Source organism: Cibotium barometz, chromosome 1 (genome assembly GCF_041138505.1).
Source record: "Cibotium barometz isolate CiBa-2024 chromosome 1, ASM4113850v1, whole genome shotgun sequence".
Classification (NCBI taxonomy): Eukaryota; Viridiplantae; Streptophyta; class Polypodiopsida; order Cyatheales; family Cibotiaceae; genus Cibotium; species Cibotium barometz.
Window position 1 is genome coordinate 20787803 of NC_141046.1, and position 222429 is coordinate 21010231.

At 44.0% G+C, this 222429-nt stretch overlaps 3 protein-coding genes across 6 annotated transcripts; 1 reads left to right on the plus strand and 2 right to left on the minus strand.

The window, feature by feature from the left end:
* Positions 1-47226: 47226 nt before the first annotated feature.
* Positions 47227-51984, minus strand: LOC147641717 (uncharacterized). 2 transcript variants are annotated; one of them, XM_086798882.1, is made up of 4 exons: positions 51511-51984; positions 50321-50472; positions 49658-49866; positions 47227-49555 (listed from the first exon to the last, which is right to left on the minus strand). In XM_086798882.1, the coding sequence occupies exons 1-4, from the start codon at positions 51875-51877 to the stop codon at positions 47809-47811; spliced, it is 2475 nt and encodes an 824-aa protein (XP_086655008.1). In that variant the 5' UTR covers positions 51878-51984; the 3' UTR covers positions 47227-47808. The 2 variants fall into 2 exon arrangements, with proteins under 2 accessions (XP_086655008.1, XP_086654999.1); XM_086798873.1 differs by having other exon boundaries at positions 47227-49866.
* A 41640-nt stretch (positions 51985-93624) lies between these two features.
* LOC147641718 (uncharacterized) lies at positions 93625-215477 on the plus strand. 3 transcript variants are annotated; one of them, XM_086798890.1, is made up of 10 exons: positions 93635-94287; positions 94829-94907; positions 95225-95319; positions 176468-176617; positions 176738-176817; positions 211835-211928; positions 212092-212199; positions 214647-214733; positions 214881-214946; positions 215036-215477. In XM_086798890.1, exons 1-10 carry the CDS (start codon positions 93973-93975, stop codon positions 215195-215197), a joined length of 1236 nt encoding a protein of 411 aa, XP_086655016.1. In that variant the 5' UTR covers positions 93635-93972; the 3' UTR covers positions 215198-215477. The 3 variants fall into 3 exon arrangements, with proteins under 3 accessions (XP_086655029.1, XP_086655016.1, XP_086655023.1); XM_086798897.1 differs by having other exon boundaries at positions 176513-176617; XM_086798903.1 differs by lacking the exon at positions 212092-212199 and having other exon boundaries at positions 93625-94287.
* A 5199-nt stretch (positions 215478-220676) lies between these two features.
* ANT1 (aromatic and neutral transporter 1) lies at positions 220677-222154 on the minus strand. The gene is made up of 2 exons (XM_086798911.1): positions 221836-222154; positions 220677-221741 (listed from the first exon to the last, which is right to left on the minus strand). Exons 1-2 carry the CDS (start codon positions 222049-222051, stop codon positions 220713-220715), a joined length of 1245 nt encoding a protein of 414 aa, XP_086655037.1. The 5' UTR covers positions 222052-222154; the 3' UTR covers positions 220677-220712.
* Positions 222155-222429: the final 275 nt, after the last annotated feature.

Sequence of the window (222429 nt, forward strand, 5' to 3'; positions counted from 1 at the left end):
ATATGATGATGTAGTATTGGTAGCCATACAACTATGGAATGTTATGGTTGGTACTGAGAAACATCTCAATTCTTCTTATGAACATGATACAATAGGCACATGTATAGACACGGACTTAGTTTCACGTGGTACATTACCACATGATAACATACCGTAGAAATAAACAAAGTGGAATGGAAGAGATGCGCATTGGTTGCTTTATCAATCAAGAGGAGTATCATTCTTCACATTCAGTCATGCAGGACTACTAAACATGTTTAGGATGCACTTGCGTCATCGTACCATGAGTATCAAGAGGAGTATCATTCTTCACATTCAGTCATGCAGGACTACTAAACATGCTTAGGATGCACTTGCGTCATCGTACCATGTGTGTAATGAAGCACGTGTTACTATCTATGCAAGCATATGAATGAGGGAGACTCCATGAACAGTTTTCGTACAAAAATCAAGGATTTTAAGTAGCAGTTGGCTAATGTTGTGATGAAATATATCCTGATAGTTCATTAGTGTCTACTGTCTTGAATGCATTGCCAGACTCGTATCAAAGTTTTGCTTTTACCGTCAAACTCATGATAAAAGGCAATCCAAATGTCTTTAAGTTTGAGGAGTTGGTTTCAGTGCTCTTGCGAGAAGAGTATCCAGGCAAAACTATCCAGGCAAAACATAGTCATACGTACAGGAGATCAGGCTTTCGCTACGAGTTACTAAAGGGGAAAAGTTAAATTCTTTCCTCAAGGTAACTATAAGCCGAAATTAGAGTCATCACACGGGTTGCAGCCAAGGAAGGTGACAAGCCAAAGAAAATTAGAAAATGCAATTGTTGTAGGAAACCTAGTAACTACATTAATAAGTGCAGGAAAAGCAGTTGGAGAAGGAGAAAAAGAAAGACTCGGGTATGGCTAAAGCTGATATGTCAGTATCTAATGCAGAAAACAATGAATCTGCAAACTATGCATATGATGATTGGGATTTCATTATGCAATGAAATTTTGACCCTTTATATAAGGATGTATGCATGGTTGTTACAAGATGTACATGTCTCATATTTTGACAATGGTGCTAGTAAGCATATTATTTCTCATCGCACTTTGTTCTCATCACTTGAATCTACTCCATAGGGAAATATTGTTACCTCTGAAACAACTCCTCATATCATGTAAAAAGAGTTGGTAAAATTATTCTCACAACTACAAATAGTGGAACAATCATGCTCTCAAATGTATTATATATACAAGGGATCAAGAAGAACTTATTATATGTCTCTGCTCTATTACTAAGGCTAGCATAGTGGTTCAATTTGTGGATGATAGATGTATTGTCTATGATTGCAATGATGGTAATACATTTGTTGCTTCTAGTACTTTATCTCATGGCCTTTATGAGCTAGATGCATATGGAAGACAAAAACATGATGTATGTACAGTTTCTGTCTCACAAAGGTACTGGTTGATGCTAAGTTGTGGCATGCACGCATTGGTCACTTCAACTTTGGTTAATTGCTACAATTGCATAAGCATAACATGGTGTTTAAGCTACCACATCTTAAACCCCCTATCAAACATGTTTGTGAGGGTTGAACTCTTGGAAAAATGCAATGGACATCATTTCCCAGAGATGGTTCAATTAGAGCTGTCCAAAAATTGTAATACATAGTGATGTATGCGATTCCATGAGGACACGATCTATTAGGAGTTACCTCTATTTTGTCACATTCATTGATGATTATTTTAGACATACCTGGGTATATCCATTGAAACAAAAATCATAGGTTTTTATAGGCTTTAAGCACTTTGTTGCTATGGTTAAAAATGTTTCTACATGTAAAATTAATACCATGCTTACTAATCGAGGGGGGAGTATATGTCTAAGGAGTTTCATGCATACATGGTTGATCATGGAATAAAACACCAATGTATTGTGTCCTATACACGTTAGCAAAACGATGTAGCTAAATGTAAACATAGGTCTCTCATGGGTCAAAAGTTAGGAGTTACCTCATGGTTTCTGGCTAGAAGTAGTCATGTGTGCAACATATGTTTTGAATAAGTGTCATACAAAGGCTTTGCATACAAGCTTGGAATGGTAGAAAGTCCTCTATAGCTCACTTATGCAATTTTGGTTGTCTTGTTTGTGTACTTGTGCCTGAGCAAATTTGTAGGCAAGCTTGATGATAAGGCTATTAAATGTATTTTTGTGGGATTTAGCTCGGAAAGTAAAGGTTACTGTCTATATTATCCTACTACCAAGCGAGTTCTTGTGAGAAGAGATGTATTATTTGTGGAAGATGCAATTGAGCCCTTGCTTTCATCTAAAAAAACAACAAAATGTATGTTCACATAACATATTTGATGGCCACATTGATGTAGGGCATTTGGGTGCTCAAAGGAATGTTGAAACCAGCCCACACAAGTTAAAAATCAGCAGCCCATTGATAAAGCAAATGTGGATGATGTAGTTAATGAGGAAAGAAGAGAAATTGAGGAGTTAAAAAGTGTGCCAAAATGGCTAGTGCAAACACTACGTGACATCAAATTGGCTACTCCTTTGTCTAGCAGAACACTCATCACACATCTCATGTTGATGTATGCCATGCCTCTTATTGTTGCCAGTTTATGTAATGAAGAGGAACCTGTTTCCTTTTATAAAGCAAAGGAATCAGAACAATGGATGAGTGCTATGCAATCTTAATATGATGCTTTACTAAAAAATGATACCTGGGAGTTGTTTGATTTGCCTCATGGGGTGGTAAGAAGGTCATTGACACGAAATGGATTTACAAGCTTAAATGTAAAGATGACAGTAGTGTCGAGCGATACAAATCAAGGCTTTTTGTAAAGGGTTGTGCACAGGAAAAAGGCATTGAGTATGGTGAGACATTTGCACCCACATGTCTACCATGCAGAGTATCATTGCATTAGCAGCACATAAAGGTTGGAATGTACGTCAATTGGACATCAAAACTACTTTTCTAAATGGAGATTTGCATGAGGAGGTCAATGTATGTCAGCCTCAAGTTTTGTTTAGAAAGGTCATGAATCAAAGGGATGCAGATTAAAAAAAGCTTTATATGGTCTTAAGCAAGCTCCCAGAGCATGGTATGAGAAGATACATGCATACTTTGTTGCACAAGGTTTTTGCAACATCCTACTGATAGTACCCTCTACATTAAGAGAATTAAAGATGAATTTTTGATCATCGTTCTATATGTTGATGACATGCTGCTGTCACACAGGCCCTAATGATGATCATATTTCAGTTTTTATAGCTGATTTACAGAGGTCTTTTGAAATGTCATATCTTGGCCCGTTGCGCTATTATTTGGGCATTAAGTTTCGACATCGTAATGATGGCATTGTTATGCTACAAATACAATACATAGAAGCATTTTTTAAGAGGTTCAATGTTGGAGACTGTAAACCAGTTTGCTACACCTATGGAACCTAGTTTGTGACTTAGTCTTGAAGATGCAGATGACCCTTTTGATGCTCGCTTGTATCAAGAAGTTGTTGGATGCCTTATCTTCTTATGCATGGATTGGATGTTAGTCACATGAGTGTCTAGGAGTGGTTTTTGCTTTCGCCTTGGTGATTCATGTATATCATAGCTCAGCCAAGAAGCAACCCACTATGCCACTTCCACTTGTAAAGTTGAGTACAGGGCAACATTTACAACTACAATTGAGTGTGTTTAGCTTATACACTTTATTGCTATTGAGAAGGATTGAAGCCTTGCTGTCGAGTCTCATCACCTTCAGTGAGTCACTTGAGCCCCAAGACATTTTCAAAGCCATAAAGCTGTACCACAACTAAACATCTTATAAGTTTTTAACATATTGGATGAATCGATCGGTTGCCCCTTTCACACCGCTGGCAAAGAAAGAAAAAGAAATAGCTTTTACTCCTTGATACCCTCAAGAAAGACGAGGAAGGGCATAATACCAATGAAGAGTCATTGAAAGAGAGGGAAGAGGCCTTGAGCCCTATCTCCCAAAAGCTGGCTATACTGGCGGTTGTTGTGGAGAAGGAAGTGATCGAGCGATGACAACCAGGACCAGTTCTTTTAGCCCCTTCCTCATGCGTTGGTGTTGGCTTTCCATGATCAATACTATTGCGTTTATTGATACTTTCCATCATGCACTAAATGGTACCAACGCAATTACTTCTCGAAGAACCCACAGAGGGAAGGGGCCCCGAGGGGCGGACCCCCGTTTTCCCCGTCCCCTTCTATTATTTCTCAATACACGGGAGGAGGGTGGCTTGGGGCCGCCTATATTGGATCGATGTGGATCGTGATCTAGATGTTATCTTTCAGAACTTGGAGAATCTGCAGAACAAGGGAACGAACTGAGAGGTCACCACCATTAGTAGCTAAAAATGAAACCCTCTTGGAAACGTTTAATCTTCTTCTGGCAATAATGACTGCATCTTTTTAAAAAAATAGCTTTGTGGCCACTCTGATTTTTAAACCTTCCACGGGGGATTGAATCTAGTAAGGAAAGTATTCCCGCCTTTATCATTAGCTCGGGTAGTTTTTGTATTTGGCACCTCGATAAGCAATTGGTTACGATCTTGTTTCGTTGTCGGAAAAGCAGATCTACAAACTCATCAAATTCAAAAGACAAATCAAACAAGCATTGTAACCCAAAACTTCCTCCTCCTAAAGATTTGGTGTTCAACTTAATTATTACCTTCTCAGCCCTAGATTCCTCTCGGTAGACCTCTTGTTACTATTGGTCAACATAGGGAATAACGGCGAAGTCCATCCGAAAGGAATCTATGTTCCAGGCATGGAAAGTGATGTTCGTTATAGAAAATTACGCTGAAATTTTCTGCACTGGCGGGCGGCGCAACCTTATAGCCGTTGGGCAGTCCGGCTTATGGAGAAGATACCAAGGCCTTCTCCAACCAAGGGTCACATCACAACTTTTCCTATTCCAAGAAATAAGAACGATTTATCCTTCTGCATAATCTGGGGGGTCAGATCCTGACGCCGCGACTTAGTATTCATCGTATTCAAAAAATTTGGATGTATCCACGGAAACTTAAGCGTTGCTTCTTCGAGAATCCCCACTTCACTCTACAACTCTAGATAAGTATGCGAGAAGCGAGGTAGTAGGCGAAGTCCTTTTGATTCGAGACTTCGACCAAGGGATGGAGGAGGCTAAGTTAGCCGAAAGATGGTTATCGATTTCCCGCTTTGTTCGCCAAAAAAAAAAAAGGGGAAAAAAAAAAGAGATTCTGTAGGCGTAAATCTTGTAACTTGAAATTGGGGACAGTTAGAGTGTTATGGCAGTTGCGAGGAATTCAACTTTTCATGCTCACCCATAGCATATTGAGTTGTATCATCACTATATCAGGAAGAGATGCTCCACAGGGGAAATCAGTTTGGCTTATGTGCCAACACAAGATAACATGGCAGATTTATTCACTCTCATGAGAGAATTTTGAAGCTTTCGCAAAGCTTTGAACTTACTTTGTTAACCCATGGGCGGACATTGCGACATACTATATTTTACGTCATTAATTTAAATATTCTGAGTCATGGGCCGGGCTTGTCGGCACCATATGTTAAGGATGAAGGGATTGGGTGATCGCCGATGAGAGGCGCACCTTGGATATCAGTAGGATAAGGGTTAGGGTCGGCCGGCCATGTATGGGCGCCCAAGTGTGAACGGCCAAGTCACCTATATGAGTCAAATGTAACCCTAAAATCCTCATTCTCATGTGTTGTGAATAGAAGAGTGCTCTTGCCTTATCTCCTTGTTTTCCTTGTCCTGCGTGTGTGAGAGAGAGAGAGAGAGAGAGTGAGAGAGAGCGATCGAGCGCACTGTGTAGCGGCACGGCGAGACGGCGGAGAGGCGGTAGAGCGGCGACGGCGGCTCCTCCTTCACGGCTGCGACGCGGGAATCCTTCAAGGCAGCAGTTAAGCGGTGAGTGACACACCCTTTGGCATTCTGTTTGAGCTTCCTTCCCTGGTTGTATGCTTGTAGCCATTCGTGGCTCGCATACGGTGTCTGGCAAGTCCCCAGCTACGACCTGTGCGACAAAAGCGCACATTTTTGGCGCCGCTGCCCGGGAGTTGCCCTGCACCAAGCTCCAGTTTGCAGCTCGGCTGCTGCGTGAAGTTTAATCTACACTATAGGAAAGGCGTCTGTGTTGCTGTTGAGGTGTTTCTGTGGTTTTCAATCTCTGTTTCTGCAATTTGTCTTCTGTATTCCTGTTTCTTTTGTTATATTTTCGCTCCGCCTGTGGGCGTACGTTCTGTTATCTGGTTTCTGCGTGTGAGAGGGATTTCTGAATCCCCAGATCTGTGCTGTGTGTGCGAACTGCACCGCGGCCAAGGCTGAACCCTAAGGAAACCCTAGGAAACTTATCTCACAAAAAAAAACAGAAAATAAAAAAAAATTATAAAAAATAAAAAAGAAAAAAATTAAATTTTATTTTCAAAGAAAGAACCAAACATGTGGAGAGGAAAGATTTTCTAATTGGAGAAAAAAATTTTGAAAAGAAAGAACCCCAATTGACCCACGACCCCGGCCTCGGTCTCGGTCTTTTGATATATATATATAGGAGAGTGAGCCTCCATAGCTTTCTCTCAAGTGAGAGCTTATGGGAAGTTGTGCCCTATATGTAGCCCACTCCCCAAGGAGTAAAGTGAGCATGTGGGATAAAGCCCTCACCCTTTCCTCCACAAGCAAATAGGCTTTTGCCCTTTTCCCCCAAAGGAAACGGACTGTTTTGAGGACTACAGGAGCTCTAGATAGGCGAACACGGTGCTGTAAAGCACACTAGGACCCTTTAAACGATACGCTCGTTTCGAGCTATCACACGCCCTAGTCCAAGTTCGACCGTAGGTAAGGGGGTCAAAAACGGGTTAAAAACAACACAAAAACAAGTAAAAACGGGGTGCGAAACACCTAAGAAACCACTTGTGTGAGTTTCAAGGGTAGTTACCAACGCACGTAGGGTACCCACGCCACATGCATCTACGCTCTGGTCGGGTGCTGGAGTCTGAGCCACTAGAAAGCGTTTCAGTCTACGCAGGCTCACACCATCCCTCCACGTTGGCATCTTGGCCTTCGGCTGGAACCCAAGGGAGTGCAACCCAAGATCCACGAATAGTGGATAGTGACTCATCCTCCGACTCAGAAGCCATGGAAGGGCACCCTACCAAGAACCCTGAGGAGACAAGCCAAAACATGCCAGTGTGGGCCCCACAGCCCGGATCTAGCATGTTTAGTCGTCTAATAGAGACCTTTAGTAGAGCTACACGCTCTGAACATGCGACAAGCGAAGTAAATGAGGAAGGAGGGGTAGTAGATTCGCCATTCACATCTTATGTAGACCCTACCCTCCCAAAGAGTGTCCATGTGGATATTCTACCCACTTCGTTCAATGAGGGCCCTACTGAGCTACCACATTCCGATGCTCCTCCTAAAGTAGAGGTCCCTAGGAGCCAATCCATAAGAAGTGACATTGCGTCCACTTCAAGAGAACCGTTTGGCACACCAAGTCTGGATGGGATATTTCTCAATGAAAATTGGGAATATGATCTACACACAGAGACTCTAACGGACCTATACACGGGTTACACATATCATGTAGGTTGGTTAGAAGTCCTACGATCTACATCTAGCGCCACTAATCTAGAGGAGCAACAACACATGATATGTGAGGTGATTCATAGAATTATCCAAATTGAGAGGCAAAATAGGGGAGTGGACCTAGTTTCCACTGGCCCTATGAGGTTTTTGGATACGGGCAAGGCCAAACAACCAACCCTATCACAATTGGAGACTCCCTCGGTGAGTCCCATAGACCCTTCATATGTTGTTTCGCCTGGAGTCTCAATGCAGGTTGAGCCCACGAGTAGTAACTTTAGTTTTCCAACCTTGGCTCAACTTTCCATTAAGGAATCCGCAATGCCTACCCCAATGATGAGCATGACAGAAAGCGCACCTGTTACCACTGTAGTTAGTACGACACCACTACCTAGTGGAACAGTACCTACAACAGTGCGTGGCAGTGCCTATCGGCCTTATGTACCTATTGCTACTCATGCTCATGTAGCTCCTACGCCTCCTAGTATGCCAATGGCGTATGCTCCAAGACCGCCTTATCATAACCATTATCCAAGGGGAGCTAGGCCTAGTCACATATCATATCCTACGTCATTTGCCAACCTACTCAGACCAACGCCAACTCCTATCAGCCAGGCTATCCCAGAAGTGCCTCCACCAACTATGCCTGCTCACCTAGGTGATCTCGCAGCGTTTGCTCAGACGATCGGACGATCTATTGCGGAAAACATGCGGGGTATGCCTGAGAGAGAACCTAGAAGCAAGGCAGTACAAGTGGCTAAGCTCACTCAAAACTTCAGTGGTAACGAGGATGTTAGGAAGCACATTGAAGTCTTTGAGCACGTGTGTGATTCCTTGGAAGAACACAATGAGCTGCATAAGTGTAAAGCCTTAGGCTTAACCTTGAGTGGGAAGGCCGGAGATTGGTATCGAACCTTAAGGGTTGAAGAGCGCACTCACTACCCCACTCTCAAGAGATTGTTCTTGAAAGAATACATACGTGAGGGTGTGCTTTGGGGGGGTAGCATCTCAACTCCAAAAAGCTGAACACGAGGAAGGGGAGTCAGTGAGAGACTTTATAAGTCGATTGAAGCATCTAAATTCTCGCTGCATTCCCGATGAACGCTTCAATAACAACCAACTCCTCGATAGATTCATCCGAGGATTGCGCCACGAGGACATTTACAATGGCCTAGTCATTAGAGGTCTTACAACGTGGGAAGCAGTCACACTGCCAATGCAATCCAGTTAGAAGACAACTTGATGATTGCAGGTAAAAAGGTGTCTTCAGAAACAAAATCCGTTAGTTCGCAAGTATCTGGGCACGAGCCAATGACGGTAAAACCCATTGCCAAGGAGCCCAAGATATATGAAATGTCTGTGATCGACCTTACTAAGGCTCTCCAAGAATACTTTAGGGGTAATCGAGCTCCTCAGAATAGCCATATGTACCCAAGGAGAGAGCAACAATGGTGTTCGGTGTGCTTAGGACCACATAGCACGAGTGAATGTCCCACATTTAGAGTCAAATTCAATGGAAATTGCAATGCATGTGGTAAGTATGGCCATCAATCTAAAGATTGCCTAACACTTAAGCGAATGTTGGCAAACCAGGCACCACTAGCTTGGTCAAACACACCTCAAGTACCCGCGCTAATGCCTGCACAACCTATCGAGCAACCGTCACAGCACATAGTTCCAAGGAATCCGAATGTAGTCCAGTCTGTGCCGTTACCACCGCCAGTGCTAGGACCACAACCTCCACATCCAAGGATTACCCCAATAAACCAGATGGGTTGTGAGTCACATAGTGCATGTGGGGATTATGAAGAGGAGATAGACCCTACTGCTCCATATGGGATTGATACGTTTGAAATGATTCCTCAGTACTACATGGAGGATCATTTCGGGCAAGTCAAGCCTGTATATCAAGCGGCTGCTCTTGCCACAAGAGGGCAAAACCTTAATACCTTGGCAAGGAGACCACCTCTTCAATGTTACGAGTGTGGTGGACCGCATCGTGTAGCAGAGTGCCCTAATAGGCTACAGAAGATCTCTACTCAGATGCAACCAAATCAAGCGAGCACATCGGGAATGCCGGTACTTACATGCAATCGTTGTGGCATAGATCATTTGATCGCACAATGTCCACATAATCCTAATGCACCCAAGATTACGCCATTGAATTTGGTTGAGGTCACCAACCAAGCACGAAGAACCACACCCGTTGTACCCGCGAATGTAGTTACACGGTCAATGCTTCAAAATCAAAACTACATTCTTGAAGAGAGGGATACTGCATCAATCGCTCAAGCAAAGAAAAAGAAAACACGGCGAAAGAGATCGCTTAATGCCACAAGCTCCAAGCCCAGTTCAAAGACTAACATAGGGACAGGAGACGACCCCGTGTATATGAATGATCCTGAAGACGATTCTGATTCAATAGAAACCATGGGGACCAAAGCCACTACCTTAAGGGAGGAACCCACACGGGAGCTCAATGAAGGGGAATCAAGCGAGTACATAAATAAGGGAAAACAGAAGGAAACTTCCTCGGCCCCACAACCAAGTCAGTTAATGCCCTCTCGACCACCCAAACTGACTGAGACTCCCCAAGACAAGCCACGTGGGCCAAAAACCCTCAAGAAAAAGATTGGAACTTACCCAAACCCAGTTGAGGAGATTGAACAAGTACAACACTTAAGGGGTTTGGTGGAAGAAACACAAAGAGAACTAGAGCCAAACCCGAGAAAAGTCAAAATTTCAGACACAGTGTTTCCTACGCAAGTTCAGCCTCACCGGAACCATAAACCGTTAGCTATACCGAGTATCATTCGGGAAGAAAGTGAGGATAGGACATCCGGAAGTGGGCAAACACCCTTCTTGCTGGAAAGAATGTTTAGTGAGGGAATGCCTGACCCCATCGAAGAGGAAGTGATTCCATCTTCACCAGTCCCTAGTCAAGGGGCGATGTCTCGAAAAGTACCGTTGAATGTGTCCAAGCTAATGGATTTCATGTCCTCTGAGATCAGAACCACGATCATATCCAAATTATACGGAGATCCTGAGCTATTCTTAGCTCTTCGGGCATTTCTCAATGGAGAACTAAAGGCGGGGCTACCACAATTTGCAAATATGGATAGACCCGACACGCTTCAAGATGAAGGAGAACATTGGGATCTACAACCCAACTTTGATGAAGATTCGGTCGTGGAAATACCTGTGAACAAGTTGGGACAGTACTTTGAAGGTGACGAATCTAATGCCACCCTCCCCATTACTACCAAGGGATTAACTCTAAAGGGAATCCTTGATGGTGGTGCTGGAGTGAGCATTGTGACTAAAAACTGTTGGGAATCTATGGGAAGGCCTCACCTCGAAGTCACAAACATAGTGGTTAAGATGGCAAACGGAACCATAGCTAAACCTATTGGAATGTTAAGGGACCTTAAGATCAAGGTCCTGGGATACAAGGTAAAACATACCTTCATTGTAATGGATTTCTCCAAGCATCCTATGTCATATCAAATGATCTTAGGACGTCCTTTCATGAGGGAAGCACAAATGGTGCATGACTGGTCGAAAAACCATGTCTACCTACAATTCCAGGACTCTGTCATTCGAGTTGATCTTGAGAATGGTCGTGCACATCCTTTAGGAAGCAAGGTTATCATTGATAATCGATCGGATACCACTATTCACTCCGCCCCATTAAGGTATTGCTATACATGCAAAAAAGAGACTGATGATGGGAAAGATTCTCCTTATATGGATGTCCTACCGGGTATGACTGAGTCGGATAACGTGGATTGGGTACACCTAGCGGCAACCATAGACACATGGGGAAATAGAGGCACAAGTTGGGTAACACCTGAGGGGCAAGATATGCCACCGTTAGTGCCAATAAACATGATAGGTGTTATACACTTGACTCCTGATGGCGAGAACGTGGCAAACTCCACCGACACTGAAAGTAGCGAAGACTCTGACCAATGCAACTCTGAGTATGAATCTCAAGAAGAAACTGACCCTGAGCCTGATGGGGAAAATGAATCAAATATTCACCCAAAGGTGGAAGCAAGGTGCTCAAGGCCTAGGACAGTGACCTCTTGCAGTTCATCCGAAAGTGAAGATCGACCAAGTGAGTTCGAATCTGATAGAAACAAAAATCAAAAACTTGGTAAGAAGAAAACGAGACATAAGCGCCAACGCTATCGAGCTAAGGTACGAACTGCAATAAACAAGGAGCGATCCACTGCAGAATGGCTTAGTTATGTAGGAGCCATTGATGCTCATCGGAAGATAGCGGATAATTGGGGACAATACCTCCAAAGTGTCATGTGGTGTATTCCGCAACCTCATGACGTCGCCCAATTAGAAATCGAAGAGAAGCCAAAACTAAGTCGTACTGCAAGAAGGCGACAAAACCAAGAGTTGGCTCAGCAGCAAAAGGAAGCGGAATTGAAAGAAAGAAGTCTGGCACAACAGGAACCAGTAGACTTACACCCCGCACCCGAGCATTTCAAATCATTCACCACAGGGGAACGTAAAGTAGTCTACACAAAAGCCCAACGAACGCCTACCAATGGGAGTAGCGGTGTCTACGATGGCCCTGCGGTAGTTAAGGAGATAGACTTAGCAGATCCGGGTGAGGAGTCTAAACCAGTTTTTATTGCTCAAGACCTCACCAAGGCGGAAGAAGCTGCACTTACGAAGCTTCTTAAAGAATTCAAGGACATATTTGCTTGGACATATCATGATATGAAGGGTGTTCCACCCTCGGTGGTGCAACACACGATTCCAATGATTAGCACTGCTAAACCAGTCCAGCAACGTCCCTACCCAATGAATCCTAAGTACGCAAAGATTGTACAAGAGGAAATTGAAAAGCTGGTAAAATGTGGATTCATATATCCTATTGAACACTCAGAATGGGTTTCTCCGATAGTCATCGTACCAAAGAAGAATGGGAAACTCAGAGTGTGCGTTGATCTCAAAAAGGTTAATGCAGCCACCAGAAGGGATCATTACCCCTTGCCGTATTCTGAACATGTGCTTGAAAGAGTGGCCGGCAAGGAGGCATATAGCTTTTTAGATGGGTACTCGGGTTACAATCAGATCACAATTGCAGTCGAGGACCAAGCTAAAACAGCATTTATCACGGAGTTTGGAGTGTTTGCCTTTCGCGTCATGGCTTTTGGCTTGACCAATGCACCTGCAACATTCCAACGATTGATAAACACGGCCTTTAAGGAATATCTAAGGGACTTCTGTGAAGCTTTCTTAGATGATCTTTGTGTTCATTCCTCTTGGGACGAGCACTTGATGTGTTTACGAAAAATATTTGAAAGGTGTAGATTATATCGCATCTCCTTGAATCCTTTCAAATGCCAATTCTGGGTTAAACACGGAGTTATCTTAGGGCATATAGTGTCCAAAAATGGGATTTCCACTGACGAGAGTAAAATCAAGGTCATTCTGGAATTACCCCCACCCACCAACTACAAGGGAGTCCAACGCTTTATGGGCCACGTTGGTTATTATCGAAGGTTTATTCTCTTCTTCGCCGAGATAGCTCGACCATTGTATAAGCTTCTCATCGAGTTTATTTGGACCGAAGAATGTGACCGTGCCTATGAGCTATTAAAGAAGGCCTTGGCGAGTGCTCCAATCTTGAGAATGCCTAACTGGGATTTACTCTTCCATGTGCATATTGATGCATCAAACTTTGCTATTGGGTGTGTGTTAACTCAACCTGGAGAACACAAGCTAGACTACCCCATTAGCTTTGCCAGTCGCCAGTTGAACGATGCTGAGATGAACTACACCACTACGGAGCGAGAAGGGTTGGCAATGATATATGCAGTAAGGAAATTTCGTTATTACCTCCTTGCCACCAAGTTTGTTTTCTATGTGGATCATCAAGCATTGTTGTATCTGGTAAACAAACCATGCTCCACAGGAAGAATCACACGATGGCTATTGATTCTTCTTGAGTTTGATTTCACGGTTGTTGTGAGACCTGGCAAGAAACATGTTATGGCTGATCATTTGTCTCGCATACCTAATGGTGAAGCTCCTACGGGGGTTGATGATGACTTACCGGACACTTCCTTGTTTATGGTGGAGACAATGCCTGAATGGAGTGAGAAGATTGTTAACTTTTTGGTTAATGGCTTTCCACCCAAGGAGCTTCGTAAAGATCTAGCTCGAAAGCTAATCAAAGAATGCGAACCCTATTGCCTGATAGCAGGGACTCTTTATAAAAGAGGAAAGGATGACGTTCTTAGGCGTTGTGCCCGAGAGGATGAATATCTATACATTTTGCAAGAGGCACATATGGGCGTAGCCGGTGGTCACTTCTCAGGAGACTTAACTGCGCGAAAGATCTTACAATCAGGGTATTGGTGGCCCACTATGTTCCAAGATGCATCACTCTTTGTGAAGGGTTGCGATGAATGCCAACGATATAAGAAACCCCAGAGGAAAGATCAGATGCCCCTACATCCGATCAAAGTAAACCAACCATTTGAAAAGTGGGGTTTAGACTTTGTAGGTCCAATTAGTCCAGCGGCCCGAAACACACAATCTCGCTATATTATTGTGGCCACTGACTATATGACCAAATGGGCTGAAGCGAAAGCAACAGGTAAGGCAGATGCGAGGACAACAGCCAAGTTCCTCTTTGAAAATATAATCACACGATTCGGTTGTCCTTTTGAACTTGTGAGCGACAATGGTACGCATTTTATAAATGAAGTGATTAAGGAGCTCACAACAAATTTCATGATATCCCATCATAAATCTACTCCTTATTATCCGCAAGCGAATGGCCAAGCCGAGAGTACCAACAAGACTTTAATCTCTATTTTGACAAAGACAGTTGAAGCTCATCGCACGGATTGGGATCTAAAGCTTACGACAGCTTTATGGGCCTATCGTACTGCGTACAAAGGGGCTATTAATTGCACACCATTCAAAATGGTATATGGCCAAGAAGCAGTCATGCCGTGGGAATTTGTCATTCCTAGTCTTCGTGTTGCTACTCAAGAGGGATGGGATGGTAATCCTTTAGCAGAGCGTCTGTATATCCTTGAGCGGCTAAACGAAGAAAGACAATTGGCTGTATACAATGCCCTTGTGGAGAAGGATAGAAGGAAAAAATGGTTTGATCGCCATTTAAAGGACAAGGACATCAAGGTTGGGGATAAAGTCCTGATGTATGGAGTGCGAAACGAAAAGAAGAAGCTCAAATATGCTGGTAAGGGACCGTAGAGAGTATGTGAAATTACACCGCAAGGTACCATCAGAGTGGAGACTCTCGACGGAGTTGAAACCATTGGATTCCTTAATGGGAGTAAATTCAAAAGATACTATGACCCCCTGAGCCAGGAGGAGTTACACGCAATCCATCAAAAGAAGGCAGCTAAAGAACATGCTGAGCTTAAAAAGATACAAGCAAGAGTCGAAGCCAAAGAACGTCAACAGCGTGCTAGGAGACAACGAGAAGCCAACTTGGGAATTACGCAAGTATTTTTCGAGGAAGCAGAGGAGGATGCACTGGAATCTGACCCACCTCTAAGATACCCAATTGAGTTACAGAGTCCTTACGGGGAGGTGCTGTATAATGCATTATTGGATACAGGAGCTCAACACAATTTGCTATCATATGGCGTGTGGTGTCAACTGGGAAAACCACCTTTAACCAAGAGTTCTATCCAAGTCCAAGGAATCAACAAGAAGAAAACCCCTGTCTCAGGAATTCTGCACACTCCGGTTGCTTATGACAAGGGAACCATAATTCAAAGCTTTTTGGTTATGCCTGCTGGCACCATGGAAGGGACTGTAATCTTAGGGCGCAAATGGATGATGGTCACCAAGTGCAATATCGATTGGGCAACCAGACAAGTCACAACGCAAGAACCAACACTAGGTCTGACCGCTCAAAATCCCGCACCTAAGTCATCCACTCAAATATTAGATAATGAAAAATCACAAAGTTCAGTGGCAAAACCATCTTCGATTGTAGGCCACCCCTCTAACGCTTCAACGCCAAGAGTGGAAACAGGCAAGGCGGTCCATAAAGCTTCGCTTACTATGCCAAAGAGTACATACAAATGGGTCCCCAAAGCTTCGTTAACAGCTACTTCCCCTGCTCAATCTCGTTCAGCCACCAAGAAGCCTCGTAAAAGGAAAGCAGCTACCCACCCGAGAAAGGGCAATGTAACATCGCGATGGATCCCTAAAAAATTATTAGTAGCCCAAGGGTACTATGAGGGAAATGACCAGATTTGGGTCCCTAAACATAAGCTGAATCCCTCTACATCACCTATAAAACCTTGCAAACCAATTGTTGCCACCCCAACGATAATTCAAGATCGTGGTAAGGGAAAGGTAACAGAGTGCTCCACACCACTTCTTCCAGAGTTAGTTTGGATTCCCAAACGATATCGATCATTACCACCTAGCTCAGGAAGGGGGGAGCCACATGAAGCTTCTAGCTCCTCATGCCAGGCACACGCTGATATAGAAGTTTCTACATGCTCTACACCTACTCTTGTCAACACCCAACAAAAAACTGATGAGTCTACGTCTCCCCTTGTAATAGTATCGTCGGAAACCATTTCCTCCATTCGTCAATGGGAGCGTACACTACCATCTCTACAATTGGATGTGGCCACAAGGGTCATAAAAAGTTATCTGCCCACATCACAACCTATGACCCGCTGGACAAATTGGTTCCAAGAGGCTGCAACATCATTGCAAATAATATGATCTACCCAAGGAAAGGGGGAGCATGTACTCATGCTCGACATTCTAATGCTTCCTCCTTAACCTTCTCCCCTGACCATGTAATTGCCAAATTCAAGGGGATGTATATATATAGCTTCATACATTATAAAAAATAAAAAAAAAACAAAACAAAGAAAAGAAAAACAAAAAATAGTAAAAAGAGCAAGAGCACAAAAAGAGGATAAATATCCGTATACAATCAAGAACTAGATTGACCTGTCTCACAAACCTACTGATGCTATATCTGTGTTTGCAGATATGGCAGATGCACGATCATCATACACTTCATCCACTCTCGCCTTTGATGAGAGGTATCATCTGTACCTTTCTCAGATATTTCACATGTGCTATCCTGTAATTGAAACTGAATGGGATCATATAGATGTATTAGCCAGAAAGGAAAATGTTGAGGAATTAGAATGGCTAATTCGCCTATTAACCATGACTGACCCCTACTCCGTAGAGGACATATCCCCGATAGCCCAATGCTTTCCTTTTCCACAAGATGACTATCCTCGCATCGTTACATTCTTGATGAGTCTATGTGGATGGAAAAATGAAAAGGAAATATCTGACAATGATGAATGGACGGATGAAACTCATGGCACTACTGAGGTTGATTTTATTTATTTGGATGATGCGGATAGAGGCTTAGCCTTAGGGCTAGAGCCAGGACTCTACAACATCCTCTTACCGTATCCTCAGTAGTAGTGTGGTGACTGGTAGGTAGGTTAGTGTTTTCAAGTTTTTTCTAGTTTAGATTCTTTAAACGAGTCTTGAATTTTCACACTCATGTGCCTCTCGAGGTATAGTGCTTGTTAGTTGATTGTACAGGTTAAAAAGTTTGAGGTGGGTTCGCTTCCAAGTCCAGAGACTGCCGCAACGTTCATCAAAATATATCTACATCAAATTGCAAGCTGTCTCGTCAAATCAAGGAGATCTCCAATTACAGGTGTAATTCTTCCATACCCACTCTCTTTCGTTTTTACTGTTCAATCAATTGCATAAACTATAATGCATGACCACATGGAAATTATCAATGTACTACTTAGTTTTTGAAGTTGCTTGCATGCTAGTGTAAATCATTAATGAGCTTAACTTTATTGGAAATATTCCTAGGCAGCATGACGTCTTTAGTTAACCTTGGAATACGATTGTCTTAGGTCTAGGGTCAAACCATCTTAATGTTTGAACACCTGGCTGTGTGTGTGTTGACCTCTAGGACATAGATTTTACCCCTTGTCGAAAAGATGTAAGAACACATTTTAGTTCAGGAGCGAAGATCAAAATAAACTTTATAAAAAAAAAAAGCCTACAATAAATGGCAATACAAGTCTATGATGTGCTTTAATGTTGGCCTATCGCCTTATTGATACTTGGTAGGCGAGGAGTATTCTACTCCAGACCGATGCCTTGGTTGGTAGGGGGTAGCCTTGCCTAAAGTGAGCTAATAGATTCCTGGATAATGCCTTGTGTTAAACATGGTACCAGGACCGATGTTAGTTTTGCCTTAGGAAGGTCGCCATTGTGTATAAAAATTGTCATGTGCAAAAAAAAAAAAAAAAGGCAAAAGGCTCCTGTAACTCTGATGTTTCTTGTGTCCCTAGGCTCGTGGTAACTACTTGTTCTTAGAGTAGACACAGTATGGTCATCTGTTTATTTATTAAGCTTGGTTATTTTCCTTGACTTAGGCCAGTTATAAACCTTGATTAACCTTTGACACCTTGCTAACTCTTGAATTCCTTTCAATAATTTTAAACTCCTATTAATTTGCTACACTAGCTCACTCATGTGACTTTTAAACTAAGTTCTCATAGCAACATCCATTGTGGTCTCACATGCTTGAATTTATACACTTTATATCTTTTGAATTCTAGCATACCTTCACTCTACTTCCCTGTTTTGCAGACGGTCTACCACAACAACCCTCTTGAGCTTACCATACCATAGCTTCCGAGGACGGAATCTACATCAGGAAGGGGGGCATGTTAACCCATGGCGGACATTGCGACATACTATATTTTACGTCATTAATTTAAATATTCTGAGTCATGGGCCGGGCTTGTCGGCACCATATGTTAAGGATGAAGGGATTGGGTGATCGCCGATGAGAGGCGCACCTTGGATATCAGTAGGATAAGGGTTAGGGTCGGCCGGCCATGTATGGGCGCCCAAGTGTGAACGGCCAAGTCACCTATATGAGTCAAATGTAACCCTAAAATCCTCATTCTCATGTGTTGTGAATAGAAGAGTGCTCTTGCCTTATCTCCTTGTTTTCCTTCTCCTGCGTGTGTGAGAGAGAGAGAGAGAGAGAGAGTGAGAGAGCGATCGAGCGCACTGTGTAGCGGCACGGCGAGACGGCGGAGAGGCGGTAGAGCGGCGACGGTGGCTCCTCCTTCACGGCTGCGACGCGGGAATCCTTCAAGGCAGCAGTTAAGCGGTGAGTGACACACCCTTTGGCATTCTGTTTGAGCTTCCTTCCCTGGTTGTATGCTTGTAGCCATTCATGGCTCGCATACGGTGTCTGGCAAGTCCCCAGCTACGACCTGTGCGGCAAAAGCGCACATACTTCCCTTTGAGGATTAGTTTGGGCTCCCTCTCATAGTCCAAAGAGCCTAGCACATCTTTGTACTTTTAGTGCCAGATCACCCCTTATTCACATCATCACCCCCAGGAGGGATTAGTAGCCATATTTAGTAGTGATCTGTGTGAACACATCACTACTAAATATTTGTAAACAAACTAGTGTGTGAATACACTAGGACCAACCTTGGGGGAGTTTTTCCCCCATGCTAGTATACACCCATCATGGGGTATACTTATCATCTTTGTATAGCACACATTCATCATCTATCTATCATCTCAATTTGTGCTCCCTTTGAGATTCTCCACTATGTGTGTGTGTGCGTGCACACACGTACGCATTCTTACAACCCTATTTCCAACAAGGCCTCTATTGATTATGAAAGTGGCATGAGCTCTTCAATATTAGGTAGTTAAAAGTGATCCACACCCTGTGTGATTAGGGGAATGAGCACCATGACTACCATGGAATGATTTGCATATGGCGGTCCGGATCTTTATGACATGACATGAGAGTATGTCATGATCTCACAACGGATGTTGAGAGATGAGGCTTCTTCATGGCAAAAACATCAACTAGGGCGATGTGGTGGTGTGAAAGTGGAGTCGAAGTAGAGGTTGTAGACAATGAAGCTCTATGGAGGAACCTACAAGTTTGAGGGTTCTCTAAGTGATGGGTCGTACCATCATGGGTCGAGCTTACACCCACCATGGTCCCCCCCATCCAAAGATATACCTAGAGGGTTAGCATGATGAAGATAGGTGCAAGCGTATGTGTTTATGTGTGTCGTGAGATGCGAGAAGTGAAAAAAATTATGATGCCTGTCGTAAAATATACAAGTGATGTGCATGGGTAATGGAAGGAAGGTGTGCTCGTATGTGTACACTTCTCCAACACGGTGACTTCTCCAACTCAACTCCTTTCTTGGACTCTTTTGGCTACGTTATTCAACATATCCCTTTTCTTAGGGAGTCAAGTTAATTACATTGTTTGAGGACGCAACGGGACTTTGCGCATGGTTGTGCCTCTAGTTGTAAAGGGATGGCTTGAGGGATTCGGCACTATTGAGCACTTGTGATAGAGATAATGTGGAGCAATGGGTGGTGTGGTCAAAGACAAGGCCACGGTAGATCCTTCTAATTTGAGGAAGGTCCATGCAATTAGATTGTACCATGGGCCAGGCTTGTGCCTGCCATTATCTCCCCATCCAGAGATGTGTTGGAATTACGGTTAGGGTTTCATTAATGCACACACACAATATAGAGAAGCTTGAGAGCACACAAACTCACTAGAATAGAATGAATAAATGTGTGCCAAATACAAAAGATAAGTACACACCCCAAAATGAGTAGATAAGAGGGTGTACATACGCACAGGGGAAAAAACCTCCTTGTGAGGCAAAAAGTGCCCCGACAGTCCTAAGTGTTTTCACACACATCACTACCATATAATGCTACAAATCCCCCTTGGAGTGATAATGTGAACATGTACAAGGTATGGCCGATCAATCCTGAAAATCTAGACGAAAAGCTTCGAACTTTTCACTAGGAAGAGCCTTCATGGACAATAAGCCCACCAAAGCTTTACGAAAAGCTTCGAACTTTTCACGAGGAAGAGCCTTCGTGAATTAATATGCCATGTTGTCATGTGTAGGCACATAGACCAAGTTGATCTCTGCTATACAGATAGTCTTTCCCTGACAAAGTGGTAATGCACCTCAATGTGCTTAGTGCGATCATGAAACACTAGGTTCCTCGCAACTGCTAATATATTCTGGATGTTAGTGAAAATCGTAGTGCTAGACGACTGTCCAACAACCAAATCAGCTACTATAAGGCATATAAGCCACATACACTCAACTGTAGCTGTAAAAGGTGCCTTGTACTCAGTTTCACAGCCGGAAGTGGCCACTATAGGCTGCTTCTTACTAAGCCATGATATACATGAATCACCAAGGCGAAAGCAAAATCCACTACTGGACACTCGTGTGTCATAACATCTTGCCCAATCTGAATCACTAAAATCATGTAGTTATGACTCACCCCCTTTTGGATAAAACAATCCAAAATATTGAGTTCCCTATAAATAGTGAAAAACCCACTTAATAGCTTGCCAATGCTTCGTACCTGGGCTATGCATAAATCTACTCAACTGCTGTGAGACCGCATATTGTATATCTGGCCTCGTGTTGCATATATAAAGAAGGGATCCAACAGCCTGGTGATACGAACTAGCATCAAAAGAGTCTCCTGCATCTTGAAGACTAAGTCGAGTACCTATCTCCATAGGTGTAGCCATAGGTTTACAGTCTTCAAGATTAAACCTCTTCAATAGCTTCTATATATATTTAGACTACAGCATAACAATGCCATCACTGCGCTGCATAAACTGAATCCCCAAATAGTAATGCAACGGCCCCAAATCTGACATCTCAAACGATGACTGCAAATCAGCCTTAAAGGCTGAAATCTTATCTATATCGGGTCCCATGAGTAGCATGTCATTAACGTATAGAACGATGACCACAAATGTGTCCTTACTCCTCTTCACATATAGGGTACTCTCTGTTGGACTTTTGCAAAAAACATTTGCAACCAAATTTGTATGAATCTTCTCATACCATGCTCTAGGAGCCTACTTAAGGCCATAAAGAATCTTTTTCAACCTGCATACTTTAGACTCTTCTCCTTTCACGTCAAAACCAAGAGGTTGCGATACATACACCTCCTCATGTAAATCACCATTCAAGAATGTAGTCTCAATGGCCAACTGATGTACATTCCACCCATGATGTGCTGCCAAAGCAATGAGACACTTAATGGTAGTCATACGAGATGTGGGTGCAAAGGTCTCATCACAATCAATGCCCTTTTGCTAGGCATACCCCTTTGCAACAAGTGTGGCCTTGTAGCGATCAATGCTACCATCTGCTTTGCGTTTTAACTTGTAAACCCACTTAGTAACAATGGCCTTCTTGCCATGAGGTAGATCTATCAAATACCAGGTGTCTTGAGTATAGAGTTATACTCATCTTGCATAGCATGCATCCAATGATCATCATCCTGTGCTTCCTCAAAGGAAATAGGTTCCTCCTCATTACATAAAGTAGAAATGAGAACATGATCCACATGAGAATAATCTGCATGAGTTCTGCTAGGTCAAGGAGCTGCCAACTTTCTATCTCTCAATGTCTGCACAAGCCATTTTGGCATACGCCTAGATTCTTCTATGGCTGCTCTCTCCTCATCCACTACATCCTCAATAATTGCCTCATCAAAAGGCTGATTTGCAGGTTGATTTTGCACCTGCAAAAAGTCTAAATTTCAGCACTTGGTTGAGCATTCAATTGCTCTACATATGGCTGCCCATCATTAAACAAAGGTAGGAGTGAATCAAACATGTCCTGTGAGCATACATTCTGTTGTTTTTTGCATGAAAGCATGGGCTGAACTGAGTTTTCGACAAAACAACATCTCTACTTACCAAAATTCGCTTTGAGGCCGGATGGTAGAGTCTATATCCTTTGCTTTCTGAACTGTATCCCACAAATATGCATTTAAATGCCTTATCATCAAGCTTACCGCGTTGTTGCTCAGGCACAAGAGCATAAGCAAGACAACCAAAAACACACAAATAGCCACAGAAGGCTTCCTGCCATGCCAAGCTTCATAAGGAGTTTTAGATTGCAAGGCCTTGGTAAGGGATTTGTTCAACACATAGTTTGTGCACATAGTTGCCTCTAACCAAGAACCATGAGGTAAATCTTGGGCTTTCATCATACATCGTGCCATCTCCATGAGAGACATGTTCTTCCTCTCAGCCACACCATTTTTCTGAGGTGTGTATGGCACTGTACATTGATGCCTTATGCCTTTTTTAGCCATATATGCGTGAAATTCCTTGGACATATTCTCTCCCCATCGATCTGAACGAAGGGTGCCAACTTTATATTCACATGCAATTTCAGCCATGGATATGAAGTGCACACAAAAACCTTTGACTTCTGCTTTAATGGATACACCCAGATATATCTGGAGTAATCATCAATAAAAGTGACAAAGTAGAGATATCCCCCAATAGAAGGTGTCGTCATAGGACCACATACATCACTATGTATAAGCTGTAATTTCTTAACAGCTCTCACAGATCTATCCTTTGGAAATGATGCCCGATGCATTTTACCAAGAATACACCCCTCACATACATGTCTAGTAGGGGTCTCAAGAGTTGGCAACTCAAACACCATATCATGCCTTTGAAGGCATAACAAACTGCCATAACTCAGATGGCCAAATCATGCATGCCATAATTCTGCATCACTCATAACACTAGTCGTAGTAGAGACTCAGCAAGCATCATGCTGCAACTTCTCAAATACATCCATCTTATATAGGCCATGAAACAAGGTACTTGAGGCAATGATAGAATAACCATCATTTCTATCCTGAACTGTACATTTTTCATCCTCAAATTTCACCGTCAAGCTTGACAAGGCTAAGGCTAAAACTGAAAATAAGTTCTTCTTAATGCCTGGCACATATAAAACTTTTGAAAGAGTAAATGCACCCCTATTTGCAGCACAGTGAGCACAATTCTACCAACTCCTTTGACAGGATATGAGGAACCATTCGCACATGTGACGGTTCCTGCACTTGGGACAGATTCAAGAAATGAGAACAAACCTTTTTGTGAAGTAAGGGGCTTACTAGCACCACTATCAAAGTACCAAGCATCTAATTCTGCCATTGACATGCATGAACAGAAGGGTCATAACTGCAATGTACAATCCATGCCCAATCATCTTGAGCAAAACTTGCAGATTCCTTCTTCTTTGTACTTGGTGCAGATACATCAGCCACAGCCACAGCCATGCCCAATTCTTTCTTTTTCTCCTTTTGTAGCCTTTTCTTGCACTCATATATGTAGTGCCCTAGTTTCCTGCAATAGTGACACTTACCCTTCTTTTTAGGCTTATCACCTTCTTTCTCTGCATCCTTACCTGAGGATGCTGTTTTTGGCTTATAGCCACCATGCGAAGAAGGTTTACCTTTGCATGGTTACTATACATCTATCATCCATAAATTTCACTGTCAAGCCTGACAAGGCTAAGGCTGAAATTTCACTATACATCTATCATCCATAAATTTCACTGTCAAGCCTGACAAGGCTAAGGCTGAAACTGACAGCAAGTTCTAATGCCTGGCACATATAAAACTTTTGAAAGAGTAAATGCGCCTCAATTTGCAGCACAGTGAGCACAACTCTACCAACTCCTTTAACAGGATATAAGGAACCATTTGCACATGTGACGGTTCCTGCAGTTGGGAGGACAGATTCGAGAGATGAGAACAAACCTTTTTGTGAAGTAATGTGCTTACTAGTACCACTGTCAAAGTACCGAGCATCTGATTCTGCCACTGACATGCATACATCATGAAGAGAAGGGTCATAACTACAATGTACAGTCCATGCTTGCCCAATCATCTTGAGAGCAAAACTTACAAGATTCCTTCTTCTTTGCACTTGGTGTAGATGCATCAGCCAAAACCATGCCTGATTCTTTCTTTTTCTCGTTCTCTAGCCTTTTCTTGCACTCATGTAAGTAGTGCCCTGGTTTCCTGCAATAGTGACACTTACCCTTCTTTTTAGGTTTATCACCTTCTTTCTCTGCATCCTTACCTGAGGATTCTGATTTTGGTTTATAGCCACCATGCGAAGAAGCTTTACCTTTGCATGGCGGCTATGCATGTGTCATCCACAAATTTCACCGTCAAGCCTAATAAGGCTAAGGCTGAAAATGATAGCAAGTTCTTCTTAATGCCTGGCACATATAAAACTTCTGAAAGAGTAAATCCGCCTCCATTTGCAGCACAGAGAGCACAACTCTACCAACTCCTTTGAATGGATATGAGGAACCATTTGCACATGTGACAGTTCTTGCACATGTGACATATTTGAGAGATGAGAACAAACCTTGTTGTGAAGTAATGTGCTTATTAGCACCACTGTCAAAGTACCAAGCATCTGATTCTGCCCCATTGACATGCATACATCATGAACAGAAGGGTCATAACTGCAATGTACAGTCCATGCCCAATCATCTTGAGAAAAACTTACAGATTCCTTCTTCTTTGCACTTGGTGCAGATGCATCAGCCACACAGCCATGCTCGATTCTTTCTTTTTCTCCTTCTCTAGACTTTTCTTGCACTCATATATGTAGTGCCCTGGTGTCCTGCAATAGTGACACTTACTCTTCTTTTTAGGATTATCACCTTCTTTCTCTGCATCCTTACCTAAGGATTCTGATTTTGGCTTATAGCCACCATGTGAAGAAGCCTGCCTTTCTGATTGCCAATAAAAGCTTGGTCACCAACTTGCATATTAGATCTGTTTTGCATAGATTGCTCTTCTTGCAAGAGTACTGAAACCAGCTTATCAAATGTAAAGGCATTTGGATTTCCCTTCATTATGAGTCTAAGGGTAGAGACAAAACTCTGACCATGCATTGAGAACTGTGGGCGCACCAATCTACTATCAGGATATATCTCATCCACACTAGCAAGTTGCTCCTTAAAATCTTTGATCTTGGTCAAGAAGCTGTCCATTGAGTCTCCCTTATTCATGTGTTCAGACTCCAACTGTTTGTGTACAGCAAGTGCATTCGGTGCCTGTTTTGAAGTCTTACATGACTAAATATGAGGAATAATGCTTCGCTTCACAGAAAGTGCAAGCAATGCATGTGCATGTGGAGGAGCCACATCTCCTATCAGATTCTACTTCAGATGTACCTGTAGCACCTGGTTGCACTGGTAGTTGTGAAACATGACGAGTTTCACTACCACACTGACCACATTCCAAAGGCCTTTAGCAACCAGTACATGCCCCATCATATAGGGTAGTTAGTCCCATCAAGTTTATCCTCAGCAGATAACATGTTGAATACATCACTACTGCCAGCCATGACTTTCTACCAAATGCATAATCTTTCAACACACTGCAAGTACTCAGTATTCACTGAATGCAACCCTGGATGGCTGCCAACTGACTGAATCACCTGAAAAGTGTATGAAAAATAACATAGAGTAGAGAATAGAGTGTTACTGTGGCAAAAGTATGATGGCCGATATTGTCGAAGACACTGTAGATGCTGCTGCACACCAAATCTTTACTACTACACAGCCCAAACACCCAAAATCGAGCAGAACCAATCCAAAATGACGCCTCTCCAGAACGTCTGCAAAAACCTTAAGGTGCCCAAAATGCGCCTGAATCACGCCGCAGACCTAGAAAAATTAGTATACTTCGTATATAACACACTACCGTATTATACACCTTCTTCTCCTAAGAGGGTATCTCAATCGGAGAGAAAATTAGGGTCGTGGTGAGGAGGAGGGAGGCAGACAAACTACTAGATCATATCAAGGAAGCTAGCTCTGATACCAATTGTTAGAATTAGGGTTAGGGTTTCAATAATGCACACACACAAGATAGAGAAGCTTGAGAGCACACAAACTCACTAGAATAGAATGAACAAATGTGTGCCAAACTCACTAGAATAGAATGAACAAATGTGTGCCAAATACAAAAGATAAGTACACACCGAAAAATGAGTAGATAAGAGGGTGTACATATGCACGAGGGAAAAAACCTCCTAGTGAGGGAAAAAGGGCCCCGACGGTCTTAAGTGTGTTCACACACATCACTACCATATAATGCTACAAGATGTACTTGGATTAATAGTGTCTATGTGTCTATAACATGCAAAGTTAGTGTATATATGTGGCATAACTGCGGAAGCTATAACCCAAGCGAGTCATCAATGTCCGTAGATATATCAACAATCTACAACCTTGTGTAGTCCATGATGAAGCACGGCACTGTTTGTCTAACTTCTTAGCAGCTTCTATCTCTGGTTTTTTTTTGTTTGAGTCAAGTTTACTGGGTATGTGCATAGGGATCCTTGGATTTGAGGTGATGGTTATGCACTTGTTGTATACGAATATATACATTGTGAGATATCATGACTGAACACCATGTAATGATTACAATATAGAAAGAATGGCTTAGAGTACATGCAATGTGGATTAGGATGGTGGTTCTCGCAATGTGCACAAAACATTAGGTTTATAAGAGAAAGGGATTGCAAAGGTTACTGGAAATTTACCTCATCTTTCTTGTAGTGACTTTCTAAGTTTTCAAGTAAGGCGTTATAGAATTCTACAGTTAACATCTTAGTAGATAGATCAATGTCTCCTTGCTTTCATTGGTTTAAATGATAAAGAGTTCATATCAATGGTATCTTCTATCATTTTATGGGCATTAGAGACAAAAGGTGTGCTTGCCCATGTAGTTGTATCTCTATACCAACCTCATAGAAAAGTCCATAATCAATTGTGGACTTTATGTACCTAAGAATCCAATTAGCCGCATCCAAGTGTGGTCTCCTAGGGGCCTGCATAAATTAACTCACAAGTCTAATAGTATAGCTTAAGTTTGGTCTAATACTAATGGTCATGTAGATCAAGCTAGCCACTATGTGCATGTATATAGTGGGGTCCTCTAAAATCTCACCTATATCCACAAAAAGATATATATAAGAAATCAAAAAGGTTTCTAAAAAAGAAATATGGGATTTTTATTTTTTTAAGAAATAAAAAGGAATTTTTAAATAAGGGATAAATGCAAAATGAGAGGGGGGATGGAGAAAAAGGAAGGGGGAAATTTAAAGGGAGAGGGGGTAGAAAAAAATAGAGGGAGAAGGGGGGATTTTAGGGGGGGGGTAGAAAAAACTACGAGGAGCGATGGGGGGTTACAGAAAATAAAATGAAATAAAAGGTGGGGCTCGAGGGAAGGAGGATTTCAAAAACTTTAGAGAGTGTGAGGGGGAGTCTTTTTCAATTTTAACATAGAGGGGGGGTTTATCTATAAAGTAAGGATGGCGGAAGGGGGTGTATACGTGCATGTTTGTATGTTATCGTGTGTGTGCACATGCAAGGAATTGTTTATGTAGAGAGTGTGTGCACATGTGGGTGTCTATGTAGAGTGTGTGTGCACGTGCAGGTGTCTATGTTTGTAGATTATGCACGTGTCCATAAGTAAAAGTGTGTACATGCATGCACATGCGGGTGTTTGTGTTTATGTGCATGTGTGTGTGTGTGTGTGTGTGTGTGTGTGTGTGTGTGTGTGTGCACATGCATGTAGAGGATGCACATGCATGCATGTGTGTGTGTGTGTGTGTGTGTGTGCACATGCATGTAGAGGATGCACGTGTGAATTTTTAGGATTTTTTTGTTTTTAGTTTTTTCTTTTGGTTTTTAGATTTTCAATCATTCCCAATAGATAAGACTATACACTTGGATGTGGTATTCCATTACATATATACAACATAGGTCTAAGGTTTACAATTTACTCTATGGGCTTAATGAGGGAAGGTAGAGAACAATTTGCCCATCCATGATGCCATTGCCATTGGCGTCATTGGTGTGCTTGTCTAAACTTTGGCCTACCTTCCAGTTGGCATGATTTGATGTTGGGAAATGCATAGCAGTGTTGTGAACTTTGGCTTCTAGCTGGCGTGGGTTGATGTTGGGACATGACGCACAAGGGCAAGACCATGGTGATGTCTTTGAGCCTAGGGGTGCTTGGTAGTGCCAAGGAAGTGTGTACGAGGATCTCTTAGTGGCTTGGCACCAAGGGTGGTTTCTCTTTTATTTGCATTGACGTGGGTGGAATCACGACACATAAACTTAGTGAAACATCCATAGGTTCTTTTGATTGCTTCATTGGTGGTGTTGGCACGTGAGTCAAGGTTGCAATCAGTACTCCTTTCTCCTTTGATCTTTGTGGCATTGGACGCAAGGCTTTGGGTCTCCACACCCACTTGGATTTGATGTTTGATGGTGTGTTTATAGAGACTCGTGGCATAGTTTAGTTTGATCTTGGGACCCAAATGTAGGCGTTCCCTTTGTACAAGCCTTGAGCTTCAAGCAACTTTATTGGGATCCATCAAAGTTTTTCTTAGTGGGGTAGCATTGGGTACTGGGGCCATTGAAGGGGGTTGTTGTGTAGAGGCAGTGAGGTTTTTGGGACCCAAACCGAGGAGTTTCCAATAGAGCTTAAGTTAAGAGCACAACACCTTTTCTTGAGGGTCCCACTTGGCAAACTTGTGCTCATAGGTAGGCTTTAAACTAAATGTTGGCTAACTAGGTGTTTGCTTTAACGTTAAAACAACCTTGGCTACTAGCCAGGGTACACACTCCTTCTTAGTGACCTCCTTGCCAAGGGTCCATTGAGGTTATGTTTAGGGGGTGGTCTTCATCTCTATCAATGAGGTTTGTATCTCCATTATAGATTAAGGGGGTGGCCGACACATCAAGGTGAGAGGAGCATTAAGTGTTAAAGTTTACTTGAGATGATAGTGTATAGTTAGACGATGACGAAGATTGAGTGTTGATGGGTTTAGGATAGTTCGTCATTCAGCAAGGGTATGGTTAACCATTCTATGAGGTAGCTCGAGCGTCGTAGTCCTTGTTTGTCATTTGACTATGCAATCAGTGTCGTAATCCATCCCCTTCCAGGGATGATGCATTCTCTCATTATATCTTATGGGGGGTAACGTAAAACTTGCCACACGTAGGTTTAGATGCAATCAAAAACCCTACTTCAAAATAACCTATGATCAATGATGATTGTTTGTGAATTGTGTGAGGGGTGGGTGACCTAATGAGGTCCACACCTCCTAATTCAATACATGGTGACTAGCCCCGATGTCACCAAGGCTAGCCAAGCAGCTAGGTCATCTTTTTGGGAAATGCTAGATCATGGCAAACAAGCTCCACCATTTCTTCTACATCAATCACATCATGAATGTTGGATACATGTATAGAGATCTTTATGCTTATTCGTGGCATGTGGTCTCTTTGGTTCTTTCATTGTCGAGCATTCACATTGAGGCATACCCTGCATTTTTTTTCCACTGTGTGTCTCGTTTCTCCTCCTTTTTCTTGTAAATTTGATAGAGCATGTGCTGGGTGAGAGGTCCATATTAGTATTTCAAGCTTGCTACCATTGAAATATCCTCCATCTCGGCCCCATCCAGGGTCTCTATCTTTACTGCACCTTGAGGAGAAATTTTTGTGACTTGATAGGAAGCTTGGCCTCAATACTTGAGTTTCTATTTGGGGCTCTTAACACTGTGCATAAGTACCATGCCTCCTACCTAATGTACTTTTCCTTGAGTTAGTCATTAAAACACTACTCCTTGCACTGTAGTTTTTCAATCATCAATGCACATAGATTGCAGCCTTTGTTGGTTTAGTTTCTTTAAAGCAACTAACCTCCATGTGAGAGGGTTTCCCTCGAGGTTATGCCTTGCTGCATTCGTGAATGTGTTACCATATTATAGTAGTGATGTGTGTGAACACACTTAGGACCGCCGGGGCACTTTTTCCCTCACTAGGAGGTTTTTTCCCCCGTGCATTGTATATACGCCCATTATCTTCTAGGGCTTGTTATCTTTCATTTTTGGCACTCATAATACACTACTGTGTTGTGCTCAAGCTTCCTCATCTTCTTGAAGTTGTGTGTGCATTCCTGCAACCCTAATTCCAACAATTGGTATCAGAGCAGGCTTCCTTCTCCCGGGCAGCATCACCGGCACCTGCCGCTTCATCTCCTCCGATTGCAACGAGGTTTCACGAGCGTCTGCAGGTTAGTATATGCCGTGGGGAAGCCCGTAGGGCTCCGTCGTTTCAGAATTTTGATCTGAAGTCATTTCGCCCTCCGTTTTTGCATTCCAAGTACTGCGCAGGCAAAATCGTCCTACTGTGCAGATTTTCTGTCAAGATTAAAATCTGCAGGACAGGTGCCCATTCGTCTGATTTGGGCTGTGCTATATAGCACAGGTCGATTTTATACAGGTTTACCTCTTGCAGACAGCATTTACATCTAGTAGTACAGTCATTGGCCATGGCTGACAACAATGATGTATTCCGCATGTTGGCTGCTGAGGATAAGTTGGATGGCACCAACTATCCATTGTGGGCATATATGATGCGACATGTATTGGTAGCAAAGGGGTTATGGAATATTGTGCAGGGTATTGATGCACGTCCTATTGTGGCTGGAAATGCTGCAAACACATCAGAAACAGGTACTGTTGATGATGGTGCAGGCACAAGTGCTGTAGCAGCTGTTCGAGAACCACCACTTTCAGCAGAGCAGATTCGTTGGGATGGTAGAGATGCGCAGGCTCATGCCTTGATTGCGCTGTCTGTCAAACGTACCATTATCCCACATATTCGCTCTTGCAGGACTTCTAAGGATGCTTGGGATGTACTTGCCACATTGTATCAGGCAAGAAATGAGGCTCGTGTTGCTTACCTCCGAAAACAGTTGGAGAATGAGCATATGAACGAAGGTGATTCTATGGATAGCTTTTTGACAAAGATCAAGGATTTCAAAGAGCAGCTCATTTCTGCAGATGAAATCCTGTCAGACAGTTCACTTGTGCAGACTGTTTTGAATGGTCTACCAGATTCTTATCAGGGTTTTGCTTCCACTCTTCGCTTGATGATGAAAGGCAATCCCAATGCCTTATCATTTGAGGAGTTAGTTTCTGTTTTGCTGCAAGAAGACCAGTCAAGGCAAAACAGGAATAATATGCGTGTCGCAGATCAAGCTTTCGGTGCAAGTCAGAGAAGCGGGAAAGGTAAAGCTGGCTTTTCTTCTAGTAAGCAGAAATCTGCAAATGCTGCGCAACCAAAGAAGGAAGACAAAGATGAGAAGAAGGGTGACAAACAGAAGACATTTTGCAAGTACTGTAAGGGAAATGATCATGTCATCAAAGCGTGTCCTAAGCTGGCTGCGAAAGAGGCTAAGAAGAAAGAGGCTGGCATGGCTGTTGCAGATGCCTCTCCTTCTAACAATGAATCTGCTAATGTTGTGCTAGATACAGAATGGGCATTCAATGCGCAGTGCAGTTATGACCCATCTTTGCATGACACATGTATGTCTGCAGTAGATTCAGATGTATGGTACTTTGACAGTGGTGCCACTAAGCATATCACCTCGCAGCGCAGTTTATTCACTTTCCTTGAGTCTGCTCCCACAGGGAATACTGTCACTTGTGCCAATAACTCCTCTTATCCCGTTAAAGGAGTTGGACAGATTGTGCTGAATGTTGCAAATGGCAACACCTTTACACTTTTTGATGCATTGTATGTGCCAGGGATCAAAAAGAATCTGCTGTCAGTCTCCGCATTTGCCAAAACAGGTTTGGTTGTAAAATTTGTGGATGACAGATGTACTGTTCATGATCTCTCTTGTGGTGACATCATTGTAGCATCTGGTTCACTATGTCGAGGGCTGTATAAGCTCAATATGGATGGCAAATGTGTAGAGGATTCAGCATGTGCTATTATGGATACGCAGGCTATTTCAAATGCAAAACTGTGGCATGCACGTTTTGGTCATCTGAATTTTGCAAGTTTGCTGCGCCTGCAGAAATCTGAAATGGTGTCTTCTTTGCCTAAGCTTGAGGCACCTGTGAAGCATGTTTGTGAGGGCTGCATATTGGGTAAAATGCAGCGTGCTTCCTTTCCCAAAGATGGATCAGTGAGAGCTGAACGCAGATTGCAGCTTGTTCACAGTGATGTTTGTGGACCCATGCAAACTCCATCATTTGGAAACTACCTTTACTTCGTGACTTTCATTGATGATTTTACCAGGCATGCATGGGTATATCCTTTGAAGGCAAAGTCTGAAGTGTTTTTGTGCTTCAAACAGTTTTTGGTTATGGCTGAAAATGTGTCAGAAAGTAAGATGGGCACCCTCCGTTCAGATCGAGGGGGGGAGTATATGTCTTCAGAATTTAATGCATTTCTGGCTGAGCGTGGGATAAAACACCAATGTACAGTGCCGTATACACCACAGCAAAATGGTGTGGCTGAGAGAAAAAACAGGTCTCTCATGGAAATGGCAAGATGTATGGTTAAGAGTCAAAGTCTACCACATGGTTTTTGGCTTGAGGCTGTCATGTGTGCCACTTATGTACTAAACAGGTGTCCCACCAAAGCATTACAGGTTGTCACTCCATATGAGGCTTGGCATGGCCGCAAGCCATCTGTTGGCCATTTACGTGTTTTTGGTTGCCTGGCATATGCATTAGTGCCTGTGCAACATCGCAGAAAATTGGATGACAAAGCTGTCAAATGTATTTTTGTTGGATATAGTGCTGAGAGCAAAGGCTATCGTTTGTATCATCCACAGACAAAGCGCATTTTGGTTAGCCGTGATGTTGTATTTGTGGAAGATGCAGTTCAGCCCTTGGTTTCATGTACTAAGGAGACAGATATCAGCTCACGTGATGTCTATGATACATTGTTGCCTCTTTTCAGTGGTGCACAGTCAAGTGCAATACCTCATGAGGCAGTTTTTCAGCCTATGCAGGTTTTAAATGATGGCACAGATCAGCCTATATCTGATGCAGATGTGCATGATGCACTTGAGGATGAGAGACAAGAGATTGAGGGCTCTAGGAATATGCCTAGATGGCTGGTGCAGACTTTGCGTGACAGCAAGTTGGATGCCCCTTTGTCTAGTCGCACTCGTTCTGGCTCTCATGGTGCCTCTTATGCGTCAGATTGTTATGCATTGGCTGTTTCTAGTATGTGCGATGAAAGTGAGCCTGTTTCATTTGATGAGGCACAAAGTTCAGAAAATTGGATGGCTGCTATGCAAGCAGAATACGATGCTATTATGAAGAATAGTACATGGTCTTTATGTGACTTGCCCCCTGGCAAGAAGGCCATTGGCACTAAGTGGGTATACAAATTGAAGCGTAAGCCTGATGGCACAGTGGATCGCCATAAGGCTAGGCTTGTTGCAAAAGGTTATGCTCAAGAGAAGGGCATTGATTTTGATGAGACTTTTGCTCCCACATGTCGTATGACCACTGTTCGTAGCATCTGTGCATTAGCAGCTCATAATGGTTGGAATGTACATCAGCTGGACATAAAGACTGCGTTCTTAAATGGAGATTTGCATGAGGAGGTGTATGTATCGCAGCCTCGTGGTTTTGTTCAAAGAGGGCAGGAAAACAAAGTGTGCAGGTTAAAAAAGGCTTTATATGGTTTAAAGCAAGCTCCACGAGCTTGGTATGAAAAAATACATGCATATTTGACTGCACATGGGTTTCAGAATAGTCCAACAGAAAGCACTTTGTATGTTAAACGTGTGGATGGTGTACATCTAATCATTGCTCTCTATGTCGATGACATGCTGCTCACAGGACCAAATGAGAGTCATATTGCTGATTTTAAGGCTGATTTGAATGCCTCTTTTGAGATGTCAGATTTGGGACATTTGCATCATTATTTGGGGATACAATTTAAGCAGTGTGATGGAGGAATTGCTTTGTGTCAGACAAAGTATATTGAAACATTGTTGCGGAGATTTGGCCTTGAAGACTGCAAGCCTATTGCTACTCCAATGGAGACAGGTTTGAAGTTGAGTCTTCATGATGCTGGAGATCACTTTGATGTCACACTCTATCAGACAGCTGTTGGTTGCCTCATTTATGTATGCATTACGAGGCCAGACATTCAGTTTGCAGTCTCACAGGTGAGCAGATTTATGCATAGCCCAGGCATTAAGCATTGGCAGGCAGTGAAGCGTATCTTTCGCTATTTGAGTGGTACTCGGCATCTTGGGTTGTTTTATCCCAAGGGGGGATCATTGCCGCCAGATTTACATGTTTTTTCAGATTCTGACTGGGCTGGTTGTTATGACACACGCGTGTCCACGAGTGGTTTTTGCTTCATGCTTGGAAGCTCATGCATATCATGGTTGAGCAAGAAGCAGCCTACTGTGGCCACTTCTAGTTGTGAAGCTGAGTACAGGGCAGCTTTCACAGCTACGGTTGAGTGTGTGTGGCTCAGACGCCTTATGGCTGATTTGGGTGTTGGGCAGCCATCTGCCACCACCATCTTCACTGACAGTCAGAGCGCATTGGCAGTTGCGCGGAACCCAGTGTTCCATGCTCGTACGAAGCACATTGAGGTGCACTACCATTATGTCAGGGAGAGACTCTCTGCAGGAGAGATCAGTTTGGCTTATGTGCCAACGCAGGATAACCTTGCAGACCTTTTCACAAAGGCTCTGCCTCGTGAGAAGTTCGAAGCTTTTCGCAAAGCTTTGGGCTTACTCCCTTTTGTGGATTCGTCCACATAGCTAGACACTTCCCTATACATGAGTGCTAGCTCTTGTTCACCGCATCACTCCAGGGGGGATTTGTTACCATATTATAGTAGTGATGTGTGTGAACACACTTAGGACCGCCGGGGCACTTTTTCCCTCACTAGGAGGTTTTTTCCCCCGTGCATTGTATATACGCCCATTATCTTCTAGGGCTTGTTATCTTTCATTTTTGGCACTCATAATACACTACTGTGTTGTGCTCAAGCTTCCTCATCTTCTTGAAGTTGTGTGTGCATTCCTGCAACCCTAATTCCAACAGAATGTTCTTAGATCCACAGAATTTTGTGACATATCTGCATAGGGCATATGCTAGCAGTGTGTCCTCCCTCCTATCTGCCATTGTGGCTACAATTCAAAGGCTTGAAACCAAGTGTACAATTGGTATGGCTACCGGAATGTAAGCTAGAAATGTGTGTTGTTGATAGCTATCTAATATGCAGTGTGGTAGGCCCATAGAGCAGAGTGTGACTCATCCTCCCAATCACTTCTCAATGTGTCTCTACCATCTTAATGAAAATGGTGCACAACCTCTTGTTTGGGCTTTCAACTTGGCCGTTCACTTGTGGGTAGTAAGGTGTCCACTTTCTGTGCACCACATAAGGAACTCTTTTAACAAAAACTCCACCACAAGAACACCACAAATGTGTACCATATTTCTCATGGGCAACCAAAATGAGTAATCACATTCTCATAGAAGAACTAGAGAAACTTAGCAGTCTTGCTTGAATGTTTTGTGTAGCTCTAGCCTCATTCCACTTCATGAAGGTGGCAACTATGATGAAGCATGCATGGGTTCCCTTAACACCTAGGACCCACAAAGTCTAAGCCTAATTCTTAAATGGTTGTTCAAAAATTACACGATTAGGGATATTCGATCCTTCTCTTAGACCATGATGAACCTTTAAAATTCATCACAGAGGCGACTGACAAACTCAACTACATCTCCCATCTCCAAAGGGTGCAGGCCACCATTGTCCAGCCTAGAGAACAATGTGGGCTATCGTGTCCCCAACAAAGTGTCCTCCACCTATGCCAGAATGGATTGGCTCTTCTCAAGAACGGTTATCTTCATCCCACATTTCCTTATGATGCCATCTTGACCCTTCTTGTAAATCTGCGATCATTTGATAGGGAGTCGCCTTCCTGATGACGCATCTAGCTCTATAGTCAATTGATTGGAAACCCATTGGCCGGGAAGTGGCAATGTCTTCACTCCATTATGGTACATGTTCAATGTGGAGCAATGGAGCATTAGGAAGATCATCTTTGACTCTTAGAGTGGGTTCTCTGTTTGGAATTTTTGAAAGGGATCACAACATGGACATGCACGGATTCCTTTTGTATAGTGATAGTGAAATCAAAGTCCAAAAGAATGAGCAACTATCTTTCATGGGGTTTAAGGCTTGTTCACACCATGAAAAGCAGTGCTTGATGGTGGTCGACAAAGAAAACAAACTTGGTTAGCTAGGAGATAATGCATGTACTTCTTTACAACGTATATTATGGCTAACCCCTAACCCCTCTCTCTTAGTGGTCGTGTAATTGCATTCATTGTCATTGAGTAAATGGCTAGCAAAGCTCACATGGAATTCCATGTTATACTCCCCTAAATGTGCTAGCACACATCTAACAACGTGAATGGTGATGCGGCGATTTGCACACAAAAATTAGATCCTAATAGGGGGATCTCAAGAGATGGGGTGTGCTTACTAATGCTCTCTTCAATTCTTTGTATGCCCATTGGCATTTGGCTACATTAGAAGACAATCAACAACTTATACAAGGGTCTATCATATATGGCATATAAGAAGATAAGTCTTCTATTATACCCTATGTGCCCCCCCCACCATGAATCTACAATCCCTTCGTAGTTGACTTCGTAGTTGTTTGATGGTGGGTGGTCCTAATTCCAAGATCACACTTATCTTATTCTTGTCTATGGAGATGCTATTCTTAGAGATAATGTGTCATAGGATGACACCATGTTTAACCCAAAATTGACATTTGAGCAGGTTAAACAGGATGTGGTAGAGTCTGTCTCTTTCAAAGACTAGCCTGAGTTTAGAAGATCCTACTTCCACTTTGAGTGCATACATAGGGCATTAATGAATATCTCCGAGATCTTTCGGAGAAGACTTTAAGTGCATACATAGGTCATTAATGAATATTTATGGGATCTTTCAAAGGAGATCCTTAAAGGTTGTACACATCAAAAGTTAGAAGGTGGTAGGGGCATTCTCAAATGGCATGACGTGACCGTATGTTCCTCATTCCATAGCATATGTTATCTTATATTGATAGGCCAAATTGATTATCAAACTATAACATGAGAAGCCATCCAAGAAGTTATAAGCTTTAGCTTCGGTGACTCTTTCCAACATGTGGTGGTTAATGTAAGGTAAGGGATAGTGATGGTCAATTATGGCAGCATTAACATTTTTTAGGTTAAAGTACAACACTCTAAGCTTTCTGTTGTTCTTCGGAACAATGCACTATCGACAATAACCACTGACTGTGCTTAATTATATATACAAATCTCGCATTGATGAGTTTGTCTAGCTCTTCTTTGACCATTTGTCAATACTTGGGATTCATGTAATAGGATCTCTGTTTGGATGGTTTTATGCCTTTATGGAGAGGGATTCATGTAATAGGATCTCTGTTTGGATAGTTTTATGCCTTTATGGAGAGGGATAGTGTGTTTCACCACTGCCAGAGGAATTCCCTTTATATTAATATATTTCTAGGCGAAAACATCTTGAACAAGGGTATCAATCCTCCTCCTTGCACGGGAGTGAGGTCTTTAGCAATAAATATTGGCTTAGGTTCTTCACTTGAGCGAGTGAGATTTACTTCTTTGACCTCAATGAAGCATGAGGCTCTCCGCACGAGCTTCTTTGTGCCTTCTCACCTGTGTACAACTATGTCCCCAATGTTGCAGGACTTGAAGACTTGAGCACTTGCCTTAAATCTTCCTCGTTCTTGAGGCTCAATGAGCCTGCCTTAAATCTTCCTCTTGAGGCCCAGTGAGCTCTTTGAGTTTGGCATCTGGCGACTTGATAATGTTTGGCTTGCTCGGGGCTCATGGGATCCTTATCACCTTTATTGGCCATGATCTTAACCTAAAGGATGATCTTGTTTAGGTCATCTTCCCAATGCCTAGTTTAGGTCTTATGTGAATCTAGAACCTCAACATAGCGAAGCCAGTGAAGATCTATCTCCATGGACAGAAGATACTTCTACTAGAATTTTTATATGGTTTTCTTCTTTTTGGCCAGGTGAGTCAACAATGTAGAAGTTTATCCTTCCTCAGAGGAGTCCTCCGCTAGATGAATCACTAACTTCTAATTCAAAGTTAATGTTTGCTCCTAAAAGGGATGCTACACACACTAAGCATGAACAAAGAGGTTATTTCTGTCTCATCCGATCTCACAAACCTTGTTCCAAGCTTTTGTGGAATAGTGTCCATAGTTACCAAGAAACCTTGTTCCAAGCTTTTGTGGAACAGTGTCCATAGTTACCAATCCTAAGGGTCATGAGGCTCTAGAAGAGGCTCATAGTCTTGGTTCTCATCTTCACTATCCCCAACAACTTGCTACAACATTTACACATGTTGACCAAAGTAGTTCGAACAGTTATGTCAAACTCATTTGGTGAGAATGGCTCGATCCATGGGATGAGTCTTCCATGTTTTCAAGGATTGACCCTCTTCTTTGAAAATCCATCACCATAAACATGTGGTGGAAACTTAGCCCGAAACTCTTAATCTTTGCATCTTGCACGATGCCTAATGGTTTGGCTATGTTTTTATATGCAAGCTTGACCACAAGGCAAATGGTAGCCAAACCATTAGTCTTGCATATAATGGTTTGGCTATGTTTCCATCAACAAGCTTAACCAGGAGGCTTGTGCCGACAAGTGGTGGGCTTCCTAGGCCTACCAACTTTGGTGATTATGCTGACACTAGCACCACCATCCAAGATTATGGAGATCGTCATTTCTTTGTACAGGACAAGTAACAAAGCGTTCATTTCATTGCTTTCAAAGTAGTGCCCCAACTTGTTGATGGGCACTTCTGGTGGCTATCCTTTGGTTTTCATTATGGAGGGTGCTGAATGTGGCACGGCTCATCCACCTCCATTTCAGGGTTAAGTTTAATTGTGTGGGCTATTTGATTCCTATCTGTTACATTCCCGTAACGCCGCTACGGGCGTTACCACAAGAGGGGATGGCCTCTGGCTCACCACCCAGCCATATAGGAAGAATGAGGATTGCCCCTCATCCCCCAGGCTATATAGTGTGTGGCCTGCCGTCCACACTAGCCTGGCCGCCCATGACTCCGCATGGGCGTCCTCTCCCACTGAACCCCGGACATGGCCATCCGGTCTGCCATCGGTCACAGGCATTACAGCCTACGTGACATTACCCCCCCCCCTTAAGAAGAGTTTTCGTCCTCGAAAACAAACTGGGGAAACCTTTTGGAGATTGCACTACGGCGTTCCCAGGTTGCTACTCCTCATCCCTATCTGTCCATTTAACAAGTACCTCCTGGTACACTTTATGTCGGGTTTGTCTGTCACGATACTATAGAATCTTTTCAGATTCATGTGATATCTTTGGTGGCTCACAAGTCCACCAAAATCTCTGGAGAAACTGCGTTCTCTAACCCGTGAACTGATTTCTTCAGTTTACTGACATGGAAGACAGGATGAACTTGAGAACTATCCGGTAACTCAAGTTTGTACGCTACGTCCCCAATCTTCTTAAGGACCTTGAAAGGACTGCAATATCTAGGAGAAAGTTTATCACACTTTCCCGTTTGCATGGTTGCTGACTGCGCAGGAACCTTTAAAAATACAAAGTCACCTTCTGCAAAGGTCACTTGTCTGCGTCCTTTATCGGCAAATGTGTTAGCGCGATCCTGTGCGCTACGGATGCTCTCGCGTGCAGCTTTGAGCATATCATTCATTTATTCAAGGAAATCCTTGACAGATTGAATCTTCTTCTTATCTAGGCCTACAGCCATCGGAGATCTTGGCTGGAATCCATACATTAACATGAATGGTGTAAATCCAGTCGCTGAGTGTTTGGAGCTGTTATAGGCAAACTCCAATAAGGGCAAGTACTCTTCCCAATTAGATTGCTTCTTACTGACATAAGAACGCAACATATCCTCGAGTATTTGGTTAACCCTTTCTGTTTGACCATCAGACTTCGGATGATCTACCGTACTCATACTCAGAGTAGTATCCAACTTTTTGAAGATTTCCCTCCAAAAATGACTGTTGAACTTTATATCTCTATCTGACACTATATCTGCGGGAAGGCCATATAGCTTGTAGAGATGTTCAATAAAGAGTTTTGACAACTCTGGCGTTTTTACAGTTTTCTTCGTGGTAATAAACTTTGCCAGTTTAGTTGTCCACTACTACCCACACCGAGTCATTCCCTCGACTCGTCTTGGGTAAACCGGTAATGAAATCCATGGAAATGCTTTCCCATTTCCCTTGAGGAATCTCCAGCGAATGGAGTAGTCCTCCAACTTTAAGACGTTCTGTTTATTGACTTGGCACTTACTGCATTTCAGCACATAAGTCTGGACGTTCTTAAACAAACTAGGCCAATAAAACTGTCTTTTTACTAGTGCATAGGTCTTCTGAATTCCAGGATGACCCGCACTTGGACTATCAAAACTATACCCCGAAGACTCGGCTAGCCTCTTCGGACTAACACTCGCTTCACTACCCGCCGCACCTACAGCCAGTCTCTCCGGACTAGCATTACGTGCTGGCGAGGAAGGTGGGCACGGCTGTGACAGTGCGTACGCGTACAGTACGCCAGACCTCTGTAAAGACAGGATCATGCTCACACAAGCCATGATTTGGTATTTGAACCAAAACCTTAAGGCAAATTTCATACCTTGATTTTGCATCATGTCATTAGCACAGAAGCTAATGTACTGGAGAGCACTCTAGTAGCGCAAGTTCTTAGACTATGCTACTAGATATCTGAGACTACGCTACCATGTTGCATCACCAACTTGTTAAAACTTCTCGTTGGAAAGCTCTACGGCCATAGGAGAAATAAACTAGAGCCAATCTAATCATGCATCACAAGGATTAGTTCCAAAGCTGAGAGATACTTTCTCTCTTAGAGTAACATTGTTGCACAAGCATATGCTCTGGAATCTTGTTGAGTTTCTAATTACCATCAATCTACGGATGGTTAAACTTCACTCTAACTCAGAGTAAATGTAAGTTTTGAAAATTTCCCTTCAAATATAACAATCAAACTTCCTATCTCTTATGCCATACTATGTTTGCGGGGGCCATATAGTATGCGGAGATGTTTGATAAAGATTCTGGCACCACTACGGGTGTCTGGAGTTACATCCAATCACTTACAACTCTTTGTTGCTATTACCAGACACATCTCTTCAAGTATTGTCTGGACTCACACAACTATTCCAGTTTATGTGATATTTGAGGATATCCCTCAAGAAAGGTTTTTGTCCTCAAAAACTCTACTCTCAAGCGGACTACGCGCTAGTGTCATGGGTCTAAGAACAAATCTAGACCGTGTTTAATATATTTTTATTCTTGAGTCCTTCCAAGAAACTTTTAAACATCTTGCAACGAAGATGTGGTATAGTGTCTACGCACATATGGTGGTACTATTGATAAATTGCTTTGCAACAGATCAGTGGTTTCACACTTGTACAAAGTGCTTCATTGTTGCATATTTTACCCTTCATAAGCGGTTACACACTTATGAATTATTTGGGTGGGTTGTACCATCTATCAAGAAAAATTTCAAATTACTAATAACCACATTATCAATCCACAGATAATGACTGAGCTTGCTGCGAAGCCATAGGTTGCTAGATAATTGATGGTAATTACACAAGCCCAATGTCTCATTACATCATACATTCAATATAAATGCAAACATCACAGTACTTCGTGATGATGAACTTAGGAATTTCATCCTATCCCTGTTTGGTGTTGGTATGAAGTATAACTATGAGAACATTATTTGCTGCCTCCTCATTATAGCGGCAAAGCTACCTACCCATCACAGGTGGCAATCTCTACCAAGCTATAACCAATGACAAGCAAATAAACGAGTACTCTTGTAAGAACTTCATAACCATATCACACACCAAACTCATAATCACTACAGATTAAATGCCAGGGCTTGCAAAATTGAATGTTATCTGATAGGTAGAGGGGATCATCAAACTACGGATGGCCTCGACAACTCACTAGGACTAGTGATGTGTAACTTTTAAGTTACTCCACCCTCCTTGGTTATTCCATACCATCGAACAAATCGGTCCCTCGATTTGAGCAACGTCAACATATTATGAGTACCTCGATACTCATGGATTGTGGTTCAGTAATTTAAAATGTTTATCTAGAGTTTCACTCGAGGATCTTAATTTTATTAGCAGCTATGTATTAGTAGTGAGTAACTACGTACCCACTATCATCACACTAGTAGCTCCATACTAGTCTGTGAGTAACTCCGTACCAATTGCGTACCTCCCCCGAGTGGGAGTACCATATACAACCATCTATAACAAGATGCTTAAGTCACTTGCTGCTAAGAAGTGACTACACAAATTGACCCCTCCATTGCACATTGCAGTACAATTTCTGGTATTACAACACGAATTTTTGGACGTCCTTATCATAGAGGTCAACTTAAAAACTAGTGCATAGGTCTTGTGGAGTCTCGGCCGACCTAACCACACCACTGGTGACTTCCTACAAAAAATGTGGCGCCAAAGTCACCACCTATGTACTTTAACTCCGTAAAGTACATGGTCTTCATCTATCATCTATGGAAAGTTGTAAAACATTCCTGCGAGATGGATTTTTATCACCCTAAAATTATTGTGCACTATTTTAGTGTGAAGAGCTTTTTTCCTGGGTACCATGGTTCACCCCAAGCTCATCTTTTGCTAAATTCTCCGATTTAACAAAAGATATGTCTGCCTCCGAACACTCCGGTTCAGCCCCAGACTTTGAGTTTACTTCTTAACACTCCGGTTAAGTCAAAACTCACCAGATACAGTAGGATTTACCGCTAAGCTCTCCGGCTTAGCCTCCTATCCTAAATCAGCCCCAGTTTATGTACACTACATATGTCGGATCCGATACTAACAACAACCAGGCTCATCTGGAGTGAGATACTCTCACTATTGCCATGTAAAACCTTATTAAATCCTAGAAATGCTCCACTCATTCCCCAGGGGTCATACGACTTATAGGGTTTACACGCACATGAACTTTGTAAGCAAAATAAGCTTGTCATGCAATATTACAATTGCTTATGTCATATGGTAGCAACTAACATGTGTTCACAATCGCACACTTATGTTGAACATAGGCAAGACTACGCTTGCAAAATGCTGTAGGGCGTCCCCCATGCATGAAACTGTCCAACCAAACTAGTCTTACTGCTAACCTCTAGATTTAGATCACTCCGGAACTAAATCACTCTATTAGCACTAGCACACCATCATGGTCTTGCTACCTAGAGCTTCTCCGAACTCTGTAACTGGGTTTTATCCCAACTTATGGCTATATTTGGTAATTTTCAAAGTTCAAATTTTATGTTGTACACTTTATCACTACAGACAAGTGTACATACAGACCTGCCAAAGAGTCAAGTTACATGCACAAGCCTTGGCGTCCCATTCCACCAAGACTACAATCGATTCCGTGAGAATTTGATGTCCCATACCATCAAATTACCACCAAACCAATTGATGTGATATATAAAAAGGCTCTTTCTCCCCTCGAAAGATCACCACAAACTCTCCAGCAGTGGGATGTCGACGCATGGCAATAAAAAGAAGAGAAAACCATGCTAGTAAGTTTAAGAACAGTTCTCTTCGTCGATCAACTTCTATAAGGGCATTGAGCTATTATTATCTAGGCGTCTGCTAATCCCTCAGATTAGTACTCCTAGATAAACCATTCAATTGAGTACTGCTAGCAGCACTACTAGCCCCTTTATCCCAAGTAATACACACCTTAGGGATTACTTTTACCAGGCAATCACGTGACTAAATCAAACTAGTCACCACTCTCTAGGCCCAAGTAGTGACACTATTTTGTTACTTTTAACAAGGGCCAGCTTGCCTCTATGGGCCAAGGCCTTTTGTTGCTACAAACAGTAAGCAACTTGTTTGGACACGAGGCATAACCACATCAAGACTACGCTTGTACATGGTTCTCATTTGCCAAAGTTTATCACGATCTTCTAGCATCTGTTAAAAGATTGTGAAGGGTTATGAGCACTACGGCTCAATTCGGCTTATCTGATTTCTCGTGATAAGCACTTCGTCTAATTTTGGCACAACTGACGCCATTGCCGGTCCTCTTAGCCCAAGTTAAAACACATCTCAGTTTTAGATTTACACTAGCCAAACTACGTGACTTTGATGGTCAACACTAAGTCCATGCTCAGCTTAAATTTAGTTTCTCTGAACCAAATGTGTGATCACCACATGTGCTACCCTCGAGGTGCTACGGTCATAGACGTGTTCACTAGGCACAACGGCCATAGAACGGCTTTCTCTCGAAGGACTCGGCACTACGGCCGTGGGACTTGTCTCTCGCTTAGCACGCGACGCTACGGCCGTGTGCGGTGGGTCTCTTTCGAGATGGGTCGGTTCGCTGCCGTCCGTGGCAGGGGTGGACTCGGGCTTGTAAGGGTTTTGTAGCAAGTCACCGTGCGTTTCCCAACTCGCGTTTCCAAGGCAAGCCCCCCCCTTGTGAGGTACGGGGCTGCTGTTCGCCTTCCCCCACACTCAACGCAAGTCACAGATAGTGGGGCTGTGCCGCCCTTTCCACACAGAAAACGAAATTTTTTTTATTCTTTTGCACAAGCTTCAACGCAGCAAAAAACGAAAATTGCTTACCTCCAATGCTGCTTGCTGTGTGACGGGGAGAGAGAGAGAGAGAGAGAGAGAGAGAGAGAGAGAGAGAGAGAGTTCTTCCCTTGCATTCTTCCATGGCCGCCTCCCTCCACATCCTCCATTCGAGATAAGGATAAGGAGACGAATGGTCGAAAACCATCGAGTGGGCTCTGGCCCCCCGGTCACGCGCGGGCTCTGACAATCCCATCGAACCACGCTCTGATACCAGTGTTACATTCCCGTAACGCCGCTACGGGCGTTACCACAAGAGGGGACGGCCTCTGACTCACCACCCAGCCATAGAGGAAGAATGAGGATTGCCCCTCATCCCCCAGGCTATATAGTGTGTGGCCTGCCGTCCACACTAGCATGGCCGCCCATGACTCCGCATGGGCGTCCTCTCCCACTGAACCCCGGACATGGCCATCCGGTCTGCCGTCGGTCACAGGCATTACAGCCTACATGACACTATCCATCCAATCGGATAAGTCTCTACAAAGTTGAGAATTTCCTTGCAAAAGATAAATTATTGGAACTCGGACTTCTAAGGACAAGAAGGTTGTGAGGCTTGCTATGTCCGGCACGCGTTTACTTGGTTCATATTCATTTTGAGATGGTCTTGGACTTGCCAATTTATAAAGGATGGGATGTACACTAATCCTTCCCTAGGAGGTGGTGCCTTTGAAGGGGACAAAACAAAGTTGTCGCCAATCACCTCAGAGAAAATGAAGTTGTCGCAAATTAATAAGGTTGCCTTAATGAGATGAGAAAAAGGAGTGGGAGAAGGAGAAACTAAGACTAACTCCATACTTAATTAAAATCATGATAACATATTGATTTAAGAGGACTCAATGATAAACACAAACTCCAATTTGATTACAAATCACTCACTAAATAAACTTGGGATTACATTAATTGATATCTCTTAAGTGAGTATCTAGATCCAAAATCATCTCCATGAATCTCCACAAATCCCTAAATCATTGCTTATATCACTTCGAATCTTTAAACTTTTTCACCATCTTTACATTCACCACTCACAAATTTACCTTTGGACAATAACACCACCTAAATTGCACAACACTCTTGCCTCTCCTTAATAATCAAATATGGGAGGGTTCCCTCAAACCTAAACTATAGACCCACAATTTCTAATGGAAGAAGTGGTAAAGGGCAACTTGGTCAAGAAGTCATCTTGGCAATGACAAGAGAGTACGCCTCTGTGAAGACTCATGACCAATCTGCTTGAACAAACATGTGGAGTGGTTCCATGTTTCTAGGTAGGAGAGAGCACCCTTATGGCATTATGGAGCAATTCGTAGTAGTACTATGACTTAACTTGTGGAACTTGGATCAATTTAACTTGGAATTCCTAGTTAGCCTACTTAAGTTTGGGAGGTTGCTCAAGCATTGCTGAGGGGGATCAATTGATGGCCACTGGCTTTGGTGAGAACAAAGTAAAGGTTCCACGAACAATAACATGCCCATAACCAAGAGGAATAGCAGATCGGTGCGGTAAAAGAAAGATGTGTTGGAAGGACATCGATGAGAACATAGCGAGACGCGGGAGATGCATGCATACGTAGTACACCCCTGAGTTGGTGACAACACCAGTAAACCAAGTTCATCATATTTCTTTCTCCCTGTGGAAAATGAGTTGAGTTTTCAAACGTTTCCTATACAGTAGTTGCAACTCAGGTTACAATGATGAGATTTCCACCAGATTTCTGATGATTGGATTGCCATGTCCTCGGACATCATGCAGTTTCCAGCCAACGCTCCAAGTTCAGCAAGAGGGGATGTCACATGCACACCCTTATTGGGGGCCACACAGACATGTTTCTACATTTCGGGAGGGCATGTAAATCAGACAAACAAGCTTCAACGGTCCAGCGACCCCAACCATCTTAAGCCAACAAACTACAAGCTGACTGGCAAATTTCCACCTGTAAATAAGAGTTGTGGGCATGCATTCATTGATAGGACCAGCCATCTTAGTTCTGCATCAAGAGTTTACAAACATGCAGCAGCTAGCTTAGTAATTAGCATGCAACTAAAAAATGGATGTGGCCTTCGAGCACATTAAATCATTTAGCTTGTCATATGATTTTTTCCAAGCCATTGTAACAATGGTGATAAAAATGGCACAAGGGCTTATAGCTGTGTATGAGACACAGTACCACCAAATTTTTAAGTTACCATCTCACCTTTTCTCTTGTCATCAGAAGTAGGATACCTACACAGCTAAGAAAGAGCAATTGGAACAATACGGATCTTTAGGGGATTAGCTTTGACAACTTGTACTGAATCGAGTATCCAGAATCAGGCTGCTACAGGCATAACAAAACCATCCAAATTGCCACACTGGCATTGTGCTTTAAAGTTAACAAAACAACCCGTGATGTAGTCTAGGCCACCTTAAATAAATAGGCACCAAAGCAAATGCAGGTCCATTTCAAGGCTTCAAGTTGATAGAGATGATTTCACCCCAGATGTACATTTTTTCAAGCGGCCAAGTTAATTGTGTCACATGTACAGTAAGCACATGCATAGAGATCCTGCCAGTAAGATCAGCATCAGCAAAAAGAATGCTGCTCTCTAGCCAACAGCAAAACTGTTGGTTGTGAGTGTACATCCTCCAGAAGCTATCAAAAAATGTCTACAAAGTTGATAGCAGCATCGCTCTAACTTTGGCACGAATCTCTGCAGGCACATCTGCCGTTATGACAGACTTTACACGGTTATCTGACAAACTGCCAGCTTTTGAATATGCAGGACTTAGAGACTGCTTTTCCTGGGCACTTTCAGCTTTCAATGACTTGTCCTTGAGGTCAGACTTATTACTCCATGGCGCTTCTTCCTCACTGGAGCTCAAAGCCCGGTGCCGATGCTTTCTACGCCTTGGCTTCTCATCTGCTGAATCAGAATGGGGAGCATCATCATGGTTTTTGTGTCTTCTGTGTCTGTGTTTTCCATCTTGATCATCCTCGTGATCATAATGAGACCTCCTCCTGTAGCAATCATGATCCTCTACATTACTTATGTGAGCCCTTGACCTGCGAGAATCCTTACTTCCACCACCATTGGAATACTCAGATTCTGCAGAATCAGAATGGTAAGCTTGATGTTTCTTTTGCTTACCGTGCCTAGGTTTCCCATCAACTCCATGATGCTGATGTGGCTTCTTTTTCCTGTAACGTTCACTCTGCTCAGAATCACTTCTATGAACCTTAGCCCTCTGATACTCTTTACTTTCACTGCCATTAGCTCTCTTTAACTTACCATGGCTCCTTTCCTCAAAAAATGAATCTTGCTCCACCTGCTTGCCTTTGGAACTGGCATTCTCATGAGATGTGCCACCCTTGTTCATGTCACTGTCCTCGACCTCTTCAGTAGAAGAAGGCTTCCCGTTTAGTACAGGTGCAGGAAAAGCATCCGTGAACCTGTTTTCGGTCTGCATGCTTTTTGCAGCCAGTTGTTCCCAGTCCTGATTCCAGCCTCTCTTTAATGCTTTAAGGCTCTTCATATCTACGATGTCAGTTTCAGTGACTATGTTGCTGCCACTACCAACTGCTTCACTTCCAGCTGGCACAGTGGCAACCAGGGGCCCAGCTGGCTCCACATCACCTTCAGATGCACATTTCCCACTTTTTATCATAGCTGCAAACATCTTTGCCCTTCTGAGCCTCTCAGCCTTCAACTTCTCAGCTGGAGTAAGGAGGGCATCAGCCGAGTCTGCCTCGTGAGCCGCTGCAAAAGCCGCAGCTTGCGCCATCGCTTTAGCAATGCTGTGACCTGACCCCCTTGCACCAGTAAATGCATTAACACCTTGGCTACCACCACTAGCACTGACTTGTCTAACAGCATCAAAAACTCTTTGAGATAATCCAGAAGAAGAAGATGACTTATTGTTGGAAGAGTCTTGCTTGAAGCCTCTTACACCTCGAGTAGCCGCGAGTACAACTGCAGCTGCCGCATCTGCACTCATCCCATATTCCTTCTCCCTACCACTGGGCACAGACTGCCAAGAAGAAGCCTTGGATTCAGATCTGATGGGCAATCTGCCACCAGTAGCAGCTGCCACATCTTTAGGAGCTATGCCATTAACCTTCACATTACTAAGCTGAGGAACAATATTCTTATTTGGTTGAATAAACTCTTTCGTCCCAACAAATATTTTCTTCTTCTTGTCTGATTGAGACAGGCCTCCTGAGGCACCTTTCATAGCCTTTGATTCAGGCCCCCCTGACAGTCTGCCGGTAGAGGCTACTGCTGCATCTTGAGCAGCAACATGCCCAATCACATCTACTTTCAGCCCACCACCATCACCAGCCTTGTGCTCTTCCTGATCAAGCAGGACAGCACCAATACTTGCTGGCCCTGGATCATCTTCAACACTCTCTGACCTGCCAGTACCCTCATCATCATCATCATCATCATCACCAGTACCATATGCAAAACCAAGGAGAGAGAGACCCTCTCCGGTACTACTTGCTACATCTGCAGACCTGGAACTATTCTGGGAAACTGGTTGAAGAAGCTCTGGATGTTGCACTAGATATCTGTAGTAGTCATGAAGATGATGATCACCATTGAGGAAGCCGAACATAGGATTATCACCTTGCTTAACCTTCAGGAGGATTTCAGACTGGCCACCATGTTCATTGACAAACTTTGCTGTTCCCACCATGATCTGATGAAGTTTCTCAGAAGGTGGCTGCAGTAACATAACAAAAATGGGTATTAATCCCATGCGGTATGGATCACATAAGGACCATCCAGCACCAAGTTGTTCATGGACTTCATACACTTGCACCATCAAAACCTACAGAAGACCTAGAATCGTGCAGAACTACTGCTGCAAACCATGTGTCCAAAATGCTGCAACTGATCAAGCTAGCTGTTGGGCTTCATCCACAAGCCAAAAAAATCTAAGCTCTTAATCCCACCTGCAGAAATCCATGTCATCAGTCTGATACAAAGAGTTCTTAAAAGGATATGCCTCACCACACCTGGCCCGCAGACAAATGGAATCGTCTGCACATCAATCCTCCAACTTGTCAACGTTGCTTAGCCAAACATGTGTAACAATATACTGCAAGAGATCTCACACCAGGGCATTCATTACATAGCAGCTCAAGACACGACCATCACAGCTTTGAGAAAATTACCAGTTTTGATAGCAGGAAATCTGGAACAGGAAATGGAGGAAGAAAGCCTGGGCTCCTATTGGCGCTCTCTGACTGTGTTCCAGTCTCTGTTGCTTTTGCAGAATAAGAAAACGGAACTGCTTGGTACCCTCCTGCAGGAAAGTTTGAAGGCTCTGTGGCAACAAAACCAAGAACTGTAAGCCCATGAATATTTGCAACTAGGTCTGCATCCGGCACAGAAGGAATACAAAGAGGCACCCAAAAGCAATCTTAATGACCTCCCGGTTGCCTTTTTCCACATGCAAACGTCAACCAAAAACACAACTCATTAACCAACCTCATCTTGAAGAAAAAGGAAATGGAAGGAAGATCTTACACTTGCTCGTAGAAGAGAGAGAATTGATTCAAAAGAGCCTGCCTGCACGCTTGCAAAATGAGCTAGAAATAAGCATGCCGGTGTCATCTGCTGCCCTTCCCTCAAAATGGTCCATTTTACACAAATATCATTTTAAGTATAAATCTAATGAAGGCACTGTTCTACTTATGACCATTTCATGATAGGTTTCGTTTCTAGGTAGTCACCTAAGACCTTGTTAAGCTACATCACCTAAGTAAACCCAAAACAAACCCCATTATACAACCTCACCTGACAGAAAGGTGTCACTAAGGAGAAGCAATTACATCAGATGATGGGGTCTGAGAGTGCACAAGGCTCAAAATGAGCAAAACCATATCATGTCTACAGTTAGGCTGATTACACATTGTTGCCCAGGGACCCGACCTTGATGAAGGACGGGTAGGGTTGTGTAACCAGCCTTAAGACCTGAAACTGCAGAAATTTCCTGTTTCCTGGTTAGAATTGAACAAGCCTCTTGAAAGGCTCAATCCCTGAAGCCCATCCCCCTTGCCAAAACCTAACACTGCTTAATACCCAAACAAAATTGGAATTGTGATGGCAGATACTTATAAAAGACTACAATACACCGTAAGCCAAAAACTGCAAAACAAAATCTGCGATGTCAATGGGAATGACAAATAAGAACGCTAACCCTAACCCTGGCGATGGCAACGTCACTAACACCAAGTGCATTGGTGGGGACAGATTACTGGAAATTTCATTGAAATGATTCAAGTAATAGCAGAGAGAGAGAGAGAGAGAGAGAGAGAGAGAGAGAGAGAGGGGAAAGGAAGAGGTGGAAGCTCATGCCTACCTTCGGGGGACTGGCGGCCCTCGCCATGGTGGCTAGAATGAAGATCTTCTAGATCTCTGTAGCGCTCGTAGTTAAGTTCCTCCTCCGTGGCATCCAGGAGAGGGGGCGCGGGCCTGCGCTTCCGGATGCCGCTGAGATCTTGCAGGAGATGGCGCACATCGTAGCGGTCGATGAGCAGTGACTGGTCGCCGTTCCATGGCAGCAGCGCCGCCGGAGAATTGATGAAGGCCGCGAGCGCATCGTCGTCGAAAAGCAAGGCGTGCACACCCGTTACTAAGAAAGGGGCGGCGCTCTCCTGATGATGCTGTTGAGGGTATGGCTTTTTGATAGAGCGCGCTACCAGCGATCCGGCCAAGGACACCTCCATGGGTTGAATCTCTGTGCAACCCAGGAAACCCTAAAAAACTATGCTCTCTTACAGGAAACCCTGAAATCTCTGCGCTACCACGCAGAACCTGTCTTATATTGCGGATACAGTGACTGGACAGGAATCAATGTACAAAAAGGAGGGCTCTGGCCGAGAGCCGCCCAAGCCCTGCACGTTCACACATTGCACTGGACGCCCCCCTTTAGGGACATCCTCGTGTGAGCTATCTAGGTTAAGAGTCCCACGCATACTTGGTCTGGAACTAGAAGAGGCAATGAAGCCTCCCTCATGGTACACTGGGCATGTGCAAAGATAGTGCTCCTCTGTCTCAACCTCTAGCAAACAATCTCTAGTAGAGTCCGCTCTCCACCCTCATGCAATGTGATGAGACTCTCATTTGGCCCAAATGCAATCCGTTGAAAAATCAGAAAAATCGGCCACCATAAGCGTCTGAGCCACACACACACTCAACTATAGCTGTAAAAGCTACCCTATACTCAACTTCACAGTTGGAAGTGGCCACTGTAGGGCTGCTTTGCTGAGCCATGATATACATGAATCACCAAGGCGAAAGCAAAACCCACTAGTGGACTCTCGTGTGTCATAACATCCAGCCCAATCTGAATCACTAAAAGCATGCAGCTGTGACTCACCCCCTTTTGGATAAACAATCCAAAATACTAAGTGCCCTGCAAATAGCGAAAAACCCACTTGACAGCCTGCCCCAATGCTTCGTACCTGGGCTATGCATAAATCCGCTCAACTGTGAGATCGCACACAGTATATCTGGCCTCGTGTTGCATACATAAAGAAGGGATCCAACAGCCTGCTAATACAAACTAGCATCAAAATAGTCTCCTGCATCTTGAAGACTTAAGTCGAGTACCTGTCTCCATAGGTGTAGCCACAGGTTTACAGTCTTCAAGATTAAACCTCTTCAATAGCTTATGTATATATTTAGACTACAGCATAACAATGCCATCATTGTGTTGCATAAATTAAATCCCCAAATAATAATGCAAGAGCCCCAAATCTGACATCTCAAACGATGACTGCAAATCAGCCTTAAAAGCTGAAATCTAATCTATATCGGGTCCTGTGAGCAACATGTCATCAACGTATGAACGATGACCAAAAATGTGTCCTTACTCCTCTCTGTTGGACTGTTGCAAAAATCATTTGCAACCAAGTATGCATGAATCTTCTCATACCATGCTCTAGAAGCCTGCTTAAGCCATAAAGAGCCTTTTTCAACCTGCATACTTTAGACTCTTCTCCTTTCACATCAAAACCAAGAGGCTACGATACATACACCTCCTCATGTAAATCACCATTCAAGAATGCAATCTTAATGTCCAACTGATGTACATTCCACCTATGATGTATTGCCAAAGCAATGAGACGCCTAATGGTAGTCATACGAGATGTGGGTGCAAAGGTCTCATCATAATCAATGCCCTTTTGCTGGGCATACCCTTTTGCAGTATGGCCTTGTAGCGATCAATGCTACCATCTACTTTGTGTTTTAACTTGTAAACCCACTTAGTACCAATGGCCTTCTTGCCATGAGGTAGATTTGTCAAATACCAAGTGTCATTCTTGAGTATAGAGTTATACTCATCCTGCATAGCATGCATCCAATGATCATTATCCTGTGCTTACTCAAAGGAAACAGGTTCCTCCTCATTACATAAAGTAGAAATGAGAACATGATCAACATGAGAATAATCTGCATGATGAGAACCTGCATGAGTTCTACTAGGTAAAGGAGCTGCCAACTTGCTATCCCTCATGTCTGTACAAGCCATTTTGGCATATGCCTAGATTCTTCTATGGTTGCTCTCTCCTCATCCACTACATCCTCAATAATTGCCTCATCAAAAGGCTGATTTGCAAGCTGATTTTGCACCTGCAAAGGCTGAATTTCAGCACTTGGTTGAGCATTCAATTGCTCTACATATGGCTGCCCTCCATTAAACAAAGGTAGGAGCAAATCAAACATGTCTTGTGAGCATACATTCTGATGTTTTTTGCATGAAAGCATGGGCTGAACTGAGTTTTCGACAAAAACAACATCTCTACTTACCATATGGCCGGATGATTGAGTCTATATCCCTTGCTTTCTGAACTGTATCCCACAAAGATGCATTTAACTTCCTTATCATCAAGCTTACTGCGTTGTTGCTCATGCACAAGAGCATAAGCAAGACAACCAAAAACACGTAAATGAGCCACAGAAGGCTTCCTGCCATGCCAAGCTTCACAAGGAGTTTTAGACTGCAAGGCCTTGGTAGGGCATTTGTTCAACACATAGTTTGCGCTAGTTGCCTCTAACCAAAAACCATGAGGTAAATCTTTGGCTTTCACCATACATCATACCATCTCCATAAGAAACCTGTTTTTCCTATTAACCACACCATTTTGCTCAGGTGTGTATAGCACTATACATTGATGCCTTATGCCTTTTTCAGCCATATATGCATGAAATTCCTTGGATATATACTCCCTCCCTCGATCTTCAGCTATGGATACGAAGTGCCTAAAGCACATAAAAACCTCTGACTTCTGCTTTAATGGATACACCCAGCTATATCTAGAGTAATCATCAATAAAAGTGACGAAGTAGAGATATCTCCCAATTGATGGTGTCCTCATAGGACCACATACATTACTATGTATAAGCTGTAATTTCTTAACAACTCTCACATATCCATCCTTTGGAAATTATGCCCGATGCATTTTACCAATAATACACCCCTCACATACATGTCTAGTAGGGGTCTCAAGAGTTAGCAACTCAGACACCATATCATGCCTTTGAAGGCGTAACAAACTTCCATAATTCAGATGGCCAAATCATGCATGCCATAATTCTGCATCACTCATAGCAACGAGTCATAGAGATTGAGCAAGCATCATGCTACAACTTCTCAAATACATCCATCTTGTATAGGCCATGAAACAAGGTACCTGAGGTGTATGCGAGTACATGCCTCATCATATAGGACCACAATGGGTAGTTAGTCCCATCAAGTTTGTCCTCAGCAAACAACATGTTGAATACATCACTACTGCCAGCCATGACTTTCTACCAAATGCAAAATCTTTCAACACACTGCAAGTATTCACTATTCACTGAATGCAACCTTGGATGGCTGCAACTGATTGAATCACCTGTAAAGTGTATGAAAATTAACACAGAGTAGAGAATAGAGTGTTACTAGCGAAAGTATGATGGTTGATGTTATTGAAGACACTATAGATGCTGCTACACACCAAATCTTTACCGCTACATAGCCCAAACACCCAAAATCGAGCTGAAGTATGATGGTTGATGTTATTGAAGACACTGTAGATGGTGCTACACATACCAAATCTTTGCCCCTACATAGCCCAAACACCCGAAATCGAGCAGAACCAATCCAAAATGACGCCTCTCCAAAACGTCTGCAGAAACCTTGCGGTGCCCAAAACTCGCTCTCGAAACTCACCCAAATCGCACCGCGGACCCCGAAAACGTCGTATACATTGTATACAGAACACTATAGTATACACCTTTTTCTCCTGAGAGGGTATCTCAATCGGAGACAAAAAAATAGGGTCATGAGGAGGGAGGTAGACTACTAGATCAAGTGTCAAGGAAGCTAGCTCTGATACCAATTGTTGGAATTAGGGTTAGGGTTGCAACAATGCACACACACAAGATAAAGAAGCTTGAGAGCACACAAACTCACTAGATTAGAACCCACAAATGTGTGCCAGATACAAAAGATAAGTACACACCCCAAAAAATGAGTAGATAAGAACACCCTACGCACGGGGGAAAAAAACCTCCTAGTAAGGGAAAAAGTGCCCTGGCGGTCCGAAGTGTGTTCACACACATCACTACCATATAATGCTACAATTTTCACGGGCCGTGAGTTTCTTAAGAAATTCGTTCCTGAATCATTTCATCAATGTGGACTTTTGAAGTGCCTACGTGTTTTGGACAATCTGTTAGACTTGATTTTTATAATTAAAAAAATTCAACATAAAAAACTAGATTTTTCACGGTTGTGACCATCTCAAGTTATTCATGCATTGTGATATTCACATCATGATTATTTTTGGAGTTAGCTCATTTATAAATAGTGCATAGTCCAAATAACTGATGGAACATTGCTGGGCATGAGTGTCACCTTGAAATAAAGGATAAGTAAAAAAGATAGGCATGAACGCCATGAAAAACTCTACCTTTGGGTAACCGGAGGTGAACACACTAGAAGCAACCGAGGCACTTTTTCCCTCTTTATCTCTTGTGCTAGTATACACCCATCTTGGGGTATACTTATCACCTTTGTACATGACACATTCATTATTGTCTATCATCTCATTGTGTACTCCCTTGAACTTTTCTTAACCACACTGGTTAACATCACTTTTCAAGCGCGGTTACGCTTCTTGTAATCCATTGTTACGTAACTGCGCTAAGTGCTTCTTGAAAAAGATATATGGGATGACCAAGCTTATGACTTGTGTAATGCCGATCACAGGAATGAGCCTAGATGTACATAGAGCTAGGAAGTCAGTTTTGGGGCCCCAATTGTAAATGGGTGGCCGGCCATTGTAAAAAGTGAGCTCATGTATATAAGTAATTTATAAAATATGAGCAGGGACAATCCCATTATCACAATTCTCTCTCTCACTCTCTTGTGGCTATGGTGGTAGGCTTTTATTGGTACATTTTTGGCTCCGCTCTGCTGGGGAAACACCTTTGTTTCTTCCACGAGTTTCAGCTCCCATTGCATAAGTCATAGTTTCCCTTGCATTTTGGTAGTGCATTGTGTAGAAAATGAATGGATAAGATTTGTGTGGTAGTAAGAAATTGTGAGAAATTGGTTGTGATGTTGAGTATGTGTGTGGTGGAGTGGTCTTAGGATAGAGCTTCAATGTTTTTTCTTCTTAATTTTGATATTTGCATCATTGGAAGCATCAACGTGAATGAACAAGTTGGTGTTCTATTTACTTCTTTTTCAAAAATTCACAAAAATCAAGAACATAAGGAGCCATTGACTGTGCCACAAGAACTTGCATTCCATTCCTTAGGGCATGGCACAATCAATTTGGGATCCTTTGGATAAGTATTTTGCACCCAAAAACGTAACATTCGAGCGGGAAGTTTCCACGTGAAACTGCAGAAAAACGTTCACACCGTGAACTTTTTCTACACCTTCACGTCGTGAATCGCTCCCGACATCAGCGCTACAATTTACGTCGCCAATCATGGATGGCCTTGCCAAAAATAGGCAACCTTTTCCTGACACCTCTGATGCCACGAAGTCTGACTAAATTTTTGAACACGTGAAAGTTCAAAAAAACGTTCACGGCGTGAACGTTTTTAGAAATCTTCACAGCGTAAACCCTTTAGAAAATCTTCACAACATGAACCCTTTTGTATTCACGACGTGAACTTTTTCTGCAAACTCACGGTTTAGTCCAATCCAACAAATAGTCAGGGCCAAGGCCACGAAGGTCGATAAGGGAGGGACGCCTATAGCAAAGAAGAGGGGATCTGACCCTAAAAGCAAAAATCCTTGAACACGTGAAAGTGTAGAAAAAAACGTTCATGCCGTGATTCTTTCTCTGCAATTTCACGGCTTCAGAAATAGAGCGATAGAATCGCAGAGAAAAATTGAATTGGTTCGACAAAGTAGCTTATCAAGTCATACATACATGCACTTAAGATCTGGAAAACACATTAGAGACGATCTTACACTTGACGATAGTACATCGAATCACCCAGGATCTTCCTATCAAAAAAGTGCGGGTTCAAGTCATTCCACAAGCACGCACCTAAGTGTCTTAAGGAACTTAACCACCGTTGAAACTAGTAGCAAAGAATCTATGGAAGAAGGGCTGAAGTATGCTAGGTTTGGGGAAGAGGAGAAACCCCTCCCCAACCAGGTCCAGTGGTATCATAGATATGGCCCGTTGATTTTTTAGTCTCCAAACCAGTCATGAGACGAAGAAGTGCAATCTGCGGGCATGGGTCTGTTATCATCTATGAAATTGAACATACGGATTGGTTATCTCACCAATCATGATAGTGCCAAAAAAGAATGGAAAACTTAGGGTATGTGTTGATCTTAAAAAGGTCAAGGAGGTAGCCACTAGAAAAGACCATTATCCACTGCCCTATACGGAATATGTTTTGGAAAGAGTGGCTGGGGAAAAAGCTTATAGCTTCTTGGATGGATTCTTCGGTTACAATCAGGTGTCCATAGCACTAGAGGACCAGCATAAGACAGCTTTCAATACAATGTGGGGGACATTTGCATACAAGGTTATGCCCTTCAGCCTCACCAATGCCCCAACAACATTTCAACAGTTGATGTGCACAGCCTTCAAGGACTACTTACAAAAGTGGTTGGAGGTATTCATTGACGATCTGAGTGCACACTCTTCTCATGGTGGGCAGACCATATGGCATGCTTGAGGAAAGTGTTCGAGCGATGTTGATTATATCGTACATCCCTAAACCCTTTAAAGTGTCAGTTTTGGGTCAAGAATGGTGTGATATTGGGACACATTGTCTCAAAGAATGGTATATCCACGGATGATAGCAAGGTCAAGCTGATATTGAAGCTACCACCATTATCATTGCTTCATAATTTTCTATGTTGAAATAGCCAGACCATTGTACAAACTCCTCATTGTCTTTGAATGGACTGAGGATTGCTAGGAAGCATATGATCCACTGAAGCAAGCATTGGCTAGCACGCCAATTCTACGACCCCCCAATTGGGATCTCATATTTCACGTGCATATTGATGCATCAAATTTTGCTATTGGTTACGTACTAGCCCACCCTTGTGAGTTCAAATTAGACTATCAAGTCTGCTTCGCTAGTCAATCAGCTAAATGATGCAGAGGTGAGCTAGACCACCACAGAGAGGGAAGGGTTGGCCATGGTCTACGCCCGTCAAGAAATATCGACATTACCTCTTGGCCAACAAATTCGTATTCTTCATGGACCATCAAGCCTTATTATACTTGGTGAATAAGCCTTGCACCATGGGGAGAATCACACAATGGTTGCTATTATTATTGGAATTCGACTTTACAGTCATGTTAAGAAAAGGGACACAACATGTGTTAGCCAATCATATGTCGAGAATTCCAAATGGGAAACCAATAACTAGTGTTGATGATGATCTCCCTGATGCTTGTTTGTTCAAGTTGGACATGGTTACCCAAATGGAGCGAGGAAATCTCAGATTATCTAGCTCATGGTTTTCTGCAGGAAATACCTTTGAACAAAGATAAAATGCGGTGGCTTATCAAGTTGGCTGCACCTTATCAACTGATTGCAGGAGAACTATATAAGCTAGGAATAGATAATGTGCTAAGAAGATGCATAAGAGAGGATGAGTTCGTTCACAATATTAGATAATGTGCTAAGAAGATGCATAAGAGAGGATGAGTTCGTTCACAATATTGGATGAAGCTCCAGGGATAGCAAGAGGCAGGCATTTTGCTGGAGAGATCACAGCTCGAAAAGTGCTTCAAGCAAGACTATGGTGGCCTACATTATTCGGAGACGCCATAGAATTTGTCAAAAGGTGTGAAGAATGTCAACATTTCGCTATCCCACAACAAAAGGACAAGATGTCGTTCACCCCTATTATTGTAAGACAACCATTTGAGAAATGGGGAGTAGATTTTGTTGGACCTATTAGTCCAACGGCACATCCATCCCAAGCCCAATACGTGATCGTGGGCCACGGACTATTTCACAAAATGGGCAGAAGCCAGAGCCTCAAAGAGAGCTAATGCACGAACAACAGCAAAATTCTTATACGAGCAAATTATCTCGAGGTTCGGTTGCCCATTAGAATTAGTTAGTGATCGCGGCTCACATTTTATAAATAAGGTGATTGATCATTTACTGCAGGATTCTTAGTGGTCCATCGAAAATCATCACCTTATTATCCAGAGGCCAATGGTCAAGCAAAGAGTACAAACAAAATTTTGTGTACTATCTTGACAAAAACCTTGGAAGCAAGTCGAATAGATTGGGAACATAAGCTGATAGCAGCCCTATGGGTGTATCGAGCGTCCTATAAGGTAGTGACGAGGTACCCTCCCTTCCGGCTAGCTTATGGTGTTAAAGCAATTATGCCCATGGAATACCTAGTTCCAAGCTTAAGGATTGCAGTACAAGAATGTCTAATGGAGAAAGCATTAGGTTGAAAGGCTAATTGACTTTAGAGAAGCTTGATGAGACCAGGATGATAGCATCACATGGACTCATGGTCGAAAAACTACGCAAGAAACATTGGTTTGACAAAAATCTAAAACAAAAAGAACTGGAAACAGGGGACCTTGTCCTCATGTATGGTGTAGAAAGCACCAGGAAAAAGAAACTCAAATACTAAGGCCTGGGACCATTTCGAGTATCTGAGATCACGCCTCAGGGGTCTCTTCAGATTGAGACAATTTACGGCATACAGATGGAGGGTTATGTCAATGGAAATAAATTTAAAAAATATTTTGGACAAGTGACCCAAGAGATGCTTTTACAAGAACATCACTTAAAACAACAGAAACAGCTTGCAAATGAAAAAATCTAGCAAGCTCAAGAAGAAGCTAAGGTCAGGGAGGCCAAAGCCAAATAATTACTGTAGAAAAGACTGATACATGTCAACATGGCTTCTGTGACTCTCTTAGATGAAGAGGAGCTAAACATTGAGCCAGTACGACTCAAGGTGGGACTTACTACAGCTAAAGGCCATGCAACAAGCATTGCATTAATAAATACGGGGTCAAGTCATAACTTGATATCGTATGAAACTTGGGTAGCATTAGATAGACCACACCTCGAACCCACTGATGCGTAAGTACGTAGTGTTCACTTGATAACTACGAGAGCTGAGGGTTTTTAAATGTTAACATTTCCATCAAAAATAATTCCTTGGTCAGGAAAGTGTTTGTATTACCTACAGGTTCCATGGAAGAGGAAATGATTCTAGGACAATCTTGGATCTGTACCAGTAAATGCGATATCCAATGGGAAGAAAGGACAACGTTGTTGAGCGTGGGCGACAAGGTCATGTCCATACCCTTATAGAGCTTGACAAACAGAGGGAAACAGATCATAAATGATGAAGGGGTATGAGGTAAGCAAGGTATCATTTACTCATTATGTGCATGTTTGACTGCTTGAGCAGCATGAGGAAAAAGATGAGAAGGTATTGATCTTATGCATTCAAAATTCGGAAAGGTTCATGCCATGAACAAATTCAAAAAGGTTCATGTCGTGAAAAAATTCAAAAACGTTCACGCTCTGAAATGGTAATTTCTCATGAGCCAATCAAGCAGCGCCACGTGGTTTTCTTCATTAAGGCAACCGCCCTGTCCGACAGCTGCATTATAAAATCAAATTTATTTCCTCTTTCGTCATTTTGCATCGTGTGACCTGCACTTTTGATTGCACGTCGCTTTCGCTTTTTATCGCTCTACACCTCCCATCTCGCCATCCTAGATTTTGGACTCAATTGATCCTTTTTCTTTTCGTTTTCTTTTTCTTCATATATTTTTGATCTTCATGATTGATCAAAATCTTGTCAACACTACTTTGTGTGCATACATCATAATTATTCTAAACAGTTTCTTCATGGTATCCTCACATGTATCTCTACAATAAAAGCAAACCCTCATAACAAACAACCTTAACTAACGATTCATGATATTAACACCCTGTGGTTTCATGGAACCTCAGGTTTGTGAACCTAAGGCTACAGTTTCATGAAACCTAAAAGTTTCATGGAACCTACAGTTTCATGAAAACTAACTTTTTCATGGAACCTCAATGGTTCACGCCTAAACGGTTCACTGAACCTCAAAGGTTCACGGAACATCAATTTTTCACGAAACCTAAAAGTTTCACGGAACCTGCAGTTTCATGAAAACTAACTTTTTCACGGAACCTCAATGGTTCACACCTAACCGGTTCACGGAACCTCACTTTTTCACAGAACCTCATTTTTTCACGGAACCTACAGTTTTCACACGAAAACTAACTTTTTCACGAAACCTCGATGGTTCACGCCTAACCGGTACACGAAACCTCAATTTTTCATGCAACCTCAATGGTTCATGCCTAAATGGTTCACGGAACCTCACTTTTTCAACGGAACCTCAATGGTACACGCCTAACCGGTTCACGGAACCTCACTTTTTCACGGAACATCACTTTTTCACAGAACATCACTTTTTTCGGAACCTAACTTCACGACTTGTAGATTCACAAAACCACTCTAACCCTGCACCTTCACGCCACAGCCTTTACATGTCTATTAACACACCCTATGATTGCTCCTACACTAACAAACTCCTCAATTCAACTAACAAATTACCCATTTTTAAAAAAAGGAAAAAAGAAAAAGAAAAGATGGTATCAACCCCACCAGTCGATCAACTGATGCGTTGTTCATGTACAGATGTCGGCCTCAGAGTCGGAAGCTCTCGAGACCCCAGCTGTGACTCAAGCCAGCACCACTAGATCCCCAGCAAGTCAGAGAAAGAGGCCAACGTGGGTCCCAAAGTTGAACTTTTTGTGCCCTTATGCCCAGGCCTTCCATGGGGCCATCATCAGAGCAAAGAAGCTCTCACGGGCCATAGAAAGGTAGCCCTACATTACCATAGCCAAAATTCGTCAACCTGAACCTCCAAGCATGGAAGTTGTTCTTATCAAGCTTCTCAGCAACAATGTGGTTTATGCCATCATTTGACATCTTGCCAGACACACAAATTTATCAGAAACAGCACTTTGGTTTGTCCTGCACAAACTACTGTATTTTCTGCAGTGGTACTGTACTACACTCAAATGTCACAACCAGTGACCTCAATGTGCATACATAGACCTAATGACAACTGATATTGATGAGGTAGGGTGATTTGATCAAAGCAATGTGGATGATGTCTCCTGCCATCATATCTATACAGTAGTGTATTGAGGCAATTACTCCTGAGTATGAGATATCACATTCCGATTTTGAGCATTTGCAAGAATAATTATAGTATACAGCACCACGTGTTGAGCCAGATAGTGGTCATCCCACCCCTGGAGCATATATTGGAGGTGCTAGTGCAAAAAAAAAATGGATGAGGCAGAGAAGGTACCTTCTTTTTTTTTTGCTTTCCTAGGCATATATACAAGGCCCAAACATGCAGTAGAGGCCTAAATAGCACCCCTCTAGCCCTGGGGGTGGCTTTCCAAAGGTGTATGAAGGCTCGCATGGGAGGGATTGGGGGTTCTGTTCAGGCCTCTTTGCATGTTTGGCCCTCTAATGCATTGAGAATGAATAAAAATAAATTATCATATTTAAATTTTCTGCCTCTAAATTTTATTTCCATGTTTCGTGTCGTAGGATATTGTTTACATTGATGAGTTTGCAACAAGCCAAAGTGGAAGATTTGGGGGGCATAGAAGAGTGCAAGGCTCCCCCTAAAGGAGTATATTGGATAGATTTTTAATGACATAATAGTCTTCCACAAGACCTGCTCTTTGAGGTGTATAGATAAGTTTTTGAAGATTAAGGCTCTTATGAAGGGAGTAACATTCAAAACCATCGAGGAGGCCAAAGTCAAAGCAAAGAGCTCTCTGGACAAAGTTGGTTTGAGGAAAATGGCACAAATACTCCCAAGAAGTATCGACATAGAACTTTGTGCCAAGTACCTCAAGACCTAGACAAGGGCACCAAAAGGGGAACTATCACCAAGGTTGACGGCACTACCGACACATGTGTAATGACAATTAATGTGTGTCTTTTATATCTTTCTTAACAAACTCTTCTCAACATAGTGTAGAAGTACATACTTTTGTGAAGGTGAGAGCATTTGTAGCGGATCCTATCAAGATAGGGCATGTAATTCAAAACTACGAGAGTCCAGAGAAGCTAGCACGTCTTTAAGATATATTACAAAGTGTGAAAGAGGTTGTCACGTAGCCTTTAACGGCATGCATGAGTCACTTGTAGTGGCATAGAGCTCAATTAGACATGGAGTCCACACGTCGGAGTGCATGTGCTGAGTGTGTCTGAGGTTCAGGGGTGAGGCACCCGGGTCAAAGGACCATGGGCGGCCATGTTAGTGTGGGCAGGCAGGCCACTATAAAAGCCGGCAATGTGGATACTTATCCATTCCTCTATGGTTGGTGGGTGACTATAGCTCCTTGCCCTCTTGTGCTATGGCGACAATGTAAAATTGGTATTAAAGCAATCTGTCAATCCGTTGTCTCCCTCTCACTTGCTTATCACACGTGAAATGACTTTGGAAGAGATAAGCTCATTTTTTGTGATTTTCAATGGTTCTCTCTCTCATTCTGCGATGTTAAATTTGAGGGATTCTTGTGTGTGTTGTTGAAAAAGGCACTGAATTTCAGGATTTTTATGTGTGATGTTGAAAAAGGCACTGATTTGCAGCTAGTCCATTGAAGGCATACATGTTAGGAGAAGCTATGTGTGTGTATGTGTTTTGTGCATTGGCAATTTCAGCACATACTAGCTATCAACAAGCTACACATTTCAACCAAAAGAGAGCCATAGTTGTGTGTGTACTGCTATGAAAAGGCATTAGTAATAGGCAGAGCACCCAATTAGTGCAATTTCAGGAGCCCAAGCTATGGGTGTTGCAATACATATTAGTGCAATTTTAGGAGCCCAAGCCATGGGTGTTGCAATGAGAAAAATTTTCTCTGAGTGTTAAACATTGCTTGAGGATTTATGAGGAGCTGAATGAGACGCTTTTGGTGTGTATATAACCTGCAGCAACACCAACCAATGCCTGAGAAAACCATCGGATTAAGAGAAAAACAATAAGGCTTTCTATTACATAGTGAGAGTGCTCCGAGCCTTGGGCAAGTACTGCAGTAGAAGAGCAAGGTAGGAAATGAGAGAGAGAGAGAGAGAGCTTTACTCTCCATGCAGCCTATTGTGTGCCGTTTGGGTGATGATGCCTCCCCTCACAGTGCGTGTAGGTGAGGGTGCTGCTGGATGTGTGCATGTAGCCTCGCGAGAAAGCACCATGAATAGTTGTATTGTCACATAGCTGCAGCGCTGCATGTCACCGTTGTTGCCAGCATCCCCTCAAGCGAGCGCCACATGATGAAGATAAGGTTGTAGAGCCTTAACAAATTATTAATTTTAAAAAAAATCTTGGAGAGTGTTCCCATACCTATGATGCACACAGCTGCACTACTATTCACAAGACTAAGTAGCTATAGTGCTACTTGTCCTCGGTAGTCGTAGTGCTACTTGGCACATAGGCATTGGCATCATTGAATTGTTGTTTCCTAGCAATGGTTGGACATCCGCAGAAGAGGTGTCGACTGCACTACTACTCACAAGACCAAGTACTCGTAGTGCTACTTGTCTTTGGTAGTCGTAATGCTACTTGGCACATAGGCATTGGCGTCATTAAATTGTTGTTTCCTAGCAATGGTTGGACATCCGTAGAAGAGGTGTCGGAATATGTGTACGCTGGTCGCATGACGATAAGGTCTCATAACCTTATCCTATTTTTTATTTTTTAAAAATATTATTTTTTTTCCTTTAAAAAAATATTCTTTGGGGGAGGTTCCCATAGAACTTAACCTTGCATATACTTTAAATGTGTGTGTGGGGGTGTAAGTGAGACACACACGATGACATAGTCATAGCACATGTAGCCATGTGGAGACAGTTTTGGGAGTCGATTCCCATGCCATGAGTGCATAGCCACATAATGTAGCTTTTGAACAAAATCTCTCTTGGGTGCATTGGTAATTACCTCCAGTGTGTGTGTCCTAAGAATTCGAGATGATTGAAGCGAGTGTAACTCGCCTTCTCTTTTTTTAGATCTAGTTGTGCGTAGTAACAGGCATGAGCAGTGACATTTTCTAGTTTATGTGTATGGAGACACACATAAAGCTAGGCACACAAGGATGTTAGCTTCCATTGTTGGGATAATGCATATCAATCCGTTGCCCATTTTTGTCTTGCATTTTTGGGTCATGATGTTGTAGCCTAGCCTGTTGAGGTTTAGTGAATGTTGCACTTAACAAAGTCAAGCCTGAGAGTTTGATAGTGCTCGTATGGTCCTAGATTCATGAGACGATCTCTTGGATGAGGACATACTAAACAACTGAAATAATATGCTACTTAACAACCAAAGTGTATTATGCTAGTCCACACACATGCAAGTGCTCGTATATGGTCCGTAGAGATCAACTGTTCTAAGATTTGTAGTGATCTTAGAGTGAGGTTAGTAGTGATCTTTCAATTTAGAGTTTACCGAAACCTGGATGTTGATGATGTTCATTGTCCAGTTGTTCAACGTGACTTGTAATAGAGTACAAAGCTACTCTACCCACCTTTGGAGTATGTCATTGCTCCTTTTGTTTGATAGGATGGGAGTGTCCCTGAGAGATCTTGCTCTAAAACCTACCTTGTAGCTTGTTTTTAGTCCTTCCCTTATTACTTCATAGACTAGCTTGATCACCAATTTATGTAATGGACCATTGGGACATTGTCAGATAATTCTCATAAATACTCTAGATTGAGTATCTAAGGCTATGGAACTTGATATAGTTCTTAAAATTATAGCCATGTTAAACTTTGGAACAGATTGTGTATGGTTCGTTTAGTGTAAACACTCATGGGTGCGTAAACATCCATATGCTTGAGATTATTAGAGACAAACCACACTAGATTTGGCATTAATCCAGAGAGTGATTACACAAATCTTGATCTTGATGCTAGTACGGAACGCCTAGTAGTTATCTCGATCATTTTTTATAGTTTGGCATGGTATTGTTGTATGTGCCCCCACTTTCCAATCATTACCTTCCTCATTAGAAAGGTGTGCTAATCTGGAAGTGATTAGTCGAGGTTTCTACAAGAAGAAGAGTGAGCACTAATCCAGAGAGATCACACGAATCTCTTGGGTTATGTACTGAGACAAAGTGCTTAGGGGTGGACCCTTCATGCCTACTTGATCTTGTGTTAAATGGGGGTGATAAATTTATTAGAAGAAAGTGATAGATTCATTTAACTGATATAGGTGTTGACTTCCAAAACGAGCTCAAATTTTATGGAAAGTCACAAACCTTAGGTGCTTGTTATTCTAGATAAAGCTCTACCTTGTTAATTTGGTGCTAAAACAAATTGGTAAGAGTGTTTATTTTGTAGTTGAGTATGCATGAAATTGTTTTCACGCTATGCTCAGGCATGGTAGATGGCCATGAGGTGGTACCACAAAGTTTTGAGCAACTTCTTTTAGGGACTTTGCTATTTATATTCACACTGAAAGTTGAATTCTAAGGCTACTATCACGGTCTAGTAGGAATCTTGGTTAGATGCTAACCGTAGAGTTTAGAGATTGACATAGTTGTTGAGTGAATGTCTTTGAATCAACAACAATTGGATGCTAAAATGTCCCATACTTTGTGCTGTAGTGCCAAAGGTTTTGAGTCAATCTAGATGAGCATTTTGCAGTAAGTGGCTCGAGCATCTTGTTAAAGATGGCTCTATAAATATCCCAATTTGAGAAAAGTATATTCATGGGTACATAGTTATTATTAGAGGAGTACAGAGTTACAAGTGGGTAGTATATTGCCACCTATACGGATAGGTAATGTATTGCCACTGTCATGGGTAGTATATTGTCACCTATACGGGTAGGTAGTGCATTGCCACTATCATGGGGAGGCAACAAAGATTTGTTATACACCTATACGGATAGGTAATGTATTGCCACTGTCATGGGTAGTATATTGTCACCTATACGGGTAAGTAGTGCATTGCCACTATCATGGGGAGGCAACAAAGATTTGTTATACGCCAGACTTTATATTAATATTAAACGCAAATTGGATGTTGTCTTATTCATGTCAAAGTAGTCTCGAAGTACAGAGATTGATTTTGTTCGTCTATCAGTGTAAGGTGTGTTGGAGGCATACCTGATCCACATATCGTAACACATGTATATACAGACTGGATAAGCCATAAAAAATTTCTTGTTTATTGCTTTATACTAAATCATTTCCCATAATTGAAATGGTTTACGATATTTTTTCACATAGTGGAGGTGTCCAATGAGACCATACTGGTAGAGGTGTGTGTGGATGGTGCTATTAGCTTTTGGATGTGACCATATATAGCCCATAAACATGTTTGTGGAGACATGGTTGGCCGTAGAGACATAGATATGTATTGCCAAGCAATCAAAGTGGTTGCACGAGTAAACATGTGGATAGGCATGTATCTACTCGTGGGCTAGGAGGGTACTCTCATTAGTACATGTTACTCTTGATTTTCTAGTAGTGCGTAGACACTATACATCACATAGATATTGTCTATGTGGAAATCATCTTCGTTTTTTCAAGATGTGTTCCTTGAATGTCGAAGCACATTCATTGTGAATTTTTTGAGGATTTGAGAGCTTCTGGCATATATTAAAGGCATGATGTTATTCAATGCCTTAGTAGAAATTTGTGTTTTATTGACATATTTCATAGTTGCAAGTGGAAACTATGGTTTGGTGTTCCAAATAAAACACAAGTGTTGCATGTTTCCTTGGTCGTAGTACTTAAGGAACATATGTAATGTGTGTCTTGCTTTCCTTTTTGTAGTACTTAGGGAAGTTAGAGGCGTAGATGACCATATGGTCTACACACAGACACTTGTTTACAAATTTTTGAACCGTTTTCGTGGACGAAAACTCTTCTTGAAGGAAAGAGTAAATAAATTGACAAAGTTTCTTCCAACTAAAAGAAGTGAAAGCATCTGAGCTCACTAGGCTCTTTAATATCAAACATCTCTACAAACTATATGGCCTGCCGAGGTAGATATAGTGTTGGTAGAGATAGAAAGTTTGGTAGTCATCTTTATAGGAAAATCTTCAAAGGTTAAATATCACTCTAAGTAAGAGTGAGGTCAACCATCCATAGATTGATGGTGGTCAAACTAAAAACCCAACGAGGTTTTAGAGCATATGCTTATGCATAGATGAATAATCTAGTGTAGAGGAGTATGTCTTACCTTTGGAATATGTTTTTTGGTGTTCATGATTAGAGTTGCTCCATTTACGTTGTTTTATGGACTCTAGTCTAGATCTCCTATGGCCGTAGAGCTATGCAAGGAGAAGAGTCAACAAGCTCGTAGCATAGCATGGTAGCGTAGTCTACAAATATTTAGCGTAGTCTACAAACTTGAGTTGCTAGAGAGATCTCAAGTATGCCTAGTTTTTCATGTCTATGGCATATGAAAACAATGTATCACCAAGACAACGTAGTTTGTCTTAAAGTTATAGTTGAGTCCTTGGAGTTACCGCACTTCCACATGAACCAAGGAGAATTCTTAGGTTCAAAGATTGGAACACGAGGTATACTGTGTATCGATGAGAAATTGTTAAGTGGAAGGATAGGCCATAAAAGGTCTTAATTGAGAACAACTACATATGCTTACCAAGAACTTTCCCCAGTTTGTTTTTGCATACGAAATCTCTTTATAAGGGGGTATGCCGCGTAGCCTATAACAGCATGCATGAGTCACCCATAGCGGCGACAGAGCTCGATCGGACATGGAGTCCACACACCGGAGTGTATGTGGCGAGTGTGTTTGGGGTTCAGGGGTGAAGTGCCTAGGTAGGAGGGCCGTGGGCGGAGGGACCGTGGGCGGCTCGGCTAGTGTGGGTCGGCAGGCTACTATATAAATAGGCAATGTGGATACTTATCCACATTCCTCTATGGTTGGGGAGTGACTATAGCTCCTTGCCCTCTTGTGCTATGGCAGGCAATTAGGATGATGTAACAGAGATAAACCGAACCTTTAATATTAAATGTGTCAATACAAGCACAGGATGTGATTGTATTATAGTGAGACTGCCCACCACAGAAGGTTCCATTTATGGCTTCCTTGATGACGTGATCCCACCATGGAATCTCTGTTCATGTGAGTGATTAAGATAATTTTTTTAACAATGAAACCTTACATGTTATTCTGTTTACATTGGGCACAAATTCTCATGTTTTCATGTCTTTGTCACGTAGATGGAGATGAACCTTTATTGCTCAAGATTTGTGTGACCATCCTTGACGACAATGTCTCCCTTATTGTCATTTTGGTACAATGTATCAAGTGACAACCATGATAGGGAAGGTCAAGCAGTATGGCATTGTATTGGACACCCCGTTGAATGTGCAGTATACAATGAAGATTGGAAAGGCGTTTGGACAAGAGATGTGAAACACTAACCATAGAGGTGTTTATGATTCTCGTAAAGGTTGCTATTGAATAATGCTTTCTATTACAATAAATCTTATGATACTCTGCACACTGCTACCTTCTTGATCATAGTTGGAATAAACCGTGCATAACAATTTTCACCTAACTATATCATTAATCCTTGCACTAGTATACACTGGGAAGATGCCCAGATAGGACATCGTGGCAAGGTAAGGCATAAACATATGAGTACTCCAAATATGGGTGTTGCATATTATGTGGAAATTCAGAGAAATATTTTCTTTGCAAGTGGATGTCAACGTGGATATGAAATTTAGGATAGCCTTTTGAAGCACCATGCAAAAGAAGGGCAAGTGAATGTAGAGCTTTATGCAGGATGTGGAGATTGTGCTATGGTAGCGTGAAAATTAAGCATGAACATTGTTTGTATTGATCCCGAAGAGGACGTTTTGAAGGGTGTCTTGATGAAGATGTCATCATAGTTCAATGAACATATTTGTTTATGAATATTCAAGTGATTGGGCTTAACAATTATTTATTCTCTTGAGGCTCGATGAGCTTTTTGGGTTTCACTTTCTTCTCTACCTTAGACTTAACCTTATTGAGCTTATGTCAGGTAGCTCAATAGAGCTTGCCTTACTCAAAGCTTAGGTTTTCACTTTTCTAGACCACTATCTTGGTATGAATAGTGACCTTGTTTAGGTTAACTTCCCACTGTCGGGGCAGGTGTAGGTTTTATGTGAGTCGCGGAAGCGGTTCGGACATAGTTAACATTTACACATGTCGACGGAAGCGGTTCAGACATAGTTGTGTCACACTCATTAGTGAGAATTCCTCGACCCTTGGGATGAGTCTTCCCTATTTTTAGGTTTATCTTCTAGGAATGGCTACCTTTGCATATATAAATATGATTGGTTTCCCAATCATAAACCAACCTTACTTCTCTTATATAAGGCCTTTTGAGGATCATTTTGGATGACCCTCTTCTTTGAAAATCCATCACCACACGAATATGTCATGGAAGCTTAATCCAAAGCTTTGAAAGGCCTTGATTTTTACATCTTGCACGATGTCTAAAGGTTTGGCCGTCTTATCAGTAAGCTTCACTACAAGGCTTGTGCCTACGAGTGGTGGGGCAGGCTACCCCAGGCCTCCCAGCAATCCTTGGTGATAATGCTAACACTAGCACCACCATCCAAGATCGGCTCTTTTACACGATAGGTAACATAGTGTTTATCATTTTGACCATAAGGCCCTTGTACATGATAGGTAACATAGTGTTCATTTCGATTACAAGATCATGGAGACTATAAGCCCTTGTACATGATAGGCAACATAGTGTTCATTTTAACCATAGGGCCCATAATAGGTAACATAGCATTCATTTCGTTGCTTTTAAAATAGTGTCCTAGCTTGTTCATGGGCACTTTTGGTTATCCTTTGGTTTTGGCTATGGAGGGAGGGTATTCAATGGGGCATGATTCTTACTCCTCCTCCTCAAGTTCAGGCTCAAATTTGTGGGCTCTTAAATTCCCATTCAACTAATCCAATAAGTCTTTCTAAAGTTGTGAATTTCCTTACAAAAGAGAACGTATCGGAACTCCAACCTTCAAGGATAAGAAGGCTGTGAGGCCTGCTATGTACAACGGGTGATACTTGTACTCACTAGGTTCATACTCTTTTTGAGGTGGGATAGGACCTGCTAACATGTAAGTGATATACTTACACCTCTAAAGGGGATGAGATAAAGTCATAGCCAATCACCTCAAAGAAAATGTTGTGTTGGGTATGGTGACCCATGGAAGGCCAACTTTCACCTCCCACAGAGTCCTTCCTCACTGCATCTAGCAATATGGGGTTTGGATGGATCGGTTCTAGAACTAGTTCTATCTATATCCTCTTAAGAATGTGGGGCTTGGTTGGATTGGTTCTAGAAGTAGAGGCTCTATAATTGGTTCTATCTACTTGCTGTAACATCTTGAGCATGGTTATGGGTTTGTTGGCTGAGGCGGTTTGTGATTGGCTGCTGTGAAGCATGGTCTGGGGTTAGTGGTTTATACTCGGCCACTTGCTCTAGTTCAACCTATACCTTCCTCACAAGCTCTTAGGCCCGATTTGTTCTCTCTTTCTCCAACATGGGGTTGGGGTACTCCTTGAGTTTCTTTCATAAGGTTTTCATAGTCTATGGGTTTTTTCTCCTTATGAAGAGCAAGTTTCAGTAGGAGATCGTTGGTTGTCTTTGCAAGGGAGGCAACCTTGGAGCTTTTGTCTCAACTACTTTCAATGGTCTTGACATTGTTGCCCTTAACAACTGATCATGTTTGTGTTGATGCTTGCTCTTTGAGGTCTTCTTCTTGTGGACTCTGATTCTAGTTCATTAGCCTTCTTAGGGGCTATAATATTCTTTAGGGCTTGTACCTCTAGCTCTTTGGCTACTTGCTTCAAAGTTGAAGCCTGGGATTTTTGTTCATTGTTGGAAGCCTTGGATGTTCCTTTTCTTCTTCCCTTGTTTTACCTTGGAGCCTTGTAATGGCATTAAGGAGGATTGTGGGAATAAATCCTCCTTGTATACTTAGCAAGTTAAGGCTCATCAAAGTGGTAGTAGATGCTTCTACCACTAGAAAAATTATCATTCTATTTGGGACAATCCTTGTAAGCATGGTTGAATCTACTTATAACACACATGCCTCCATAAGGAATTACGTTGGGGTTTGGCACAGGATCTAGAGTGCTTGGAGCACTTAAGGGATTTGGTGCAGGGTCCTTGTTGTTGATAGAAGTTATGCTAGTAGGTTGAGTACCATATCTACACATAAATGTCTCATGGTTTCCCAAGTGTATACAATGTGCACAATATAGCAATTATCTAGGTCATAGATGTGGACACTCAGTACTTGTACGGTCTTGTCTACGTTACCGAACGAGCACTAAGCTAGCTCTCTCCTTAGGTATAAGTGTGCATTATTGGGAGGCTCCCTTACCTCCTTTAACTTGACCTTTTCAAGGATGGCTATGGACAACATCCACAATTATATTTTTTACATGTCATTTCCTAGTGTTTGAGACATGTCGACTTGACACTCATTTCCTAGTGTTTGAGTTATGTCGACTTGATACTCGAGATGATGGTGCAATCAAGGATGGAGTCTTGTTTTCCTCAAACTGAGGTAATTCTAACATGTTATCTGCAAATTAAATGGGCAATTTGCAACATGTATCCAATGTGGTTGGTTTTGACAAAAGCAAATAGTCATGCATTCTAGGGTTTCATACTCCCTTCTAGAAATACGATAATAGCTATGTTGGATGTGAAAGGAGATTCTCTGCAGAGACTCACAGACAAAACATGCACTTAAGCTCAGAGAGTGACAGAGATGATAACAATAGCTAGAATGTACTCTGATAAGATAATGAGTGTGTGGTTTATAATGTACTAGTAGCCCTTAGAGGGCTGTGTGTTCTCTTGGTGGGGAGAAAACCCCTGCCCAACATAGGGTAAAAGTGTCCATGTTCAACTCTGTTCACACCTAAACTTCTTGGAGGCAAAAGGCTAACAAACCCCCCTGAAGTGAATGGTGTGAGAATAGATACATGGTGTAGTAGACTACCTTGGTAGAGGTAATAAGTTCAAAGCTTGTCGGAAAGCTTCAAACTTCTCCCTGGAAAGGGACTTGGTAAATCCATCTACCACATTAGCCTATGTTAGCACGTAGATCAAGGCTATCTTTCCAACATGGAGCCATTCCTTGACATAGTGGTAATACACCTCAATGTGCTTCATTCGTGCATAGAACATTGGATTCTGCACAACTACTAATGCAGTCTAACTGTCACTATAAAGGGTGGTAGCTAACTGCTGTCCGATACCAAGATTAGCCAAAAGATGTCAGAGCTAGACACACTCCACAGTAAAGGTGAATGCTGCCTTGTGTTATGGGCTAGCACACCTCCAAGAGGGAACTCAAAGCATTCACCTAAAGGATGAGCAATAGATCACAATTGTCGTAGGGCACTTACCAATGCTTCGAACTTGAGTCCCTTGAGGCCTCCAAGATCGCTTGTTAAGCTCCAAGCTCCAACTCCATGCTATCACTGTAGAGTCGCTCGCACCGTCACATAAGGTAATCACTCTCTCTCACTCTTCCACACAAGCATGAATCAAACAAGCATATAGAAGAGGAACAATGCTAGAATGCTCTTTCTCTCTCTCCCTCGATCTCTCTCGAGACACAAGGAAGAGCTCTCTATAGCAGAAAGGGGAATGCTGCCTTGTGTTATGGGCTACCACACCTCCAAGAGGGAACTCAAAGCATTCATCTAAAGGATGAGCAATAGATCACAATTGTCGTAGGGCACTTACCAATGCTTCGAACTTGAGTCCCTTGAGGCCTCCAAGATCGCTTGTTAAGCTCCAAGCTGCACCTCCATGCTATCACTGTAGAGTCGCTCGCACCGTCACATAAGGTAATCACTCTCTCTCACTCTTCCACACAAGCATGAATCACACAAGCATATAGAAGAGGAACAACGCTAGAATGCTCTCTCTCTCTCTCTCTCTCAATCTCTCTCGAGACACAAGGAAGAGCTCTCTATAGCAGAAAGGGGATTGTGTCTTTTGAGAAAATGCCTTATATACATTTGGCCCTTATTCACACTTGGGCACCCAAAACTTACTTAACTAGGCCTTGGGTGGCCAATATCTCATCATGTACAACTTTTATAGTGCCGTTTCATGACACTTATTAATGTCCTCAATCGGAGGATCATGCTTGTTAATCCAAAATGGGATTAATATCCCCCCCTTCCTAATGTAGGTTCTGTCTGCAGACCTGTTACCGAGGTCTAAAGACATGGTCACCGAACTCATGTCGGTAGAAATTTCTTCTGGACTGGAGCTTTTTGAGTGTGCGTCGGAATGCTGAGTGGGATCTCCAAAATCATGTATCCACCATGTCTTCAAATGTTACATGCATGTAGCCCGGAAGACATCTTAGTTGGTGGTAGTAGAGCATGATGCCCCTGTCAGAGATGGCCCTAGGTTCATGTCAAACTTCAATTGTTCTGCTTCATAGCCATCGTAGGGCTCCTTGGGTTGATCTATCAGCACCATCAGCAATTTTAAAAATCTGACACTAGCCACAATTGTTAGGTCTGGAATTCTGTGCCATGCTCGTATCCATGTAAGCATTCACTATCTTTGCTCTTGTATATTTGCAAATGTTGCTGGCGTGAAGACTGGGAAGTTGTAGCAAACATGTGAGTCGCGCCTTTTGGCTTCCTGAAATTCCAGTGGTGTCTATCTTCTTTAACTGGCATGTATAAAGGATCAACCCGCTGCGTTGGTGGCATGCTCATGTAGACTCGGCTGTATTCCGAAATTGTCAAGTACTCCTTCTGCCAGTCTGGTTGTATGCCAAAATCTTCCAATTTTGGTTGCCCTTCATCGGCGACTATTGTGGCATAACCGCCTCTTGTGTGTACAGGGTGTGCCTTCCTCCACCTGCGAAACAGTAGCTGATCATCATGAACGTAACGACCCTTATTTCTAGCAGATCAGTTAACTGGGGGTTTGCCAACTTTGTGTGCTTTGCCACATTTGCCCATAATGTGCCCTCTCCAACCAAAGGAATTAATTCTTCTAAGTCAGGGCGTGGAGCTTAGAGAGGGTATGGCACATTGTGCTGTTTTGTTGGGGTGATCTCAGAGTAAGCTTCTGGCATGATTCGTCTAGTTGGCTCAAATGGGATGATCTGCATGAGGACCTTGAACATTAACTTTGGCTTCAAAAGAGGGTTGCCAACACAAATGAAACCCTCGTACTCTGCACCTGACAATGATTTCAAAATGGTGTCATCAATGAATGCCTCAATATTATCCTGTGGATAGGATGTCGTACCTTGAGAGTGCTGTTGTGGAGGCGGGTGAGGTGCCAGTATCTCTCCAGTATCTCCTCGAGGGCGAGAGGGTTAGTGGGAAAATCTATCTCTGGAGAATTGAAGGTTGAGAAAATGCAATCAGCTTGAGATGTGTTAGTAGGTGGCGTGCTAGGATAGGGGTTAAGTAGCTTACTAGCGATATTAGAATAGACAGGGTAAGTTGATTTTGAAGATGAAGAAGAGGATTCTTCTTGACCCTAACCTATGCTAGGGGGTGGGTGGCTGGCTTATGAGACTTAATAAATTCTTGTAAGTCTGGAATCTCTTCGGAATTGATTGTGGGATATTCAATGTGGGTAGCATCAAAATTGTATTGTACATTTGTTAGCATGGCTTCTAAGTGCTTGTAGATATTAGAGTAGAGTTTTAGAATGCTAAAAGGATGATATAAAGTGGACTCACATAAATTTAGATGATGGTGAGTGTTATATACTTCTAGCCACCCATGACTTAGAATCCACTGGTAACTGTGTGCTACTACCTCATAGTTGGTGGGCGTCTCAGGAATGTCATCTGGGACAAACAGGTCTAATTTTTTGATACTATTTTCTAAAATTTTTGAATTTTGGAGGACGCGAGACCAACTACGAAGGTTTAGCACTATAGGATGTAAAGGGTAGAAGAAGATGTCTTGTGGATTAGTTTATACAAAGTCTCCCCGCAAAACTCCCATTATTATGGTAGGGTCAGCATCTCTTTCAGTATTTTGTTTAATTAGGGTTAGTTCTCCTAGACCTATATCTTTAGATAGATTTATGTCATACTGAAGTAGAGAGAGTGTTAGTGTAGACAAAAACAAGGTGAGAGTTTGAGGAGGGGCCCGAGGAGTTACTGGCAGGCTAACCCAACTCGAAGGCACGCTCAAGGAGGAGGCAGAGATCATCATTAGGCTCCGAGCTTTGACTTCTATCTTGGATCATCAGCTAACGCTCTAAGTCTTGTAATCGGGAGTCAGTGTTGCTAAGGAGGTTTGAAATTACCGTTTCTCGTACCATCCTTATAGCATCTAACTCCTCGAACCGTCTAGTGCGTCCTCTTGGGCACGCATGGCCATTCGGCTTGCGCTTATTATGTTGTTAAGTGTTCTAATCTTTTCTATATGGGCCTTGTTTGTTTGTTCCCTCTCATGCTGTAAATGAGTTGCCCTTTTCTCCGCTACCTTTAGCTGTGCTGTTAGCTGGCTGGATTTGGCATTGCAAGTCTTCTTCTTTGGCCCTGGCTTCATGGATTTTAATATGCATTTTTTTTGTAGATTTAGATTCCTTCATGGGGAGGTACCCAATCATCATCTTCTTCTTACATTGTTTTCCTGCTCTTCTTTGTGCTTATTACTTACTGGCTTGCTTGTCACGCAATAGTGGACTTTAATCATTGTTCGGTGCTTTGGAGATTTAATTACAAATTGTGTATCCATTGTGTGTGAATCAATCTAAACACAATCACATATACAAGATAAATTAATTTAAGTAAAATAATAAAAATAAACATAATTGACAAGGAAAGAACAGATATAAAAATACTTACACAATCTCTTGCTAGCCAAAAAATGATGTACCCTTTAGTTTGATTTAATGTGAAGACATCACTATCTTCAAGAGGAAAAGGAAGTGACACTTCTCCTACTTCAACATCTCCAATTGATACACCAACATATCAGATGGTAAGGAACTCCATGCACGATATTAACATTGGAGTTTACATATAACACGATGCTAGCACCTACTTTCGTATCGTTGAATGTTAGAAACACTTGTATCCCTCTTTTGAGTTAACAAAGCGCCTTATTGAGGACAAGAGGCAAAAGAGAAGAGAAAGGGGAAAAAATAAGAGATGAGAAGCAAGAGGGAGAGGAGGAAGAAGACTAGGAGAGAGATAAAGAAAATAGAAGGGAAGGAGAGTAAAAAAGAAAGAAAAGAGGATAGGGAGAGAAAGTGAGCAATAATGAAGAGAGAGAGAGAGAGAGAGAGAGAGAGAGAGAGAGAGAGAGAGAGAGAGAGAGAGAGAGGTGCAAGAGAGGGGGATTAGAGAGGGGGGAGAGAGAGGGAGATTCGCCCTTACTAAGTAGGGTGACCTTAGCCGGTCGCCCTCACTAAGGCAAGGGCGACCCACATTGCCCTTAGCAAGGGCGACAGCTAGGATCGCCCTCACTAAGAGCGATCGTGGCCACTAAGGTTGCCCTTAGTAAGGGGCAACCTATTAAAGTCACCCTTACTAAAGCGACCTACTAAGGTTGGCTAGTGGTCACCCTTAATAAGGTCATCCTTAGTAAGGGGTGACCTATTAAGGTCGCCCTTACTAAAAGAAATTGGGGAGAATTGGGGGGAATTATTTATTAAAAAAAAGAGATTAAAAGAGGGAGACAGAATTGTGGGAAAGTTTTTTTATTATAATTAAATAAATTAAAAATATTTATAATTAAAATAATACATATATGAGAGTTAGTTATGTATACATATAATACCAAATATTCTCATTAAAAAATAAATTTTAGAATTTTATATTAATGAAATTATTTATAATGATTTAATAATATTTTTATCTATCAAAATATATTTTTAAATTTTATTTATTGATATGTTAGGATCTATTGTTTAAAACCTAAATCCATTTTTAATTTCTCATTGTGCATTTGTGTTTATCTTTATTTGTGTTTTCTGAGACATATAGTACTTTACAAACACAGACCTCTTTCTCTTCTATCTTTTTTGGTTTTGTGTTCTTGTTTATTGAGATGGAGAACACAACATTTCACATTTTTGTGGGAGGTTTAGAGTGTGATCCTATTGTTAGGAATGTGCAAGGGCGTTTTTATATTTTTAAACACCTGATGATCATGTTGGAATATTATCTACTCAATCTGGGTTAAAGGTTTTTGCAATTAAAACAGATGAGGATGGTGTAGATTATCTTATACCTATCGAATTAGTGAGACCTGCTGGAGAAGAACCATGTTATATCTTTGATAAAGATATAACAATAGAATATCTTGTGGTTCCAATAATAGGGGAGTCAAGCAACACTACAACAAGCACACCAAAGCAACCCATTATTGATCTCACAATAGAAGATTCTTCTACATTCTCTAAAGCATGTATAGAGAGTGTGGTTAAATACTTGCTATCTAAGAAATCTCATGTAGGTATTCTTCGCAGAATGATATTAGCATGCACGCATGTTGAAAAAGTGGAAGAGATTCCACAAACTTACAATGGCAATGTGGCTTTTTAGTTACTGAAGGTACTTGATCCTTCATCCCCACCAATGCAAGGAATGGAGCAAGCACACGATGGCCATTATTGGGTGAAACCTATGGAGAGTCATGTAAAGTTTCCTGGAGTCTCAAAGAATTGTTTTGGAGGATTGTTTGAGTGCACTTATGGCTTGTGTGGAAGTAGGACTATGAACGACACACCAAATAGAACATCATGGATTGGTAAACTTTATACCTTAGTTCAATTTCAATAAACATTAATTGATAAGAAAATAATAGGAAAGCTCACACAGAAGCTTCCCTCACTTGGCTTAACATCGGATGAATATGGCTCTCCAACTTGTTTGTACTACAAGACCAAACCTGTATGCAGAAGCATGTGTGACGCTACAATGTACTATTGTATGCCTAATGACCTGTATATGAGTAGATTGATGATACGTCAAGGGGAACATTTACATGAGGTGCAAAGGAACACATCAAGGCAAGCATTGCAAAAAATAAGAAAACTTGTGCAAGAGGTAATTTCGGAGGTTACCATGTGGTCCAAGGAAGATACAAATGGATATCACAAAACAACTTGTATTGGATGTAGTTGTTAAAAAGCATACGAGGGATGGATTAAATATTAGCAATCTGGAGTCGTCGCTATTATTAGAACACATGCAACCCCTGATTCAATGTCAAAGGTAAGTTTAACTCCATATATGTCTTAATTACATGATTGTGATTCTCAACATAATTTTACATAAATTATTAAGTTGTCCCATTCTCTTGTATATTCGGGAGGATGGTACATGCTTCTAGAATCAATGGTACAGTGCAAGGTGTAGAGTCTAGCATCTTAGATTTGAAGAGACAATCTACTTTTAAGTTCTTCCATGGTAGTCATTTTCTTAGCCAAGCTATGGATAAGTTAGAGAGATGTTACGTATTTAAAATGTCAACCACAAGGCCCACATCAGGTTTAGGCTAAGTGAATCGTATGTGTCAAACATGAGACGATGGTTTTAAAAAGGCTTGGTTTTGTTTTGATCACGTCAGGCGTGTGTAGGGATGGACAAGAATGGCTGCACATGTCTATGATCCAAGGTACAGTATGGTATCGTAAAACTCCTAAAAATTGTAAACACCTTTATAACTATTTTTTAAATGTTATATGATGGCATGTAACTTGCAAGATCTTATGACAATTGCTTCTTCAAAATGAAAGAAGAAGATACAGTGACACAAGTTTTATCATGGGAGATAATCAATGATATTGTGGTGCACAAAGGCTTTCCCAAGCTAGATTTTTATGGCTTTATGGCCGATGAGGTAGGACCTAATTGGAGGGCAGTAAGGAAAGTCTATAACAATGGACTAGAGAATATATTAGAAGGTCATGAGTGGCCATGTCCTTTTCATTGGGAATAAAGCTTGAGCATCCATATAGTTCAATATGTAGTTAAGAATTTTCAAGAAGAGCACAAGCGACTATGCCGTCGCATGATGGAAACTTACTAGTCATGGATTGTTGGCTTAGTTGGTGGCATATTAGATATCCCCATTGGAGGAAGAACCTTATAGGGGTATGTATTACTTTCAAGGTTTTCAAAACATAGAGCTTACACTTTGGATTCTCATTTGTTAAGTTAATCCTTTGTTATGGGTTATGGTTGGAGCTTACACTTTGGATTCTGATATGTTAACTTAATCTTTTATTATAGGATGTGGACGACACCACTTTGTCACGCTTTCTCATATTCTGTTGTTTTTTAGATTTCGCTAGTGCCCTCTTGCAATACACAAAGAAGCATGCATTCATGCAAGGAAAATATCACAGAGTCGGCCTTACAATAACAAAGTTAATGGAGAAGTCTAGATCATCAAAATCTCCAAGCTCGTTAACCACTAGAGTAGATTGGTGGGGAAAGTAATGGGGCTGGCACACCAATGCACATGCAACTAAACTATATTGGTGATAACATTACAATTAGTCTAACATGGGATCTTGAAATACTTTTTGAAGAATAATATAAAACTCACAAATTCAACAAAGACTAAATCATAGAACTGAATTTAAATTGATAAGATGAGCGTAAATTGAAATGAAAAAACAAGAAATAAAGTAGACATCACCTTGAACATAGTATTGCGCACAATCTCCCCCCCCTCCCAAGTGTCGACATCCTCCCACTCCTTGGGTATTTATGCTTTATTTATAAAAATAGCCCACATGCTAAAAATAGTTGTACGCTTATGCATGGGCTTGCCCTTTACAAAAATAGTTGCACGTTTATGCATGGGCTTGCCCTTTACAAAAATAGGAGTTGCTTTAACCCAAAGTTAAGATAAATTCTTCCTATCTAAACCAGTAAACGAAAAATACATAAAGAATCCCAAGGGCTAATTCACATAAAACAAAATCAATAAGTCCATGCCCAAGTATAACAAAAGTGGGCGGCCCAACAATGATACAAAATCTCGTAGTAGATACTACAATCAAATACCAAAAATGAGAAAAACCTTCTTAGTAATTACTCACATCATATCACCGCCATCACATCCCAACCATACCAGCTTACGAGCATAAAGCTTGTTAATCTCACCAACCTACACAGTTTATCCATTCAAACACATTCACATTAGCAACACATGCTAAAGTTACACAACAACACATAAGCATTAAATCCAACACTTAGTTCTAGTCATCTCTAATTTCATGTCCTACACATGGAATATTCAGAATCACCTAAGTGCCATGCTACAAACATTGTGGTAATTAGGCATCCCCAATTGACCACAAAAGGATGGACGGACAAACCATTACGTCCCTCCTGCCTAGGATAGAAGCTGTCCTCAGTTGCGTTTTATCAACTAGCCCGTGTTTGAAAGTAAGATGGGATGAGGTCAGGATAGGTGTAGAAAAAATATCTGCTCTTAGGCATCCATTTAAGAATTCGTAATCAATCTATTCTTGAAGAAAATGCTTATCTTATTGTAAAAGTAAAGGAAAATTTAAATGATTCTGCTAAGAATGTGAATCGTTAGTGAAATTTAAATGATTTTGTTAAGAATGTGAATCGTTGGTGAAATGAAGGAAACACATACCTCCACCATTATAGTGCGGTTGAAATTATCTATCAAAAATAATTTTAAGACTCCAAAGACATGTAAAGAAGAGAAATAATAATTGAAGTTAGAATTTAAGAGTTGTTATTGCAATAGTACTTTAACAAATAGAATATAAATTGATTATTGATATAAAGATAAGAGAAAGTTACCTTGAGTTGAGAATTGACTTTCAATACATGTGAAATTTAATCACAATATAAACATGAATATAATGAATAACTAGTAGCAATTCCAACATTCTTAAAAACATGGATGTAACTATTTCAGGATAACTCTATCTTATGAATTAAAATAAAAGATTCAAGTTATAAACGAGTTAATGTCAAAAGAGATGAAAAGGTATTATGTGATCTCTTAAGGTCATAAAGAAGGTCTCTATACTAAAGAGGACTTAGGATTTGTACAATCTTTCAATGAAAGAGTTGTGATCGTGCATTTGGACTAGTGAAGTTCCAATCAAACTCTCATGTTCACAAAGAAGACAAGATAAAATTTCTAAGACATCTTCTAATGTCTCTAATCCAAACTAGGCCAAACCCAAAAAAAAAACTTATACATGTTTTTTTTTAATTTCTAGCAATGGACAAAATTTATGGTATAAATTTCATAGAATTTTGTATAAGTACCTTTATAAGGTATTTATAACAAGTGTCAAATTTCAGGAGGTACTATTTTCCTAATTATCATATAATTTTAAAAGAAGTCTAATAAGATTTGCCCTTAATGTCTCATGATGGGAAAATTTTGCTAATGGTTGCACAATCTCTTGATTTTTAGAAGGTCATCGCTCATGCTTTCACAAGGGAAATAAAGGTATATATGTTTAACATCCTCGCATAAAAAATTATGGGTAAGGTTTTAGGCAACTTAAATGTTACATCACAAGCTTTAAACTCGAACAAGACTAATAATAGGTTTTGAAATGGTTTAAATAAACAAGTCTAAATCTATACAATTAGCTTAATGTTAAACGAGATGTTGATGAAAAGATTATTTTGCACTTGAAGTTAAATTAAACTTGAATAATAAATATGAAAAGATTATTTTACACTTGAAGTTAAATTAAACTTGAATAATAAATATGAAACTTGAAAATCATAAGATTGAGTCAAGAGTAAGAAGGTCACACCTTACATAGATTCGATTGCAATGATGTTCTATATTGAGAATACCTCATTGCGAATTAGAGAGAAAAATGAGAAAGCAACATTGAAAAATACATAATTTTTCTAAACTATAAATATCCGAAGAAGGTTACAAAAATAATTGAAGTAAAGATTTGATAAAACATAATGTTACTAAGAAATTTTGCCTAGGGCCAAGTGTAGTATTATATGGTAGTGACGTGTGTGAACAGACTTAGGACCACCGGGACACTTTTTCCCTCACTAGGAGGTTTTTTCCCCCGTGCGTATGTACACCCTCTTATTTACTCATTTTGGGGAGTGTACTTATCTTTTGTATCTGGGGCACACATTTTTTCATTCTAATCTAGTGAGTTTGTATACTCTAAAGCTTCTCTATCTTGTGTGTGTGCATTGTTGCAACCCAAACCCTAATTCCAACAATTGGTATCAGAGCCAGGTTCCTTGACACTTGATCTAGTAGTCTGCCTCCCTCCTCACAACCCTGTTTTTTTCTTCCTCCGATTGAGATACCCTCTTAGGAGAAGAAGGTATATATTGTAATGTGCCGTATACGAAGTATTATAAATTTTCGAGGTCTGCGGTGCGATTTAGGCACGTTCTGGGCACCGCAAGGTTTTTGTAGACGCTCTTGAGAGGCGTCATTCCTGATTGGTTCTTCTCGATTTTGGGTGTTTGGGCTGTGTAGCAGCAAAGAGTTGGTGTGCAACTGCATCTATAGTGTCTTAGTGTGGATGAGATATATCCTGATAGTACATTGGTGCCCACAGTTCTCAATGCATTGTCGGATTCTTATCAGAGTTTTGCCTCTACCCTTACACTCATGATGAAGGGAAATCCAAATGCCCTTACATTTGATGTGTTAGTTTCAGTACTATTGCAAGAAGAGCACTCTAGGCAAAACAGATCTAATATGCGAGTTAGTGACCAAGCTTTTGTTGCCAATCAGAAAGGCAAAGGTAAAGCTTCTTTGCATGGTGGCTATAAGCCAAAATTAGAATCGTCAGGTAGGGATGCAGAGAAATAAGGTGATAAGCCAAAAAATAAGAGCAAATGTCACTATTGCAGGAAACCAGGACACTACATACATGAGTGCAAGAAAAGGCTAGAGAAGGAGAAAAATAAAGAATCGGGCATGGTTGTGGTTGATGCATCTGCACCAAGTGTGCAGAGAAGAAGGAATCTACAAGTTTTGCTCAAGATGATTGGGCATGAACTGTACATTGCAGTTATGACCCTTCTGTTCATGATGTATGCACGTCAGTGGGGGCAGCCCTTCTATTCATGATGTATGCATGTCAATGGCAGAATCGAATGCTTGGTACTTTGATAGTGGTGCTAGTAAGCACATTACTTCACAAAAAAATTTGTTCTCGTCTCGGGAATCTGTCCCAAGTGCAGGAACCATCGCACGTGCAAATGGGTCCTCATATCCTATCAAAGGAGTTGGTAGAGTTGTGCTCACTACTATAAATGGGGACACATTTACTCTTTCTAAAGTTTTATATATGCTAGGCATTAAGAAGAGCTTGCTGTCAGTTTTAGCCTTAGCCTTATCAGGCTTCACGGTGAAATTTGTGGAGGACAGATGTATAGTTCAGGATAGAAATGATGGTTATTCTATCATGGCCTCAAGTACCTTGTTTCATGGCCTATACAAGATAGATGTATTTGAGAAGTTGCAGCATGATGCTTATGCAGTCTCTACGACTCGTGCTATGAGGCCTAGATTCTTCTATGGCTGCTCTCTCATCATCCACTATGATGCTTATGCAGCAGTCTCTACGACTCGTGCTATGAGGCCTAGATTCTTCTATGGCTACTCTCTCCTCATCCACTATATCCTCAATAATTGCCTCATTAACAGGTTGATTTGTAGGTTGATTTTGCACCTGTAAAGGCTGAATTTTAGCACTTAGTTGAGCATTCAATTGCTCTACATATGGTTGCCCTCCATTAAACAAAGGTAGGAGCGAATGAAACATGTCATGTAGGCATGCATTCTACTATTTTTTGCATGAAAGCATGGGTTTAACTAAGTTTTCAACAAAAACAACATCTCTACATACCAAAATCCGCTTTGAGGCTAGATGGTAGAGTCTATATCCCTTGCTTTCTGAACTCTATCCCACAAATATGCATTTAATTGCCTTATCATCAAGTTTACTACGTTGTTGCTCAAGCATAAGAGCATAAGCAAGACAACCAAAAACATGCAAATAAGCCACGGAAGGCTTCCTTCCATGCCAAGCTCATAAGGAGTTTTAGACTGTAAGGCCTTGGTAGGGCATTTGTTGCCTCTAACCAAAAACCATGAGGTAAATCTTGGGATTTCACCATACATTGTGCCATCTCCATGAGAGACCTGTTCTTCCTCTCAGCCACACCATTTTGTTGAGGTGTGTTTGGCACTCTACATTGATGCCTTATGCCTTTTGCAGCCACATATGCATGAAATTCCTTGGACATATACTCCCCCCCTCGATTTGAACGAAGGGTGCCAACTTTACATTCACATGCATTTTCAGCCATGGATACGAAGTGCCTAAAGCACATAAAAGCCTCTGACTTTTTCTTTAATGGATACACCCAGCCATGGATACGAAGTGCCTAAAGCACATAAAAGCCTCTGACTTATTCTTTAATGGATACACTCAGCTATATCTGGAGTAATCATCAATAAAAGTGACGAAGTAGAGATATCCCCCAATAGATGGTGTCCTCATAGGACCACATACATCACTATGTGTAAGCTATAATTTCTTAACAGCTCTCACAGATCCATCCTTTAGAAATGATGCCCAATGCATTTTACCAAGAATACACCCCTCACATACATGTCTAGTAGGGGTCTCAAGAGTTGGCAACTTAAACACCATATCATGCCTTTGAAGGCGTAACAAACTGCCATAATTCAAACGGCCAAATCGTGCATGCCATAATTCTACATCACTCATGGCTTGTGTTGACATTGAGGGATAGCAAGTTGGCAGCTCCTTTACCTAATAGAACTCATGTAGGTTCTCATCATGAGATTATTCTCATGTGGATCATGTTCTCATTTCTACTTTATGTAATGAGAGGAGAAACCTATTTCCTTTGAGGAAGCACAGGATGATGATCATTGGATGCATGCTATGCAAGATGAGTATAACTCTATACTCAAGAATGACACCTGGTATTTGACAGATCTACCTCATGGCAAGAAGTCCATTGGCACTAAGTGGATTTACAAGTTAAAATACAAAGCAGATGGTAGCACTGATCGCCTACAAGGCCAAACTTTGTGCAAAGGGGTATGCCCAACAAAAGGACATTGATTATGATAAGACCTTTGCACCCACATCTCATATGACTACCATTAGGTGTCTCATTGCTTTGGGCAGCACATCATGGGTGGAATGTACATCAGTTGGACATTAAGATTGCATTCTTGTATGGTGATTTACATGAGGAGGTGTATGTATCGTAGCTTCCTGGTTTTGTTGTGAAAGGAGAAGAGTCTAAAGTATGTAGGTTAGCTGTCAGTGAAAATCGTAGTGCTAAACAACTGTCCAACCAACACCCAAATTAGCCATAAGACGTCTGAGCCACACACGCTCAACTATAGCTGTAAAAGATGCCTTGTACTCAGCTTCACAGTTGGAAGTGGCCACTGTAGGCTGCTTCTTGCTGAGCCATGATATACATGAATCACTAAGGCAAAAGCAAAACCCACTAGTGGAAACTCGTGTATCATTACATCCAACCTAATCTGAATCACTAAAATCATGTAGTTGTGACTCACCCCCTTTTGGATAAAACAATCCAAAATCTTGAGTTCCCTGTAAATAGCGAAAAACCCACTTAATAGCTTGCCAATGCTTCATACCTGGGCTATGCATAAATCTACTCAACTGTGAGACCGCATATTGTATATCTGGCCTCGTGTTGCATATATAAAGAAGGGATCCAACAGCCTAGTGATACAAACTAGCATCAAAAGAGTCTCCTGCATCTTAAAGACTAAGTCGAGTACCTATCTCCATAGGTGTAGCCATAGGTTTATAGTCTTTAAGATTAAACCTTTTCAATAGCTTCTATATATATTTAGACTACAGCATAACAATGCCATCATTGCACTGCATAAACTGAATCCCCAAATTGTAATGCAACGGCCCCAAATCTGACATCTTAAACGATGATTGCAAATCAGCCTTAAAGGCTGAAATCTTATCTATATCAGGTCCCGTGATGAGTAGCATGTCATCAACGTATAGAACGATGACCACAAATGTGTCCTTACTCCTCTTCACATAGAGGGTACTCTCTGTTGGACTTTTGCAAAAATCATTTGCACAACCAAGTATGTATGAATCTTCTCATACCATGCTCTAGGAGTCTACTTAAGGCCATAAAGAGCCTTTTATTGCTCATTGTGTGCCCCTATTAAGCTTAGCTTTATAAAGCTAAGGCTTTTATAATCAAAACTTGACATAACAAAAATAAGGCAACCAAGGGCAATGAGAGAAAAGAAAATATCAATGTTATTAGAAAACCCGCGCAATGATCTATTTTTATTTAAAAAAACTCAAAAAATTAAAGCTTTTTTTTTTGAAGCTTTAACCAAAGCTTTATAGCTTGCGCATAAGGGGGGGTTTTGTCCTTTTTTGTTTTTTTTTAACTCCTCAAATTAAAGATTTTGTTTAAAAGCTTTAACTAAAGCTTATAACAAGGCTTTTTTAAAAACGAGCCTCTCCCACGAACTGCAAACAGTGCGCAACGCTGGTGAGAAAAAAATGAAAAGATGAGAAATCTGCCATTGCATCGCCCGACGGTCGTCGCTTGATGGGAAGAAAAATTTTGCCAGCCCCTTGAATTGGAAAAAAAAAGGATTTTTCAGTTTGATTCATGGGCCATCTATTATGGATTTTGAATATACAAGGAGCTTAACAAATCTGAAAATAGGGCTTTGATCTCCTCAACTTGCTGGTTCCATCCATACATATGGATTAGGGAGAGGATTACCATTCTTGAAGGAGGTTTTGGGAAGAAGAAGGGTGGTTTCTCTTAAAAAGTGGTTTTGATCAAAAGTTGACATTCAACCATAGCCCTTCATCTAAATCCTAATCAAGTGGCTCAGAAAATTCCCATAGCCCTTCAAGATTTTGTCCATGGGTTCTTGAGTATTTCACTACTCTACCCTTTGGATTTTAATGAGCTTCTCCCTATCCTTCAAATCCAAGTACCCCTTTCCTCTAATACCATTGACACCTGATCTTGAAATACTTTTTGAAGAATAATACAAAACTCACAAATTCAATAAAGACTAAACTATAGAACTAAATTTAAATTGACAAGATGAGTGTAAATTGAAACAAAAAAACAAGAAATAGACTAGACATCACCTATTGGGTCCAATCTCCCCCCCCCATAAGTGTCGGCATTCTCCCACTTCTTGGGTTTTTATTCTTTATTCATAAAAATAGCCCACATGCCAAAATAGTTACACGTTTATGCATGGGCTTTCCCTTTACAAAAATAGGAGTTGCTCTAACCCAAAGCTAAGATAAATTCTTCCTATCTAAACCACTCAAGGAAAAATGCATAAAGAACCCCAAGGGCTAATTCATGTGCAATAAAATCAATAAGTCCACGCCCAAGTATAACAAAAGTGGGTGGCCAATAATGATACAAAATCTTGTAGACTAAATACAAAAAATGAGAAAACCTTCTCGGTAATATTACTCACGCCATATCACCGCCATCACGTCCCAGCCATACTGGCTTACAAGCACAAAGCCCGTTAATCTCACCAACCTACACAGGTTATCCATTGAAACACATTCACATTAGTAGCACATAAGTATTAAATCCAACACTTAGTTCCAACCATCCCTAATTTCATATGTCCTACACATGGAATATTCAAAATCACCCAAGTGCCATGATATACGAACATAGTGGTAATTAGGCATCCCTAATTAACCATAGAAGACAGATGGACAAACTATAACATAATCGACGTCGAAAACCAATAAATATAAACCTTGAGGACGACAACTCATCACATCATCAGAGTATGCCACAAAAAACTAGCCACGTAAGAAAAAAGGTAGGAGGTTAAACTTTCCACCCCCTATTGCTACAGGTACACAAGGTGGTGAGCACAATGTAGAAGGATTTTTGACTGAAGATAAGGTGTAGGAAATTGTAGAGAATGACATGCACGACTCAATGTGGGCTATACATCACCTCTAAGCAGCAAGGTCACTTATCAAGGATGGCTAAGAAATTGTAGAGATTAACATACACAACTCAATGTGGTCTATACGTCGAACACCTCTAAACAACAAGGTCACTTGCCAAGGATGGCTAGGTGGCCAAGATGGCAAGTGTAAGAAGAGCATTAAAAATTATGGGCGACGTGTTCTAACTCCATCTTTCTATGGTATGAGAGAGTGGTCAAGGGCCAAAGGCATCAGTTCATGTGGTTTTGCAACAATATAGTGGTTAGGGGGCCAGAGGCATCAATTCATGTGAAGAGTATGTAATACTATCGATCACCTGCTAGACCCCTAGTTGTATGACCAGTTTACAGATGAGGTACAAACCTTACACTGTGGATGAGATCCAAGCATTGGACGCTAGAGAATTTATGTTGTAAAAGGAATTACACCAAGAAGCAAATGATGCAGCCCATCGGTCAATAAAGTTTAGAAGTAGCATATTGGATATGGCAGCTAAGAGAATAGATTTAGCAATTTTAAATATAGCTACTATCTTCAATCATTTGGTCATTAAGACCGGATAGACGGAACTATTTGTAATTGAGACCGAGGAATCACCATTACATAGTGAAAAATATAGAGTGACTATGGGAAAGATTCCATCATGCACATGTTTCAATTTTCAAATCATGGTAGGGGCTGGTAGACCATATTACACATGTAAGCACCTTTATTTTGTATATTTGCATATTTTTGGGCTAGATGCGCACCATAATATGTTTAAACATCAACCCACTCTAAAAAAGGAGTACTTAATCAAAATGGTCAGTAGTAGTAAGCGAGAACAATCTAAAAAGAAGCTCTAAGTTAATGAAAATTTCCTGTTGTTTTGAAAACGTGCTTGATTTTGCTTGTATAAAATGTCCTTGATATTATGGTTCTATCAACTCTCTATGAAAGTCTATATACTTTTCGTTTTTTCAACGTCTTAGTGGGACAATTAATACGGTTGCATCAGGGTGGGAGAGGGAGAGGGCAAGGAAGAAGAGAGGGAAGAGGTTGGGAGAGGGAGAAGGACAGAGAGAGAGAGGGAAGAGGGTGGGAGAGGGAGAGAGAAAGGGAAGAGGTTGGGAGAGGGGGAGAGAGAGTGGGGAAGAGGGTGAGGGGGGGGGGAGAGAGAGAGAGAGAGAGAGAGAGAGAGAGAAGGGAGGAGCTAAGTTGGGGGCTGGGTTGGGTTGAGAGGTGGTGGTGGTGGTGGTGGAGGAAGTAGGAGAAGACGGGATGGTGGAGGGACTGGAGAGAGAATGCCCACATTTTTAAGAGAGGATGAAGAGGTGGAGTAGGAGGAGGAGATGGGAGGAGGTGGTGGTAGAAGGAGATGGGAGGAGGTACTGGTGGAGGTACTAGAGAGAGAATGAAGAGAGAAGAGCTGCCACCAAAAGCTCCCTCAAAAATCACACTCCTACCATGCAAACATCAAAATGAATAATTATTGGGGATTAATTGAAAGAATGGACCAATTTTTACTCTTTGGACATAATAAAAAATTTCTTAATTTAGGCTAATTAACCTAATCTAATGCTCCTGATGTCAATGGAAAAGTCTAAAAAGCGAGATTGCTAACCTCAATCTTGCAAGAGGAGCTCAACTCAACCATCCATCTTCATCAATGAAGCAAAAACAACAAAAAACACAAAAGAAGGGTTATGGGTAAGGAAAAGCTCAATCAAATCATTCAATCACAAACTCAACACACAATCACTTCTACCATAAATTTTACAACTCATGAAAAAATAAAAAAATGGATAGAGCGTCTCCATTCCACTAGTTCTACTCCCTACTAGAGTCACGCCTCTTGTGTAGAATAGTTGTTATCTCACAAAACAAGCATCTCAACACCAAGGAGTACAAACTGACAGCGCATTACTTTTTGCTGGAATGGAAACCTTAAGGGTGGTCAAGCCCTCAAGCTCTATCAATCCAATGCTTAGACCTTTCTAATCCAAACAATCAAGAGGGATAAGTTAGCAAGTGTTAATCCAATTCTAGGATTAACAAGAGCTACTGCCATTATATTACATCAAGGAGTGACAATAGATACACCAAAGGGTCATACATTCAAGATATGAAGCAATAGTGTCCAAATCTACAACTTGGATGGGCGCCCGTAATGGTGTAACGGAGTATTTATAGCGATTCCTGCTTCAAGAGCATGTGGTAGCAAGTTAGGATGAAGTCCTAAGTGATGTACTTCATGGATATATTATGAGAGTAGTCATTGTAATAGAATTAGGCTTCTTATGAGCCTAAAGTGCTCGACCGGCCATAGTTCAAGTAAGTGTGAACACTTATGGCCATGTATATAAGTGAATTTCTCTCATAATACAACATACTCTCCCATTGTGCAATTGAGTCTTGCTCTTGCTAATCTCTCTCCCTAATGCATGCTAGTGAGTGTGTGTGAATGAAGTGAGGGACGAGGACCCGTAGTGTAACGCGGCAGTGTGACAACGCTCGCGGATGGGAGACGCGGTGGAATTGCTTCTCAAGGAGTTGTAGAGCTTGGAGACCTCAAGGGTTACGAGCTCGGCCATTGGAAAAATCCTCACGACAATTGCAGTTCACTAGGTAATCTCTTTTTGGATGTGTTTCAAGGAGGGTTAGGGTGAGCCATAACAGCATGCTCGCTCCTTAAAATAATGAATTTTCAATTTACAGAGGATTTTCCCATTATATTCTTATAAGTTGGACATGTTAAAGAAACATAAAACGTGAACGTGTTTGGAAACGTCCTTATTTTATTAGGTCTAGCATAAATGTCCTTATTTTAATTAGTCCAGCATAAATGTTTAAAACTATCCTTAATTAATCCAGCATAAATCGTGGGGATTTGCTTCACGTTTTCTAAGGTGTTTTCTTTATGGTCTTTGTTCCCATTACACAAGTTTTTTTCCTTTGAAGCTTTTGCATGTTCATTCATGAACAATACTATGAGGGTTTTCTTGTGTCCTCTAGATGTGTTCAAAGATACCATCATTCAAATTATGCTTGGTGGTGTATAATTGAAGAATGGCATCTTGTCATGAAACATGTTAAAGAAACATAAAATGTGAATGTGTTTGGAAATGTCCTTATTTTATTAAGTCTAGCATAAATGTCCTTATGTTAATTAGTCTAGCATAAATGTTTAAAACTATCCTTAATTAGTCTAGCATAAATGGTTTAATTAGTCCATCATAAACGGTGGGGATTTGTTTCACTTTTCCAAGGTGTTTTATTTATGGTCTTTGTTCCATTACACAAGTTTTTTCTTTTGAAGCTTTTGCACGTTCATTCACAAACAATACTATGAGGGCTTTCTTGTGTCCTCTAGATGTGTTCAAAGATACCATCATTCAATAAATGCTCGATGGTTACATATAATTGCATCTTGTCATCATGAAACATTAGTGGTGTCAAAAGCATGTGTCAATAATCAATCAATCAAGTTCACATAAAGATAGTGCCCATGGCTTAAGCAAAGGTTGCTCTCAGTTAAAGAAGAAACACCAAGATCTTTTTTTTGAGATGCCTTAGCTTCTCACATTTGCTTTTGAAGGACGAGTCTTGTTAGGGTATTCGAAGTCCATGAATGAGGTCGTAAGTTCAAACCCCGCCGTGGCCGATTGAGGTGGTGTCTTGTAAAGATGGGGGGGGTGTGTTGTAATTTCTAATTCTCCAAACTTAAAAAGAAGAAGGATTAGTCTTAACTTCTCACATTTGCTTTTGAAGGACGAGTCTAAACTTTTCACGTTTGCTTTATGCTTTGGAAAGATTAATCTCACCTCACACAATGCTACTTTATGCTACATAAGAAAGGGTATGTACCATGGTGATGAGTGATTATGGAAATCTAGTTGCAAAACAAGAGATAAATCTCGAAGGCTGAAGATATGGTAATGGCCCTACCTTAGATTTATCAAGCAGCTCTTGGGCATGCCGGATTTGGTGAATCCGACTTGCCTTGAGTACACATACAATGTACATACTATAGCTGCCTACCTTAATAGCAGTTGTCATCCATAGCGACATCAGACACTTGTGCGCAGAACATGCGGAGTCATGCGTGCTTTTCTGGCTTCGAAATTGAGATAGAGAGAGAGAGGAGCTCGGATTGCAGCAGTTCCGTCATACAGGTCTGAGCGACCCCTAAAGGCGAAGAAGCAAAGAAGATGAACGGGGAGATTGAAGATGGCGACCTCCAGCAACAGCACAGCAACAACAGTGGTGGCGATGGCGATGCAATTAGGGTTTGTGCGGAGGAGACCTGCTTGCAGAAGGGGGAGATTCCCAAACGCGTGGCTGGCCTTGTGCAGCAGGCCAAGGCCCTGCAGAGTGCGGCCTCTGCCCTCAGTGCTCGCCTTAGGGTAGAAGAACAGGCCCTCAGCCAACAGGCGCTCGCCCTCGAGAAGGACATGAAGAGCCTGAGATCAGATGTCTTCTCTGCCCTCGAGAAGGACGAGATCAGCCATCAGCTTGCAGAGAAGGTATGATTCATAAGCCACACTTTGAAGTTTCTCGCTCTTCTATTTCTGCATAACATGCACGCAGACCTAGATCAGCCATCAGCTTGCAGAGAAGGCATGATTTTGCCATGATCCAAGCTTTTTATTCGGTTTTTTATTTTTTTTCTTTTCGGGGGGGGGGGGGTATATTTGTGCAAGTTATACATACTTCTCTTCTTGTAAGACGGAGCTCAAAAAATCACTTATGGCGTTCAGAAGATCACATGAAAGCTTTCTTTGCCTGGCCTTGCATCAGCACATACACTCAAGGACCTAGTTTTCCCGGCACTTGCACTTAGACCAATACGAGTACCAGTTTGAGCTCAAATTCTAGACCTAGAAATCGGACAAATTCTAAGGTTTTTAACCTGCACCACCTTTCGCAGGATGGAGTTGATTGCATAAAGCTTGAGAGTGGATTCTCATGAAGCTAATCTTGCACGTTTGTTCTTGTTAAGCTCAGGAAACAAGCTGAACTTCCTATGGTTTTACTATACTAATTCTGGCCATAGATCTCCTACAGTTGGAAGAGGATATCGACAGAGCACATTGGATGATATGCGAGGGTGATGTAGGAGCGCTTCTTCCCCATAAATACAATGGTAAACTCGCCCCTACTTTTTTATGTAGATTTCTCTGTGAAGAGGAGAATCCATGTGTGCTATGCCTCATATAAGGATATGATGCTTGCTTGAGTGCGTTTAGCTCATATCGACACGTGTTGTGGCAATTATTACCACATGAGAATGGTGCATTTTATTTAGTTGAACCACAAAATGATACTGGCTACACATTTAACTCGAAGGAATACATGCCTCGTGGCAATCACCATCTGGGATCTGCATTTTATCCATCTTAACATGTGTGTTGGGGTAATCTCTATGACTTTACATTGGCTATTGCATTCTGTCTGGTGCAGGTCTTTTTCTCAGAATGCTCCTTGGGCCTGTTAATGTCAAGGCAGCTCGAAATGATGTTCGCTTCAAAGTAAAGGAAGAATATAATGCTTATAGGGTATGTTTATCTGTGTTCTTGAGTTTTTGAAGATCTGATTTGATGCTGGCTGTAGAATGCGTTGAACTTGTAACCTTTAATTTGCCGGACTTTGACTGAGTATTACCCCTAGGTCCATTTTATTGTTTATAAGGCATCATTGCCTAATGTGTGAATGGCACGAGGTGGAATGACTTATAAAGTGGGCGTTCAGTTTTAATGAACTGTGGACATCTCAGAACCTAGGCACCCTGTAATTTATAAAGAGTGTGAATACACCATCATCGGCACTTGCCAAGTGGGTGGGCAGCTCGCCCATTATTGTGGGCTGGCCCATTGTGTGTAACCAACTTCGTTGAACAAAGTCGACCAGCCAATGTATTTCCTTGGGCTCCATTGTTTTTGGCTAGGCAACCATAAATTCTCCATTGTTTTGTAAAGCCGAGGAGATTTCCTTCATTGCTTTTACTTGTGAATGCTGACATGGGTTGTACAGATCAGGACCGACCTGCTAAGCTGCTGTACGGCCGACCCCATGCTCTTCTCATGCTGTCCAGGGGCTATATGGCTAGTTTGCAGTTCTTCTATCCTGCGAAAGTTCCCACTTGCTGCCCGACCTGTTATTATTGCTGTATGGCCATCTCCAAGGCTCTTGACTGCTACTTGAGGTAGTTATGCAAATTCAGCCCTGACCCCTGCGTATGAGAATTCAGTTGGGGACTTCTTCCATCTTGCACAAAACGTGGCCTTGCCTTCTTGTGCAGTAAAAAAAAAACCACCCCTGATTCTGCCACTATTTTGGTTCTTTCTGGTTTATTGGTGCCCGTATCCCACCCATCTATCCTCAGTGTGAAGGGCTGCAACCCTTGCCATTATTCTTTATCATTGGTGTCGGCTATTGGTTATGTATTTCACAGAGCTCATAGGTTTACTTCAGGGTCTAAAAGTAAGCGTAGAGGATATATCTAACCATTACTTGTCTCCACAGGATAGAGTCAGCACTTGAGCGCCTAGTGTTCTAGATTTGGCGTCTACTGCCGAGGCTTGTTCTTCTCAGCAAGGGCATGACAATTCCAAGGACGAAGTGGCAAACTTTTTGGAGAACCTTTGGATGCAGGTAAGGATGTACCGGACGAACTTTGCTCCCGGTCCGGAAGTCATTCTACACTGCACGTAGTCAGCAAGAGAGACGACGTTCACGTCACCCCGATAGTCTCCTTCACGGAGTTCCTCTCCATCGGATTCTCGAGAGAGTTCCTGCTTACCCTCACCAGCTCGAGCTCGATGTTGGGAGACTATCGGTTTGCGGAGTTTTTCCTCCATGCCTCACGAGGAACAAACTCAATTATTGAAGCTTCTAAAGCCACCCAAGTTCAATGGGAAGATGGATGGAGTGTGAGGGCAAAAGAGACCAAAGGACCAAATATATGAAAGATCAGAGTAAAACACACAGCATGCAATGGTGATGTGTATATAAAAGATGAAGTCCAGTACAGGAGCTCTATGTGAGACTCCGAATAAGTAGAGAAGGCTGCTATCCCAAAAACGCAGACGTCAATCCAGAAGTAAACCTGATGTGAGTGCTAGAAGTAAGCACTGATGTAGGCGCTTTATGAGCTAATCACTGCTTGATGAAAAAACGCAGAACTGTGCTGTGGTGAGAAACGCAGCTGTATGCACCATGGACCAGCAGCAGCAGTAGTATGTATAAAAACGCTGAAGAAGAACTGCAGAAGAGCTCGTTGAATTCAGCGGCACTAGTGAATGGGTTTTGCCAGTTTGTAGGCAACCAGTTCATATGCTTTGTGGGCGACCTGTTTCAGTCCAGCAGGAGGAGGCGAAACACCCAGTGTGGTGCTGTTTGTGTTCTGGCCAGCAGGAGGCGGCGAAGCACAGTGTGGTGCTGTCCACGATCTGTTCAGAGGCGGCGAAACACTCAGTGTGGTGCAGTCCACGATCTGTCCAGCAGGAAGCGATGAAACGCTGAGGCAAAACGCACACTGAGGTGAGGGCGCCCAGTCAACGTAGGTCGATGATTGATCAAGGGGGGGGGGGGGGGGGCGGGGGCGGAGCCTCATATTTATATGAGGTGTTAGTCGGTCAGCAGAGGAGTCAGCTAGAAGTAAAAAAGTGTGGCCCTTTTTGGGCTGGGTTGAATACCCGTTTTGGGTATATTTTCACACGTGGAGAAGTTGTCACCAAGCGAGATGGCTGCCACGTCGACGGCAACAGGTGGTTCATATGTTTTCCAGCTCCATTTGGTTCCTACGGCCTTGACAAGTGCCATCCTCTTGTGGTGGGAAGACCACCCTCAGGCACCTGTCCGCTACTTCATGGAATGATCGACTGCCTTGCCCGGTATGCACCCAAGGACTGTACAGTTGGAACATGTTTTGCAGTTTGAAACCATCCTTGCATGCAAATGTGCATGTACTCTGTTCTCGTGATCTCTCCGACGCGGTATGCATGGCTACTACCCTCCACTTTGGAGTTAATGGTTGCACTTTTGAGTCGAAGTCTTTTTTAAAGTTTAGCTTAATGTTTGGTTCTAGCTCTTAGTGCTTTAGGTCTAGAGTTTACAGTTCTTTGTTTTGCTATTTTGTTTTTTTTTTTTTGGTTTTGTTTTTGTTTTTTGTTTTGTTTTGTTTTGTTTTGTTTTTTTTGGTTAATGTCTTAATTAAAAGACTTCGTTTGATATTATCTTTTGATTTCCTCTCCTTAGTAGTAGCTTATTTATTTTTGATCTTTTAGATGCTTTGTTTTTGTCTTTGTCCTTCTTCACTATTATTTCTTTCTCAAATGTCTCAATTCGTAAGTTCAGATTTTTCTGACGTTATGAAGGTATATGGCTACTACCCTCGAGACGCAGGAGAGTCCCAAGATTCACATGATGGAACCCTTGCCCAGAACTGAAAGTCCAGAAGGGCAAGGAGGTCTTACAGAAGGAACATGATGTCATGGCAGCACCATAGGAGGACATATCATGAGATTTGCCTTCACCCTACCTTTCAAAGATATACCAATAGGTGTATCTTCACTGAGCACATATTTCTTGGAGACTACTAACAAAATAGCCATAGTTTTTGACTAGATGTATGAGCGGATGTATTACTTGGATTATGTTTCACATGGAGATGGTGGTCTAGACATACAGATGTTGAGCAATACTAATGGATACAGATTTGGTGCTCCTCTTATGAGGAGTATTGTTATTCATTCTGCTTTCTTCCTTCGGGGTGCACTAGAGTTGGTGCAAGCAAGTATTGTGATCCATCTAACTGATGTGTTAGTGCGTGGAGTACAGATTACTGAGTTTGGCTAGGCCATTCTTGGAGTGTTCTCTTCGTAGATGATGGGAGGATAGGCCTATACATAAATATCTGGATAAAAAGTGGCATAAAATTGAGTAAAATGGGCTGGAGATGACATGTCCAACAACAAGAGTAGTGTCAACAAAATGTGAAGATGCATGACGAGATGTAGCACGAGTACGAACGGCATAAGAGTAGGCTTGCTATCACGCAAAGTGTCAATTAGCCAACGAGGTACATTCTTCATCTCTCACAAATAGCTGCATTTTCATGGTCCAATGCATCACCCAAGGTCTCCTGATCAACATGTGGCACATCAGGACTAATTTGAGTAGTGTTAGGTGGCTGAATTTCAGCATTTTGTGATGGCTATAAACGAGCCAAAGTGGGCTCTACATCATCAACATGTGACCTATATGAAGGCAACACTAGTATCAAAGACATCTTCTGGTCCAATTGATGGCTGTTTTTGACATGAAAGCAATGGCTGAGATGTAAATTCATCAAAGATAACATCGCGAGACATAATGATTTTGCTTGTAGAAGCACATAATGTTAGAAGTCATCTCCTGTCTATTTGTATACACCAGGGCCTCTGTTGTGGGTGTGCCCGCCCGTATATCATTTTTCCACACTCCCCGTATTTTTTCCCTATTTTTCCCATTTTTTTCTAGTGGCTGGAGGGCTGCCAGTTGATGCCAAGAGCACTCTGAAGCTGGCCGACTGCATCTGTATCAGTCGTGGGCTATAGGAGTGCTGGCCGACTTGTTCTGTCTAGGCGTGGGGCATCTGGAGCTGGCCGACTGCTATTTTCAGCAGTCGTGGGATTTTACTCAGTCGTGGGCCCTTTCTAGAGCTGGCCGACTGCCCTCATGGGATTGTATATATTGCCCCTCCTCCTCCACTTCCTCATTCAGTATTTCCGGGATCTTGTGTATAGAGAAGAGTTTACACACATCTCTCTGTGTTTCTTGTGCTGATTATTTTCTGCAGTCTACTTGCTCTTGTCTACCCAAGTTTGGATATCATTTCCGCTGCATATTCTGACATGGTATCAGAGCCCTAGGCTCTAGGAGATCTTGGGCGTTTTTCTGAGCAAGAGGGGGAGCAACAGGTTGCTGATCGGTGGACTGTTTCGGGCTGAACGGGAAGTAAAGGTGCAAGAGGAAGGCGGGCAAAGGGGCTGGACAGCCACTTGCATATTTTCTGATTTTCAGATTTTTCCCACCCACCCACCCTTTCAGGTTACTCTCCGAGATGGCGGATTTACTCGAGATGGCAGAGAAGCACGTGAAGATTCCGACTCTCCCCACGTTCCCAGTGGATCGTCAGTTGGATGGGTCCAATAATGGCATCTGGAAGGTCATGATGGAGTCAGTTTTGGAGTCATATGATCTTGCTGATTTTATTATCATAGGGGTGCCACGGCCGGAAGCTGAGGAAGGGGAGTTATTATCGACGAGGAAGGACCGCGAGGCACAGGCACACATGTGGGACAGTGTCAACGCCAGGGTCCGGTCGTTTATATTCCTCAATTGCACACCACAAGTGATTAACCATGTGAAGCACATGACGCTGGCGAGAGGCATATGGGAGCACTTGGCTTCTTTGTACAACAGGGTGTCACCCATGAAGCGGATATCCTTGGAAGTGCAGATGCGGGTTATGAACCCTGCAAAGTCTTCGACGATGCGGGAACACATTAACAAGCTGTAGGCCCTTCAGCAGGAAGTCCTTCAAGCTGGGAAAGAGATATCATCCGAAGATATGGCCATCACGTTACTTTCCCACTTGCCTGGTCAGTATTCTGCTTTCTATTCCTCGTTGATCACTAGTGGCAGGCTCAGCACCATTACTTGGGAGGAGCTTGTGCCAATGGTCCTGGACCAGGAGGAACGTTTCACGAACCCTCCTCACGGCGGAGGTTCGGAGGTCTTAACTGGCCAACGGTCGAAAGGCCGTAATACCAACAAGGGCAAAGGGAAGGCTTCTCCAGATAAGTCTTCCGAGAAGAAGCCTGATCCAGAACGAGAGAAGCTGAAGGCCGAAAGATCGTGTAATGATTGTGGCGAGAAAGGCCACTACTGGAGGAAGTGCCCCAAGCGGACAGGGAAGAGTGCTGAGTCCTCAGCCTCAGCTGCGAAGACACCGGCATTTGTGCACTTGGAGATGGTGGACTCCGATGCTTCATCATCTTCGAGCGAGGAGGCAGCTGGCTTCACCGCAAAGGAGACCCGGGAATGGATTCTCGACAGTGGTGCTTCCAGGCACATGACTCCATCCCGTGACTTCTTCCTGGATCTGAAACGGCAGTCAGGTCGTATTTTTATTGGCGATAACTCCACTATTCCGATACATAGTGAGGGTCAGATGGAGATTATTCCCGACGGCAAGGGGGGCAAGCATGCTTCCCGTGTTCTTTATGTCCCTGCTCTGGGCTTTCATCTCTTGTCAGTGCATGAGGTATGCAAGACTGGCTTTCGGGTGGAATTTGAGGAGCATTCAGTTGCTCTAAGGGACCGTGAGACAGGCAAAGTTGTTTGGGAAGGCGGTGTGGAGAACGGCATCTACAAGCTCTCTGCACTCTCCTCATTGACAGGCTCTCAGGTCAGAGATTTGTGGCACTTTCGTTTTGGCCACTTAAATGCGGATGCTTTGCGGCGCGCCTTCCGGGACCAGATGGTGGTTGGCTTGCCAGATGTTGGTAGTAGGCAAGGACGCTGCAGTTCTTGCATACGTGGTAAGCAGCACAGGGAATCCTTTCCGAAGCAGGCTTCCAGGCGGGCTTCGAAACCTTTGGAGTTGATTCACACTGACTTGTGTGGACCACAGCAGATACCATCCTTGGGAGGATCTCTCTACTTTATGCTGCTTGTTGATGATTGTACCAGATTCACGTGGGTCTACTTTCTTTCACAGAAGGACCAGGCTTTTGCTCGGTTCAAGGATTGGCACGTGATGGTGGAGAAAGAGTCTGGATTCCAGGTCAAGACTCTCAGGGCTGACAAAGGAGGTGAATTCTCCTCGACTGTATTTTTCCGGTTTTGTGCAGATCATGGCATCAAGAGGGAATTGGCCAATACCGGATCGCCTTCGGAGAATGGAGTTGTTGAACGTAAGAACAGGACTGTGGTGGAGATGGCGAGGACCATGCTGGAGCATCGAGATCTTCCTTGTCCACTTTGGGGTGAGGCTGTGGCAACAGCTGTCCATACCATTAACCGCTCTCCGACGACTTCTGTACCCCATATGACTCCATTTGAGGCATATTTTGGCAGGAAACCCGATGTCTCGCACTTCCGTGTCTTTGGGAGTGACGCGTATGTACATATTCCGAAGAAGCAGAGGGGGAAGCTTGACTCCAAGTCCCGCAAGCTGGTATTTGTGGGGTATAACTCTCTTTCCAAGGGATACAGGTTGTATGATCCAGAGAGGAACGAGATAGTTGTCAGCCGGGATGTGGTCTTTGACGAGCATGTTCCAGCATCCACTGTCGAGGAGCCGCCACTTCTTGGAGATCCAGAGTCTGATGATGATTTCCAGTCTGCCACTGCAGTTGATCCACCTCAGTCATCACAGGAGGTTGAGCCCGCAGAGCTAGAGTCGAGCCCCCGCGATCACAGGAGGCTCCACGATCTGTTCGAGTACCTAGGTAGTTGTTAGACACCCTTCGGGAGTCAGGTGTCACGGAGCTACCCTCCGAGTGGACCACAGAGGACGGCCCTCGAAGATCACATCGAGTCCGAGATAAAAGCAACACGGCGGAGCTTCTTCAGGTGAACTATGCTCTTATGTCTCGTATCATGCGGGATAAAGAGCCCACTTCCGTAAAGGAAGCCCTTTCACAGGATACTTGGAGGGAAGCCATGCAGGTGGAACTTGATGCCATCGAGAAGAACAACACTTGGGAGTTGGTACCGAGGCCGTCGAAGCAGTTGGTCATTGGTGTCAAATGGGTCTTTAAGACCAAGTACGCGGCTGATGGGTCGGTGGACAAACACAAAGCCAGGCTCGTGGCTAAGGGTTATGCTCAGCGGCCAGGCATCGACTACGAGGATACCTTTGCACCGACAGTGCGGATGACCACGATTCGGACCGTTCTTGCCCTTGCTTCTTCTCAGAGGTGGCCCGTGTACCAGATGGATGTAAAATCGGCGTTCCTTAATGGTGACCTGCAGGAGGAGGTGTACGTTGAGCAGCCTCCAGGCTGTATTGTTCCAGGATCGGAAGGGATGGTTTACAGGTTACGTAAGGCCTTGTATGGTCTTAAGCAGGCTCCGAGGGCTTGGAATCAGAAGATTGATTCCTTCTTTATTCGGACTGGATTCCAGAGATCGGTTGCAGATCCGAACCTGTATCTCTTTCGGGAACGCGGCATGGTCACACTCATCATCCTTTATGTGGATGATCTCATTCTCACCGGCGGTCATGTGGAGCACATTGGAGTGACGAAGGCTGCCTTGTCAAAGGAGTTTGAGATGACCGACTTAGGCTTACTCCACTTCTTCTTGGGATTGGAGATCTGGCAGACCCAGAGGGGGTTTTTCGTCTCTCAGCAGCGGTATGTTCATGAGTTGCTAGAGGCCTTTGGGATGGAGAACTGCAAGCCTATTACTTCGCCGATGGACCCGAACACAAAGTTAACCGTTACAGATCCTTGTGAGCCGGTTGATGCCTCGCAGTACTGGAAGTTGGTTGGTTCATTGATCTGGTTGCTGAACACCAGATTGGACTTGAGCTTCTCCGTGGGGCTGTTGAGCTCTTTTATGCAGACGCCATTGAAGACTCATTGGGACGCAGGATTGAGGATCTTGCGGTATCTGCAGAGTACGAAGGATCTGGGACTCTTTTACACAGGAGGGAATGGAGTCAAGCTCCAAGGTTGGAGTGACTCAGATTGGGGAGGAGATCCAGACACGAGGAGATCTACTTCAGGATACACTTTTACCCTCGGCTCAGGAGCGGTTTCTTGGAGCAGCAAGAAGCAGCCAACTATTGCCCTTTCTTCGACAGAGGTAGAGTATCGGGCTGCTTGTGGTGCTGCTTGTGAGGTTGTATGGCTGCGGAGGCTGCTAGGCGAGATGGGGTTTCCACATAGGGAGCCCACAGTCATCCAGTGTGATAACCAGAGTTGTATAGCTATTGCTTGGAACCCGGTTTTCCATGCCCGGACCAAGCATATAGAGATACAGTATCACTTTGTTCGTGAGAAGATCTTGGCGGGTGACATCTTGCTACTTTATTGTTCGACGGAGGACAATGCGGCGGACCTCTTCACGAAGTCTCTACCTCAGGCTACGCTCAGGCGGCACTCCAGCTCCCTGGGGTTGGTTACACAGCCAGGAGCTGAGAGGGGGTGTTAGAAGTCATCTCCTGTCTATTTGTATACACCAGGGCCTCTGTTGTGGGTGTGCCCGCCCGTATATCATTTTTCCACACTGCCCGTATTTTTTCCCTATTTTTCCCATTTTTTTCTAGTGGCTGGAGGGCTGCCAGTTGATGCCAAGAGCACTCTGAAGCTGGCCGACTGCATCTGTATCAGTCGTGGGCTGTAGGAGTGCTGGCCGACTTGTTCTGTCTAGGCGTGGGGCATCTGGAGCTGGCCGACTGCTATTTTCAGCAGTCGTGGGATTTTACTCAGTCGTGGGCCCTTTCTAGAGCTGGCCGACTGCCCTCATGGGATTGTATATATTGCCCCTCCTCCTCCTCCACTTTCTCATTCAGTATTTCCGGGATCTTGTGTATAGAGAAGAGTTCACACACCTCTCTCTGTGTTTCTTGTGCTGATTATTTTCTGCAGTCTACTTGCTCTTGTCTACCCAAGTTTGGATATCATTTCCGCTGCATATTCTGACACATAAAGCCGATACCCTTTGCTTTCATTGCTATAGCCCGTAAAGATACATTTAATGGCCTTTGCATCAAGTTTGTCTTTGTTGTGCTAGTACATGCACATAAGCCAGACAACCAAAGACTTGCATATGAGTAGGCAATGCCACCTATTTTTCGTTTGTCTAACAGCATCAACCTCGAAATTGATTTAAGAATCGTTGAAGAGTTTCATCATTGGGATTTTGCCATTCCAAGCCTCATAAGTTGTCATAGATTTGAAGGCTTTAATGGGACAGCGGTTCAGCACATAGTTTGCACACATGACTGCCTCAAGACTTACGCATACATCTGGTCATCTCCATAAGAGTACAATTACGTCTCTCAGCAACACCGTTTTGGTGAGGAGTACAAGTTGCTACTATGGAAGTGGATGCCTTAGTAGACTTTTCAGCTTGAAACTTAGTGTAATCTTTCTTCCCGTGTCCCACCGTGTGACAGAAGAAACAATGGTTCTCTGTCCTGTACCGTGTTTGTTCATCCGACTGGAGATAACCTCCAGTGATGCCCTTCTTAGCTTTTTTCTCAAGAGTTTTCTTGCCTCCTTATTGCCCGATTGACCTTGAGAGTTTTCCTTTTGGTCCTTTTGGTCCTTTTGGTGTTTGTTGTTCTGAGCTCCCTTACCCCGGGTAGATGACTGCTACTGGGGCTTAGGGAAGAACTGGACCTGCTTGGGCTTACGTCCGTTCAACATCAATTCTTGATTCTAAGCGAGGGTCAGTTCTCGTGCATAAGTCTGAGGCTCAAAATTCCTAACTGGGTACCTAATGTTAGTGTCTAAACCTTGAATGAATTGCTTGAGCTTATCTTCTTCCGATATGCCCAATTGCTAGGCCATTGTAATGACCTTGTTGGAATAGGTCAAAATAGGGGAACCACCCTGAGTGAGTTTGTAACACTTGTCCTCAAGATTGTTCATGTACTGTGGTTGAAAAAACGGGCTTTGAGGTCAGCCACAAAGGTAGTCCAATGACGTTGGAATTGGCTTGTGATGGGGTTTGTGTGAAGTTGTGACCAATGCTGCCACCAAGTGACAGCTTCCCTAGTGAGTTGGGGTGTTGCCACATGGACTTTGTCTTGTGGATTTGTAATTTTAGCTAATGGAAAATGTGCGTCAAATTGATGAATAAATTGAGTAATAGTAGCATGATCACACTTACCATCATACTTACTAAAATTTATAGAGGTTCGTATGATGGTGGTGGTAGGGGCGGTGGAGGACGAGGAATTTGGAGCCGGGTGGGGGAGGGATGTCAGAATCTGTGCCATTGTCTGCTAATGTTGGATTTGCATAGCCTCCCCGTCGAGTCTCTGTTGAACGCTCGGTCGACGATTTCTTGACGGCGTTGGCCTTCCTCATATTTGTGTGTGGCTTTCTTATCTCGTTTCTCCTGCGCGCGTCTCAGTTCTTTTTGTTCTTCTGTTTTCTTTTTGCTTCTTTATGTCTTTCTTCGTCTTTTCTTCTTTGTTCCTCCATGATGAAGAGGATTTGTTCCAGATTGGAGATGCCTTCTTTGGGCTTCTCTTTTTCGGCAAGCTGCATCTTCAGAGAATTTATTTGCTCCATCATTATTCTCATGAGCTCTTACAACCGCAGTTAGTGTACGGAAGCAGACGATGGTGGAGAAGATTATAAGCTCCAAACTTGATCAGTGATCTTCACGCCCTTCTCAATGATGATGAAGAGGTTGCTCTCCAACTTGATACTCAAGAGGGGCTCATGCTAGTTTTATACTAGATCGGAGCTCTGTTTTTTGCTAGAAGGCTTATCCATGCTTTTGCTTTAATTTTTGTTTTGCTTTTATTCTTTTTCACTTTATTCAATAAAATATCACTCGAATAAGACTAGCTTTTGAAAGTTCTTTTATGCTTTGCATTTTTGGTTTCAGGTCCTTGCTTTTTGGCCCTAGAGGTGCTTTTTGAAAAAGCGGCTTTTTGCTTTTTCAGTCTCCTCTTGCCAATGGTGCCCTTGGCTCTCGTGGTCAACTTAGTTTGACTTTTTGCTTTTCTCTACTTTTTGACCAAGACTGGCGCTTTTCCATGAGCAAACTTCATGATCCCTATCCCCATGCCTTCTTCCAACTTTCCAGTGTCCGGGCAAGGGTTTCATCATGTGAAATAGAGCTAGGAATAGCTACATTTCATATTGTAGTTGTCCTCAACTGCGGAATAGAAGTGTTCCAAGCATATCCATATATTCCAAATATATCAAGTACATCCATATGTTCCAAGTATATTCAAATGTTTCAAGTACATCAAGTACATCCATCTCTCAAGTACTAGCCTTGTCTGGTGAGCTTGTGCATTTGGTCTGTCCCCATATCTGTGGTGGTATCTGCTCATCTGTCAACATCTCTATGCTCTATATTTGACCAATAGTTTTGTTCTTGATGGTTCTTCTTCATGGCCTGTCACATGTGTTACATAAAATAAATGCATACTTACCTCCTGCAAAAACTAGGCAACAAACAATTATGTATCATTCGCGTCTATTGGGTATTTGAGGCATTGGCTAGGTAGTCTGGATCCTAGTGGACTATCACATGCCATAAATCCAAGTATCGTCCATAAATAAAAAACATGAAAGAAAGTGAGGCAAATAGAAAACACAGATGTAGGCCCAGGTACAAGACTTGTAAATGCTGGAAACTGATGTTTTATTGCTGAAAACTGAGCATGAGGGAAGCCCGTAGGTGCTGTATAATGGTAAGAAGCAGTAGCAGCTGCTAATGACCTCAAGTGAATGCTGAAAAATGAGATGAACTGGGGGGAAAGGGGGGTCAGCCCTTATATACTCCCCCATATGTTGGTGACCATATAATCCAGCCCCTCCTCTTCAGCGCTAGACGGGCGGTCCAATACCAGCATGCTGAAGTAACACCTCCATTGTAGCTCTTGGAAGTGGTTTGGTGAAGAGATTAGCCACATTGTCCTTGGTAGAATAGTAGGCTAGTCCAAGAAGTGCCAACTTGATCCAGTCGCGTACAAAATGATAATGAACTTCAATATGCTTGGATCGTCTCCGTATCACAGGATTCTGTGCTAGAGCAATAGCACTCTTAAGAATCCGAGAAAATAGTAAGCGGGGAAGTGTCTGCACAGTATGAATGCTCCAAAATCTGATGAATCCAAAGTGCCTTAGTGGAGGAGAGAAGGTAGGATTTATACTCAGCCTCGGTGGAAGAAGCAGAAACAGTCCTCTGCTTTTGAGACTTCCAAGAAACCAATCCAGAACAAGCATGAAGCAATATCTAGATGTAGACCTTGGAGTATCAATACAGCTTGCCTAATCAGAATCTGTGAAGCCAACCAAATCATCACCACAAGAGTAGGTGATGTCATAATTTGAACTACCTCGAAGATAACGAAGAACTCTGAAAGCTGCCTGCCAATGAGACCTTTGAGCTGCTGATGAGAACCAGTTGAGGACACTCATAGCATAGGAGATGTCTGGACGAGTGTTGGCAAGGTAAAGCAATGAGCCAACAATCTGCCGGTACTCTGTGGAATCCACCAAGGGTATATCATCCTCCTTGGATAACTTGGCATTGGGATCCATGGGACGAGAGAGGTGTACTGAGAACCCATAAAGTGAGAGCAGCTTCTTCACATACTTCTGCTAAGAAATGAAGATACAGTTATCTTTCTGCGAAACCTCCTGTCCAAGAAAATAATGTAGAAGGCCAAGATCAGTCATCTCAAATGTCTTTGAAAGCTTGGACTGAACGTGTGTGACCAACCCAGTATCTGAGCCAGAAAGAATGCGGTCATCAACATACAAAACAATGACACAAATATCTCCATCAGAAAGAAGCACATAAATTATGGCTATTAGCATATGCCCTCTCAAAGCCAAGAGAGAACAAGAAGGCATCGATCTTCTGATACTAGGCACGGGGTGCTTGTTTGAGACCATAAAGGGCCTTTTGCAGAAGATACACATGGGTGTCCGATCCCTGAATCACAAAACCGGGAGGCTGCTCAACATAAACTTCCTCCTCTAAATCTCCATTCAGAAAAGCGGATTTGACATCCATCTGGAACACAGGCCATCTGAAGTGTGTAGCCAGAGCCAAAACAATCGTGATGGTGGTATATCTGGCTGTAGGAGCAAATGTCTCATCAAAGTCTTCACCTGCCTTCTGAGCATATCCTCGAGCAACAAGGCAGGCTTTGTACTTGTCCAAAGTACCATCTACATGAAACTTGACTTTGACAATCCATTTCACACCAATAACATGACGTTGTAAAGGCCGTGGCACCAAATACCAAGTGTTATTCCTCTCAATAGAGGCCATCTCTGCTTCCATGGCTTGCCGCCACTACGGCTGTGAAAGAGCCTCCTCTGGACTCTCAGGCTCATCGATCTCCTGGAGAGAACTCATGAGAGCATAATTCACTGTGTGATGGGATGTGGAAGCTCAAGATGAACGACGAGGTCCAGGGGTGATGGTAGAGATCTGGTTATGGAGCTGTGCAATAGTGAGACCAGAATCTCTAAAGAGTTGCTGAACCCACCGAGGTAGCCTAGCCTTCCTCTCAAAGCGTGAAGAAGAAGATCCAGCTACAATAGAGGACTCATCCGATGTTGTTGGAAGTGGTGATGAGGTAAGCACTGGTGTGGGGAATCCCGGAGTCAAAGTAGGACTCGTAGAGGAACTGGGAGCTGTAGAAGCTGATGCAACGGGAACGGGTGACTGTGAAGGAGCAGTTGGCACCGGGGTTGCAGCAGGGAGAGGAGGAGGAGCTGTTTGTGGAAGAGGTAAAAGATCACTAGCATTTGCCGGGAATGGATCGTCCAGAAAGTCGGAAGATACATAAGGTGGAGAGGAATCAATGCCAAACAAGCTCTCATCAAACCGAGCATCACGGGAAATGATGATGTCATCAACCTCCAGATCCCAAAAGCGTACTCTTTGGATCTCAGACTGTAGCCGGTGAAGATCATCCTCTTTGACTTCGGGGCGAGAGTGGTTCTTTTCTTATGTGGGACATGTACATAAGCAACACAAATGAAAACACGAAGATGAGAAACAGACGACTTGTGACCTGTAAAAGCCTCCTTTAGAGTCATCCCCTCAACCGCTTTTGTGAGAGAGCGGGTAATGAGATAAATTGAGGTAGCCACAGCTTCACCCCAAAAAGTAGGAGGGAGACATGCATGATGCAACAAAGCACGAGCTATATCTTTTGACGGTCCGGTTCTTTTGTTCCGCAACTCCATTCTGTTGAGGAGTGTAAGGAACTGTAGTATGTCGGTGAATGCCCTTCAAAGCAAGGAAGTCATCAAATGGTACAAACTCGCCACCATTATCAATCCGGAGGAATGAAACTCTACCCCCAGACTGATTTTCCACCATCGCGATCCAAGTCGTGAAACTAGCAAAAGCATCTGACTTGTGAGCCAGAAAACATACCTAGACTTAACGAGCGAAATCATCCACAATAAGAAGAAAATATCGAGTCTCGCCAAGAGACTCAACCTCCATAGGTCCTACAAGATCTGCATGTATAAGCTCCAGTCTTCAGGTTGCTCGATGAGTGGCATGTATCTCGATGATGCTTGTCCATCATGCAGGATGAGCAGATGTGTGAGAGAGACCTGAGCTGAGGTAGTCCACTGACAACCTACTTAGAATGAAACTTTTGTAAGGCAGCAATGGGTACATGACCGAAGCGAGAATGCCACAGAGAAGTATTTGCCTTAGAAACCAAAGCCATCAAGGGGGAGAAAAGCTCATGAATATGGGAATCAGTGTGAGGGATCTGGGAAGAAAAATTGGGGATCTTGTAGAGATCCCCATCATGGACTCCATTGGCAACAACCGAGAGTGTCTTCCTGTTGTCAATTACTTCGATGACCTCATCATCAAAGTACACACCAAGTCCCTTCTGAGAAGCTTTGTATACTGAAAACAGATTTTTGGAAATCCATCATGTAAGGTGGCAGAAGAACCCAAAGAAACATTACCAACACCGGTGACAAGAAGTGAAGAGTTGTCGTCGATATGAACTGAAGAAGAGAGAGTCTGGTATGGGCTTGATTGGTCACGTGGGCAGAAGCACCACTATCACCAACCCATTCCACCGCTTCAGGTGTGTCACTAACTTCTTCAGGAGAAGTCATATCTGTGATCATGAGGAATGAATCTTGTGAAGAAGTGGATGAATCTGTGACTGCCATGTATGCAACTTTGGCAGATCCCTCCTTTGAAACTTTGCCTTTATCTTTGGTGTTGTCCTTGTCAGATGCTTTAGAAGCATCTTGGGCTTTATACTTGGCTTTGGCTACTCGAGAATCATCACGACGAGCAAAGCAGCGAGCCTCAGTATGACCTGACCTGCCACAGTAATCACATTCATTGCTTTTGTCCTTGGATTCCTTAGAATCCTGTTTACCATTGCCTTTGTCTTTGTTTTTATTGTTGTTGTTGGAGTTTCCTTTTCCACCTTTGCCTTTGCCCTTGTCAGAGGCAACAAAGGCAGACTCCGACTTGCCTTTTCCGCGAAGCATGCACTTGTTGTGGAGATAACTCACGTCTTCCTCAAAAGGGGGGAGAGGATCACGGAAATAAATATTATCCCCGAAAGAGTCAAAGGAAGCAGGCAACTTACCAAGAAAATTATGGATGGGATTGTTGATGGTGTTGACGTACTCCTCAAGCTGCAGCTTGATACGGGTGAACTCTCCAATCTTCTCAATCAAGTTATCTGACTCATTGATTGTAAGCTTCTCTAGATCTGACTCCAATTTGTCAATCTTCACTATCAAAACTCTCCCATACCTCCTCTGGATCTCTGTCCACATCTAATGAGCATTACTCCGGGTAGAGACAAACTGTGCATGTATAGATGGATCGTGGAGTCATGGAATGGATGATGATAAAACGAGCCCGAGCATCCAATATGCTTCTCAAAGCAGGGTCCACCAAGTGAGGTGTGGAGATGGCCATTCACACACCAGCTCCTTCCAGCAACAATTGAGTGTAGAAAGACCAAGTATGATAGTTGGTTGCTGTAAGCTTCTTGGAGTCATTGACTTGGGGAGGATTGTAGGATGGTATGTGGGTAGGGGTGGGAGCAAGACCTGGATCAGAGAAACCGAGAGAGGAAAGATTGGGAATTGGAACCACCTGTGGAGTGGTGGGAGCAGGGGATCCAGGTTGTGATGGAGTTGGAGAATCAACAGGAGAAGGAGCAGCAGTAGAGAAACCTTGTGAAGCCATGTCCTCTGACAAGAAATCTTCTTTGAAGAAAGGGGCTGAAAAAATCAGCAAGTCCTCCTCTCAGGCTGTGCACAGCAAGAAAGGGAGGTAGGGTGGGAAACTGAAAGAAGAGAAAGAAGGAAGATCTCTCCAAGATGCATCGCTTGACCGTGAGCACAATTAAACATTTCGGTATTTAATCATAGCCATTAAACAATCCACAAAGCTGAAAAAAAAAGTTGCACATATAACACCGCATAGAGGCCGGAATGGGCCGACCCCCCCCCTTGGAGTATTTCATTATCCAAGGAGAAATATAACATGTACAAGCTTTGAGGGCCTTACTCTCGCCATAGGAGATGCCGGATTTGAAATAGTGCACAGAGGGGAAGCATACAAGCACTAGTGTGTGCTGAGAGAGAGTGCAAGAGAGAGAGAGAGAGAGAAAGAAAGAAAGCTGTATTAACCTCTACTAGAGGCCAAACTCGACCTATGAGACAAATCAATGTACAACTCTCAATGTCTTCTGGATGTCCAGGAAAAAAAGGACAAAATGAACATGAAATAAAGTATGAAAGTACTGAGCTACTGGGGGGGTGTGATGGATGGAGCACTACTGCTAGAGGATCAGTATGCAACCTATATGCGTAGGGTATACAAGAATGCAATGCATATGTCTAGCTCCAACCAGTACCATAAAGGGGGTGTAATATGTGATACATAGGCAATGGCGAGGCAAAAATACCTCGGAGCCTGATCTCCGGGTGTGAGTGTAAGTGAGCTAGCCGCTCTTGGATATGGTGCTGATGTCGTGTCACGTGCATCCCGCACTTGGATGCCACGTAGACATTTCTGTACAAAAGGTGCAGGACCTGGGATGGTGAACTGGTCCCATGTGAGCCCAGTCTGGGACGAGTCAGCCAGGGATCCATCTCAGTCGTCCGAGGTCAGGTGTGCATTGTCCTGCACATGAGTCCAAGGTCAGGTGTGCACTGTCCTGCACATGAAACAGTGCCAGTCCGCGCTGTGAGTCTCCCTCTAGAATGATGTCAGTGGTTCTGTGTATCTGGTATGGTACCGGATGCCAGATCACTGAGTAGATTATGTTTAGGACAAGGGGCCAGCCCATAGGACTACCCCGGATCTGAGTGTGGGCATGGGAATGGTGTAGAACCACCCCCATGAGGGCCAGGAAGGCCCAGGCTGAACCCACCAGCCATGGAGGGGCTGTAGGACAGCCCTAGGGCACAGATCAGGCAATCTCCAGGGGATTACAGCCTTTAGATGGCTGTAGGGCATGTATGGGGCAGCCCATACAGGCTGCCCAGCCTTGGGATTGTGGACAAAAGTGGTGTTCAGCCAATCAGAAGCAGGCGCATCACTTTCAGCTTGTTAGGAAAAAAAGGTAGTATTTTTTGGGATTTAATTCAGCATTTATTGCTGAATTTCACCAGTCGTGGGACATAGCTTGTTTTTTCAGCTGGCCGACTCCTCCTCAAGAGGAGTATAAATAGGGTAGGCCTAAATCCCATCATTCATCTCAGTTTTCACCAAGTGCTCAAGCCAATCAAGGGCCAGTCAAGCCAAGGAGATTGCCAAGCAAAGGGGTGGACTTCTGAAGGTCAAGGGCAGGATTTTCCAGCCAAGAAAAGGTCAAGTTTCTGTATTTGTTTTCAGATTTACATCATTCCAATAAAGCAAATACACCATCCGTGGTGGGGGCCCTACAGAGGGTAATTGGGACCCAATACTGTGTCCTCTCCATCTCCCCCATCTCTCTCTATTTTCTGCACATCTCCTTTCAGTTTGTGCGTTAATTCCGTCACGAAAAGAGTGCTGATTTCTGAGTTTTGAAGTACCGATCCTTCACCGAAGCTTCCGCACATTACAGTGGTATCAGAGCCTACTTCAAGGACAAAGATTCAGCTAAGAAAACCAGAAAATTTTTTCGCTTGTGTGGTTGGTTTTTAGACGCCGGTGGACTACCCCTTTCGGAGTGACTCCTGTCCCTCGAAGGACGGTTGGTTTTTAGCCTCCGGAAGCCTCCGGAAGTCTCCCACACAGTTAGTGGATGGTCAGATTGCGTTTCGGAAAGGAATTGCATTTTCCCGCTATGGCGAGCTTTGGTGACGAGAGAGAACCAGAACCATGGGACCAGAGTGCACCAGGCAGCCCAGCTAGGGCACCCGGCTGGAGTGTCACAGACATGTTCTAGTAGATGATGCGAGCAATCGCAGACCAGACAGCCAAGTTGGATGAGCAGAAGGCGCGGATTTTGGCTCTGGAGGAGCGTTCTCGCTCTCCAGCGTCGTGTTTTCCATCTCCTCCTCCCTCTCCTTCCGTATCCCAGATACCAGATCCTCGTCACAGGGACCCTCTCGCGGGGTCATAGCCGCACCCAAGCTCCTTGCTTGAGATGCAGATGCGTGCATTGGAGATTCGACAACGAGTTTCAAGTGATCACCGATGCGAGTAACATCGCAATTGGAGGTGTATTGCAACAAAATGGTCATCCAGTAGCTTACATGTCTCGTAAGTTACTGCCCACCGAAAAGAACTACTCAGTCTACGATCGTGAACTCCTAGCAGTTATACAGGCCTTGAAACATTGGAAACATTTCCTGTATGGCCGTGACTTCGAGGTTCGCACTGACCATCAGGCATTGCGATGGATTCAGACGATGCCAAGTGCACAGTGGAGTGATCGACAACACCGCTAGAGTCGGATATTCCAGCAGTTCGGTGGTATGATTGAGTACCTTCCAGGAAAGGCCAATCCAGTGGCCGATGCTTTGAGCAGGAAGGGACAAGTATCTGCGATTCAGACCACTAGACTTGACCTTGTTGGTACAGGACTAGAAGACATGAAGCACACGTACGCGGATTCTGAGGAATTCGGTACTCAGTGGGAACAGGCATTGGATGCCACAGGACCATGTCATTTTCTGATACGCGATGGTTGGCTTTTCTACAAAGGCCGACTATGTGTCATGAAATCATTCCGGGCAGCTCTTCTTCATGATGCTCATGACTCCATTACAGGTGGTCATAGGGGCATGAATTCGACTCTGGAGAAATTAGAACGGCAATACTATTGGCCAAAGATGAGGCGTGATGTGTTTACATATGTACAACGCTGTGACATTTGTCAAAAGGTGAAAGCTCCTCGTGGAAAGAATCTAGGGTTGTTACAGCCTTTGCCAATTCCTGACGGTCCTTTCCAGGACATTTCGATGGACTTTGTCACAAATCTGCCTCCCAGTCCGAGTAAGCGTAATACGCAGTGCTTAACTATCGTTGATAGGTTTAGCAAATTTGTTATGCTTATTCCTTGCAGGGCCAATGTGACCGCCGAGGATGTTGCCCAGTTATTTATTCGGCATTGGTACCCGATTGGCGGGATTCCTAGAACCATAGTGTCAGACCGAGATGCCAAGTTTACCAGTCATTTTTGGAGGGCATTGTTTGATAATTTTGGTACTAAGTTGAATTTTTCCAGTGCATTCCACCCACAGATAGATGGCCAGACAGAGATATACAACCAGTTGGCCTTTGATGTGCTGAAGTGTTATGTCCACGATCAGCAAGGTAAGTGGGAATCGTTTTTGCCTTTAGTTCAAGCTGTTTTGAATGACTCTTTTACTTCAGCTATTGGCAGGACTCCATATGAGGCAGCTTTTGGAAGACCTTTTCAATCGTTGTTGACCAGGACTTCGTCTTCAGTATCGGAGGCGAACAGAGTGACGGAGTCTTACCAGGAGATCCTGGAGTCAGTTAAAGACAGATTGGCTAAAGCGCAAGAGGCCTATACTCGACAGGCCAATAAAGACCGAAGGGATATGAAGTTTTCGGAAGGAGATTGGGTGTATCTTCGGATTATGAAGCAAAGATTGAAGCAGGTGGGCAAGCGATGCCCAAAGTTGTCTTTCAGGAGCTTCGGACCATTTCCCATCCGGAAAAAGATTAATGAGGTGTCTATGCAGTTAAAGCTACCTCCGAGTTGGACTATGCACGATGTATTTCATGTCAGTTGGTTAAAGCCATATGCAGGTCCACCCCCTTCAGAGGTCAAAGACGAAGCGGAACCAGACATTATTGATGAAGCAGAAGTAATGGTTCCAGAACAGATCCTTCTGCACCGTTTCAAGCATGGCTCAGGCCGAAGACTACGACAGTTCCTCACGAAGTTTCAGGACCGAGGAACTCATGAAGCGGTATGGCTCGACAAAGAATTTTTCGAAGACTATCCGGCATTATTGACGGATTATTTGGAGGCTATGCAGCTTCCGTCAAGTTAAGCAGAAGGGGATGTCACGTGCATCCCGCACTTGGATGCCACGTAGACATTTCTGTACAAAAGGTGCAGGACCTGGGATGGTGAACTGGTCCCATGTGAGCCCAGTCCGGGACGAGTCAGCCTGGGATCCATCTCAATCGTCCGAGGTCAGGTGTGCATTGTCCTACACATGAGTCCAAGGTCAGGTGTGCACTGTCCTGCACATGAAACAGTGCCAGTCCGCGCTGTGAGTCTCCCTCTAGAATGATGTCAGTGGTTCTGTGTATCTGGTATGGTACCGGCTGCCAGATCACTGAGTAGATTATGTTTAGGACAAGGGGTCAGCCCATAGGACTACCCCGGATCTGAGTGTGGGCATGGGAATGGTGTAGAACCACCCCCATGAGGGCCAGGAAGGCCCAGTGAACCCACCAGCCATGGAGGGGCTGTAGGACAGCCCTAGGGCACAGATCAGGCAATCTCCAGGGGATTACAGCCTTTAGATGGCTGTAGGGCATGTATGGGGCAGCCCATACAGGCTCCCCAGCCTTGGGATTGTGGACAAAAGTGGTGTCCAGCCAATCAGAAGCAGGCACATCACTTTCAGCTTGTTAGGAAAAAAAGGTGGTATTTTTTGGGATTTAATTCAGCATTTATTGCTGAATTTCACCAGTCGTGGGACATAGCTTGTTTTTTCAGCTGGCCGACTGCTCCTCAAGAGGAGTATAAATAGGGTAGGCCTAAATCCCATCATTCATCTCAGTTTTCACCAAGTGCTCAAGCCAATCAAGGGCCAGTCAAGCCAAGGAGATTGCCAAGCAAAGGGGTGGACTTCTGAAGGTCAAGGGCAGGATTTTCCAGCCAAGAAAAGGTCAAGTTTTCTGTATTTGTTTTCAGATTTACATCATTCCAATAAAGCAAATACACCATCCGTGGTGGGGGCCCTACAGAGGGTAATTGGGACCCAATACTGTGTCCTCTCCATCTCCCCCATCTCTCTCTATTTTCTGCACATCTCCTTTCAGTTTGTGCGTTAATTCCGTCACGAAAAGAGTGCTGATTTCTGAGTTTTGAAGTACCGATCCTTCACCGAAGCTTCCGCATATTACATGTCGAGCCCGTATCTCTGTGATCTCCCTCTGAGGTAGTTTGGGAGTCTGGTAGCGTGGTGCTGTCGGTCTCCGTTTGGCTCGGAGGTCCGTAGTGCGCTGAAGTGTAACCCCCTCCTGTGTCAGGGTAGGCACTGGGATAGATCTCTGGAGTTGTCGCCCACCTCTCCCTGTGGTATGAGTCCGTATCAGTGCCTCTGTGGCGCTGTCTCTAACAAGAACTGGCCAAATCTGCGCTGGTTTGCGGACTCCATGATCTGGCGGAGTGAGGGATGTCCCCACTGAAGATGGTGGTGTATCTCTCTCTAATGACACTATATACTCTGCATCTGCATACATAATGTTCCTCACTCTCAACCTCCTCCTGGCATAGTCTGCATATCCTCTCTGCTCTGGGGATCCGTGCTGCCCTACTTGCCTCAATCTCAAGCTGGTGTGATGACACTTTGAGCTGGCCAATCGCGACTCGGGCACTGTGAGGCATGTACACATCCATGTATCCAGGTCTCGTATGAATCCATCCGCTGAGATATGCATAAACTGATCTCTGTAGTATAGCATCTTCAGCGGTAGAGGTTGACTGGGTGTAATCCAAGTCTCTTGAGTGTATCGCTGCCATAAATCGTGCCGAAGGACTCTGTTCCTCTCACTGTGAGAGAGCTGGATGTATGGTGCATGTATATCATACTGGAAAGGTGGCAGGTGATCTATGTCGAGACCATGCTGAGTGAGCCACTATATCATCTGTGAATACCATGATCTCCTATCTCCACTCTCTGCGAGCTGCCTGGACGCCTCAAAAGCTCTATGTGAGAATCGATCTAATGGCATATCTCTGATCCTCTGTATGAAGCAGATCGTCTGGAAGAGGGCCTCTACTAGCATAGGAGGTGCAGCAAACTCCGTCCGGACAATGTCATGTGGGACGGAGGGTCTGCTGCAGATCATCTGTGAGAGCATGAGAATCTGAGGCTTCTCTATCTGAGACCATTTTGAGGTGGCGAGCCCAGGTGCCCATACCAGGTGCCCATACTGCTGCACCATACATCAAAAGCAGGGGTGACTAGTGTGTCAAACAACCACCCCTTCATGTGGGGCTCCTGGAAGTGTGCCTGGTGACACTGCCTCTCTAGCATGGCTAGAGCTGCATACCCTCGTGTGAGTCTATCCCTGGCTGCGTGTGCCATAGTAAATCTTCCTGGCGGAGTCGTAAATGTAATCCCCAGGTACGCACGAGTCTACCACCTCTACCTGTCCTCTTGCTAGTGTGACGATGGCCTGTCGTCGAACTGGCCCTAAGGTGTGGAAAATCATGGCCTTGGTTTTCCCAAGGCTCATTGTAAGCCCCCTCTGTGTGCAGAAGTCATCGAGTGCATGGAGATGGTGCTGTAGTCCCATCTGCGACTCAGAGACCAGAATAATATCATCTGCATATAGCATAATGTGGATTGTGGTACCTGAGATGTCTACCCTGTCCCCACCACCGTGACCAATGAAGTTAGCCACCTCATTGATGTATAGCCCAAATAGTGTAGGAGAGAGTGGGCATCCTTGCTTCACACCTATGGTGCTAGCAATAACATCAGATAGCCCCCCGGGGCATCGTATGCGCCCGAGGACCTGCTCATATAAAGCATAGATGCCCCAAACCATCTCTGATGGGATCCCCAATGACTGTAGGCGCTGGAAGAGTCTCTCTCGTGGCACCGTGTCAAATGCTTTGCGGAAATTCACAAAGTAGCAGTATAATCTCTTCTCCCGCGCCCTAGCCTGGTCAATCAGACATCTCAGAGTGAATATATGGTCAATAATGGAGAAAGCTCGTCGGAATCCAGCCTGCCCTGGTGCTCGTAGTCCCTCCTCCTCTGCATATGAGCTCAACTCTGCCTTGAGCACTGCGCCATAAAGTTTGGCCAATGTATGACCAATCATGATAGTCCTGTAGTTGCTGGGGTCTAGCATGTCTCCCGCTTTGTGGAGAGGCACGATGGTGTGCATAGTCCACTCAGTTGGTAGGCCCTCCACTAGTGCCCTATTAAAGAGGTGAGCAACAAAGGGTCCTAGTGTGTCAGCTGCATAAATAAGATGCTCACTCTGTATACATGTGTGGTCAGCCGATCTACCATGCTGTAACTGGCGGATAGCTCTCTCTACCATCGAGGTGGTAAAGAAAGTAGAGGTGGCAGGGTGGGACTCCCGTGGCTGTGGTATGGGCGGCTGTTGAGGGATATGGGAGAGGCTCTTTGCATATGTGTGCCATGTGTGTGGATCCTCAATCGGGGTACGAGGGCGACGCTCTCTCATCCTATGCCATGCAGTGGCTGCCTCTCTATTCATGAGTAGGTGGTATATATCCCAGTACTGTGCCTCCTCATATGCACGCCTCTTACGGCGTGTGAGGGTCCTCATCTGTCGGCTCGCCTGTCTCTTTGTAATGGTCCCCAGTGCTCTCTGGGCACGGAGGTGTCTATATAGCTCTCTGCACTCATCATCATACCACCGATTTTGGGCATGCTCCCAGATCTATCTGTGTGTGCAATGTGTGTATGATGGGGGAAGTTGCGGGTGGCGGCCGTATGTAGTAGAGATGATAGCTGGGTGGTGAGTGTGTCTAGAGGTAACAGGGGATCCATTTGGAATAGCCCGTCATATACATGATGCTCATATATGTTTGCCAAGTCATTGAAGTAGAAAGTTGTATGCGATGCCTGTATGGGCTGTGTGGGTGCTGGTGTGGGGCTCGTCAGTGATAGAGATACGTGTGATCCGCACCAATAGGACAGGGGGAGACATGGACCCCATTATGTAGTCCAGTGTGCTGCCCCCCCCCCCCCCCCTATCGTGGAAAGCATGTCAGTGCTCGTGAATCCTGCCAGTGTCTCATCCCGTTGTAAATAACGAGATGGTGTTGCCCTCCTAGCTCAAGTAAGTGATGACCATATCTGGTGTTACCCGGCCCCATGTCCTCTGACACCTTGCAAGCTCCCGTGTCCTCCACCTCTAGTGTGTGCATCACCTCGGGGTGCTCGAAATCATAAATGTCGCACTGTCGGTTTTGTGTCTGTGCATTGAAGTCCCCCATAAGGACTTCCCCCAGGTTGGAGTAGTGTTATGATCTCATCTGAAAGGGCTGCATATGGTGACTCTCCCAATGGCCCTGTGTCCTCCTCCTCCCCTCTACTCTCCTCCTCTGCTGTCATGGCATATCTCGATCCTCTAGGAGAGAAGTAGCATAGAGCAATGTATAACACCTTGTCTGCTGAGAGCTGCAGTCTAATCCACATGTATCTAGCCTCTTGGTCACGTGCTACCACCTGTAGGCGCTCCTGTAGCTCTCGCTTGAAGAGTACCGCTATACCTCCAGATCCTCTCGATGTGCTCTGCCGTGTGGTCCCCTCGTGTGGTCCCCCTGTATGTAAACTCCCACTGATAGCCCTCTACTTTGGGTAGCCCCCTCTCTGGGCCCTGGTGCGTCTCTGTAAGTAGTATGATGTCCCGTCCCTCCATGACCTCCTCCATCCTCCCAAGATGTGTCCAAAGTGCTCCATTGCAGTTTCAAACTGCTATGTGTATCTGTGAATCTGGATCCTCCATAGCCGATGTCCCATAAGCCGCTTGGCGCTAATCGGTGGCCTTGCCATCGATGATGACACGGCCATCGCGATAGAATGCTCTCTTGCCCTCTTTTCGGGTCTGTAGGACTCTCGGCATGCATGTTTTCCTGTGTTCTATTTGCATCCTTGTAAGGTCGTCATCCAAATAGATGGGATCTCCCTGTAATCCTCGTAGAATCACCCTCTTCCTCATGAAGGTGACCCTCTTCGTCTCCCCTGCAAACTGTAGGATGAGGGCTCGCTTGCGTGTTGAGTCTTTCCCAGCTCTCCATGCTTTGGTGAAGGAGAGAGGGTCCTCTTCACTGTAGCCGAGCTTCATGCATAGAAGCTGTCGATCTTTCTTGGGAGTGGAGTCCGGTGTCTTGGCTATCCTGTGACTCGAATGTTGAGGCGGCGGGCATGCCTCATCTTCTCCTCCTCAATGGTGGTGTGAATGATTTGGTGTTCTTCCCTTTGAGTCTCCTCCCTCACTTCTTTACGGATGTTCTTCTTCACCACTTCAACCCATCCTGATTGCTTGGCTTCAAGTTTTCCCTCCATGTCCTTTGTGATCTCCTTGGAGATCTCTTCTTTCATGACCGTGAGAGTGGTCATTGATCTCCCCTTCTTCCTTCTCGATGTTCTTGACGGCTACCAGTTCCACTTTCAATGCACTCACCTCCTCCTTGAGTGCCGTGTTCTCTTGTTCAAGGTCTGTGACTCGTGCTTCGAGGGCCATGATGTGCCGGTGTAATTTGTTCTCCACCTCATTGAGGTTGGAATCGGATGTCTTCTTGTTCTCCTTGATTAGTGCCTTCACTGCCATCTCGAGGGCCTCGAGCTTCTCTTGGAGACTCGGAGCCATTCCTTGAGATTACTTTGAGCGCTTCCCACAGGCAGGGAGTAGCGAGAGAGAAATGAAATGAAATGTTATATTAACGTCTTCAAAAGGCCAAAGTGACCTATGAGACCAAAGTTACAACCATGTGACATCTGATACACTGTCTGGAAAAGAAAAGAAAGAACCGAAGGTAAGTATCTAGCCCTACAATACATTAGTAGGGAGCATCCGGAAGCAACAACTAGAGAGAGAGAGAGAGAGAGAGAGAGAGAGAGAGAGAGAGAGAGAGAGAGATTTTATTAACGTCTTCCAAAAGACCGAACTCGGCCTATGAGACAAATCGGTGTACCTGTATGGGGTATCCTCTGTCATCCCAACAAAATGAAGAAGTACTGAACTAAAAAGCTGAATCTGGGTGTGCAATAGGTACAATGAGTGGTGAAGGGGATGGAGCTCTACTACTAGGAGAATGCAAAGCTATATGCATGGAGTATACAATCATGATATGCAACCTAGCTAGCTCCATCCTGTACCATACTGGGGGTATAAAATGGTATACATCAATGAAGGGGGTGTCCATAGCTCCTTGAAGAACGACTCGGCTTATGAGACAAATCAGTGTACCTGTGTGGGGTATCCTCTGTCATCCCAAAATGAAAAAGTACTGAACTAAAAAGCTGAATCTGGGTGTGCAATAAGTACAATGAGTGGGGGATGGAATGGAGCTCTACTACTAGGAGAATGCAAAGCTATATGCATGGGGTATACAATCATGATATGCAAACTAGCTAGCTCCATCCTGTACCATACTTGGGGTATAAAATAGTATACATCAATGAAGGGGGTGTCCACAGCTCCCTGAAGAACATGCCTGGGTCTGCTCTGAAGCGAGCCAGTCGCTCCGCACCCTCTCTGTGAAACTGAGCTCTGATCTCTGTCATCTCTCTCTGGTATAGGCGCGGTGTCCGAAAGCCAGGTGTCCTCTGTCTTCTGCAGGCTTTGAGTGTCTCTGCTCTCTCTCGAGTAATTCCTTGCTGTGTAGGGGCTGGGAGTGGGGTGGATCTCTGAAAAAATGTAGTAATCTGTGTTTGTCGTCCCCCCTCTGGAGCTGTCTAAGCCTGTAATGATGTCTCTCTGTGACAGTGTGTGTCTAGAATGATTCTCCTCAGTATGTGCTGGTCTGCTGCCTCAAAGAGCTGGTGTAGGGAATGTGGCTCTCTGAATAAAATGGGATATCTCCCTCTGATGGCTGTATATGCTCTGCATCTGCATACATAATGCTCCTCACTCTCCACCTCCTCTCTGCACAATTTGCATACCCTCTCCTCTCGGGGGATCCGTGCTGCTCTGCCAGTCTCGATCCTCTCCAATGGATGTGATGAGACTCTAAACTGACCAATAGCTACTCGGGAGCCTTGTGGTAAAAAGCCCTCCATGTATCTAGGCCTCTCTATAAATCCATCATCAGTGATACTCATGAAGTGATCTCTGTAGTACAGCATCTTCGGTGGAAGAGGCTGTGTAGGCGATATCCATGTCTCTCGTGTATAGAGCTGCCATAGGTCCTGTCTCAATACTCTGTTCCTCTCACTATGAGAGACGGATATGTGGTGCATCCCTGTCATACTGGAATGGTGGTAGATGATCCATGTCTAGGCCATGCTGTGAGAACCAATGTGTGACCTGTGCATACCATGATCCTCTGTCTCTTGCCTCAGCCAGCTGTCTAGATGCCTCAAAAGCTCTGTATGACAATCTGTCCTGTGGCATCTCTCTGAATTTGTCTAGCAGGCCTATAGTCTGGAATATGGCCTCTACCATCATAGGAGGCTCAGCAAACTCTACTCGGATAATGTCATGAGGTACTGACGGTTTGCTGCGTATCATGCGTGCCATCATGAGGGCCTGTGGTCTCTCTATCTGTGTCCACCAATGGGTAGCAAGGCTTGGCGCCCATACCGCTGCTCCATACATAGTGCCGGTGTGACTAATGTGTCAAATATGGCACTGTCTCTCGAGCATAGCCAATGCTGCGTATCCCCGTGTCAATCTAGCTCTGGCTGCTGAACCCATGGTGAAGCGCGTGGCTGCTGTAGAGAAGGTAACCCCTAGGTACAGGTATGATGTCACCACCTCCACGTGGCGTCCTGCGAGAGTGAATGTCAGCTGACTCCTGGCCTGTCTCGATGTATGAAAGGCCATAACGTTTGTTTTCCCAAGGTTCACAGTAAGACCCCTCTGTGTGCAGAAATCATGGAGTGCATGTAGATGCTGTTGTAGACCTCCTGGACACTAATACAATATCATCAGCATAAAGCATAATATGTACTGAGGTACCTACTAGATCAACTCCATCTCCGCCTCCCTGTGTAATGAAGTGAGCCACCTCATCAATGTATAACCCAAAAAGCGTGGGGGAAAGTGGGCATCCTTGCTTCACACCAATGGTGCTAGCAATAGTCTCGGACATACCTCCTGGGCATCTGACTCGCCCAAAAACCTGCTCATATAATGCATAGATGCCCCATGTCATATCTGTTGGTATGCCAAGAGACTGCAGGCGCTGAAAGAGCCTCTCTCGTGGTACTGTGTCAAATGCCTTGCGGAAATCCACAAAGCAGCAATAGAGCTTTCTCTTCCTCACTCTGGCCTGATCAATCATACATCTCAAAGTGAATACATGGTCAGTGGTAGAGAAAGCTCTCCTGGAGCCTGCTTGCCCCGATGAGCGTAAACCTGCTCGCTCAGCATATAAGCTAAGCTCTTGCTCCAACACTGCACCATAGAGTTTGGCCAACACGTGGCCAACCATAACTGTCCTGTAATTGCTCGGATTGAGCATATCCCCTGTTTTGTGGATCGGCACAATGGTGTGCATCGTCCACTCCGCAGGCAAACCCTCTGCTAGTGCCCTGTTAAACAGGTGTGCAAGAAAAGGAGCCAAAGAATCTACTGCATATATGAGATGCTCACCCTGTAGGCCCATATGGTCGGCGGCCCGTCCATGCTGTAGGCGGCGGATAGCTTCCTTTACCATCGAGTGGGTAAAGAAGCTAGCTGTAGTAGGTTGAGGCTCCTGTGGCTGAGGTATAGGTGGCTGCTGTGGGGTGTGGTATAGGCCCTCTGCATATGTGTGCCATGTCTGTGGGTCTGCAATGGGTGTCGGTGTCCGGGGCTCTCTAAAGTGCCGCCATGAGATAGGGCTATCTCTAGTCATGAAGAAATGGAAGATCTCTAGCTCCTGTATCTCTGCGAAGGCCTGCCTTTTGCGGCGAGTAAGTCTCCTCATCTCTCTCCTCGACTCCTGCTCTGTGATGGCTCCCAAGGCTCTCTGTATGCGGAGCTGTGAGTATAGGGCTCTACACTCGTCATCATACCATCTGTTCTGGGGCATAGTCCCAGATCTCGCAGGCTCTCCTGAGTGGACACGATATGGGAAGCACTGTAATGCAGCCGTGTGTAGGAGTGATGTCAGCTGGGCTGTAATGGTATCCATAGGTGCCGGGGGATCCATGAGTAGGAGCCCATCCTCTACTCTGCCAGTGTGTATGTCTGCCATGTCATGTATGAAGTAGATGGTAGTGTGTGGCGTCGGTATGTGGGGGGCTGGTGATACTGGTGATCCGGCTCGTGAAAATGCCAAGTATGTATGATCTACCCCAATAGGATGAGGTGGGATGGAGAATGAGGTGACAAGCTGTGATGCCTCCAAAGACCCCATAATGTAGTCTACCACTGTGCCTCTGGTCCGTGTATGACCCCCATGTGGGAAGCATGTCAGCCCTCCTGATCCCGGCCACTGTAGCATCGCGTTATAAATAACGAGACGATGCGTGGCTCCCAACTCTAGTAAGTGGTCCCCATAATGTCCTCTGTCTGGTCTAGTGTCCTCTGATGCTCGACTAGCCCCTATCTCCTCTGGATCCACAGGGTGGAGGATCTCCATGTCATCATAGTCATACACCTCACACTGTCTGCACTGTGTGGGGGCATTGAAGTCACCCGTAAGAAATACCGCCCCTAGTGAAGAATAATGCATAATCTCCTATGAGACAGACAAGTGTATGGTGAGGCTCCTGTCTCCTCCTCATGTGGCATGTCCTTTGTAATGACATAGGAGGATACTGATGGAGAAAAGTAACATAGAGCTATGTATATAACCCTGTCCTATGAGAGCTGTAAGCTGATCCACATGTATCTGGCCTCTGGATCCTGTGCTACCACTCTCAGTCTCCCCTGTAGTTCCCGTCTGAATAGAACTGCTACTCCCCCCGACCCTCTCGAGGTACCCTGGCGTGTGGTCCTCCGACTCCCACTGGAATCCCTTTACTCGAGGTAGCCCTCTCTCTGGGTTCTGATGTGTCTCTGTCAGAGGTATGATGTCTCTCCTCACCATAACATGCTCCAGTCGTCCAGGCTGCACCCATAGTGAACCATTACAGTTCCATACTGCCATGTGTATCTCTGTCAGTGGCTTGGTCTGTGTCCCATAGGCCCCAAACCGCTAATCCATGGGCCGGCCATCAATGATGACCCGACCATCTCGATAGAAGGCCTTCTTGTCTTCTCTCCTCGCGTGTAAGACTTGTGGCATGCAAGCTCTCCTATGCTCTAGCTGCATCCTCGTGAGATCATCATCCAAGAAAATAGGAGCTCCCTCTAAGCCTCGTAGTATGACCCTCTGCCTCATGAAGATGGTGCGTGCCTCCACATCCCGAAATTGTATGATGAGAGCTCTCTTCTTTGTCATGTCTTTCCCGGCCCTCCAAGCTTTGAGGAAGGGAGGATCCCTCATGTGAGAGAGAGAGATGAAGCAACTATGATGAATATACTGCACTAAAACAGTCCCAAGCAAGAGACATAAATAGTCTCATAAGTGAGGGAAGCAAAAGGAAGACTAGACTATGAAAATGAAAGAGGCAAGCCCACCTATTTATAGGTAAATAGGGCTGGCTGACTGGACACCTAGTGCTGGCCGACTGGGCATGATGCACCTGACTTGGGAAAAATGCCAGAAAAATAGAGTGGCTAGTCCACAACCAAGGGCGCCATGAAAAGTAACAAAAAGGGGACTCCAAATATGAGCAGAAATTGGGGATGAATGTGCTAACACCCCCTCTCAGCACCAGATGCTGAACAAACTCTGAGAAGCCGAAGATGAGGAGCCAAGGAAGCCTCAGAAACCGGCTTGGTGAACAAATCTGCCGCATTCTTTGTTGAAGGACAATACTCCAAACGCAAATCTCCAGCAAGCACCCGTTTACAAACATAGTGATATTGAATCTCAATGTGTTTTGTACGAGCATGAAACACAGGGTTCTTGGCGATGGCGATGCAACTCTGATTGTCACACCAAAGAAGGCTAGATCTAGTAGGAGGAAAGCCAAGCTTCCCCAATAATCTCTGCAACCAAATCACCTCACATGCAGCATAACAAACTGCACGATACTCCGCCTCTATAGAGGAAAGCGCCACAGTAGGCTGCTTTTTATTGCTCCATGAAATGGCTCCAGACCCAAGTGAGAAAACACAACCAGTGGTCGAACACCAAGTATCTGGATCTCTAGCCCAATCTGAATCAGACCATTCAAGAAGAGTGCATCCTTGGCCATAGAAGATGACAAAGTCCAAAGTGCCACGCAAGTACCAAAGAACTCTGAGAGCACACCGCCAATGCTGCTGACGGGGTTTGGATGTGAAAGAACTGAATAAGCTGACTGCAAAACAAACGTCTAATCCGGAGTAGGTCAACCAAACCAAACAACCGATGAGAACCTGATACTGTCCGTGATCAATCCTTGGAGAAGCATCAAGAACAGAAAGCTTCTCACTAGTATCCATAGGAGAAGATACTGATGTGCATCCAATTATCTAAAACCTGTCAAGTATCTCCTGTGCATAGTAGTTAGGGGGTTGTACGGGTTTCCTAAAAGTTTCAAACGCGTTTCAAACGGGTTTTGTAAAATTAGCCCAAAGTTTCCTACAAGTTTCTTACCTACAGGTTTTTGCATGTACAAAATTTCAAATATATACTGTATAAAATATGTAAAAATAACACTAAATGCATAGAATACATGGAAACATCAATTTGAAGCCTACAGTCTTTGAATCACAAATAACAAAAACCATATAATCATACATCATCAGTGTCAAATGATCATGATTCACAGACCATGGTCCGCTATTCATGATCCATGATCCAATCATCCATCATTCCATGCCACAAAAAAAAAACCATACATGACACTACATAGGTTAAAACTTACAAGTTTGAAGTGTTCATGTCACATGAAGCATGATGAATCAACAATCATGGCCCAATGCCCATAAACAATACAAAATAAATCAGCCTTGATGAGGGAAAGTGGCACACGAAAACTAGAAAAAACTTTATCAAAAGAGTCGCACAAATTTCAACGTTAGATTTGGGGGAAAAAAAGTCAAAAAATTTGCTTTAAAAAAACGCGTTTCCTACATGGAAACGTGTAGGAAATGCGTTTCCTAACTACGATGCTCCCATTTGTACTTTTGCTGCCCTGTAGGAAATGCGTTTCCTAACTACGATGCTCCCGTTTGTACTTTTGCTGAGAGAAGAAAATACTCTTAGGAGTCTGCCAAATCTCAAAGCCAAGAAAATAATGCAAAAGGCCAAGATTTGTCATCTCAAACTCTATCTCCAAAGCATCCATGACTGAACGGATCCTCACAGAATAAGAACCTGTAAAGATGAGGTCATCAGAGGTCATCAACATAGACCACAATGATAACAATCAACCCCCTCTCAAGGAGGATATAAAGGTTTGCTTGCGAACGGCACAGGCCAAGCTTCTGAAAGAACTCATCAATCTACTGGTACCAAGCCCGCGGAGCCTGCTTCAGACCATATAAAGCTTTCTTTAGCCGGTACACCTGATCCTGTTTGCTTGGAATCACAAATCCCGGCAGTTGATCAACATACACCTCCTGTGTAAGCTCTCCATTTAGAAAAGTCGACTTGACGTCCATCTGGAATATGAGCCATCTATGATGTCCTGCAAGAGCAAGAACGGTGCGAATGGTAGTCATCTGGGCCGTCGGAGCAAAGGTCTCATCGAAGTCGACTCCAGGGCGCTGAGCATAACCCTTGGCAGCCAACCTCACCTTGTGTTTGTCCAAATTGCCATCAGCTCGGAACTTCGATTTGAAGATTCAGCGCACACCAATCACCTTACGTTGCAGTGGCCTCGGCACCAAAGTCGAAGTGCCATTCCGTTCAATAGCATCTAGCTCTGCCTGCAGAGCACGACGCCAAGGCTCATGTGAAAGAGCCTCGTCCACAGAAGTGAGATCAGAAGGACCATGAATAATAGAGGACATAAGAGCATAGCTAACAAACATGTTGCCCTCATGAATGTGTTTTCCTAAAACTCTGGAAGATCGCTTGAGAGAACCAGGCGGAGGAGCAGAAGGAAGCTCACGTAACCCAGAATCACGAACTGTCTGAAAATACCATCCAAGCACAGATCTGCTCGGACTCGTTGGAGCAGCTAAGAGGAGTAGAGTCATCATCATCTAACTGAGAATCCATAGCTAGAGCTGTTGTCACCAGCCTGGACATTTCCCAGTCTGAAAGGGGTCTGGTGGACTCTAGGATGTTTAAATATTTGGAAAGTACAAGCTTTGGGAATGGGGGATTATCCTAGAATACAAAGGACCACACTCCTAAAATTTAGGAGAGTTGCTATTTTTGGCCCGACTCCGATGGAAATTCTGTTCGCGTCAATACATCTGGAATTGAGCAGATACCAAGAGTTGGCAAAGTGCCTATGATAGAATGTCTACCAATTGGGATATTTTTAGAGGTAAAGATTATGGAAGGACCCATCTCTTAGATTGAGACATGTGGCAAGAAAGTGGACCAAAGTGAGACAAGTGGCCTGACACTTGTTAGAAAAAGGATCAAAGTGAGACAAGTGGCCTCACACTTGTCACTTCAGCTATTGTGTGGCTCTCCACGTGTCATCGTAGCCTTCTCTTGCCATTTTAGCTCATGGGAGGCCCAAATCTATAAATTGGAGCCCTCTCTCTTCATTAATGGAGGCTCTCTTGCTGCACACTAGCCTCTACCACCGTTACAGGTTGCCCTAATGATGGCTACTCTCTTTCTCTCTCTCTTGAAGGCTGCCCATGAAGAATACCGGCTGTTGGGGACTGTTTTGGAGGCTTCCATCGCGAAGAAATACTGAAGGCAAGGGTATTCAATCATTTATTATGATTTCTAGCCATTGTATGTGTTGTACCAGCATTTGTACTTGCTGTACCTGCTGTACCAGCCATCGTACTTGCTGTACCAGCCATCGTACTTGCTGTACCAGCTTCTGTACTTGTTGTACCTGCTGTACCGCCTACCATACCAGCTGTACCAGCCACTGTACCTGCTGTACCAGCCAATGTACCTGCTGTACCAGCTTTTGTATTTGCTGTACCTGCTGTACCAGCTTTTGTACTTGCTGTACCTGCTGTACCAGCCATCGTACCGGCTGTACCAGCCACTGTACCTGTTGTACCAACCATTGTACTTGCTGTACCAGCCATTGTACCTACTGTACCGGCTGAATGGAGAGTTGTACTTGCTGTACTAGCTCTATTACATGAAGACCCGTGGTTTTTGGGGAAGAATCAGTACCCACACGGAGGTATATGGATTACATTGATGGCTCGGCATTTCTACAGCCTATGTTCCGGCTTGGTAGCCTTGTGTTGGGCTGTGCTATGGCATTTGTATAGGGATAATCCGGCATCTCCCGTGGGGAGAGTAAGGCCCTCAAAGCTTGTACATGATATTATTCTCCTTGGGTAATAAAATACTCCAAGGGGGGGGGGGGTCGGCCCATTCCGGCCTCTATGCGGTGTCACACGTGCAAGCTCCATTTTCAGCATTTGTGGATGTTTTGTCCTGCTTTATGTTTTATGCAAAGTGATGATGGATATGTGTTAAGGCTGTGGCCATGTTTAAATGTTTTAATATGCATTGATGGTATCAACAAGTGTGTCAAAGGCCCTAGTCCCCCGGGCACCGCCGCTGCGAGTTACATTGGTATCAGAGCATAGGCTTTCTTGGAAGCGGAGGCTTCCTTCTATCAATAAGGAAGAGAAAAGATCTCAAGTGGGGACCACACTTACCATCATTGCTGTTAAGCATGGCCAGCCGCTTCATAGCTTATGAAGCAAGAGCATGAGCAGTAGACAACTTGTTGATCTAAGGGTTTATGAATTCACAGAATTTTATCGTGGAAGTGTGAAGTTGGCTTTATGTGCACACGTTTAGCACTCTTTCCATATGGATATTGTGGATTATATTATCAAGCTTACAAGCAAGCTATATGGAGATATATCTTAGGATATCTTAAGGATATGGTGACGAGATATTTCTTCTGGCTTCATGACCAACCTGGCAAAGAAAAGCTAAGTATACTTTGAGTTTGCAAAGTTAGTGCTTTTGCTATGAAGTGTTTTTGATGTTCACTAACCCTTGTATAGCTATGCAAGGAGAAAGGTGTTGTTGTTTGCCTTGAGATGGTTTCAGGGAAACATTGTTTATGGCTCCCTTTAATGGGATGAATTCTTTTCATGGCTCCCTTTAATGGGATGAATTCTTTTCATGGCTCTCTTTATTGGGATGGATTATATCCATGGAGATTTCTTTCTTGGACGAGATTTATATCGATATTGGGCTTCACAAGCAATTTTTATGGAGGAATCTGTCCGAGTTTATAGAGAAGAAATCTTTGGATATTTCATGGATATGATGCTTTTATGGATAAAGTCCACCTCTACTCCAAGGTGTGTGGTTAGCACGGAGTATGTGGTAAGAGTTATGGTATACAAGGATTATGGTATACAGGTCTATGGATTCCTGGACTTCTTTTCTAGGAATTTGGATCCATCCTCAGGTTTATGGATTATGTTTATGGCTCCCTTTTACTGGGATGGATTATTCTTTTTGGCTCCCTTTATTTGGGATGCATTGGACTTATGGAACTCATGGTTCACTTACCTTGTGTAGTGTTCTCTTGTCCTACGTGCTCTCTTGAAGATTGTTTCTACCATGTGTGGGTGGAACAATAGAGAGCAGATGGAAGGGAACATGGACACTTGAGAGGGTAGTGTGAGTTGGTGGCCGAAATGCCTATAAACTATGTGTAGCAGAAATGCGTATGGAACACCAGGTTATCTATGCCTGCGACGAGTGATTGTTTTCAGGACTCCTTGTTTAGCCGCCCTGTGTAGTATTTCTCTTGTCCTAAGTGCTCTTCAAGATGTTGCTACCTTGCTTGGTAGAACATAGAGCCAATGGTAGAGAATATGGGCACTGAAGTCGGGCCGGGCGTCAAGGCAGCTCCTTGGTGATCTACATGGATTATGATATCTGGACTTATGGGACTGTTTTGTCTCGCCCATTTACTTGGGACATGGATTATGATATCTAGATTTATGGGACTGATTTGTCTCGCCCATTTATCTTGGGACATGATTATGATATCTGGACTTATGGGACTATTTTTGTCTCACCCATTTATCTTGGGACATGATTTTGATATTGGTATTATGGAGACTTATTTAGTCTCGCCCATTTCTTTGGGACATGGATTCTTCAGTTATATTGGATTTTTTGAGACTGTCTCGTCTCGCCCAATCGATGGGACATGATTATATCTTGAATATATGGCTTGAAGCTTAAAGTTGCGGACAACTTTTAAGAAGCTGGGGAGGATGTCACCAGCCTGGACATTTCCCAGTCTGAAAGGGGTCTGGTGGACTCCAGGATGTTTAAATATTTGGAAAGTACAAGCTTTGGGAATGGGGGATTATCCTAGAATACAAAGGACCACACTCCTAAAATTTAGGAGAGTTGCTATTTTTGGCCCGACTCCGATGGAAATTCTGTTCGCGTCAATACATCTGGAATTGAGCAGATACCAAGAGTTGGCAAAGTGCCTATGATAGAATGTCTACCAATTGGGATATTTTTAGAGGTAAAGATTATGGAAGGACCCATCTCTTAGATTGAGACATGTGGCAAGAAAGTGGACCAAAGTGAGACAAGTGGCCTGACACTTGTTAGAAAAAGGATCAAAGTGAGACAAGTGGCCTCACACTTGTCACTTCAGCTATTGTGTGGCTCTCCACTTGTCATCGTAGCCTTCTCTTGCCATTTTAGCTCATGGGAGGCCCAAATCTATAAATTGGAGCCCTCTCTCTTCATTAATGGAGGCTCTCTTGCTGCACACTAGCCTCTACCACCGTTACAGGTTGCCCTAATGATGGCTACTCTCTTTCTCTCTCTCTTGAAGGCTGCCCATGAAGAATACCGGCTGTTGGGGACTGTTTTGGAGGCTTCCATCGCGAAGAAATACTGAAGGCAAGGGTATTCAATCATTTATTATGATTTCTAGCCATTGTATGTGTTGTACCAGCATTTGTACTTGTTGTACCTGCTGTACCAGCCATTGTACTTGCTGTACCAGCCATTGTACTTGCTGTACCAGCCATTGTACTTGCTGTACCAGCTTCTGTACTTGTTGTACCTACTGTACCGCCTACCATACCAGCTGTACCAGCCACTGTACCTGCTGTACCAACTTTTGTACTTGCTGTACCTGTTGTACCAACCATCGTACCGGCTGTACCAGCCATTGTACTTGCTGTACCAGCTTTTGTACTTGCTGTACCAGCCATCGTATCGGCTGTACCAGCCATCGTACCGGCTGTACCAGCCATTGTACCTGCTGTACCGGCTGAATGGAGAGTTGTACTTGCTGTACTAGCTCTATTGCACGAAGACCCGTGGTTTTTGGGGAAGAATCAGTACCCACACGGAGGTATATGGATTACATTGATGGCTCGGCATTTCTACAGCCTATGTTCCGGCTTGGTAGCCTTGTGTTGGGCTGTGCTATGGCATTTGTATAGGGATAATCCGGCATCTCCCGTGGGGAGAGTAAGGCCCTCAAAGCTTGTACATGATATTATTCTCCTTGGGTAATAAAATACTCCAAGGGGGGGGGTCGGCCCATTCCGGCCTCTATGCGGTGTCACACGTGCAAGCTCCATTTTCAGCATTTGTGGATGTTTTGTCCTGCTTTATGTTTTATGCAAAGTGATGATGGATATGTGTTAAGGCTGTGGCCATGTTTAAATGTTTTAATATGCATTGATGGTATCAACAAGTGTGTCAAAGGCCCTAGTCCCCCGGGCACCGCCGCTGCGAGTTACAGCTGTAACAAAAGCAGAGGGAGGAGGCGGCGGCGGCGGAGGAAGAAGAAGCTCACCACCCCCTTCTGAAGATGTAGGAGTCTCGTCGAACACCACATTACGGCTCACAACTACTTTGCCGGCTTGCTGATCATATAGACGATATGCCTTGGACATAGTACTGTATCCGAGAAAAGTCATGTGCTGAGACATCGAGTCCAACTTGGAGCGATGCTCCTTAGGCACATGTACATACACCGAACAACCATATACCCGAAAATGAACAACAGAGGGCTTCGCACCATGGAAAGCCTCATATGGAGTTTTATCTGGAAGAGCAGCAGTAGGAGACCTGTTTTGAATGTAGAAAGTAGTAGATCTGCCTCAGCCTAGAAACGTTGAGGTAATGAAGAATGCTTAAGTATAGCACGGGCCATCTCCATAATGGTCCTATTCTTTCTCTCTACAACTCCATTCTGTGATGGAGTATATGTTGTAGTAAGCTGTCTCCGAATGCCATGATTCTTGTAATATTGCCTCCTGGGATGTAAACTCACCCCCTCTATTGGTCCTGAGAGCCTTGACTGAAGAACCAATCTCTTTTTCCACCTCAACCCTCCAATCACAAAAGTGCTGAAAAGCCTCATTCTTGGACTTCAAAAAGAAGACCCAAGTATATCTGGAGAAGTCATCCACCATCACGAGCATGTACAACGCCTTACTCAAAGACACGGTACTCATAGGACTACATAAGTCATGTCTAAGATCTGTGTGTTGCCTCCTTCGGAAAGGCGGTTCGGTGTTGCTTCCCTTATAAACAAGAGGAACACCGAACAAACAGAAGAAGGAGCCTTGATGGTAGGTAAACCCTCAACCAACCCATCCTTCGAAGCTTGCTGTAGAAGTTGATAGCTCAAATGGCCAAATCGAGCATGCCAAAGAGCTAAAGAAGAACCGGAAGAAAGCAAAGCGGTCAACTTGTACAAACCACTATCTTGGACTCCCTGAGCCAAGGTGCTACCAGTCTCCTTATCACGAATGGTAATCTCATAATGAGAGAAGATCACCTCCGCACCCTGAGCTGTAAGAGCACTCACTGACAAAAGGTCAAATGCCAAATCTGGAATTTACAAAACGTCAGAGAAGTACCTCTTGTCCTCGGAGGAGTGGAAGATGGGGATGGTGCCATGTCCATGAACTGGCATGGAAGAAGAATCACCCAAAGTGATCTCGCCTGTCCCCACAGTAAAGTCCTCGAACCAATCTCGATGGGGTGTCATGTGAGCAGTAGCACCGCTATCCACAATCCACGACCGCGATTGAGAAGTCACAAGAGCAAGTATACGATGAGCACCTTCTAATAGAAGAATACCATCATCCTTCTTGGTCTGAGACACCACTGTAGAGGTAGAGTTCTTTGCGTCTTCATCCCGCTTCTTCTTGTGACATTGGGGCGATTTATAACCCTTCTTGCCACAGTAATGACAATCAATGTCCTTGTTTTTAGAAGATCTGTTTTTGTCTTTGTCTTTATTCTTGTTGTTATCCTTGGAGTTCTTGTCAGAGTCCCCTTTCCCTTTCTTCTGTTGATTCTTCTCTTTGTCTCGTGCGGCCAAAGCTCCATCAGAACCACCAGAGGTGCTAGTCCGCTCCTCAAAGCGAGACTCAATCTGCATAATGGAGGGGAAAACTTCCTCCCAAGTAACTGGAATAGAATGAGGAGAAGAAACAAGAGACTGAAAGTAAGCATCAAACCTCTCTGGAAGCTTGGAAAGAAGCCGAATAGCCATATCCTCTGTAGAGATATCCTTGCCACAAACAACAAGCTTGTCCCGGAGATCTTTCATCTTTGAGATGAAAGCAGATAAAGATGGAAAGGCAGAAATTGACAAGTTCATAAGTTGCTTTTTTAAAGCCAAAATCCGTCCTAAAGACTTAATCTCGTAAAGATCTGCAAATGCCTTCCAAACTTCATGTGCAGAATGTGCTGTACGCACATGAGAGAGAATACGGCGATCATTTGCCTGCCAAATATCAATGTGTGCCTGAGGCACACCAGTGGAAGCAAGGGTGGGAGAGGTGGCATTGGAAGGTGTAACAAGCCAATCCCAGAGATCCATGCCACGCAAGGCTGATTTCACCTTCACCTTCCACAAAGTGTAGTTGGAGCCATCCAACTTTGCAAACCCAGAGAACATATCAAGTGTAGTCGGGGCAGCCATCACAAAAACTTGGGCTCAAACTCAGAAGAAAAATGCACAATCTCGGAAGTAGTGTCCACCATAGGTACCAGATGCCACCCTGTAGGGTAAAAAACGCAGCACCACACATGCTGCTGCCCTGAAAAGGAGCAGCCCGACAGGTGTGAAGGGGGTTCTCAGAGATCAAACCGGTGAAGGAAGACCTGAATCTGCAGTGGCGAAGTGCCGGAAGAAGCTAGCCGACGAGCAGCAGTCTGAGAAGAAAAAACGCAGAGTTGAAGGTGCTGAAAACCGAGGAGAAGCTGGGGCAGCAGAGGAACGTTGAACTGGGAGCGATGATACCATGAAAGAGTGCACAGAGCGGAAGCATACAAGCACTCGAGTTTGCTGAGAGAGAGTGCAAGAGAGAGAGAGATATGAAGCAACTATGCTGAATATACTGCACTAAAACAGTTCCAAGCAAGAGACATAAATAGTCTCATAGTATAGAGGACCAAGCATTCATAGCATGGTCTGTTGGGTTTTATGCTGTGTATGCACCCAGAGGAGTGCTAGTGATCATCAGTAGATTACTGGGGCACTTTTTACTTCAGTTAGTGGAGGTTTTTTCCCCCAGTTTAGCTTAGTTTCACTTATATTTAGTTTATAGGTGTTTTGGTCCACCCGGCACATTTTATGGCTGGACATGTGAACACATCTCTTTAGGTCACTATTATGTGGCTATTGTACTTCACTTTTTCATTAAGCATAATACACTGAAGTCGTGTTCTCTCTCTGTTGGCCTCCACGCCTGTTTGCAGCTTCTCCAAACCCTAACCCTAACACCCCTTTTGCCTTCATTTGGTATCAGAGCATTGAAGGCTTGCCATTGCTGTACACAGTCGCTTTCATAAACTGCCCGTACATCTGCCCGTACACGGTGCGCCGCCTGCAGTAATCGTACAGCTGCCGTACCCGTTCGCCGCCGTCAGCAGGAGTCGTGCATTCAGTACCTGCTCCGTACTGTCAGCGTCGACTGTACTTGTCAGCGCTGGTCGACTGTCGACTGTATTCAGTCGACTGCTGCAGCACCGTAGTGTACCTGGTCGCCTTGCTCTACACTGTGCAACTACAGTACCTGTCAGGCGTCGCCTTCCTTCCGTACCAGTCAGCACACGTCAGCGTTGCCTTGTCAGTACCTGCACAACAGTGCCGCCTCATCAGTACCTTCACAGTACCTGCAAAGTATTAGCTTGCAGTCGCCTTCAGTCCTGTAAAGTACAAGTCGATTGTACCTGCACAGTACAGTCAACAGTACGTGTTCTCTTTGGTGGACTGTACCTGCATGTGTACCACAACCTGCTCAGTCAATCTGTGGTAAGCATTAAATATTCTGTTTTTGGGCAATACTATTTTCTCTGTGAAAATCTACAGGCACAACAGGCAGATTTTCTAGCAAAGAACTATACAGGTTTTTTTGCACAGTTTGGGTGCAGTAAATTTGGGCATTTTTGGGGCATTTTGGCATTGTGTACGCCATTTGCTGCTCTACTCAGTCATTGGTGCATTGAGCTGCACATTCAGAGGATTGAGAGTGCAGGCATATTTGGGTGAACTGTATTCAGTGGAGTACAGTTGTTTTCAGGGTTCTTGCTATTGGGTTTTTTGATACACAGGTAGAACATTGTGCGTAGGCATAATGGCAAATCAACAGCAGAGTGATGTATTCACGTATTTGTCTAAGGAAGACAAATTGGACGGCACGAACTACTCCTTGTGGAGTTTTATGCTGAAAAATGTGCTTGTGGCAAAAGGTCTTTGGGATTTTGTTAGTGGTGATGAACCACACCTAGGTCCATTGGCTCCAGAGACTCCTCCCCAAGGGGGTGCTCGTGGACGAGGACAACAGGTACAGGCTCCAGGGCAGCCATTGCCTGTTCAAAGAACAAATGCTCAAAAGACATGGGATGCCAGGGATGCACAAGCTTTGTCACTCATTGCATTGTCAGTACAGAGGTCTATTATACCTCATATTCGTTCAGCTGGCTCTTCACAGAATGCATGGGTGACTTTGGAGCAGATGTATGCTGCTCGTAATGAGGCTAGGATCTCATTTTTGAAAAGAGAGGTGGAAAATCAGAAAATGAATGAAGGAGATGATATGTCTAGCCACTTAAACAAGCTGCAGGATTTGAGAGAGCAACTCATCAATGTGGATGAGATTATTCCTGAGACACAGCTTGTGTCCACCATCTTGCACTCTTTGCCAAGATCTTACTTGGCTTTTCATACCTCTTTGAACCTCAGCATGAGGAATGCTGTTGAACCCCTCAAGTATCAGGAACTTGTTGCTCTCTTGCTACAAGAAGAGCAAATGAGGAAGAATATGAATATGAACACAAATGCTGAACAAGCATTTACTACAGGTCAAAAGGGGAAAGGAAAAACTCAGCCAAAGAGTTCAAATCAAAATTCAGGTGATGGTGGTTCTTCACAGGATACCAAGAAAGGTGATGGACAGCCCAAGAAGAAGGGCAAATGTCATTACTGTAAGAAGCCAGGTCACTACATCACTGAATGTAGGAAGAGGATTGCCAAAGAGAAGGCAAAGGAAGCTGGGATGTCTGTTAATGATGCTTCTAAAGCTCCTCCAGAGACTGCTTCTTTTGTTGAGGACAGGGATTACTGTTTTTATACATGGAGCTATGATGCCTCTTGGTCTTCACAGGCACTCAGTATGACAGAGCATGCATGTACTTGGTATTTTGATAGTGGTGCCTCAAAGCATATCACATCTCGCAGGGATTTGTTTAGTCATGTTGGCCCTGCCCCTGTTGGCAAAACTGTTCAGTGTGCCAACAATGCTTCATATCCAGTTCGTGGCATTGGGGAGATTCAGCTCATAGCCATTGATGGCTCCATTCTCCGCCTTACAGATGCCTTATATGTACTAGGGATAAAGAAGAATTTGTTGTCCATTTCTTCTTTAGCACATTGTGGTATGCAAGTCCACTTTGATGATGATAAATGCATGGTCAGAGACAAAGCTAATGCCTTGACCTTGATGCTTACTGGTACATTATGTCATGGACTTTATCAGTTGGATGCATTTCAGCCAGTGGATCAGTCTACTTATAATGCATTCACTCTTACTCCAGCTATGGTTGATGCGGAGTTATGGCATGCTCGCATGGGGCATGTAAATTTTGGTAGTCTTATGCTTATGCAGCGACATAACATGTTTACAGATCTACCTCTCATGGAGAAGCCTCCAGATCACATTTGTGAAGGATGTATTTTGGGAAAAATGCATAGGTTTTCCTTCCCACGTGATCAGGCTCTAAGAGCAATTGCAAAGTTGCAGCTTATACACAGTGATCTATGTGGTCCCATGCAAACGAAGTCATTAGGTGGTTGCTTCTATTTTGCAACATTTATTGATGACTTCTCTCGTATATGCTGGGTCTATCCTTTGACACAGAAATCACAGGTATATGATGCATTTTTGGCCTTTGTAGCACTTGCTGAGACAGAGTCAAGATACAAGGTCAAGACTCTCCGTTCTGACCGAGGGGGGGAATATATGTCACATATGCTGAATTCTTTTCTTGGAAGTAGAGGTATAAAACATCAGTATACTACTCCTTACACTCCACAGCAGAATGGGGTTGCAGAGAGGAAGAATCGGTCACTCATGGAGATGGCCAGATGTATGCTAAAGGCAAAGAGGCTACCACATATCTTTTGGGTGGAAGCTGTCATGTGTGCTTGTCATATTTTGAATCGATGTCCCACAAAGGCATTGGTATCCATTACTCCTTTTGAGGCTTGGCATGGCCGCAAGCCTTCTGTATCACATTTTCATATCTTTGGGTGTCTTGCATATGCACACATACCCAAAGAGTTGAGGAGGAAGCTGGATGATAAAGCCACAAAATGCATTTTTGTTGGGTATAGCCGTGAGAGCAAGGGCTACCGGTTATATGACCCACTATCCAGGAAGATATTCACTAGTCGGGATGTGATTTTTGATGAAAAATCAGAAATATCCATGGCTGGTTATGAGGCAAATCAGGCTGAAAATGATGTGTTTGAAGGTCTACTACCTATGGAGTTTCATTCCACAGTTGGTGATCCAACTCATGAGGGTACGGGACAGCCAACAAATGATGTAGGTGGTGCAGAAATTCAGCAGCAAAATGAACCAGAAGCTGAACCAAATATAGGGCAGCAGGCACCACAGGTCAGACACATACCTAGATTAGGACATTACAGGACAGCCATTTAGAGGGTCCTCTTGCTGGTCGTACTCGTAGGGAGACACGGACCAATGAGCATGCACACATCATGGATTTGAATCTGGTTATGGCAGCCAGTTTACAGGATGATGATGAGCCTGATTCATTTGTGGATGCACGAGATAATGTGCATTGGAATAAAGCCATGCAGGATGAGCTTGATTCTATTAAAAGGAATCAAACATGGGATTTGGTTGATCTGCCCAAAGGCAAGAAAGCAATTGGTACTAAATGGGTCTATAAGTTGAAAAGACATGCAGATGGATCCATTGACAGGTACAAAGCCCGTCTAGTTGCAAAGGGCTATGCATAGAAGAAGGGCATTGATTATGAGGAGACATTTGCTCCTACATCCCGTATGTCGACACTTAGGTGTGTCATTGCATTGGCTGCACATCGTGGTTGGGTTGTTCACCAGTTGGACATAAAAACTGCATTCCTACATGGGGACCTCGAGGAGGAAGTTTATGTATTTCAGCCCATGGGTTTTGCAGAACATGGTCATGAGGGGAAAGTATGCAGGCTGAAAAAGGCCTTGTATGGTTTGAAACAAGCTCCACGAGCTTGGTATGCAAAAATAGATGCTTTCCTACTCACTCAGGGATTTGTGAACAGTCCATCAGAAGCCACTCTGTATGTAAAGAAAGAAGAGACAGATCTGCTGGTCATCAGTCTTTATGTGGATGATCTCTTGCTCATGGGATCAAATGATGACAAAATTGCAGCTTTTAAAGAGATACTGCAACAGACATTTGACATGTCTGACTTGGGGCTTGTACATTACTATTTGGGCATACAGTTTGTGCAGGATAACAAAGGCATTGGGTTGTTGCAATCACGGTATGTTGCTAAACTTTTGGAGAAGTTTAAATTTCAGGATTGCAAACCTATTAGTACTCATATGGAGCCTGGATGAAACTGTCACTACAAGATGACAGTATTTCCTTTGATGCCACTACATATGCTCAGGTTGTTGGGTGCCTCATTTACTTGTGTAATACAAGGCCAGATATTCAGTATGCAGTCTCTCAGTTGAGCAGATTCAGGCACGGCCCGCGGTTGTCACATTGGCAAGCTGTGTTACAGTGATTCAGATTGGGCTGGTGATTTTGATACCAGACATTCCACTAGTGGAAATTGTTTCTTTCTTGGCTCTTCATGCATTTCTTGGCTAAGCAAGAAACAGACCACAGTGGCCACTTCGTCTTGTGAGGCAGAGTACAGAGCAGCCTACACTACTACTGTTGAGTGTGTTTGGCTGCGTCGTCTCATGACTGATATGGATATTTCAGTGGAGGAGCCTACACCTATCTATACTGATAGTCAGAGTGCCATTGCTGTGGCCAGGAATCTTATGTTTCATGCTCGCACGAAACACATTGAGATTCACTATCATTTTGTTCGGGAGAGACTCTAGGCAGGAGATATCAGTCTGATCTACTGTCCTACAGATCAGAATGTGGCAGACATCTGCACCAAGGCATTACCACGTCCGAAATTCGAAGCATTCCGCAGTGCTTTGAATTTGTTTCCTTTTGGTGGATGATGTACAGTGATCACATATCACTCCAGGGGGGTTTGTTGGGTTTTATGCTGTGTATGCACCCAGAGGAGTGCTAGTGATCATCAGTAGATTACTGGGGCACTTTTTACTTAAGTTAGTGGAGGTTTTTTCTCCCAGTTTAGCTTAGTTTCACTTATATTCAGTTTATAGGTGTTTTGGTCCACCCGGCACATTTTATGGCCGGACATGTGAACACATCTCTTTAGGTCACTATTATGTGGCTATTGTACTTCACTTTTTCATTAAGCATAATACACTGAAGTCGTGTTCTCTCTCTGTTGGCCTCCACGCCTGTTTGCAGCTTCTCCAAACCCTAACCCTAACACCCCTTCTGCCTTCATGGTCCAGGCACTTGAGACAGTTTCTTGGATAGAGAAATGGGCTTTGGAGATCAAGTGTCAAGTGGAAAGTATGTATGGCGAACTCTTGAGTATTTGGGAGAGATTGAGCAATGAAACAGGTTTCTACGTGGTGCTTCTATGTATTTCTCATGTGGTGGGACACATGGAGATCATCTCCTAAATTTTAGGAAAAGTTGCTATTTTTGGCAATCTCCGTTGGGATTTCTGTCACGTCATTACCTCTGGAATTCGATAGAGATTGAGGATTGCCAAAGTGCCATTGTGAAATTAGCTATCTAATGGGATATTTTTAGAGCTAAAGATTGTGAAATTTTTGGCCTTTGGATTTGGGACATGTGGCAGATAAGAGGATAAAAGTGAGACAAGTGTCCTCACACTTGTCATTGTAGCATTTTCTTGCTTATTTGAACATGAGAGAGTCATCTCTTGGGCGAGTTTGAGCTTCAAGCAGGTTTTTGGAGGCTCAAAACTTTGATTTTCACCATTTCTCTTCATTTCTAAGCCCGCCATAGCCATATCCAGCTTGGGGAAGACGATTTTCACTACTCTCACCATCTTGCACACCCCAGATGGCTGAATTAAAACAATCCTAAAGCTTGCTGAAATTTCTGGTTTAATGCGATATACAGGCTGTTTTACAGGTTTTGGTGCTCAAGGATGCGACATACAGGCTGTTTTATAGGTTTTGGCGCTCATGGATGCGACGTACCGGCTGGTATACAGGTTTATGCGCTCATGGATGAGCCACATGTGCTAGTCTTCAGGTTTATGAGCTCATGAATGAGCCACATGGGCTGGTTTACAGGTTTATCAGCTCATGAATGAGCCACATGGGTTGGTTTACAGGTTTATGTGCTCGTGGAAGAGCCATATGGGCTGTCATACAAGTTTATGCGTGTATGGAAGAGCCACGTGGGCTGTTATACATGTTTGTGTGCCTATTGAAGGCCATGCTGGATAGCCGTATGGCATGAAGGACAGGTTTATGGTTGTATATGCATAATCTTGTTAGCACATTCATCCCGAGTTTGTGCTCATATTTGGAGTCCTCTTTTGGTCTGTTTTCATGGCCCTTGGTTGTGGGCTAGCCACCCTATTTTTCTATATTTTTTGGCATTTTTCCTAGGTTGGGTGCATCATGCCTAGTCGGCCAGCTACATGGTGTCCAGTCAGCCAGCACTAGGTGTCCAGTCAGCCAGCCCTATTTACCTATAAATAGGTGGGCTTGCCTCTTTCATTTTTCATAGTCTAGTCTTCCTTTTGCTTTCCTCACTTGGATAATCCTCCATTCCCAAAGCTTGTACATTCTTGATCTTTTGGACCTCCAAAGCCCATCCACACACATGAATTCTGGAGATGCCCAAAATGGTGACATTTAGCAAAGTTTGGCCATATGAATTGAGCATAAAACTGAGTTTTAAATTTAGGCCATGTGCGAGCAGCACTATGATCCAAAAGTTTGGCCATCCACCAATCACTAGCTATTTCTTTTAGACGCATACCCACATGCCTCAGTTTAGACTTCTCCGAGAAGTCTTCGTTGCAAAAAGCAATTTCAAATTGTCGAATAAAAGCAAAGGCTTTGGTAATTTCCATTTTTCCAAAGAAATTTTCAAATTTGATGTCCTTATCCCTAAGTTGAACTCTTTAGCTTTCTTCTTTGAGTGAGATTTGCCACGCTTATCAGTTTTAGCGTTAGGGGATTCATTCCGAGCCCTCTTTCCACTATTCCGAGCGGATCAAGTGGAATCAACATGACGAGAACGCTATTGGCGATGATGAGGATGAGATATGGCCTCTTCTGAGTCACTTGAATCTGCATGTGCTTCCAGGCGAGAAGCCCTTCTTCCATTGAAGTCCTTGGATACATCCTTTCGTCCTCTCAGATAAGACATGGCCAATTCATAAGGATTCTTATATTCCATCTCTACTACCATAGCCTCAAAGGCTGCATCATTGGGATACATTTTTCTTTTTGTACTCAAAATTTGCACATCAGGTTCTTTTCTCAAAGGTTGCCACTCTGTTGTCTCGTCACGATAACGTCTAACCTGGCGCCTCAAGGCCTCCCACTCAAACCTTACATCAACAAGATCTGTACGTGCAGTACGAACAGTCCCTTCTGCATATGCCCTCTCCTGCTCAAAAGCAGTATGAGCAGTTCCAACAGATACTTCGGCATGTGCTCTCTCCTGCACAAGAGGCTCGGTGTGAGCGCTCATGTTATCTATTCTATATGCTCAGCCAAATTTTCTGTATGCCCAAAAATCGTCCTTTCTTAAGCAGAGAAAGAAATCGAGGCTCTGATACCAATGTCACTAGCGGGCGTGTAAATACATAAACTAATGGCCAAAACACAACACATATTCAGCATCCATAACAGCAAGTGCATGTGTCAATACATTATTGTAACAAAGTGTCCTAGTGGTGCATATGCACATGGGGATGGGCCTAGGCACATGGAGTTAGGGTCCATTTACACACGTGGGACACATGGGGCCCTAGGGGTACAAATAGAAGATTACTATCATGTACTAGGATCGTTTACTCACTTTATGATATTTGGTCATCTATTCTCCTTGGAACATGTGTTCCCATGGATATGGTGCAAACTCCCATGAGTGCTCTAGGTATTGCTCCCTATGATGAGCTTCCTCTAGGTGAGAGGCTAACACACCACACTTCGTAGTTGCTTGCATTGGTATTAGAGCTAATACACCACACTTCCATAGTTGCTTGCATTGGTATCAAAGCTCTTGGCTTAGATCCTTGCTTAAGGAGTGATTAGTGTTAATCATTTTCGAAATTGATTTTCACACAGTTTTCAGATTAATCTCTGCACTAACTATCATTGTTTTCAAGGAACTATGCACAGCTACATAAAACTTTGCACAAACTTCAAGAAACGGCACAGACTTCAATGAACTGGAGTAATCTTCAATTTTTTGCACAGAATCTGCAACTGTTATAATAATCTGCACCACAACTCTGTTATGCACAACAATCTATACTCTGCACAAAAATCTGAAAACTGCTCAGCAATCTTGATGTCTGCACAGCAAATTGTACTCTGCATAAACTTTGTAATCTGAATATTCTGCACAGTCTGTACCAATCTTTGAAAACTGCAATGAATTTTTTGCAAAATTGCTTCAGCAACCAAGCTTCTTGTAAATCTGCTCCAAGTACTTCAAGATTTTGGAAAATAGGACTAAAATAAAGGCTTAATGGATTAGTAATTGGAATTGTAAGCTCTCTAAGCAAGATAATGCAAGAATATCTCTCAATTTTGGTTGCTAAAATCTTTGTAAACCCTAATTCGAAAATCAAGAAAATCAAAATCAAGATCAAGAAGATCAAGAAGTTCAAGAGATTATCAAGAAAACAGTGCAGAGTGAAGAATTCAAGTGTTTTAAGCAAGATTGGTGCAAAACTTTACATCTGTAAGTGATCTTTACCCTGAACTTCATTCTATTCTTGATTTTTTTGTTTCTGTGCAAGAAAAAGTGTTCAGCAAGTTGATCTTTGCAAGAAAGTTCAAAGGTATAGCAATCCCTCTCAGATTTGAACTGAGATCATTGGCAAGCCAATGTGTTACCATTTACACCAAGGGATTGTACTGCTTGCTATATATCAGAGTTGCAGGAATTGATAGATCTTGCTAGATATCTAGCAAACAAGCCAAACAGTTGTGAATCTTTTTGCTATTAGGGCAGTTGTAAGCAAATCTTGATGAATGCCTAGCAAGAATGGTCTGAATCAGTCCAAGATTGACAAACTTGCAGAGAGCTTGAATGCGTGCATGAAGAAACCAGTGAAATGCATCTATGCAGACAGATTGAATCCATGTATGATGAACAAATGTGTAGACAATTACATGTATGCATGGAAAGGTTGATGAAATGGCATTTATCCTACTGCTAGAAGTTGCTGAAGACACAGCCTTGGACATTCTAGATGCTGCCAAGGAGCTAGTCTTGTTTCGACAAGGGCAGTAAACCATATTCTAGCTATTTTGATCAAAGAGACTGCACTAGCCCACTCAAAGCTAAAAGCCATGGCATGCTGTGCTAAACTTCTGTGAAACAATGAATGCATGCACTAATGAGTGAAAATTTGTTGCAACCATTTGTCGATACTCATAAAACCCTATTGGGAGTCGAACCCAGTCTAGTGGCATTAGCTAGGGTGCTCCGTACACCATAGGGTTGGAATTATGTTGGCGGTTGGAGTGGGAATACCAACCATTGAGGAATAGCAGCAGGGGGGGTCTTCTAACCTAGCTGGCCAAGGAGGCAAACACATAAATCCTATCTACACAAACAGCAACAACTAAGGTGTCACTTGCAGCCAAATCGATCACCCAACTCAAACTGATTCGCATGCAATGAAAACAATACATGCAAGCTTATGGATTACATGCAAGCATGACAAGATCAAGCAGGTTACAAAAAAAAACAGCCTCCAACAGCCATTTTGGAAAGGGATGAAGGATTAACATGCATGCATCTCACAGATATCATTCACAACATGAATTGAATCAAGAAACTTACAGGCAGTTTTTAAGAGAGTACATGCATAGTGATTCAAGTTCCCTGCAACAGGATACGATCAAACAATTTCATACTTCAGTACCTGCAAGGATTCATACCAGTGAACTAGCAGCAAGATACCCAATAAATCAAAGCATAACAGTTACGATACATAATCAGATTCAGGTTAAAAGTGACAATCACCCATGGACTGCAGGTTTGATGCAAGTGCATGTCTAGGGGAAGCAACTTGCAACCAAAGGGGAAAAGGTCTGCTGATTTGGTTCCAAGGAAAGCATGCTTTAATCCAACATTCTGACAAGATGCAACAGGGCATGTTGGGTAGAAGGAAAAGCATCAAATAATACAGTACAGCAAACCAACACGAGGTTCTAGCCATCATAGAGATTTGCATCTCTAGGCATCAGGTTTGTTTATACGTTTTGAGCCACGATGGGGTTATTAGTGTGCCATGGGATAGATTTGGTGCAGTTGAGAGGTGTTCACATGCTTTGATCCTTTAGGAGACGTTTTTCACACGCATCTTGGCCCTTGTTTAGTGTATTTTGGGCGTTCACACACGCATCTTGGTCCTTGTTTGTGCACGGGTGGTGTGGGATTTGTGAGCACATTTAGAGGTGTTTCCACACTTTCGGGCTTTGGCGGGACGACATGGGTTTCCATTACTACCTCTACCCTGCCTATGATTGATGTGCTACCCACCATCTTCGTCGTCAACATCACTATGTCTCCATCCCAAACGTTGATTGTGCGATATCTGCTCGTATCCTATCACTCTCGCTTTATGGCCATCATCTTGATTTGGCATTTCAGGTGAGGAGTTACATATCATTGGCTGAGCTCATATATACATTTGGCACATCGCGGCTTTGACCTCTAGATCCTTCTTCACCGACATCATGCTATGATGACACATTATATTCATGTCACATATGGATGTTTGAGCTTCAGATGTTATTACCTAGTCAATTTAGACACTTATTTGATGAGGAGGATGTTTGTGCTAGATGGTCATACGTTCTACACATGGTGATTCTGTTGAGGATATATGTGGTTATCTTTACACGGATGGTTCGGCATTGATTGCATGGGAGGATGTAAGTGGGAATTTGATTGAGTGCCCTACATTTGTGAGTAGAGATGACTATATTCTTGAGGATGGGTATCATTATGACATGCATTCAGTGGATGATGATGTGGATAGTGATGATGATATTGATGTTGATACATGTACACATGGTGATGGTCATACACATACATGTGATGACATTGATGTAACACACCCACATACACATGATGATATTGATGTATTACACAAACATACACATGATGATAGTGATACACGTGCACATGATGCCATTGACACATATGTACATGATGATGATGTATGTGATAGTGAGAGTGAGAGTGATGTGTGTGAGTCAGATCATGTGGGCATGATCTTGATGGGAGAGATGGCAGCGAGCACATCGAGCATTACGAGCATCATAGAGTTACCTATCTCTATTCCTAGTGATCATAGAGATACATTAGATGACCATAGTGATGCATTCGATGATCTTGATGAGCATTTGACTAGTCATGATCATTCGGCTATTCATACATCTTTAGTCACACATGGGATTGACACTTCACATGTCGTTGGGCACACCATAGACCATGAGGAGCATAGACCTGAGGTTCTAGTATTAGATGTGTCATGTGGAGAGATTTCGGATATGACCACTACTACTAGTTTTCATAGCATTCTTGGCAGCATTCGAGTGGATCGAGTTTTTGTGATTGAGCCGTCAGGGATAGTGCATGAGAGTAGTGATGAGTTGATAGAGGTGAGACATCATAGGAGTATGCATATCGATCATATTTTTAGCATATCCTATGACATTGACTTTGAGAGTTTTACAATTGATCTAGGTATTTCCTTAGATCCAGTACTATTGGAGATTGATCTAACATGGGATTTAGGTCATATAGGGACACCAGTGATGGAGTTGGTTTATACCTTTGGGGATGACCTTAGTGGCCTTGGAGATTCCATTGATAGTGAGTTGACTGATACCACTTATACCTCTCTTGTGTAGACACTTGGTCAATGGTTAGTGATGACTATCTTTATGATGATCCAGTTTCTATTCTAGAGGGACACACACATATAGAGTGTCATACACATGGAGATATTGTGCATGGGTCGGATCATACTCATACATACATAGATATGGTGGATCATGCTTTCGACTTCTTGAGTGGTGCTACATATGACGGAGACATGAGTTCACATTTGACTCTACATGAGGCTGACCTTGAGCTATGTTCATTTGGCTCCTTCGGATGTCGACACGATCCTGTGTTCTTTGGAGTCAGGACATTTTTCTTTGGATGCATTCTTTGCCATATGAGAAGCATAGTTTTTGGATATGTGGTTCGACATTCAGGTGCATCTATGTCATATGACATATTCCAATCTTGGCCTACACGATGATTCTTTTGTGTCAGGATCACTTGACATTCTGGCCACCCAGGAGTTTAGGGGCTACAATCTCTTTGGAGTCGAGCTTTCCTTTTGATCCAGGAGCTACTATATTCCAGCTTCGATGGTTCGGGGTGTATACCGTATATCTCTCTTTGATCCTGGAGGATACTCGACTAGATTCGTCATCGACAGTGGTTCCTTATCTACTCCACTTGCACTAGATATCATGGGGCCATTTCCTTGGATTTTGCATGCCTTGGATTTTCTTTTGATCCAGGAGGTTGCATAGATAGCCTCATCATCGTTGGGAGCCCTCTATCCTTTCCATTTGACCCAGGGAGTCATATGATTCATACACGGGTCTTCCGCTACACTTAGTCATGGATGTGATTATTTTTGGCTTTTGTACATAGCCTCTTGTATATGTTTTATATACGACTACCCTTTGATTTCGAGGACAAAATCATTGTAGGAGGGGATGGTTTGTAACAAAGTGTCCTAGTGGTGTACATGCACATGGGGATGGGCCTAGGCACATTGGGTTAGGGTCCATTTACACATGTGGGGCACATGGGATCCTAGGGGTATAAATAGGAGATTACTATCATGTACTAGGATCTTTTACTCACTTTATGACATTTGGTCATCTATTTTTCTTGGAACATGTGTTCCCATGGATATGGTGCAAACTCCCATGAGTGCTCTAGGTATTGCTCCCTATGATGAGCTTCCTCTAGGTGAGAGGTTAACACACCACACTTCCTAGTTGCTTGCATTGGTATCAGAGCTAACACACCACACTTCCATAGTTGCTTGCAATCATACATCTGTGACAACCATCATAAACATATACATCCTGAAACCGCATAACATAATCTTGCACCTGACACAGCACTAGGAGCTGAAGTTGGGCCAGCCCCCCATGTGAGGTATCTTTATTACCAACAGAGTATTCTCTTGCACAAGATGCGGGTGCCCAGGAGATCCACTCCTTTGCCAACACGAATTTTATCCAAATCAATGAAAATAAAGAAATACAAGCTCTCGGTCACCAACGAGAGCAAAGTAGTCACCAACTGCTCTCCAAAGAAAACAAGCCCTTGGTCACCAACTAGGGCAAAGTAGTCACCAATTACCTTCTAGTGGAACCAAGCCCTCGGTACCCAACCAGGTTAAAACGATCACCAAGTGTTTTCTTAGTCTCACGGCTGTTCATACAATTGTGCAATCCAATAGCCGCAAACAGGCCCAAAACAACATTTTGGCCAAATCGTTTAGCAGCCAGAGAGCAGGGTTGAAGCCAGGCACACACTGTATCGGTTCTGACCGAAGAAACTCTTGACTTGCTCTTTTTGGTTGCCCTCGCTTGTTCAACACACTAACCTTCCAAAAAAGCAACTCCTGTACCTCAAAGATAGCTCATCAGCTTCTTTTAGCAACTCTGGCCCAGTGCTCGGGTGTCGATCACACACCTATAATTGGTCCCGATACATTAATAAAGTCTAGCCCAATGTGAACTCTCTTATAATTTATAAGTTTGTCTATCCAAACTTTAATGGTTTTGAACTTGCAACCATAAACTTTAGTAGACAAAGGGATAATAATAAAATAAGGTTGAGTGTGCACACTTACCACCTACAAAACACATAAAATCACTGCCTTAGTTCCAAACAGGTTTGCACACACGCGTCCATGGGGTGTTCAGGCGTCACCGATCCCGGTGGACATTCACATGCAAAATACCAGGCAATGTCTAGGCAAACAAAACAAGTCACACATGCAAGTGCATTTCACATGCAACTGCTTGTGTGCAATGATTTGGATTAAATCTGCTAACTTGTCATCTTGTACATCAAAACAGTCGCGACCATGGGCACCACCCATGCAGGATCCAAGTACTGTAGTCACAAGGGCAATTGCCCTTTCATGAGTTCAGATAACTCACTAGGGTCACCAACCCTTCCACGAGTTAACATACTCAGTGAACAAAGTCACCAACTCTTTCATGAGCTCACATACCCATTGACCAGTGTCACCAACTCTTTCATGAGTTCACACACTCACGAGGGTCACCAATCCTTGCTTGAGTGTATAGACTCAGTAGACAGAGTCACCAATTCTTCTTACTGACTTGGAGTCAACAACTCTAATCACTCATTAGAGTCACCAACTCTTCCATAAGCGAATCCATCAAAATCCTTCCACATGTCACATATGTCTAGAGGATTGTGACAGATTCCATGGGCACATTATACATCTTTTGTCTCATAGACCCGTTGGGTCTTTTGCAAGACATTAATGTATCTTCTTCTTCTACAATGCTTATCTGTCTTTTATGCTTTTCTAAGGCTGTCCACAAATGTAATATCGAGATCTCTCACATCCTCATTGGGTGCAAAGATCTCATCAATTTTAAGGATGGGTGGCAATACCACTTTGCTATGGATGATCTCAAATGGTGCCTTTCCTTTGGATGAATGAATTGTATTGTTATATGCAAACTCCATTGCAAACTTCATAAGAGGTGAGTATTTTCTCCCAAGGTGATTTCTGGTTTGCCACATGATTTCACTAATTTAATATGCTTGAATTTGCTATTTCACTTCGGCTATCTGTTCGGGGACTATAAGCACTCCAAAAATTCAAGTTAGAGCCGGGAAAAATATTTTTTTTTTCCGGAAAAAAGATCCTTATATTAGTTAATGAAAAAATATCCACAATGGGCTAGATACAACCCCATAGGGCTAGGTATAAACTCACTTGATGTATGGGGCGAGAATCAAATGATCATAAGGAAAGAGACTTCTCCTCCCGCTGGCTGCTCTGTGACGAGAAGGCTATCTCATACAAGGGGGGGAGGGGGGGTGAGAACACCACACAGATGGTCTGTAATGCCAAGTGGGGTCACCACCTCGATCTGTGAGGAAAGGGCTGGCCTCCAGAGTTCCCGTCGCTTCAACATGGAGTCACAACTTGCCTGTAACTTCCCCCACTGATCATGGAGGGTGTGAATAATGTAGTTTGGAGAAGAGCAGCACCTCCAGGTTAGAGTACACCACCTCCCCATCATTGTTCACGCATCAAAAACAGCACACAAAGTCAAAGAAATTCAGACATACATCAGTATGCAATGCACAAGTAATGATCCTCCTGTTCATGGATTGTCCTGTCTGGTTTCATCGAAACCGTGCTGAGCCATCTTGTCACTAGGACCGCTCAGTCTTCCCTCAAGGCCATCTGATCGCATTGACCGCCCGAGAGTTGATGAATAGTCATCTGGGCCATCTGATCGCATTGACCGCCCGACTGTGATATCCAACATAGTCATCTGGGCCATCTGGTCGTAATGACCGCCTGACCGCGAAATCCAATAGTCATCTGGGCCATGTGGTTGCAATGACCGCCCGACTGCGAAATCCAATACAATCATCTGGGCCATCTAGTCACAATGACTGCTCGACTGCGAATGTCCAATATATTTGGCATCGTTGCCGTCCAAGGGGTCTTCTGGCGTCGTTGCCTCCCATATACAAACCTTGCTCCTTGGGCTTTTTGGCATCATTGCCACCCAAACTAGAGCATGTCCAATGAAGACCATTACATAAGCAAGATAATGATCAATTCCATATCAATATAAATATATACAATGAAGAGGGCTAGGGCTACAATCCCTCCCTCTTAAATCTGTCTTGATCACAAGACGTTTCAAGCATGTACTTCAAATACATTTGGACTAACTGCTTCCTCATAAGCTTGAAGATATCTGGGTAGTCCTTGAAGCACTCTTTTGGCATTTATTTCGCATCCATAGGGGAATAGTTCTTAAACTTCAAGAAGAATTTCGTGACCACTGTTCTTCCTCTTTTTCTCACGGAATAGAATACAATCTGTTCTGGCTGTAAGATTTCTTCTTGTTCTTCCACTTCTGGTGGATCCTCCAATACAGGCTCCTCTAGGGGTAGTGTCATGTGCACAGTGCGTATCTACCGTGTGCTACACGCATGCAAGACTAGTTTCGAGGCTTGGGGAAGCTTGGAACTAGGCAGGCTGATTGACGAGCTGAGTTAGGGAAATACTAACGGGCGGGCAACCAAGTATGGACAGGCGGGCGGCCAAGTGTGGACGCCCGATGACCGGCCAAGAGCCTATAAAAGGGTGGCCAAGGTTAGTTATTGTAATATAGAGAGTCTCGCGAGTTTGTGAGAGCTCTATGGTCTTGGAGCCTGGATCTAGTGACAGACGTGCACCTGCTTTACGCAGCCGAGGCCGGCAGCAATCTCGAGGCCCGCGAGGGCAGCTTCGTGGCGGTATGGGACGTCGCGAGGAGGAGATTGGTCGGTACGTCATCCTAGTTAGCTCAGCTCGTGGCTCGGTGGGGACAACCAAGACTGTGGGCTTGCCCACGGCTGTCATGGTTGGGAGGTGAGTCAGGCTTGCACCCCCTTGCTTGTTTGTTTGTTCGTTTGTTTGCAGGATTCGAGTTTCGAACCAAGATCGATCACGAGGGAATCCGTGGGGATTTGACAGTGGTATCAGAGCATAGCTCGTGAACGAGCAAGTCGGTAGGTAGAGAAGAAGAGGTCGAAGAACGGTATGTGTTAAAAAGCTTGCTGTTTTTCTGTGCATACTACAGTTTTCAGATTTGGTATGTGTTTTTTCTTCATCAAAGAACCCCATGTTGATGGGAGATGGTAGTGTAATAGGGTTGATTGCTTTGCAAAGAAGAGAGAGAGTTGTGGGTGCAGTCGCATGACCTGCAGGGAGAGAAACAGAAAAAAAAAAGAGAACGAAAAAGCATGTTTGCTTTTCGTTGTTTTTTGGCGCAAGAGAGAGAGAGAGCGTTGGGTGAACGATTCGCTGGCGAGTGGGTTTGTTGGCCTAGTTTTGTTGACGTGGCAGGCGGGCTGGTACGTTGCAGGCGGGCGGGTGCGTCACCAGGCGGACTAGACCTGTAGGCAGTCGGGCGGCCAAGCTTGCCAAGCCAGGCGGCTTACGCAGCCACCCCATGCCGGCCAGGCTTGCGTAGCCAGGCGGGCAGGCCTGCGTAGCCAGGCAGCGAGGCATACATAGCCTAGCGCACTGGCCAGGCCAGGCCACGCACAGCAGAGCAGGCGTCCAGGCCACACAGAGCAGCAGGCGCCCAGGCCATGCTTACATGTGCTGTCGCGTAGGCGCAGGCATAGGTTGGCGCAAGAAAGCATAGACGTCAGCAGTCAGCGATGGCAACCAGCCAGCGGTCGGGCGAATCCAGGGAAAAAGAAAAAAAAAAACTAAGGAAAGCTTTCGTTTTTTTTTTTAGCTTTCAGTTTTTTGGAGTTTAATTTTTTTTTTTAAAGTTTTAAAAGAACTCCCCTCTCTAAGGTTTCCAATGTGTGTTATTTTTTTTAAGAAAAGAGAATATATATATCCATATATATATATATATAAATATATATATATATATTTATTCCAAAAAAAAAACACAAAAGCTAAAGCAAAAGCTAAGCCTAGCCTTTCGAGATTTTTTTTGGCTTTTGGGAAACCTTTATAAACCCCTCAAGTGGGCTTCTTGCCACACATCTCTCAAGTTCTCAAGTTTTAAAGCTCTCAAGCTCTCGAGTTCGCTCGCACTTTCATTGTGCAAAGATCAAATTTTTCTCTCCACGTACCCTCTTCACGATTTCGACCCAAGAATCGGAGTTGGAGCCCCTCGTGGAACACGAAGGCTTGCCGGCTACGGAAGGTACCGATGCCGATCTTTTTGACGATTTTGTGTCAAAATCAGATTTCCAAGAGTTCAAAGTAGCTCTCGAAGCTTCTTCGACGGAACGTCAGGCACAAATCGCAGCCCAGATGCAAGCTTTGCAGAACTCCATCACTCTATTGACCACTACCCTCTCTACTTTCTCGGGTATGGATACCTTGGCTTCAGCTTTAGGCCCCAACATTACTCCGGAACCGTTCGGGGGCGAGCAAAAGCAGCGAACCAAGGAGATCGTGGACACGTGGCTACACAAGTGACAAGTTCACTTTTAGTTTCATCCATATGATGATGGAAAGAAGATACAGTTAGCAGCAGGTTTCCTGTCCGGCAAAGCTTTGCTTTGGCGGAAGGAACTGAACCCTAAGCCAACGACTTGGGCACAATTTGAAGATATCTTCAAGAAAGAATTCCTCAAGAAAGAGGATGATTACGATGTTGTTGCCCGGTTTTCAGCTTTGACCATGACCTCGCAGCACCTCACTTATGAGGTCTACCTCCAAATGTTTCGTGACTTGCAGATGAAAGCTACAAAGATGGATCCCACTACTTTGTTGGGGTTTTTCGTAGCTGGTTTACCAGACTCGTACCGATTACATGTTAAAAATAACAAATGTAAAACATTGGACGAGGCCATTCATTCAGCTCGTATCTATGATGATACGATGGTCTCTTCCAAGTCGAAACCCGTTACCGAGCAGGGGAACAAGCATAAAAGAAAGTTCTCCGCACCTATGGCTAACACGAATGAAGGCAAGTCTTCGGACCAACCTTCGAAGAATTCCAGTTCGACACCAGCGAAGAAGAAACAACTCCTTAGGGCTTTGAAGCTCAAGAAGGAAGGACGTTGTTTTATCTGCGAAGAAAAAGGACACATGCGTAACGAGTGCCCGAAGAAAAAGGGTACCAAGTCAAACACAGGACCCAAGCCAAAGGCAGCTAACCAGTTGTCTTTGACAGGTAAGTCAATTACTCTACTCTCTCGTCCTAGTACTTGTTCTGATTGTCTGTTCAATTCTAAGGTATTTGGCATGCATGATCTTCTCCGAGTTTATGGAGAAGTGAATGGCCATAAGGTTCACATTCTTTTAGACCCTGACAGTTCGCATAACTTTGTTAACTACAAACTTGTGCAGAAATTGAGTCTTGATACGACACTCAGCGACCATACCTATGAGGTACGTCTACCTGCGGGAAGACAAGTTTGGGATCGCAAGGTGGATGCTTCCAATCCAGATTCAGGACTACAAAGATACTCTCGAATGCTATGTTATGCATCTGGAAAATGTAGACTTGTTATTAGGGATTGAGTGGTTTAAGACTCTTGAAGTCCAGATAGATTGGTCTAGTCATATTTTTTCTTTTCAGCATAGAGACACCAAGTATAGTATTTTAGGTGATTGTATTCATCCCTCTCAGGGACCTCTTGTAAATACAATTGATTTTGGAAATATAATGGATTCTTCTTTGTATACCGCTTTCCATTGTGTATTGATTCCACTTTCTTCTTTTCTCATCCCTTCCATGGATGTGAATGAATTAAGTGTGTTTGAAAGCAAAGAATTACAAAAGATACTTGATTCGTTTCAAGATGTATTTCCTAAGGAATTGCCATCGGGTTTACCACCTGAACGGGCAGTAGATCATCGTATTGACTTGATCCCTGGTGCTCATCCTGTCAGTATTCCACCTTATAGGATGAGCCAAGCTGAGGAAGATGAGTTGGCTAAACAACTCGAAGATTATTTGAGGATGGGCCAGATCCGTCCAAGTAAATCACCTTGGGGTGCACCTGTGTTGCTTAGGAGAAAGAAGGACAATACTTGGAGAATGTATATAGATTACAAAAGATTGAACAAGCTGACCATTAAGAACCGTTATCCTCTCCCTAGATCAGATGACCTGATTGACCGGTTAGCAGGAGCGAAATATTTCACGAAGATAGATTTACGTACTGGCTATCACCAGATACGTATTCATGAAAGGCATGTCGAAAGAACCGCCTTTCGGACAAGGTATGGCCATTACGAGTTTCTTGTATTACCTTTTGGTTTAACCAATGCTCCAGCCACTTTCGAGCAAATGATGAACGATCTTTTTCGTGGACATTTGGGAAAATTTGTGGTGGTGTTCCTGGATGATATTTTGATATATAGCCGTACTCTTGAGGATCATGTCAGACACCTCACGATTGTCTTATCTATTTTGAGACAGAATCGACTATATGCTAAGTTGAGTAAATGTGAGTTCTTTATGACCGACATCATTTACTTGGGACACAAGATGACTAGAGATAGATTGAGCATTGACTATGACCGAGTTCAGAAGGTTTTGGACTGGCCTATACCACGAACAGTGAAACAACTTCGTTCTTTTCGTGGTTTTGTTGTTTTTCGAGGAAGGAAAGCTCGTTGGGTAGAGTTATTGCAAGATTTTGATTTTGAGATCCGTTATCGGAAAGTGTCCATGAATAGTATTGCAGATGCGCTTAGTCGAATTAGAGAGGTGATTACTTTGTCGTTCACGGAGATTTCTACTGACTTATTTCAGTCATTGAGAGGGCTTTGCAGGACTGATAGTTATTTTGGTCCATTTTGGCAGAAGATCCAAGACGGGAGCTCATTGATTGACCAAGACTCGATGACTGAGCAGTCTACTATTTAGGCTACAGGAGGCCAGTGGATGATTCGGAATGGTTTGCTATTCCGTAATGACAAAATTTGTGTGCCACAGATCCCGGACATTAGGTCCAAGATTCTGAAGGAGTGTCACGACGTCCCTTATGCTGGACACCCTGGGGTACACAGGACACTATCATTAGTGAAACACACTTTTTATTGGCCGAAGATGAAAGGGTATGTAGAAGATTATGTTCTCAAGTGTTAAATTTGTCAGGCAAATAAAGGTGAACGCTTTAGACAGGCTGGGTTGTTGCATCCTTTGCAAATCCCAGGTAATAAATGGGAAAGTATTTCCATGGATTTTATTACCGGATTGCCAAGAACACATCAAGGCCACGATTCTATTTGGGTTGTGGTAGATGGCTTGACAAAAATGGCTAGATTTTTACCGACCCGTAAGACTATTACAGCTACGCAATTAGCTCGGCAGTTTATCGAGCAATTGTTTAGACTGTACGGGTTACCGCAAGACATAGTCAGTGATAGGGACTCTAAGTTTATGAGTGACTTTTGGAAACTTGTTTTTGAGAAGTTGGAAACAACTTTGAACTTGAGTTCCTCTGATCATCCTCAATTTGATGGCCAGACTGAAAGAGTGAATCAGATTTTGGAGGATATGCTTCGAGCATATGTATCCAAAAGACAGAGTTCATGGGAGGATTATCTTCCTATGTTAGAATTTGCATATAACAGTACTAAGCATACGAGTACAGGGTTTAGTCCTTTCATGCTTATGTATGGTTTTCAACCAAGATCACCTGTTACAGTAGGATTCTCAAGAATTCAGCATGATGCAGCACGTAATTTTTTGCAAGATATGCAAGAAATGTTACAAGTTGCGAAGGAATCTATTAGAAGTGCTCAAGACCGAGACAGGTTTTATTCTAATAGACATCGTTCACCTAGAGAGTTCTCTGAAGGAACGATAGTGTATTTGCGAGTTCCGAAAGATTCTGAGACTTTACGGATAGGTAGATCTTCGAAATTATCCCCTAGATACTGTGGACCATTTCGTGTTACACGACGGATTGGTTCAGTTGCATATGAATTGGATTTGCCTTCTCATGTGAAAGTTCATCCTGTATTTCATGTCAGTAGACTTAAGGAAGTATTGGGTGGAGCAGATCAGTTAGTTACTCCTCAAGAAATTATAGATGTCCAGGACATGACATTTGTTCCGCACGAACCTGAAAAGATTCTTGGATTTCATGAACGAAGACTGCGTCATACGCTTATCACGGAATACAAGATCAAGTGGAAGGATCGTGTTGAGGACGAGGCTACATGGGAGACATTGACTACTCTTCAGAGAGATTACCCTGGCTTTTTAGTGAGCTCAGGAGTGAGCTCTTAGAAGAAGGGGAGTATGTTATGTGCACAGTGCGTATCTACCGTGTGCTACACGCATGCAAGACTAGTTTCGAGGCTTGGGGAAGCTTGGAACTAGGCAGGCTGATTGACGAGCTGAGTTAGGGAAATACTAACGGGCGGGCACCCAAGTATGGACGGGCGGGCGGCCAAGTGTGGACGCCCGATGACCGTCCAAGAGCCTATAAAAGGGTGGCCAAGGTTAGTTATTGTAATATAGAGAGTCTCGCGAGTTTTTGAGAGCTCTATGGTCTTGGAGCCTGGATCTAGTGTAGACGTGCACCTGCTTTACGCAGCCGAGACCGGCAGCAATCTCGAGGCCCGCGAGGGCAGCTTCGTGGCGGTATGGGACGTCGTGAGGAGGAGATTGGTCGGTACGTCATCCTAGTTAGCTCAGCTCGTGGCTCGGTGGGGACAGCCAAGACTGTGGGCTTGCCCACGGCTGTCATGGCTGGGAGGTGAGTCAGGCCTCTGCACCCCCTTGCTTGTTTGTTTGTTCGTTTGTTTGCAGGATTCGAGTTTCGAACCAAGATCGATCATGAGGGGATCCGTGGGGATTTGACAGGTAGTCCTGTATATGGCTTCAATAAATTGACATGGAAGGCATTATGTATCCTCCAATGGTCTGGAAGGTCCAAATGATAACATACATCATTGATATTCTTGGTAACGTGAAAAGGTCCATAATATCTGGGGGCAAGCTTGGGTTCCTTGAGCTCTTTAGCTTTTGACTTTCAAAGTCTTGCTTTTTCAAATTGCGATAACACCCAATTCCCTTCTTCAAAAGTGACCTTGCTTGTCTACAACTTTCTTTTGCTTGGCTTAAGATGTCTCACTAGCCTTCCGAACATGTGCAAAGGCGGTATCTAGATCTCTAATAAACTCGTCCGCATGGAAGATCTCTTTCTTGGTCTTCAAAATAGGCAACAACAATGGTTTGCCATAAATAATCTCAAAAGCAGCTTTGCTTATCGAAGAGTGAACAGTGTTGTTATAGGCAAACTCAACCAATGGCAAGTACTTCCATTGATCCTTTGCTTCGAGAGCATAACACTTTAACATATCCAAAATAGTGAGGTTGGCAATCTCACTTTGCCCATCTATAAGTGCTCTGCAAAAGAAACTGGTAGTCCGAGGATCTCTATCCCCTACAATGGATTTGGGTAATCCATGATGCTTGAAAATCTGTTGAATAAACAATTTTGCCATATGATCTGCACGGATGGTCTTCTTCACTGGAATGAAGTGGGTTTGCTTAGTGCTGTCAATAATAGTCCATATTCCATCATCCCCAAATCATGACTTTGGCAATCCAAAGATGAAGTCCATAGGAATACTTTCCCATGGAATATCGGGAATTGGCAAAGTTGTAACAATCTTGCGGGTTTTTGTCGATCCAACTTGACCTTTTGACAAACCAAACATTCTCGAACATATTGCTCAATATCCTGTCAGAATGCATAGCGGAAATGAAGACGATTGCTGTAGAGAGCAAGACACAGATGAAAGAGAGAGAGAGAAGCTATGTAACTTTGCTATATACACTGAAGAAGATCCCGGAGAGTAGAATGGGAAGTGTGGGGGCAAGGGGGCCATTTTATATGGCCGCTCCAGACTGTTGGTCGGCCAGCCTAAAGCAGACTGATAGCAGCCCATGCTCATGACGAGCACCTTGACAGCAGAGACCTGGTCGGCCAGGTGCATGCAGTCGGCCAGGACTACATAATAAGAGTCAGGCAGCAAAATCACAGTCGGCCAGCATTTGGGGGCAGCCGACAACCCAACCACACCTCCGGAAAATAGGGAAAATACATGGAGTGAGAAAAAATGGAAAAACACTAAAATGGGCGGGCACACCCACAACAGAGGCCGTGACAGTGTGTACAGACAGGAGATGATTGCTAACACCCCCTCTCAGCTCTTGGATGTGGAACCAACCCCAGTGAGCTGGAGTGCCGCCGGAGCATAGCTTGAGGTAGAGACTTCCTGAAGAGGTCCGTTGCATTGTCCTCCGTCGAACAATAAAGAAGCATGATATCACCAGCCAAGATCTTCTCATGAACAAAGTGATATTGTATCTCTATGTGCTTGGTCTGGGCATGGAAGACTGGGTTCCGAGCAATAGTGATACAGCTCTGGTTATCGCACTAGATGACCGTGGGCTCCTTCTGTGGAAACCCAATCTCGCCAAGCAACCTCCGCAGCGACAACCTTGCAGTAGCACCACAAGCAGCTCGGTACTCTGCCTCTGTAGACGACAAGGCAATAGCTGGCTGCCTCTTGCTGCTCCATGAAACAACGCCTGAGCTGAGGGTAAAAATGTAGCCTGATGTAGATCTCCTCGTGTCTGGATCTCCTGCCCAATCTGCGTCACTCCAACCTTGGATTCGAACTTGGTCCTTTGTTTCACCTCCAGTGTCGTAGAAGAGTCCAAGATCCTTCGTATCCTGCAGATACCGCAGGATCCGCAATCCTGCGTCCCAATGAGACTTCAACGACGTCTGCATAAATGAGCTCAACAACCCCACATGAAAGCTCAAGTCCAATCTGGTGTTCAGCAACCAGATCAATGAACCAACCAGCTTCCGATACAAAGAGGCATCAACTGGCTCACAAGGATCGTTAGCTGTAAGCTTTGTGTTCGGGTCCATGGTGACGTGATAGGCTTGCAGTTCTCCATCCCAAAGGCCTCAAGCAACTCATGGACATACTGCTGTTGAGAGATAAAGAACCCCCTCTAGGTCTACCAGATCTCCAATCCCAAGAAAAAGTGGAGTAACCCTAAATCGGTCATCTCAAACTCCTTTGACAAGTTAGTCTTCGTCACTGCAATGTGCTCCACATGACCGCTAGTGAGAATGAGGTCATCCACATAAAGGATGATCAACGTAACCACGTTGCGTTCTCGAAAGAGATACAAGTTAGGATCTGCAACAACTGATCTCTGAAATCCAGTGTGTAGAAAGAAGCAATCAATCTTCTGATTCCAAGCCCTGGGAGCTTGCTTAATACCATACAAGGTCTTCCGCAACCTGTAAACCATTCCCTTTGATCCTGGAACCTCAAAGCCTGGAGGTTGCTCAACATACACGTCCTCCTGCAGGTCACCATTAAGAAACGCAGATTTCACATCTATCTGATATATAGGCCACTGCTGAGAAGAAGTAAGGGCAATAATGGTCCGAATCGTGGCCATCCTCGTTGTCGGTGCAAAGGTATCCTCATAGTCAATGCCAGGCAGCTGAGCATAACCCTTAGCCACAACTTTGGCTTTGTGTTTGTCCATCGATCCATCTTACGTATACTTGGTCTTAAAGACCCACTTGAAACCAATGACAGACCGTTTCGATGGCCTCGGAACCAACTCCCAAGTTTTATTCTTCTCTATGCCATCCAGTTCCACCTGCATGGCTTTCCTCCGAGTATCCTGTGCAAGGACTTCCTTGACGAAAGTGGGCTCTTTGTCCCACATGATTCGAGACATCAAAGCATAGTTTACCTGTAAGAGCTCCACTGAATGACTTTTGTCACGAACTCTATGCGATCTTCGAGGTCCGTCCTCTGTGGTCCATTCGGAGGGAAGCTCCGTAACATCGGACTCCCGAAGGGTGTCTAACCACCACCTGGGTACTCGAACAGAACGCGAAGCCTCCTATTGCTGCAGGGGTCTCATCTCCAACCGTGGGCTCAACCTCCTCAATTGACTGAGGCTGTCGAGCTAAAACAATCGACTGGGAATCATCATCAGAATCATCTGGGTCTCCAAGAAGTGGCGGCTCATCAACAGGGGAGATTGGAACATGCTCATCAAAAACCACATCTTTGCTGACGACAACCTCGTTCCTCTCCGGATCATACAACCTGTATCCCTTGGAAAGAGAGTTATATCCCACAAAAACAAGATTTTGGGACTTTGAGTCAACCTTTCCCCTCTGCTTCTTTGGAATGTGAACATATGCAGTACTCCCAAACACACGGAAATGGGAGACATCTGGTTTTCTGCCAAAATACGCCTCAAAGGGAGTCATATTCGGTACTAAAGTCGTCGGAGAACGGTTGAGAATATGGACAGCCGTAGCCACAGGCTTTCCCCAAAGTGGACGAGGAAGATCAAGATGCTCCAACATCGTCCTCGCCATCTCCACCAGAGTCCTGTTCTTACACTCAACTACTCCATTCTCTGAAGGCGAACCTGTATTGGCCAGCTCCCGCTTGATGCCATGTTCCGCACAAAACCGCACAAATGCATTGGAAGAAAACTCTCCTCCTTTGTTAGCCCTATAAGAGTGTTTATCTGCGAGCCAGACTCTTTCTCCACCATCACATGCCACTCCTTGAAGCGAGCAAAAGCTTGGTCCTTTTGAGAAAGGAAATAAACCCAAGTGAATCTGCTACGATCATCAACAAGCAGCATAAAATACAAAGAACCTCCCAAGGATGGCGTCTACATAGGTCCACACAAGTCAGTGCGTACCAACTCCAAAGGTTTCGAAGCCCGGCTAGAAGCGTGCTTCGGAAAAGATTCCTTGTGCTGCTTACCACGAATGCAAGAACTACGTCGTCCTTGCTTGTTGTCAACATCTAGCAAGCCAACCACCATCTGGTCTCGGAAAGCTCGCCGGAGCGCATCCACATTCAAGTGGCCAAACCGAAAGTGCCACGAGTCACTTGATGCTTATTTTCAGTCTCTTGTTTCTTCTCCTCGTCTTGTTCCAGTTACTTGGGAGGAAGTTCTCCCCTCCATAATGCAGATTGAGTCTCGCTTTGAGGAGTGAACTAGCACCTCTGGTGGTTCTGATGGAGCTTTGGCTGCACGAGATAAAGGGAAGAATCAATAGAAGAATGGGAAAGGGGATTCTGACAAGAACTCCAAGGATAACGACAAGGATAGAGACAAAGACAGACAAAGACAAAGACAAAGACAAAAGTAGATCTTCTAAAAACAAGGACATTGAGTGTCATTATTGTGGCAAGAAGAGTCATAAATCGCCCCAGTGTCACAAGAAGAAGCGGGATGAAGAGGCAAAGAACTCTTCCTCTACAGCGGTGTCTCAGACCAAGGAGGATGATGGTATTGTTCTATTAGTAGGTACTCGTCGTGTACTTGCTCTTGTGACTTCTTAGTCGTGGTCGTGGATTGTGGATAGCGATGCTACTGCTCTCATGACACCCCATCGAGATTGGTTCGAGGACTTCACTACGAGGACAAGCGAGATCACTTTGGGTGATTCTTCTTCCGTGCTAGTACATGGAGATGGCACCATCTCCATCTTCCGCTCCTCTGAGGACAAGAGTTACTTCTTTGACGTTCTGTATATTCCAGATTTGGCATTTAACCTTTTGTGATGAGTGAGTGCTCATATAGCTTAGGGTGCGGAGGTGATCTTCTCTTGTTATGAGATTACCATTCGGGATAAGGAGACTGGTAGCATCTTGGCTCAGGGAGTCCAAGATAGTGGCTTGTACAAGTTGATCGCTTTGCTTTCTTCTGGTTTTCTTCTGCTCTTTGGCATGCTCGGTTTGGCCATTTGAGCTATCAACTTCTACAGCGAGCTTCGAAGGATGGGTTGGTTAAGGGTTTACTGACCATCAAGACTCCATCTTCTGTTTGTTCCTCTTGTTCACAAGGGATACAACACCGAGCCGCCTTTCTGAAGGAGGTGACACACAGATCTCCGACATCACTTGCTCTTGTTCATGCAGACTTATGTGGTCCTACGAGTACCGCGTCTTTGAGTAATGCGTTGTACATGGTTGTGATGGTGGATGACTTCTCGAGATATACTTGGGTCTTCTTTCTTAAGTCCAAGGATGAGGCTTTCAGGACTTTTGTGATTGCAGGGTTGAGGTGGAAACCGGTTCCTCGGTCAAGGCTCTCAGGACCCACAGAGGGGGTGAGTTTGCATCCCAATATTACAGGGCTCATGGCATTCGGAAACAGCTTACTACAACATATACTCCATCACAGAATGGAGTTTCAGCAATATTGCAAGGCTCATGGCATTCGGAAACAGCTTACTACAACATATACTCCATCACAGAATGGAGTTGCAAAGAGGAAGAATAGGAACATTATGGAGATGGCTCGTGCTATGCTTGAGTATTCTTCATTACCTCGATGTTTCTAGGCTGAGGTGGATCTACTACTATCTACATTCAGAATAGGTCTCCTACTATTGCTTTTCGAGATAAAACTCCATATGACGCTTTTCATGGTGAGAAGCCCTCTGTTGTTCATTTCCGGGTATTTGGTTGTTCGGCGTATGTACATGTGTCTAAGGAGCATTGCTCCAAGTTGGACTCCATGTCTCAGCGCATGACTTTTCTCGGATACAATACTGTGTCCAAGGCATATCGTCTATATGATCAGCAGCAGGCAGGCAAAGTAATTGTGAGCCGTGATGTGGTGTTTGCCGAGACTTCTACATCTTTAGAGGGGGGTGGTGAGCTTCTTCTTCATCCGCCGCCGCCTCCTCCTCCTCCTCCTCCCTCTGCTTTTGTTGCACCTCTAGCTATGGATTCTCAGTCCGATGATGATGACTCTGCTCCTCCAGGCTGCTCCAACGAGTTCGAGCAGATCTTTGCCTGGATGGTATTTTCAGACAGTTCGTGATTCTGGGTTATGTGAGCTTCCTTCTGCTCCTCCGCCTGGTTCTCTCAAGCGATCTTCCAGAGTTTTAGGAAAATAAATTCATTAGGGCAACATGTTTGTTAACTATGCTCTTATGTCCTCTATTATTCATGGTCCTTTTGATTCCACTTTTGTGGACGAGGCTCTTTCACATGAGCCTTGGCGTCGTGCTATGCAGGCAGAGCTGGATGCTATTGAACGGAATGGCACTTCGACTTTGGTGCCGAGGCCACTGCAACGTAAGGTGATTGGTGTGCGTTGGATCTTCAAATCGAAGTTTCAAGGTGATGGCAGTTTGGACAAGCACAAGGCGAGGTTGGTTTTGCCAAGGGTTATGCTCAACGCCCTGGAGTCGACTTCGATGAGACCTTTGCTCCGGCAGCTTGGATGACTACCATTTGCACCGTTCTTGCTCTTGCAGGACAGCATAGATGGCTCGTATTCTAGATGGACGTCAAGTCGACTTTCTTGAATGGAGAGCTTACACAGGAGATGTATGTTGATCAACCACCGGGAATGTGATTCCAGGCAAACAGGATCAGGTGTTCTGGTTGAAGAAAGCTTTATATAGTTTGAAGCAGGCTCCGCAGGCTTGGTACCAGCGGATTGATGAGTTCTTTCAGAAGCTCAGCCTGCACCGTTCTCATGCAGATTCGAACCTTTTTATCCTCCTTGAGAGAGGGTTGATTGTAATCATTGTGGTCTATGTGGATGACCTCATCTTTACAGGTTCTTATTTTGTGAGGATCCGTTCAGTCATGGATGCTTTGGAGACAGAGTTTGGGATGATGGATCTTGGCCTTCTGCATTGGCTTTGAGATTTGGCAGACCCCGAAGGGCATTTTCTTCTCTCAGCAGAAGTACACACGGGAGATACTTGACAGTTTTCAGATGACTGGATGCAAACCAGTATCTTCTTCTATGGATACCAGTGAGAAGGTTTCTCTTCTTGATGCTTCTCAAGGGATTGATCAGGGACACTATCAGGTTCTCGTCGGTTGTTTGGTTTGGTTGACCTACTCCCGATTGGAGGTGTGTTTCGCAATCAACTTATTGAGTTCTTTCTCATCCAAACACTATCAGCAGCATTGGCGGTGTGCTCTCAAAGTTCTTCGGTACTTGGGTGGCACTTTGGACTTTGGCATCTTCTATGGCCAAGGATGCACTCTTCTTGGATGGGCTGATTCAGATTGGGATGGAGATCCATATACTCGGCGTTCGACCACCGGTTGTGTTTTTTCACTTGGGTCTGGAGCCATTTCATGGAGCAGTAAAAAGCAGCCTACTGGGGCGCTTTCCTCTACAGAGGCGGAGTATCGTGCGGTTTGTTATGCTGCATGTGAGGCGATTTGGTTGTGGAAATTATTGGAGGAGCTTGGCTGTCCTCCTACCGGATCTACTCTTCTTTGGTGTGACAATCAGAGTTGCATCGCCATCGCCAAGAACCTTGTGTTTTGCGCTCGTACGAAACACATTGAGATACAGTATCACTATGTTCGTGAACGGGTTCTTGCTGGAGATTTGCGTTTGGAGTATTGTCCTTCAGCGGAGAATGCAGCAGATTTGTTCACCAAGCCTTTTTCTCAGGCTTCCTTGGCTCCTCATTTTCGGCTTCTCAGAGTATGTATGTTCAGCATTTGATGCTGAGAGGGGGTGTTAGCACATTCATCCCCAGTTTCTGCTCATATTTGGTGTCTTTTTTGGTCCCTTTTCATGGCCCTTGATTGTGGCCTGACCACCCCATTTTTGTACATTTTTCTGGGATTTTTCCCATGTCGGGTGCTTTTTTCCTAGTCGGCCAGCATCACTTTGTCCAGTCGGCGAGCATGACTTTGTCCAGTCGGCCAGGTGCTCTTGCCCAGTCGGCTAGTCCCTCTTACCTACTATAAATAGGTGGGCTGGCCTCTCACTTTTCATATAGTCTAGTCTTTCCTTTTGTTCCCTCTCTTATGAGACTCATCCTGTCTCTTGCTTGGGATTGTATCATTTAAGTATATTCTGAATTTCCAGCCATCTCTCTCTCTCTCTACTCTCTCTTCATGTCTGTGTTTTGCATCAGCTTGTTTCCAGTAGTGTTTAGGGCTGAAAGAAGACCCCTAGAGCTAGTATAGTTGCTCCATCTCTCTCTCTCTCTCTCTCTCTCTCTCTCTCTCTCTCTCTCGCACTTTTTGCGCAACACACTCTAGTGCTTGTTTGCTACCGCTCTATGCACTCATTCAAATAGGCCCCGCCCCCTTTTCAAGAATTTATTTCAGGAACAATCCATGGGCTTTTCCAAGCCAGGAACAATACAACAAATGAATACAATATCAAACAAAATTGTCGATGTCGAGGGTGGGCCAAGTCGATGTCAAGGCACAAGATAACTGATGCGGAACTCACCACGAGGATGACCCACAATAGTCTTACTTCGGGCTAGTACCAAAATCCAATGTCTGAATCAAATTGATGCTTCCAAATATCCACAAGGCTCTCTATACCCAGTCCGGACAAAGGAAATCCCAAGAGTGCTCACACCAAGGTGGTGGCGGAATGGCCACGGAGCTTTTTAGGGCAATGGTGCTCTGAGATGGGACAATCGTCATTGCTGAAGGTTCTCGTGACGGTAGCACTGGCAGCAGCTTCCTGTTGGGAGCGCAGGCAGCGTTGGTAGTTTTGCGCAGAGATGGCAGGCGGCGCTTGTACTAGCACTGCTGGTTCTCATGGCATCTGGAGGCAGCAGCAAGGGCGGCTGCTAGAGGCAGTGGTGGGTGCTGCAGGCAGAGGTGGCGACTGGAAGCAGCAAAGGTAGCTGTAACGCAGCCAGGTCGTAGGCAGGGTGGTGGTGCAGGCAGGTTTGATAGGGCGTGCAGGGGCGGCAGATGGAGGTGCAGGCAGCGCACAGAACAGGGGCAGATGTAGTTGGAATCTGTGAATAGAGCGGCAGGCGGAGGTGGTGCAGGCGGCTGGTATAGAGACGACGCTTCTTCTCTATGTAGAGGTGGCACAGCTCACTGGTGGACTGGTGGTGCATAGGCGGCGGCAGAAGGCGGAGCAGCCAGAAAGTTGGCGCTGCAAAGGTGTTGCTGCTGGCAGAGGTGAAGGATATGGGCAGCGTAAGATGGTGGAGAGAGGGAAAATGACGATGATGATGAATCTTCACAAGATCTCCTGCAACAATCTCCACGAGTACTTTCTATGAATCTCCTAGAGGATGCATGCTTCTTTATATACTTGGAGGAGTGCCTGCTTTTGCCACGCTTTGCTTTTGCTTTATCTCCTAGCTTTTGTTTTATTTATTTTTTGCTTTTTCTTTGCCTCCTTGCTTTTGTTTCAATAATAGTCGAAGTTCTTGATTCATGCTTTTAGAATCTTCAGGGCCTTGCTTTTTGGCCCTGGAGCAGCTTTCTGATCGAGATTCGATGCCCACTTTCCAACGGTGCTCTCAGCTTTTTGGTCAACAAAGTTTGACTTTTGCTTTTTCTTGCTTTTTGACCAAGTCGGATGCTTTTTCCAATTCCAACTTTAGGAACCTTGTTTCCATGTATCCATCATCCTGTCCATGTGTCCGGGCATGAGTTCTATCATGTGAAAGGAGCATGGAGGACCAAATAGTTACAAAGGTTGTAGATGACCCTCTTGGTGCGTGTGACTTTGGGACTCCTCTCGTGGAGCTACAAAGGGGATCCTACCATTCGTGATGAGGAGGCCCTGGGCACTTCATTCTTCCAACAATTTGGTAGACACGGCCGCCATATTTTGCTTCAGGAGATCATCAACCCACATGGTAGTGTCGCTTGATGGCAGATCAAGACCTTTTGTCCTTGTTCCTTACGAGATTTTTTGGCATCGGATGTAGGGAAAGAAAGAAAGATATACTAAGTGTCTACTAAAGACCCAATGGGCATATGAGACCAGAGTGATACGATAATGTCCATGGCATATCTCATCATGGAATGGAAAATAAAACATAAACAAAACATGAACATAGCTATCTCACTGGGGTGATACAAAACTGTCCATGGAAATTCATCGTGGAATACTAAGAACATAGAAACATGAGAGAAGCATAAGCTTAGAGTAGATGGTATACCACTCTCCAAAATATCAAGCATGGGGCTAATGAGTATGGCTGAGAGGTCTCCCTCAGCTATGTCACGTGGAAAGGTAGCTCGATGCCAGTGGAGCATGTCTTGGATCTGGAGCTGATGAGGCTCCCGCGGATCTGATAGTATACTGGGCAACGGCATATGTAATGCTCCTCCGTCTCAATCTCGGTGTTGCATATGTAGGCATATGCTCACTTATGGTAGTGCTATGTGTGAACATGGCTTAACCAAGGGCACTTTTTCCCATGTGGTTTTTCCCCTTGGATATCAAGTGTGAAAGGACACTCTACATATAATATTTTGTACTTCTATATTATATGGATGTGACACACATGCAAGGCGTGACTTGCATTTTGTGGCTACCACACTTTTGGCTCTCTCTCTCTCTCTCTCTCTCTCTCTCTCTCTCTCTCTCTCTCTCTCATATCTATGTGAGCTGCTTCTTCCTGCACCTAACCCTGATGTGCAGGTTTATGTGTGTGTGTGATTCCAACACCAACAAATGGTATCAGGGCTCTGGAGGTTCTTAGCCTTCTGGAAATTCAGTCTCTACAGTTTCCTTTGAATTTTCGTCGAACAGATCTGTTGCCTGTGGAATTCCGTCGTCGGAACCAGTCCGTCCGTCGCCTGTTTCCGTCCAGAACTTCTATTCCGTCCGTTGTTTCCGCCCGGCTAAGCAATCGCCGCCGCCTAGAACCGGCGGCACTAGTGTGGAGAGGACCGCCGTTGCCCGGCCCAGCCTCTCGCCGCTCAGCTCACAAGAGCTCGCCGCCCAGTCTTGCCTCCAGACTCGGCGGCGTTAGTGAGCAGGTGTCCGCCGCTTCCTTGCCCACTGGTTGCGTCGCCCGGCTGCGGCCTTTGCCGCCGACTGTCCTCACAAGGATTTGCTGTGGCAGCTCTGCACGCCCTCGTCTCCAGCTCCGTCGTCGAGGCATTCCGCTCGCAGCAGCTTGTAGCTCAGCCAGGAGTACAGTTCCGTACACGCCTTGCACCTTGACGACTGTACGTGCTCGCTGACACCCTTACGCTGTCTTTCTTCACGCCGCGAGCTTGCAACTCCTCCGTCGAGGCCAGCACTGCCTCGCACAGTTCCTCGGCACGTGGGCTGCAGGTACTTTGAATTCAGAAATAAAAATAAAATAAAATAAAATTTGCAGCCATTTCATGGCAGGTTCAGCAACTTTTGGGGGTCTGCCAAAATTCCCATTTGCCAGGAAAATTGCAGGTGGTACAGGGTTCGGATAATTTGGGGGATTTTTCGATTTGATGACAAATTGGAGAAATTGAACATGCTGCTTTGCTTAGATTTTGGGGGTTTTCAAATTGAGGTCGAAATCAGCAAATTGGTTGCAAAAATTTGGGGGTTTTTGTCAAAATTGGCCAATTAACTGCACATTGAAGCAATTGTAGTGCGTAAAAATTGGGGCTTTTCAGATTGGAGCATGTAATTGAGCATTACAGCTGTGATTTGTTGTATATGTATACACATTGTGTGTAATTGGACTATTTGGTGTAGGTTTACACTTGCTTCAGTTTGCAGGCAAAAATTTGCACAGAACATTTGGTTGCCTGGCAGTGCACGCTGGTGCTTGGTTTGCTTGCAGGTATATTTTGTTGACATGGCTCAAAATGCTACATATGTATTTGGTGTGCTCACCCAGGAGGACAAGTTGGATGGATCTAACTACTCCGTCTGGAGTTTCATGATCCGTAATTTGCTGGTAGCCAAAGGGCTTTGGGGCATTGTGTGTGGTGATGACACACACCCACTTACCATATAGCTAGCAACGCCTCAAAGGGGAAAGAGCTCCTGAGGTAGAACCTGCTCCCACACAAGAGCAAAAGAGATGGGACTCTAGGAATGCACAGGCCATGTCCTTGATAGTCCTTTCAGTGAAAAGGACTATTATTCTGCACATTCGGTCTTGCAAGACATTGAAGCTTGCATGGGACACATTGGAAGCAATGTATCAAGTATGCAACGAGGCAAGAGTTGCCTACTTGAAGAGGCAATTGGATCTTCTTTCTATAGATGAGGGTGACTCCATGGCAGATCATCTCACCAAAGTGAAAGATTTGCAGGAACAATTGCTCAACATTGATGAGGTTATCCTAGACAGACAGCTGGTCACCAACACTCTTCATTCTTTGCCACCTTCCTACTTGGGCTTTCACACCTCTCTCAACCTCTCTATGAGAGGAGGTGGTGATCCCGTGACTTTTGAAGAGCTGGTGGGTTTACTCTTGCAAGAAGAGCAAACAAGAGCAAACTTATCTAGCAACGGTGGTGGAGACAAGGCATTTACAGCCAAGGATAAGGGTAAAGCAAAGAGCTTTAGGCATGGGGGACAAGGCTTAGGGTAGAGGTGGAGAATACATGTCAAATGCATTCAAGGATTATATGCTTCAAAAGGGCATCAAACACCAATGTACTGTGCCTTATACACTGCACCAAAATGGTGTAGCTGAGAGGAAAAATAGATCTCTCATGGAGATGGCAAGATGCATGGTGAAAGCACAAAAGTTGCCTCACAATTTTTGGATGGAAGCTATTATGTGTGCAACTCATGTGTTGAACAGGTGTCCAAGAAAAGCTTTGAAAACCATAACACCATTTGAGGCTTGGTATAGCTGAAAGCCAACAGTGGATTATATGTGTACATTTGGGTGTTTGGCATATGCACATGTGCCAGAACAACTTTGAACAAAGCTAGATGATAAAGCAATGAAATGCATTTTTGTGGGCTACAGCAATGAGAGCAAAGGATACCGTCTCTATAATTCAACAACATGCAGGATTTTTGTCAGTAGAGATGTGGTATTTGCTGAAAATTCAGTACAGCCTATGTACAACTTGTATAAAAGTAATGATATAGGCATACAAGACATGTTTGATGGACTATTACCCATTGCAATTAGGGGGGATTCAGATCAGTCAGCCCCTACACAAGAAAATCCTCATGGAGAACATGTGGAACAGCGAGCCATTCAGCCCCCTTCTATGGAAGAAGTGGAAGATATTGTCAAGGAAGAGCAAACAGCCAGACACAGCCAAGTCGGTGCCAAGATGGTTGCTGAAAACTTTGCAAGAAAGCAAACTTGCAGCTCCACTCACAGGTAGAACAAGGGCTAGTTCCAGCAATGCATTGAATATGCATCATGGGGAGTCTGCATTAGCCATGGGTGGTCTCTTTGATTCAGAAGAGCCTTCTTCTTATGAAGAAGCACATGAGAATGAGCATTGGGTGCAAGCTATGCAAGATGAAATCTCTTCTATCATGAAGAAAAATACTTGGGATCTTGTGCAATTGCCGAAAGGCAAGCATGTCATTGGAACAAAGTGGGTATACAAAGTCAACAGGAAGTCTGATGGTACTATTGACAAGTACAAAGCAAGACTTGTGGCTAAAGGCTACTCCCAGAAAAAGGGAATAGATTATGAGGAGACTTTTGCTGCTACTTCGAGAATGACTACAATAAGATCAGTGATTGCATTGGCTACACATAAAGGATGGAAGGTGCATCAATTGGACATCAAAACTGCTACTTCGAGAATGACTACAATAAGATCAGTGATTGCATTGGCTGCACATAAAGGATGGAGAGTGCATCAATTGGACATCAAAACCCCATTCTTAAATGGGGATTTACAGGAGGAAGTATATGTAAATCAGCCCATTGGTTTTGTAGTTCATGGTGAGGAACATAAAGTATGCAGGTCACACAAAGCATTGTATGGGTTAAAACAAGCTCCAAGAGCTTGGTATGATAAAATACATGCTCATCTAACCAGCCAAGGTTATGTGAATAGTCCAGTTGAAAGCACATTGTATGTGAGGAAAACCGGTGCCGATATTCTCATAGTCATCTTGTATGTAGATGACATGCTCATTACAGGTACTAGAAAAGAACAAATTTCAGATTTGAAAGCTGAATTTGATATGTCAGATTTGGGGCCTTTACACTACTATCTTGGCATACAGTTTATGCATACAGATGATAGAATTGTTATGCAACAAACTAAGTACATTAAAAGTTTGCTAAAAAGGTTTCACATGGATGAATGTAAGCCCATTTCTACTCCAGTAGAACCAGGTGTACGGCTTACTATGCATGATATTGGAGAGCCTTTTGAGGCCGACATTTATAGCTAGACAGTGGGATGCCTCATTTACTTGTGTAACACGAGGCCTGACATATCTTTTGGGGTGTCTTTGTCGAGCAAATTCATGCACAGTCGAGGCACAAAGCATTGGCAAGCAGTCAAACGCATTTTTCGTTATCTTCAGGGTACCTTGGATCTTGGTTTGTTCTATCCGAGGGGGGGCAGCTTGTAGCTTTATGCATACAGTGATTCAGATTGGGCTGGTGATTATGATACCAGGCAATCCCCCAGTGGGAATTGTTTTTTTCTTGGTAGTTCATGCATATCTTGGTTGAGCAAAAAGCAACCCACTGTTGCCACATCTACTTGCGAGGCTGAGTACAGGGCACTCTACATATAATATTTTGTACTTCTATATTATATGGATGTGACACACATGCAAGGGTTGTTTTGTAGGCATATGCTCACTTATGGTAGTGCTATGTGTGAACAAGGCTTAACCAAGGGCACTTTTTTCCATGTGGTTTTTTTCCTTGGATATCAAGTGTGAAAGGACACTCTACATATAATATTTTGTACTTCTATATTATATGGATGTGACACACATGCAAGGGTTGACTTGCATTTTGTGGCTACCACACTTTTGGTTCTCTCTCTCTCTCTCTCTCTCTCTCTCATTTCTGTGTGAGCTTCTTCTTCCTGCACCTAACCCTAATGTGCAGGTTTATGTGTGTGTGTGTGTGTGAGTCCAACATCAACAGCATAATCGGCAGATCCTCTCCTCTCTGGGTCTCCGTATGACCTTCCCGGCTCTAAAGATGCACTTAGCTCTACTTGTCTCCACTTTGAGGCGGTGGGATGAAACTCGTATCTGGCCAATCGCAATCCGCATGGCATGGAACATGTGAACACTCAAGTAGCCCGGTTGCTGGATGAATCCATCCTCAATGAGCGTGAGGAAGTGATCTCTGTAGAAGTGCATCTTCGTTGGAAGCTCTGGAGGTGTGATCCATGTGCAATGGGTGTAGAGGCTGAGAAGATCTAACCGGATAACCCGGTTGGTATCCTTGTGAGAGAGCCGGAGAAAAGGGGAGTCCAGACTGTACTGAAGGGGGGGTAGGTGGTCCATGTGGAGCCCATATATTGAGAACCAAGTGGAAACTAATGCATACCATACTCCAGAGTGGCCCGAAAGTGCTAGCTGTTCTCGAGGACTCTATGGCAAGCCTTGGGTACCTGTGGGGATCCATGTGACTGATGCGATGGAGGTATGTGACGGTTTGGAAGAGTCCCCTCGTCACTTTGGCATGTGCTGCGGGAAGCATGGTGAAGCGTGGGCCACTGAAAGTGACACCAAGGTAGACATAGGATAAGACCATCTCCACATTATCCCCTCTATATGTGAAGCTCAATCTGGATGTGAAGGGGTGAGAAGTATTGAAGACCATTACCTTGGTTTTACCAAGGTTAACAAAGAGGCCCTGCTGAGTGCAGAAGTCTTGTAAGGCATCCAACTGTCTCTGAAGCCCCTTGTCATCTGCACAAAGTAGTATGGGGATCAATATTCCTGCCAGTGTGGCCGCCTAATCCATCAATGAAGCTCGAGATCTCATCAATGTAGAGGCCGAAAAGAGTGGGTGATAGAGGGCAGCCCTGTTTCACCCCAATAGTGCTGGAAATCTCCTGTGATCTACCTCCTGGGGCTCTCACTCGTCCGGTGACGGCTCACAGAGGGCGATGATGCTCCAAACCATGTCAGAATTTCGGCTATTTGTGCCTCCTCAATTCTGGTGCCTCCTTGGATCCCCGAGGCCTGCTTCAGCATCATTGCCAATTGGCACGTTTGGTGTGCCAGGTACAGTGAGACTAATGATGGTTTGCCACTGTGCATGCGTAGACTACCCACTTCAACATATCTCATCCACACTGTGAGTCGACTGGATGCAGCAGTGCAGAGCCGCCTTCTTGGGCTTGTGAATCCGAGGCCCTTTCATGGGGATTTTGCTGTATAGCCCCCTAGTGTGGCCTCCCCCCATCCTGCCCCCCTTCCCTCCTTTTGCGCTCTGGTTTTTTTTCCCTTTGATCTCATGTTCACATGAGGCTTGTTCCTCTTTTGAGAGTCGTGGTTTGCATTGAGCAGGCGTTCAATTTTCGACCAATAGAAGGTACTTTTTGGGGTAAAAAAAGAAAGGTAGGTACAGGCAAAAAATTAGTTGTAGCAGTAGAAGCTGCTTGCGTAAGGCAAAAGCTAGATTCGTCTAAGATTACGAGGACTTGGATCTAACTTCTGATGATTTGATCTTTTTGATTTGGGATGGGGATTATACTCTCTCTTTTTGGTCCAGAGATAAACCCAGATTGCAGCCTTTTACATGGTAATCAAATCAAACTGTGGCTAGTGGTCTAACCACTGCCTGGTCATATTGTAGCTGCTGTGGCCATGATTTTTTATGCAGGAGAAAAATTTTGTACTCCCATGGAGACCACTCTCTGATCTAGAGTTATTAATTTTCTTTAGGAATTAAATAAAAAGCTGTTGCTACTCATGAATCTTTAGTAGCAAATGTGGAGAATTCAAACCCACCTAAAAGTAATTTTGTTTCAGTTTTACAAGCTATGATTCTCTCTCTCACCATATTTGGTTACCTTTGTGTATGACCATTTGTTGCAGATGAGAAAGACTCTTATTAGTAAGTGTTTCTTCCTTGTGGTTCAGGATAGAACAGCAATCTTGTTTCTTCTATTTCCATCGATCCTTCTGTTACTGAAAAACTGGTTATGGAAAGGCTGCTTTCCTGCCCTGCCTGTTCAAGCTTATCAGGTACATGCCCAGGCCCCATTCCAACTTAAAGAAATCATTTTAGTGGAGTTTTTGGTGACTTAAACCATCTAGAGTTTTTGTGTTTTGTATGGCTTCATAAGCGAATAATGTGCCATACAGGCTTGGCTATTGTTCTTCTACACAAGTCTCGCTTTGCGAGAGAACATTTTAAGGATCAACGGAAGTGACATTCGTCCATGGTAATGCAAAGCCCATGTTTTGCATGAATGCTCAAGTGATTGTTTGCGTATTTCAATGATCTTTTCAATTTACGTTTTTTCACTGAACGCAAGTCTAGTCACCTTGGTTGTTTTTGTAACAAGAGAATGCACAAGCTGTAATTGTTTTCTAAGGTTCATGCATTTCACATAACTTGCATCATAGTCACATGTTTTGCCTCTTCAATGTCATATGGCTGCTTTTCACAACCTGCAATCAAACCCCCTCTTCTTTCTTGCAGCCAATCCGAGTCTTTAAATCTTAGTGCAACGCCAAATCTTTTGTAGTTCTAATGCTCAACGTACTATTCTATCTACTCCTTGGGTTTAGCCTTTTGTTTGAGAACACACAATTTCAAATAATTCTCTACAAACTCTGATCATAAATTTGGCATTTTTGTGGCCACATGTGTAGCTGAATACATTTTGAATAAAGGTAGCAAGCTTTGAAAGTGGTTGTAAAAAACTTGAAATGGCAGCTTTAATCATACTGTCAACCACCGTTAATATCTTCTTGCATGAAAGAAAATCCTCGCTGATATGAGTCCCATATACCAAGCAGATTAGGCAGAGTAGATTGTAGTAGATGCGATGGTAAATTTTTTTTGTTTTTTTTTTTGAGGGGAGAGATTTTTTTATTATCAGTAAACATAAAATCATAGCATGCTATGACAGTGCATTTTGGGGATCATGAGCTAAAGAGAGGGCTATCCCCTTTGTGGGTGGTTGCTAGGGAGTGGCTGCCTTTTTTACTTTGAAAGCAAGGGGGGGGGGGGTGGGGGGAAGAGAGAAAGAGAGAGAGTTATATTAAACGTCTTCAAAAGATCCAGTGGGTCCATGAGACCAAAAGTGATACAATAGTGTCCATGTAATTTCATCATGGTACAAAAGAAAACAAAGACTAGAGCTATGAGCTGAGAATGTCAAATCCGAGCCATATGATACCAAGTGGGACCATCACCATACAACCTATGGGGCTAACCCCCCCGGTATGGGAAGGGGCCCGCCAAGGATATCGAGCATGGGGTTAGCCTGTAGGAGGCTCTACAAATCCGCTGGACGTGGGAAGGTGCCTCTCCAAGATCTCAAGCTGGGGCTGATGTCTGTGTTGTTGGCGAGGTCCTCTGTTCCCCATCCCCATTTCGCGTCCCATGTGACTATGCCAGGGAGTCGGGGCGTTAGCTTGTAGTGGTGCTGTGGCCTGATCTAGAGTGGCTCGGTGAGGCTGTGGGTATGTCATCCATAGCTGTTGGGGCATCCTCTCGTGGTCGGAAGAACTGAGTGATGGTCGCGTGGGGCCGGGGTGGGTGTCTCCCATGCGGTACGGACTCCTTAATTAGTGAGTCTCTGTGGCAGTGAAGCTCGAGTAGGAAGAGGCCTAGGCACTGTTGATCTGGGTAATCCATGATCCTAGATAAGGGTCTAACCCCCTCTATGAAGAGATAGTGGAACCTCCCTCGAATCTCATAATATACGGTGCATCTGCATATGAAATGCTCCTCTGACTCAACCGCCCGCCGCTGGCATGTAGTGCATATCCTCTCCTCACGAGGTATTTGCATGGCTCTCCTTGCCTCTATCTTCAGGCGGTGCGATGACACCCGCAACTGGCCCACTGTAATCCGCATGGCATGTGACATGTATATGTCAAGATATCTGGCCCTCAGTATGAAACCATCCTCTGTAAGCCTCATGAAAGTATCCATGTAGTGTTCCGTTTGTGTGAGAGTGGTTCATGTGTTGTGATCCAGGTATCCTGTATGTATGGTCCCAATAAATCATATCTGATCACCTAGTTCCTGTCATCTTGAGAGAGCCTGATGAATGGGGAGTCCGGGTCATACTGGAGTGGGGGGAGGCGATCCATCCCGAGTCCCTGCCTCGTGAACTAGGTGCATACTTGGCTATACCATGACACCGGCACATTTTCTGCTAGCTGCTGGGAGGACTGTAGGGCAAGCCTCGGGAGTCTCCAGGGGGGCATGGCACTGATCCTGTGAATGTATGTGACTGTCTTGAAGAGTGCCTTTACTACCATGGGTGCTGCATCAAACTTTGCTAGGATAAATATCATGTGGGACTGATGGTTTGCTGTCTTTCATACGGGAGAGCATCATGCCCTGAGGCCTCTCTATCCTCGGCCATTTGGCCGTTGTAAGATATGGTGCCCAGAAGGGTGCTCCATACATCAATGCCGGAGTGACCAAGTTGTCAAATAGCCACATTTTGGTCCTCGGCTCTTGGAAGTGGGCCTGGAAGCATTGTCTCTCCGTGAGAGCAAGAGAAGCATACCCTCACATCTGTCTAGCTTCTGCAGCATGGCTCATCGAGAAGACCGGTCTTGTAAAAGTGACTCCCAAGTACACACGAGTATGCAATCTCCACTGGGCTACCCATGTAGGTGAAACTCAGTTGAGATGTGAAGAGAGAGAAAGAAGAAAGAAAGATATATTAACGTCTACGAGAGGCCAAAGTCGGCCTATGAGACAAAAAATAATACAACTGTGTTCTTCCGGTCATCGGAAGAAAAGAAAGAAAAGAAAAAGTGTGCATGTGTCTGGATACAACCATGAATCATCATGGATCGGTGGAGCCCATATACAAACAATATAAAGGGGGGTGGGTATGTGGATGGAGTGCTAAGGCAAGATGCATCTCTATATGCTGAAGGGGTAGTACAAGCATGCTATGCAGATCTATGTCTAACTCCATCTTGTGCCATAAGAGGGATATAAGATATCATACATCGCCGATGCTAAGGCTGTGAATGGCGTGAACATGTACCCTGGGTCTGAATGAAAGCGAGCTAGCCTCTCTTGTGTCTCCATCTGGTGTCTCATTCAGATAGCTGCTATCTGTCGGTGACGGAGTCGGGGTGCTCTATGTCCAGTCTGTCTAGGTCTCCTCCTGGCTCTCAATTCCTCTGCTCTCTGGGCGGTCACCCCACGTGGTACATCAGCTGGCATTGGCATAGCTCTGTGGAAGAAATCTGTGAGCTGGGACTGTCTCCCACCCCTAGTGGGAGCGGGTGTCTGGAGGAGTCTCTCTCGAGAACTATAAAGCTCTAGTAGTAGTCTGCAAAGCTGTCGCTGGTCCGAGGCCTCCATCAACTGATGTAGTGAAGAGTGCTCCTCAAACAATCTTGCATATCTATCTCTGACCCCCTGGTGGGCTCTACATCTACATACAAAGTGATCCTCAGTCTCCACCTCCTCGCGGCACAATCTGCATATCCGCTCAGCTCTGGGAACCCGTGCCGCTCTCCTAGCCTTTATCTGTAGCTGATGTGATGAGACTCGTATAGCTGTCCAATAGCAACGCGAGAGTTGTGTGGCATGTATACATCCATGTACCGCGGTCGCTGTATAAACCCATCCCCTGAGATGCTCATAAAGTGGTCTCTGTAATACAGCATCTTCGGTGGTAGTGGGCTCTCTGGTGCTGTCCACGTCTCCTGTATGTAGTGCTGCCATATGTCCTGTCTCATCACTCTGTTCCTCTCATTGAGAGAGAGGTAACCCCGTGGAGCAGACTGATCATACTGAAAAGGTGGCAACCGCTCAATGTCTATCCCATGATGTGAGAACCACTGTAGCATCTGTGCATACCAAGATCCAGTGTGTCCAGCCTCGGCCAGCTGTATGGATGCCTCAAAAGCTCGGCGGGATAATCTCTCTGTGGGCATCTCCCTCATCCTGTATATAAAGGAGATCGTTTGGAACAATGCCTCCACTGCCATAGGTGGTGCAGCAAACTCAGCTCAAACAATGTCGTGCGGGACGGATAGTTTGCTGCGTATCATCCTCGAGAGCATCAAGATCTGTGGTCTCTCCAGCTGTACCCATGTGGAGGCTGCAAGCCCTGGTGCCCAAACCGCGGCTGCATACATCAAGGCTGGTGTCACTAATGTATCAAAGAGCCACCCCTTCGTGCGGGGTTCTTGAAAATGTGCCTGATGACACTGACGCTCAAGGCCAGCAAGAGCTGCATACCCCCGGGTCACTCTGTCTCGGACTGCCTGAGCCATGGAGAAGCGTCCAACTGAGCTAGTAAATGTGATGCCAGGGTAAACATAAGAGCTCACCACCTCGACCCGCCCTCCTGCTAATGTGAGAGTAGTGTGGCTCCTGACTGCGGGTGAGGTGTGGAAGATCATAACCTTGGTTTTCCCAAGGTTCACTGTGAGACCCTGCTCTGTGCAAAAGTCATCAAGAGCCACAAGGTGTCTTTGAAGCCCAACCTGCGTTTTGGATACCAAGACGATGCCATCAGCATTAAGCATAACATGGACAGTAATTCCTGATAGCTCAACCCTAGAGCCTCCTCCCTGTGTGATGTAATCGACCACCTCATCAATATAGAGCCCAAAGAGCGTGGGGGAGAGCGGGCACCCCTGCTTCACACCAATGGTGCTAGCAACTGTGTCGGACAAGCCTCCTGGGCATCGGACTCTCCCAAAGACCTGCTCATATAGCCTGTATATGCCCCACATCATGTCTGAAGGTATGCCTAGTGTCTGTAGTCGCCGAAAGAGGCGCTCTCTGGGCATAGTATCAAATGCCTTGCGGAAATCTACAAAGCAACAATAGAGCCGTTGCCTCCGTGCCTAGGGGTAAAAATGTGGTCGATGGTCGAGAAGGCTCGTCGGAAGCTTGCCTGGCCTGCTGCTCTCAATCCCCCAACCTCTGCATGAGTGCTCAGCTCTGCCTCCAAAATTGCCCCGTGTAGTTCCCGGGGTCTAGTACATCTCCCGCTTTATGGATCGGCACAATAGTGTGCATCGTCCACTCAGCCGGAAACCCCTCTGACAAAGCTCTGTTGAAGAGATGAGCAAGAAATGGTGCCAATGTATCAATAGCATAGATGAGATGCTCTCCTTGTAATCCTGTATGATCTGTCGCCCGTCCATGTTGGAGAGAAAGAAGAAAGAAAGAAAGTTGTATTAACGTCTTCAAAAGGCCAAAATCGCCTATGAGACCAAAAGGTTACCTCATATCCATGAGGTACATCATCCTGGGTACAAAATAGTAATAAAGAAAGATAACAAAAATCTAGAACTATAAAATTTGATCTAGGTACATGAGTAGAGAGCTCTCATATCACCCTAATACATCCCTCTAGGTACATGAGTAGAGAGCTCTCATATCACCCTAATACATCCCTCATGGGCTGCTGTGACATGGTGCTCAAGGTGGTAAAACTGAGCTGGCGTGAGGTCATCTTGCAATGATGGCCCAGATCCTCCTGTGGTGGCATGGCCGTGGGGTCTTGGGCATTGAGCTCTGCATAACTCAGTGGCTCTGTCGAGTGTCAAACCTCTCGGCCGAGCTCCTGCACTAGCTTGTGGTCCGGGTATGATGGGTGTATCGGCCCTCGGAGTGCTTGTATGGAAGAAGTCGGTGAGAGCTCTTTGTGCTGGTCTTCGAGCAAGTACAGTTGATCTGTATCCCACTAAGGAGAGAAATGAAATGAAATGAAATGTTATATTAACGTCTTCAAAAGGCCATAATGACCTATGAGACCAAAAGTTACATCATGGTGGATCTGATACAATGTCTGGATAAAAAAACCCAGAAAATGAAAAATAAAGATGATACTACTGGCACCTAGAAAATGAAACTGGGACTGGAAGGTACACTATGGAGGTACCTCCATCTCATAATATGTGCCGCATCGGACACTGGCGGATCTCCTCAATATCCTCTGTGGTCAGCACCCTGACTGGGTGTCTCGCATGCCTCGTAAGAATAATCCGAATCTGCCGCTGCAACCCCGTCTATGCTGGGATGCCCTCCTCCGTAGTCGTGGGCGTCTGGACCACCCAAGCTCAATCGCACGATCAATCAGTGTACCCCTGGTGTGGGCGGTATCCATGTCCTGCTGCTGCTGTGGTCCATCTGTCGCAGTGATGGCCGGACTAAAGAAGTCTGTAATGTGCCTCTGAGTCTGGCTCTCTGTGCGCCTAAGCAGGCTATCTCTATGTCTCCGCATCTCAAGCAAGAACAATCCCAAACACCTCTGGTCCTGGTACCCCATGACTCTGGAAAGTGGTCCAAAACCCTCTCTGAATAAACAGTGGAAACGACCACGTATCTCATAGTATGCAGTACAATGGCATATATAATGCAGCTCTGTCTCTGGCTCCCCATGGCATACTCGGCATATCCTGGCCTCAGCTGGTATACCTCTATATCGGCCAATCTCAATCTCAAGCTGGTGTGAGGATGTGCGAATCTGACCAATAGCACATCGTACTGCATGAGACAAGTGTACATCCATGTAACTGGGTCTGATCACAAAACCATCTGCTGTGAGCTGAAGAAAATGCTCTCTGTAGAAAGCCATCTTCGTGCCCAGCTCCTCAGTCGGCTGTATCCATGTCCTCCTAATGTCCAGCTGAACTAAATCCTGACGGATGAGTCTGGTAATCTCTGTCCGTGTAAGAGTGAGAGAGGGTGCCTCCAGAGAATACTGGAAGGGAGGCAATCTGTCCATGCTAAAACCATGTGCCTGGAACCAAGATGTCATCTGTCCATACCAACAAGCCGTGTCTCCCTGTAAAGCTAACTGTCGGGAGGACTCCAGGGCGAGGCGTGCATATCTGTCTCGGGGGAGATCCCACAAGCCATGTATGTAGGAGACTGATCTCGTAAGAGCCTCAATCACCAGAGGGGCAGCCGCCAGCTCTGCTCGAATAATCTCATGAGGTACCACAGCCTTGGCTCTAATAAGCCTAGCAATCATAGATACCAAAGGCCTCTCCATACCTCTCCACCCGCCTGCGCTGTGATGGCCCACTGAAGGTCCCCATATGTGCACTCCATAAAGCATAGCTGATGTCACTAGAGTGTCAAAAAGCCAGAGTTTCGTTCGAGGTTCTTGAAACTGAACCTGCGAACACATCCTCTCCAAACCACCCAGGGCTGCATGTGCTCTAGTCAATCTAGTCTCTGCTACTCTCCTCATCGAAAACACTGGCCCACTGAATACTACCCCAAGATATGTATATGCATCTGTATACTCCACAATCTCCTGCCCATATGTAAATGTGGAAGCTGATCGCCTAACCCACTGTGGCGTGGTGTTAAACACCATAACCTTGGTTTTGCCAAGGTTGACAGACAATCCACTATCATGTGCAAACTCATGTAAAGCATCCAGATGACGCTGCATACCCTCAGGAGAGTCAGAGATCAACACAATATCATCAGCATATAACAATAGTGGGATCCATGTACCTGCTAGCTGGGCTCCTCTGTCCCCCAATCTCTCAATGTAGTCAGAAGCCTCATCCACATACATACCAAACAGTGAAGGAGATAACGGGCAACCTTGCTTCACTCCTATAGTGGAGTGAACCAAAGTAGAGACCCCCTCTGGGGTGCGTACCTGTCCTGCAACTGATCTGTATAAAGCCATAATTCCCCATATGAGCTCTGTGGGTACCCCCATCTCCTGTAATCGCCTCATCAATCTGGCTCTGGGCACTGTATCAAATGCTTTGCGGAAGTCCACAAAGCTACAATAAATCCGTCGCCCATGCGACCTGCCCTCAATAATGGCCCGCAGAGTCAAGATGTGGTCAAGAGTAGAGAAACCTCTCCTGAACCCTGCCTGTCCCTCTGCTCGAATACCAACTCTCTCTGCCCATCTACTCAACTGCTGCTCAAGAATGAATGCATACAATCGTGCTAGTGTGTGACCAATCATAATAGTGCGATAATTCCCTGGCTGCATAGGGTCCCCTGACTTGAAGATAGGCATGATGGTGGACCTACTCCAAGTCTCGGGTAAGCCTTCGCACATAGCACGATTGAACATCACTGCTAGAAGCTCTGCCAGCATGTCTCTCGCATGAATAAAGTGCTCAGCAACCAATCCATCGTGATCATATGCTCTCCCAGTCTTCATCCTATCAATGGCCTTCCTTACCATCTCTGCGGTAAAGAAAGTACATGTCTGTGGGCATGGTGCTGGCGGGTCAGGAAAAGGTGTCTGTCCAGGAACTGTATATAGAGATGCTGCATAACTACCCCAGACCTCTGTAGAAGTGATGGCCAAAGCAGGGGAGGACTCATGAAACAGACGCCAAGCCTCCCTCGAATCCTGGCTCAAGAACAGCTGGTATAATTCCTGCTCTAGCTGAGCAAGGAAGGTCCGCTTCTTCCTTCGCACAAGGCGTCGGAAGGCAATACGTGACTGTCGGTGAGTAGTGACTCCCAAAGCAACCTCCCGCTGCAGTCGGGCTCTGGTCTCTCTGCACTCCTCATCATACCAGCTGTTCTGGGGCATACATCTAGAATGCTGTCTCTGTCCAGGCTGAGTATGTGGATATGCCTCTCTTGCTGCATCATGTAAAGTCTCTGTCAGTATATGGGTCAACTCCTCCAAAGGTCTCCCTGGCTCCTCTGTGTACAGACGTCTATAAATCCCATCTGTGTAGACAGCATCAGTCTCTGAGGTAAAAGTATATCGAGTGTGATCTGCCCCTCGTGTCCTCTGAGCTGTGGTAAAGTGAAAAGAGATAGTCAATGTCAACAATGCATGATCCACTACTACCCCAATGGGCCGAGATCCAACTGTGAAGTCCTCAATGCATGAAACAAAGCTGGGCATAGCCATAACATAATCCACTGTGCTAGCACCATGTCTATGTGGAAAGCAAGTAAATCCAGCTGCTGACGGAAACCTCTGCAAGCCATTAAGTATGGCCAACCCATGCGCAGTCCCCATATCTACCAAATATCTCCCATACTCTGTGCACTCCACATCCTGTGAGCGTCTGTCTAATCCCATATCCAGAGTGTCCAACTCTCTCAGCATCTCCTCCGAGGTATCATAAAAGGCTGTCTGGCGGTTGCCCGTCCGGGCATTAAAGTCCCCTAACAGGATGATGTCTCCATCCCTAGAGAACTCCCATATGTCATCATCTAGCACAGAGAAAGGAGACTGCCCTCTAGGTGCTACATATGTCGATGTACTAGGAGCAAAATAGCATATGGCAATATACAGGAATCTGCCTGTGTCGGCCCTCAGTCTCACCCACATATATCTGGCCTGATCATCTCTCCGAACTATGTGTAGAAGCGGTTGCAGCTCCTCCCTGAAAAGAACTGCCACCCCTCCTGATCCTCTGCTACGGTGTACCGATCTCGTCCCTACTCTGCAAGCTGTCTCCCATCTGTATCCTATCACCTGTGGCATCATCTGACCAGGGGCCTGGTGAGTCTCCGAGTAGAAGACTATATCTCTATCTCTAAAGCTGTCCTCAAAGGCACCTACATCAAGTCTGAGGGATCCATTGCAATTCCAGGCTGCCAGCTTTAATTTGGTCCCATAGGTCTCGCACCGTCATGTAGAGCGTCGCTCCACGATGACCACCCTCCCTTCTCTATAAAATGCTATCTTACCCTTTTCTCTTGCTGCTCTAATCTCTGGCATGACTTCCTTCATATGTGCAAGCTGTGAAAGAGTAAGATCATCACCAAGAAAAATGCCTGTATTCTTTAAAGTGGGTCGTCTCTTCAAGAACTCCTTCTTCGCCTCAATAGAAGGGAAGCGAAGTATGAGAGCTCTTTCCTTTGATGTTTCCCCGTTGCCTTCGCTTTTTTTGCCCACTCTCCAGGCTTTTGCGTGTGTCGGACTGTCAATCCCCATCAACACCATAAGCTCTTTCACCTCCTCTTCAACTTTATCCCCGTCTTTAAGGCCGGTAATCCTCACATGCAAAGCACGTGTACGTCTTCGTTGTTCCTCTTCCAAAGTCATGTTAATGATTGTAGGTGTAGGGGTTGTTATCTCCTTACCTTTACCCTTCTTGGCGACCTCTATCCACTTCTCCGCTTCATCCATCTTCTTTTGCGTCTTGGTGATGACTTCCACCCAAGAGGAAGTCTTTGCTTCCTGTTGCTTCTCTTCTTCCTTAATTGCTCGTACTTGTTCCTTGATAACCTTGAGCTCTCCTATCATGGATGGCTGAATTTCACCTTCTTCAAGTCCACCATTTGCCTTGGCCTCTGCAAGCTCCCTCTGAAGAGCTGAAATTACACCTTTGAGCGTGTTGACTTCCCCGTGAAGGTCTTTGACTTCCGCTATGAGGTCCTCCTTCTCCTCTTTCCACCGCTTACCCTCATTGAATACCATTTGGAGAAAGTTTGCTTTCTCCTTCCACCATCCCTCCATCTCTGCCTTCCATTCCTTCATTTCCTTTTCCACATTTGTTATCCTCTTGTTTGTGACCATAAAGGTCGCCTTCGTCGGGTTGCGCAAGGGGGAAGCCATGGAAGAAGTGAGAGAGAGAGAGTTATGCTGCTGCCTTGGGGGCCTGAGCAAGGGTGGGTGGGAACAACGGAGGCACACGCAAGGGTGGGTGGGAACAGCCTACCGGATAGATAGACTGGCCATTGCCAGCAGCCCTGTGCGGCGTACAGCGAACAGGGCAGCAGGCGGGGGAAGCGAGCAGGGTGGCAGCGGCGGACAGGGCAGGGTGGCGGAAGCGAGCAGGGTGGCGGCGGAAGCGAGCAGGGTGGCGGAAGCGAGCAGGGCGAGCAGGGCAGGAGGCGGAAGCGAGCAGGGTGGCGGCGGCGAGCAGGGGAGGCGGCAGACAGGGAAGGGCGGCGGAAGCGAGCAGGGCGAGCAGGGCAGGAGGCGGAAGCGAGCAGGGTGGCGGCGGCGAGCAGGGGAGGCGGCGGACAGGGAAGGGCGGCGGAAGCGAGCAAGGCAGGCGGCGGAAGCGAGCAGGGCAGGCGGCGGAAGCGAGCAGGGTGGCTGGCGGCGAGCAGGGGAGGCGGCGGACAGGGAAGGGCGGCGGAAGCGAGCAGGGCAGGCGAGCGAGAGAGAGAGAGAGAGAGAGAGAGAGAGAGAGATGAGATGAGATGAGATGAGATGAGATGAGATGAGATGAGATGTGTTGTGTTGTGTTGTGTTGTGTTGTGTTGTGTTGTGTTGTGATGTGATGTGATGTGATGTTATGTTATGTTATGTTATGTTATGTTATGTTATGAGATGTTATGTTATGTTATGAGATGAGATGAGATGAGATGAGATGAGATGTTATGTTATGAGATGTTATGTTATGTTATGTTATGTTATGAGATGAGATGAGATGAGATGAGATGTTATGTTATGAGATGTTATGTTATGTTATGAGATGAGATGAGATGAGATGAGATGAGATGAGATGAGATGTTATGTTATGAGATGTTATGTTATGTTATGTTATGTTATGTAATGTAATGTTATATTAACGTCTTCAAAAGGCCATAATGACCTATGAGACCAAAAGTTACATCATGGTGGATCTGATACAATGTCTGGATAAAAAAACCCAGAAAATGAAAAATAAAGATGATACTACAGGCACCTAGAAAATGAAACTGGAAATGGAAGGTAAACAGAAACCCTTATAGGGTGTGAATATAGTGAGGGGGGGGGGTACACTATGGAGGTGAGAGAGAGAGAGAGAGAGGCCACTCTGGTGGCCTAGCAGGTCTCTCTGAAGGAACAAGCAAGCTAGTGGTCCACACATCACCTTCAACTTAATGATTTTACTGTGATATGGATTAGCTTCTAGAGGTCCTTTTACTTTTCCATTTTTTTTCCCGGGACAAATATCCTTCTATTAGTTAACGAAAAACAACCTCGAAGGGCTAAATACAACCACAAAGGGCTAGATAAAACTCGCCTCCATGTATGGGGCGGAAACCAAAGAATCAAAAGGTGGAGAAAGATGCATTTCTCCTCCGGCTGGCTCCTCTTTGAGGAGGAGGCTATCTCATATAGGGGGAGGTGAAACCGGCCCCTGATAGAAACCAGAGTGCGGTAGACTAGCAGTCACCCGTCCACTTGTAGTCTAGATGTGAAAACAAAACAGATTGGAGCTAGAGTGCCCAAATCTGAAAACAGAGCGACACCTGTTGGCCCCAAAGCTTGGCGCCCCTTGCGGTATTTCTTTATTCAATTAAAATAATATGAATGGCTGAGTACAACAAAAATCAGCCAAGAGATTACACCTGTATGTCCAATCTGACCGCCCACAAATCCTTCTTAGCACAGAGGATCTATGCACACAGATCTGTGTCTCCAAATAACACACTGTGCCTCCCTCTGATCAGCCAAGACCACTAAGCAGGGCAGCCATGAGCATACATCTGGCATAACTCAAGTGCATGATATAACATCTCAACTCATACATACATATGCTGTCCAAACTCTGTCTCAACCCTTGTCAATCTGCCATACCCCTCCTCTCACAAGGGGCCAGATAACTCATATCTGCAACAGACATCAAGCAGTAGAAAGAGAGATAGATGAACAGAAACGGAGCTTACCAAATTCAGCTCGTGAAACAGCACTGGAGGAAGCAACGGTACCAATCTGTACTCGCAGGCACTTGTATCCACAACCCTGCTTCACATATGTGCATGTACTTGTCTGTACCCTCCTCCTTGTGTTCACTTCTATGCTGTCTTTGAAAGTACAGATCTGAAAAACAGCACTGTACTTGCTTGTACTTCACTGTACTTGCTTGTACTTGACTGTACGGTACAGGCTGTTTCTGCAGAAAACCAGAAGTAGTCGACTGCCTGCTGATTTGCTGCTGGTCGCCTGCGCCGTCTGCTACAGTATTGTCCAGCACCTGGACTTGCCCCAAAACTGGCCGTACAGTGTACCTGCAGAAAGTACAGAGCTGTACTTGCAGTCGTACAGCCTGGATTCAGCAGTCACAGCCGCCTGTCTCTGTCCCACAGCTCTGCGCCTCTCTGTCTACAGCAGTACCTACAGTCGTACAGCACTGTACGGCTGCTGTACGGCCTGTTACAGCACACAGCTCACAGAAAACAGCAACAACCAGTATATTCAGCAGCCGCCTCCTCCTCCTCCACTTTTCCACGCTAGAGCACCCACTTTTGCTCCACGACTCCCAAAAGGGAAGAGAGAGAGAGAGAGGAGAGAGAGAGACTCCAAAAGTGGAGTGGCTCTCCTCCCCAAAATAATCCCTAGGGCCCCAAACTTTTAAAAGTTCCCTAGGGCCACTAAGGCCTAGGGGCAACTTTTATAAACATTAAAAGTTTAATGTTCTAGTTCCCCCCTTCACACCTAGGGATGTCCACACATCTTAAACTCTGTCCGGGCACCCCCCATGTGAATCATAAAATATTCTGACTCTGCAACCACCATGCCCACACTGCTGCATCTACGAGATCCTGGCTGCATAGAAGCATGTTAAGCATTTGATGGATCTTGGGGAACCAAATGCAATATATAATGCCATGGATATTTGATGGATCTTGGAGATGTAAGCCCAATGGAGCGTGCAGTAACAGATGCAACCACGTGTACAAGAGATAAAGATAGAGAGAGAGAAGGGGGAGAGAAATATGGGAATAGGGGATTCACATAGTACACCACGCTGAGCGGGGAACAGGCCCTGCCCCCTCTTCAGGAATTTATTTCAGGAACAATCCATAGGCTTTTCCAAGCCAGGACCAATACAACAAATGAATACAATATCAAACAAAGGTGTCGATGACGAAATCGGACCGATGTCGATGTCGAGGCACAAGATAATTGATGCCGAGCTCACCTCGAGGATGACCCAGAAGAAACTTACACCGGGCTAGTACCAAAATCCAAAGAATCCAACTGATGTTCTTAAGTATCCACAAAAAAACTCTTTCTTCCCAATCCAATCTTTTCACTAATAAAGGAGGAGGTGGTGGTTCTTAGTTGGTGGAGTAAACGGGCAACCAACGGATGACAGAAAGTCCAGCAAATAGGAGGTAAAAACCCCGGCTCTGGAGCGGCGGAGGTGCCGGCGGCAGGCGGTGAAAAATTGGCTCTGGGGTGGCGGCGGCGACACCGGCGGCTCTGGGCGACGGAATGCACTTGTTGGTGGCGGAACACCGGCGGCCGGGGGGGGGGGGGGGGGGGGGGGGGGGGTTGGGCTGAGCGCCGGTGGTAGCCTTCCAAGGTGGTTGTTATATATGGCTGTAGAAGTAGCACACAAGAAGGTTGATGGTGTTCTTGCTTTTCCCAAGGAGTTCTCCACGTGCTTCTTCTATGAGCCTCCAAGATTTCTTCAATGCTCCACCAAGAGGGTGCTTGGTTCTTTAAATACTTGAGGGGATGCTTGCTTTTGCTTTTGTTTTTATTACTTGGCTTTTGCTTTTGTTTTAATAATAATCAAAGTTCTTGATTTTAACTTCAGGGCCTTGCTTTTCGGCCCTAGAGTTGCTTTTTGAAAAAGCGGCTTATAGCTTTTTGACTCAATTCGACGAGCTCTTTCCAACGATGCCCTCAGCTTTTTGGTCAACAAAGTTTGACTTTTGCTTTTTCTTGCTTTTTGACCCAGATAAGTGCTTTTTCCAATTCCAACTTTAGGAACCTTGTTTCCATGTTTCCATCATCGTGTCCATGTGTCCGGGCATGAATTTTATTATGAGAAAAGAGCATGGAGGACCAAATAGTTACATTCTCTCCCTCTTATATTACAGTTGTCCTGAACTGTGGCAAGCCAGTGCGCAGGCAGGTATCTTGTCAAGTTTAAAAACTATTCGGCTATGGATGCAAAATGGATGGACGAGGACTATTTTGCGGATTATCTGGAACTTTTGGAGGCCTACTTGGAAGCTTTTCAGTTGCGGTCAGCTGCTTAGAAGCCGGGGGGGATGTTAGAAAATTCCTTACAGCTTCTATTTTTCTACTGTTCATGTGTGGCATGTGGAGCTTGACATGACATACATGTATGGCTGGTGTAGCCTGACATGGTGTGTCTGTGTGGCATATGGAGCCTGACATGACAGTACATGTATGGCTGGTGTAGCCTGACATGATAGTACATGTGTGGCTTGTGGGGCCTGACATGGTGTACATGTATGGCCATGGAGCCTGACATGATGAAAGTCTCTGAGACTAGCTATCCTGGAGATCTTGTGTATTTATGTTCTGGAAAGGTTCCGGAAGGATCATGAGCCCTTGACATTTTATCGGATACAACTGAGCAGATGGGTGTTTCTTCCAATATAATTGCACTCATGTGTGTGCCTGACTTTGATTTTATCTTTGGATGACTTGTCTTGTTTGCCTGGATAATGCCTGAGATTTCTGCCTGTGTTGTCCATGGGCCGGGGACGCCTGGGCACCCTGTGGACGTGTATGTGCACACTTGTTTGGGATGTGACAGGTGGTCTACATGTGTTTTGCAAGTGGTAAGTATTCCCAAAAACTCAATTCAATGGCCGGATCTATCTTCTTATGCCAAGGCATACCCAAAATTACATCACAATGTCCAATTTTACCAACTACAAAGTTCTCATGATCCACATAACCCCAATCTGTAAGCGGAGCTTTCCCAAAATAGGAGACACTTCGGCTCACATTCCTTCAAAAGCAGCACCTGCTATAATAGGAGTTCTGAATTTATCCGGAGGGAGGTTCATGGCTACAACCACTCCAGGATGGATATATTGGTGGGTAGCACCGCTATCGAAGTGGATAAGTACGGGTTGGTTTGCCACTTTGCCCCAAGCTTTGAAGAGTTGCCTCTTCTCTGGTGGAGTATCATCTTGATGTTGATGTTCTTTAGGTAAAGCATTACTTTGGGGTAGTTTCACTTCTTGGCTTGGTTTATCAGGACATTTTGCAGCCATATGTCCTTTCTTTCCACATTGGAAACATTTACCTTCTTTGACATAATCCTCCAGTTGCTTGCGGGATAGCTTCTTTTGGTACAATGGGGGTTTTTCCTCATTTTTATTCTTCTTTTCCTGTGGCTCATTTCTTGCTTGAGATCCCCCTTTGAATTTCTTCTTTTGGAACAAGTCTCGAGTCTCACTCTGTGATTTACCCACTATCCAAGGCATATCTAGAGCTTCGGCTTGTAAGGCTTTGTCTTGGGCTTCTTCCAAGGTTTTGGGTCCCATCATATAGACTGGTTGATAAAGCTTTGGTTGCAATCCATTTACAAACTTTCGCATTTCCATCAATGGTGAAATAGGAGTATATGAGGTAAACTTCAATGAGACGGCTGAAAAATTATTAAGATATGTTGCCACACTTTCTCCCGTTTTTTGCTTTACCTCATCCCATTCCTTCTATACATCTGCCTCAAAGGTAGCGGGAAGAAACTTCTTGTTAAACATGGTTTTGAAATCAGCCCATGAGGTAGGCTCGGTCCCTTCGTGGACCACCTTTAGCCACCAATTCAAGGCAGCATCTTTCAAGTGCATACGAACCGTGCGTAGTTTGGACTTTTCGGAGAAGTCCTCTCCTCCAAAGGCGGCGTCAAACTGTTTGATGAAGGATATAGCTTTCTGAGTGTCCTGCTTTCCATAAAAAGTATCAAACTTTATGCTTTTCTCTCCTGGCTTGAAGTCTCCTTTGCCGGTTGAAGGCTCCTTTGCCTTCTTCTATTTTGCTTGATCAAAAGAAGCTATATCTGATAAAGCGGGTCTAGGGGAAGCTCCTCTCTGTCCTCCATAAGTGATGGATCGGGTGACCCTAGGTTCTTCTCTAAAGGAAACCCCTTTACCTCGTAGGCAGGCTTTGACGGCTTCCACACCTCCAGCTTCGGTGGACTGATCTTTGATAAAATCTTCGAGCATCTGGGCTCTTCTGTAGTCTTGTTCCTTCTTGGCTCTCCAAGCTAGGAACTCTTCATCCTGAAGATACCTTTTGAACTTTTGAAATTCTCGATATTCGGCTGAAGTCATGACTGCGGTCTCATGAGAGACAGACTAGCGACCTTGAATCTCTTCTGGATGTTTTGGGTTGTCTTCAAAGTTTTCCCTTCTTGAGGCCCTTGGTCTCCCTCAACTCTCGACATGGTTCTGTTACTCCAGAAAAGATTTCTTCAAGAGAAATACTGCTCTGATACCACTGTAAGCCCAATGGAGCATGCAGTAATAGGTGCAACCACGTGTACAAGAGATAAAGATAGAGAGAGAGGAGGAGAGAAACATGGGAATAGGGGATTCACACAGTACACCACGTTGAGCGGGGAACAGGCCCTACCCCCTCTTCAGGAATTTATTTCAGGAATAATCCACGGACTTTTCCAAGCCAGGACCAATACAACAAATGCATACAATATCAAACAAAGGTGTCGATGACGAAATCGGACCGATGGCGATGTCGAGGCACAAGATAATTGATGCCGAGCTCACCTCGAGGATGACCCACAAGAAACTTACACCGGGCTAGTACCAAAATCCAAAGAATCCAACTGATGTTCTTAAGTATCCACAAAAAAACTCTTTCTTCCCAATCCAATCTTTTCACTAATAAAGGAGGAGGTGGCGGTTCTTCAAATGGAAGCAACTCCCTTCCCAAAGAAGGTGGCTGAAAGGAGGTGCTGATGGAAGAGTCAGACAAAAGCCAATAGTTGGTGGTGGAGGATGACAGAAAATCCAGCAAACAGGAGGTAAAAACCCCGGCTTTGGAGCGACAGAGGTGCCGGCGGCAGGCGGTGAAAAATTGGCTCTGGGGTGGCGGCGGCGACACCGACGACAGGCGGCTCTGGGCGGCGGAATACACTTGTTGGTGGCAGAACGCCAGCTGAAGGAGGGGGGGGGGGTGGGTTGAGTGCCGGTGGTAGCCTTCCAAGGTGGTGGTTGTATATGGCTGTAGAAGTAGCACACAAGAAGGTTGATGGTGTTCTTGCTTTTCCGAAGGAGTTCTCCACGTGCTGGAAGATCATAAGATTGTCATCATGCCCGGAAGTTCACCTCCTAATAGACCTCCTTATCGAGTAAGTCAGACTCAACAAGAAGAGATTATGAAGCAAGTGACAGAGCTTTTGGAAAAGGGTTTGATTCGACCTAGCTCATCACCTTTTTGCTCCCCAGTTTTATTAGTTCAGAAAAAGGATGGTTCTTGGCGTATGTGCATTGATTACAGGGCTCTTAATAAGATCACTGTAAAGAACAGGTTTCCTATTCCTAGGATTGATGATATTCTCGATAGATTGGATGGAGCCACTATTTTCAGCAGGATTGACTTAAAGAGTGGATATCACCAAGTCAAGATTGTTCTAGAGGACATTCACAAGACCGCATTCAGGACTACCTTTGGACTCTATGAGTATTTGGTGATGCCTTTTAGTCTTACCAATGCTCCGGCTACCTTCAATCGAATGATGGAAAGAATATTTCGAGCACATAGAAAGTTTGCAACCACTTTCTTTGATGACATTATTGTACATTCATAGAATGAAGAAGAGCATCGAAAGCACTTGGATATGGAATTCCAAGAATTACGGAAGAACAAGTTGTATGTGAATGGCAAGAAGAGTGAGTTCTTTTTGTCAGAGATTCACTACTTGGGCCATATAGTATCCAAGGAAGGGGTCAGGATGGATCCAAAAAAGGTCAAGGCTATTGTGGAATGGCCAAAGTTGACTAGTGTGCATGCAGTTCGAAGTTTCCTTGGCTTATGCTCTTATTACAGGAAATTTGTAAAGTGGTTTGCTATGGTAGCAAGTCCACTTCAAGATTTGACAAAGAAAGCCGTGGGATTTCGGTGGACCAAAGCTGAAAAAGAATCCTTTGAAGCACTAAAATTCTATGCTAGCAAAGGACCAGTATTAATTATTCCAGATTTGTCGAAACCATTCATGTTAGAATGTGATGCTTCAGGAGATTGCATTGGAGTAGTCTTGAACCAAGAAGGCCATGCCGTGGCCTATGAGAGTCGAAGACTTCAAGGAGCCGAGAAGACTGCACCCACTTACGAGAAAAAATTGATGGCTATCATACATGCTTTCAAGATTTGGAAGCATTATCTTATGGGTGTTGAGTTTGTTATCAAGACAGATCATCAAAGTCTTAGGTATTTTATGTCCCAACCTAAGATTTCACAAAAGCACATAAGATGGGCTAGTTATTTGGCCCAGTTTCACTTTCAGATTATTGGGAAAGACAACAAAGTAACAGACGCTCTATCTCGAAGACCCATGACCCATTTAGTTTCCATGGGATATCATTTGGACTTCACTATGATGAAAGATCTTTATGCTATAGATGAAGATTTCAAAGACATTTGGGATAGGTTATAGAATGGAGATTTGGTCACTTCTTATGTCATCAAGGAAAGGTTTCTTATGATGCAAACCCGTTTATGTGTGACCAAGGATTTGAGACCCAAAGTAATGGAAGAATGCCATGCCCCACCTTAGATGGGACATAGAGGTATCATGACAACTTCTCAGGCTTTGGAAAGTTATTTCTTTTGGCCTGGTATGGAAAGGGATATTGAACAATATGTTCGAGAATGTTTGGTTTGTCAGAAGGTCAAGTTTGATCGACAAAAACCCGCAGGATTATTACAACCTTTGCCAATTCCCAACATTCCATGGGAAAGTATTGCTATGAACTTCATCTTTGGATTACCAAAGTCAGGATTTGGGAATGATGGAATATGGACTATTATTGACAGGTTCAATAAGCAAGCTCACTTCATTCCAGTGAAGAAGACCATTGGTGCAGATCATATGGCAAGATTGTTTATTCAACAGATCTTCAAGCATCATGGATTACCCAAATCCATTGTAGGGAATAGAGATCCTCGGACTACCAGTTTCTTTTGGAGAGCACTTTTTGACAACATGGCGACAAAGCTGAATTTTTCTTCGGCTTATCATCCTCAAACAGATGGGCAAAGTGAGATTGCCAACCTCACTATATTGGATATGCTAAAGTGTTATGCTCTAGAAGCGAAGGATCAATGGGAGTAGTACTTGCCATTGGTTGAGTTTGCCTATAACAACACTGTTCACTCTTCAACAGGCAAAGCTCCTTTTGAGATTATCTATGGCAAACCATTATTGTTGCCTATTTTGAAGACCAAGGAAGAGATCTTCCATGCGGACGAGTTCGTTCGAGATTTGGATACGCCCTTTGCACAGGTTCGGAAGGCTATTGAGGCATCTCAAGCCAAGCAAAAGAAAGCTGCAGACAAGCATAGAAGGAAGGTCACTTTTAAAGAAGGGGATTGGGTGTTATTGCGATTTGAAAAAGCAAGACTTAGAAAGTCAAAAGCAAAGGAGCTCAAGGAACCTCAGCTTGCCCCCAGGTATTATGGACCTTTTCAGGTTACCAAAAAGATCAACGATGTATGTTATCATTTGGACCTTCCAGATCATTGGAGGATACATAATGCCTTCCATGTCAGTTTATTGAAGCCATATACAGGGCTACCCCCAGAGGAGTCTGTATTGGAGGATCCACCAGAAGTGGAAGAACAAGAAGAAATCTTATAACCAGAACAGATTGTATTCCATTCCGTGAGAAAAAGAGGAAGGACAGTGGCCAGGAAATTCCTCTTGAAGTTTAAGAACTATTCGCCTATGGATGCCAGAAGAGTACTTCAATGACTATCCAGATATTCTTCGAGCATATGAGCAAGCAGTTGGTCCAGATGTATTTGAAGTACAGGCTTGATGCGTCTTGAGATCAAGACAGATTTAAGAGGGAGGGATTGTAGCCCTAGCCCTCTTCATTGTATATATGTTTATACTGAAATGGAATTAATCATTATCTTGCTTATGTAATGATTTTAATCGGACATGCTTTAGTTTGGGTGGCAATGATGCTAGAAGGCCCAAGGAGCAACATTTGTATATGGGAGGCAACGATGCCAGAAGACCCATTGGACACCAACGATGCCAATAGTAAAATTGGATTTCGCAGTCGGGCGGTCATTGCGACCAGATGGCCCAAATGACTGTATTGGATATCATAGTCGGGCGGTCAATGCGACCAAATGGCCCCGATGACTATTTATGATTCTCGGGCGGTCCTAGAGACCAGATGGCCTTGAGGGGAAGTCTGAGTGGTCCTAGTGACCAGATGGCTCAGCACGGTTTCACTGAAACCATATAGGACAATCCATGAACAAGAGGATCAATATTTGTGCATTGCATACTAATGTATGTCTGAATTTCTTTGACTTTGTGTGCTGTTTTTGATGCGTGGATAATGCTTGGATTTATGGCATGTGATAGTCTACTGGGTTCCAGATTACCTGGCCAGTACCTAGAATACCCAGTAGACATGGATGATGCATACTTGTTTGTTGACTAGCTTGTGTCTAGTTTTTGCAAAAGGTCAGAATACATTTATTTTCTAATCCCTCTTACAGGTTATGAAGAATAGATACCATCAAGAACAAGGACATCGGTCAAAGAAAGGCACAAAGATGTTGCCAGAGGAGCAGAAGGCACAACATATATCAAGAAAGACCAGATGCACAAGAGCACCAGATGGGGCTGGTACCATATGTAAATGGAAGGGGCAACTGAATACGGAAAATCTAATCAATCATGAAATCTGAAAATACACATATGCACGGCAGATAAAACAAGATGACAACTCTGCACAGTACACCACACTAGGGGCCACAAGATGGGCTGACCCGCCCCCCCTCCCTTTATGGTTAGATTACCAAAAAGGAGTCTGCTTCCAATACAACTTATGCAGGTGCCCAGGGTTCACCACAGGCTGCACCTGTTTCTTCCAATACAATATGAAAACAAGAATACATCACAAAATCTGAATTTGCTGACAATTCTCAACACAAGTGAGCATTCCCCGCATCAAGCACATGCAGGACAACTATGGACAGCCCATAGCACTCCCACATCAGCCCAGGACAACTTAGCATCTTCATCTTCTTTCTGTCTGGCTCATAGGGTAAGTCGACCAGCCCTCCAAGGCTGTTTTCAGCAGTCAACCAGCCCTCAGTAGAGCCACAGAAGAAAGCGAACAGCAGTTGTGCACAAGCCTACACACCTCCGGTCGGAAGGAAAACTGTCTAGAACCCCATGACCAGCTCTTCCTCCCTATTTTTAACCTCTGTCCAGCCTCTAGGAGAACATGCAGCAAGAGTCAGCCAGCTTCTCCCATGCATCCGGTGAACTTCAATAAGATTAGGTTTCCTTTTAAAGGCAAAAATGTAACTTTTGATGTAGGAGTTGAGGGGAACTCCATTCCACTCATTAGTCATGTACAAGTTCGTAAAGCAATAAAGCAATCTATTTCCTCGTACTTGATATTTGTAAGAGATTCAAAGAATTCTGAGGGTGATTAATCACTTTCAACTCTTAATCATGAAAGGAAAGACTTCTTAAGGAAGTATGAGGATTGTTTCGTAGACTCTTCCAGGAGAGCTACCTCCAAAGAGACCTCTTCTATGAGCCTCCAAGATTTCTTCAATGCTCCACCAAGAGGATGCTTGGTTCTTTAAATACTTGAGGGGATGCTTGCTTTTGCTTTTGTTTTTATTACTTGGCTTTTGCTTTTGTTTTAATAATAATTAAAGTTCTTGATTTTAACTTCAAGGCCTTGCTTTTTGGCCCTAAAACTGCTTTTTGAAAAAGTGGCTTATACCTTTTTGACTCAGTTCGACGAGCTCTTTCCAACGATGCCCTCAGCTTTTTGGTCAACAAAGGTTGACTTTTGCTTGTTCTTGCTTTTTGACCTAGATAAGTGCTTTTTCCAATTCCAACTTTAGGAACCCTGTTTCCATGTGTCCATCATGCTGTCCATGTGTCCGGGCATGAATTTTATTATGAGAAAAGAGCATGGAGGACCAAATAGTTACAAGAGAACCAAATACCATAGCCCTTGTAAATATCAAGTACAGATGGGGTTTGTTTCAAAATATGTGTTAAATTGCATACATTTGTGTGCATGGCTTATTTTTATTTGCATGTATTGTTTTGTTTGCTTGGACAATGCTTGTATTTTATTGCATGAGAAGCTCATGGATCTGGGGCGCTTGGATTGCACCCATGTGTTAATATGTTGCATAACCTGACTTCAATTAACTTGTATTGATGGATTTGTACAAGAATAATTGAGATTTTGAAGGCAGCCCACTCTTATGCAGGTTTTCTATCTGCATGCACGCATGACAGCCTAGCTAAGTATTGTTGATAAACTTATTCTCCATGATGAGAAACCTCCATGCATGCGACATGCATAGTCAGAAACCCTCATGCATGTGACATGCATAGTTAGAAACCCCCATACATGCGACATGCATGGCCAGAAACCCCCATGCACGCGACATGCAAGAATTTTCAGCTACATGCATGTATCATGCAATGCTTTATCTTTTCATGCATCTAAAAGTGTGCCATGCAAGCTTACTTTTCTTAAAAGTAAAGCATGCAAGCTCACTTTTCTCCAAAAGAGGCATGCAAGATAAGAAAAAGATAAAAACTTTTCCTCCTCTTTTAGCTACATGAGTTGCTACTTTGCTAATAGCCATTCTTTGATCCAAAAGACTTGCACAAACCTCTCCCTACCACATCTTTTCATGAGCAATAACCTCCACTCCTCCTCTTCATCATCTAGGCGCCTCCTTGTAGGCTGAATAGAACTCTATAAATTCAGATTTCCAGCCTCATTCATAAGTACTTGGCCTTTGTTTATTGCTCTATCTTATGCACTTATTCTAGAGTATTTTTCTAGCCATACCATAGTGTTTTTATTTCCCCAAAACACTTAGAAGCTGGCCGAATTTTGATTTTCAGAATTGAAAGTCTCCATTTAAACTAGAAGAAGAAGAAGACGACTATTCCCAAGATTGAAGCTGTGGAAGAATCATCTTGGATCTGGTTGCTACAAGTTCTGTGTAGGAGAACCCTTGGGAAGTGCTGGGCATTCTCCTAAGGCTGATTTTCAGCCATTAGGTGGTTGATTTTATTGAAGTTAAGCTACATTTGAAGAAACCGGGATTGTTGGGCAATCTTGGTGAAGGGTGCTGGGCACCGTATTGCCAACTTGTAGCTGGGCTACTTGTAGGCAAGTATAGCGTTTGTAAGTTGTTTTCATATTCAATCATTTTGGAAGAAACAGTGGTGTATGGCTGGGCCAATCCACCCGTTTTATGTTCTTGTAAAATTCTTACTCCCTTAAGGCAATACATATCCTTCAAGGGGAGGGACCAGCCCATCTTCTGGTCCCTAGTGCAGTATCATTTCTTTTTAGTACTTTCACACTGTATAATCAATTGTTACGGCTATGTATGTGGGATATGGCAGTGATGAAAGGATGATAAATTTTGTGATTTCAGTATTAAATTCTGGATAACCACTCCCCCGCTTGTGACAGCACAAGTCAACGGCGAGTTCTTATTAAACCAGATTTGCATAAATCCTTTGTTGCTGAATGTGATGCAAGTGGTGATCGCATAGGAGCAGTGTTAAATGAAGAAGGTCATGCTGTGGCTTTTGAAAGTCGAAGATTGCAAGATGCAGAGATACATAGTACCATCTATGAGAAAGAATTAATGGCTGTGATTGATGCTTTAACCATATGGAAGCACTATCTCTTAGGTGCTGAATTTATGATCAAAACAGATCATCAGAGTCTCCGGTACTTTCACACACACAGAAAACTCTCAGAGAAGCAGATGCGGAGGGCTAATTTTCTTTCCATGTTTCATTTTGAGATTCTTCACACTTCTGGAAAGAATAATTTAGTTGCTGGTGCATTATGTCATAGGCCCAAGGTGAGTGCTATCACCACTGCCTATCATGAGGACCTTTCATCTATGCCTCAAATGTATAATACCGTTGAAGATTTCAAAGAGATATGGGCTGATTTACAGGCTGCAAAATCAGTCCATCCTTTCTCCATCAAGGATTATTATTTATATCACCATCAAGCCATTTGTGTAGTCAAGCAGCTTCGTCAAAAGGTCATGGATGAAGCACATGCACCTCCCTATGCAAGTCATAGAGGTATTTTGCCCACTACTCAAGCTTTGGAAAGATATTTCTATTGGCCATCTATGCAGGCTGATATAGAAAAATATGTTCGTGAGTGTGGTATGCCAGTATAATAGGCATAAGTTGCCTGGTTTACTTCGGCCTTTGCCTATCCCTCAAGCACCTTGTGATAGCATAGCAATGGATTTTATCACAGATCATCTGCCTATGGTAATAATGCTATTTGTACTATTATTGATCGCTTTAGTAAGCAAGCTCATTTTATTCCCGTAAGAAAGACTATCAAGCCCACTCATATGGCTCGACTCTGTGTTTTTCATGTTTAGAAGTGGATGATTTAGAGGAGGTACTACAACCCGAACAGATTGTCTTCCATCAAGAGCGTAAGCTTAAGGGAGGCAAGGTCATACGCAAGTATTTGGTTAAATTCAAAAACTATTCTCCTATGGATTCACGGTGGATGCAAGAACAAGATCTTAAAGAATATCCCGGTCTCCTCAAAAACGACTTGGAAGCTTTTTAGTTGAGGACAACTGTTTAGAAGCTTGGGGGAATGTAACTACTTCCTAACATCTCGGGATTCATGTTGTAAATTCTCTATTATCCATGGACATGGGTGTTGGACACTACATGTAGCCATGGAATGTTTATGGTTAGGCTTCCCATGCATGTGTATGCTAGCTATATCTACGAGATCCTAGCTGCATAGAAGCATGTTAAGCATTTGATGGATCTTGGAGAACCAAATGCAATATATAATGCCATGGATATTTGATGGATCTTGGAGAACCAAATACCATAGCCCTTGTGAATATCAAGTATAGATAAATAGATAGGGTTTCTTCCAAAATATGTGTTTAAATGCATACATTTGTGTGCATGGCTTATTTTTATTTGCGTGTGTTGTTTTGTTTGCCCGGACAATGCTTGCATTTTAATGCATGAGAAGCTTATGGATTTGGGGATGCTTGGATTGCACCCATGGGTTAATATGTTGCATAACCTGTCTCCAATTAACTTGTATTGATGGATTTGTACAGGAATAATTAACATTTTGAAGGCAATCCACACGTATGTAGGTTTTCTATCTCTATGCATGCATACATGCATGTATGCATGACAGTCTAGCTAGGTATTGTTGATAAACTTCTTCTCCATGATGAGAAACCTCCATGCATGCGACGTGCATAGTCAGAAACCCTCACGCATGTGACATGCATAGTTAGAAACCACCATACATGCGACATGCATGGCCAGAAATCCTCATGCATGCGACATGCAAGCTTTTTTAGCTACATGCATGCATCATGCAATGCTTTATCTTTTCATGCATCTAAAAGTGTGTTATGCAAGCTAACTTTTCTTAAAAGTAAAGCATGCAAGCTCACTTTTCTCCAAAAGAGTCATGCAAGCTAGTTAACTCAAAAGAAAGAGATAAAAACTTTTCCTCCTCTTTTAGCTACACGAGTTGCTACTTTGCTAATAGCCATTCTTTGATCCAAAAGTCTTGCACAAGCCTACCACATCTTTTCATGGGCAATAACCTCCACTCCTCCTCTTCATCTAGGTGCCTCCTTCTATGCTGAATAGAACTCTAAATTCAGATTTCCAGCCTCATTAAACTAGAAGAAGAAGAAGACGACTATTCCCAAGATTGAAGCTGTGGAAGAATCATCTTCGATCTGGTTGCTACAAGTTCTATGTAGGAGAACCCTTGGGAAGTGCTAGGCATTCTCCTAAGGCTGATTTTCAGCCATTAGGTGGTTGATTTTATTGAAGTTAAGCTACATTTGAAGAAACCGGGATTGCTGGGCAATCTTGGTGAAGGGTGCTGGGCACCGTATTGCTAACTTGTAGTTGGGCTACTTGTAGGCAAGTATAGCGTTTGTAAGTTGTTTTCATATTCAATCATTTTGGAAGAAACGGTGGTGTATGGCTGGGCCAATCCACCCGTTTTATGTACTTGTAAAATTCTTACTCCCTTAAGGTAATACATATCCTTCAAGGGGGGGGGGGGACTAGCCCATCTTCTAGTCCTTAGTGCAGTATCATTTATTTTCAGTACTTTCACATTGTATAATCAATTGTTATGGCTATGTATGTGGAATATGGCAGTGATCAAAGGATGATAAATTTTGTGATTTCAGTATTAAATTCTGTATAACCATGTCCCCGCTTGTGATAGGTGCAGAGCTTGGCTTTACTTGCATCAATAAAGGATGCATTGCTAGATATTTGGGATGGTAGGTTGGGGTTGATATTTCTCCTGCACAGCAGTTTGCTTCGGTACTCATGAGCATCCGGAAGAAGCTTCTTCATTGGAGCTCTGAGAGATTAGATTTAGCCTCTAGAGCTTTGGTGGCTAATCAGGTATTGCTTGCCTCGGCTCGGTTTATTGCCTCTTGTTGTTGCTTCTCTCGTGCGTGCATTGGTGAATTGCGGAGATTGATCCGCAATTTTCTTTGGTCGGGTTTGGATGGCACCACAGACACTCGTGCTAGGGTAGTTTGGCTCACAATTATTGAGCCCAGATGAGAGGAAGGATTGAATATTATTGATCCGGATGTTTAGTGTACGGCGTTGCTTTGGAAACTTGTGGTCAGAGGTTTCGTACCAGGCATTGAGTGAAACTCGTGGCACCCGGGGGACTAGGGCCTTTGGCACACTTGTTGATACCATCAATGCATATTAAAACATTTAAACATGGCCACAGCCTAAACACATATCCATCATCACTTTGCATAAAACATAAAGCCGGACAAAACATCCACAAATGCTGAAAATGGAGCTTGCACATGTGACACCGTGTAGAGGCCGGAATGGCCCCCCCCTCCCTCCCCCCCCCTTGGAGTATTTTATTACCCAAGGAGAATAATATCATGTACAAGCTTTGAGGGCCTTACTCTGCCCACGGGAGATGCCGGATTATCCATATACAAATGCCATAACACAGCCCAACACGAGGCAACCAAGCCGGAACTTAGGCTGTAGAATTCCCGAGCCAACAGTATAATCCATATACCTCTGTGTGGGTACTGATTCTTTCCCAAAAACCACGGGTCTTCATGCAATAGAGCTAGTACAGCAAGTGCATCTCTCCATTCAGCTGGTACAACAAGTACAATGGTTGGTACATCAGGTACAGTGGTTGGTATAGCTGGCACAGTGGTTGGGACAAGTACAGTGGTGGGTACAATCGGTACGGTGATCGATACAAGTATAAATGCAAGTACAGCAGGTACAATGGCTTCAGTATTTCTTTGCAACGGAAGCCTCCAAAACAGTCCCCAACAGCCGGTATTCTTCATGGGCAGCCTTCAAGAGAGAGAGAGAGAGTAGCCATCATTAGGGTAGCCTGTAATGGTGGTAGAGGCTAGTGTGCAGCAAGAGAGTCTCTATTAATGAAGAGAGAGGGCTCCAATTTATAGATTTGGGTCTCCCATGAGTGAAAATGGAAAGAGAAGGCTATGATGACACGTGGAGAGCCACACAATAGCTGGAGTGACAAGTGTGAGGCCACTTGTCTTACTTTGATCCGCTTTCTTGCCACATGTCCCAATCTAAGAGATGGGTTCTCCCATAATCTTTACCTCTAAAAATATCCCAACTAGTAGACATTCTATCATAGGCACTTTGCCAACTCTTGGTATCTGCTCAATTCGAGATGTAATGATGCGAACATAATTTCCATCGAAGTCGGGCCAAAAATAGCAACTCTCCTAAATTTTAGGAGTGTGGTCCTTTGTATTCTAGGATAATCCCGCATTCCCAAAGCTTGTACTTTCCAAATATTTAGACATCCTAGAGTCCACCAGACCCCTTTCATACTGGGAAATGTCCAGGCTGGTGACATCCTTCCCAACTTAAAAGTTGTCCGCAACTTTAAGCTTCAAGCGATATATTAAAGATATAATCATGTACCATTAAGTGGGCGAGACAAGACAATCTCAAAAATCCAATATGATTGAAGAATCCATGCCCCAAAGAAATGGGTGAGACTAAATAAGTCTCCATAATACCAATATCAAAATCATGTCCCAAAATAAATGGGCGAGAATTCCATGGAAAGATATGCTAGACACAGGCACAAGAGCCAATTATGTCTCAATCACCAATATCAATGAGATAATCATATGCCAATGAAAATCACCAACCAGGTGCTAAGACACTTAAATAAGTGCCATGCACAAGAAACTAGTGCCTCACACAGAAACATGTGCTATGCACACAAACTGGTGCCATTCAAGAGCACAAACCATGGTGACAAAAAAGCTAGTTCTCCATAGTTTTCTCCCAATCCCAATAGTTCCCATGTTCTCCCATACAATCCCAACTCTGATCAACAAGCATGGTGTGGAAACAATGAAACACTCACTCCACAATCGCAACACGAATCCACGTGTATGGTGGAGTGTTCATTGAATTGCCCTCTCACAATCCCAACATGAATCCACATGCATGGTGAAATGAACAATGAACCTCTTGGCCTTTGTATGGGGAGATAGTGATTCTAATATGTTAAAATAAAATAAAATTCCATGTCTCAAATAAATGGGGACGAGACAAAATAAGTCTCTTGCCAACAAGGCATCGGTCCACATGACCCTTGGCATAGACGTAAGTCCCGTGCCAACCAAGCGTCATGTCTAGTTTACCACTTGCACTCCGTGTTGGTACTTTGACCACACCTTGGATGAGTGGTGGGCTTAAGTAACAAGATAAAACAATCACTTGCAGGCATAGATAGCCTGGTGTTCCATAAGCATTTTTGCTACACATAGTTTATAGGCATTTTGGCCACCAATAGTTTGTAGGCATTTCGGCCACCAACTCACACTACCCTCTCAAGTGCCCATGTTTTCTTCCATCTGCTCTCTATTGTTCCACCCATACATGGTAGAAACAATCTTCAAGAGAGCACGTTGGACAAGAGAACACTACACAGGGTATGTTGTGCTTGACAGTACCCTCTCAAGTGCCCATGTTCCCTTCCATCTGCTCTCTATTGTTCCACCCACACATGGTAGAAACAATCTTCGAGAGAGCACGAGAACACTACACAGGGTATGTGAACAATTACAACGCAGATATTGGCATAGGCTTTGGCATTCATACAGAAGGAGCCACATCTCTCATTTCTTTTGGTTTTTTTTACATGGTGGTCTCCCCACCAATCAATGGAGATCGATTTTCGGTGTAGCACCTACCTGCCCTAGATGTGCGGGAAATTTTGAGACTGTACAACATTGTTTATGGGGATGCAGCATTGCACAACAGATTTGGCTTTCTATAGCCCAACTTATGGGCAAATTGAGTGGCCGCACCATGCATGTGACTTAGAGAGCAGTTGCTTGGCTCTGCCAGTCCGGTCCACAGGTTTTGTATGGGGGCAGTGGTACATACTTTGCTATTTTCATTTGTAGAGGTATTGCCCAGCATGGTTTATTGCAGGATGTCCCTCACTCAGATTATACACCCCCCAGACAGAGGATTGATACCAATAGGAGATTGTTGCCAGTATTACAGCATGGCAGATCTGGAGAGCTAGATGCACGGAGGCTATTGAGGGTGTCCAGATTTTTGGGTCTTAGTGCATTAGTACTATATATGGTGATATCATCCATACTCTCATGGCTACATCGGCTCGTATTTAGGGGTCCTCTCGTTCTGCGCAGGCAAAGCACGTTATATTTATGAGGGAGTGGGACCATGGCATTTTCTTTTCCTCTAGTCCCATAGGTCTCTCATGGCATCATGATGCTCCTTAGTGGTTGAAATCACCTTACATATTGGAGTGATTCTATTCTTTTCTGGCTTAGAGCCGTGATTTTTGTATGCCTTTTTCATACTTAATAGAAAGTCTCTTTCTTGAAAAAAAAAACCTGTTGAGCCTTCGGGTAATCCCAAAGACAGTGTTACTTAAAACTCCTGGGGATGGCTGCACCTCGGACAAGTTGCTGGTCGACCGCCAATGGCCAACCACGTTCCAACCACCAAACTCCTATGTGCCAGCAGCCAAAGAAAGAGGAGGCCGAAAATTGTCCCCGAGCCTCTTCTAAAAATATGAGAGAAAACGCTATGAGAGGCCTTGTTATTGGTTGTTGTCGGGGTGCCCTCAACCTCGGGCATTTGAATTCCACGGCCTAGCCACGTGGTGTATGTGAAGAACTGGGTATCCAGTGTCTCCTCACGGTCAGTAGGATCGCCAAGTCCACGCCCCCAGGGGAGGCGCGTGAGGGGCCGGCTCTCCCAAATCCATAACTGCCAGAATCTCTCCTTGGCCATCTTGCCGGCAGGGGGTCAATGTGCCACTCATGTGCTTGAAATCTGATCACCCTCACCCTCTGTAAGGTGCAGCCACTGAAATCATCCAGAGGGGGCTCTAGTCTCTCTAATCTGCCATGGGTCCAATAGAAAAAGTGAGCAAAGCATAGCTCTCATCCGTGCCATGGACAACCAAGAGAACATCTTGCCTAGTAAACACGCCCAGCCATTGTGGGGGGGTCGGGTCTAGGATAGGAGTCAGCCACTCCTGGGGAATATCAGAGTTGATGTCGATGGTGAGTCTGTCTCTACCCCGGATCCCAACTAGGCCTCTCTCCTGAGCCTCTGGGGGAAGCTATCTGAATGCAAGTCAATCTTCAAGGGACTTGGTAGGTCCTATGCTCAACGCTTGAACATGTGGCCACTGGGTAAACGGATTAGGGCCGGCCTGAGGTGATCCCAAGCTCAGAGTAGGTTGGCTGCAAATTTGTCCTCAAAAGCTAGGCTAAAGCCGCGGGCCCACATCTATGTGAAGATGCATTCGGTGCTCTACCGCTAGGGGTCTCCCAGGCTCAGAGTACGGGTTGAAATGCGGGCCAAGAGGAAGTCCTTCCAAGGCTCACCACATGGACAAAGTCCTCTAACAATCAACTTACCCAGCAGGGCGTGGCTCTGAATGGCGGGGTCAATGATGCCTAGGTCCCCTTTGTGTCGCAGTTGGATAATCACTCTTCAGACCACCTTGGCCCGGGCAGGCCTCCCATCACTGTCGGCCCACAAGAAGTTCCGGATCAACTGTTGTACATGACCAATGCATGCTCGGGAGAAGGCCCAACAAGAAGTAATGTACGACATGGTGGCAAGGACCTGGTTCGCCACCACCACTCGGCTGGCCAAGGAGAGCCTCGCAGAACTCCAATATAAAAGCTTCTTTCGAATGCTTAGAAGTAGGGAGGCGAGCTTCTGCTCCGGGGAGATATCGATGCCCATGTGGCATCCCAAATAGCGGACTGGAGTGCCCCTCGGGATCCATTGGAAAGCCTCAACTGGATGTCAAATCGGGGCGGTTGTAGTGCCTACCGAAAAACCACACGACTTGTGTCAATTGATTTGTGCTCCTGATGCGCGACAAAAGATCTCAATCGCCTCTGCGAATCTTTGGAGATTCCCCACATCTCCGGATAGGTATGCTACTGTGTCATTTGCAAACTTTGAGTCCAACACTCCTCTTGAGTATGGATGAGGAGACGCAATCCCTGGAGACCTGTCTTCTGAGCTGAGAGAAAACTACTCATGGCCTTAGCGACAAATAGGAAGAGGTAAGGTGCCAGTGGACAGCCTGTCGGACCGAGCCAGAAAGGGGAAATCTGTCACCTCGGTCTCCCTGAATGAGAACCTAACAGTGAGAGGTTGAGTAGAAGGCCTGAAACACCACGGATCGGCTCCACTGGGAACCCCATCCGGTACATTGTGCCCTTCAAAAAGCTCTAGTCAACTCTATCATAGGCTTTCTCAAAATCTAGGAGGAGCACAATGAGGTCTTGCTGCCACATCCTGGCCGAAGCAGTCACCTTCCAGAAAGTAAAGATGTTGTCCAGAATGCTTCGATCCTGCACAAAACCTGTCTGAGTGTCATGGATCAAGTCAGGGAGGAAAGGCTGAAGTCTCTGGCTGATGGCTTTTGCCAAAATCTTGTAGGTGGTCCCAAGAAGGGTGCTGGGTCTGCACTGCCAGATCTCCAATTTGTCACCACCCTCCTTAGGAATCAAGTGAATCAAACCCTATGAAAGCCTCTCTGGCATGGCACTTGTATTATAATCTCATTGAAGGCTACTCGAAGGCCGCCTTCCATGAGATCCTAGTGGCAAAGAAAGAAGGAAACTGGAAGCCCGTTTGCCCTTGGGCATTTGCCCCTAGGGAGAGCCGTCAATGCCTCCGCCAGTTCCTTTGCTATGAAGGGAATCAATAAGGTGGTCCGGAGAGCGGGGGGAACCACCTCTCTCGTGTGCCGCCAGACCCTCTCTAGCGTGTCTCAACTCCCCCACTTGTGGGGATAAGGGGGCACCCATGAGGAGGGATCTGAAAAAATCCGTGGCAGTGGCTTTCACATGGGGAGGGTTAGAAACAATAGTTCCATCCTAGCCACTCAACTTTCGAATACCATCTCTTTGCCTATGAAGGCCTGCAATCTCAAAGAAGTCCCTTGTGACTCTATTGCTAGCTTGGGTCGAGAAGGAAGCTCTAGCAGGGTATCTGTACTCCACCCTCCTCTCCTCGATGGATCTGATCTATGTACGGGCAGCAACAAGTTGAATCTCAATCCATGGGCTATCGGGGGAACTCTCCTGAAGACGCTGAAGAGAAGCAAGACCCTCCGAATGCATCTCTCCTTTCTCTCCTGCGAAATCCCTCCAATCTGCTCTGTGTTGCCTCTTGCAAAAAGCTGTTGATCTTGTCAAGGCCTGCATCCAAGGTGCACGAGGCAAAGCCTGAGATAAAATCCAGTCCTGCCCATATCTGCTCTATCCTGTTGTAGATATCAAGGTCCTGGATGAGGCTGTCTGGAATCCTAGTGCTCACATGCCTGTCGTGTCTCCAGGGGTCCTGCAAGGACAGAATAACCGGAGCATGATTAGAGAAAGTGGTGCCCACCAAGATGCCAATCATGCCCCCGGGACGGTAGGCCCACTCATTCACATAGAATCTATTAGTGCCAGGGGCTTCATCGTTTTCAGCCGAAGGTACCTTCTCTTCAGTGTTTTTTCCTCATCTGAGGTGTGGAAGCTGGTTGGCCTGTATTTTCAGGATTGCAGCCCCTTTGTTGGCTGTGTTTTCTTCTCCAGTGGACACATCACTTGTAGAGGGGGTCTTGTGTGGATTGTGGCTGTGGTGACAGCTTGGTACCTGAGGAAGACACTGAATTTTCTGATTTCAGTCAGCGTTTTGCTGATTTTGGAGCATCTATACCTGCGTTTTTTTCTTGGCCTACACAGTACCCTGTTTTCTCCTGTTTCTTGCCTTCTGTTGGCGGTGGAGTGCAGTTTTTTTGCTGGACAGCAGTGTTTTGGCTGCGTTTTACTTCCCAAAGGAGTTTTCTACACTCGAGGGGGCCCAACTCCAGCTACTTCATTTGAGGATCAGTTTCGGGAGTTGTTTTGTATCTTTGGAGACTTTCTTCTGCGACTAGAGTTTGTAGATTTTGGAGGAGAGCAGTTCTTTCTTGACGAGAGTAGTGATCTTTTCAGAGATCCTGAGCAGAGTTTTATTTTGTCTGAGCCTGTGTTCTTTGCAATGTTTGCAGAGGAAGGAGGGTGTTTTGCTTGTGAGGTGTGATCCTTCCGCTGTAGCAGTTTTGCTAGTGGTGACTGGAGTTTACTACTGTATGTGTAGCCCCTATATATTCAGGTTAATGCCCACTTTGAAGCAAGGGACTGCCATTGCTTAGCTTTTCACTGGCTTCTGTGATCATGAATATTTTAAATATTTCCCTTTGTATGTTTTAACTTTTAAGATTTTCTCCTCATTTTGATTGTGTTGTCAAGTTTCTTTTAAGCAGCTTAACCCCTTGTTACAGCTAGCTGCTCTCACGGGTGGATTTTGAAACCTCATCATGTTTTCCCATCTCAAGATGTCTTCAAGGATATAACATGTTTTAAGGAGCCTTTAAAACTCCATGAAGCATGCAGGAAAGAGATTTTGTATTTTCTTCATTTTCCATTGCAGTCTTTTTGTGCTTTGCCACTGTGTAGTAATTCATTGACCAACAAAACTGCCACCGTTTTGTAGGTTTGCAGTAAAGATAACATATATGTGCTTTTGAAATGATTTTAGCATTACTTGAAGGTTTTTATAGTATATAAGACAAATGACAGTACTTGATCTAAATGTTATTATATGTAAATATTTCAAATAATTAATTATGACCAAATTTCTGAACCTGATGCCCAGCTAAGGCATGTTTTTGTGTCACCTAAACTTGCTTTGTCTATGTCATTGCAGGTGGGTGTATCATCATTATTGTGCAATGTTGATGGCTGTTGTAGCTCTTACATGGGACATCAAAGGAGCACATCCCCATTGTGAACAAAAGCAGGTCACTTCTTGTCACTTCTTGTCAATACTTTATATCTCCTAAAATGTATTTGTTTGCAAGTCATGCTTTCATTGCCAGAGAAAAGTGTATATTGCTACAGTTAGACATTGGCTGCAGGTTTATCTTGGTGGGATCTGTTGAAGTTTTTGATGTGTATGGGCAGCATGGAGTTCGTTTTTTCTTGGTATGGGCAGTGGTGCAAGGTGTGGCTATGCTGCTTCAAAATAGATACCAAAGACAACGACTATATACACGCATTGCGCTTGGAAAGGTGCCATCTTTAGAACATCATGGCTGTTTTGTATTTTATGGAGCATTGCAAGCTGTGTTTTAGCTTTGCAGAAGATGCATTATAACAAGTCTCTCTCTTGGAAAGAGGCCTTGCTAGTGGGAATGTGCACTTATGAGCCAATAACTTTTTATAGTTCTTAGGCTGTAAATAAATCATGAAAGCAATAAAAATTCCCTTTACACTAACCGACACCGTAAGTGTCCATAAGTTCTTATTATCATTGTTATTACTCGTTGTGCCCCAGCTAGGGCCCCCTAGGTATAAGCCTAGCCTCAAACTAAATGCCAGCCATGTTATACACCCCCACTCTCCTGTAGCCACGTTGAGGTCTAAACACTTCTACCATCAATGTAATTTGAACACGAGCCATGCACCAATCTACAATGAGTGAAGCTCTGACAACACAGTGCCCCCCTCGTATGACAACACAGTGCCCCCTTGGAATATCTTTATTATCCAAGGATAAATTTCCAGGACAAGCTATGATGGCCTTTTTCTCCTCACGGAGTTGCTGAGTACTGTAACCAATGCTTCAAAGTACAACCATCATCATAAATATCAAAATATCAAAATATATTGGTACTTCCTACTTGTTGCCAACACAAGGCTTCCCTTCCACTTGTGGATACTGATTTTCCCCACAAACATGTGCCTTCAGCTTGATATTTGTGGAGTAGCAGGATTATAGGCCCTTGTCACAGCCTATAAACAGGCACAGAGTAGAAAAAACAGCAGCAGGTACTCTGTACAGAATATGGTACCTGGTACTGTCAAGTACAAATGGGAAAACATTCCATCTTCTGGGTACAATATGTATGATAGGTGCAGCCGGTATAGAATCAGATACACGTGTAGCCCAAAACAGGTACAGAGTACGACCAGCAGGTGTAGTCCATACAGTGGGTATAACAACAAGTACATCAGCTGTAACTTGGAGTGGAGTGGGACAGAAGGGGTCTCACAAAACATGACCATTAATGCAATTAAACACTTAGATTGGCCACAGCCTTAAACATATGCCACTTAATTTCACAAATTAAATTGCATTAATGGTCAAGTGTTTTGAGAAACCCCTGCTGGCCCACCCAACTTGGAGTTACATCAGCTTGGGCAGAAGAAGGTACGGACAGTATGGCAGCAGTATAGAGATTTAGGCCGGCTGTGAAGTGTACAGAAAGCTGACGAGCAGCACGGGAAAAGGCAGTACAGACAGGTCGAGAGTCGGTGGGTTTTAAAAGCCTCTTCATCATGTTTAATCTTAGGAAATTGTGCCCCTTCTGAACATTAGAAAGATCATGCATGTGACTCCACATGGGGTGTCACATGTGAGGCGGCTTCCAATTCTTGCCACAAAAATGTGGCCATTGCTTCAATTAGGTGGGTGCCCCTCTCTTGGGTGCCTAAAGACTATAAAAATAGAGTAATCAAGTTCACATCGATTAAAAACAGGGTGGCCACATTAATTACTTGTCTAGTCTTTCTATACTAATGTCCACCCATTATCAAAGTGGTGTGAATCCATTGAAGTGAACACACATAAATGCCCTTCATTTAACCTTTGTTTACTATGAACAGTATCCACACAAAATATGGGGGCCCACGGGGTGCTTTACTGCATATATCCTTGGGCCCAATGGTGGCGACACTGAAAAACATGTGCAGTGACAATCTACCAGGCACCAAAACAGGAGCAATGGGGCTTGACATATTCTACTAGATAATCCCCATTTGCAATAGCTTGTACCGAAGCACGATGGAGAGGAGGATGAGGAGGAAGTAATGCACTACATAGTAGCCAAGAGCACCTCGTAGAGTGGCTACCACCACTCTTACCCGGCATCCAAGAAAGGCATGGGGGATTGATTGGTGTGCCCTTGGGGATCCACTGTAAGGCATCAACAGGGTGCCAAGTCGGGGTGGGGGAGGGACCTACCCAAAAAGCTGCAAAACTTTGTTGATCTTTGCCCCGCCTCGCAGAACAACTCGATCGCAGAGGCAAAATGTTTTAAGTTTCCCTCTCTCCCAAAGGTGTAGGCTGCGGTGTCATTGGCAAACTCTGAATCCAGGGACTCCTCCATTGTGCGGATGGGAGACCAAGGCCCTGCAGAGCCATGTCCTAGGATCTCAAGAAGTTGCTCACGGCATCCGCCACAAACAAGTGGAGGAAAGGAGAGGCTGACATGTCTTAGTGGGAGAAAAGCCAACAACAAAATTTCAGTGTAAAATCCAGGTGTGCTTGGTTCTTTTCAGAGGATGCATCTTACTAAATGCACCTAAAGATTTATATTTGGTTTTGAAACTCTGCTTGCAGGACATAAGGTGGTTTTCCAGCTATTCAATTTTTGGTTTGTTTTTGGGTGTCTTCTTTTAATTTGCTGGTATGCGGTTAGTCATTCACTTTTCTTGGTTGTTAATGACGGTCTCAGGCAGGACGGATGGATGTCGTATGGGGAGAAACAGCAGGTGTTATAGGCCAACTTTGGCTGCTGTACCCCCTTCTTTTCTTACTACAGGTACGCATCTTGTCATGTCTAATGACATGGTGCTGTAAAATAAAGTGGGTGTACAACTAAGAAAGTAAGATTTGTAGGCTATGTGGGGAGCACAGAAGACATAACCTGTCCTTGATGATGTCTCTAACCCCTTTGTTTCTGTTACAGTTTTTTCAGGGTTATCTAGGATTTCTTCTACTGCTAACCGCTTTTACGAAGGACTCTGAGTGGCAGGTAACTGCTTGACTTCCTCAAGAGTACTTCTGTACTTGTTGACAAGTGTACCTGTTTAAGGAGGTGTGTGTGTGTGTGTGGTCTTACAGGTGATAGGCTGTGGCATTTTGCTGCTTATCATGGCGCTCGGCAACTTCGCAAACACCTTGGAGACCCTGTTTGCCAAAATGAGAATCAAGACTAGAATGAAGGGCAAGAATCTTTTGCAGAAAAAAGTTTCAACTCAAAAGAAAGCTTTGAAAAATCAGTAGTGGACATATATATATATATATATATATGATGCTGTAGCATACGTACCTGGAATGTATATTATCCACCATTTTTGACTGTCTTTTACCCAGAGCCTTTGTAAGAGGCTCTCATGGCCTTGAGTTACATACATGACCCTCTAATTAACAGATCATTTTCAGATGTTCGTTTGAGAAGGTTTATTTACGTACTTCGTTGTACCCCCGTGGTAATTACAAATAGGGGAAAAGCTAACATAGCAGTGTTTTTTTTTGGGTGCAATCTGATTACTGGCTTTGGATATACTGCACTGCATTATATTTTTTTAGTCTTTGAAATCATATTGTCTAGCAATTAGAGAGAGCCTGTGCAAAACAATGCCTATTCAATCCACAGTAGATTGCAGGGACATGCATTAAAACTAAAATTGTTTGGGTACAGTAGTCACCCAAGAAATTGTGAGCGAATTTCTTAACTTTATTGCTTATATGAGGCTACACATCTTCAGACTTAAATGCTTAATATGGATCAGCCGGACAGATGCAACATGGATGTAGCCTCATATCCTGGGGGTAGAGCTTGGAATCTTAAATCTCTAGTCTTAGAGGTAGTGGGGCTTATTGCCCATGCCCTTTGCATACACGTGCACAGGATCACTTGTTTTTGGGATGTCTTCTGTTTACTTCAACTAAGAGCAGAAGTGGGCATGTTCTTCTGCGTGGGGGCATGTTCTCTCTCTCCAATTCTCTTCACCAGTGCAGTAACCATTTTTTTCAGCTCTCTCTCTCTCTCTTAACTGAACCATGGAAAAGAAAAAACTGTACGAAAGTAGCTACATAAGCTTAAGTATTCATGTGATGGTGCATGACGACGATGTGTGGTCATACAATGATATGCTCCTCAAAGTGCCATGGCATCTCCCCTCAGTGATGGGAGCTTGCCATGTCGTCAAAGGATATCTTGGATCTGCAGCTGCTGACTGGAGGGACGAGGCCTTTTAAGACATGGGGCATCTGGTTCTCAAAAGGGATTGTGCATACTCACTAGTGACAGCTCGTGTACGTAGGATCTTGCATCCATATAAGCTTCCGTGGACTTTGACTGGTCTTGTTGTTGCTCATGTCAAACCATTGTGACTTGAATGAATCTGCGAGGGAGGTCTAGGAGGTGCTTTGCTACTCTGTCAATGGAAGTGCCGCCTCAGCATGACCGTTGTGCAGGCGAAGCTCCAAGTGGCTTGGCCCATCTTACGGTCCCTCCTCCCTTGATCTTCACGCCACCACTTCCCCAGCTTAGATCTGATGCCTTCCACTTCTTAAATGCCCGTGTTGTTTAGTGCTAAGGTGGGCACAGGACGTCTTGGGTACATGTGTGGTGCGCTCTCCCTAGGCCTCAAATTTGAAGCCTAACCTTGGGCTTCATTAAAAAATTAGTGACACCCTTCACACAAATCTAAGGCCTCAAATGTCACCCTTCCCATCTAACTCGGGCTTCAATTGCTTTTGAAAATTCTGATTTCTACACCTGTGACCTAAGGATGTCTCACCATGCTTTTTATCAAGAAACGATAAATTCTTGTGACCAGGGTGTCCAAAGGTTCGTTCATTCCTCGAATGAACCTGGCCATAAGTTGCTCTTCATCTAACGATGGTGAGTACTTGAGGAGAAGAGAGAACGCCTGGTGTGATACTCTTCAATAGTTTTTCTTCCCTGGGTTAACTCTACGAATTCATTCATCTTGGTTTTCAAAAATCCGGGGGGATAAAATCTCTTCCTTAAGTAAGTCTTGAGATCATTCGAGAACTAGGTGTTCCTATCTAGATGGTTAGTCTCGCAATGGTTTCTCTATGCGACCCTAGCTATTTCCACTATCTTCAGCCTTACAAGAGCCATTTTGCTCTTCTCGTTGTATCCGGTGACATCGAAGTATTCTTCCATTGTTTCGATCCACTTCTCCACTAGACATCCTATTCTAAAAGAATGATTTTCAATAAATTCATGGGAAACTAATTTTTTGTATTTATGCATAAATAATTAATTAAAGAAAAGAGAAATTTTTGATATTTTTATTTTTATGCAAAAAGAGGAATTCCATGATAATGGAGATCCATGTAATTAAATGGAAAAAGAGAAATTTTGGTATATTAAAATAATAAATATTTAATTTAAAGAGAAATTTTAGATAAATTTATTTTATGCATGAGAAAATTTAAATGATAAAAGAGGAATTCTCATGACAATTGAAATTCAATTTTTTAAATGGTAAAAGTGAAATTCTTGGTATATTTGAAATAATGGATATTTTTATTTTAAAAAAAATTTAGATAAATTTAAAAAGATGAATATTTTATTGTAAAAGTGTTACTTTTAGCAAAATTGAATTTCATGCATAGAGGTATGCATAAAAGATAATTATTTTATTATAAAAGTGTTACTTTTAGCATAATTGAATTTCATGCAGAGGTATACATGAAAGATGATTATTTTATTATAAAAGTATTACTTTTAGCATAATTGAATTTTATGCATAGAGGCATCAATCAATGTCCATCAAGTATTTTCAAGTAAATTTGTAAAAATTTCAATATAACACATTTGAGCACATCAATTACAAAATCTCAATGAAAAAACTATGATATTTCCATTACATAATCATTACCAATTTGATACTAATGCCAATACCAACCAATGTGCGTTGATGAAGCGCTACTTGTCGATCTCTCGGCTAAGTCTTTCGACTCCCTTATTACCAAGGTTTAGAATCTGATGGCAAGGGTTGAGGCCATGTATTCACATCCATGTACCTAATCTCCTTTCGTATCACTTTACCAAAGCATTCATAGCACGAAAGGTTCAAGCCATCCAAAGCATCCCTTTGTTCGTGGGGGCAACCATCCATTTCTTAACAATGCATCAAATAAATGTCCATCAAGTGTTCGCAAGCAAATTTGGAAACATTTTGGCATGATCTTTAGACATCAATCACAAAATCGCAATGAAAAAAACTATAATCATTGTCAATTCGATACGAACAAATGTACATTGATGAAGCGCTACTTGCTGATGTCCCGGCCAAGTCATCTCATCCCCTTATCAAGGTTTAGAATCCGATGGCAAGGGTTGGGTCATATATTCACATCAATGTACCTAATTCTCTTTCGTAGAACTTTACCAAAGCACTCATGCACGAAAGGTTCAAGCGATGCTTCCCTTTAACATCTTCACTAATGTCAAAGATATCCTTACCACATATCTAGCTTAACACTGGTATAAGAATAGATGAGAGTTAAGCCACTTATAATCTTGACACTTTTAGTTGTATGCAAATTCATTACATTCTAATACATGAGTTAATGTTGATGATGAAGTAAGCTTGGTTCAATGATTTGATAATCTCCTAATGGGTATCCCTTCCAAAGCTCTTCAACAATTGCTTCAATCTCCATTCATAATTGTATACCATATGAAATATGCATAACACTTGGATGGGATAAAAGAAAGGGACTCCACACTATTTCGCTATGTCCAAGGTGTGCCCAAATGATGGAAATGGAATAATTTTTGCTCAAACTTGGCTCAAATTCTACCCGTTTGATGCTTGGTTGGAGACAAGATCCCCATGGCCATAAATGCTACCTAAATTAGAGTTTTTACAAGCCTTAGCATCTCAACTTGAAGTACTTCCATGATTGAATCAAGATTTTCAAGAAGATTAGAGGAGAAAAAATAAGAAAACTTTGCATGTCATCAAGAAAGTGTTCAAACTTACTAGAATCAAACCAAAAGCTTACCAAGATCAAAGCAAGATCCTAGCACCAATGCAAGAAAAGGTTGCACTCAATTGGAATAGAAGACATACAAGGGTAGACAAACCACCATGGATCCTTCAGCAATTAGCTTTAAGAAAAGATTGTATATTCCAAAAGTTGGTAATTGAAATATGTCCATGGGCTTATATACTTGTATCCTTTTCACACTACAAATATTATTGACCTTTTACACTTTTGGCCCATACAATTATATACATGACATGAAAAATGCATGCTAGATAGGCCGGTTTGCATGTTTCCTTCTTGCATTAGCTTCTTATTCTTCCCAACCTTTTGTGAGTGCGAACCATCACAAAGGCCATCTCTTTTTGCCTCCATCTAAGCATAGAGGACTTCACCTTCACACCTTTAACAAAGGAGCATTCCGGTGTGACAATAGAGTGAGGATGCGGTGAACGAGCTCGCACACCCACATTAGGAAGTTGCAATTGCAACTCTAAGACAAGGCCTAACGAACATGATTTAGCAAGACTAAGGTAAGCTCTTGGCTTGAACAATCAAGATCTACGCATGGAGAGGGAAGGAGAAACGAAAGCATGGTGTAGAAGAGGACAAGAAGTCAAGTTAGGAGGGGGTAGATAACACGAGAGGGAAGCAAGGCAAGGACGACAACAAGAAGAGTGGGTGTTGGGAGGGGACGAAGCAACTAGGCAAGGGATTAGGAGTTTGAAAGGGGTGTGTGTGAAGCAAGGTGCAAGAGAGGGGGAGGGGGAGCTTAAAGCGGAAGGGGGAGCGGAGAGTGGGAAAGAGAAGAAATGCAACAGTTGTGCAAGCAATGAGTGCACGAGAAGAATAGGGAAGGAACATTGGTTGTGCTAGGGCATGAGGGAGATTGCACAACTCAAAGGCAGGAGCTCCCAATCTTCAAGCTCGACAAGCCTCAATGAACTTCCTAGAAAATCTAACCACATGAAAGAAAGTCTTGAAGGAAGAGTTGAGTTTCTCCATTGCTAAGCACATTAATGGTGGTTTATTTCACTTCTCCGTTGCTAAGCACATTAAAGGTGACCAAATGACAACTTTTTTACATCAAACCTTCTCCACTAGGATACTACGTCATTTGACACTGATAATGCCAAGAGAGAAAGCTTCACACATTTAAACTAAGCACTATTTTGACGGCACACGATACCCCACTCGAGTCCCACTTGTAAATGCATCATCCCTTTACCATGTCCAAAAAAGCTCATCTAAAGTATAAATCATGGTGTGTCATCAATTTAGTTTTTAAGACACCATTAATAGATGAGAATGGTAAAAGACATTCAATTTGCCAATCACAACCCATTGGCTAAGCATAGAATCACCATCCCAAGGTCTGCATATCGAAATGTTGAACACCTCTTTGCTGATTGGCTCCTTAATTTCCTATTAAAACATGAAAAGCAAAGCATCTCCATACACGGCAATGGCATGAGCTGGTCAGTACAACACAAAGAGGCGCATTGGCACATGGTCCATCTAGGAGTACAACTGTAAAAACCCATTGTTGTTTGGTGTAAGCACTGTAAGAAACCCATTGTTGTTTGGTGTAAGCACTGTAAGGCCTATATTTCACATATTGCAACTGCCCTCTTACCTCTCCACTGTTCAAAACTATCACATCTTTGCCCTTTCCTGCAAAGAGACTTATCACATTTTTCCTTTTCATCTTAGCTCATGAAAGGAGGGGAGAAAAACAACCAAACTCATTTTTTACTAAGTGAAGCTAGCCAAAAGCATCCACACAAGTGGTGTAGGTACCATAGACAGCAAAAGCAATGCCAGCCACAATAAGAAACAAGTCTATCCCCCATTGCCAAACGGAAATGCAATCCTTGTACACATGCAAGTGGAAAAAAGCGGGGAAAACAAAGGCCAGCATGGCACATACTGTGCTGCCGACAAGAGAAATGAACACTCCAAATGCAGGCACCGAGACTGCAATCACAGCAATTATCAGTACAATGACGCCCCGCATGCCATCCAGCACCATCTTGCACAGCCTCGGGTGAGGCGCCAGCTTTCTTTGGAAGTACCCACATTCCATCAGCTTGCTCTCCACCAGCTCATGCACAGGATACATCATCACAGGAAAAGTGAACAAGAGGGCAATGCAGAGACCCACCTTCACTGCCATGGTGGACCAGCCACTGGGCAGGTTGAGAGTAATTATATCCTTGGTGTCGTCACAGAAGGCAAAGTAGCCGATGAGGCCGAATGCTATGTAGAGGATGGTGATGGGAAGGAAAGCTTGTGCTAGCACCCTTGGGAAGAGGTGAGGCTTTTTCATGGATGCCTCCAGAGTGAGTGTCATGCCGAAACCCTCATAACAGTACACAGCGATGCCGAAGGCAAACGGCAACCCCGACCACTGCCGGAAAGCCATCGTTCCATCAAACCCTCGGAAGCTCCCAATGTCTTCTTTGATGACTACTGCCATAGCCAATACATTGCAGACATCTGCCAGAATGCTGGAGGGCGCGAGCCCTGACAGGGAGCGCACCCATGCCAATATGATCTCCAGGGGAAGTAGGATAGCTATGAAGAGGGTCTGCCTGTCTGTGCCGCCAGTGAAGATGGAAGACAAGTTCTGGCCTATGAAGATGAGATAGGCTACACAGCAACCACACTGAGATACCAAAACCATCAAATCCACCAAACTTTGCCCTAAGGTTCCATAGGCATGGTTTCCCAAGTCTCCATAGGTCAAGATGCCGTCGTGGCCTCTTTCATCTAGCTTGTTCCTACAGTTCACCTACAGAGTAACATCATGAGGATACACATAAGACCACCGGTGGAGGGGTTAAGGGTTGCAAAAACCCATGAAAAGACAAGAACCGCAGAGTTACCAAGAGTAGCATGCAGTAGTAGGTCAAGGTTGCAGAGAGAGCAACCGCAAGGCAACCTGCAGCCCAACCACTGACACGGAAAGTGTAGGGCAAGCTCAGAACGCCAGTGCCGACGATGGAGACGATGATGTTGCCAAAGGTCTTTTTAGCAGAGGCTTTGCCAAGCTTGGAGTGGCCCAACAGCAACGGGGTGTTCTCATCCTTGGTGGTGGCCATGGGGTCTCTTGCACCTCGTCCTCTTCCTGCGCTAAATGAACCTCTCTCGGGCGCTCATCAAGCCTAGGCAAAGTCCTCTCTCTAAATCTAAATTCGGTTGAAAAATGTTCGCTCCTATATTCCTTCGCCACCCTGCACGTGCCCTCCTGTAGGACATGTGCCGTCCTTTGATTGGTTGTCTTTCCCTTCTTGTGACCTTCGGACCCTGTTGCTGCCTACCCAACAAACGGCCACATTCATTGAACCGCCCACCCTTACCTATTTTATTATTTATTTATCCTCGTTTTTTGGTGTGCAATGCCACTTAACTAAACTTTACAGCACCGAAGGGAAAGGCAAAGTGAAACCTTCATTTTTTGAAATGAAAGAATTTACATG

Excerpts from the sequence above, each read along its gene's own strand:
- LOC147641717 (XM_086798873.1), bottom strand. The coding sequence starts at position 51,877 with ATGGAGGTGTCCTTGGCCGGATCGCTGGTAGCGCGCTCTATCAAAAAG. Across the intron at positions 50,473-51,510 it reads GGGCCGCCAGTCCCCCGAAG|AGCCTTCAAACTTTCCTGCA; the intron begins GTAGGCATGAGC and ends TTGTTGCCACAG. Across the intron at positions 49,867-50,320 it reads ATTTCCTGCTATCAAAACTG|CCACCTTCTGAGAAACTTCA; the intron begins GTAATTTTCTCA and ends ATGTTACTGCAG.
- ANT1 (XM_086798911.1), bottom strand. The coding sequence starts at position 222,051 with ATGGCCACCACCAAGGATGAGAACACCCCGTTGCTGTTGGGCCACTCC. Across the intron at positions 221,742-221,835 it reads ACTACTGCATGCTACTCTTG|GTGAACTGTAGGAACAAGCT; the intron begins GTAACTCTGCGG and ends GTTACTCTGTAG.
- LOC147641718 (XM_086798890.1), top strand. The coding sequence starts at position 93,973 with ATGAACGGGGAGATTGAAGATGGCGACCTCCAGCAACAGCACAGCAAC. Across the intron at positions 95,320-176,467 it reads AAGAATATAATGCTTATAGG|ATGAGAAAGACTCTTATTAG; the intron begins GTATGTTTATCT and ends CATTTGTTGCAG. Across the intron at positions 176,618-176,737 it reads TGCCTGTTCAAGCTTATCAG|GCTTGGCTATTGTTCTTCTA; the intron begins GTACATGCCCAG and ends TGTGCCATACAG.